General features: G+C 33.0%; 14 protein-coding genes, 1 long non-coding RNA gene and 4 other non-coding genes across 22 annotated transcripts; 12 read left to right on the forward strand and 7 right to left on the reverse strand.

The window, feature by feature from the left end:
• The first annotated feature begins 6,916 nt into the window (after nucleotides 1-6,916).
• LOC125051743 (dopamine D2-like receptor) lies at nucleotides 6,917-129,637 on the forward strand. Its single transcript, XM_047652279.1, has 9 exons — nucleotides 6,917-7,024; nucleotides 60,640-61,197; nucleotides 122,124-122,233; nucleotides 123,227-123,479; nucleotides 124,159-124,343; nucleotides 125,365-125,475; nucleotides 125,681-125,887; nucleotides 126,521-126,729; nucleotides 127,415-129,637. The coding sequence occupies exons 2-9, from the start codon at nucleotides 60,730-60,732 to the stop codon at nucleotides 127,627-127,629; spliced, it is 1,758 nt and encodes a 585-aa protein (XP_047508235.1). The 5' UTR covers nucleotides 6,917-7,024; nucleotides 60,640-60,729; the 3' UTR covers nucleotides 127,630-129,637.
• Nucleotides 73,630-73,701, forward strand: Trnap-ugg. Its single transcript has one exon. It is a non-coding gene; the product is annotated as a tRNA-Pro (tRNA).
• Trnap-agg lies at nucleotides 73,951-74,022 on the reverse strand. Its single transcript has one exon. It is a non-coding gene; the product is annotated as a tRNA-Pro (tRNA).
• Trnap-ugg lies at nucleotides 76,488-76,559 on the forward strand. Its single transcript has one exon. It is a non-coding gene; the product is annotated as a tRNA-Pro (tRNA).
• On the forward strand, nucleotides 79,357-79,428 carry Trnap-agg. Its single transcript has one exon. It is a non-coding gene; the product is annotated as a tRNA-Pro (tRNA).
• On the forward strand, nucleotides 110,221-115,975 carry LOC125051742. The gene is made up of 6 exons (XM_047652278.1): nucleotides 110,221-110,400; nucleotides 111,450-112,107; nucleotides 112,240-112,424; nucleotides 113,441-113,612; nucleotides 114,145-114,672; nucleotides 115,596-115,975. The coding sequence occupies exons 1-6, from the start codon at nucleotides 110,383-110,385 to the stop codon at nucleotides 115,838-115,840; spliced, it is 1,806 nt and encodes a 601-aa protein (XP_047508234.1). The 5' UTR covers nucleotides 110,221-110,382; the 3' UTR covers nucleotides 115,841-115,975.
• Nucleotides 129,638-144,164: 14,527 nt separating the features above from the next.
• Nucleotides 144,165-148,844, reverse strand: LOC125051874 (keratin-associated protein 19-2-like). Its single transcript, XM_047652480.1, has 4 exons — nucleotides 148,712-148,844; nucleotides 147,608-147,833; nucleotides 144,716-144,844; nucleotides 144,165-144,555 (listed from the first exon to the last, which is right to left on the reverse strand). The coding sequence occupies exons 1-4, from the start codon at nucleotides 148,721-148,723 to the stop codon at nucleotides 144,449-144,451; spliced, it is 474 nt and encodes a 157-aa protein (XP_047508436.1). The 5' UTR covers nucleotides 148,724-148,844; the 3' UTR covers nucleotides 144,165-144,448.
• Nucleotides 148,845-164,236: 15,392 nt separating this feature from the next.
• On the reverse strand, nucleotides 164,237-173,651 carry LOC125051627 (xanthine dehydrogenase 1-like). Its single transcript, XM_047652082.1, has 17 exons — nucleotides 173,540-173,651; nucleotides 171,640-171,797; nucleotides 171,261-171,421; nucleotides 170,820-171,196; nucleotides 170,495-170,715; nucleotides 170,330-170,432; nucleotides 169,752-169,882; nucleotides 169,034-169,321; nucleotides 168,599-168,760; nucleotides 168,356-168,484; nucleotides 167,598-168,082; nucleotides 167,163-167,346; nucleotides 166,788-166,983; nucleotides 165,740-166,506; nucleotides 165,245-165,434; nucleotides 164,957-165,070; nucleotides 164,237-164,345 (listed from the first exon to the last, which is right to left on the reverse strand). Exons 1-17 carry the CDS (start codon nucleotides 173,580-173,582, stop codon nucleotides 164,275-164,277), a joined length of 3,780 nt encoding a protein of 1,259 aa, XP_047508038.1. The 5' UTR covers nucleotides 173,583-173,651; the 3' UTR covers nucleotides 164,237-164,274.
• A 1,836-nt stretch (nucleotides 173,652-175,487) lies between these two features.
• Nucleotides 175,488-188,410, reverse strand: LOC125051626 (probable aldehyde oxidase gad-3). Its single transcript, XM_047652081.1, has 18 exons — nucleotides 188,306-188,410; nucleotides 185,860-186,017; nucleotides 184,301-184,461; nucleotides 183,301-183,680; nucleotides 182,913-183,133; nucleotides 182,614-182,716; nucleotides 182,397-182,527; nucleotides 181,971-182,258; nucleotides 181,225-181,386; nucleotides 180,858-180,986; nucleotides 179,423-179,907; nucleotides 179,094-179,277; nucleotides 178,788-178,983; nucleotides 177,901-178,667; nucleotides 176,643-176,832; nucleotides 176,280-176,393; nucleotides 176,009-176,080; nucleotides 175,488-175,667 (listed from the first exon to the last, which is right to left on the reverse strand). Exons 1-17 carry the CDS (start codon nucleotides 188,346-188,348, stop codon nucleotides 176,010-176,012), a joined length of 3,783 nt encoding a protein of 1,260 aa, XP_047508037.1. The 5' UTR covers nucleotides 188,349-188,410; the 3' UTR covers nucleotides 175,488-175,667; nucleotide 176,009.
• Nucleotides 188,411-193,047: 4,637 nt separating this feature from the next.
• Nucleotides 193,048-204,755, forward strand: LOC125051920 (xanthine dehydrogenase/oxidase-like). Of its 2 annotated transcripts, XM_047652547.1 has the most exons (16): nucleotides 193,048-193,104; nucleotides 197,700-197,854; nucleotides 198,849-199,009; nucleotides 199,191-199,555; nucleotides 199,622-199,845; nucleotides 199,911-200,013; nucleotides 200,141-200,553; nucleotides 200,770-200,931; nucleotides 201,072-201,200; nucleotides 201,567-202,048; nucleotides 202,169-202,352; nucleotides 202,493-202,688; nucleotides 202,935-203,701; nucleotides 203,829-204,018; nucleotides 204,228-204,341; nucleotides 204,599-204,755. In XM_047652547.1, the coding sequence occupies exons 1-16, from the start codon at nucleotides 193,062-193,064 to the stop codon at nucleotides 204,667-204,669; spliced, it is 3,759 nt and encodes a 1,252-aa protein (XP_047508503.1). In that variant the 5' UTR covers nucleotides 193,048-193,061; the 3' UTR covers nucleotides 204,670-204,755. The 2 variants fall into 2 exon arrangements, with proteins under 2 accessions (XP_047508503.1, XP_047508504.1); XM_047652548.1 differs by lacking the exons at nucleotides 204,228-204,341; nucleotides 204,599-204,755 and having other exon boundaries at nucleotides 202,935-203,748; nucleotides 203,829-203,938.
• A 230-nt stretch (nucleotides 204,756-204,985) lies between these two features.
• Nucleotides 204,986-206,688, reverse strand: LOC125051921. The gene is made up of 3 exons (XR_007117368.1): nucleotides 206,451-206,688; nucleotides 206,030-206,254; nucleotides 204,986-205,532 (listed from the first exon to the last, which is right to left on the reverse strand). It is a non-coding gene; the product is annotated as an uncharacterized LOC125051921 (long non-coding RNA).
• Nucleotides 206,689-219,151: 12,463 nt separating this feature from the next.
• LOC125051915 (altered inheritance of mitochondria protein 3-like) lies at nucleotides 219,152-226,675 on the forward strand. Its single transcript, XM_047652543.1, has 6 exons — nucleotides 219,152-219,277; nucleotides 219,497-219,641; nucleotides 219,846-219,919; nucleotides 225,115-225,237; nucleotides 225,370-225,735; nucleotides 225,847-226,675. Exons 1-6 carry the CDS (start codon nucleotides 219,266-219,268, stop codon nucleotides 226,417-226,419), a joined length of 1,293 nt encoding a protein of 430 aa, XP_047508499.1. The 5' UTR covers nucleotides 219,152-219,265; the 3' UTR covers nucleotides 226,420-226,675.
• Nucleotides 226,676-232,099: 5,424 nt separating this feature from the next.
• On the forward strand, nucleotides 232,100-239,535 carry LOC125051486 (secretory phospholipase A2 receptor-like). The gene is made up of 7 exons (XM_047651793.1): nucleotides 232,100-232,213; nucleotides 233,870-233,891; nucleotides 233,983-234,047; nucleotides 234,563-234,684; nucleotides 235,029-235,161; nucleotides 238,736-238,796; nucleotides 239,116-239,535. The coding sequence occupies exons 2-7, from the start codon at nucleotides 233,887-233,889 to the stop codon at nucleotides 239,237-239,239; spliced, it is 510 nt and encodes a 169-aa protein (XP_047507749.1). The 5' UTR covers nucleotides 232,100-232,213; nucleotides 233,870-233,886; the 3' UTR covers nucleotides 239,240-239,535.
• Nucleotides 239,536-246,189: 6,654 nt separating this feature from the next.
• On the forward strand, nucleotides 246,190-261,584 carry LOC125051487 (40S ribosomal protein S12, mitochondrial). Its single transcript, XM_047651794.1, has 5 exons — nucleotides 246,190-246,267; nucleotides 246,368-246,437; nucleotides 260,391-260,530; nucleotides 260,857-261,020; nucleotides 261,446-261,584. Exons 2-5 carry the CDS (start codon nucleotides 246,368-246,370, stop codon nucleotides 261,525-261,527), a joined length of 456 nt encoding a protein of 151 aa, XP_047507750.1. The 5' UTR covers nucleotides 246,190-246,267; the 3' UTR covers nucleotides 261,528-261,584.
• Nucleotides 261,585-262,577: 993 nt separating this feature from the next.
• On the reverse strand, nucleotides 262,578-263,314 carry LOC125051928 (thyrotroph embryonic factor-like). The gene has a single exon (XM_047652558.1). The coding sequence runs from the start codon at nucleotides 263,179-263,181 to the stop codon at nucleotides 262,615-262,617; it is 567 nt and encodes a 188-aa protein (XP_047508514.1). The 5' UTR covers nucleotides 263,182-263,314; the 3' UTR covers nucleotides 262,578-262,614.
• A 3,711-nt stretch (nucleotides 263,315-267,025) lies between these two features.
• On the reverse strand, nucleotides 267,026-267,711 carry LOC125052025. The gene has a single exon (XM_047652665.1). It carries the CDS (start codon nucleotides 267,620-267,622, stop codon nucleotides 267,026-267,028), a length of 597 nt encoding a protein of 198 aa, XP_047508621.1. The 5' UTR covers nucleotides 267,623-267,711.
• A 3,923-nt stretch (nucleotides 267,712-271,634) lies between these two features.
• Nucleotides 271,635-276,855, forward strand: LOC125051561 (protein Smaug). 2 transcript variants are annotated; one of them, XM_047651968.1, is made up of 7 exons: nucleotides 271,635-271,714; nucleotides 271,898-272,171; nucleotides 272,702-272,906; nucleotides 273,268-273,905; nucleotides 273,984-274,282; nucleotides 274,349-274,479; nucleotides 274,551-276,855. In XM_047651968.1, the coding sequence occupies exons 2-7, from the start codon at nucleotides 271,919-271,921 to the stop codon at nucleotides 274,729-274,731; spliced, it is 1,707 nt and encodes a 568-aa protein (XP_047507924.1). In that variant the 5' UTR covers nucleotides 271,635-271,714; nucleotides 271,898-271,918; the 3' UTR covers nucleotides 274,732-276,855. The 2 variants fall into 2 exon arrangements, with proteins under 2 accessions (XP_047507924.1, XP_047507923.1); XM_047651967.1 differs by having other exon boundaries at nucleotides 271,645-272,171.
• Nucleotides 276,856-276,989: 134 nt separating this feature from the next.
• On the forward strand, nucleotides 276,990-280,208 carry LOC125051562 (zinc finger protein OZF-like). Its single transcript, XM_047651970.1, has one exon. The coding sequence runs from the start codon at nucleotides 278,499-278,501 to the stop codon at nucleotides 279,870-279,872; it is 1,374 nt and encodes a 457-aa protein (XP_047507926.1). The 5' UTR covers nucleotides 276,990-278,498; the 3' UTR covers nucleotides 279,873-280,208.
• Nucleotides 280,209-281,740: 1,532 nt separating this feature from the next.
• On the forward strand, nucleotides 281,741-285,303 carry LOC125051731. Of its 2 annotated transcripts, none has more exons than XM_047652258.1 (2): nucleotides 281,741-281,947; nucleotides 282,830-285,303. In XM_047652258.1, the coding sequence occupies exons 1-2, from the start codon at nucleotides 281,939-281,941 to the stop codon at nucleotides 283,718-283,720; spliced, it is 900 nt and encodes a 299-aa protein (XP_047508214.1). In that variant the 5' UTR covers nucleotides 281,741-281,938; the 3' UTR covers nucleotides 283,721-285,303. The 2 variants fall into 2 exon arrangements, with proteins under 2 accessions (XP_047508214.1, XP_047508215.1); XM_047652259.1 differs by lacking the exon at nucleotides 281,741-281,947 and adding an exon at nucleotides 282,367-282,385.
• The last annotated feature ends 3,055 nt before the right edge of the window (nucleotides 285,304-288,358 follow it).

The raw sequence follows: 288,358 nt of genomic DNA on the forward strand, positions 1-288,358 counted from the left end.
ATCATAAACTCTTTTGCTTGATTTATAATTTGATACATTTTAGTCTATAGTTATTTTGGGCTGGCGATCTGAGTGAGTTGTTGCCCCACATATTTTTATGGTGCCACTGGCGGTATTGTTGTGTACCGGGTTGTGCAGCTCCCTTAAAAATGGTTGAGCTGCATGAGCTATTCGGGGCATGCTAGCCGTCTGCTGGCACAGGCTTGCTCAGATCGATCTGGTTCTTTCTTCCAAAGACCAGTCCAGTAAATACTCTGCATTTGTTTACACCAATTTATTAATTTATTATTGTATTATCTGGACTATAAAAGAGACTAAGACCCCCGAGTTTGTTTCGACATTTCTTCTCAGGGCAGTCAGTTAGGAAATGTCGACTTCATCTAGTTTAGGATGACATTGTAAAAGTGATTTATATAGTCCCACTTGCAAGAATAAACTATTTCATTTCATTTCATTTCATTTCATTTCATTTCCTGCATCCTTTCTACAATATTATTACTACGATTTTACCATTTCATTGTAAAAATAAATGTCACGGATTATTTATCAAAATACTCCACTAATTTTCAGAATATTGTATATACGACCAACTAATTCAAAAACTTAACACAAAAATATATCCTAAAGTGTTGTGTCTATATATTGAACTAATATTCGCGTGGCATCCATCCTTGATAAATCACCTATAATTGTTTCGGCATTTTGTGTGAATATTGAAGGATCCAGAAAAGCTTACACTTCATCTCTTACAATAAAATACAGTAAATACTGTATTTATTCATTTGTAATGAGCCATTGTGAGTGCGGGCAGCCGTAATTCGTCAGCAGTCGACCGTTCATTCACTGTTCAAGCCGTGAGACGCCTGATTTTTCGTATAAACATACTCCATGAAAAATATTTTGGTTGTAATAGGGCTAAAACGTTTATGTTCATCGCCGTTATCGGGTTTAGACGTTGGTTGATGTTATAAATATACAAGCTATATATCTACGTTTATATGATATATTTTAATAACTAATCTATAAGACACCATTTCTGCATAGATTAGTATTATGACTATACTGTGAATTGTTACTACAATTCACAGTATAGTCATAATATGGTACTCCAACAGCTTATAATTTCAAAATATCTATAAATATGTCGGAGCAATGGCTTTAGTGTCAGCTGCCATTGTCATTATAATTTAAAAAACATCAACGTCAAATTAGTGCAAAGCCGAAATACGAGTGGTTAATGTTGTCTATGTTCCTAGATCAATAAATTTATGTCTATTTGATAGACTATAGTTTTAGCAATTTCATAGCTATTACTATTAATCTTGGAGATATGGCGTTAATGTCATTTTTATTTATAAACATCAAAATTTGTTCAAAACCGTTATTACTAGTGGTTAATTTGATTTGTCAATGTTGCTAAATCTATAAATTAACGACTATATTTTGATAGTCTATAGTATTATCTATTTCATAGTCATTATTATGTTAACAATGGCTCGAGTTTTAAATCGAGAATGGACCGATTTGGCTAATTTTGATCTTGAAATATCTGTGGTAGTTCACGGAAGGTTTAATTTAATACTTAGGTTTTCATTCCGGAAAAGCGATCCGTCTCTATGTGGTAGCACAGCAAATTGTACCACATGTAGCTACTAAAAAGGTAGGCAAAAAACATATTAAGGCAAAACGAAGTTCGCGAGGGCAAGTAGTCTGGTAATAATGAAATGTGTAAAGTACGAGGCTAGATTTTTTAATTCTAACTATCTACTAAATCGGTATATATTCTATCAGTAGCAACTATTCCTTGAAAGCGACGTAATGCTGCGTTATTATCTGTTATGAAAGCACATTAAACTAAAGGTCAAAGTCAAGTATTTGTAACAATACGATGTTGGATATCTCACATCGTGAAGTGTGGTTTAAAACCCTTTTTTTAATAAATGTCGGTTAAGCCGTATGCATTAAATACGGTGCATAGTTCAGTAAACTTGAATGTCAGTCGTTAGTAGGAGAGCTATCATCACACGCGGGTCAAGGTGCGAAATTCACTCTGTTTTCTGAGTTGTAGTATTAATATTTAAGAAATAATATAGGTATAGTACTTTATACGTAAAGCTAAGGTGTATAAAAATAGAAAATATGGTCTAATTATTAAGTCTGAATAGAGTAAAGATTATTTAAAATCATGTATACGCGAACTTGTGGCATTAGTGACTTTTCACGATGTTTTAAGTACTGAATAATATTCGCGATCAGTTGGTTGCATGTAATGTTATAATGGAATACATAAAGAGGTACCTAGGTATTATGTGTAGAAAAGAATGACCCCCTTAATAAGTTATTGGCCGCCCAAAAAAAACTGGAAACGAAGCAGAGCATTGCAGAGACAAAGGAAGCTGGAATAACGTGGAGTGAAATTAAGAAATTCGATCGAAACGATCAGGCTGGTTTTCTACACTGGATGCCTTCCGCCCGACCTGGAGAACCTTATGTCATGTGTCAACCACATGTGATCATTTACAAAACATTTATTTAAAGTAAAGTAAAAAATCATTTAATCACATAGGTACACTTTTGACTTGTCAGTAAAGAAATACATATTAATGCTTCTAATTTTACATTTACTGTCAGTTCTCAAATCAAGGGCGTAACGCGTTTCAACACACTATGTTTACGGTATTCTTAAGTAATATTAGTTAAAAATGTATAAAACTTAAGTAAAACAAATTAAAAAAGTTATGTTATAATCCGTTATCAATAATAAATAACACTGTTTATATCTAATTTATTGGTTAACATGTTATTTGCAATGAGAATAACCGCCTTGTAATTAAACAAACGGTTTAAAAGACCCATGTAGTAATAAGTATATAATTTTAACTTGATCTACCTATATACAATGTCCACAAAATCTTTGTGCATAAATTCTCTATACCTAACTATCTACTCGTAAATTTTAAGCTCTCATTAAACCCACAAACTGCGTAACGTTTTAACTCGCAATGGTTAAAAACCTAATTTAGTTGCGATTTAGTTTAAAAATACTGGCTTATAGAGATAATGGCGGAATCATAAGCGTTTTAATTAAAACCAACACAGTAAAATAAATTTTAGCAAAAGCTTGCGTTTTGAAATTATTTGGAACGCCGGATGCTCCGGAAATTGTAAGGAAATACAGATATTGGTTTTTCCCTTGTTTCATAAAAGTTTTTATCTCTATGAAAAGAAAGTAATATAACAATTGAGGATACCCCTGACAATTGTCGAATTCCATTATTTATTTTATTTTATTTATTTACACTTCGTTGCAAATAAAAAAACACAATACATAAAAATTATAAGGGATGCAACGGGCGGCTTACCAGAGTGGCTTAGTAGTATATGTGGCTGATCTAAAGGGCACAAATTTGTTTATTTATTTATTTATACGTTCTAAAACAATGTGTATGCCTAAAAAATACAAGAATATATGACATCACAAATTGAACACACATACACATCAATTATATTAGAACATAAGCACTACTATCAAAGGAAAAAATTAATAAACAACCACAAAATTAAAACTAAAAATTAATAATAATTAAAAGTAAAAAGATAAAAAATAACTATAATAACCAAAACTAAATGAAAACTTAAACCTCATTAAGAGCATGATAAACAAAGTTACAGTTAGTTGGAAGAAAGTTGTAAAACACATCAATATTTTCATCGATGTTAGTGATCAAGTTGTAAGAGCGAGACAGCCTACTCACTGGACCATTCAAAGTAGCAGATAAGGGAGCCGTAGGTACGTATAGTATAAAGTAAGGTATCTACCGCAGCTATAAAGAGATGTTGCTTGAAATACCTGAACAGATCCTTACAAATATCTAAGACCCATTGTCGGCTTTCTAAATACCTCTAATAAAAACCGCATATCTCGGTCTATTCCAAAGGAAAGAGCTACGATGCTACAGAAAGATACACTCCATAATTATAGCATCCCTCTTTTGGCATCGGGGGGTACAAAATGGACTTGTTTGTGTTAATCAATAGCTGTGTTAAGTTTGGCCTAATGGTATACGCTATTGGGTTATATGACTTAGCAGACAATGATAGCCCGCATACATATTGCTTATTTTCATGGTTTGTGGTTGGATGTTTACAATTTAAATCATCGTGCATATAACTTTAAAATTAACTTAACTTTATTATTTTAGGGTGGGAAGGTAACAGTCTACTACGTAAGTTTTAATAAAATTTTGTATAGTTATTACAATATTATGTTCATTGTGAAACAATTTATTAACTGTCTGTTATTTGCCTTTTCACGAATATTCGATATAGTTGAATATGTCATAACCTATTAACGTTGGACATGGTATAAATGTGAATTGAATAGTAATATTTCCTACGAAAATACCCGAATAATATCAAACAGAAAAATGAGGTATTTCGGCCAAGACGATGCGATCTTGAAATGAAGGCCCTAAAGTGGGGATAATAAGGTAGCGAATAATTCTACTTCTTGAATAAATGAATTGTGAGAAGTTTGTATTATTATAAATGATCTCATTTTTCGTATCTTTGCATAAAAGGCATTCTCAAATTTGGGATAATATAATCATTTAATCTTTTAGATGAGTTAAGTCATACAAGCAATATGATGAAGATGATTTTTGTTAGACCTATTTAATTTGGAATTTAGGAGTTGCTGGAGTGGATTCCAAAGGAAAACAGTGGCGCTACAACTCTTCAAGTCTGGGAATCAGATTTCTGTATTTGTTTCGAGATCCTTTGTTTTTTCTTATAAGCAAGTAGGTGATTTCTGTAGATGGTTTCCGGCATCACAGTTATCCTATGGTTGTAAATACTGAGTCTGATTTTTATTCGCTTGTCCCTTTTCGTCAAACTTTTTTTAAGCTGTGATGGAAGGAGACAGTATAATGACAGTGAATCAGACATACCTATGGAGTAAAATTATGAGAATATATTTAATTTGATAATGCCTATATATTAAATATGATTCGCGCTTGCCATGTTCTCATTAAAAGTGTTACATGGCAACCATTCTGCAGTACTACAGTGCCTTAGCTTCAATATGCATGATCGAAACGTCAAATGGCGATATCGTCCGCCGTTACTATTTGTGCTCACAGGTAGGCCCAACCTTTTAAAAAGGGCACATATTCTTCCCTGTATTAAATTAATCAACCAAGTACATAGGTTAACGGACCCTTTTTATTGTCCGTTGAGTAAATTAACAAACATTCTTCTATTTGTTAGTACATATAATAATTAGTTATTTTTTGTAAGTAAATATTCTTTAGCTTGTTTTTCCTGATTAATTTCTTGTTTGTTTGTTTACTAGATATGCATTCTTGTTTATTTAGGGTCACCGGTTAGGAACAGAATGTGTTTTTTGCAAATAAAAATGTTTGTGTGTCTTACTCAATTATTGATACATTTTCCTCTCGGTCTGTGATTCCTAGAAATTCGTTTGATGCGATTTTATTATTTAATTTAAATATATATAACAATAATAGGCTTACTTGGGTGAAGAGATTTCGATATAAATTTCAGAAAATCAAGTTTTTATTAAGTTTTATTTCTATGAAAACATTTTCTTTACTTCAAATTTATAATTTGGTTTAATAAAAATCTTGTTTTGTAAATTGGACGGCAAAAAGACTTTTGTACTTGACTTGATTGTATTTCTTGTTAATTTTTCATTTAAAGACACTTTCTTGAATAGTAGATATGTAAACATATGCTATTGTGATTTTATAACATTTAGCCTTTAGAGGAATTTGCTAATCTTCAGGTCAATGAGAAAATAGTATAGCGTCTTTTTAAAAGTCCTGCAATGCATTCAACTGTAAATTAGTACGTTATGGACGGCTTGTACCATGCATATCACCATGTCTACTACTCGTTTACTCGATTATTAATAATAATTAAAAATATTCACTATCATATATTATTGCGATAAATAATAGGTTTTTTATTTATCTGGGTCACGATCTACGTGAACTTTGAACGACATCAATATTTCCATAAATTTTTTCCTCATTATCATATTTTAAAAGCACTCTCCATTAAACGAAGTTGAACAATATTAGTGGATTAACTAGAAGGTAATGTGGCGTTTATATTAAAACACAGCAGCTGTCTTCATCGCAACTGATATTAACTTCAGGAACTAAGAAGATCATTTCTGAGTTTAATTTGTTCCACATTCCTGAAGCAAACAATGTGATTTAGCTTTGTCATTTTATTTTTACTCCTAAAGCATTTCTTATTTACAATCCCTTGTGTTGTAAGTATTAAAAGGAAATATGTGTTTCGGAATCTTTGTATCCATAAAATGTAATAAAAACAATCCAGCCGTGTGAACTGCCCGCTAGTTATTCGAACTAAAGCGTAGTAAGCTAGTATTAAAACAAAGTTATGAACTTTTAAGATTAGGTTAGATTATACATAACTTACTTACTTACAAATGGGGAATTTGTTTATTTTAAAAACATTGGCATTGCCAGATATCTCAGAGCCTGAATTTTCTAACTGAAAATTGATTGAAAGGTATATATGTTCGAACTGAAACAATTATTGTCGAAATAAAAAGGTATTGAGTTAGGAGTAATAAAGTGACAAAATAAATAAGTGTTATAATTATCTATAGGTATAAATAAGCAACCCCATTTTTTACTTATCTACGAACAAGACGTAGTTATACCAACCAAAGAAAACCGTACACATATAAGATTTCTTAAAGCCACAAGAATTTGGACCGATAGCTTCCTTTGTCTTAGAATTTTGGAACTAATAACCGAAATTCATCGTGGCATCCAATATCTCCATGCAAATATTTTGAATTCTTGGTGTCTTTCAAGGATTTGTGGGCATGCGCGAAAAGTTGTGTGGAACAGAGTCAGTTCAGTTGACGGGTCCACCCTTAACGAGAGAGTGGCGTGTTTTCCCGCGAAATTTCCACGTTTTCGTGTGAGTGAAGTGCGTTCAAGTGGTTTGAGTGGGATCAGAGGTGAGTTCGTTTAGTTTTTCAATCGAAATTAATTTACGTACGGGTCGTTCAAGTATCGAATATTGGGTTGTAGCACCTGAAACATAAAACTTAAAAACTTATTTCGTTGTTTTTGACTTTGTTCTTTACCTATGTTTCGTTGTAGTTTTACAAATCGTCAAATTAGTAAGAAATATTGTTTAATCAAGGTTTTAGTAAATATTACAATAAAATATGATAGTAACGTGAATTTTTAAGTTAATAGCTTGAAAAAAACATTTGTGGTTTAGGCGCGAAAGGCATATCATGGATATCATCATAGGATAACATGTGGAACCTGCTTTTCCAGTCTCTTAGTTAAAACTTTAGGGATTATCAAAAGTATTTTTTTCGTTTACTCATATACTTCCACACTAAAAAGAACGATATAAGTGAATATCTTCTACGGTGTAATTATGTGTGTAAGTTAAAAAAAAGTCCAAATTAGTTACAAATATGCTATGTATCTGCTACTAATACTATTTCATAAATTTATAAACCAGCATGATGACCTCAAACGACCCTTTTAGAACGTTACTACACTATGATTAAAATCGAATTAAGTGTTACGCCTCCATAGAATTCTGCGTTTTCATTGAGAATAATTCGCAGAGGTCGACCAAAAGTCATAGGTACGGTACCAAATTTATTTTTATATTATGTCTACTTTTGTCATAATATTGTTAATTTGTCCAAAATTAGGTCAAAAATTAGAGTTAACTAAATACTCGCCGGGACGTCCATACCTAAAAATAAATATAGCTAAAATTACAACTTAATTAAGAAATTTTTATATTTTAACAAAAGCTGATCTACCGGGATATTTATATTATTTTACTTGTATTCACTGCCAGCCAGTCATCGTCAGCCACAGAAGCTTAGCATCAGTTCTTATTTAAATGTTTTAACATTGGCTTAATGCTTATCCTTCGCCAAATACTGACACCCAATTGGACCCTGAATCACTTCGCATTGCCGTCAGCCTTCGCTTAGGAGTACCCATATGGACTCCCCAAAAGTATCCCTGTGGCTTTCCTTGGACTCCATGGCCTCCATTGCTGAGTGCAAGTCGTTTTTGTCGCCAAGCCGCGCTCAACGACATTATACGCCGCTCTCTTGCCTCCGTCAATGTTCCGACGGTGAGACGATGAGACGATGGCAAGCGGCTAGATGGGATGTCGTTGATCCCTTGGAGGATGGGATGGGCTTTGGTATGGGATGCTACTTGTGTGGACACGTTAGCTCCGTCTCACCTCCCTCGGACAAGCAAAAAAGCTAGCGGCTGCAGAGCAGGCGGAAATAATAAACGGCTCAAATAAGAGTCTTTCCTCCAACTTCGATTTTGTTGCCTTTGGAGGAGAGACTCTTGGGCCGTGGGGTTCAAATGCACAGGCGCTACTTAATGATTTAAGTTGGCGCCTGGTAGATAGTACCGGTGACCCCAGAGCTGGTGCTTTCCTCGCTCGACGAATAAGTTACGCAATACAGCGAGGAAATGCTACTAGCGTTAAAGGTAGACTGCCACAGGGACCAAATTTTTAAAATATGTTTGAATTTTTTATTTATTAATTTTTAATAATTATTATTATTACTATGTAGGTTAAGAAAACTGTAAATACTGTAGCTGAGTTGAGAGAGATATAATGAGAACATTAATTATTTTTTTATAATCAATATCACGGCGTAATAAAGCCTTAATATCGCTGTTATAAAATAGTTTTATAGAATACAAAGCGTAGAAAGGGTTGCCACCTCAGTGCTTCATTTTCACACCACTGAAGCGAACGTGGATAATTTTTAATATATCCTTTATAATTAACTTGTTAGAGCCCTTATTTTTTAAATTATAGTTTTCGTTTTTTATGTTTGACGGAAGGACGAACAAAAATGTATGATGGAAAATAGTTTTTATCCAAAATTCGCTTGTCACATTAACACTGTAATTAGTTTTTAACACAATCTGTCTGAGAATGAAACCTGAAACCATACGTTGTAGGTGTCGTATCAAAGTAAAGTCGTTTACAGACTACTCTATGATAGTAGCGTTAATGTAACGGTCTAACCATTGTGCAACTATAATTGCGGGCTACTCGAATGCGACGAAGTTGTATGGATCTGATTAGCGCTGCCCCTTCTTAATTCTCATGTTATTTTCACACTTGTATAATATCTTTTCTATGACATATTTTCAAAAGTATCTGATTATTCTTCTTGTAACATGTGTGTTTTCTGAGAGCATAAATAAAATAAATCGTTGGGCTTTCCCTATGCGTAGTTAACAATTTATAATATGACAATAAACTGAACTGTTATATCACGTAAAAAACTATAATAACGTGTGTCAATCACACAGAAAAAGATGCAAAGCGCTGATGCCAAATAATAATAATGATAAATGCCTTTATTGCTGTTATTACTTATTTATTAATATTTATTATTTATATTGTATTAGTACATACAAAAGTGAAATACAAAAAATTAACACTAAAATAAAAATACTAATAATTAATCGGCAAGCCGGTTGGTTGGTTTCTGTTCTACAGCTTGTCCTTGGACATAGGCCTTCTCTAAGGGCTTCCACTCTTCTCTGATTTTAGCTATACGAAACCATATAGGGCCAGCTACTCTTCGCACATCATCTTCCCATCTTTTTATTTGTCTTCCTCGTTTTCTTGATGCCAAATAAGTATATATAAAGAAACTATCTAAATTATAACTATTATTACACACATTACAGCCATGTTCCCAAAGTAGGGCAGAGGGCATCCAGCCTAGAAAACCAGCCTGATCGGCATCTATCTTAATTTCACTCCATTACTATTAATAGATTTCAGTTAAAGATCTTATACGCTATATCGCTATTTCTTTTAAGATATTACATACCGGAAGTGACTATTTATAGAAAGACTTGGTAACCCAAAAAAATCTATATGAAAATAAAAACGAATGAAACGTATTAGGATTCCGTACATGTCGCACGCATCTATCGCGATAAGGTGAGCAAATAGCTGCTTTCCGTTCCATTTCATCGCATTAACTTGCTCAATTTGTGCCGCTATACCCATAACGCGTAATGTATCATATAGCTATTTGTATATATTATTTCTTTGCACGCCCTTTTGCATGGAGTATAAATAAATTTCCTTTAACGTGATGAGATGAGATCTCCGCTCTTAGCTTAGAGGCGTGTGACGGTCAACCTACCTGAGGTTTTGGCTTCAAACCTTGGTTGTGCCAATAGCTTCTTTGAGCTTTATAACTTACTCCAATAGTAAGTTGAGAAAAAACCTCCTCTGATTTGAAGAAGACGGCGTGTGTCAGAAGATTGATTACCTACTTGCCCATGAAGCAAAATTATTTAAAAACCAGGTACGGGAATCTGAAGCCGAAAGTTACAGTTATAGTGCCAAGCTTTATAGTTTATTTATACAATACATCATAATCTCTCATTTGTTGGAGATAAAAGGGGTTTTTGTAAAATGAGCGTCGAGTTAAACCAAAGCGTGGGCTTATGTGGTCGTAAAGGCTATTAACGGGGTTTAGGACAGGTGTAATGTGGCCTTCATTAATTTACGCTCATTAATTTAAATTAACATTTATTAACGGATATTATGAATGTTTGAAATATACGAGATAGCTGCATTTAAATGAACGGTACGGACGAAAAAGGATGTCCCAAAATCTCAATATGTTTTATATCGTTTTATTGTATATTTTTGATAGTTTAGTTGAATAATTATTGAAACTTAGTGCTTTGTTATTTATTTATTGTAAATCAGAAAAAGAAATAAGTTTACAATAGTGTGCTGGAAACATATACTGGATACAGTTTTTCTGTTGACTAGTACGTCTTAAGTTCCCTCATTTTAAATCTGTTTTAAACTTAAGCGGGCCATAGACGGACCGCATGTTGCAGTCGGTCTTGACTTTGGCCCGCGTTTTACGCGCAATATAATAATTATAATGTTATATTTATCATTGTATCGTGTATCGCAATACACGGACCGCTCGAGCAGTTCCTGAGCAAACCGCATATTGCAGTCGGTCTTGACTGCAACATGCGGTCCGTCTATGGCCCGCTTAAAACGACACAAACCCATTCAAATATATTCAATGGGTAGCCGATGCAGGAACAAGCTTCTTGCATTTTTGACGAGAATACTTATTCTGAATACAGGACAAGGTTGTGCAACATTTACAAAAGTTAAAAATAAGTCAACATTAACGCGAATCTCCGTTTTTAATTGTCTTTCAATAAGATAGGATATCGATGGAAAATTAAAAGGTCCAAATACAGGTTTAAATGGTCTTATGAATCCCTTTATACAATAAATGTGGACCCTTTTCAACGCGTAAGCCAGAAAGCTTTACTACTAGTATTTAACAAAATCTTCATGTATTTGTTGTGAATCAACAATAATGTTTTATAACAATTTGTTTTTAGAAAACAATACTTGTTTAAACTATTTGGATAAAAAATAGCTCCTCAAATCTTCTTTTTGATCATTTATCTTCTGCCTCGTAATTAGCTACTTATATATATTAATTGTGACTCATTAACCATTGAATTAGCTTTTACATTTTTGTTTATATTATGATTATTATTAATATTTCTTTTAGATTATACTTTATTTTAGTTATAGTTTGTGTTACATGTCTAATAACTTATGTTACCTGCTTTTCTATCTGTTTGATTTTGTGTAAGGTAACGAAGTGTAAATAAATAAATAGATAAAATTAAAATCAAAACATAATTTATTCATGTAGGTAACTTAATGTACACTTATGAACGTCGGCTGCTGCAGTCTATTTCATTATTAATTAAATGATACAATAGAGTTTAGATAAATAAATTTATAACACGTTAATAGTAGCTTATTAGTATAGAAATTGATCTACCCAGAATAATTTTTTTTAGTGTTTTGTACCTATGGGAGCTGTTAATGTAATCATCATGCTTGATTTTCTTACCGCAGTAACACATTTTAGCAGTGCTGTCCTCGTGAGTTCAGCGTGCGACTCTCATCCTTGAGGTCGTAGGTGAGATCCCTGGCTGTGCACCAATGAACTTTCTGTCTTTTGTGCATTTAACATTCGCTCAAACGCTGAAGGTAAACATCATGAGGACACCGGTTTTCCTTAGACCCAAAGAGTCGACGGCGTGTGTCAAGCACAGGAGGCTGATCACCAACTTGCCTATAAGATTGACAAATGATCATGAAACAGATAGAAATCTAAGGCCCAGACCTAAAAAGCTTGTATCGCCGAACGTTAATATTGAGAATAAACGCTGGGCTGAAGTTGTTTATTCCTGTTAATATCTTTAAATTACATTCGTAAATACCAAACAATTCAAACCGGAATCTGGCAAAAATCCTCACGGGAATTGGCACATTGATGCAAAATTAACGTCAAAAGTTGAGCCACAGCCTGCCAATTGTAATGAAAAATTAATTAGATTTCAATACAAGCTTTACAGGCAATTACAAAACGATACCCAAAGTTTCAAATTGTTCAGGTTCGGTTTATTTGCGGAATTGTCGAGTAAATCTCTTGATAACTCGAAATACGATTTTGGATGCGTAGTGCGTACAGCAGTGTTCATTAATATTAATTCTTAAACTATTAGAAAACGTAACTTCTATCAGCTTATGTTGCCTACTGTACGTATCAAATTCATCCAACAAAAAGTAATACCAAAGAGTACAATTTCATATTCAACTAATTTAAACCATCCTTTGAATAGGTCCTCGATATTTTTTTAAAGATGTAATAGGAGGCAAACGGGCAGGAGGCTCACCTGATGTTAAGTGATACCGCCGCCTATGGACACTCACAGTGCCTGGATCGCAGATGCGTTGCCGGACTTTTAAGAATTGATACGCTCTTTTCTTGAAGGACCCTAAGTCGAATTGGTTTGGAAATACTTCAGTGGGCAGCTGGTTCCACAAAATGGTTGTTCGCGGCAAGAACTGCCCCAAGAATCAATCAGTTGTGGAACGATGGACGTCGAGGTTCACGGATGGTATTTAATATTTACTAAATAATATAATATAATATTTGTCTACATAACTATTGCTTTTAATGCACACGGCAATATATATTTTTAAGACTCTTTTTAAGTGCATATTTGTTCTCAGATCAAAGGAAACTAAACAATAGTTCACTTTGTAAACTTTCAAAAGAAACATGTGACTGTTTATGTTTATTAACCAGATATCAAACTATTATGCTACAGAAGAATCCCAGTACTCTCTTTTGGCGTATTTACCGGTGCTTGTTATTTATGTTATTGTTATTCTTTTTGAATAATGTATGAGAAAATATTTATTTAAGCGGGTAATGCATTTGCTTAAAGAGAGTTATGTAAACTATACAATTTATTCATGTAACTTTGCAATCGGATCTCAGTGGAGTATCTCCAAGCAATTTTATAGTATATTATTTAAGAAAGCGAGTTAACTTATATTCATATATTATGGACGGTTTTCTTTATCGATATATTATATATCTTAAACATCTCCTTACCATTATAATTGAGGTACAGTTAAGAAGATAGTTCTGATATAATAAATACTACTTGAGATTGAACACTGAGGTCGAATAGCAATTAATATAACCCCGGTAATTGAAAACCACGCAGATCCATCTTAAACAGAACTCTACGAAGAAATGCTTTTGTTTTATTCAACTTTTAATCTGAACTTCGAAGTTCTATTATCTAAGCTTAATCTTATGCTTATCTAAGATGGAAGGTGGTAAGACCGAAGAAAGTGATTTATATAATGTAATCTGTGTATATGGAAAAAACCTTCAATGCGTGAAGAGATTGGTTTTGAGCGTAGTAACAATTGTTCCGAGTTGGTAGGCATAGTCAGTAGTCACGTTTGACAATCGCCTACAAATAAAAAATATATTTTAATCAGCGAACACTTCAAATTGTGAAAATTTTGACTATTTTGTGGTAGTATTATTAATTTCTTACGTTTGTTCTTAAATTACTCTATAGTGGTATATGTTGTTTAGTATCTTTTTCTTTCTTAATAGTGATCCACAACAAAATGAATTTATAAAACAAAATCCCTAACAAAGAACGGTTGTCAATAAATTCAATCAAATCATCAAACTAAAACTCTAGCTAAGTTACAAAGAATTTACTTGACCGGTTTTACGGTAATATTCAGAGCTTGACTTTACGTACTTTGAATCTGGAATCTCAAAAATCTATCAGTTTTTACCCACTCAGTGCTTGGAAATATATCGCACCAATTCTTCCTTCTAAGTATGTGATTAACATTGAACTATCTTTAAACATATTCAAAACACATATTAAAAAAACATTAATAGAAGACAAAAACGCGTGGTAATAGTTCTAGTTATATTGTTATAATTTATTTTGTTATCTTTGAAGTGTTGTGAATATGTGTGTAATGGTGAATGTGGTAAATCACAGAACAGATTTTTATTTTTTACTTATGTAACTTTAATGACGTTGCGGTTTATGACGTTTTCCTTTGAATAATTATTGTATAGGGAGGGTAAAACTTGCTGAATTTCTTGCCCGTTCTTCTCAGAACAAGGCCTCCTGGTAGTTTTGCGATCGGATGGCGTAGTCTTGCTCTTTCGCGAATTTTGTAAACGTTTTTGAGATTCATAAGCATGCGCGCAAAGACGCATCTTAACTGAATAAACGTATTTTGATTTGATCTGTTTGATTGTGGGTATTCTTGGCTGATTCGTCTCTGACGGAATTTGTCTTAAAGTAATTTAAATGACTGAATATACTTTATACCTATAATTGGTCGAGTATAATTGACGAGAAGCATAAGATACAAATGTCTTAATATCAACGTAATGTTATGTAAGCGATCCATTTTAACAATTAGGTTTCGTATCTCTCGAACAATCAGACAGGGACCGGGCCCGACTGTTTGCAAAACTCAAAACATAATTACATTTCCAACAATGGGCCTATTTATTGTGTAACCTCTTTATATAGAAACATATATACATTTTATTATGGTTTGTTTCTATATCCGCAACCAGGCGTGGTTTTTAAATCCTATTACAAACAAAATTATTTCCTTTTCCCTTTCGGTTCTTTTCAAGTGTGTAATGCGTGTGCGCTATGGTTGTAATTTGACCTGGCTCAGCATTATGCTGAAGAGCAGACTGGTCATTCTGCCAGACACCACAGCAGCTAGTTTGCGCCTCAGTTGCAAAGAAAGAAAGACAAGGAATGTAATAATACATTGTAGAAAAAAAAATTAGTAAATTAGTAAAATTCATCAAACTGTTTGGTTGATAAAATATTATAATAATTAAAGTTTTAATTAATAGTTCGTAGTACTATTATGAGCTACTTATATTACTAGGTATACAGTAAATACCTTTATATTGTTGTAAAGCATAGGTAACATTGTTTAAGTCAGCAATACTGGAATATTGGCGCTAAGCGTCGCTGTGACCAAACTTGCTAAGCCCTGGGGTGTCGTGTGCTTGGACAATGGACACTGTTCCGTTTATTACACAATACAGTAAACCAGTAAATGGGATATAGGCCACAATAATCTGAATAACCTTCATACATTGATTAGAGAACATTTCGCCTATTAGTGGCATTTAATTATTTCTTCTATAATGCTTTTATTGCTTCATGATAAGGTATATGTTACAATACTCTTCATTGTAACGTATAAATAAAGCATATATTTATTTTGCTTTGTAGACACCAAGTTTCACAAAAACTCAAAGATCCCGAGATCCTATAGGAGAAACTAATTAATAACTGGCCATAGAATAGGATCAGAAAAAGTAAATGTTATTATATTGTTTATGTATAATGTATATGTGCTGAATATAAAAATATGTTAAGAAGCAAGTACTTAAGTGAGATTTAATCGTATTTTTTTGTTGTATGATCGGTTGAAAAGCCTATATATGTAGCTACTAAAAAACTTAAAGCAGAAATTAGTTGTAGTAAGTTTTTAGTAGCTATAGGCTTTTCAACTTGAAGTTCTGCTTGAAGTTTTGTAGTAGCTTTAGGCAATTAAAAATCACTGCGGAAAGGAAAAACGCATAAATTACGATAATTAAAATAACATGAATAAATATTTAAAAATTAAATACCTATTACTACCGAAAAATTTCTTTAAGAAAAGCTTGCATCAAAATTTTACATTTGAATGAAATTTAACGGTTGGTTTTTCTGAAGAAGAAAACAGATACAGAAATTCTGTATGTACAATTCAAGGATTTTTTTACGAATTTAACGCAACTTCACAATAACATTTTACACAGATTACATAAAGTAAATAACAATTCCATAGCAATCAAAGGCTTTGTAGATTGAAATCTACTTGTTAGTATAGGATATTGAAAACACGGAGATGTTAATTTTGTAAAATGGGTACGTCCCCTTTTACGTGATTGTCACAAAATAAAGGTTGACGACGAAACGGGTTTGATCTTTACAATTCCATATAATTTATGTCCTGTACAAATGTAGGTACTATCAGATACAAAAGTAAAAGGTCGGTTTTTAGTGAAGATTTCAACCGTAGAAATTACTGCTGAAAAGTAATTTACGGTATGGGAACCACGAAATACTGTTTGGTTTAGTGTTTCATAATATGATATTTTCATTGGGGCTGAAAATGATTATTCTGGATATACAGAAGAAAAAGTCGGCGGTCTTTGAGTACCGGGAGTATTCCTATGGCTTCGTAAGACTATGTGAAGCTAAAGCTCCGGCGCCTATTCATGCTCCAGTCACGACACACCTGTATCAAGGCAGTGAGAGTTGTGAAACGGAGAACAACAACAGACTTGTAACATACACTGTATTATGTCTACTGCATAAATAGCTAGTCTCATTAAAGATAAGCGACCATTCTGTTTACTTCTTATGAACACGGTTGTGTCGGCATGACCGAAAACGCTGAAGAACGATTATCTTAATTAAATGGCGCTTCTATACATTGGTTTTACGTAAAAGATCTGGCCAATATACGTGCTACGAGACTTAATTGAACGTAATACTTAGTTACTCTACAAACAAAAAGCAACTAATTTTCAAACTTGTTAAGACTTAACTTACAATAAGTAACTGGCTATATTATCCGTTATATTAATGTATGAAGTAATAATGAGATCAAGTCAATTAGCTTAACACTGGTTCTTACATTACATTTAACAAAATTCCGCTTCAGCCGCAGGGAATATGTGATAAATATTTAATTATGTGCCGATATAAACATTCTGACGAGCTCTTACATAATGCAGTACTTCATAAATCTTACGAGCCTTTTAATTAAGCCTGATAATACGCTGAGATTAAATTGATCCTTTTACTGCGTTTGCGTTTTGATACGATCAGTACAAAAATATATTTACTACATACATATATGGTTTTGAATCAATTCATGTATGAACATCTTTACTTTTAAATTATTTTTTATTTATAGTCATTTAATATAGCTTAGAAGATAGCGTAGCTATGGATTGGGTTTATAATCTTTTTATATATACTTGATTCAACCTTTAAGTTACCAATCCATTAGCTTGACAATATTATAACATAAATCAAATAGTAAATATTTCATATATTATTTAGCTAGCGGCCTGTTCAGCGGATGTTCAGCACGGCGCCGTTTAGTTAAAAGGCTAGGATGTTAATTGAACGGCTAATTAAGCTAGTTGGCTGCGACATATATATATTTTATTACACGTGTCTTTACTAAGACATCATGGAACATTACAACCCAGCCTAACATAAAACTAATAAGTAATTTAAGTCTAACCTAATTTACTAATAAGGATATTTTACATAAGAAAGTGTCAATAATACTACTTACAGTCTCTATTAAAGGGAAGAAACTCTGTTATTGTGTTCTATTTTTTCACTTACCACTGATTAGCTTAGCACTTATGACTAACGTGCAATGACACTTATTCAAATTGTCTTGTCCTTTTCAGTCCTCTCACTAATACCGTGGTATTAAGAAGTTCAATAGCCTCGACATTCACTTGTTGATGGAGCCTACGTAGGAGCGCTCCAGCAGTCTTTTTCATTATTGTGGCCACGTCTCCTACATTAAGGTCCCGATGGAGGTCGTTATTGCGAATGTACCAGGGAGCATTGAATTTTCCCCTGAGCACAGATTTTTTGGATGTGGCTATTTCTGTTACAGCCCCACACCTGGCAACCACAAGTCCACAGGTGTCAGAACTTATTTCTAGACTGATAGCGTGGAATGCCTACCGAGCAACCAGTAAAATTTACTGTAACGAAGATCCAACTCTTCGCGCTTCTTATATTCTTACAAAAGTCAAACGATTGACTATCAAAATTAAATATCAATAGGTGTAAAGAAATAAACTGTGATAAAGACAACAAAATATAGCAGACTTTTATAAGATTTGGCTGCTGACGGTACGAAATATTTATGGCAGCATGTTAATCCGCAGAATCTCTCGGTAATGAACTTGTAACGTTCGCGAGATTAATATTGAACCTTTGGTTTGTGTCATGGATATTATAATGTAGTGTTGGGACGCGTCACTGGAAAAATTCTTACTACAATATTTTATTTGAACAATATTAACACTATGATATCATTTTAATCGTTATTGTTGTTTTAATATATTTGTTTGGAGAAAGCTAACGTTGCAGCTTATAGAACAAGGTGCAAACGGGCAGGCGGCTCACCTGATGTTAAGTGATACCATGCCAGAAGGCAACCAACCTTTTAAGAATTTGTACGTTTGAAGGACCCCAAGTCGAATTGGTTCGGAAATACGTCAGTGGGCAGCTGGTTCCAATTAGTGGTGAACACAAAACTACTCCTCTGAATACTTTCCATGGTAAATAATTGATTGCGAATTCTTTTGTTTTACGTTTCAAAGTATAGATGTTTTAATTCAGATCAAATGTATGAAAATCTTATTAAATTATGCATAATGTAAAATTACAAAACGTGCATTTAATTAATTTTCAAATACTTTTACTACTCATTTATATTCTCACATTACTGTTAAACATTATTATATTTGATTTAAAGATTGTTATTATAATTTAACAAGTCTATTTATGTAATGTAATGGAAGACATTGTGAACGGCTTTGTATTTGCGTATAATGTTTAAAATTATAGTTCCATCCCTATTATGACATTATTATAAATGTAAAAGACAAGCGATCAAAGAATTGGGGGATCTTTTCTAAAATCGCATTTTAAATGTTGACCCGAGCATTAACTTGAAAGACTTTTCCCTGAATCAATTTTTACGCAAATATTTAAATTCAGCAAAATGTAAATTTACCTTTTCTTTGAACACGCATGTTGTATAAATAGACTAAGAGTTAATGACTCACTTTTAATTTCTCTCTCTCTGACTCTGCTGGCTTTTGGTCTTGACTTACTTGACTTAATGTCCTATACCCTCTAGATGGGGCAGAGGGCATCCACAGTGAGTCCCCAACGCGTCCGGTCTTGAGCCACATATTTCACATCGCGCCAAGTCTTTCCGGCTCTCTTTGCCTCATCTGCAACTGTACGACGCCAAGTTTGCCTGGGACGGCCACGCTTTCTTTGCGGGATCCAATCAAGCGCCTGCTTGGGGATATAATTGGCATCCCTCGGAGGATACATAATTGATAGGCCATTAGCACTTGCGTCGCTTGATCTGCTGGCTAATCGAGGTCTCTCGGCCTCCCGAATTCCTCGTTAGAGATCTTCTCGGGCCAGTAGATGCCATGAATATGGCGAAGAGGAGATGCGAGCTGTCTTTAGTGACCTTCCACGTTTCTCAGATTTTTATTTAATATCACTTTTATTATTAGGTTTTAATTTTAAAGAACGAGCATTTTTGTTTAATTTTAAAGAAAATCCTACGTTTATATATCTCTCAATATATTGCGAAATTTATGTATTAATCGGTTATATAATTAGAGTTCAGATAAAATGTTTATCAAAGTTTATAAAGTATTAGCAAATTCTTTTGAAAAGCTCACTTCGTATGTACCTATAAATACTTTTTCAATAAAATATCCTCTTCAACTCTTAGACTACGCAGTATTGTTGTGTCACAGTGTACCCGTGGTATATTTGTTTAGGTTGAATGCCAATAAAGCCGGGTCCGATGTAAATGATACAGCAAAAACGGGTATCAGATGCCCGCTATTGTCCTTTATTTCGTTGGTAAGGTCTACCTGTGATGAAGGGGGAAGGGGGTTACACGTTACTTTGACTGTCTGGCATAAAAAAATTATATACATATATTTTAGTTGTACATGTACCTTATGTTAAACAACACACTTTATATTTTGATATTTGTGTAATTGTATAGCTATTATTATTATAAGTATACGTATATTCTCCTTGGAATGATAAACAAATTACTATCAGGTATAGCCCAGACATTAGTTATAATCATGAAAAATAATGAATTTTCTTTTGTTTTTTTTAAATAGTCATTTGTGTTCTAAAAATGAATAAAATAGAATAAAATCAGAATAAGATCAAGAAGAAGATTTTAAAGAGGGATTTTTAGCTTGATAAATAAGATATACAATGTCTATAAGCCTGATAGGCGGGTACGTCTTTTATTAAAAAAACGCGTGTGCACTTATGTACACGCGTTAGAAGTTATACTTCTTCTTATAAATCTTATAAATTATTACGCCACCGTAATAATTTTCTCCGTCTTAATGGTCACTCCCAATCGAAGCGATATAATATGTACTAATCATTATATTTTACAATAAAAATTATGTTTTTTATCACATTGGAACGGGTTTTCTCGTATAGAAATCATTATTTTGGTTTAAATAAACACGACTCTGAAAAACTCTACGCCATGACAGACAATGCAACGTGTATATCAGTGTGTGATTCTCATTAAAACTATTTTTTTTTAAACTAAAACAATTCAAAATAATGCTTAAATAGATGTGCTGTTAATCGTGACTTTAGTATCATAATTTCAATATCATTTAATTTCACGTATCCTAGTGAACATTAATAGGATTAAAAAAAACCTTGGTCGTGTTAAAACATAGGTTTTCGGTGAAGTTATAGAAGTTTTCCGATCCATTTCATTCCGGTTACCTGCGGGAAAACTTTCAAGGTGCTGTCGTTACTGAGCTTTTTTGACAGAAACTTTACCTACAAATCTCCCTTCACACCGTTTTGTTTTTTCTTTTAAAGTTAGGACTTGGATTTTAATATCCTAAGATGTTCGGGGTGGTGTTTCATTTTAATGTCTTTTAACTTACAAAAGTTTGAAAGGAATAAATACCATTGTTAAATAGTTCTACTAATTAAATTTTGAGCCGTAACCTGTTGCGCCTATAACTGAAAACTTTGTTTAAAGTTGTAAATGTAACTTGTGTAACGCATAGAGCAGCGAAGTTATTGTTATACTAACAAGACTCGAGAAACAAGAATATATGTATGCTAGCTGACCCGGCAAACGTTGTTTTGCCATGTATATTATTTCCAGGAAACATTTTGTTAGTTGAATATAAATAAAAACTATCTACTACTATAAAATAGGGGTTGATCGTAGAGGGGTGAAAATTACGAGTTGTTTGTATTTTTGTATGCTGCATAAAAAAATAAAAACGAAAAAGAAACTATATACACTACTAAGTGATAAGCACTTAGGGGTTTGAATATGCATTAAAAATTTCATAAGAATCCGTCGAGCCGTTTTGGAGGAGTATGGAAACGAACATTGTGAGACGAGAATTTCATTTATTAGATTTAGTTAATGCAATCCACGATATTATCCGAAGAAAATATTATCTAAGGTTGTCGTTACATCAAGTTTATAGGGTCTATGAATTTATTTACATTTAGATTCAAAGACCAGGCTAAGGGCGATCTAAGTGTCCCACAGTAGTCATCGGATTTTGAGAACTGCCTTATCTCTGAATGTTAGATTAAAACTTATAGTGACTATTTGTGACATATTATTATCGCCCATAATATTGAAACAGAATCGAGTGTACAAGCCAACATTAAATATACCTTATGAAAACGAAATTAAGATATTATGGTAATCATTTTGTAGTATTTTTCTGACAACAAAATCTTAACAATTTTGTTGCGTTTGTACTACTTATACTATACGCTATACGTTATTTCTGTTGTATTTTTCTAAACTCTCTATATTTCCGCAACATTAAAAAGTAACATTGAAATGTAAAGCGAAGGCAGCGTTGACAGGTGGGTATAAAGTAGGATGCAGTGTGTGGAAAATCAAAGCAGTCAGTGGCCCGTGGCGAGCACCTGCTGGGCGCGTCTTACATTGCTCCATTGATCGTAAGAAACAACTGCCTCTGACATTGGGAAGAGAAATTCGCTTTTAAGATGATTAAATATAGAGCACTAAACATTACAGTAATTTTGACTTATCTTATTATGTTAATTCGTTAAATAGATATTATGATCGTTAATGTTAAGGGAGTTATGAAAACAAATATACTCATATTTACGAAGAATTTAATTCCTGTGCCATGATTTAGATAATAATGTTTAACTTTTAAGGCACAGAAAAATCACAAAAACATGCAAAATCAAACAAAGTAGAGCATCCAATAGGATCAACAAAATACAAATTAAATGAAGTATTTATGTACCACACTACAGCCATGAAAAATATTTTCATGTATTGAATGAAAATAACCCTTTGTAATGGCAGTATTAATTCAATCAAAATGGCACTAAAAATACCTTCTTGAAATTTCAGCTTGTAACTGAAAAATCGTTTAAATTCATTAGTTTCACTTAACTATTAACTACTAGATAAAATATATTATTTACGTTATATTTTGAGTTAAACACATAGTAGTAGTAGAAAACAGGATAATTACACTGTGTAAAGTGAAGTATGGCCGACCCTCGTCTTATGGAGTGTATGAAGGAACTCAATGACAAGCATTTGTCTGCGTCACTTTCAGATCCATGGATCTTGGAGTCTTTAGAAAAAGTCACCTTAAGCATTAAAGGAATGTGTGCAGGATATTACGTACAATCCTATAAGCTTTCGTAGGCTAAGAGTTTTGAGTTTGCTTTCTTGTTTTATTTTTCGGTGACAAATAATTTTAAATTTATCATATACGTAAGAATTTTACTGATTTATTCTAACTAATATTAAAGTCATAAAAACTCTTTGTTTGTTAAGAGCTTATGAAAGTTTTAAATATATTTTGTATGTATAACTAAACTGTTTAATTTTCATAGTTCCACCATCTGAACTATTATTTTTAGTTATAAGCGAAGTACCTTGTACATACATACAATTTGAAATACTAATAAAATTTAAACTAAATAATATCAAAATTGTCTTAAGCTTTCGCGTGTACAACACATTTAAATAAAACTTCTTAAACGGTTATTAATGCGAATTTATTACATAACTCATCGTTAAACTTTAAATAATAATTTTACATTCCAGAATATATTTCAAAAACTGGTTCTAAACGGGCAATTTAAATTGCTAACAATAATTATAAACTGTTCTCCGATAAATTTATTACACTTATTTCGAGTTGATGGTTGAAAACGATTATTATTATGTCTCAAAACGTTTACAATTAAACTCCTTCCAAGAAACAACGGCTTTTAAAAGCATTGGATAGGGATGCTGCAAATATTTAAATATAACAATATACACGATTAGTGTCTCGTAAGTCGTTAATTTTACAAAACAAAATTAAACAGTATGCCTTAAAAATCTTCTTCTATTATCTTTCTCTTCTTCTTTTATTAACTTTTGTTTTTTAACAATTTATGTTTATTTCTTTTCAATATGTTAGAAATAGTTAAGATTATTGCTAAGAAGATTTATTAACGTTCTAGGGAAAGCAGATCTGTGATATAGATTTATCTAAATAGAATCAACGCAAAATTCCTCTTTTTAAAAATCCGTCAAATTCATATTACTGTCTCCTAGCAACCCTAGCAAAATAGGCGTGCTGACAACATTTCAAAGTTGACTAAGCACGCTCGGTGCGTAAAGATAAGGCACTTTTATAGTCGAGGATTTTCACAGTTTGTTCTATATTTTGTTAATGCCGCGTCTAAAAACTTTTTATTTGAAAAAAGTTTCAATTTATGCAAATAGTATTCCATCTTCGTTTTTCAGATCTGTATTTTTAACTCTTGTCTAAAGGTAGGTAGAAAAGAAGAATATTTAAAAAAAATATAACTTATAGTGAGATTGTATAAAATATATTGAGCATATAATTTATTTATAATCGATATGATTTTAGGCTCTTTTTGAAAAGCCATTATTAATCAAATAAAAACTATCATAAAAGCCCATAAACCCGCGCTACGGCGTAGCAACTATGTAGGTCGTAGGCATATGTAGCATAAATTTATATTTGCCTCATAATATTATTACAGATATATTTTGCACCATCTGTGAGTCAAATAGAGTCATTTGTTTCAATTTTCGTCCATTAAAAGTTAATACGAGCAGACTTTATGGCAGGGGGACATAAACTCGACCGGGACTGAGATTTATGTTGTACTAAATATTCTGTAATCTATTGTTAAGTGGACTTATACCACAGAAGTAAATCAATCAAGAAATAATATAAATTAAAGAATTAACTATTATATCATATAATATTAATGAGTCTTATTCATTTCTGAGGTCTACGGTGCCTTTTATTTTATTGCAGTTTTTTTAATAAAACATTAAACAAAATTAAGTTTTATGAGTCATCATAACAAAAATATAATGCTCAACATATTATTTTCATCCATAATTATCGAAGTAACGTAAAATGCCATCAGCCATACATAAATGAATGGTCTATATTTACCCTTTAAGTTAATAGTCGTAACATACGCACTCATATATTCTTGTACAACCTAATCAATCTTAATATATCTTACGCGATATACAATACATGTAATTAATGAGTTTTGAGCGCAATCAAGTTATGCTGAAATCTTATCCGCAACAAATCGAAGCCTTCAAACTTGCTACAAGTTCAGGTCTTATGTTTGCTAACTGGTTTCTAAGGTTGCCTTTAGAAAGTGTATGATATATCGCTTACATATTTTATTACAAACTACTAAAGTAAAAATGTAATCAGTGTATAAAAACCATTTTAAAGTTAATTCGTTAATAATTAGTTTAGACTAACATATATTTTTTAATATTTTATCCATAATCTAGAAAAACCCGCTTAATAAAAATAAAATATTAACAATGTATATTACTTCTTCATTCAGAAAGAATATCTCGCGCACGTTTCATGTTGCTTACTTTTTCACACCTCTATACGTAGTTTATGTTTTAATACTTTTATTTATTCGTTTTTAAATGACTTGCTTCAAGGGACAGCTAAACTCTATGCATATAGTATTATTTATGCGACCTTACTTCTGTTCCTTAAACTAAAATGTTACGTTTTTTTGTTATTTGTTATAAAATTTATGGCTTTGCTCGGCCGTATCTTTTTGACTTGGAAAAACGATGAGTTACGAAACTATCTCTAACTTTTTCTCGCGAGCCCTCTGGCATTGAGAGTGTCCATGGGCGACGGTATTACTTAACATCAGGTGAGCCTCCTGCCCGTTTGCCCCCCGTTCTATAAAAAAATAAAATATTAAAGATCAAGATCGTTACATTATAATGTTCATACATAACTAGGAATATTTGTTTTAAACTTGAATACGACCTCAAATATAGCTCATGGTTTAAGCGAAGCCTTAACCCTTGTTCAAATAAGTTTGTGTGAGAAAGTTTTTGCGAGCGATAGAGGAAAGCTTGAGACCACTAATCGATGAACTTACCTGAACTACTGCGAACTATAAATGACTTGGGTATAATGAAGCTATTAATTTAGTTAATCAGTCTTAGCCAAAGTTTAAATGTAATTTGTTTGTTAGTGACATTCGATTTGTATACTGGCTTATTGATTTTTCGTACTAAAAACATGTATATTACTCCATATATTTAACAAAAAATAATTGACAAATTAAGGTGCAACTTTGAATTTCATAATCGTGAGGAACTATGTATATATGTCATAAGATTATATCTTTCTAACAATCATTACGTTGTGGTTTATGACATTTTCCTTTGAATAAATGTAATGTAGAGGGAGGGTAAAACTTGCTGAGTTTCTTTCCCGTTCTTCTCAGAACAAGGCCTCCTGGTAGTTTTGCGAACGGATGGCGTAGTCTTGCTCTTTCGCGAATTTCGTAAACATTTTTGACATTCATAAGCATGCCCTAAGACGCATCTTAATTGAATAAACGTATTTTGATTGATTAGAAATATACTGTAAACATAAACAATTCAAAAGGAGGAAAAATACATTTTCTCTATCGTATTCAAATTTAACGTATAAAGCATTCACTATATATATGCCACTTAACCTGATCTGGTTCGCTAGTCAAGCGAAAAGTGAAGAATTTTCCTTATTTTTATGGGGTAAATCTGGGTCATTGCAGGCGTCCTGACGAAAAGGGACCATGTTTATATATCACAAAAGAGAGTCAATTTCGGGAGAAGGAACGAAAGGTGTAGAACCAATGGCACGGATATGAGGAAAACAACGAAACGCCATTGTAACGATCACTGGAAAAGAAATTCTAGAATATCAACGAATTCTTGTTTAAACGTTTTATGAATTACTTTACTTATGGCAAAATATATTCTCTAACGTATCGGTATAAAATATATGTTAGAGTGTATTATCCTACTAATGACTGAGAGCAACACATCTTTGATGCAAGCTGCAAAGTACGATAAACGTTGTAAGATTTGCATAAACTCTGGTTTGATATGACGTGGCCCGAAATTTGATCACTTCATGATGTTGAGAATATATCTACATTAGTTTAATATCAAACCTAGACACGATTATGCTCTGTTCTAAAATTTGAGAATATGAATTGTGTTCCTGAAATCAAATTCGATTCAGAACGTGTATCTAAATATTGAAATACACGTAATGTATTCTTAAGACAAAATTTATTCTCTAATGGCCACGAATTATATTAAGCGAATTTAATTCAACATTAAAACAAACAGATTTCGTATAAGACAACAGTTTTGTTATGAAAACTATATGATGCAAAACGCGAACTTCGTTCTCTAACTTTTGTAATATTCCCACAAATGAATTTCGTGACGCCCAAATTTATTTCATATGCTTCAGAGTAAACAATTTTATTGAGAACTTAGGATTACAAAGGACATGCCACGGGTGTTTTAAGAGGACTTGTATGAAATTTCTACGTGTGTTAATATGGTCATATTTTATTATATTGTTTAAGCATGAATATGATTTTAGTACTTATAAATAAATAAAAGTAAAAATGTACAATGTCACCAACCCAAGAAAAAACTATATTTAAATCTATTAGTATGCAGTGTTTTTAAGATCAGCATTAGCTTAGTCGCTGCTTAACCCTGACACTCTAACTCTTGCTTTGGGTCTAATCCCAAGTTACCCAAGTGTAAGCTAAATACTGTGAGATGGTGTTGTTACATTCCTTGATTGATTGTATGTGAAGCAAAGGCGGCTCCATACACGCATCTTGTACAGCTCGGTGCTTTGAGTAGAGAAGAAAAAGAGTTGAGAAAAATTACTTCCCAATTATGCTCGTCCATAGTAAATATTCATTTAGAGTCCATTATTTTTTTATTAGATTCTTCATATAAAAGCTATTAAGTATTTTTATTAGTAGTAACAAAAACGCTTTTTTGTTTGATAAAACCTCATCTTACCCGGACCCATCCTACGACTTACGATTATGTATATACGCTTATATCGATGTATGCATATGCAGTGTTGGCCAAGTGGCTGAGGTCGTAGGTTCAATCCCCGGCTGTTCACCAATGGACCTTCTGTTTATGTGCGCATTTAACATTCGCCCGAACGGTGAAGGAAAACATCGTGAGGAAACCGGCTTGCCTCGGATCCAAAAAGTGTGACGTGTGTCAGGCACGGGAGGCTGATCACCTACTACGCAAATGATCATGAAACACATACAGAAATCTATAGGGAAATAATAATATCTGAAAATATATTTTTTTTAGGGTGGACACCCCTTATCACTTAGGGGTTTGAAATATAGATAGTAGCCGATTCTCAGACTTACTGAATAAGCATAAAAAAATTCATATGAATCGGTAGAGCCGTTTCGGAGGAGTATGGGACCGAACATTGTGACACGAGAATTTTATATATATAGAGATAGCGATATGTACATGATACGTACTATACTAATAATTTTACTAACGATATTGTCAGTAGTATTTTGATCTACCCTCTCGGTGTATTACTATGTCACAGTAAAGCAATTTTTAACCACACATCGAGGACATTTGGGGATTGTCAGGAATTCAAGATTTCCGGATAAAGCACGTTAAATATGTAATATATGGCATTTACGAAGTTAAATTTTATTTTGATAAACTTGTTAAAATATTATAATTGAACATTGTCAAAACACATGCATTCACAAACTCTATTCCAACGACTATATAACTTTATAATAAAACTTATTATCCCTAAGCCCTAAGCACATTAAAATATTAAACCTGTTACAAAGTTTCAGAATGTAAACTACATCAACCCCTGTCACACGTCTGAAGCAGATTTTTAGCATGAATAAATTCGGAATTACTGTATCAAATCGTTATATATTCATAGCATATTTAGTAATCAGGTCTACTATTTCTTAAGTCAATAAAATCAGTTTTTATTAATCCAACTACATTTGCAGCCGCGATCGGAGACCATCAAACATTAACTAATTGTAAATTTACATACAACATTATAATTATTATTAGAATTATAGATAGTTTAATGGTACGTGTAATGAAATCAAATATATTAACGATTTTATTATATAAATGTACCTTTTTCTAAGATTAACAAATAAAGATAGATTGCTAAATAGTTTGTGCTTAATAGTGATGCGAAATAGTAACATATAAGGAGTGTTCAATAAATAGTGATAATGCAATGCATTCTCAATATATACAGATTTAATAATAATAAAAAAAAGGATTGTGTGGTTTTATGAAACCACGGTATAAGTGAAACGTTTTTTTACATTATAGACATTTAACTATTTTTTTTTTTGAATAATATTCCATTAAGGGTATAAAAATCGCTTTATCAATCTTAATTTTATACTAGGAAAATTGTAATAATAATGGGAAATAATAAAGTAAACGAAGTCTCCAACTAATATTTTTATTGAAATCTGTGTCTTAGAGAGTACGACATACATAATACTTAACAATTATTTAGATTATATACACATATTAAATAATAGTCTATACACTACACGGTCAGCTGCTGCGAACTATAGGCACCGCAATATTGGCATTGGCTGCTATGACGAGCGCCTTTCACTTTATCCCTACTCCCCGGCCGACCATCACGCGACATGCGACACACAGACGAAAAAGGTTGAGACGATGTAATAAAAGTTTCACTTTAAAAGCAATCAATTCAATTTTATTTTTTTAAATGACAGTCTATTGTTTGCATCGTGTCGTGAACGCCCCGCGCACAAGTTCAGGATTTCGATGACTGCCACTCAAGTGGGTGGCTTCGTGGATTAATGAAACATCTTCCACATCACCGGACCTAGCTCCTAGTGATTATAGACCTATTTCTCGGTTAAATGAACATCTTAAGGGACATTAATATGGAGATTTAGACGCAGTAGTATCCGCGGTACACAATTTTTTAGGGTTCATAAAAAAATATATGTTTTAAAGGGAATTTTACCTTCAGCAAAAAGATAGATAGCAAAGATTATATACTTGAAAACCTGTGTATACCTAAAAAGTGACAATGTCGAAAAATAAAATAACATTACATAACATTAATAAAAGATAATTTCGACATACCTACTCATTATCATATTTTCATTATTGAACACTGTGTGATTTTGTCAAGAAGTCATATAGAAATAATCTTCTAATTATGTTAATTACCAAGTGCCATAATATCAAATGTCTATAAGCCTAATTAATAACACAATGATTAATACAATGCCGCTTCTTAAAGATATGGTCTACTGATAAGTTTTCATTACAGCCAAAACAGACATACTGGTTTACTTACAATTATTTACTTTTATTTATTTATAACTTATTATAAGTAATCTTACAGCTAACATACATATTATAAAACAAAACACTAAGCCAAAACAGATTACATAGATAAACAATATATTATACGAAATAGAAAACAAATAAGTACATTAATAGACAAAACTATGTAAAGAAAACTGAAATGTAACATTTAAAACAACAAATAATACTTAATATTTCAAATCACTGCTTAAACAAAATCAGAGTCTTCCCGCCTCTTAAAATACTCTCACATCTTCTTTGGTGAGGTGGAAAATATCAATATCCTCAAAATTGGTGATTATGCAGGTAATTCGAGTTCTTATGAGGCACATTCAAAAATTTTGTGCATTTTACAATTTACAATTCTTTTCCTTGCATTTTTATTACCGGTGTTCTAACGCAGAACATTAGGCTTAATAATCGCTACTAACCAGACTTATATTATACTGCTTACCACACGTAAGTTGATGCTATACCTAGAAAATGTACTAAAATCAATCATTCGTTAATACTCTGGGATAATAGATCTCAATATAAATTGAAGCAAAAGTCATTATGGGCTTAAAGGAACGACATTTTTTCGCGAATCGAGTTTGTTCTAAATCTGGCTTTTATTACTGACCCTTCTGAGTAATGGATTTAGGTGTGTGGTTTTATGTCGGCTATTTTACTTAGAACTTTTTACCTTTTGGCTTAGAACTCTTAACATCAGCATTTCCAATACTGCTATTTTTGGGTTTATCACATTGATGTTATGTTGGTCGAATGGCTACGTTTGTTAGCTATATAGTATAGTTATACTAAATATCGATTTTGTCAAATAAACATAAGTGCTTAGCTAACATATTCCTATAAATAGAAATAACATGCCAATACGCCTCGTATATTCACTTAGTTTTTACGACCTCTGTCAGAGTTATCAGCTCGTACATAATAGAAACAGCAAGTACGACTCTATATTTATAGTACTGGAGCATACTTAGCGTAGGAAATGTGGTTCATCGGTTAGCATTAGTTCCATCTCACCGCGTGCGCCTTTCATCCCTGTATTTATACCGATTCATCAACAGTAGAACCGTTTACTCACATATGTAGCGTAGATACATGACTCAAAGTATTATAAATTGAACAACGATTATTTTGGTAGAAACTACTTTCCAAACATGTTTCAGTATTTTAAGCAGGCCAAAACTAATTATTATGATGCGCTAAAACGCTCCTATAGACTTCATTTAGATATTCAAATCCATAAGGGAATATGGAACGACTGAAAAAATTATATCTCTGCATGAGATAGGTATTTGTCTGTAATGTAAATCCTCATGTTCGATTATTACGGAAAACTGACAATAATCTAAATTATTTTCTCATTTATTCAAGCCTAACTACTAACTAACTAAATACTAGTTGTATTTAGTATGCTTAATTCCTGTTAAATGTTTGTTAATGATATGTAGTAATCGAACGAAAGCCTCAAATTGCAATTTTCTGCCGCAAGATAAAACCATTAACTTACAAAATCCTTAAAAAATATTGTTATAGGAGCAGTTTGTAAACCATTTGTGATATGGTATTCAATAATCGTAGAGAAGTCCTTAGCCGGATATTGAAAACTTCGCGGTCGAGTCAAGGTCACATGATATAACAAAACCTTACAGAAAAGGAGAATATGTGGCACTTTTATTGCTTTTCTAGGCGTTTTTCTTGGGAAAGTGTACAGCTTTACTTTTATGTCTAAACAAGGGTTTGGGAATAAAATATCGGTACTTTTCTTGGGTAAGAAGACATTAGTAACTTTTTTGAAAATAGAACAAACGTTATTTCTAAACTTTCAACTCCCTTACCGTACTTGCAACACAATAAAGTTCTTTATATTTTATGTTCCCCGTTATCTCTTGTACTCGTATTTCATCTTCGTGGTTGGGTTTGCTTTCTAGCCTTTTGCACCACTGCAGTCGCAAACATTGTAACATTGACGGTCACCTTTTCACTTTGTGTGTTACCTTGTCAGTTATTGTTATTTTAATCTATTTTATTTTTCTACGTATACCTAGTACGCATCGTAAGAAAACTAGTTTTATTTAAAACCGAAAATCGACGACTTGCGTGAGTCATAGAAGCTGAACTTTTTATAGAAAAAAATGATTAATAAAAAAGCTAGAAACTTAAGAAATAGAACATTAAGATGCATCAATGTTTTCTATCTCTAATATAGAAAAAGACTCCAAGCTTCGATTTACACTGACTTTATACTATCTCGTATTTTCAAACCAAAATCGTTATACTTTTATCACGTATTTGTGTAATGGCGGTGGTATCAGCTGCTATTGTCATTATGTCACAGAGCTCGTAAATTAACAACGTCAAAGTCTAATCAATTTATAATCGGTAATACTTGTTATGTATTCAATTTGACAATATTAATAGAATTTACCTGCATGTCTTATTTTTTTTAAAGTTTAGGTCTTTCTTGTAGTTGTTCAGGTTCTCATTTTTTGCTTCGTCAATACTAGGTCCCTGTCTCTGCCTTCCTATTGTTAGACGACAATAATCATTTCACTCATTTGCCGGCCTTTTACTTTCTACCTTCTTTTCTCCAATTGTAACCCTCGACCTTTCTGCGCCATTATTTAGCTGCCCTGGTACCTGTGACTACTCGTGTTTACTTCTCCTCTCTTTGTATAAAAAATATAGTTGTAGCTATTTCTATTAAATATAATTTTTGTATTTTGATCTACGATAAGAAGAAATATTTAATTAAAATAAAATCAAAACAAAATAAATTTAATTTATAAATACAAAAAAATCATTTAGTTTATATGCGTTATTGTATAGGTACATTGTTTTAAAACAATTTTTATTTTATCTGTTTCTATAATATTCGTACAAAAGAGATGGTTGAATATATTTTTAAAAATACCGAATTACTTATGTTTAAATGAAGATACCAAAAAAAACATCTTCCTGTTAATGCTTTCATCGGTGTAAAGAATTGTTTACAATGCTTTGTTTATACAACAATGCTCAAAAGCCTCTCAATTCGCTTTACAATGCTTTGATGAAGCCCCGTATTAAAATGGTTTTGGAGTTTGGCCATGGATTTTGTGTTCTTTTACTGGATATCTTCGGTGACTTGATGGTTTTCATGCATCATAGACATAAACGTTACGTATAGGGTACCAGTAGCCTTTCCCGGCTTCGTGTGTCTGGACATTTTCTTAAATAAAGCCAATGATAATATTTATTCATTAGAAACGTAAACAAAAATACAAATTTTTCCCTTTAAAATATTATTGTAGATGTAATAACTTAATATTAATTGACTACAAGACTACTTGAAGTACTTCCGTTTGCTCGTTTGCAAAGTAGACGAGTTAAAATTTAAACTGGTTCAAAAAGTAAGACTTAATATTTAAGCAACTTAATTTTCTAAAGAAAATTGTATAAATTATAGATTGAGTAAAATTATACTTCTCTAACTTGGTTTGGAAACCAGACCATAAGCTGGACAGCCTCGGTATTCACACGATGACCACATTTTCAATATCCAATAAACTAACAAGAGTTGTAAAATGATTGCAATTTTTGACGTAAAATAATGAGAACTAAATAAATGAACCGTCTTAAATATAACTCATAACACTCTTTAAGAGAAGTAATCCTGGATAATTTCGTAACATTATCCTATTAATATAAAGCTAAGCTTCATTAAATTATATACAGAATTAGGGAAAAAGGAGTACAAATTAAATTAAGTGCCGACCCAATTAGAATACGCAATTATAAAAAGCCTTCGAGTATTATTAATTCTGACTGTGAATGAAACGGAGTGAAAAACGCCGCATTTTCTGACGAGGAAAAATTTACTATTCATTTATAATTTCTACTTGCCATCGAAGGATAGTATCCATAAACAATTAATTTACTATAATCTTTAAAAAAAATTGCAAAATTCTTTGCAAGGGAATAAAATTGCAAATCAAAAACAGTTTATTTATTTAAAAAACAATTGTAATTAAAAAAAAGTAAAGCTGGCATTTATTCTATGAAATATGAGTGAAATGAGTATTATAGAGAAATGCATATGTTTATAACCAATGTTGTCATAATTTACCCTCATGCGCCTAAAAAAGTTTCACTTCAAAAATATTTAGCAAATAAAAATGTATGCTCGTAATTAATGACTTTCTAGATTGGCATTTCAAACGCTTCTGAAGATCGTCGCTCTCGAATACATCGAACGACCTAATTAAATTAGCTGATTTAACAGTTATGAATGCACAGCCTCAGGAATGGGAAGAGCATACTAAGTCTGGTAAATAATGATTATCTCGATATCTTTAAAGATGAGGTACTATTTGATCCCCTGCACTATTTCTATTAAAACAGTCATAAGTTCATTTTCTAAAACATTACATTTATTTATTCCAATCAAATTTACATAAACAGAGATTTTCGTTTTTAATGGAATTGGATAATAGTCTCGCAATATTTGATATTCCGTATTCCGAAAATCCTTTTAGAGTTTATAATATAAGATAGATAATGTTAATATTTATTTGTATTGTTGTATTTTTTTATCGTCGCCACTCGAGGTATGCTTCGCTCAGTATCACAGATTTTATTCAACGTTAGATAATAATTTCTGCCTGAGTAAACCTTTTCTCTCCCCGAACAAAGAGATTTTATTAAGCTGAATAGTACTGTAGGTTAAGTATATTCAATCAGTAATAAATCTAGTTTTTCTTTTGCGTTTTATCATAAAAATAAATGGCTAATGGTTATTAATCATTTCATGTCTAATATTGCTCTTATCATTAAGGATATACAGATATATATCAGCCTAAGACACTTCAAAACTGTCGGTTTTTGCATACTTTTGCTTAAGTAGAAAGTTATTGTCAAATGTGATTTATTTTATTTATTTATTTCCTTATGTTTTCTTTGGTAACTATTTCTTTACCATTCATAAATAGTTACCAACATACAATAAAGACGATATCGCACCCACTAATAAGGGTGTCCATATGCTGCGATGACTTTTCTTTTGGGCGTAGACTCGTTTGCCCCCCTGTGCTATAAAAATATTATGTTAGTAACAGAATAAAGTAGAAATCTTAGATTATAGTGTCTTTAAGCGCCTTTAGCAAAGCAAACGTTGCATAAGTGGTCAGCTTTGGTCGTGTTAAATTTATGTATTAGCGGTCGTCACTTATTATTCTTATTCTCTTTTATCCTAATGTTTGTTCTTTGGGCTAGGGGGCACTTAGGTTTTTCTTTCTATTTTCCAACTGTACCATGCTGCGCGCGTCTCCCTATCCAAGTTACGTCATAATTTTACTGTAATTATTAATTAATTATGTAATCATATTGTTGTTTTTGTGAAATAATTGTTAAGATTGTTTGATTGATTAGTCACCAACACCTGATGCAAATATCTAGTTAAACCCATCTTGATCTAGATACTAATTTAAAATGGTATATGTAGCTTTTGGATTGAATTTTTTTAATCAATGGTCGTTGTATGCGATCGCATTTATATGCAAAAAATAAATTGAAACATGTGTGAAATATCAATAAAACTATAGTTTTAACGACAAGCACGAATCAGTGATATGTCACCAACACGGCCGACTTATATAATATCAGCGGTTTTAAACCGTTTTGCATATTGCCATTTAATATCGTCACGTACGTGAATATTTATATTTATAATTTGATTTGAAGCGTGCATCCTAAAGCTCTTCAGATGGATTCGGCTATAGCGGTCTTGTGTGACATGGCCAAGGTATTGCGAGATCAGGGACAACACTGTTTTAAATAGCAGCAACATACCATTGTTATTTTATTTATATGGAACGGTTTAAGTGACCTTGTATTGACGATCTCATGATTTTAAAACTTACCGATAACACGCTAAAGGCGAATGAAATCCAACGCGAAAGTTTGTTAGCATTGATGGATGTTTGTTACAATTTCACGTAAAAACTACTAAATGGATTTTATTTAAACTTTACAATAATATAGCTATACAATTTATAAAGATATTATCTGAATTGTTCAAAATATCAAGTAAGTAGGAAAAAATCTACCATCTGCGAGCTATTCGATAACTATATTAAAAATTGTTTTTTTTTTTTCAAATGGACATTTGGAAGTAATAAATTTATTCCTAAATGAAAATAGATACATTTATCGCTTCTGGTATTTAAAGTAGATACAATATGTGTTTCACGCTACATCATTTGGAGAAATATTATTATATTCCTGCGCAGACGATGTTGCGGGCACCAGCTAGTACATATATATTCATATAAATAAGTCTAAATCGGCTGATAAGCAAAAACAGAAGAACTCCCGTGGGATGGCTGAGATACGAATATATATCATAAAACATAGAAAACAATAACCCTTCCCACTCGATCGAGTCCCATAGAACCTCCATCAGAAATACATCACAGTGTTTTATTTATTATCTACGATACTTTTATACCGATCCCTTTGTAATAGGCGTTTACGACCCTCGGGAGGAACACTTCCAACCCCTATGTTTTTCCTTTCATATCGTTTTTAGCTAAGCGTATTAACTCGAATGCTTTTAAGAATATTATGATTTGATACCACAAAGTAAATTATGAATATGTTTCCTTTACATATTAACGATATTCGATATGAATTCAATTTGAGTATCTATTGAATTACTCAATTAACTTCTTATCACATAATTGTGTCAATTCTTTGATAGCAGTGGTTTTGACTGATGCTACAGACATCATTTACTAAAAATATGAAAGTGTTATTTTATGATCCTCATTCCTATCAATGAAAGCTTTTCTAATTGTGTTATGTTAAATAACTTTAATAAACATTTTCAGTGTTCTTAATGATTGTGTTATATTATATTCAACCGTTGTGTATCCAAAAACGACCCAATTTCCGCAATAAACGTGTAATTACAGTCTTACAGAGTATACCGCATCATAATTTAATAATAACGAAGAACAAAATTTTCAATAATATATTACAGAAACGAGACGTAATTAATTTTGCTTAATTTAACATATTAAGGACGTTATAGGTTTTTCAAATACAGTTCTTACTTTCTAGGCTTCTAAGCTTTGATCTAAGTGTTTTAATATTGTCTATTACAGTCGATGTAATGCATGAATTTCAATGTCAATTTCAAAGCCTTTAATTCAACTAATACAAGAGAAAGTTTACAAAAATATAAATGTTTTTAAATATGTATGTGTTTTAAAAAAAAAGTTCTTTAAGAAGGTTTTGTTGCACAGCTGTCCTCTTTTACATCTTCCAGCTGTTTCCAGTGATTCCTATCCCTGGCAAGTCTTTGTCACAGAGGACCGGTGGCTTTTTTAAAATCATCAGCCCACGGCGCACATGGCCTTCCTATCCTTCGCTTGGTGTTTTAGCGAGGTGTCCAATGAGTGGTTTTTTTCGACCATTTTGCTCTCTGGTCTCTGAGCAGATGTCCTGTCCATCTCCATTTAAGCTTTTTGGCTCTGGTCATTGCGTCTTCCCAGATGGTGATCCTTCGGAGATCTGCAGATCTATTCCTATCATTCCGTGTGTAACCCAGTATGCATGAATATGTTAGATATTTTGTATATTTATAAAACAGACATAAACATAATGTTGTATAGTGCCGAGGTCGTTATGCTAATAGTGGTATGAATTGTAAAACGGCTGTCTATTTCGTAAACAAAATAGCACCGCAAAATAAGTGGGAAAATAGAGCAATCTTGGTTTTATTCGGGAAATCCTTCCACGCCTTCGCGAGACGGAAGTAAACAAGTGCGCAGTTTGAATACTCTATTAGTTTACATAAATACTGGCATAAAGTAACTTTTAGTTTAACTTATTTTCTTAACTGAATTTAACATTAATAATTATGATTATAAGAAGATTTTCAATGATTCTTTTGAAGAATACATCCATCAATACCAATATTTAAAGATCCCACTCCGCACTGTTCATAATTTTTTTTTATTCCTGTATGTACACTGATTTGGATAATCTTTTAAAAAATTCTTTGGATTTTTTTTTCAATCATTCCTCTTGAAACATCTTTTTGCATTAAAACATCACTTACCACTTAGAATTGTCACCAGACAATTCGCTTTCGCTTAGGAGTGAAATGTACTGCCATTAACAGTCCCTGTAGCATTGACGTAAGTGGCCTTGGCATGGCAATGAAGGCCATGGTACTCTCCATTTTGGAGCCGACAGGTATTGCTAGGGACGATGACAAGCTGCCGGATGGGTCTTTCATCCCTTGGAGGATGGGACAGACTTTGGTATGGGATGTTACTTGTGTGGAATCATTAGCCCCATCTCACTTCCCTCAGACAAGGACATAAGCTGGCATGACCGCAGAGCAGGTGGAAAATAATAAATGGCAAAAATATATAAACCTTCAACTTTGATATTATTCTGAGAAACGTACACTGGATATTATTTCAAAGTTTCATTAAATCATTCTTCCTTATACTTATTCCTTACGTTTATTCGCGTCTTTTATCATAAAGAAAAATAATATAAATTATAACTAAAAAAGATAGCAATGCTCAATTTTCAAATCACTTCAACACATAGAGGCGCTGAGTTCCAAAAGGGTTTCAGTAGATTTGACTCAAGGAACAAACGCTATCAGATGTCCCGTAATCCTTACAAACCCTTCACAGACCTCATCTCTTATCTTTACACTTCATTTCGAAGCCATAAAATCAAGTTCTAACCAAACGAATAAATAAGGTCTTCTATTTGTAGCCTTCTAAAAATAAGGTTTAGCTTGACCTGTATCTATGTCATATTATACTTCATAATACTTGAGGATGATGATTTATTTAGGCTTCCGAGTGCATAGTGTATTTATGTGTCTAAAAATTTCTCAGAAACAAAGTCAAGGTGATTCAAACCAGTGCATTTTACTTAGGGAATGATTCATCAAAATCGGTTCTGATAAAATAAATGTTTTAATATATGTGAGAAGAACCTAAATCTTTTATGATACTTGAAGTATTTTTTTCTATTTAACTTTATTACGAGTAATTTTTTATATTATTTATTTATTGCAGTGCAGTATATGTTACAAGCTAACTTTTCTAAAATATGACAAGTATGGTTAAAAATATTAAAAAACAATAAAAATAAAAATACTAGTCTTTTTTGTTTAGCAATGTAGTATTGCTTACACCGAATACATCCGGATAAGTTATATAGATTTCAATGAAGCAGTATTAGTAGTATTTCTATAAAGTATTTGTAATATTATAAGTCACGTAAACACTTCTCATCGCCCACGTATCCTTTTAGGCTCTTAAGTTGCTCAACAAAGTACTTCGATTATAAATGGAATGTAATTGAATTTATTACGCCCTATTGTAAAAGTACACTAGCTCATTGGATTGAACACAGAATTTGGTTTTGAATCCTGAAAAATTATAACTCATAAAAAAGTGAGAATTTTCACAAATTATTTCTAAATTTTGCTTTAATAGTTATCGAATAGTGATTCATTAAAAGTATATATACAGAGCGAGACACCAATATCGTATTCCTCAATTAACATTAATTGAAACAACATTGTTTTTATTAATAAATATTGTGACTTTTGTACGCCTTATTTTGTATGGAATATCAAAACAATAGGCATAATCCATTAACAATAGAGCGTCTGAAGCCAGAGATACCAGTAATTCAAAGGCAATACTCAGATTTTCTACCTTTCACGAAACGAGCTTTGCAAAGTACTCTAAGTATTGGCTTAAAGAGGTTTTATGCTTGGAACAATTTTTATACAGTTTCCTAATACTCGGTTCACAAAATTTATAGACTAATAAACTATGAAGTATGTCTAATTATCAGTAACGGTAAGATTCAAAGTCAACAATTAGAACTAAGTGTATATGTTAAAAATTTATTTATTGATTTCGAAATACATTTGCAGAGTCTCGACTTTGAAAAAATGCCAGCAGTCCAAAAAAATAAATGCTTTATTCATATAATATCCAAAAACTAATATTTCACTGATTTTTGTAAGTTTCATACTATTTTAAAAAACTGTCAAATGATATTGATCTCCAACAGACAATATGTAATCTTAACCTACATAGTAATAATAATAAGTTAAAAAAAATGTGTGTACCTTTAACGCTGGCAGCATTGCTCGCTGTATTGCGATATTTATTCGTTGAGCGTGGAAAGCACCAGCTCTGGGGTCACCGGTACTATCTACCAGACGCCAACTTAAATCTTTAATTAGCGCCTGTGCACTTGTACTTCACGGCCCAATAGTTAAACATAAAAGCAATAAATATATATATAACTAATAAAATATAATTACTTTTAATTAACAATGTTTTCGTTGGACCTTCTTATCAACTTATTAATGATATAATGTTTTTATTTAAACAACATGCGATTTCCGAATGTTGTTTTAAATTAATCCGTACTATTTTCACGTAGTCCAAGTGTGTCACAAGTGCAAAGAACGTGATCGAACTAAATAATTCCAGAATTCCACGAATTTGACTTAATCTGGTTTAGGTTGTAGGAAACGCTTTATCATAATGCAATCATTTAAAAAAAAATTAGCTAGTACCTTATATTTATTAAATTCGACAATCAATTTCTTTTAACTCATACACGTAAAGATGTAACACTCGTAAGATTCCAAATATTTACAATTCTCCAAATATTATCACAACAAATTCGTTGGCACGTGTGCTCGGGGAAATGGCCGGGAAATTGGGAGGCTTCTGAGGATATTACTCCTGATTGGTTTGAAGGTTTGTGGTTTACAACTGTTGGCGTAAATGTATAGCAAAAATCTTCCTTTGCAAATTCAGTTTTATTATCTATACTAACTGAATTTTTTTTACCATAATTTTCACACATACTAATCGCAGATTATAACGTCTGAATCTGAGTCTGAACAGTGTTGGCCTTGTGGCTTCAGCGTGCGACTCACATCCCTAAGGTCGTGGATTTGATCCACGGCTGTGCACCAATGGACTATCTATGTGCGCATTTAACATTCGTTCGAACGTTGAAGGAAAACATCGTGAGGAAACCGGCTTGTCTTAGACCAAAAAGTCGACTCCGTATGTCAGTCACAGGAGGCTGATCACCTACTTGCCTATTAGACAAATGATCATGAAACAGATACAGAAATGTGAGGCCCAGACCTAAAAAGGTTGTAGCGCCACTGATTTATTTTAATAAAGTCTGACTGTTATCATTTTTAGATTGCCTTATACGAAACTTAAGATTTAAAATACGGTACTATTTTCTATAAAAATTACATAGTACTTCCAACAAATATTTCGATTTTGTTCAGGCAAAATTTTATACGTTCATCCATTCTGGTATCAGAAGGGACGCCTCGCAACATAACTTAGCCATCTGTGTGCCGCAGACACTCCATAAATAAACTGATGTGATATTATCGCGAGAAAGGGTTATCACTTCAGATAAAATTAATAAGGAATATAAAAGTAAAGTTAGTTGTAAATTATTTGTTTCTTACTATCTGACTGTTTCATAAATGCCTAGTAACTTAATATAAAGTTTTGACTAAAAGAGACAGCGGCACGTGATCATTATAATAAATGTTTATAACTAACTAACGCAAACGTTGTTTTGCCATGTATATTATTTCTAGGAAAAAAAATTTTTAGTTCAATAAAAATAACTATCTACAATAATAAAAAAAAGGAGTTGATCGTAGAGCGGTGAAAATTAGTTGTATCATAAAAAAATAAAAACAAAAACAATAAAACAAAAAAATAAAAAAAAATTGGTGTGGACACTCCTTATCACTTAGGGGTTTGAAAGATAGACAGTAGCCGATTCTCAAACTTATTGAATACGCAAATAATTTTTTTTGCAACGAAGTGTAAATAAGTAATAAGTAAAATTTCATGAGAATCGGTCGAGCCGTTTTGGTGAAGCGAAGTATAATTTTATATATATAGTGATTTTATTTGTTCTTAAACCGTACACGACAAACAAACGTATGAATAAATAATAAATCACTGCATAATTTTTAATAAAAACTTCTTACGTAACTGAAGAAACAACGATTGCGATTAAAATACTTTTCGCAAACAATGCTGTACAACTCCAGCTCGCATTAAAACTCATAAATCACAGCCCTAGCTTAAGGCGAAGACCGTTTAAGATGCCATTTATTAGAATAGCTCTTTAATTTGTGTGCCTTTCGACTCTTGCGAAATTATTTAATGGGTCAAAGTCATTATGCAGTTACGCTGGGTATATTGTCTGAAGTACTTCAAAGTTCGGAGGGCGGACTGAGAAAGAAGCGTTTTTGACATATTTCAATGTTTGTAGCTTTTGTGATTGATGAATGATTTATTTCATTCAAATTTTTCCAATCGCTCAACTTTGAGAAAGGTACGCTTTTTATTGTAATGTAAAAGTTCTTAGGTCACATCAATCATAATAATTTTTATACAAATGCACAAGACATCAGTCTTGGTTTTATAATCAATAAAACAGGTTTGTTTGAGAAGTTTGTAATTTATATTTTATTGTTGCTCTACATGTTACAAGGAGGAAAATCAGATACTTATGAAAATATGTTATAGAAAGGATATACATGTGTGAAAATGACATAAGAACCTATGAAGGCGCAGCGCTAACCAGATCCATGCAACTTCCTCAAAATGGAGTACCCCGCAATATCGCAGCACATAACTCACGAGGGGCCTCTTTGTATTGAAGAAGTCGCATGGGTCCGCTAAGCATCCGCAAATATACACGGTAAATACATAATTATGAATAAATAAATAAAATAAAAAACACAGTCAAATCATTTATTTCAATTAGGTAGGCCTATTAAAAAGGCACTTTTAATGTAAAAATGACAAGTTATAAATATTAAAAAAATTACTAGTTGCCACTTCCAGAAGGTAGTTTCATATGGAGAAGAATGAGTAAGAAACTCCATACTTACTCTATTAAAATAGTTTTTACAATATTTGTATAAATTGCTTTGATAATTATATGTGATGACCATGTAGGACAAAAAAAACTACTATACTAAAATAAAATGGGCGCATGGTGTTATAAAAAACAATGCAACAGATAACTAAATTATTATGTAGACGCTCATATATTTTCATAAAAATTACACGCACATATTTAAATCATAACCTTTCTTATAATCCAGTTATAACATTTAAATGCATGTTGCACCGCGCTATATTCTAAAAATTGTAACGCCATGGCTATAAGAATATTTAATCACCTTCCTAGAAGTTATAGATCGCTGTCATGTAATGTTTTCAAGGGGAAGGTGATTGGGTTTCTAAAGTCAAGGTGCTTTTATAGCGTAGGCGAATATTTGGCCTATAAGTTTGACAACAATTGATTATAAATAGCTTGACGTATTATCATGACATTATGTTAATGTTTTTATTATATGACATAGCAAAAATTTATGACATTTGCATGCCTATTTATATATGGCTGATTGTCCGGATATAAAAAATAAATAATGTGATTATAAAATCACATAAGGTTTGATTGTAATATAGTAAAATTCTAATTGTTAATTATGTAAGATAAATTTGCACGCCATTATATGTGGCAGAATATGCGGAGTTAAGATTGTACAACCATAAGATTTTTATACCATATTCTTGCAAATAAATGATTATTATTATTATTATTATTATCCATGGAAATTAGCATATTCTTACTGTATACAACTTCAACACTAGTTCAGTAAGGACACTAGACTATTAGTAATGTTTGATATTATCTCAACGTTTTCAATTTCAGTTTCCTTTATATTTTTATTAATTTTTAATGTACTTAGGTACTTATGTTAATACTGGTTAATGGAATAAATTGTTTCCGTTATCACCTCCTTGACACCACGGGCCTAGTGAGAAGACTTAAAACCACAAAACCATTTTAACTAGTGAATAAGTGTTAGTGCACGTTAGTATTAGTGCTACACAGTGAGTGAAAAAAAAAATAGAACACAAGAACAGAGTGTCTTCCGTTTAATAAAGACTGTAAGTAGTGTTATAGGACACTTTCTTATCTAAAATCCTTATTAGTAAAGTAGGTTAGACTTAAATTATAAGTCATAAGTTAGGCTAGATTGTAATGTTCCACGATGTCTTAGTAAAGACACATGTATAAAATAAAAAGAAACCTCCTCCTCTGATCACGTGCTGACTGTTGAGTGTCGTGATACCATCGATCCTGTTGTTGCAGATTACAACAGCTGCTTCCACGTGTGACGGTCTCATTTTGGTTAATGCTTGGTTAATCCATTTTACTGGGCCGCAACCTGTTCCTTCTTGGCCTCTCTCCTTAGATTTTCCCGGTCATTATAAGTTTCCCTAATCATGAGGCAACAACATTGCGATCCTCTCTGGAGACATAAACGCGTGGCCCCATAATAGATGATCATAATGACTACATAACTACTATTCTTAGTGGTACTGTTCGTAACTGAGTGAGGCTATTTATTCAGTAAATAGATCATATTTATTAATGTCGCACTATCATTCAAGAGGTATTAACAAATGGCTGTCGTCTGACAGATGCTACATTTAAGCCTAAATCCGGATACTAAATATAATTGTAGCGGCACAATGACATAACGTTTCAAGCACCTGATATAAAGTATTATTAGTTTGTATTTGAGTAGTTAGTTCATTTCATCATCATTAATCTCATTAGAGAACTTTATTCATAAAACTCAATCAGTGTTTTTGTTCTTTTGTAACTAAAGTTCTGTTTCGTCTCTTACCGTCAAATTGTATTGGCGCTATAATAAAAAGAGACAGAAAGTGCTTTTATAAAAACGGTATAATTGAACTTATTCAGTTTTTGTAAATAAGGGGGCTTGTATCAAATATTACCAGTTCTAACGTATGGATTTTACAAATACCTTATGTAAATGAATTCCTCTCTTTTCTATCAAGGTAAGTATAATACATATCTGTTAACGGATTTTGGTTATGGGTCCAAAGCTTTATATATGTCCCAAACAACATCAAAGTACGAAAACGAAGAAAGGCATCAAAATATTGCCCTTGCAGGATTTCAATACTGACCCTAGATTTATTACATGAAACTTCTAAGAGCTCCCGATTTAAGTTACCAGCGAAACAAAGCCTGAATTATTGCGGCCTTATACTAGATAAAGTTTTATATTGGTTGAGTTTTAAGACGTTAATAATTAACTTATAAAACATACAATATAACTAATAAGTAACTATAAGGACCAAACATATTAATACACAATATCTATAAAGTGCTAATAAGCGATATATTTATGTACAAGAGCGAAAATACGTCATCATATTTCTTGATTTTGTTTTTTTAAATGATACGTCTTAATTCACACCTTTAACAACATGAAAATCTTAATTGCAAGGAATTTTCTTATCACTTATCCATTTATAAATGAGGCTTATTTCAAAACCTTCAATCGTATCAAGGTAATTACAGCGAAATGATTGAAAAAAGAAATTCATAGAATTTATTTAATTGCTGTGTCGATTAAAGGCCGCATTATTTAATTTGGAAGGGTTAAATATAATTAGACAAACCTTTGAAACTAAATAAGAAAAGATGATGGTGTTTTATTATAAACCAAAATAGATAAAGATATACTTGATATTTACTGATAAGAAAAAAGGTTTTATCTCGAGTTATGTAACCTAACCTTAGTTTAGTTACATATATTTATAGTACATAATAATTAGAAGCGAAAACAAAATGTACACAATCATCGCACACTTAAAGCCAATATAGCCCTTTAGGTTTTACCACAATCATAAATGGTAATTTAACATTCTCCATAAGATAATGTAAATCGGCCATTAGATTTACGAACTCTTCAATAAGTCAAGTTAGTTTTTTGTTAATCCAGCGTCGCAACCCCACTACCCTTAATGTTTTTTTGCTCATGTTTTAAACAATTAAAGCCAGTTGTTACCCAGCTTGAAACCCAGTGTTTTATTTGAACATATTCATACAAAAACCGCCACCAAACTTAATTCCCGTAGCTTACTTAAGCTTTGTGATTTACGCCGTCACGTGCTTATTGAATAAAAATATATGTATGATTCATTAATATAAAATCTTAATTTTAACTCCCACTCAACAATGTATCCTTCAGAAATAGAAGGCTAATCACCAATTTGCTGATAAAGTAACATTGGTAATTGCATCGTCTACTCCGCATATTTCCTTTATTAATTAATAATGATTACTTTGTCTTTCGTACAATTACCGATATTATGTAAATTATAATTAGAGGAAACGAATAATTTGTGAAAATTTTAAAAGCCGCTATAAATTAATGTTCCCTTTGCGTTAAAATAAATTCCGCTTAATGATGATGAGACCCGTAATAAAATGAATAAATGGCAAAAATAAAAAATATTATTTAGCACAAATGGGCGTTAGCTGATTTATTGACACAAATTAATGTGAGTTTTGTTTAAAAGCTCAGTCAGTACATGGTATTACAATTATTTTAATTATTACATACACCATACGTTGCAATATGTTTTAGTATATCCAGTTTTAATTTAAAATATATAGTTTATTTGAGAAATGTTAAATCTATAACTCAATATTTAAACTTTTGTTAAATAGAAAATGTTGCACGATTATTTATAATTAAATAAAACAACGCGTTTGACTTCTCGTAGTATCAGAAACTGAAATTTATTTAGAGCATAGGCACATGACTATCAGTAGAACCAAACAGATGGCGCTAGTATGTTTCTATAAACATAAAACTATCTTTTTTTGTACACGATACAGTGTGACATAAAAACATGAAATAAATAAAATCTCTGGTTTGAAAGGAAGGAAATATTGGTCACTTCACTGCACGACACTGCTAATAACATATTTCACCTTTTGTTCGCTTTTTTCTCTTTTCACGGATAGTAGAAGGTAACAAAGGTTTGATATGAACACCGTAGAACATCCACTGACCGACACAAAATCTAGATTGAGACTACTATTATTTTCGAAAGCAGGAGGAGAAGAAGAGAAAGAAGGAGGTGCTTAAACAATACTAACTTCCTTTCGTTACATTCACCTTATTATCAACGAATCGAAAGTCAAACTTATTACATATTTATAATATACTCAAACTCATACTATGAACGTCAACAGAAAAGATGTTAAATTAATTCTAAATAAACATTTACTACCAGTTCACAAGTCAATGGCGTAGAAGAACTAGGAAGAAACTGTCTCTTTAATCGCCAAGTTTTGAGTCATCCAAATTATTTCTAAGGTAGAGCAGCCATAAATATTTGAACTGGAGCAAATCAATCCCAAGGATTACGATCATTTAAATAATCTTCAAATTTATAAAACGCTTAATTGATTAATTTATTTTTAACGAGTGTTTTGAATTTATAGGTTGTCATTAGGTACAATGTTATATAATAACTCAATTAACAAATTGAAACTTGCAATATGATATTTGTTTTAAACACCTAAATATAAAATGAGAAAAAATATATCCAATACATAAATATAATCATTTTTACACGTTTAATGGATTGTTTATGATAAAAACTTAAAAAATTAAATCCTAAGTCTAAGAATGTTTCTTAACTATAATTTAACATTAAGTCTTTCGGGTATTCTCCAAGAGTCCGTAAATCTCAGTTAAACATTAATTATATTGTTATAGCTAGTAATATAGAGCAACAGGTGTCCACAAAGATAAATGTAGTCCGAGTGATTTACACTAAAACTTAAATGTATTATCAAAGTAAAAGCCACCTTATTCCCAGGCACTACGGTATATAATAGAAGATATGACAATTGTTTGCTCGTTGCAAGTTTGGTTAGTGCATTGGGGAACTTTGACTGTGCCTTATAAGTGCTGAGTGTGGTAAATGTATCGGTTACAAACTTCAATAACTACAATTTAATAATCCTGGTAAGTAAACCAAAAATATTTTACAAACTGACAAAGACTTTTTCTGTTTCAGTTTTTTTTTTGTTTCAGTAATAAAAAGAACAATTAAGTAATATTTTCATAACCTATTTTTAATTTCTCCTATATTGTTAAACAAACTATTACTTATTTATTTATTTGTATAAGTATACAAGTACTTTAAAAAGGCCTAAAACTACATCTTGGTAACGGGACTCGCCGATCCTACCTCAACCTGCTCACCCGACCATTTCCTGGAATAACAGCTTCCACTTGATCCTTGCTACGCAACTACTAAGTCCGTAGCTATTGTGTCTATGAAAACGCTACGATAAAAGATCACAGCGTAATGTAATAAATCGTTAAAATATCATTAGTGTCTATGCAAGCTTGTCTAAGGGTAAAATTCGAGTCAAGACTGAGTGCAAACTTTGACATCCGAATGTTAAAATCCAAATCATTGACTTATATGCTATACTTAGTGCTAAGTATGAATATGATATGCCGACTCCTTGCTTAATAATTATGATTATTTTTCGTAAGATACTACTCTCATAGATAATAGAATAAAATTATTCAATAAAGAATATCTTCCAAAAATAATATTGGTAACAAGTTTCCCAAATCTCCAGCTAAGCCTGTTCACGTACAGTAATCTATTGGAATAGATCGCGATGTCGCGTGATGGATGAGCGTTGTGCTCCCAATATCTGATTGATGTGAAACTGTTCTGCACTTGCGAATATAATATGTTTTATTGTTTGCGTTAACATTCGCATATTGTGGGTTTTATTCCTAAACTTCACAACAACTAAACTAAACAATCTTTAGCAACACCTTTTAAACCTACTTATAAACCTTTTACTGTTTTTGAGTAGTAAAGAGTATTTCATTCTAATATATTTTAAAGATAAATAAATTCATGACGTTAAATTTATATAAAAAATAAAGAACGGGTTGCGTTTATTAAATAAAAACATGTATAACATCAAGGTAAAATAACTTATTTCCAAACATAAGTAATATTCTTAAAATACATAGAAAGCTACCCATATGATCTCACGAATAAGTGGTTTTCCGGTGAAAAGTTGAGTTTTCATTTAACTGCGAGAGCAAGCGCGGTATTTGAGCTTCCTGACAATGAACTTACATTATTAAATGTGTTGGATGAAAAATATATTCTGTTTCATTTGATTAAAGCGTTGCTTATCAATTATTAAATGCCTGTAATTCATAACAGATAAATGTCAGCCCCTAAAAGCTTGCTAAATCATTCATAATAATTAAACTTTAAACTTTTGCTATTAGTAGTATGAAATTCTAAATTATAAGCCATCATATATTTTTAGTCTAACTATAATGTACGGATTATCATAAAACAACACCTATCGAAGAATTAACTTATCTTATACGGCGCTTCTCTTTTTATTCTATTACGACATAAGTTTAATGGCACAAGTTTACTTTTATAGGTAGATAGACAGTAAACACACTACGCCCAGCTCATGATCAATCAATCAATTTAAAATATAAGTAGGTCTATATTTAAACAAAAAGATTACGATTTAATCAGTGTAGTTTAATGGAACTAATATGATTAATTATTATCCATAAAAGTACGTCATAAAATCTATTATGCCAAGAAAGCTCTAAGTGTAAGCCATATAAATTGAGAATCTAATATGATTTCCATTCACATTTTTCACATACGGAATGTGTAAGTTGACGCTCCCCGGCGATCCATCATGACTTAAGAACGTACTGAAAGAGATGGGGAATAAACGAAGAGAAAATATTTTTTATGCGTATAAGAATTGTGCCTAAAATTAATAGGCACTTATATATCGTTAATAAAAAATAGGTGTGGATAAAAATTAGTATTAAAAAAAATATTAAATAGTATCCTCATTATTGTCTCAGTTTGTAGTCGCTTTAGTTGATTGGTAATGGTCTAGGATTGGAACCTCATCTTACGTACGGGCCTCCAGTATTAAAAAAAAATCTAAACTTCAATTATTGGAATCGGTAACAAAATGCACGCTGTTTATTGTCAATAAAAAAATTACAGTGAAAATTAATATATGTTATATGTCAAGGTAATATCATAACTGTCATCTACCATTGTCAATACATGTCACAGAGTTCATCAATTAAAAACATCAAGTTCAAAACCTTTAATACTTGTGGTTTATAATAATGATAATAATGACTATCATTATTATTATTATAAGTATTTTATTACGCAAAGCAATTTCGTCACTGTCAGCTGCCACTGTCATTTTGTGTCACAGAGTTCATAATTAACTGACACAAAGTCTAATCAGTTTGAAACCGTTACTTGTGGTTTGTACGATTTGCCAATATTAATCGATCTACAAATTAACGACTATTTGATAGTCCATAGTAATAGTGTTTCCACAGTCATTATTATTATGAAAAGTAATTTATCACGTCAGAGCAATGGCGTCAGTGTCAGCTGCCATTGACATTATAATTTAATAACATCACAGTCAAATTAATTCAAAACCGTTATTTGATTTGCCAATGTTGCTAGAACTATAAATAAATGCCTATTGAATACTGCTTGAGCAGTCAAACCAAGCAGAACCTTTACAGAGTAGAGATAGATAATGTCAAAATAACAATAATATCAAATGATGCTAACAGCTTAACTGACTATTTATCCGCAGGTTCTGATTTTGTTAAAATTCAGGTCGTGTTTTCTCGTTACTATGCCTAGCTCTTCTTTCTTGTCCTCTTTGCCAGTTTTTCCCTCTTTTTCCGCCAATTATGTTTACCATTTCTTTTGCTTAACCCTAATCACTTTATTATATTATTATATAACGCATTATGGATAATGAAGGCATTATTTTATTTAAACAAAAGCGAAATAAACATAAAGAACATCAGTAACCCCCGTACCGCCGTAAACTAGTTTTATACCTCTAGTTTACGACCGATGTACGATCAAAGATTCTAATCTACTAATACAATCGCTGTTCCATTACATTTTTATTCTTATCAAATTCGCGCTTCGGAATCGTTTTTAAGATTGATAATGTCATTAACCAATGTCATTTATTCTTCTTAACTCGTACTAAAATAAAAAATGGTCAAATATTTATGAGATGAAATGCTTGCAGTCCATTCGAACTTATATAAATTTATATTTATAGTAAAAATCAAACATTTTAACCTTAAAACGGCAATTTTTTACATTACTTTATAGTCAACATAATTTTATTTATATATTATATTTTAAATGTGTTTAAAATTTATCAGTTGTTGTAGCATTCTAAATGATTTCTCACTATATATTTTTATTTTTTATTTAATGATCTTTCGGATAATGGCTTAGTAAAGAAGGTTTTCTGTAATAAATTCAGATGTTTAGGCTAGCTAACAGATAGCTATTCAACGAACTATTAAGAATAAAGGTAAGTAACTAATTCTGAGACCGCTGAATCCTGAATATATAGCCGTATGACAGGTCATGCGCAATGGCACACGTGTTAGCGATTTGGAATTAAAACCTTTTCAGAACGTGCCCCAACTTAATATGTTCTTTTATGTTTAAAGTCACGCACGAGTCCACTTGAAAGGAATTTGGGATCCCACCAATGTAAAACAAAGGCAATTTCAAAAAGAGTAATAGCATTTTTAATATATAATTATTATACAAGTTCAGTTCATGTATTGTATTTTAAAATACAACTCATGTTAAAAAATTATTGGCTTCATAATGCACTAAATGTTCGTCAAATTATGCTTTCCGCGAAGGCATGAAGACCGTAAAAATATTGCCTAAATTACTTCAAGTGTGTTCTCGCGGGATAAGCTCAAAAGCCTAGACAGGATTCAAAATTTAAACTAGGAACAGAGAAAAATATATATAAATGGGCAGAATACCAATAATTTAAAAAATAAATTGATGTTTTCAGGGCAATTTCTTGTTCCTAATTCCTTGTATAGGAAAGCTATGCATGCAGGGTTTGTTCCTTTTCAAACGTAAAGTAATTTTATAAATGAGTTAAGCGTCTTTGAGTAAGCGGAGAACATGCATAAAAAGATTCAGACCTCAACCTTCTTTAAATTTGGTCAAAACAAAATCTTAATATATATAAATTACGTGTCACGTTGTTTGTCCGCTATGGACTCCTAAACTACCAAACCGATATCAATCAAATTTGCACATTTTCGCAGTTTGATCTAACTTAAAAGATAGGATGGCTTACATATTAATTTATACTCGCAATATTATTTTATTGCAAATTATTTGTTTATAATTTGACAGTCACAATTCTAACAGATGGCACTGTGTTGAAAGTACCAACGTATCACATATGCTACAATTTAATGGCATTACCACCAAAAAAGTATGGGCCCCATGGGTCCCCATGACTGGTGTTCTCCTACCGTTTCCCTTGAATAGGTTACTACTATGTAATATAACTAAAACATGAGCCACAGCAAAGCTTGGCCGAGTCTGCTAGTTCTTTATAATTATTAAAGAAGCTTATTATTAAGCTTAAAATTGTACATATTAAAATAGGCGAGATTGATAATTTTGTAGTAGATAATTAAAAGATAATAATTATTAATGATACCGCAGTAAAGCCACGCCAGCTGTCACATCGTCAAATGGGTGGCATTGTTCATTATTCGCGGTAATTATGTATTGCTTGTCAACAATATGTTAATTTGTAGGCCTTATAATGAATGAACGAAAATGCATTGTTTTCACTATAATGAAGCCTAAGAGGCGTGCTTTATCTGTATCGATTATGTTAACAAACGGATAAGTTTTTATTTACTGCTTCAGTTGCTTATTTTGAGCAGTATTTGAGCTAAAGACCGTTAAATCTCTCTGCGCCAAATCAGATCTTTAACAAATGCACTTGCTACATTTTTTGGTATTGTGTTCTGTAAATAAATTAATGAAAAATTTACTGAAAAGGCGACTTAAAACCGGCACAAATTAGAGTACCTATATTATGATAGGTACAATTCACTTTAACTCTTGACTTATATCAAGTACAGAAGGCCGACGATGTCTCAAGAATAAACATTTATGAAACCGGCGTAGTAATTGTATGTCAATGAAGTCTTGGTGCTATTGTTAATTTCAGTCCAGTTTTTGTTGTCATTTCATTTACAGTACAGTATTTATTTCTCTGCACGATTCGTGGTAATTCGATGATGTTATATAGCCTTCTTCGATATACGGTCTGCAATACAAGTTTTATCGTTTTCAAGCAGTTTCTGAGACTAGTGCAATAGTAAAATAAACAAATTCAATATATTATGTAGTATAACTCTTTCCGATATGTGTAATAAACATATTATTGTTTTTACTTTGAGTGTTAATATTTTAATGTCGTTTACAATAACAATAAAATACACAGAATTTATAATTTTCTTAAATCAATCTTATTCAATCACTTCGGATTGCCATCAGCCATCAGTAAAAGGTACACTGCCACAGGAACCAAACTTTTTAAATTTGTTTTAATTTTCTATTTATTAATTATTATTACATTAAATTTCTATACTCTTTGTATACACTACGCGGTTATAATACAGTCGTAATTAAATTTTAAGAGATCAGCTTTTATCTCTAATGTAAACCCGTTGAAAAAGTGATAAAGTACAAGGCATTCTAAAACAGACAGAAGCAATTAATTTGGCGTAAGCGCAAACTTTTTTAACAAAGCCAGTTAAATTGGCAAGAAATGGCCGTAGAAGTTTTGAGTAAGTTTTTGCCTCTAGCCATTTATATCTGTCTTCTGTAAGGAGCAGTTTTAATTCTATTAGCTTTTAGTTAATACAAACATATTTCTTTAGTCATAGGGGTGGGCAAATAAGATTAATTTAAATATTTCATTCAAACACGCATTTCCTCACAATTTGACTTAACAGAACATTTTAATTACTAACAACGCACTTCCTTGTTTACCTGAAATTTCTTTTAGTCGAGCAATAACATATATATAAATAACCTTATGAACTAAACACTATCCTATTAAGCGGCACACAAAAAAAATCCATAGTAATATAGCTTTGTTTAATTATATAAAAACACACACAAATAAGTAAGAGCAGTTCATGAAATAAAATAATGTGTACCTATAATTTTTATACACATCCAGAAGACTCCGCCAAGGAATTCCGGGACTATCTATCTCATGCTGTTCTCAGCGATATTTCCTTATGGCTCTACAAAAATTCTTTATGTATTTTAAATAATACAAAAACTGTACCACCAAAAATAGTTTGAAAATTCTTGTCTTGGAAATTTAATTTAAAAAGCTTTGGTTATTCAGGGCATATATGCAGAGTGCAATATTGTCGGTGCTAAGGTAAAGCCCGAAAATGTCGCATTTTTACACACCTGGAGGCAGGATTTTCATTTGCCAACTATTCAATGACTAACCAGAATTTAGTGTGCAATAATGAACGAAATTTTTTTTGGAAAATCATTAAATTATGAAGAACTTGAATAGATTTTACTGATGAGTAGAGAGTACGTTTAGAACTAAATAATGTTTGTCATTAGGGTATTATTAAAAACGACAAGATACTTAGATTATTTTACATATTTAAAGTAGGATTTAAAGAGTTTTCAATTTCTATAATTCGCTCCGACCTTCCTCATCCAGTTATGTAAATAATTAAGTACGCGCAGTCACAAAATAAATTGTTTATATTCTTATTATAAACATTGTCTATAGTTTGTTGTATATAAATAGTTATGTATATACTTCTCTTTGTCCGGAATCTTAATGATTTTCGTTTTTATTTTATAATTAAAAATAATAACAGTGATAAAATCTTTAACTTTAGGTGATATTGCCCGGATTTTTGATTATTCTAACGAGAATGTTTAAATCTTTCTTTCAATGCTTCATAGCATACGTGGTATTTTGTGCCTTAGACGCACAATAGATAGTTCTAACTTAACTGTACTTGAAGTTTTGGTCTATTCCGTTTCCGTTTCGTTTTCCTGATACCCTGGAAGAGTACAAATTAATTAATCTAATCTAACATCAAGTAGGCCACTGGCGTTTCCTAAATAAATATAGAGTAGTCGTAAAAACATTTATATTTGCGTCTGAAGCATGAGATTAAATTAGGAACAGTATAAAAATGTATTTACCAGTACCTATTGGTTAATACATACTCAAACGATAAAGGAATACATTACGAAGCTGTCTTACACACAAAACTTAACGGCGTGCGTTATTTAGGTGCCATTGTTTTACTTATTCTAATTTTTGTTATGTTAAATCTATAAGACAGATCAATATTCAAGTCGACATCTTAAATACTACATACACGCATCGTATTATTCTTGTGAGCTACTGGTGTATCGCGCACCGTCAGCTGTTAAAATTTAGAACGACCACGTGAGCCGTGTCAGCAGGTCAATGTTCAAATGAAATCTATATTATAATAAACTAGCTGACCCGACAGAAGCTGTTTTGCCATGTATATTATTTCTAAGAAACATTGTTTTAGTTCAATAAAAATAACTATCTGCTATAATAAAAAATAGGGGTTGATCGTAGGGGGTACATGAAAATTATGAAGGTTGTATCTACTTTTGTATGCTGTATCATAAAAAAATAAAAATAAAATTTTGGGGTGGACAAACCTATCTATCTTTCAAACCCCTTATCACTTAGGGGTTTGAAAGATAGATAGTAGCCGATTCTGCATAAAAAAATCATAAGAATCGGTCGAGCCGTTTTGGAGGAGTTTGGGAACGAACATTGTGACACGAAGATTTTATATATTAGATATAGTACATATTATGTACTTATTCTTAACATAAACTAAATAAAAAAATCTGTAAAATTAAATGACCCGCAAGTTCAAGTCTAAAATCAGTGAACTTGCCGAGTAATCTAATGGTCCTTGATTTAAGGCAATACTAATTTGATTAGAGATCCATCACAGACATTAATAGCCAATTCGAGATCAATTTCGACCAGCCGTATTTTCGGTCGCTTCGGGAATAATATCGAAATAAATTTAATTACAATCCAATGCCACTCATCACCTCTCCATCACATCTGCTCGCTCAAATTTGGGCTAATGATTCAGAAACGTATATATGAGACTTTATTCATTAATTACCATAATTTGTCGACATCACAGGAGACCGAAGAGCTGGCAGCTACCTCGGACAAAAAATTAGTCTTTGTTGTTTCTTTATGTTGTTCCTTCTTTTATAATAATTTATTTTAATTGCCATATATATGTAGGTATATTGTATATGTCAAATTAAGGTCAATTTCAACAATGCTATATCGTCAGTTTAATTGACGGTAAAGCAATGCCATAAACAAAAATTCAAATTCTGTCAAATCGTTTGACTTAAAATTCGAAACACAACCAAAATGTGTAATACATAAAGACCTTAACGATTTTTTGATAGCACCATTTAGAATACGGCGGTAATTAGATTCCCCTTAGTGTAATCCGGGTAAATGTACGGTTTAATGTCCTCAGGTGGAGCTGTTTTTATCTTTCTGGAATTTCACCGTATTTGTTTCGTACTTAACGTGAATAACTGCTAAGGAATGGAGGCTTACCTTAATCTCGTGAATTTAATCCAAGGGGGTCGTTAAGATGCAGCGAAATTTGAACGAAGGGCGAATATTCAATCTCGATTTTTTAAATATAGACATGGTGTCTAGAAAAATATATGGTACAGTTTGACGTATGTATTAGCCTCATTTTTTAGTTCACAATACTTTCTAAAAAAACTTACCCAGCAATAAAGAAAAACTAATAATTATGTAACAATATTTTATTATTCATAAAAACTTCTAAAAGATTCCCGTTTCGAAAGTAGAAGTAATAATAATAATAATAATAAGCCTCTTATCCTGAACTGTTTCTATGACTTTGTGGTTGACTCTTATCTTTAAGTTATAAAATATCTCTGAGTTCAGTGTGCCTCTTGGCAAAGGCCTCCTCTAACAATTTCCATTGTACTCTGTCTCTTGCAACCCTTCTCCATTTTGAGCCTGCTGTTAATTTTAATTCGTCTTCCCATCTCTTGCTTTGTCTTCCTCTGTTCCTTTTCCCATCTCTAGGGTACCAGTCAGTTATGATGTTGCTCCACTTTTCTTGTTTATCACGTATCATGTGCCCAGTCCATCTCCACTTCAAACTATCTATTCTAGTGAGTATGTCTGTGACTTTTGTCTTACTTCTTATGACAGTGTTTCGTATCTTATCTTGTTTCTTAATACCTATCATACTTCGTTCCATAGCTCTTTGACAGTGTTCTAGCATGTTTCTGTGATGTTTTGTGAGAGCCCAAGTTTCACACCCATAAGTAATACATGGGAGAATGCAGGTATTGAAGACCTTCCTTTTGATACCAGTACTCAGATCTGTGGATTTCATGATCTCTTTCAGTGACCAATATCTCTTCCATCCGTTAGCTATTCGTCTTTTAATTTCTTTTGTAGTTGTGTCTGTATGTGAGATGATTTGCCCTAAATAGATATATTCATCTACATATTCAACGGGTTGGTTGTTAATTATTATTTCATATTTGTTTGAATTCCTTAATAGCTTCGTTTTGTTAATATTCATAGATAAGCCCACTTTTTTGCTCTCTGTATTTAGTTCTTGTATCATTTTTTCTAGGCTCCCTGGTTGTTCTTCAAATAAAACAATATCGTCAGCGAATCTAAGATGGTTTAGTTTTTTACCGTCTATATTTAATCCATGTTGGTCCCATATTAGCTTTCGAAATATGTTTTCCAGCACCGCGGAGAACAGCTTTGGAGACATCGGGTCGCCCTGTCTGACGCCTCTTTTTACTTGGAATGTTTCACCCAAGGTTTCCATTTGTACTCTTGCCTTACTGTTAGAGTAAATGTTTTTAATGGTGTTTATGTACACTGTCGGGATTCCTTGGTTCTGTAAACTTTCCCATATCGCTGTGTGGCTAATGCTGTCAAATGCCTTAGAATAATCGATAAAAGCCATATATATCGGTTTGTTGTGCTCATTATATTTTTCCATAATTTGCTTGACTGTGTGAATGTGATCTATTGTGGAGAAGTTTTTTCTAAAGCCAGCTTGTTCCTTCGGTTGGTTTTCATCAAGTGTGTTGCTTATTCGGTTCAAAATTATTTTGGAAAATATTTTATATATGTTTGACATCAGACTTATTGGTCTGTAGTTCCCTATGTCATCTCTTTCTCCTTTCTTATGTATGAGAATGATGTGGGAGGTCTCCCATTGTTCTGGAACCTGTCCCAGTCTCAGGATGCCGTTGAAGATTTTAGTTAGAATGGGGACCAGTTCTTCTATGGTTCCTCTCAGTAGTTCGTTTGTGATTTTATCAGGACCTGGTGCTTTGTCTAACTTTTGAAAAGTAGAAGTAATATAGGATTAAAAATATAGGATTTTAATTAAAACAAAATATTTAGAAACTTAAGTTTGGAAATTTATTACAAGGAAAGACAAGTTAGTACGAACATAATACAAGGTAACCAAAAATGTCTTTAGGCAGTACTGAAATGGGAAAAGTACTGTCAGCAAATCCATCAGATCCAAAAGGCGGATATTACCATAATGCCATTTATCATTTCCCGAGCCTAGCTTGATTTGCATAATGGATATGATAGTTTATCTATTGATTTCTTTCGATTTAACGAATCGCCCAAGCTGTTGATGACATACTATAAAAAATGATATTTCTGAGAAACGATCACGTGCGTTATGAGGGATTTTATATATAAGACATATTATGTTAACATTGTACCACTGTTGGGGTCTTCCAAAAGAGTCCTCAGCAGCAGCTAAAGTGTATACAGTATCAGTGTATCGTATATAGTGGCTCCATTTCGGAAAATTTTAATTATAGTGTAGAATATAACAAATTTTCTATTTTACTTATTTCTACATTGTCACTAACATATTTATTTAATTTGATATCTAAAATAAGGTTGGAAAATTCAACCTGGAATAACTAAGGATACGGTTTACCAGCGTTTCTCTTCTCAAAAATCTCTCTGCTATTAAATTAAACTTCAAAACTCAAAAATATGCCACCGAAAAAGGGCTCCATACTGTTAAATACGGTATCCATAATAGAAGTAATAACAGCTACTGCTGTTATTTAAAAAAATCATGTCGTATAAATCACATTGGTGACATGACATGCTTTTAATTATCCGTATCAGATTAACACAGATATTACGAGTTTTTCGCTCTTAAAATGTAACCTATATTTCCATCATCATGATGAAAGGTTTAATTACCTTTTATTACTTCCGGAAAAGATTCAAAAATTCCCAGTTTTAAATAAAAATAGCCAATTTCGTAGCGCCAGCCATTAAAGTAATTAATAGCCAATTAAAACATCAGCCGGTGATCAAAAATTTATTGGAGATTGTAAAGTTTAATATTTCATCAATCACTTGTCGAATAGACAAATGATTTTAGGCTTATATTGAAGATTGGACCAGGTTTTGTTATATTATTATTATAAATAGTAGATTGCGATAAAATTTATCACCAAAAGACAGCAATTTCCTTTATGTTAAAATACTGATTGTTTACATTATCAGGGACAAAATCTCTCGAGATTTTAAAATAAATAAATCAGAAGCGCTACAACCTCTTTAGGTCTTTGGCTCAGATTTCTGAATCTGTTTCATGATCATTTTTAAATCTAATAGGCAAGTAGGTAATCAGTCTCTAGTGCCTGACACACGCCGTCGATTTTTTGGGTCTAAGACATGTCGGTTTCCTCACGATGTTTTCCTACACTAAATTAAAGTTTGTCTCACAGTTGTTGCTTTTTTAACTAGAACTTCAAAAATTTTATTTATTAAACCTAAGATACGGAAGAAAATAAACCATTTCCCATAAACACGGAAATAGACCCCATAATGATATAAATCATATTAAATTGACTCCATCAAATCAGAAATAGTCGTAAGGAGGCATAATGAAGATGATTGATGTGAGAGGACTGTCACGGATCGACTGGATCCTGATGGATGCTGAGAAGTCTTTATAATTGCTTATTAAATGGTCAGGGAAACGTATAAAAGAAATGGTTTTAGTTTAAAAATAATAATAAAAAACATACGTATATAAAAAACCCTTATATACAGAATTATGTTTCTTAAATGTAATACAAATAACGTGTTAGTGCGATTATTAACAAGAAATAGTTTTCATATTTAACATTTACAGACAAAACAATTTATTAACATTCATGGACTGTATAAATATTATAGTCTAAACTCTTTGGTTTAATGTATATGTTTCTTAACCCCTTTACGATTTAATATAACGTAAGAATTTTTTTCAAACCCGTAGCTGTTTAAATAGCTTTTAAATAACTTAAGCATGTTTTATCGACAATATAACATAATATAATTTACAATTAAGATATTTTAAAAATTATAAATATTTTAATAACTCTATTCTCTCTATTTCAGAATTCATAAAATGAGTATCCCATCACAATAACAGGATGATTGCACGAAGTTACTTGCATTACAAAGCAAGCATAACATGATGTAAAAATAATGACAACTCTACCAAACAGGAACTCTTCCCGCCTTTACTCTAAACATGATCGAAATATAGAAGGAACCAAGTACAAAGATGTCGAAAATAAAACCAAAGATCCCAGCGAATTTATGATGCTGGTTGACGATTTCAGTGATTACTTCTACGGCAATGCTAGTCACGACGTATTCATTGCTCACAACCAAACACTAGAGGTATTAAACGATGTTTACACTAACTGTACGTTTAACGGTACGTTCAATGTGTCGTGTTTCGGGAGAGTGGAGACGGTTCCACAATACAACTATTGGGGTTTATTGCTGTTGATCTTCCCGTTTTTTACGCTGTTCGGTAATGTGTTAGTGATTATGAGTGTGGTGCGGGAGAGGACATTGCAGACAGTGACGAATTATTTCATAGTCAGCTTGGCGGTTGCTGACCTTCTAGTGGCTGTGGTGGTGATGCCGTTTGGAGTTTACTATCTGGTAAGTCAAAATATTAACTACTTTTAGTTGCGAGTAAAGAGTCATATATTTACCGTAAATTTATATAAAACAGCTTTCAGAAATTAATTAGATTTACATCTCTCTCTTCGATCGGTATTTTATGTGAGATTCGGGGTCAGCCAGGAAACTCGTTTTTTAACTCGATCAGTCCATGTAATTGGTGACCGGTCACGTGAACTTTTGATTAGATTTATATAAATATCATTAAAATAAATAGGTTAAGGCAGTTCAGGAGAATAAAGGTAATTTAGATCAAAACAAGGCACGTTACGCTTTCTATATGTTAACTAAAGATACGATCTGTTGACATTCTTAGTGCTTTATGTTTATGGCATTATATTCGCGAATCACGATCCATAATAAATCTTAGATCGTTCCAATATTCTATTCAAAAGGTTTGAATATAAACGCATTTAAAGAAGAGTCAATCTCGCGTGACTGTAACACCCTGTGTACTGCTTGAAATATGAAATACAGCGTCGACGTGACACAATAGCATTCACTTCGGAGCTCCATCAATCATGATTTGTTACCGCTGCCCCTATAATGGGGAAATGACGAAAGTTTTCAAAACTTTCAAATGCACGACAAATATTGAGTTTAGTGAGTTGATTGATGTATTCCATAGTGAACTTCGGAGGTATTTAGGTATAATAAATGCGAGTAATATGGAATTTCAACTGCACCTTTCCAAAGACTTACTTACTTAAAGGCTTACTTGGTTATATTGCGAACAGATAAGCCACAAAAAATCCGTGTTTTGACGTGCCTGTCACCATTATTAAGATGAATTGTAAAAAAATAATTTTACGTCACACAGAGGTTCTTATTAAATTAGTGGCGGTAGGCAATGGGCAATTTTTTTAAATTTAGTTTTTATTTCCATTAATTATTGTTCTTATTGCCGCTTAGACTTATCTTTTAAACTTATTAATTTTGTTTTTCTTTTAACGATATCAGAACTGTAATTTAGATCTATCAAATAAGCTACTATTCAGTGCCAAGATGTAGAGTTAACGGCGCAACTTATTCCATCTGTTTGATAACAATACCTTTAGCTTTCCAAGTATCAGGTCATGCAAAACTTCTCACTTCCGAGAAAATAAGTTAAAAAGTATTTTTAGAAGAAAAATTATAACTTAACTTAGAAAACTCCCCTCAATTTTAAATTTGCAAGTCATTAGCACAATTTAATTGACGAAGGCGCTATAATTTTGATGGATGGTGATTAAGTGCGCGTACAAGTCAAATTAACGCTTTATGTAACTTATAAGTAATGCATATATAACAGGTATATAGTTAAAGGAATAGTTTTGTAGTATTATCATAACTAAAACAACAAATGAGTAATAAGTGATAACAAATGATAAACTGAGACTTAGTGGTTCGTTTTATTAAATCTTAATATTTATAAATTACGTGTCACGTTGTTTGTCCGCTATGGACTCCTAAACTACCGAACCGATTTCAATCAAATTTGCACACCGTGTGTAGTTTGATCCAACTTAAAAGATATGTTATGATAGCTTACATCTCAATTTATACTCGCAATATGATTTTATTGCAAAATATTTATTTATTATTATAATAGTCACAATTCTAACAGATGGCGCTGTGTTGGAAGCTTTTCAAGCGAAAGCGTTGAAAGCTTTCACATAAGCTACAATTTAATGGCATTACCACCAAAAAAGCATGGTGGTTCCCATGACTGGTGTTCTTCTACCGTTTTCCTTGAATAGGTCACTACTATGTAATATATCTAAAACTTTAGCCACAGCAACGCTTGGCGGAGTCTGCTAGTATATTATATAATACGTTTACTTTAAAAAGTCTAACTACCTCTTTTCCGTGAAATTATGTACAGTGCGCGTAATCACTAACGTTTTCGAGATAAGCTTTTGGTTTTTTCTTCGCAGATTATAACAACCTAAAAATGTTGTAGCCTATTTCTATTTCTATATAGCTATTTAATTAAATATAACGATTTATGAAGCTTTATCCTAAAAGCGTTATCGTAAAACCAATGTCCTATCAATTGACCAAATTGACTCTATGAAAAAATTTGGAAATAATAAGTTAACTTACAGAACGTTTTACACCTGACCTATAATAAAAATGACTCTATATGCGTATTATGCCACTTCTTACATTGTCTTGAAATTTAGAAAATGTAGGAGCATTGTACGAGACTTTTTAAAGTTTAATATTATTGTCTAAGGTTTGGATAAGGTTCTACCCCAATAATTGTGGAATGTAACTAGAAATTTAAGCACACAGTCATCTACTATTTAGCTTAAAAATATTTTATAACGTACTTTCATCGCGGAGAGGAATAACCCTAACTTTCATAATCAAGACTTTTCGCGAACTAAGACGCCCCTATGTTTATTGTAATCAATTACAAAACATATGAATGAAGTCTTAGTATTAATTGTTGACTTTGAATCTTGACAAGTATCTATCACCCATATTAACTTAAAATATTCAGTAAGTGTCGCTAAAATAAAATACCACATTTTATTTCAGTCTCAAAATGCGGTCCAAAAATAGCCAAGCAATTATGCAAACCAACATTTCAAATAGTAATATTTCACGGAGGGTCCACCTACAATAAATTAAATACGGAGACCGCACACCGAATATGCCTATTTACCCGATTTTTGGTGAAAAATTTTTGCAATGCAAAAATATTGACATAACACACGTTCGTGACGACTTTTTGCGATGAAAATTTAAATTCTATCTGAATATTCAAAACGGCCTTTCACTCTTTAGTACTAACGCGTTCGTTGTGATTGATCTATTTAGAACAATTCCTTATTTCAGTGAGTTAAAATTGTTCATAATTTTTACAAAACGTCTATGTCTTCGTTTGTAGGTGATTGACATTGTTCGATATTTGAATTCCTTGCTCGTTATTCTAATTAAAACTGATACAGTCCCATGGAGGCTTATCAATCCGATTATTAGAACGAAGTTCCTTATCGCGCGTTGTGAAAGGGGGCTAGACGGAAAAAATTCTTACGAAAAGTTGTCACGACACTTTTTTGCTATTTGCTATTGTAATACATCGGTTCTCGTCCGATCACCGAAGTTAAGCAACGTCGGACGAGGTCAGTACTTGGATGGGTGACCACCTGAGAACACCTCGTGATGTTGGCTTTTTTTTCGTCGTAAGATTGGTGTCGATAAAATCTATCATACTGTTATGATACCAATTAACATATAAATTAATCGAAAGTAATTTCGTTCCATCCGGGTGTCCCTTGACACCTCTAAAGTTTTTATTATTTATTTAGAGATAGGCGGTCGTCCATCGTTTTCACCGCAAGTAAAACAAGTGTTAATAAATGACGAGAAGACAATTATTTATTTATTCGTATTAAAGGCCTACAAGAATTCAAATCTAGCAATATTTACTTTAAGAAATAGTTTAAATCTTAACACGAAGCAAAATTTGATAAAGCTGATTCGACAAATATATTTTTATTATATTTTTTACGGTAGCGGGAAATTGATGAGTCTATTAAAAGTTTATGACGTTTCCTTATATCGCCCTCTGTGGCGATAAAAGCCTCCATGCGTGCCAGTACAAAAAAAACTGTATTCAGTCAACAATTTTTATTGCTAATGCCTTATTTCGCTATGATACGGATTTTTATGTTTTTAGAAAATTAAAACCTATTCTCTATTTGGTTAAATATAATAATAATAAAATAAAATAATGTGAATTTAAATGTTTTGACATTATATTTGTCTTAGACAATTCATATCACTAATGATTATATAAATACATTACATAACTAATCGACCCAACCATGTTCTCTAGATATAAAGCTAGTGAATTGTGTTTATTTTGATCTCAAGACTTTTCTTTAATATTAATTATTATCCATCACAAAGTGATACAGAAATCTGAGGCCAAGACCTAAAAAGGTTCTGGGCTTTGGCCCCTTTTTATGTCATTGAAGATATCGTTTTAGATAAAATAATGTTCATAGGCTTGCAATAAAAGCTCATGGTAGGCCCCCAGTTTTACTCAGCAACATTAGCTTATAACTTTTTTAGTGATTTGTATATTTCACATATTATGCCATAGGTATTTTAAAAAAAACTTTGATAAATTTATAATTAATAAACCAAACGTAATATAAAATTGTTTAAAAATATATTTTACATTTAATAACATGCACGAAATAAATATAAAACGAACAATGATCTTCACTGCACAGCATTAACAAAATACTTTTAAAAGGCTAAAAATATCTTTTAAGACGAATTTCTATAGACTGAAAGCACGCTCTACTGAATCTAGGTCTGCTTATTGATAGACTGAATAGGTAAAAGATAAAATGGAGAAAATAATTAAGTGATAACGCTAAATTTGGCTTCCATTACTTCGATATACTGTCACCAGTATCAGTATCTAATTGTAATTTGATTTTAAATTAACATTATAAATGTATTAAATTATGTCATGAATAAAGTTTTTATTATTCATTATTATTATTATTTTTTTAAAGCAGTAAGTTTAAAAATAAATCAAAAATCATTAATGCAAAAGTGTCCTATTACTATTGTATATTTGTTTTTAAAGAACATGGCCGTTCACAGAAGTGTCATAAAGCCAGGGAAAAAAACATAATGAGCTCAATAAATTGCTTGTATCTCACATTTCCTTTTTAAATTCCCTTTATTATGTCCCCATCGAAAATAAGGAAAATTGAATAAAGAAAATTGAAAGAAACTCTCCCTGTACATCTTCCTAAATACAAGAGAGTTTCTATATTATATCTAGATAGTAGGACGTAAACGGATAATTTTCATTTAATTAATAACTTATTATTCTAGTTACGCTTTGCGGGAGGAATATGATTTTCTTTTTCACGTTTAAAACTTCTTTGAGAGATATAGACACAAAGAGGAAAACTATTATTTTAGTCATTTGTCTCTTTAGGTTATATTGTGTGCTGGAAAAATAAATTTAAACTATTTTAAATTTTAAGAATAAAGGACCTTTGTCCTACTCTACTCTATTAGATGGTTTGAAAAGTTCGTAGGTTGACCAATAGATGGCGTTACTAGTATTGAATTAAAAGTTAGCCATAACCTTCAAAAGACACGTGTATAAATTTGACAAGTGTCGTACTATGACTATATACTAGTACTCGGTTTGTGAGATATAGTATTTTGAGTGAAACTTTTGTTTGTTTAAAAAAAATCGACTTGTAAGTAATCACGGTATTTGTGGGTCGACATAAAACCTCACATATTCACTTTTAGCATTATGAATCTTGTAGCCTAGAGAAGTTATAACGAACATACGCGCGCCTATAAAACCTTTTATATTTTGGGATCGTTTATATATATCGCAGCCAACTAGCTTAATTAGCCTTTCAATTTGTTAATTGAATTAAATTTACTTTAAATAATAGGCAACAGCCTAGCCTCTTAACTAAACAGGCTGCTAGTTAAACGGCGCTGTTTAACTAGCGGCCTGTTTAGTTAAAAGGCTAGGCTGTTAATAGAACGGCTAATTAAGCTTGTAGGCTGCGATATACATATTAGACATTATTCTGTATGATTATGCAGTTTTGGTACATATATGCATAATAATACAAAATATTTGAACCGGTCTGTAGGAATACGTAACAAAATTAAAAAACATATATTGTTGTATGTATATGATTCGTTCATTATCATTCAATTTAAAATTCAACCCTAAAGAGATGCAGTGTTTATTAAAAACAGCAACAACGCGCTTAAATGTCAATCTAAAATTTTAATTGTTTAAAAATTCTGTTTAAAAAAAGTTTTGTTTAAAAATGTAACTTTATGAAAATATTTAGAGCATTCTTGATCTACAAAGAAAATTCTTTTCAATAAAAAGCAAGAGGTATTATTTAAATGTACTCTCAGTTGATGAAAGTACTTTCAAGAAATGTTTGATTGAAGAATATTCGACGCGGAATGGACTCTAGAAATGTCTTAGTTTGTATTATTATAATTATAAGGAAAATTAATTAACACTTAACAACAGTTATTAATAATTCGTGTAGTTGGGATAAATATATTTTCTTTAGTCTGTGGTTATAATAGCAGAGTCTTTTTTATGGGCCAGCAACGTTCTCGTGACTGTTCTGGCATTTGCATTACTAAACATCAAGCCTACTTTAACATAAAAGCAGCAGTTTCAGTTTTAAGTTTCATTTAACTAATATTTAAAAAAAGAGCGATCTACATCTTAGTGAGAGAAGGTATATTTTTAAAACGTCGTGAGAGCCTAAGAACATCTCGATTCGTTTAAAAGCTTTAACTCCGTGTTTCTTATTACACGAAGGGGACGAGAAACGACTTAACAAATAGCCTTCTAAGATACGAAGAAAGCTGTCCAAAGAGAAAGGAAATGCATTAAACTTATTAAAGCATTCACAGGCAGGCTCCTATCGAGGAGAAAATCGACACGAGCAAGAGAAAATGGATGTGCTATCTTTCGGGTAAATTATTTCTCTTTGTATGAGTATGTAATAAAAATTGTGTTGATATTCTTAAATATTTCATTACAATAGTATCAACTTATTGATCTATGTAAACCACTAAGTTAAATGTTACGCAAATGAAAAAAAAATGGTTGGTACAAACGGCAAGTTCTGATAACTTTAGACCAGTGTTAGCCTAGTGCCTTCAGCGTGCGACTCTCATGCCTGAGGTCGTAGGTTCGATCCCCGACTTTGCACTAATGGACTTTCTTTCTATGTGCGCATCTAACATTCGCTTAAATAGTGAAGGAAAGCTTCGTGAGGGAGGCTTGCCTTAGACCCAATAAGTCGACGACGTGTGTCAGGCACTGGAGGCTGATTACCTACTTGCCTATTAGATTGACAAATGATCATGAAACAGATAAACAGACAAAAATCTGAGGCCAGACCCTAGGGTTTGATTATTTTAGTTTTATTTTTAATTCGTATGCCCGGATTTTCTAAGATGAAGTGTCAATTAAACGCAAAGAAACATAAAGTATAAGTATCAATAACCGAGGCAAGAGAAACTTGTTAGTAATTATGAGGGTAGTTGCAAAAGTGGGTCAAACTTCGGGGACGAGATTGTTATCTTTTACTTTTAGTGATTTTGCTTTAAGTTTTTATACTTTCTTGTTGCTGTTTTAGGGTTCGTGTCTCGTGATTACCTCAGTGAGCCCGGGATTATGGATTTGCTTTAAAATAAGTTTTAACGGGTTCTTTAAATGGAATGTGAATAGAATTATAAAATAAATTAAATAATCATACTGGGTCTCAGATTTTATCTGTTTCATGATCATATTTTATCAATCTAATGGGCAAGTAGGTTCAGCCCCTCAGCCTGACAAGGAAAACATCGTGAGGTGGTTTCCTCACGATGTTTTCCTTCGCCGTTCGAGCGAATGTTAAGTGCGCACATATAAAGAAAGTAGATGCACAGCCAGTGATCGATCCTACAACCTCAGGGATGAGATCGCACGCTCAAGAAAGTAGGCCAAATTGCCCTTCTTACTTACATTACTGTACTCGTAACTTCCCAAATTTATTTCCGAAACAAGAAATAGATTTACAACTTGATATTTCTTACAGCAATATCGGAATGTAAAACAAATTCGACCTTATATGATAAGGATAAACGATGAACTAAAAGTTCTTCCAAGTTTGCTACCACGGTTACGATGTTTTTCTCATAATGTTTAAAGGCTTTTTATTATAAAAAAAACTCAGTCATCCTCGCATAGTATTAAATCCGGAGTGAATTAAGTTGTTAAACAAGTAAAATAGCAGTTTTACTTCAGAGAACTTTAAGACCTGTCATTTTCACTCAAGACCACTCTCAGAGTTGAGTACGTGCAAATACGGGTCCATAGTTTGACCCACTTACGTACGCCCCTATTAGGGACGTAAACAGTATTGTTATATTCCTGTTTTCTCCGTGATCCCCTCTTTATATAAGGGACTAAAATATATTCGATACGAATAGGTTACAGATACATGCAAGTATATGTTCACATATATTTTGTCCTGTTTGCCTTTGTATGTTTTATCGCCGCTGTAGCATGTTAAGAAAATGTATTGGACGTTGTAAAGGACATTAATAACAAGATCTATTAGCATGGCTATGACGTAAGCAGTATACGAAATTTCTCCCGTATTACATCGACGTCCACCGTTCTACAACTGAGTGTTTTTTAAGGCTGCCCACTGAAGTATTTCCGGACCAATTCGAATTCTGGCATTTTGGGCGTCGCTATCACTTAACATCAGGTGAGCCGTTTGCTCTCTGTTCTATAAAAAAAAATGAACTTCGATAAATTGAAAAATCAGTAGTATTAGTAACACAAAACCTTTACTGGAGTAAAAGAGACTACGAGAATTTAAGTGCGTGCTCCTATTTCACCATGCCTCCTGCTGATAAAGGACAACTCTTTGTTTTTAATTTATTTTAATATTATATATATTATTATTATATTAATTGCGATGTGGAACATGGTGTAATGGTTGCAGCTCCTTACAAACGTTGCGTAGAACAAAAAACTTGGTGATTAAAAACACTAGCGGAGAGTTTATTGCCAGTTCTTCTCTTCTGTTCTACGCCCTTGAATGTAAAATTAGAAGCATTCATAAGTGTACATTGTGTTACCTATATGAATAAATGATATTGACTTTTAACTTTCTACAAAACGAATCTCTTATAATATAATTATTAATTAAGTTTTATCTATATATATATGCAGTAAATTTAAAGGAAATCAAACGTACGATATTCTAGATTGATCTAAAATAAGGGAAATTCAATTTAAGGGCTCCAATCAAGGGCAAAACTTGTTTCCTTTAAGCAGGAGTGAATGATGAGCTCATAGTGTAACTAGCATTCATTAGAGTCTCTTTTACCCGCGTCTTAATGGGTGATCGTTATTTTAGATTACGATAGTGATGTGCTCATTAAAATGTTAATTGGTATCGATGTTATTTAAACCTTTTGATTACAAGACGGACCATTATTTATTAATATTGTTAATGTGAAGGCTTTGCATAATAAGAACTATAGAACATATAATTTTTATATTGTTTACACACTGAGAACTTAACATGACAAAGATTGGTGATTTGTGTCGAAGTCAAAGAAGTCGAGTCAAAAATAAATTCGGTTTTTGACAAACATTATTATTTAAACATTAAGCCAGTTGATATTATTTTAATGCATATTCTTTATAAGATATCCTATAGGATGGGAGTACCGTTTCGCTACTCAACTTCAAACTTGTACAAAGGAACAACATTTTTAAACGGTTAGACAAATATACTTAATAACTTTTGGAAACAAACACCGACCACACCACATCATACACAATATTCTTAAACAACATCTCAACCTGTGCTATGCTGAAACGGAAAATTTTCAATTCGTGCAATAATAATTTAATTATAAAATGTAAGTGTAATTTCTAAATAAATTATAATTGTCAAGTACAATTCACATGTCAAAATGAAGAGACTGACTGCCCACGACACAGGGAATCTTAATGTGGAGGCTATTGATTTTTCTTTTTAACTAAATATTACTTTTTATTATATAAAATAAAAATTATTCCTAATTTATTTCTTACAGTAACAGTTCAATTAGTTTATTTTAGCATATCGTGTAGAATGATAACCTATGTATGTCCAGAAAAACAAACAATACAGGAAACGAAAAAAATGTTTCATTTCGTCAATGTTCGTTAAAATATTATTATGTGTTTTTATCCATAGTTTTGGAAGTTAAACAGGACTTATTTATTAGTAACATAAATAAGACCTTACTTCATGATTATACCAGTTAAATGTGAATAAGAAATAAGAGTCTAAGAATAAAAAATAAATGGTTTTTTGACATACGAGGTTATAATTCTACACTGTGGTAAAAATAACATCGTTAGACACTATGGCATCACTAAGGAAGTGTCGGCGTGTAGACGATATCATACGTTAATCACAGGCGAACCGCGATCGTTTAATGAGCTACTAGTTGCCTGAACTATTATTACAGGCTAGGGAAATGTACTTTGCTGAAAATTAAATGCACCCTTTCCCCATCAATCTTCTGTTGTATTTATACTTATATAATAAATAAAAATAAATAATATAAATTATTAGGGATGTAACGGCCTTTCCAGGCAACTCTAGTAAGGAAAAAAACTAAATAAAAGAAATACTAAGTGTAAAGTGCAAGAAGTGCATAACCAAATGAACAAAAATAAAATTACCAAGTAAAACTGAAAAAGTATGCATTTACCAAAGTAAATATAAAATAAACAAACAAATAAAAGCTAATCTCACTGTTCATGAATTACAATACAAATGGAAAATAATAAGAAAATACATTTACAAAAGTCACGATTGAGCAGGATATGTTTAGTGCAAACTTCCGAACTCACTTTTGCTACAAGTTTTGTTTTAGGATTATAATACCAATGTTTAGACATAGTAATGTTAACCTATAATACAAAATGTCCATTAATATTCTAATATAAATAACTAAACTGACAACTCAGAATAAAATGTCAATCAATCTTCCATTATTTATTAGAAGGCTTCAAAATTATTAACATGTAAGCTATAATTCGGACATAGCACGATGTTCTGTATCGTTAAGCTTTTTTCTTTTTTCTTAGACAAATGGTATAGCGGATTTTTTTTAAATATCAATGTCTTCTATAACTGTAGTACAACAATTTGCTGTATTGTCAATACTTCACCTATATTTTGCAGATACTATACAAATGTGTATAGATTAAAATTTATTACTTAAATAATTTCCAAGGTCCTCCAAACTAAAACTGAATAAGTCAGAATTAGTTAGTAAGTGGGCGGTTGTCAAAATGCCTAAGTTTCCGGGTGGAATCAATTTGTCGGCAACATATTGTGTAACAGGAGAACTTATGTGTAACTTTGTTTTGCTATTGTTAATCTGTTCCTTGATTAGGGGTTAGGGTTACTGATTAGTTAATTGCATATTGGTAAACCTTATACCGAAAATTAAACTGGAAAATAATACAAAACAATGTCGTGGGTTCATACATATTATGCCGTCCAGACCACGCCCTTTTGAGACTTTCCATATATACACGATATACGAAGATTCGACACAACGGAAGTACCACGAGGCACCTATTTTCTAACTTAGCTTTGCCTATTCTGCCATTGAATTAATAAGGATCAGCTAGTCAATAAACTTATTAGGTAATATATAATATACAAATAGAAGCGCAATAGGTTTTACTGTTTAGGGCTCTGGCAGAAAGGTACGACCAACCAGGCTCCAGAAGATAACCACTCCTTATAAGGAAATTGTTTTCTCTTTAACAACAGCGAAACTCCCTAGCGAAATTAAAAAATAATTGTCACTGAATAAATTCAAAACTCTTTTTAAACGTAAATTAATCAATAAAGCTATTTATAAATTTGACGATTATTCAAATGATCCTAATCCTTGGGATTGATTTGCTCCAGTGCAAACAATTTGTATGACTCAAAAGTTGTCGATTAAAAAAGAGTGGCGGAGAGTTTCTTGCCAGTTCGTCTTGCCCTCTCTGCACCCTCGACTTGCGAACTGGTTGTAAATGTAAATTTTGAATCAATTTAACATCTTTTGTGTTGCCGTTCATAAGTGTACTTAGTGACCGATATGCAAAAAGTTATTTTGAGTTTCACTTTGAATGAAATAGAGTAATTTCCTTTATACATGTCTGTGAATGTGACTTTCTTGACTTGACTTCATGTCCTATTAATGCCTAGATAGGGCAGGGGGCGTCCACAATGAGCCTCCATCGCGTTCGGTCTTGAGCAAAAAGTAGTAGTTGACATAGTAAAGCAAATAATAAATGTCGTTGCAAAATTACAACGTATATCCTTTCATGGAAAACCCTGAAAGATAATTAAAGCGAGCGAGAATTGCGGTCGACATTACTTTTGTAATAAAATATGAATTTTGTTTCTTATTTTTGTTTTGAAAATAAACAGTTGTTATGTCACTCGACAGCAATAAATAATAATGTTAAAAATTATAACAATACTTTTGTATTAGGTACTTTATCTTATCATTCTGAAATTCTGGTTCAAAAATAGAACAAACATTTAAAAAAATGTTCAAAACCACTAACGAGCCTGGGATGAGCTCGTAAAGATCTACGCCTGCTATCGTGATACAGCAGCTTTGGATATCCGGCTCATCAAAGTATGACAGTTATAAAATAGATATTACTAAGGCTTACTCGTAAACTTGTGTACTACATCTGTGTATATGATAAGTAATAATAGATGTAAGCCGCCGTGATCGAATGGGCCTGGAAATTACTGTATCTTAGGACGTTTTTAGTATTTTATAATAATTTCTGATACCTCGTCAAGCGGCTCGTTGGTCTAGGGGTATGATTCTCGCTTTGGGTGCGAGAGGTCCCGGGTTCAAATCCCGGACGAGCCCGTATTATTTTTTTGCACTTCGGATTTCTTTTTTAAATACGAATCGTCTTAAATTACGATATTCAAATAAGAAATCGAATCAATGTTTTAATGGACATACGGTGTAGCATAGTTAATTATTTTAATTTACTATCGTTTAAGAATTTGTGTATTTCTTCTGTATTCCACAAACATACTTAAGTGATGTAACTATATTATGTATGGAAATGGCTTTTGTCTGTGTATAGTCAAAAAAAGAAAAAGGTATTGCGGGCTCGTCCGGGATTTGAACCCGGGACCTCTCGCACCCTAAGCGAAAATCATACCCCTAGACCAACGAGCCGCTTGATAGTCGAACAAAAATCCAAAACTGGTAACTTCGGTGTCACTACCGTACTTTCACTTCCGTCACGTATTTATCTGTATCTCCGATACAATCTTATGGCAATTTAAGACTTATATTAATTTATTATCTAATATTATGACCATTATCCTTATTCATAAAAATAAAATATATACAGTGCCCATTTGTCTCTGTCATATTATGATGATTACGTTATGATGGGAGGAGACATCGCAATGTTTAATTTAGATTTTATTTATATGATTAAATATAAAGATTCATATAACTGTATATTATTTGAACCAACCAGGTTACTTCTCTAAAAAAATATGTAACTTACTAAATTCGAATTAATAGTCGCTTTTGCAAGGTGATAAAACTATATACTTACATACTTCAGTTATTATATACCTTACTAACTTTCATTCTCAAACAATCTCTTGAAATATTTAAATTACTATAAATAAACCAGTGGCGCTACTACCATTTAGATCTGGACCTCAGATTGTTATTGGTGCTAATTAGTGTAGGCACAACAAGGTGATTGACAAGGTGACTTTTTGGATATAAGGTATATCGGAATCCTGATGTTTTCCTTAACCGTACGAGCGAGTGTTAAATGGGCACATGGTCAGTAAGTCAATTGGTGCACACTTGGGGTGTGAACCCTGCTCAAATGTAAAACTAATTAATTAATTTAGATTGCTTTGATTTGATTAGGTCACAACTTAACTCAATACACCACCAATTGAGACAAAAATTTAATTATCTTGATTAAAGAATCTTGCATTTTTCGTGTCATTTAGAAGATTACAGAACTCCTAATTACACAGTAGTACATAAAAGTACTATGAGGTATAGAAGTGACGATTACTTTTAATTTTATTTTATGAAGCTAAGAAAATCAAAACCTTTCCTCATTAAGCCACCACTTGGTATGCTAATACCAACATAAATCATTAAAATGGCAGCCAAAGTCGTGGTTAAAAGCCATAAATAATACATAAGGAGATGCCGAAATTCAGGTTGGAAGGTGAAAGCATAAAACGTCAGGTACAGAGGTGTAATCAAGTGGAGAACGATTTATAGTTAAGAGGTTCCTTTACGAGTGGCTGACCTTTACCGGCATATTTGCTTTTGTGCGCGATTATACTTAAATAAGGAATTCAGGATACCTTCGTTATTGGATATCATTTGGATGTTGCCGACTAAATTAGACATTTGTTAGTTTTTAAGCGTTTTAAAAGTTCAAATTCCCGCGGTGTACCTTCCTATGTAAACATACTCTAGTAATGGACCCCCTTAAAAGCTATTAAAACAGTTGAATGACAGATATATATATATATATGTAGGATGTATTTATTGACAACATGACCTGAGAACCTGTGTGACTCCATATCATATCGCTGGTATCTAGTTATGCAAATTATACATAATCTCTATATATATAAAATTCTCGTGCCACAATGTTCGTTCCCATACTCCTCCAAAACGGCTCGATTCTTATAAATGTTTTTTATGCATATTCAGTAAGTCTAAGAATCGGCTACTATCTATCTACTACTATATCTTTCAAACCCTTAAGTGATAAGGGGTGTCCAAACCAAAAAAAAAATTAATTTTAGACAATTTTTTTCTTTTTATTTTTTTATGATACAGCATACAAAAATACATGCAACCCATAATTTTCATCCCTCTTAGATCAATCCCTATATATAATTCAATCAATCTCTAATATATAATTTTCTTTTGACGTAAATTGCTCCATCGATTCATTTTACGAGTATTTATATTATAAAGTTGCTTGATTATACAATAGATTTAGTATCGTGTACTTGAAGCTTTAGAAAAGCATTCCAACGGCATTGCTCATAGAAATAGCACTCTCATTGAACAACTAATGCTACTCTGGTAGGCTTATTGTAAAGATGTACAACGTGATTGCGTATTCACTTTAAGAATTTCTCAAGAGGACGAGATCTTGTCACTGTATATCATGCCCCAGGACTAAGTTCTGTGTTCCTCTAATTTGATGTTTAAATTTGTAATTGCATATTCTCAAAAACTTTATGCAATATGATGCGTTCGGATCCCGGATGTTCACGAATAGATTTATCTTTGTATGTCGACAATTGATACTTGCTCTTAAAAAGCAAGCAGGAAAGTGGCTTGTTTAGGACCCAATCGACCTGTATTTACCTTTAAATATATAACTAATGAGACAAATGCAGATAAGCGTGTGTTTATTGAGTGATACCATAAATCTAATTATAGAATATAAAATAATGAAACATAACCTATAAGCCTTCATGATATTCGTCATCACGTGTTTCTTTTATTAATATAACAACATATTTATGCTTCGTATCGTGAGTTTAACTGGTACGTGTGAAAGTGAAAGGTGTATGATGTAATGTCACGTCTTTACTTTCAACATGTCCGAGCATTTCACTTAGTTTTCAAGCGGCTCGTTGGTCTAGGGGTATGATTTTCGCTTTGGGTGCGAGAGGTCCCGGGTTCAAATCCCGGACGAGCCCGATCATTTTTTATTTTTCAAAATTATCAGTATTTTGTAACCTTATCTTCTTCTTATATTTAATAATATCATATTACACATTTGCAAGTAACGTATATGATATTTTTTTTAATAGGATATTATCTTGTCCTAATTCGTGCACAGCAAAATTTGCTATAAGCCTAAACAGTTACAGCTAACTTTGCGGTTTACCACGTTTTGCTTATTTTAATTTCCTTTGACCGTATTGTAAATACACATAAATATTAATTGTCTATTAAAGCATTTCTAATTATAAAGTATTGCATTTAATATTCAAGTCTTATACCTAACATACATAATACAAATATAAAACAATATTTTAGGGAGTTCGAAAAATATCTGATACCTGGTCTAGTGTCAAGTTATTGAAATTTATTCAACCATTTAAACATGTTTATTTACTCATTTTAAGCTCAAAATCAAAGCTATATATGTATGTGTATATGTAAAATTGGCGGTACTTGCAAGATTTATGATAAAAATGTTTAATAAGTTAATGTAAATTAAAAGGCGCTTAAAATAAGAAGGGTATTTTTATAGTAATATCAAAATGAATTTACACCAATACAGTGCAAAAATAAATTAGGAGAACACAGTATATTGTTAGTTAATATAACATTTTTATATCGCTAATGTTTTGAAGAAATAATGCACATAATGCATTATTAACCTCTCCGATTCGAATTCCGATATTCAACAATCTCAGTGACTTATCCGAGCAACGTCATTCGCAAATTGTAATTTCACACAACCGCATACATTCCGCGGTCGGCCGTGTCTCTCGCCGGGCATCACCACATACCTAATAGATAGCTTTATCCTATATCTATGTCACCGTAAAATTGTAAACACCGTTAGATTGTAATCTATCTCGCGAGATTATAAACTGTCGAAAGATTGTGAACCTCAACGAACTGCTTACAATTTAACGTATTATTATTCGGTAGTTATATGAAATTGTTGGAAAGTAAAATTAATCTGTAATTGACCAAAGAAGTTTGAATGATAACTAAGTTAGTGTAGTACAATCTACCGAATAATAATACGTTAAATTGTAAGGAGTAAGCTGAGGTTCACAATCTTTCGACAGTTTATAATCTCGCGAGATTGATTACAATCTAACGGTGTTTACAATTTTACGTTAACATCTACATCCGAATACTTATATCTTAGGTACACGCTGGCCCTTCTGACATAAAAATGCAAACTTTTGAATCATTGTTATAAAATACCTGTCCGGAAATAATCTATTTAATTATTTTTGATGAAACATTTATACATAAAGAAGCATTTCAGTTAAAAAGTATATTTGTCGCTTTAGCTAAGTACGCTTTTCTTCATATTTCTTTAAGCTTTTAAGTGATATGGCTCTAATTAATGACTCTGAGTACAGGTGGGAATGCATTATGTTTGAATCGCTTTTGATGGGTCGTGGGGGCCTTTAGATGTTTCAGTGATCGTCGTTACATCAGCATTTTTGCGCGTAATATCTATATATACTTATCCTATCTTGGGTCCAGGTTATAATATATGCTATACACAATACTCAGTAAGCCATAGATAGTTACTACTTATTAAAATATAATATCTTTATATACATCAATAAACGTATATATTATATATACAATAATACAGTACGTTTAATGATGATATATTTTAATTTTTTAACAACATGCACGGTCACGAATTAACACGTGAAACGTCGGAAAATTTAATAATTACATTTTATATTTCAATTAATTATATAACGAGGCATTTGTGGCCATTAATTGTGTAGTTTTAAATATTTATAATGATTTGAATATTTGAATATTATTTTTTATTTATTTATACAGGTATAGAAACAAAAAAAGCGAGGTGAGGGGGGGGGGGGTTTACGATTAATAATTTACAGGTAACAGGATTTTTAATCATAACCCACCCGTATCTAGCAGATTCATTGACGAAGAGTACTTATTTATTCGTTATGAGGGCCACGAATTTTTTTTTCATACATTTAATAGTAACGTGTTAGCCTAGTTCCTTGTGATTATGTGAGCTGGTTTGTTTGAAGCCCCACTATTTTATATTTCTATGTAATTTACACTGGCTAAGACTTAAAAATCTACAAATATAAAACACAGATCACATAATTCCCGATAGAGAAAAAATATAAACGAAACAAATGTAGAAATCTGAGGCCAGAACCAATAAAGGTACTATTATTTCAATTAGCAAACAATCAAATGTATGAGAGCTGCAACTAATATATTTATCCAGTACTAAAACTCAATGTGTTATGAATAGTGGTTTATTAATAGTTATCGGTTTTAAATTATATTATCAGAGGGACCATAAAATACATCGAATTTATTACGCTGATAAACGTAATCCATGATTAATTTAAAAAATATATTTTCTTTTAGAAACTAGTGCATCGAAAATTTATATGCTGATAGAATCCGAAAATCCGTGACGAGATGTGTATAAAATATCACATAAAATATGAATATTCTCAACTGTACGCAAATTTTTTATAAAAAACTACAATTTAAAATGACAAAGTTCGTAGTATAAAGGCTTTATCGCTTATAAATTATATCTTCCAGGCCATAATGCTTATAAGTGTATATGTACGTTCTTATTAAATCTGATTGTGTTACTTTACTCAACACTTAATATCACATATCTCATAAATAATGTTTTATCGCTCTAAACATTTGAATCTCAAAAAGTGAAAGGTAGTTGAGACGTAGTTTGGCGGTTATTTGAACCGATATTCCGTTACTTGGATAGGCGGCTCGTTGGTCTAGGGGTATGATTTTCGCTTAGGGTGCGAGAGGTCCCGGGTTCAAATCCCGGACGAGCCCCGTAAAAAATTGTTTTGTTTTTAATGTATGCTCTTCGTACAGGTTGAAGTATATTTTAATATCGGCCGTTCAATGCAAATTGCAATCTAGACAGAACCCCTAAACGCGTAAAATAATAATTCATTTAATTTGGAATCTCTCCAAAATATGACCATTAATAGCGTAATTAGGATCTGTTTAGGAAATAATAATTCTTGTGCCATCATCGTTAGATATAAAATAATACACAATTGTTTCTCATATAGAGAGGAGTACAATTTTATATCTGGAATATAAAGATATCCGCGCAATAGTAAAAAATAAATCTGAAAATGTGTTTATTCATTATAAGTACATAATAATAATTACAATGTGTAAGATTTCTAGTAAACAAAAATACCTGTGGCAGGGTTCCCAGCTTCCATAACAAACTTAATTTTAAATTCCTTAAAATAATATATTTATAATTTAATTACATCTTTTATTTTATTTATTTTTCTAACTGTTTTCAACACGCCTGAGTGCTGAGTGCCAGTACCCAGCACCTGAGTGCCAGTGCCAGTACTCCATCTCCAACACAAGAACTAAGGTGTGTTCATATGCCAGTCCTTTAATCGTATTTTTAGATTGTTGACGGTGAGTGTGTAGATATTAAGTAGCCTATTTAATTTATTATAAATATAGTCTTCTTGCATACTGCGTGTCGCGAAGTCAGTCCTTACGGTCTGACCAACGACAACATCCCTATTTCTTTATAGGAGCAGCCTATTATCATAAGGGAGCGCTCTGTGTGTAAAATTACTAAACCCCTTATAAATATATCAACCTAAACAATTTCAATATGCACTAAAATTTTGGAAGTCATATATTTTATTTAAATGGGAAAAAATATTCCAGTTTATTTAAGTAGATTTTTGAAAGATATATAAGAATAAAGTATTATATAATCACCGTGAAGTGCAGAAAAAACGTAGGGCTGACTGTGGATTGTGCAACCCCCAAATTAGCCGCTTGAGTCTTTTTATGATATTTTACACGTCAAAACCATTTAAAATATAGTATTTCAGAATAACTCTAAAGATAGCAGAATAGGTTTTTGTTTCCGTATATACTGAAGATTTTTCTCCAAAACGGGTAAAAATACGAAAAGAAACGAAAAGATTAGGTGTATAAGCACAGGACCGTTTTCAAACATTTTAGGGATACGGAATATGATATAAAACATAAAAAAATAAATAAACCAGAGGCTCTTCAACCTTTTCCTTTCTGGGCCTTTTCTGTATCTGTTATCATGATCATTTATAAATCTAATAAGCAAGTAGGTCTCTTCCTATGCCTGACACACGCCGTCGACTTTTTGGACATTCGAGTGAATGTCAAGTGTACATGGAGGGTAACCCTGCTTATACATTTACCGCGAATCTTTAAACTTACACACATTTCCAATGAAAATAAAAATGAGTTTTAATAAAATTATATTTTATTTCGTTACACCAAACATTGGTGTTATAAAACTGACCTAGGCCTCTTCGGCCTTTCATATTTCTACTTATAAACACGAGCTTATTTGGGCCCTAGAATTATGTAGCCCCTGCTAACAAGTATAATAAGATTCGACTCTGACTTTTGTATCGCTGGCTTAAAGCCAAGTGCAAGGTCTTGTGTGTCGAGATAGGACACGCTTTATGAGTTATAGACCAATTAGATGCGCCATTTCTGTAATTCATGATACACCTTTAATATACCCGATTCACCTAGATTATAAGTTTTGTTAACATATCTACACCTTCTAAACTAAGTCACAATGTTGACAGTCGGTTCTCAAATATGCAATTACAAAAAATGTCGCTATGTTCATAGTCTTCATACAATTTTTTTTTTATTAACAAAATATAGTAATTTATTTATTTCCATCCCACAAATATACAGTATTTAACCTACGTTACATAGTAATAATAATAATAAATTGATAGATAGAAAATATAAACAAATTTTAAACGTTTGTAGCAGTGTATCTTTAATGCTGGCAGCTTTCCTCGCTGTTTTGCGATACTTATTCGTTGAGCGAGGAAAGCATCAGCTCTGGGGTCCCCGGTACCAGGCGCCATTAAATCACAAAATGTCTATTTCATCCGATGAAAGGATGCGTAATATAACCGAAAACACTGATAAAGTTGCCAGTACAAGCTCTTAAATAGAAATCTTCATGATACAACAACAAAACAAAAGAAGAATATTAAGATATATTTCACCATGTTCAAGGTCTTATAGACAAAATAATAAAATATAAAGGTAAATTGTTGTGTATTTAGTAATTAACGATATAAATAATTCTGCCAGAGTTTATACGGGGATAATTAAGCCGGTTTGAGGTTGCCACAATTACCGCACCACGATTGGCTTGCGATGGCAACGCAGTTTCAATTTGAATGCACGATGATTCAGATTATTTCAGTTTGAAATTTATCACAACGAATAGGCGAAATTTAAATGAAGAATCAATCAGCCACTAATTTTATAAATTATACAATTAAATGTTGTCAAGAAATATATAATTGTCTACCATGCAGGGAACAATTGTACAAAAGATGCAAAAATTATTATAAAACTACTAATATTAAGTAGACGTTCCTTTTAACGATTTTCTCTGACGTTTTTTTTTCTTTAATTCTCTGAGAACGTAGGAAAAACTTTGAACACAGGCTTACGAAGACTTCGTAAATATTTAAGTAAATATTGCGCCTTTGACTTCAATAACTATGTTCTCATACTTTCCTCTACTATTTGCTCCTAGTTAAACAGCTGTAATGTTAATATAATAAAATATATTTATCTTTATATTATTCGATAAGGTAATATTAGCTCGATATATTTTGTTCTTAGTCCCAGCAGGGCCCTATGAAATCAAATCAATTAAAGTTTGTATTACCACCTAAGATAGAAAAAACGACGTTACCGATCGGTTGATTGTGAGGTACAACTTATCCGTTGTTATAAATCAAAGATAAATAACTAAAATCACTTCATTACATATAAATAATCATTGGTTATATACAATTCACTTTCTAGATATTATATTTAAAAGTATATTTAAAAGTACTACCAGTTATGTTTGTGTACCAGCAAATTGGTTCATTCGATTAAAAGCAACATTTGCAAATATAAAAATGAATTATTGTTTTTAAGGCCATTTTCAAACTTCAGCGTTAATATTTCGTATTTTTATCGATGCGGAAGTAGAATATTAACGGACAGTGTTTACCGTGTATTTGCGGGTCGAACGATAAAACCGATAATCGTTTACACAGCGGATTTTAACCGGGTTTTTGTAACTTGGGTTTATTGAATGTGCCTTAAGTTTTTATAACGGTTAAAGTTTATTGCTTCGGTCATATTACAGCTGGACATTTCTAGTTTAATTAAATAAAGTTAAATTTGATAGTTAAATTGTTTAACCGACAACCCTAAGTAGTATTGATTACAGTTGCTATTCGATCATGGAGTAGACCCGTAAACAATATAAATCTGTAATAATTGAAATTCGTATATAATAACCATCTTATACAAAAGTCACGAGTTTGGGATCTCTTGACAGTTACGAAGTAGATAGAAGTGTACTTAACAATAGTTTGATTGATAATGCATATGTCTAGGTATACTATAATAATATATAATATATACTAATAATATGTCTACTATGAATACTTACTCATACAGCCGTCATTCACATCTGTAACATTGCATTTCTTAAACGTAAAATTACGATTGCTTCTCAGTGGTCATTGCATTTAATCCCATATTTTGTCAGGAATATCAAAGTGAAATCGGGTTTAACGTTAAAATTATTACAACAGGTGCCGAAGAAGAGGTTGCTGTGCTTGATAACTAGGGATGTTAAAAACAGGCATAAAAGCAGATAGTTTATAAACTTATTCGTAATTTAAAAGGAGTACTATGGAGTGTGTTCTGAAGAGTTGTTTGAGTTGATCCCTCCTGCCTCGATTCAACACCGTACGAGCCGTATTAATCCGCGTATTAATCCAAATTTCTTCAGCGTCATCTTGATGTCTTCCATGGCCCGCTTCACAAAACACTTTCTTTTGCAAACTAGGGAACTGTGGAATAGACTCCCATTGAGATTCTTCCTGGGAGAGAAGAAAGAGTATACTCCTCCCTTAAAAGCTGCAACGCACCCACTAAAATGGGTATTTATGGGCTTCGATGACTGCCCTTTTCAAGTGTCCCGAAGGCTTATAAAAAATATGTATAAGTTATAATGAAACGAACAAGTGTAATAAAGTGCAAAAGTCACTATTTCATTTTACAAATTTAGATTAATTATTATTACAAATTAGGAAATTTAGATTACAGCTTTACAAAAGGGTTATCGCTGAAGTGTAAAACACCAAAAGGTTTTTTTTATAAAATTACAAAAGCCCCGAATATCAAAGTTCGGAGCGTGTCCAATGTAAACACGCGCGACATTTTAAAACCTAAAAGTTTAACAATTTATCGTTTTGAATATTTGTAAATAAATCGAGTTAGAGGTGGGTTAGATTTACGATTATATTTATCAAATCCGTGAATTTATTGCGGGCTGTGATTTATAAATTTGCATATATCAGGTTTTTAACTATACCGGTATAGGCAGAAAGATATTAACGAAATATAATATAAACGCTATATTTAGCAATAATCTTATGGCCGTTTTTCATTCAATAACAAGTCATCCAATAGTTAAAGTTTCAATAGAAATGGTAAACAATTCTTTGTCGCATACCAATTGATTTAACGACGAACGGCGCATAAATTCGAAGATTTCATTTTAATAAATTAGATCATGTCATTCCCCGACATGTCCTTGAGTAGGATCGATAGCTTGTCACAGTGATTTCATAATCAAAATGACGTAATTATATTTCTGATAGATGGAAATTCATTTCAAAACGATGTTTTTAAATTTTCTAAAAATCTTAACTAAAATATTTAGCAGCCAAAGAATGGATGTTTCTTTTAACCGGACTACCATAACATATAAAATGTTTTACTATTTTCGGCACCTGCGAAATAAAAGATTAATTATATTAATAGAACCAGTGTCCAAATGTCTAAAGGGGTTTAAAAGAATAAAGGCCTTGGCAATGTCATGTAAGAAAGACTACTCGCCAGTTTATTCGTTTAGAATTAGGGTATCTCTATAAACGTAATGCCATAAATGAGGCATTTATTATATACACTTCAGAATTATGACGGTTACCCTAAAGCCGTAACCCCAGGCCTGAATATTTTACATTGCTAATCATGTTTGAGATACTTTTATGTTCGGAAATATTTTATGCTGATTGAATTATTTAATGCTCAATTGGGTTTTTTTTTTATTTTGATCCGCCTCTGTCAATTTGTACAATATTGTTTCTCATGATTCTAAACGCAATATATGTCACCGCGTCTAGAGTGCTGAACTTATTTAATATTTAATATTTTATTTATTCTTAAATATTACAGTTCAAAACAAACAGTGGCTATAAATATATTACAGATAAAAATTTTGAATGTAGCATACATTCAAAATATGTATCGTTTCAATTTGTGGCGTATTTTTTCGTTCACATATTATCTGATATAAGTTAGAGTCAAGAAATTCAAATATAAGTTTTGTTTAATAATGTTCTTATATAATTAATGCGTATGTGTGTAAAATTTGTGATGTCATATTTTCTTGTATAATTTGCATACACGTTGTTTTAGAACTTTAAATAAATATTTTACGAAGTATATGTAGCCGTTTAGTTTTATAGGTGCATAACTCTATCTTGAAACAAACACTTTCGACACATTCATGAATAAATAATGCATAACTCTAACGTAATACCTGGGAATAGTGAATCCTATTTCCTATCGACCAATAAATTTACCTGAATGAGTGAATATACTTTCGGTTCGATTTAACAAAAAGCTAGCAAAGAAGTGAATTAACACCGATTTTACTTCAAGTAGACTGAAAGTTGTTATTTTAATGAAAATACCTGCAGAAAATTTGTGATAATGATTTTCCTCTAGATCCAATCAATCATTCTGTTTATTAGAGTGTGCATTCAAAGCTAAATTCTGCTTCTGTCCATTTCAGAACATGATTGAACACCAACCACACACTGGTTTTGATTTAAAGTCGTATTTTGATTTGTCTAGAACTAATTTAACCAAAAAGTTGTGTTGACGACTCATATCTTTTATTTCTTTGAGATAATTTTTATTTATAGTGGCAACATTATGAATTCGTATTTGTTATTTATGTAACGTTGTAGAAAGATTTACACATTATTATGGCTCCATAAAAATCTGGATTAAGTAGACTTCAAAAGAACCTACTCAACAATTCAGAACAATTTACTATACTAGACTTATTAACGCTTTTCCCGCAGATATAAAATATAAATAAAAGCTTAATCCTAAGTTTACTAAAGATTCGCTCAGGTTGGAATAAAACAGAGAAACTCAGCATCAGTCAGGTTTTTCTTATTCCATCTAAATTTTATAAAATCGCTGACGCCCTGTGTAAACTTTGTGTATGTGCTCCATTGGAATTTACTATCTGAAGTTAACGCATTATAACCAACGCCAAACAGTTTCGAAGTGATCCTAGACACTGATTTGCGGTAGTTCTAATCCGAAAATCTAGACCTACATGGCTACAGGAGACAGATACGAGATTGAGGCCATTTGTTTAGAGCCAAATCTCCTATTTCGACAGCGACAGCTTTTTTTTAAGTAACGTAAAATAAATTATATGTTCATAGTCTTTCCTGATTTAGTTGAGTAGTGTTTAAATACCGGTTGTGCAGGAATTGTTTTTTTTTTCATGTGCGCAAACTTGATCGTACGACGAAGGAAAATTATAGGGGAGGACGGCACAGATATATTTCTGAGACAGTTTCATTGATTTTATATGGACGATCAGCCAAATTTTAAGTTTTAAAAATGCTCAAATTCTCTGGAAAATCTGTTGCCTAAATAGGAATATAAATCCAGTAAATACCGAATTACTTCTAAATTATTCTATATTAATATAACTCACTTTTAGAAATCAGGTTTTAAAATAATTTAGAAACTAGGTATCATTTCAAATGCTAACGAGTACTATTCCAAAAGGCAACTCAAACGGTGAAATTGCATCCTTTGCTGTTATATTGAATTGAGATTGCACCCAAAGGAAACTAACCATTGTAATGTTATTAATATTGGCTCTAGGATATTCTTTGTAGTATTAAATTGAATCGCTTACCTATCTTTGAATAAACGCAATTTCTCTACTGTCATTTTCAGTTTACGAATCGGAATACCAGTTATTGTTTTGTCAGGAATTAAAATAAAATATGAGTTTTTGTATGGAAAGGGCACTCCATATTTTATTTATTCCCCACAAAATTATTCTATCTAACAGTTACTACTAATGCTAAAGAACTACACAATAATAACCAACACTGAAATGGTACTAGTTTTCGCCGCGCACAACCATTATGTGGAACCAGCTGCCCACTGAAGTTTTACCAAATCCAAGGGTGTAGAACTTTTAACCTTTTTAATACTTGTAATTTCTCCCCCTTCAAACCCTCTTATTCATAAATACTAAATGAATCATACTTGTCTCTGATTTGTCTCTTTCTGTCAAACTATGTTTACGCTGTGATAAAAAGAGATATAATTACTCTAATAGAGTGGTGATAGAAGTTATCAAGCAGAATTGTTTTTAATTTGACAAGATTAGAAACAGATTTCGCCTTAGCTTTTGATTTCAGCTGTTTATGTATTTACACCATTAAAATTGTACCTCAAAAATATTTATTTGAGTGGGAATTGTAATTAAGTGAGCGGGTCTTGTTTATCCGTCTATCGGGGAGGTCAGGACTAATTGAACAATGGCAGAGTTCCTTACACCATACAATTCAGTGCCCGATGAAATTCCTCTGTGACTCGAATTTCGGTTTATTAATATTAAACGGGAAGGATAACATGGAGATGTTTGATGATAATATTTGAGGATATAAGAATAATTTTCGTTTTTTAAAGTGGTTTATGTTGGAAAATGATTGGAGGTGGAGTTTATTTCAAGTTCTTCTCGTCCGTTCTACGCCCTAGATTTGAGGACTAGCAGTAAATGTATAATTAGAGGCATTTAATATGTATTTCTTTATTGACGTTCATAAGTGTACATTCTGTTACCTAAATGAATAAATGATTTTGAATTTGAAAAATGTGTTTTATGGAATAAATTTGAGTACTTTATTTATTTGAGAATTTATGTTTTAAATTAGGTTCTTAAATATATAATAGTTGCAATACAAACGAATAAAGATCATCGCGGGCGCTACAGCTTTGTATTGTTTGGTAACTAAGATATCAGTTAGATGTTTTCTCTATAGATAAAAGGGTGTTATCACCACTTGTTTCGAAAATACATCGTAATTTTTTAGATTTAAGAAGTGGGCACATTAGACCTTAAGTATATTTTCCTATTCTTGAAAAAAGGTATTAAGGTCATATTAGGTGTAGCTAAAATTTGATCGATAACTAAGATCGTATCTCAGTCTTATACTGTTCTCTGTACTTGATTCAACTGAAAAAATATCAACTTTAAATTATCATCGCCATGTAATCCCACCTTATACATACAATAATTCAAATCTCTGTTACATGCCACAATAATAATATTAATTAAAACTTTATTTTGAATTAAATTTCCTGATACGTTTTGAAAACCAGGAAATAGCGGTTTAATGCCTTTTTAAGTGTGTGTGTATATATATGTGAACACTTTTTAAATTGTGTATTTCAAAGAATAATATAATGGACACCAGAATTTGCAACAAACAAAATAAAGAAAACGATATGGGTAATTGTTATTCCGTCTTTATTTCTGTGTAATAAATTCACATTCACGAGTGTTTTAGTTAAATAATTTGCTTGATGGGAACAACGTATCAACGTATTCCCAAGGGATAGTCTATCGGTTAGTAAAATTTGATTAATTATTTAGAATCACTAAACTGGAAACATGCTTAGAAACGTCGTAATAAAAGTACTAAATTATATTAAAAACATTATTAACTAAAATATTAAGTAAATACTAAAACTTTGACATAAATATCAAATAATTTAAATAAATATAAACAGATACATTAAAGTTTTAATGGTGTTTAGTTATCCAAACATTTAAATTGAGGCGGTTTTCCAAGCAAATAAATGAAATTCGTCGTTAAAGTTTAGTGGGCAAAATATTCAGTTCTATTTGAACTGTAAACATGGTTTGCTTAATTACAGAATTCAGTAACTCGTGAGACCTCTATAAATATGCGGGGATCGAATTTAATTACAAGTTGCTATTGTCCTTTGTAGGCCTTTATTTTTGTATTAAAGTAATTCACTCCTATCTTACTGCTGAAGCGAGAATGTAATTTCAACTTTGCTTTTATGCCAAGATTTCAACAATACAATACTTGATTTTGACACTTTAATAATGCAATATCAAACCGTACGTAACTAAATTTGGGACGAACAACTAAAGACGCCGTGCCCCAATGGCGACATGGTTTGACATTGACACATATACTATATTTAATAATGTGAATCTTTTTTTAAATAATTATAGGTTTCTAGATTAAACAGCTTTAATTATTTTTTTGACACAATAAACCGCAGCGATTTTGCAGAAACATGTTTTAAATGTCAAGTGTCAGTGACAGCTCGTCCTTATGTAAACCATAGACACATAGCAAACTTAAGGCAGAATAATTATGAAAAAAACTGAAAATCAAATAGTAAAAATCGTATAGCTATACAAATCGCGCCAGGCGATTTTCTGAATCTGAACAACGCTGTCAACACGGTTCTATATCGCCTGTCAGTCCGCTACACTGACATTTTTTCCCTGTCAGTCCATAAACACGTTGTCGACAGATAACATCGAAGAGCTCGTTAAGCGGACGTCGACAACTATTTTATCCAAAGAGGTACACTTTAGTTTTTCATAGTAACTCACATACACGCGCCACTGACGACACACAGTGACATTTCTACTAAGCCAATTATAATAATAATATTTGTAAAATAGTGTATGATACTCTTGAGTATCATAAACAATTAAGTAATTAAGTAAGTCAAATAAGTAATTATGTTTTGTGGCTATCAGCATTTGCCAAGAGCGTTTGTTGTAAATAAGCCGATAGCGCATTAGTAAGACTTCCAGCAGACACTCAAAAGTGTCATGGAAGGTATCACTTGACATCTAACCACTTACTGGTCAGTTTGAAAACACTAGAAACTGATATAGAAATTTGTACTTATTATTTGTTTAGCGGTTGGACACTTCGAAAGACCAAATCAGGGCATGATGTCATCGAACTGATGGTAGGTGTCGCTAAACACAATTAAGTATAAAAAGTACTTCAAAGTAATAAGATTCGTGAAAAGGTCAAAAGAATTAAAACTCATAAAAAATTCCTAATCTATAAGCTTTATTCCGAAAGTTGTAAAGTCGGTAACACATTAGTGACACTGTTCACAATAGCCCGGCAAAGCGTTCAAGTTTTTTGCCCTGGGGCGCTTATTAAATTACTGACACGACGTTTTCGGGCCGAAAAGTTATTTTATACCGACTTGGTGGTTTAATTACTTCATATTCTACCTAAATGTCTTTGAATAAGGTTTTTTATTAGTATAATACTACTAGCTGACCTGGCAAACGTATTGTTTGCCATGTATAATGTATATTATTTTTAGGAAACATTTTTAAAGTTCAATAAAAATAACTATCTACAATAATAAAAAATAGGGGTTGATCGTAGAGTGGAGAAAATTAAGGGGTTGCATGCTGTATCATACAAAAATAAAAACAAAAAAAAATCTAGAAAATTAAAATATTTTTTTTGGAGTGGACATCCCTTATCGCTTAGGGGAAAAGAAAAGAAAGATAGCAGCCGATTCTCAGACTTACTGAATATGTATAAAAAATTTCATGAGAATTGAAAATTGAATTGAATAAGAATTGGTCGAGCCGTTGCGGAGGAGTATGGGAACGAACATTGTGACACGAGAATTTTATATATTAGATTACACCTGCGATTTCTAATAGCAGAAACGGAACAATAAAATATTTATTTCAATCATGTAATATGACAATTTTCAACAGGTTAAAGGGTTGAGTACGTTCAGGCATATAATCGTTTTATGAAAAAGCGTTTCGTGCCTTCAAAATTTAAATCTGTTTACTTCTGCAATCTTATATTGCATAATCTATTCCTAAAACGAAAATGATGTAACGAAAAAACTCCATTACAGTGGTATTCCCATTTCATCGAGAAATATATTTTTTATTAGTCAATGAAAAACACTGTAACACTGGAACATTTAATACTATTTGACGAAATAACTACATAGAAATTACGAACAAAATAATTACAGTAATCGAATAATAATATTGTTTATCAATTCGCGTAGGCCAATGACGCGCGGAACCCATGTCAATCTGTCAATTGTCAGTTGTCAGACGACATAGTTGTGATCTGTCATTCAATTTGTTCGGCGGCTAAGGGCTAAACGTATTTTGTTGATAAAGGTCGGAACGAGATGTGATCTTAGATAATAACTAGCTGATCCGGCAAACGTCGTTTTGCCATGTATATCATAATAAAAAAATAGGGGTTGATCGTAGAGGGGTGAAAATTAGGGTTGTATGTATTTTTTAATGCTGAATCATAAAAAAAAAATTAATCTAAAAATTTAAAAAATAATCATTTAGGGGTGGACTACCATTAACATTTAGGGGGAAAAATAGATGTTGTCCGATTCTCAGTTATACACAATATGCACACAAAATTTCATGAAAATCGGTCAAGCCGTTTCGGAGGAGTTTAACCACAAACACCGCGACACGAGAATTTTATATATTAGATTAATCCGCCTCTTATGGATTCTTATGGATGGCCATTATTCGATTGTTAGACTAAACTTGTAAACGTTCGTGAAAATTAGACGTTAATTGGGTCCGTTTTATGCTTTATAATATATTATGCTTTATAATATATTATGAATTATTGATAAACTTTTTGTGCACAAAAGTTAAAAATCTTCTGAAACAAGTTCATTCTTTATGTAAGTTTATAATAACATATTATAAACTTACATAAAGAATGATTGTTTCTCGTAGAGCATTGTGTTTCGTCTTTTGTGCTCTAGATAGCGTGGGCTCCGCGTTATGCTAGATAATAGCAGTGAAAAGAAAAAGGTGCGAGCCACAGAAAATATTATACAACTACGTTTATGTAACTTGGTTAGGTTTGGAATATAATAAGTTATACTTCATAATTCATGCCATTCGCTTCATGTATAAATACCCTATCTCCGCATTACAATTATAAAGTCTAGTACCATTTCATCTTCTGCATGATGTCATCACTGCGCTAAAAGCCTATGCTACCCACCACTCGAGTGATAAGGCGCACGAAGCGCGAATATTTTCCACGGCAGACAATAACATTCGGTCTCATCTGCGGGTAACGTGTATAACCACGAAGTTCCGTGACAAAACACGCAGGAGCGAGTTATGCCACTTCCACACATTTTTACGTTTATTACGATTTTTTTCTTGTAAAATGTTCAACAATTGTAATCGTATCATTTGTACTTATAATGGAACCTAGTTAAATGGTAAATATAATTAAATATTAAATATAAGGTTGGGTTAATTTTTTTGCAGAGTATATTAATAAGAATAATCTAACCCTAAGAGGTTGGCAACCCTTGTAAGGAAAAGAAAAAATAAATATTACGGCTAAAGTGCATAACCAAATTTACAAAAATAACAATACAGATAACAATAAATTAACATCTAAAATAAAAAAACTAAAAGCTAATCTTAAGAGTCATGAATCACAATTAATGCTAGGTTATAAATACATTAAAATAATATATTTATGATTACAACAAAAAAACCGTATGATTAAAAAGTCATGATTGAACAGATAGAGAGGATATTATGGTTAAGAAGTGTTCATGTAGCAGACTTTTAAAACACGTAAGAGAGGTAGCCATTCGTAGTGAGTCGAGGAGCATATACCACAACTTGTTGGCGGAGATCCTAAAAGACTCGCTTAAACAGGAGGAGCTGTGAGATGGAACTTCTGCATCCACCAATTCATCTATTAGAGGAGCGTAATACACGGACCCAAGTGTTTAAATTCACTTTTAAGAAAGAAGTAAAAGGCTTGCAGATGGAGGATTGGAACATGGAGTAGATGAGGGTCATGTCTAATTTGAATAGGTAGCCAGGATGTCTGCGGAATTTAGACACATGATCATATATCCTGAGACCAAATATAAAGCGATGGCAGAAATTTTAAAATAGCTCGTCATTCATGACAGAGGTGCATGATTCCGTAATTGAGAATATGAGGCAGAAGAGACTACGCTAACATAGTTTTAGTTCGGAAAGGAAGGAAGTTAGAAAGACGTCTTTACGGCGCAAAGCTGGCTTCAAGTAATCAAGGAGTCTTGAAGCAACTTATCACGATAATTCAGTTAGGTGCATTTTTGTTAAATACTAGTAAAAACCATTATCACTGTCACATTAAATAGTTTAGTTTTTACTTCACTTACTTAGATCAATGTTGGCTCAGCGTGCGACTTTAAACCCAGATTGTGAATAAAATCACTGCTGCGTACCGATGGATTTCACTAGGTGTGCACTGCATTATTATCATACATTTCTTAAGTTCATGGGTAATGGCCAACTGTAGTTTTATCTGAAAGATAAAATATGTATCCTACACATTTAGGACAGTCTAAGCTAACAAGGTTATATGCCAGGAATTCAAATCAAAATACACCCAACGCTAGCGCATCAAATACGTGATCAATAATTTCCGAAAGCATTTGACCAAATAAAAGTAACAATAAAGACAGTTAAATACAATTCTCTCGACGGAAATAATGGGATTAAAAACCTGATGTATTTTAACGCAACTCGGCTATTATACAAATGTTAGAAATGGCGAGAAATGCGCTGAAGGCGAGTATTATAGTACATAATAATGAACACTCCAGCCGACTCAATTGCCGGTATTAGGTATTAGTCCAAATTGTTACGATTTTGCTCCACTGCATATTGGGATATTTTATCTAAATTACTCCAATAAATTTCCCGTGCTTATAATTTCCTTAGTCCCATACAAACTTGGCTTGGCTTGTCTTAGAATGTTTTTGAATGGATGAAAAATACGTAATATTAAATGGGTGAATAGATAAGCGACGATATATTTGTGTTAAGAAACTTGGCTTACAATATCTTTATTAGAGTAAGTTCTAAATATGTCGAAGCAAATTACCATAGTTTTCCTTATTAAAATTCTTGTTAATATTTCACAAACGTTCTTGTCATGCGTTCAATATCAATACTTTGCTAATTTTAGTATTGGTTACTGACTAGAGTTAGACTATGACTCTTTTCTTAAGCGACCATGCGCTTGAATTGAAAATACATAGTGAACACAGAATTCTTCAATTCATTGTTGCAAAATTTATTCAAATTGCAGTCTCGTTTGACTTATTTACTCCATATCAACAAAGTAAGTATAATGAACCTCACTTCAAATACATCTTTCTCATACTTTTTGAGTTTCGAGTTTTGATACCACATCAGCTGTTCTAATATTTACAAGCTAAGCTACACTTATGCTAAAGGAATTCGAGCGTTTTTGCCGCGCATCACTACTATGTGAAACCAGCTGCCCACTGACGTATTTCGGAACAAATTCGACTTCGACGAGCGTACCATTTCTAAAAAGGCCGGCAACGCACTTGCGAGCCTCCTAGCACTGTGAGTGTCCATGGGCGGCGGTATCGCTTAACATCAGATGAGCCTCCTGCCCCTTTACCTCCTCTTAATAATAATTAATAATAATAATAACCTCCTCCTCCTCTTACATAAAACAAAATCGTAATTCATGCCACACGGAAATTATGATTAGATATTCAATTGTCTAATGCTCGTGGCGGGTTTGCGATGGCTGTGACAGACCTACGGATAATACGAGAACAATATCTTAATTGCATACAAAAACAATATTATGTCAAAGATATATGTTAGAAACCTATGATGGTATTTGCGCTTCCGGATATCTCTTGTCCGTCACAGCAATACCTGCGACTGTCAAAGTTAATACTCTTAAATTTTTGGCTTTATACTACCAGCATACCACAACAACTTTGCAAGGGTCAGTGTTCTGATCTGATGAAAATTTCTTTCACCATTAGAGTTTTACATTATCCCTGAGTACATACCTAAATATTATGGTGGCTATATCTTTCCCAAAACATATAAAAATAAAACAAAGAAAATATTAATGTTCGTAGCTGGAACAGGCCGCTAGTGAATAATATTTTTATTATGTACTTCGGTCGGACGGTCGCTCTGCCCTCGCACAAATTTCTGATAACCGCCAAGATAATTATTTCTACGATATGCTGTTGCGCGGAAGCATAAGTATTATATAGCGTAAATAACCTATCTATAATATAAAATATAGTAAAATAATATAGCTTACAAAAATATTACAAGATTACATGAGTGAACAGCTTGCCAGCCAGTGAACTGAGAAATGTATTGGAAATAAGTGTGAGGAGTATACAAATAATACTATAATATAGTGTGTATTAGCAAGCTGCACTAACAACCCTTCAGTTCGGGCCCAACATATAATTAGTGTGTATAATAAATAAGCAGGTAACAGAGTTCTACGGGATAGGAGGTTCAAGATTTTCTGAAACGAGTCAAACCTATTCGTCTGTCTCACCGCAATAGTTAAAGGCTTGAAGGAGTCTTCGCCACACCGCCTGGGACGAAGCGAGAAATTAATAAAACAGAGAAATATGCCAATATGATTTTTTGAAGTTATACTTCTTTAGGCGCGTTATGAAAATTTGATGAGAGTGAAATTTTACGATGCGCGCGCACCTATGACACAAAATTCGGAGTGTGATTATAGCGTGCGCAATCTACAAAAGAAATAGAATATAAGCTAACTTCACGCATATTCTATTTCTTAGCTTAGCAGCTTAACAAGAATTTTGAATATCCATGACAATTGACATCTGACATTGACATTTACCTTTTAAACAAATATAGGAGTTTGAATTATTGTTTAAAATAAAAGATTATCTATGTATCTAGTTATTTTCATTATACAAGTGCGAATTTTATATGTGCGTCTGAATTATAATCAGAAGTGATTTAAATTTAATATCTAAATCAAAACTAATTAATATGATAAAATATTTGTGAAAAAACTGTGCCAACCTTCCTGAGTGCTTCAATACAATTGAGGTTAACTATCCGTAGGTATTATCGAGTATTATTGTTGATTAAAACTGAAACATGAACCATTATTCATTGCTTATGTTTATTGCGTTTGTTACAGCAACGTTTTAGAAATATTCTATATATCAATAATTGAGAACAAAGATTTAAGCACGAATACTAATAAGGAGAAAATGAAGGCTTGGAGCGATATAACAGAGAAGTAAACATTTTAATAAGTACCTGCATCTCAAAAAAATGACCACATTATTTAATCAAAACATGTAATTTTTCAGATTTAATCTAGCAAATATAAGGACAAGAGACAAAAAACAATTGATGAATCAGTGGAAGTGCACTAAATTGAATACAAAAAAAGAGTTGTCATCTTATCGCCGTGAAACATCTAAAACTGGAGGTGGAACAAAGCCACCATCACCTTCTCGAGACACAATGGATATGGCAGAGATGATACCGCAACGGTTTGAAGTAGATTTCAATGAATTTGATTGTGATGGTGTCGAGGTAGGAATGTTAATTATAAATATGATGTATGGTGATGTTCAAGGTTCAACCTTTCAAGCATAGGCATATGCTCACAACAGTACTTTATTCCCCTACAGGTAGTTAGAGATATTGTAATACCTCAAAACATCCATGTTGCACTTGTAGTACCGAAACTCTGTCCAGCCAGAAGTGAGCCCATTCCCACTTATAATGGACAGTGGGTATAATACACCTTAATACCTGAGTGCGAACCACTCACCATGATACTTAAATTAATAGATGTTATTTATATATTTCAGGATATTACAAATAAAATCATTTTGGAAACAATTGATATCCCAAAAGCCAACAATGACAAGGTAATAAATCAGTTTTGACATAACTTGAATACTAAAAAAGCCAAACAAAGGTGTGCACAACAGTGACAACATAACTTAACAATTTCATTATTTTGTAGGATTAAAGAAAGGTTAAAGAAAATCATGTCGAACTGAACAACAAGAATCCCCAAACAACTCCAAAGAAACCTACAAGGAAGACACCGGTATTATATTTAAATTATCTCTATCTCTAAATAGAATAAAAGAAAGTTGCTATCCAGGTCTGTAGCATGTGCTACAAATTATATTATTAACACATTTATATAATTATATTAATATAAATGTGTTAAAAAATGTATAATATGAATTATAAAAAAAATTAAGTTTTGCATGGACAGAGCTTAAATTAATATTCTCTTATTTGTTGCAGAAAGCAAGTATGTAGTAGTTTTAGTTTTGGAGAAGCCTCGTAGATGCACAACCAAGTAATGATTAATTTAAAATTACAAACCGAAATTCTGATGAAGACAGTCACTTAAAAATAAATAGTATAATGAAATAAAAATGTTTTAAAGATAAATAGTGTTTTATTTGTTTAATGTAAGAGAATAATAATAAATATTTATTTAATTAATTTTTCAAATGTAAACTGAACTTTATTGACTTTAATGACTCCTTTTCCAGTCTTTGATTATTTAATTGTAATTAATTATTTGCATGCAATCAAAAACTATTTTTAATAATGCCAAAGAAGTATAACTTCTTACGCGCGTACATAAGTACACGCACCCTTTTTTTTTTTTTTTTCAATTCACACCAATTGACCTAGTCCCATGCTAAGCTGGTGAAGCTTGTGTTATGGGTACTAGGCAACGGATATACATACATATTATAGATAGATATACATATAAATACATATTTAAGCACCCAAGACCTAAGAACAACACCAAATGCTCATCACATCGATGTTCGCCTCAGCCGGGGATCGAACCCGGGACCCATGGATTCGCAGTCAGGGGTACTAACCACTAGACCAATGAGTCTTCAACAATATCTTACATACCACTTACACTTTTTCAATATATTCTTGTGAGCTGCCAGGGTATCGAGGACCTTTAGCTATAACAATTTGGGACAACCGCGTCAGCCGTGTTAGTACCCAGTGGTTAACCAATATTCGATTATATAAATAAATCGATAATATAAATTAAGCGTTTTAATCGATTTTTATAAACAGTGCGCTATTTAATAAAAGATTCGAAAACATCCAAAAAGTGCTCTTTTTTTCGGTTGCAAAGTTTTTGGATCCTACCTAGATTTATTCGAGAAAAAAATCATTTAGATGATGACCCTTTATCCTTCTCAAAAACATTAAATTAAACAAAGAAATATTTAAACTTGAATACCAAAAATGATGATAATGCGGAGGTGGCTAGTTCTGATCATCTGTTTCATCAAAATCTACGGTCAACGGAGAAGATATATAGCAGGTACATCACGAAACTCAAAAATACCGAATTGGACCTATACGTTGCGGCACCGTTATCGGACCTTATGGTAGATCCTCTTGATGTCTGGAAGAGCTCTGAAGGGACTTTTCCTAAGCTAACCGAATTGGCTCTAAAGCATCTCTCTGTGATGGCTACTTCTGCTCCATCCGAAAGATTATTTTCCAAAACGGGAAATATGGTCAGGAAAACACGACACCGTATTTTAGAAAATAGATTATCAAAATTATAATTTTTAAACGGCTTACCTGAAAATTTATTATAATAATTATTCTAATCAAATGTAAAATTTTTTAACATTTTGTGACAATACGTTAACGTTGTCGTTTAGCTTTTCTACTTATCGTTACTTTTATTTTAATACTACTCTTACGTAAAACGAGACAGAATTAGTGCCAATAATTTTTCGTCTTTTGATTGTTTAAACTTTAAAATTAACGAAATATTTGTTTTATATTTTAGTTTTTAAGGCAATAAAGTTGTTATTTTGATGAGATGCTCATCATTTCATTTTTATAATGATAAAACGTTTGACGGTATTGAAAATTTGTATCAAAATCAAAATACGTTTATTCAATTTAGATGCTTCTTAGAGCATGCTTATGAATGTCAGCAACGTTTACAAAATTCACGAAAGAGCAAGACTACGCCATCCGTTCGCAAAACTACCGGGAGGCCTTGTTCTGAGAAGAACGGGCAAGAAACTCAGCAAGTTTTGCCCTCCCTTTACGATAAAAAATATCAATAATGATATTTGATTTTCTTATTCCTCATCTTGAATGTTTAAAAAAAACATTCGCTTTCTTTGTTAGTTTTGAATTGGTTATTTTTTATTCATATCGATTATTTGATTTTTAACCTAATAAATTGTTAATTGAACTCTTAGGTTTATTACTAAAATATGAAAAGCATGTAATGGTAGGGGAGCCCACGATGCTAAATGGGGATTTACTCGAGCGTCGTAGAGACCTATTGGGATGCAAAGCTTAGATAATAAGAAGAAAAAAATGTTACATGATATATACCTTTTCATCGGTGGGGGAAGCGGCTATAGATTGTTAAATATGTAAAAAAAAACTGTTGCATGGACATCCTCGAGCGCGTCAGATATTGATAGCATCAATGCCCTACGTATTTTTAATAATGTACGTATGTTAATCTGATCGTTTGCATGATGCGGGTGGTTGTATTTAAGGGTTGAAAATGAAAAAAAAATAAAAATTATCGAGCGCGTCAGATTTTCTAAGGGAGTGTTAAGTGCACCAAAAAAAAGCTCTCATTCACTAATCTGACGATTTCGATGGGACGCAAACCCACGGCCATTTTTATAATTTGCAAAAAAAAATCGCAATTTTGAAATACTCAAGCGCGTCAGATTAAGATATATGTGGTTCATCTTTATGTTCTAAACGTACTGTCTCATAATCTGACGATTATCTAGAGGGATTCGCCTGATCTGACAAAAAAAAATTAGAAAAACGGTTCACCTAAAGGGCCATCCCTGCAACTTCCCGCTAATTCCATTCCTGGGCGCTTAAAATTGATATTTTGAGCTCGCTGAGTTCAAAGAAAGAACATTTCTATGCATTTGAGCTCTCCCAGCTCGAAAGTCTGATAGAAGTTTCATAGAACACTATTTTTGGAATTTTCAAACCGCAATAACTTTTGAATGGATCAAGCAATTTTCATGCGGTTGGCGGCATTCGACGCAGTTTTATCATCTTCATAAGTAATTTTGCAATTTTAATTGATCGAACCACAAATTTCGGAGTAATCCCGAAAAAACACTTTTTCGGGTTTCTTTCGTTCACGATATCTCTCGAACTAATCAACCGCTTTTGACCAGCTTGGTGGCGATCGACGTGGTTTTTCAAGCTCAAAGGCGGATTAGTTTTTGAAGTTGATCGATAAAGAAACCACTTCAAAAAAAATTATTTCTTATTTTTTAAGATTTTTCAAAATTTCTCAAAATCTATCGGTCCGAATCGGTTCAAATTTACAGGAAATTTAATTTTGAGGGAAATATTTAGAACGCCGTTTAGTAGATTCCGATCGGTTAAAGGAAATGTAGGCATCACGCAGCTGCACGCATTTAACTTTATCGACGATTTTTTGTTATTTCGGCTTGCGGAAATCGTCAGATTATATATTTTTCATTATTCTTGAATTATTTCCTTCAAAAAAAAAAAAATTAGCTACGCTCGAGAATGTCGAGATGACGGTTTTTTTTTACAACTTTGTTGCCCTCCCCTTTTTTTCCGTCACTCTCAAATTGTCAGATTAGTGGAATATACACTTTTTAGGATGTAATTAACTCACCCTACCTTAATCTGACGCGCTCGGGAATTTCTGATGGTCAATTTTTTTTTACTAATCTGATCCTGTCTCCTTCACGGGCGGCCTTATATATGGGCCTCATATTTTGTGGAGGTACTTAACCGGGTACAAGGTATCCCCCTATATATTAATCTGCCGCGCTTTAGTAAATCCCGAAATCCCCTCTTGGGCTCCCCTACCATAAATGTTTAAAAATAGAAAAAAATCGATTCTTTCGCAGAAATCGATTATTTATTTCTAACTTTAACCTCACGGTTAATACGTAGTGAATAAAAATCGATTTAATTAGATATTACTCGTAAGATTCATAGTATTACTAAATACTACTAACTACTGTCTACTGTCTAGTAAGTAGTAACTACTACGTATAATACTATGACATATGAATCTTTTATCTTAAGGCCGATTTACATTATCATTAGTGTTTAGGAGAGTGCTTTAGGATAGTACTTTAGTTGAAACATGTAAACGCTACTTGCTTTAGTAAACGCTACGCTAAAGAAGAACTTGTACTAAAGAACTCTCCTAAACACTAAGATAATGTAAATCGGCCTTTAGTTCTTACGGGTGACAAGCTTAGTGCTAAGTGCTTACACTTTACATTTTACAATATACATAGGTCATAGACTTTAAAATAGGTTATTGTACAGCTATGTACTAAATCACCCTCAAAAATAATTACTTTTCCCGAGGATATTAAATCGTTGTGTTCAATGTAGCATCAGAAGATAAATTCAGACTTCAGTCCTTTCTATACTTATGCAATGAGCTTAACACAACGCTAGCGCGATGTAAGGGACTGCTAGCGCCACCTAGTGATCACTAAGAAAATTAAGTACATGCGAACCCGAACCGTGGCGAATTTTCATACAAATAAAAATATTTTCTTTTTATTTGATTTAAAATTGATATTTCTATATATGAATACAAAATTATTAATTTTTAATAATACATACAATTATTTGATAGAAGACTTGATTTATTTTTACCAACATTGAAATCGTCCTAATTTTAGTACGTCGTATTGATATCGCACCTTGATAACGACAACGTCACTATACGAAAATCAGGTAATCTTTACTGTGAGCGCGACCTTTCATTACTAGGCATGAACTTTAAAATGCAAAGACTCCTGTGAACGTAGGTCTCATAGAAACCGCTAGATGGCGTGGTGTCGTTATGTCGTTTAAGGGGGCGGAGCGTATGACGTGGCGTGATATCGGCACATTTTTAGTAGTGACGGGGACGTCAAAGAGATAAGTGCTTGGTCTGTGAAGGATAACGTCATTTTTTGTTTAGTGTCGTTTTGCAGTAAATCTAACCGGTAAGTTATATGTTTTAATTAAAGCTATATCGTCTTTATCGTGAAAGTGACATTATTACATTAAGTTCTAACAAATCTGTAACGATTCATTCAGAGTATTAATGTCACTTTTCGTTTAATGACACTATTACTTTAATATCTCGTATTTTTTCGTCAACTTACAACGACATTATGTTAAAAGTGTCATTGATAGTTAATTGAATTCACTATGTTTAATTTGCTTTGAAAAGTGATATTGACACAGTTTCTTTAGTGACTCTTCACTGTCATTCCTTGTAAGAAATCACTATTATTATTTAAACTGTTAGAGACATATTAGTGATAAAGCCGATGTCATTTAAATTCTCTTCAAAAATAATCGAATGTAAGATAAACATTACGACACTTCAGAAAATAAGCCTTTATTTTTTTTGTATTTTCATGGTTATTTCTCTCTAAGTTAATTGGTAAACGTTTTAGTTTGTTTTGTGACAGCATTTTGCAAGCTTGACAAAAACATATCTTATTATTTACAGTTACAATGCCACCTCCGAACCCGCGGTCTTTGAAGTTAAAAAATATAATCAAAGATTTGAATAAGTTCGATTCCGAAGATAACTCATTCGCTTCAGAAGATGATCATCAGCCAAATTTTCCACATAATTTACAAAGCTCTGAAAATCCATCGCAAAAAGAAAACTTACGTGTTGCTGAGAAAGATAATAATAGGAAAGTATACAAACCTGCATTAAAGTATTATTCGCCGAACGTTGCGTCTGAGACAAAAAAAAATCAGTCACATTTAACTGAGAGACCTAAAAATGTGCAGCAAACGCAGAGTTTTCGAAACAGAAAATCATCGTGTTTCTCTTGTTCTGGCGAAGATTTTTCTCCTGCTTCTGATGACGATAAAGAATACAAACCTTCTGCCGCCGATAGTTCATCGTCACATGATTCACTGCAAAGTACTACAAAGAAACCCGTTAAGCAAAGTTGCAAAGCTCAATACAAAACTACGCTAAAAAAAAATTCTTCACGTTCGTCTTCTGGATCGAGTTCTAGTACCTCTACTTCTGATTCCACCAGCACCAATTCTGATTCCGCCAGCTCCGACTCTGACTCCAGTAGTTCTTCTTCTGACACAGAATCCATCTCACGTGAAAAAACAGAGGGTCGTCCTCCACCAAAAAAACAAAAACAAATAGTTACACCTTAAAAAAAGCAAGAACCTACAATTAAATTACCTGAAATACAATCATTATCTACTTTACAGCTACTGAAAGACATTTACATGTCTTCGTCAGATGACCAAGATTGCAGTATACCTGAATTAGAACGCGATTATACAGACATCACTAATGAGCTCCTCAGCAATAACTCAGATAATCAATTCACTGTAGACAATGTTAAAAATTACAACCCTCCTATTAACTCCAACTCAACACACAATCATAACGGAAAAACCCCACTCTCTTTAAAAACTATAGCCACTCAAGTTATTCACAGGTTTGGATTATCGTTGCCACCATACGACAAAACCACTGAAAACCAAGACGAATCGTTGGTAGTAGAATCACAAGTGGTCAATCACATAAATAATCCATTGCCACTGAAAACACTTGCGATGAGAATAATAAATAATGGCGTAGACTCGTCAAGAGACGTTGGCATGCCTTGTGAGCTTCCAACTGAATGTCCAAGTACTTCTTCACCGTCAAAAAAGTCGCGTAAACGAAAGACAGGTGTAAACAAAGCAGCTTTAGCTAAGAAACTACGCAATAGGGGTGTAGAGTACAAATGTTTAAGATCAAATACCTTGAAACCTGCGAGGGAAATGGGACCTACGTGCAATGATCGTTGTCGATTAAAATGTTCAGAGAAATTAACAGAGCATCAGCGAAAAGTTGTTTTTGACAGGTATTGGAATTTAGGATCTGTGTCTCTACAAAGAGAATTTATTGCCAAACACATGACTGAAGTAAAACCCAAATATCAATATAAAAAAATAGACAGCAACCGGAAACCTAAACATGCATTTTATCTAACTATTGACAACATAAAACAAAAAGTTTGCAAGATTTACTTTAAAAGGACTTTGGGGATCAATGACAGACCGATACGTACTGTAATCGAAAAACTGAATTCTTCTGGGATAATTGAACCGGATCTGCGTGGTAAACATGAAAAACATAATCAAGTTAGAGAGGATCTTCTGTCTGGCGTCCGACGACACATCGATAGTATTCCTAGAATTGAGAGCCATTATTTGAGGAAACAAACCACACGAGAATACATTGATGGTGGTAAAAATATTACAGATTTGTACAATAACTACAAGAAAGATTGTAAAGACAAGGGTGAAGATTTCGTTAAAATACATATATATCGGAAGGTGTTTAATCAAGATTTTAACATAAGTTTTTTTATTCCTAAAAAAGATCAGTGTGGCGATTGTGTTGCGTATAAAAATGCAGAACCAGTTGAAAAAGAAAAGCTTCAAGAGAATTACAATAAACATTTGATAGAAAAAGAAAAGAGTAGGGAAGAAAAAACTAACGATAAAAAAGCAGTAGACGAGAATCATATAGTAGCATGTTACGATCTTCAAGCAATGTCTGAAGGTTTAGTGACGTTATTCCTAATTTGGAGCCATATCACAAAATAAATAAAATACGAATGATAGTGACACTAAACGAAATTTTCAAAAAATACCGTGTTCTAAAGGGGTTGAAATCAAATTAGTATGCCGATCTTAAAACTGACTTTGTTTCCTATGAATACTGCTGAAAACCGGACTTAAAAATCTTCATTTAAGCCAAAATTGCATTCTTCGAATATTTTGGAATTTTGATCGCTTATTACTCAAAAGTACCTTTTTTGTGTAGTGACGTTGTCGTTATCAAGGTGCGATATAATTATGGAGATTTGCCAGCTCAGTCCTAAAACTACATATTTACTTTATTCTAAACATATTTTAGTCTAAATAAAGGCATAAAAATTTGTTAATAAATCACGTTTGGCAAACAGTTGTTATAGATAATTTATCAACTAACCACGAAGTTAGTTTAAGTATTCTTGAACTTTATTGAAATAAAAAAATGAAATTCAGGAGTTTAAATTATTTTATAGCAAATACCAAAAACTAGGTTAATTTAATATAATATAGGAATTTAGATTTGTTTGTATAATTTGTTTGTAATATACTATTTTAGAGTAAAATATAGCAATGGTCAGTACAATGTCAGTCCAAAATCGGCTAAAGAAGTAGGTATTTGCAACAGGTCTCACCGACGTGTTAGTTACTTGTTTAACCAACTATAGAGTTTAGTCAGCTTATTATTGTTTCTTATACTATTGAGAAACATATGCCATCCTTTATGCTTAGACCCTTCACGTAACATTTAACAAGCGACAGAAATTCCGATAACATTTTTCATAGATGAAGAAAAGAGTAACAATAATTATTAGTTTTTCCTTTCTTTGTAATCCTAAAACTAAAAGTCTTCTATACGTACGGCTCGCTTATCTGCTACTTTTAATGGTCCAGTAAATAGGCTATCTCGCTATTACAACCTAATAACTAGCATTGTTGAAAATATTGATATATTTTACAATTATCTTCCAACTTACCGTAACTTTGTGTATCATGCACTTAATGGGGTTTAAGTTTTTATTTAGTTTTAGTTACTTTTTTTGTTTCTTTATGGGGTTGCTTGTTTAATTTTTTTCCTTGTTGGCTTGCTTATGTTCTAATATAACTGATGTGTATGTGAGTAAAATTTGTGATGTCATATTTTATTGTATAATTTTATGCATACAGGTTGTTTAAGAACTTATAATTAAATAAATAAATTAGAATTTTTCTGTTTTGATTATTTGTTTAATATTCTGACACGCGGTTTACTCACTTATTATACAACACTCATAAACACAAGTGTGATAAAATGCAAGTAAAAATATTTTTATGCTGTGGATGTTCTTTTGTCATGGTAACAAAACAATATATGATACAAGTTCCTCCCTCGATTCCTAATGAAGCATAATGGATCCCTCATCAATAGAAATGTGCGAGAATATACTCGAAGGACAGAAATATTATTTGTTATGGAATGGAATTTGATGAAAAGCGAGATTGTACGGAGAATATCAAAGTGACCGGTTAGTATTAGGTTGCGGATACAAGACGCAACTATTTAGGTGAAACATACATAATCGTGCACTATATATGGGAATTTAATTTAGATTTACTTTATGTGTTATAGAAAAATTTAAAACACGAGCTCATAGTATGTAAAAGGTTATTAATGTACCATTGAAATGCATATTCTCCTTTCATTCATTTCCTAGCATTGCGTGATTGTAGAATATTATATCAGAATCTTTTCTTTTACATTATTTATTTGACTGACCACAATAGTATCATTTACAAGTACCGATTAAGATATATTATAGTAGTTTGGCTTCCTTTAATTGGTCTTAATAATCATGCATTTACAACTTTCAAAACAACAAAGTTTAGTGAACAGAGGTAATTTTAATGAATGTGCGCCGGTCTTTACCGAAGCCAGCAATCAAATCGTTCATCCGATCCAAATGACTTCTTACACAAGACGTGATTCTTTTACAAATTGAAGATGGACGCTATTAGTGAGAAAGTTTACGTCTTATAATATTAGGTGTAAGGACCTAATATTATAAGACGTAAACTTTCTCGTACGTAATAATAATATTATAAATAATATGAAATTGGCGTTTTGTATGAGAGGATAGATTTTTTTTTAATAGAATATATTTAATTAATAAAAGTCTGTACCATTGCTATCCATGCACTTTTGCCATCTTATAGATAGTTCATTGATCCCATCAATAAAATCTTTGAAGGCGGTTTTGGCTGCCCCATCCGAGTTGAGTTTTTACCATGCAAGAAGTTATCCAAATTTCGAAAAACTGGTAATCGTCCGGGGGGTACGGTGGATGTCTTAGACATTCCAATTGAAGCTCCTCTAATTTGGTAGCAGTCTGTTGTGCAGTGTGTGGTCTACCGTTGTCGTTAAGCAGCAGTGGCCTAGAGCAATTGATCAGCCTTGGTTGCTTAGCAGCTAGCTTTTCCAGTTGCTGACAGTAGACATCTGCCGTAACCGTCTGACCAGATTTAAGAAAGTAATTCAAATATACTATTTAGCAATTAAAAAATTATTAGGATCGAAAGTACTTTTTACTTTCTAATATATTTGTAATGACTCTTATTCCATTATCATTTGATTTTGATTAAATTAATTTAGACACTCGACAAATATTTATTTGACTTTGAGACGAACCTGTTGACTTTCTACTTCTGGCGAAAGCATCAAAATACCTTCAGAAGTTTATATTTCTGAAACAATTTAGGAATTTTATTCGTTAGGTATTTTTATATTGATTGATTTTATCCGCGTAACATCGAGTTCATAGTGCTCTCAAGTAGCTGTATCCGGAAGACGTGGAACTGAATAAGACAGTGACGAGGGTGCGTTGAGATTTACACCGGGCTTAAGTGATTTAATCTCAATTATACAACTAATTTCGGTGTATTCATTTACAGGAAGCTAAAATTAAGTATAAGTCTCAAAAATATCGTAGTAATTATTTAGGTAAAAGTATAAAAAATACTAGATAGGCTACAACTCGTCAATTTTATGCATATTTTGAATATTAAATTAATTAATACTGGTTTGCCTTTTGGAGTGAGAGTGGATGGTCTTTTCCTTTACCAACCTTAAGAGACTAACTTCGATCAGTCTGACCACTCGTCCCCGTGGACTAAAAGACCGGTCCCCCCTGAAGTCGAGAAGTTACGAATAGACTTAGGCGTTATTGTAAGACGGATTCGGGGCAGAGAAAATTCGCGAAAAGTTTTACCTATAGTTACACTTTAAAGTCTGGTTTCTATTGTTTTGGTATGATTACAGAGAAAACTTTTTACTAATCTGTGAAGCCATTCAAAAATGTAAGTGTGTGAATTTATTAAACAATTCAAAATTCAATGAAAAATCATAATTTAATAAATTAATATCAACTGCAACTGCAAAAAAAACAGTTGAGAGTGTAATTTCAAGTTAAAAGTAGTTTTTTTACCAATAAAATAGAAGTACGAAATTTCAAACATAGAAAACAAATAAACGTAGGTGTTGCTACATTTGTTGTTAGTGTCGATACATTGCCTGTTACTATACTTATTCATAATAACCCAGAGTGGCCACACACAAATACAATATTAAGTTAATATATTTTACTATTCCAGTTTTATTTTTCATTTAATTAGTATTGGCTTATAATCATTTTGTTGTATTCTAGTAGCATTATGTCGAATTCATCAATTTATCTCTTTCTGACCAATTATGTTTTTATTGTAATAAAAAAAAACTTTTTTATACGATTTGATTACAGCTATTTTGTATAATTCTTAATGAAGGTCAATTCTACAATTTACCTTTCCAGGCAAGTGAAGTGAAATCTAAATAGTAAGGACAATTTAAGATGGTTTCTTTTTACGAATTACTTTTGTATTACCATTTGCTGCACTGGTATTATGTAACTCCCAAATAGCGTTGCGATGCTGACTGGAATGGTGGTTTTTGTCTCAAGTTAACGTAAAATACATCAAAATATAGTATTGTCTTTTATTGGAATAACTTTTACACATTTAAAGAAAACTGGCAAAACAGCGTGCATGGTCACGGTGACTGTAAAGCACGCGAAACTTCGGAAAATTTTAAAATTATGTAAAATAATTGTAAATTTATAATAATACATATAAGACAATAGTTTGTATTTCAATTGCAAGAGGCTAAATAAAACTTCTATTTGTTTCTCTGTAAGTAAAGAATGCAATTTTATTTATCGAGTAGGTTACACACTGATACAATCCTTACAAGACTAACACAATCTCACCTGTAAGTAAAGAAACAAATAAGATTAAAATACAATTCAACAATCTCAGCATATTTGTCCTTTACATCTTGGACAATGGCAGCCAGCTTGACGTGACACGACGCGGCTCACTCACGAACTAGCAGTGCGCGCGAATATTCAAATTAAAGAGATCATTCTCTTTACATACATAACTTCAATCCGGTAAAAAAGTATTTTCTTTATACATCAAAATAGTTTTAATTTATTAGAAATATAATTTTCATACTACAAAACAATTTTTTTGGCTTTTAGACGCCTTGTAATCGACCTCTCTGATAGTAGATCCAAAATTATCAACTATGGATTGATCCATTCATAGATTTCTTTTTCAACAACTACATTTTAAAGCGATAAATCTTTGGACGGTAGGACTGAATGGTAACTTTCACCGGTGCCACCTAGAAGTCTGGCGTTCCACTACAGAGCGCTTTTTAACACACTTTATGAAATAAGCTGCTATCCCAGGTATTTCCGAATCGTTACCTACATAGGGGCCTAAAACAAAGAGTTTACTGCTTTCTTAAAGGCCGGCAACGCACTTGCAAGCTACCTGTTGTTGCGGGTGTCCCTGGGCGGCGGGAAGCACATAACTTTAAGTGATCCGCCTACGTGTTTGCCTCGTGTCACATCAAGAATTACTTAAAAACATATATATATACCAACTTAAAGTTATAAAAAAAACAGGCTCTGGCTGAGACGATTTTCTATTGAATTATAATGATTGACTTACGAGATTGTAGAATTTTCTAGAGAAAATTATTATGTAAGAAAATACCTTAAAACTTTAGGCTGACCAGAAAAGAATAATAACAATACAACATCTTTAGTTTATCGCCCATTTAAACGATCAAATTATATTACATTTTTATTAAAATAATACCAGTAGTATTTATTATATTTTACCCTTCATTTACAAAAGACGCGGTGTTTGCCTTTGACATCATTAATTAAAATGTCAAAATATAATGACGAAATTTTGCACAAACTAGGATAATATTAGGTATTTTCTTAATCTACAATCTGAAATCCATTAATCTTAATTTTCAGTGACACGGCTATTCTAAACTAAGTTTGGCGCACTGGGGACTTGGTACATTAATAATTGTCGTGTTAGGTATTAGATAAAACAAAAAAAATCGTTTATAGTATGAATTGAAATATTTTCGTTATGCTAATGTTATTTTAATATTGTTCGTACGTCAATTTAAATGTAAAAGAATAACACCTTTAAAGTTCATCCTAAAAGGTACTCAGTCTTTGCATCGGTTATAGAAGAGTAAGCCACCATTTGCGAGTATTATTTTTGTTTGCGGGAATCGACCCAAGTATGTTCTATTGGACTTTGGACCCTATGTATAAATTTTAAATATCTATGTCTAGCAAAAAATCTATTGGAATATATATAAGTTAGGTACCCAAGTATTATTACTTATGCTTATTAGATATTCTATACAAATAATAATAGAATATCCAAAATCAATGTGTCAATGTCACAGAAGAATTCGATTTTGACACATCACATTTCAAAAATGAAGGTAGGACAAAATAGTTATAAGGAATAGCCTACTATTTAGTGTTTTATTATATAAACCATAATAATTACATGATTCGGAGGGTTTATAAAATAAACACTTTGTTTAGAGAAAACATGTTGTTAATTCTTTGTTTTTTAACGTTAAAAGTATTTGTGATGAGTGAACAATGAAGAGTCCGATTGAGGTGAGTAAAATTTTTAATTAATTATCATTATTTGTTAAACACCCAACAATATGTTATTAAATTACTCATTTGGGATTTTGTATAGCGTATTATGTATTATATATATTATATTATTATAATTATATATATATTAACAATAATCACCGACATATGTATAACTGTGGACTTTCTAACATACATTAAGAGTAGATTATGTGATGATTATAGACACAATAGAAAAAAGTAAATTTAATTTTGTACAGGTATATATACAAAATAATTATGAAATAATTCTAAAAACAGTTTGCTTGTTAAAAAGATATCCTTGTCATTTCTTTAATTTGGTTCTTAATATCGTATATTCATTAAATAAAAACAGAAGCAGAATATAAACTGATAAAAAACTGTCAATGAAATAATACAAATAATAATTTATGAAGTTAGTTGGAGGATTAAAGTATTATGTTGTTCACTACAAAATATGTTAATCCACGATGATGTGATGCGCCTGGGCAGTGACAGTGTAGTAATTACAAGTGGATTGTTTCGATAGATTTTCCTCAATTTACTGTCGGTCGCTGGCTCCATGATTAAAGGATTTAGGTGTAACGCTATCAATTTAAATTCAGTAATTAACGGTAATTTATTTATTTCCAATATGCATTATGTATAAGTTTACATTGTGACTTTGTGGTCGTTTGAAACGGAACAAATAATAATAATTGAATGGAAATGAATGTTAGAACGGAAATTATATTAATTGTAATTTTATGTTTCGATCACAATCACAATTAATCGTGCGCCTCGCACAGCTAATGATCGTCGATGGTCGATACATCTTTCTCATGCCAATACATTATCAGGCGTAATCCGATGATAAAGTAAATAAATAAAAATAAACAATTATAAAGTCTCGGTTGTCTTCAGACCCACTTTTCCCTTTTCTTAATATAGTAGATAATATAGCATTTATGTTTTGTACAGTTATTTTATAAATTAAGTGTACTATTAACTAAAGATATGCTGTTTTTTAACTGTTAGGGCATTGATACACTCCTTGACAATTTCAGGTTACGTGCATCGTTTGTCAATTACGATTCTGTTGTGCGGATTGCCGCTGGAAGCACGAGCAAAGAGCTCATGAGCTAACCTATGATTGCCCCCTTTGCCGTGGCAACCCCTTCCTCTGTCATCCCCAATACCTTAACCAAGACTTCATTGAACACCTCACAACCCACCTTCCGCTCCGGTGTAGAAAGTGCCAACAAACATACACTACAATGCAGGACTTCCAAGATCTAGACAAGTGTACTACTATATCTGAATTGTGTAGTTTCAAAAGAGATGATGTTGAAGAAAAGTTTGATTCTATTTACGAGAAAATGCGAAATGATACCGATAATTTTGAGGCGATTGTATCTGTTAATAAATCAAGCAAAACTGCAGTGATTACGCCAATACTAAGAAAGACCCACATTGTAGAATACGATTCTAGTGAGGACGATAGTATAGAAGGTAATAAAACGCCCCATGCGAATTTAGCCCCTAAAACACCAAAGGTTGATAAGCAAAATACCCCGCATATTAAGAAATTGAGACAAACGCCACATGTCAAGAAGTGGATGCTGAGGCAGGCTGCTTTCGATGAAGATGAAGAGACTTTGAATGATGCTTCGCTCAATATGAATCCTAAAACACCAACGCCTTCCAGAAATGATGAAATGGAAGGTACGTCTTTGATTTTTTTCTATATTATCTTTATCATTTTATATTGATGTTAAATCCTAGTTGTGTTTCCGAAACTATAATAATATTACCTACATATTATTAGACGGCAAAAATGATCATAACTTGTATCAGTTCCAGAAGCGAGCCAGCAGGTAACGACGCCGACTTCACATCTTCCACACGTTTTAAAATTGGCACAGATTGTTACCACTAGTACTCCAACTAACCCAGCAACAGAAGGCTGGCTTCGCTTTCCTGATACTGCAAATGATTCTCCACTATCAGAAATTGAGACTGCTGATAGTCCATCACAAAAGGTATACTTAAGGTTTAAGAAATTAAATGTTTTCGAACATAAATAACTTTCTGAATAGTATTTAATATATTCGTTAGAGCGATCGATCGAGGCTTGCAAGTATTTTATTTTATTTTCTTTATTTATAACTAAAGATAAAAGGGGCTTGAGACACTATCACTTTTGGACAGGCGTTACCCAAAGGAGACCGTTCCTGCGAATTAATGTTTACACCATATACATATATTTTCCCCTGGAACAGCCTTCCTCGATAAATAGACATTAACATAAAATCAGAAGTTCCTAAATCCATCCAAACAAACTCTTCGACTTTATAATAAAACTCACACATACACGCGTAATACGCATAATGTCACGTGATATATTCAGTATATCAAAAATATAATATTTATATTGTATCGTCTAACGTTATCCGTATATTTTCTTCACTTGCCAATATTTCAGAGACGTCATAAAAGGAGATACCTATTCGTATTTTCTTTCTATTTGAAGAATATTCAAATATTTAGTGAGCAACGCCGTCGCTTGCATGCAACTTTCAATTTGTATCTTTATCGATTCCAGGAATGTACTTTTATTGAAACCGGATCTTTAAGATAACAGTTAAGAAATAAAAATTAACAGCATGGAAATTATTTTACGCATATTTATTATTATTTGAATTCACCTGAACAAAATATCTTAAACTTTTACTAAGACAAAGTTATTCGCTATCCGCACTGCAGACAATTGTATTGTACTGTATTCTTGAAGTCAGTATTGTCTAATCAAAATAAAATATGCTTAATACATTGTTTATCACATTTTTGATTGTTAATGAAGGATTCTATTTTCAATATCCGGCATTAATTTATTTATTGGCGACATATAAAGGACCAAATATTATTAATTATTGTCGTTTATTAATTTATTTTAAAATATATGTCCTTATAACGATTACGTTCTAATTGGCTGTTATTTTAAGTCAACGTGTTATTTTATTTTAATTATTTAAATGTTTTTTTTTTATATTTACAGCCAATGGAAATGCCAAAACTGAAAGGTATTATCGTAGACAGTCGTAGAGGAAGTCAAGAGAGTACAGAAAAGCAGGTCACTTTTCAGGATTCTAATGATTCTTCACTCAAGAAAAAGGTCACATTTGCTGATGGAACTGTGTTCAACCAAGGCGCTCCTAATATTAAGCGGGGTACATATCTATTTTATAGCCATACCAATTACGTCTATAACTAGACAATAGTCAAGAATTAAATCAAAATCGGGAAAAAATCGGAACTTCCTAAGCCTATAAATAAAAGTATGATTGTGAAATAATATTAATTGATTGCACTGCAATACGCTGATCCAGCTTTGTTTCAGCGCCATAAAGTTTATTCCTTTCTTTATGAACGATGATAGTAAAACTTTTATGTGAGACAAGCTGACTTACCTCTGTTGTTGTGTACATTGTAGAATAATGCGAACAGGTGTAATTCGAAGTTAGTACCGATCGTTTACAATGTCTGTTTTACTCCTTAACGTTTAATTAAACAATTTGCAATTTTGTTTATACAGCGCTTCTCTGTTGCTAGATTTCATATTGTTTTAGTGATGAAATAAAATACTCACATAAAATATTTTTTAAATAAATGCCACATAAGCACAAACACAGATTAGACATTTTTAACGCTATTGAAACGATATGCTATACGTAATATTAATCATAGAAAATGTTCTTCCAGTCTATCGCAAGCCAAAACGAATGTTAACTCCAGGCCCACAAAAACCGAAAAGAACTATCACTAATCCACGATTTCAAGCACTTCTTAATAGGTTTGAGAACAGAGTGGCAACGATTACGCAAACCCCACTCAACAAAATAGAGAAGAGCCAGGAAACACCACAGGCTGAACATAGCGTTCTCGCTCGAGCTATAAGTTTCAAAGATAGCCCAGGCCTTGAAAACACGAAAGATTCGGACTTGTTTAGTTCGTGCGTAGATTCTGAACCAAACAATGCAATAACGATGCTCACAGCAAACATCGCAGGATCGCTACAGAAATGCCTCACATCACTTATCAGAACCCAAGAGGACGATACAGAAATACAATTTAAATTTACAGTAACGAAGAAAAAGGTGAGCGTGCAAAGGATGGCGAATGATGGCAGTGAAAATTTTAACGAGATAGACAGAGACGCTATCGTCGAGAAGGAAAACATTTGGTCGACTGTCACTAAGGTCGTGAAAAAGGTGTTTTGGGGCGACAAAGGTAAACACGATTTACATGATATTGCCTGATATGGACCAATTTCATACTGTAAATATACAATTCAAAATACAATTAGATCGATTTTATACAGCCTATATTTTTAAGATGTTATGTTTATAAGAAAAATGAATCGTAATTTCCTTTATATTCAAATATCGACATAATGTCCTTATGGTACCTACTATAATTTACACAGCCGCTAGTATGTGCTACGTCTACTGCGCGCAGCAAAATGCAGAATGAGTTTTATTCAATTACCTAATTCGTTCTTATAAAATATCAAAAGTGCTGACAATATTTTAAAAATTCAGCATAGAAAATTGTTTTCATACGATGTTAGGAAAACAATTATGAAACACGAGGGTTTACCCGTTGAGCTGCGATGCAATATTGCCGCTTTCCATACAAGAATTTTCTATAAAGGTTTTCATCTTTTTAGCATAGGGGATAACAAGGATATTAATTTTTTGATCAGGTTCAATCAGAAAATATTAAATTGTTTTGTTCTTATTTAATTTCATTGTTTCCTAGTTTAAATTATATTTATTTTAGCAGCAGAATTACCAAGCGTTTGTTTTCACTGTAAAATACAGAGAAAGTTTTAGCAATTTTGTTTTGTGTTGCTTCGTATATCTAAATCAATAAATCGAATTAATCCAGATAACAGATGTAGTTAACTAAGTACATTAAAATAATGTTTGATATTTTAACTCTGTTACGTGTTCGTGAAATCGCTTATTCAGCTTTAAGAGCTTGTTTATGAGTTCAAACTGAGTAGATACTAAAACGTTATTATGCTTTAGAAAGCTTTGAGAAATTTGGCCAAGTTTGGAGGTGAAATAGATTTTGTATATTAAAATAATTGTTTTGACATTATTAAACCATATTTGCATAGGATACAATTAATTAGTTTTATATTTTAGAAACACCACACCGATCCTATTGTCACGATTCCACATCCTCATCGACCTCTAAACGCAAGTACGAAGACATATCTGACGACAGTCCGCTGAATCACAAACGTCCAAAGTTCGAAGGGAGGCTCCGTGGAAGGCCACCAATTAGACCCAATCTGGATATGGTGGGCTTAAGAACACACTCAGCGGAGAATTCGTCGTTGCTAAAACAGTTTTCGTTCCCGGAAGAAAGTTTGAACCAAAGCTTTTAGTTTTAAATTGCATGAATAAATTTCATTTAATTAGTTCTTTGTGATTGAATGTCCACAGTTTTCAATTGATTGATTTATAATTAAAAATTATATATAAGGTTATTGTGGCAAAAAAGTATAATAAATTATGAATTATTAGTAGTTTTATTTTATCATGCATTACAATTTTTAGTTTAGCGTTCTGACAAGTACATTATTACATAACTAAGGATTTACTTTATAGTATAATAGCTGACCCGGCTAACTGTGTGCCGCCTAACCAGTCTAATAATAGCGTGTTAACTTTAGTTAAACTTAATTTAGGATTTCATTAAGGTAATAACATTAATACAACTTTTTTGCAAATACAGAAATGTTTTACTGCTTGCCATTGCGAAAGAAGAATGTCAGTTTTACACATTAGGCCTCTTCTCTCTAGCGCCAATATTGCGATACTGCATTTTAAAGCTCTTTCTGATACACGTATAACATTTTTTGATAAGGTAACACATGTCTTCGATCAAGATCATAGCCTGGTTAATGTTATGCATCTTCTCATTCACTTCAAGAGCGGAATTTCTTGAACTGACACGAATTCGATGTAAAATGGTGCGTAATTTTGTCAACAGATAGCACCACATGGTGTTTGCATTCGTAAAATTAATTAATTAATTTATTGTTATTCGATAACTTATCCGATACTTTATTACTTATTCTGCTATTCGGAGCGGAGAGTAATCCACCAAAAAAGAGATAGCTAACATCGGTCCAGCCGATCTTAAGTTATAAGTAGTGTAACTAGGACGACTTTGTTTTATATATTTAGATTAAAGATTCCTTCAAAGACCTGATTGGTTGTTAACATATAATAATAAGGAGAATTTACAAATCGTTTTATTTAATCTAGCGTACAATCTCGTCAATAGTTTTAAAGTGTTATGTTCTTAGATAAAACTTATAAAGTTGAAATTTTTGACATTACGACAACTTGAAAAGATTATTGGCAATAGTCTTCTAACAATGAAAACTATGCGTATATTAAGCTTCGAAAATTTTTATTGACAATAACGTTATCTAATACACCTAACTAAAATATTAGTTTATATTTCAATGCAGGCTATGTAATATAAATTCACAAAAAAATCCTCACATCTTGGTTAGGTTATGATGAAAGCATTGTAACTTGGCACTGAAATTTCTTATTTATATTGACAATTTTGTTCCAAACTGGCAGAATATATACGATTTTGGCACGATTCACTTTACACGTGTAAGCTAGGACGCGTTTAACAAACTAACAATTAATACTTAATAGGGGTCGGACCTTATAACAGGAATCTGTGCTAGTTAAATGAGGTCCTAAGAAGTGAAATATCATATTAATATCATTTATTCATGGCTGCAAATATATTGTAACATTTAATACAGTTTTTCAGTTTTTTTCCGCGAAATCGCGCATTGGCATAAGAACACCAGGCGCTATAACGACCGCAGACGTATGTCTGTGATTTAACAATTAAATTGTATTATTTATTTATTTATTGTCATGTGGAATGTTCAAATCCATCAGATAAGAATCATATCGTAGGAAAAACTAATTTTCCGATTGAGAGTCAAAGTGGTACTCCAGGCGTTACGAATCCTGAATAAACAACATAATCTCTTTTAATCATTGTATTTATAAGAGCGCCACATCTCACTAAGAACCACAAGTGTCTTATGAATGTCTGAACTACATAAGGGGAAAGGGCATTGAAAAAAAATTGACTTAAGTTAATTCTATTCGAAGCCACCCTATATGATACGCGGATGATCTATCTATTAATCCGATTAAAGCTTAATGCCTTTATGTCAACAACGTACAGTCATAGTTATGTATTATCATAATTACCATTAATTAAATTAATGGACGTCTCATTCATCATTCTATACAGATATATCTTGGTTTTGCTTAACGGTTTCAATGTCAAATTATTTATCTAATATACGTGATATTTTCACGTATTCATTCAAACAATAGAAGGCTATTTTTTAAGATCACACAACATTAAATCCATTAGTCGTTAGAGATCTGAAATCTGTGTAAAAGCGTTTTGAATTCGAATTGTGAAATTAAATAATGTTGCCTCAATCAAGGCTCCCAAACGGTTCGGTTCTTTCAAAAGCTTTGTGAGACCAAACCGAGATTTGTTTAATCTTCATGATTGCAACACGTGTTTCCACATAAAATTTCTTAATGAATTATATCCGAATTCAAAGGGAAAACGCCCGTGTGTTGTGGACAAAAGAGCTATTTTAATGTGATAGTTTCCGTTTAATAACAAGAACAACGGGATTGTTTATACTTAGATGTTTATGTGTTCAATAGAAAACCAAAAAAACAGATGAAATATGTACTGTAATTATTATATAAGCATAGATTATATAAGCAAAGAACAATAACTTATACTAAAACCAGACCGAGTATTCTTCCAAATACTTGGCATCTATCTATGAGTATTACTGTTTCATAATAATCGTATTTATACTGAAATGATTGCGTTATACAATGATACACTCTATACAACACTCTTTTCAAAATGCCTCCACTTAATACCATCTATAGGACAAAAACATTCAAGATTCGAAGTGTACAGAAACAACACAGAAACAAACCAATATTCAACCCAGTTTGACATCGATCTTTTCTGTTCATCCATTGACTCTGTGAGACACACACTCCCATCCGGTATTTCCGTTAGAGTAGTAATAAATTTAAATCTTTAAATTGTTTCGTTCTTTTATAAATTCATAATTGTTAATTTTAATTTTATTCTTCCTATTTCCCTAAGGTATTTATGGAATATCTATAGGTGGAGATTTGTAATTAGTATTGATTTAATTTTATTGTAATCATAATTTACTTTTTGTTAAAATACTGTAAATCTTCCTAAAATGTAATAAATAAATAAATATACCAGAACACGCACTCTAAATATCGACTATATTATATCATTACTTGTTTTGATGAGAACTGCACGTTGTACGTTCTTTTGTTCGTCTATTTTTCGTTTCAACTGATGAGTATATTTGTAAGGTAAGAGAAGAAACTAAAAATTCTTTCTTTTGCTTACTGTGATAACTGGTACGTAAACGAGGTAAACCGCAGCTACTCGGATGTCATTAGGTTATTATTACGAATTATTTTCTCATATTTTAACTACAATATTGAAATACTAAACCACATTTCATTCCACATAACGACAATCTTTTTTACGCCAGAAAATGCGCGGTTAAGTGTAACAAGTGTATACATTAATAGTCATTGCGGCAAAATATATCGTGCAATATTACTTAGTAATTCATTCTAAACACGTCCGTAGCACGTGACGATATTATTTCAAGTTCAAAGGGTAAAAAGCGGTACTGTATTAAAAAGGATGGCTCTGGTAATAGAACCCACGCACGAACTATTCTTTAGAGAAATTTCTGGGACGTTTGTACGATTTAGGTATTTTATAGATATGATATGGACTATTGGCGAATCCTAAATCGCTTTTATTCTTTGAAACGATTTGCTCAATTTGTTCTACATAAACGTAACGAAGTCCCATTACGCAGTAGGTAAGTGCCATATTTTTTATTTAATAGCAAGAAGAGAAGATTTTTGAGTATAACAGGACCGTTTCCTTACGATATTTTAACCTTACACACATTATAATATTCATAGTCAGAAATATAATATAAATCCATGAATGCCGAACCTAGTCAAGACTATAATTACGAATTATTGGTGTATACAATAAACAAATTACTAACATTACCACTAAAACCATTAAGTATTGTATATATTATAGATCTATAAATTATATTGTATTCCTATAAATTTACAAATTTGATTTTACAAGGGCCATTAACATTACAAGAGTTTCATAAGTCCTAGTAGGATGTCCTATTAGTCGGGTAGTAATTTTTGAAGTTGGTTTTATCTACCATCGAGGTGAATATCTGGTTCAGACATAAATCTATGTCTGAGGGATTTATGAGAGGAACTCGTAGACAAAGTCTAATTGCACTAGTTCAGAGTTGAGATAAGATCAACTAGCTTCGGAACTCATCATAATAATACTTCTGTTATTGTTTGGATCCATTATTTTTGTGTTAATTAAATTAGTATTACTTTGGAAACATGATTAATATTTTAATACTGGTTTAATATTACCACTATACGACTTCGCACAGCTAAACATTATTTTACTTACCTAAAAAAGTTATAAAGCTTAAAACTCAATTTATTTGACATATTTATAAACACAAAAGCGAATAATGTAATCAAACTGCTCAATTACAGGCGCAAACGAGCAGGGAGTAATATATAAAAGAATTAAATAACTTTACCTTAAAAAAGATATATACAACACAAAAGTTTAAAACAACATTTACTTTGGACTTAGAAAATGTATAAAAACCTTCAACCCTTAGATATTTAACGGCTTTCTTAATCATTTTCATGTTATCATTTTTATTTATAGGCATTTTAAGGCAACCTTCTGCGTCTAGCACATGTCGATTATTTATTGGTTTTAAACTAGCTGGTCACAAATAGAAACCTCCATTGGTGCACAACCTTAGCTACCAAGGCGCTTAGCCACAATGCATGAATTACTTATTATTAACAAGACTATTAAGATGAACAAAACCGTTTAAGGTGTTATTTCATAAAAGCATTTAACTACACTATTACCGACACAGACAAGGTATAAGAGCAATAATTAGCTATGTTTTAGCTGGTAATATTGAGGAAGAAACTAATAAAACGCGCACAAAAGAGCTCAGACAATGCCCCTAATGGCCGCCGGAAGTCGCGCTGATACCGGATGTCAGGGATGTGACGTCACGATAAGAGTTAGACGGGGCTTAGTGCGCCTTTGTTCTATTTCATTTAAGATTCTACAATTTTGTGGTCCAGCCTTTGAGGCGTTTAATAGCAATATTGTAATGGATAAAATGGCTGTGTAATTTTTAATTTCTGTTGCTTGATATTTTTATTGAGCATTGAGAACTCAACATCTTGCGATGCTGTAAATGCACAGCCTCTATTTTACAATAAGTTTTACTGTAATCCTTATCGATAGACCATAATAAAAAATAAAGACTAAATACCTTGAGATTATTGTATGAATTAAAAGTAGTTTTTCTAAGTAGAAAGAAGTACTTAAAAATTAACTAAAGACTACATAATCGTAACATTATATATTGATTATTTATTGAAAATGTAAATCATCGTCTCTAAGCAACATCGGCTTTCAACGAAGCGTTCTCAGACCTCAAGCTTATCTATTTGCAACTTGCTGATGCAATTTCATTAAGAGTGCGAGTACGGAATCGCTTACCGGGATGAAAGATTTTTACGCTTTCATCCTGGGAACTGTTCTTGAATTAAAGTTGTTACCTTCGTTTTATAAGCTCCTCAGTAAGCTACAAGACATTCTATATTTCCATTAAATTATATAAAACACCAGCGTACCCGCTAAACGTTGTTTTGCCGTATATAATGTAATATGTATATTGTATTATAATTCTAGGAAAAAAAAATTTAGTTTCATAAAAATAACTTACTAATATAATAAAAAATTGGGGTTGATCGTAGAGGGTTGAAAATTAGGGGTTGTATTTTTGTATCATAAAAAAATAAATACAAAAAAATTGTCTAAAAAAATAAAAAGTATTTTTTGAGGTGGACACCCCTTATCACTTAGAGGTTTGAAAGATAGATAGCCGATTCTCAGACTTACTGAATATGGATAAAAAATTCATAAGAATCGGTCGAGCCGTTTCAGAGGAGTATGGGAACAAACATTGTGACACGAGAATTTTATATATTAGATAGATTATATATGGAAATTATTTGGTTCCAGTATATCACTGCACTGCTGGTTGTCTTTGGTCGTTATTTTTCCTACACGCAATAAATATGAATGCAATATTTTTATTACGAAAGATATCCGTTCTCGCTGCTACAGCGCACACAGCCTGCACAGCTCGGCTAACAATTTAAACTAAACGCTTTGCGAACTCGCGAAACTGACAGGCGATGGAGATAACACAGATTGTGCTTGAATTTTTAGTATTTCACTCCGACCGCGTCATGTTCCACGATGCTTTTTGTACAGTAATTTAATGAATCTATAACTGGATATGAGTAATATGTAACCATTAGTTTCTCTTTAAAGATCATAATAATTTTATTCTTAATATACTTAAATAAAACTTTTTTTAATGTGTACATTTGAAACATTGTATTATTAACTATATTTATTTGCAGGTACACGGTTCCTGGGGTCTGCCAGCCTTCGTGTGTGACGTGTATATCGCGATGGATGTGACGTCATCGACGTCCAGCATTTTCAATCTGGTCGCCATATCTGTCGATAGGTAATTAACGACAACCATAGCGATTCAGGCTAAGTGCTGAATCAATCTAGACTTTCGTCCAGCAACAGCGAATTGTAATATGTGATCTTTCTTTAACTGGGCAGTGAACATTTTTCCTTTAACACTTGCACGTACGACAACGAAAAATATCGTGAGACATGTTTTAGACCCAGAAATCGATAATGTTACCAGGTGCAGAAGGCTGATCACCTACTCGCCTAATGAGAATAAACTATCAAGAAATAGATATATAAATTTATAGGTATTTTTGTGCTTTGTTAGCAGATGTTCAATAGCTGATTGACATTAAAGAAATACCACCAAAAACTTCGGAAATTCTTGACCTTATTAAAGTCCGGTATGAAAATTTGATAACATAACTATATTTGTGGGCCTATACCGACGTAGAACTAATCACTCTTTAACATTTTCTATTTAACTTATTCATGAACATTAGTGTTTGCTTTGATGTTAAAATCAATCTTGAAATGGAGGAATCAAACTTAAAATATCATTTAAGAGCCTAAAGTACCTTGAAGAGATTTCACATACTATATACATAACTAGTAATTTAATAGAGATACTCTGAGTGCTTTTATTAATTCTATTGATGTTTCGCTTTGCGCGATATATCGGAAGATATTGGTGTACGGTATATATTTTCTTGGAACACATACAACGTTGGAATCTTTGTAAATTAAATTGTTCAATAAACATTTTAAAACACGGTTAGCTAGCATTTCACGATGTCCATACTTTTCTTTATTTAGGTTAAACGTATATATTATCCTAATAATTTCAATTTAAACCATTTGATTCCCACTTTCCTACTTACCTTTTAATAGTTATTGTTTTGGTTTTGGCGCGACTTTGATTAAATAGGTGAGGTTAATAGCATAAGAGGATTTAAAATTTTCTTTCAACTCTCAACAAACGACTACGAAAAGCAAATTATTTTTTATAATGTAAGTTCTAAATAAAATAAAATTATAGGTACATAGCAGTAACCCAACCAATCAAGTACGCAAAACACAAAAACAATAAGCGCGTTTGGTTCACCATAGTCCTGGTGTGGATGATCTCTGCAGCAATAGGAGCGCCCATCGTTCTAGGACTCAATGACACACCAGACAGAAATTACGACGAATGCCTCTTCAACAGCCTCAACTATGTGTTGTATTCGTCGTTGGGGTCTTTCTACATACCCTGTATAATGATGATGTTCCTCTATTACAATATTTTCAAGGTGAGCGAATTCATTTTCTTATTTTAATCTTCAAATATCATTAGTTAGAAGTCACTTGGTGTGCAACGGTATGGTGTTCATATGAGGTTAAATACAGTCACATATTAGAACGAGTACAAAATAAATTCACCCGTTACCTCTACAAGAGACTGTACGGAGCATATCCCTTGTATCCGCTTATGTACCCGAACCTGTTTGTTCTGGGTATGGTGGGTTATGACCAGCTACGCCTCAGTAGACAGCTAGCTTTGTCAGTGTATTTATTTAGGATACTTACGGGTCGGGTTCATCTCGATCAATTTTAAATCAAGTTCAATCTGGATATAATGGAGAGATTGGGTCTACGGGTACCAAGTAAAAACCTGAGGCGGAAGTCTAAACTTTTGGATGTACCGCGCACATATTTCAACTTGGTTAGCGTACGCCACTCACGCGAGCAATACAAATAATAAACAGAACTTCTATCGAGGTAGACCTATTTGTTTGTACACTTGCTGAGTTCTCAAGAGTTGCTTGCTATATTGTTAGTTGTAAGATTTAGGTATATATATTTTTTTTCATGTTTTTAAATAAATAAATGATATGTAGATTGTAGTTATAATAAATAGTCTATGAGATATAAACAACACAAACGAATTCGCATGCAGAGTTAGGGCAATATAGGTACCTATTTTAACAGGCTTTAAGAAACCGCGCCAAGAAACAGAGAGCAGCCAAGAAGCCTCCAATATCTGGTGAACCAACAGGAACCACAGCTGCCGTGGTTATCGAAAACGTAGCTCGAACCAGACAGTTGGAGACAGCAATAGATGAAAGACCGACAAATACAGGCTCTGGCAGTAACGAAGATGACCATGAAGATAGGTAATTAAAAATATGGTATTTGACTAAATTAATTGTTATTAAATAATAACAATAGATAGATTAAGGACTGATACTTCGTGCTGGAGTTAGTATATCAAATTATTATTTACCATTTCATAATCCTTAAATAAATAAATTTGTCCTCCTCCAAGTATAATAATAATCAGTCTAAGTCTTGGTCTCAGATTGCATCTGTTTCTTGATTATTTTTTATTTCATAAACATGTAGGCGATATTAGGTTTAAGAATAACTTTATTTCTCATAAAAATTGCAAACATAATTCACTTACTGAGAAACAATATGTAAAACTAAGAATTAGAGCGCACAGATGTACGTATATAAAATAACAAAACAAAACAGCATCAAAAATGTGGGTAGACATAATAAACTCGATCAGTCAACCAATCAAAACATAGATGTTCGAATTTGATTTTTTACTAGATGGCATAGTCTGATATAGCAAGTTTTTATTTATTTATTTATTATTTTTTATAAGACTATTTTATTTTTAGTTTATTTTTCTATTCATATATTTTGGGTGTATACATGGTTCATAAAACATTTTAAGAATTAGGTTTTATTTATTTTGTTTAATTTAATTACTAGCCTTCGATAGCCTTAGTAGTAGTCAACCTTCAAGTATACATTTTGAAACATTTAAAATGATGCTAACTTTCAATTACTTAATTAATTAAACAATATTTGCGGTTCATCAACGCTGACAGTTATGTACGATTAAAATTTAAGCAGGCTTTTATTTTTTACCAGGCAGGTATCGTTATGTTACAAGCGCATCATTATGTAATTTTAAAACAATGACGTGATATGTTTGAACTAAAATTTCTGTATTAAACTAGATGTTAAACTTTTTATTAAATTAATGACAGATAGCTATAATAATCTAGCTTAAATTAGCATTAAACCTGAATGTAATTGGAAAATCCCTTTTACACTTTTATTACCATTTTCATTGATAATTTCAAAAACTGTATATTTAAGTTTTATTTATATTTCCATTAGTTTCGACAAGCGGTCTGTTGAGATGGAAGTATACACGGAAGAGTGTCACGTGATTCCTAACGACAAATCTACTGAATTCATGTTGGCCACTCTAACTGAACAAACCACTAAGTTAGTATTTTGTTTACACACATTTTTTTAGCTTGATCGTTCTTAAACAAAACTTCTTGACAATATATAAATTTAATATTGAATCAACTAATGTGTATAATGCGTTTGTAAATAATGTTTTAAAAAGTGTTGAGAATATTAAAAATAATATGTGAAATGATTTCTAAAAGTAATTAGATATTTCAAGGTGATTGCAATCTTTCAGAACCCCGAGAAAAAAGGTAAAACCCCAAACCATTCAGGATCCAAACGGAAACAACGACTCAGGGTATGCTCCCTCCAATCTAGAGGATACCATTAGGGAACACATGACCCCTCCCGGGTCTCCCCCAGTAAAAGATGCCACCGTTCTGAGAAATTTGGCCTGTGATACGTGGAAGAAGAACGGCAAGAGACTTGAACCGGATACAAGGTAAGGGACAAGCAGGCTTCGAAATAAGTAATTTCTTGATAAAGGTCTTTTGTATTCGGGATGATTATTCATCTATGTCCTTCATAGGTACTTTAGTAACCTTATTTCATTTATTGTTAGAACTGACTAACTTATTTTAATAAAAACTCAGAATCGTTGGAACGTATTGATAAACCTAAACAAATGCAACTCATGGGTTTATTTACAATTTAAGCTAATACTCGTTTATCGGGAATTAAGCTGTTTAAAACTTTTGAAATAAAATGAAATACAATAATTAGCTACTTGTATATATTAATTGTGACTAATTAACCTTAAGACTAGCTTTTACATATTTGTTATTTTACTATAGATTTAATTTTAGTTAAGTTTTAGTGAGTGTTACATGTTAATTTTTGTTATTATTTATGCACTTCTTGCACTCTACCCTCTGTAGATTTTTATTTATCCATACTAGGGTTGCCTGGAAGTAATTGCTTGTTAGCGATAAGGCCGCCCGTTGCCTAATAACTTATGTAACCTGTTTTTTAAATGTATATTAAAGGAAACGAAGTGTTAATAAATAAAATAAAAACATCGATTCATTAGACTTTTATTTACCAATTAAAATAATAGAATGTGTTTCTTTCTCAGATGCGCGTCAATCGCTTTTCGTTCTGAAGATGACTTGGGGTCCAGTCACTATGACCTTCGGGATGGCACAAATAGTAAAAAAGAAAGGAAAGCAAGCTCCACTGCGAGGTTCACTATCTACAAAGCGAATAAAGCAAGCAAGAAGAAACGCGAAAAATCCTCCGCGAAAAAGGAAAGAAAAGCAACTAAGACACTGGCTATAGTTTTAGGTACGGTGATTATCGTTATATTTTTAAATTGTTGCGTTTTAAGTTCTAACAATGTACATGTATATTATAAAATTGCCAATTATGCTGAAATTAACTTATACTTCTGGAGGTAATAATATCTATAGTTACAGACATTCTTGGACTAAGTAATTTCCTATCTCTTTAAAAAACTTACATTGAATAACTTTTACACGAAAAACTATTCTTATGATCGAAAACTTGACACAAACGGAAACCCGAAATATATTAGAGAATTTTTTTTCTATAGGTGGGAAACTCTTAAGTGGTTCACCTATTTCAAAAGGGAACTTGTTAAAACTTGTTTCGAGTTTCCAAGTATTTGCGAGGAACAAAATTACTTATATCGAATCTAAGTTCACACCTTTTCACAAATAATTCAAGTGTTGCGAACTGTTAACTTGCGATATCTAAGAACCTTGTGAACTCGACGAAATCTTCAAAATTAACAGCCAATTTAATGACCTTTCTCTAACTTTATTCTTAATTAAAATAAATTAAAATTTTCCTCTGTTATACGTAACTTTATTAATTTGTTAAAGTTTGTTGTTTTGGATTCTTTTTTCCATTTCCACTTTATTTTTGGAAAATCAAAATTGATATAATATTTTTTATTAGTTCTTAAACTTTTGTTTTTAAACATCTACTATAGTATTTATATTTTCAGGTGTGTTCCTCTTCTGCTGGACACCGTTTTTTACCTGCAACGTACTGGACGCGATTTGCGCTAAATTTGGTCTTCAGTTCACACCGGGAGTCACTGTCTTCATTCTCAACACTTGGCTAGGATATATCAACTCCTTCCTTAACCCAGTTATCTACACGATCTTTAACCCAGAGTTTAGAAAAGCCTTCCGGAAAATATTGAAGTGCAGCACCTAGCGTCTGGATTACGTGGTCATCTTCGCTCAGTAGATCAATTAGACATATTAGTATGCATGAGCAGTTTGATTTGGCTATCAAAAATATAGAAAAGACGAAAGATAATGAAATATAAATGATTGTAATATAAATATAAAGTCCCTCTAATTAGTATTGCATTATAAAGTAAACACTAACAACGAACACTATGGACGGCGGCCATATTGTGATCATTTATAAACAGCATATCGACTGCTTTAGCACAACCGTTTTCTCCTACTAGTTTTGTAAATACTTACAAGTAGATTTTGCCGTAAGATTAGATATAAAGAAAGTTATGTATATTCTGTCCTATAATGTTTCATATTAAAAGATGCTTATGGCTCAGAGAGTGAAGTCACGATGGGATGGTTGTATGGAATAAATAATCCGGAAACAACAAAAGAATATAAAAGACAAGAACTGAGCAAATAAAGTACGTTAGCGCGTCCTTTGTATTTCAAAGCGGAGTGGAAAATAGAATATAGAATTTTCCACCTCTCTCAAGACAGAGAGTAATAGTAAAGCTTTAACTGTACCCAACAGTATTACTAAAATAACTTCTAAATTTAATTATAGTTAATAAATTGCCAAAAAATTATACGCTTCCCTTTTTTTAAGGTTGTGATTTTATTTCATAATGTGTGTATTAAGTTTTTAAAATGCTCAAATATTAACGATTCAATCTCTAATATATAAAGGTTAATAATATTAGCAAATTAAGTAGTAAACAAATATTTCCTCTCAACTTCAAAAATACATCTAGTTTTTACACATTCAATATTTATTTTTCTGAACAAATTGGAATAGATTAATTGATATCTACTATAATTAAAAATATTTATGAAGTCAATGCACGGCGTGATTTGAAGTTTGTAAATACGATAATTATATAATTTGATCATATCAAAAGTTGTAAATAATCTCTATAAATTTGAATATTTAAGGTCTTGTTAGAAACTTGTCTATCTACGAAACATAAGCCAATAACTTTCATGATAACGACGATGCGTCATTTATAAAGAGTATTTAGTTAATATATGTATTAATATTATACCTCGTAACATGTAAGCTTTTATATGCATTAAAGTCTCGAGGTTTGAATTTGAAAAACCATCTCAACTATTTAACTTACCAATTAATATGATAATAAAAAATGTTAGTTTGTATAGATTAACCAACCTTTAATTCATACAAATTTAATTAAAGAATTTGTTCATCTCCTTCTGTCAAAGAGGTTCATGCTGTGAAATAAAAATAGATCAGTGGTAAGTCAAACAGTAAATTTAAACTGATTAGTGTTTATAAGAGGGTTAATTAATAATTAAAAAGACATATTGTTTTATTTTTTAAATTAAATGTATCCAAACAGCTTAAGCTTCAATGGATTTATATAAAATTACATTAGACCAAAGAATATATGCCTAGGTCATAAGAATTAAATATTGTGATCTCGTTTTAATTATGCTCAATTATTAATTTTCAAATACTCCAAACGTAACTCGATGTTCCTTGTATTCTATATAGTTTTTACGTATATTAATTTATTTCACCCTTAACATGTTAAAGTTCTTTATTGTTAATTGTGAGTAACTGCGTTATAAACTAGAGGTTTATATAGGCTAAATATTTGAAAGTATCCTGATAATATAGCTATGTATAAAAGCTCAATTTTTTTAAATAAATGAGATTCTTGTGCAATAATGTAGCTTGTGTTAGTCGCGCCAAATTTAAATGTAAATATCATTAAATATTATGAGTAATTTGTAAATTGTACCATTTAGTAAAATATTAAAACAACTCGTAGATAAAATAAAAATAATTTGATAAGCTAATGGTAACTTCCTTAAAATATGTTTCTTTTCTAAGTATTAGTTAAAGTGTGTTGTGATTAATTTGTGTACGCTGAAATAACTCACATACTAAACGAACATAATATTATCGTGTATTAGTAATTGTACAGGTAGCGTTTGAACTTTCTATGCAAAATTGTGATGATTACAAATATATTACTCTGTTTTTATACGATTTGTTTTATTTAATCTTAAAAAGATAATAAGATAATCTTTTTTAAGATCTTGATCAAGAATCTAAAGCTTAGATAGATGACATTTTTACATTCAGATTTAATATTATATGTTTACCTACCCATTCACTTTATTTTTATTTAATTAATTGCTTAATCATACCGAAAGTAGAAGTAGCCAGTTTAGCATAAAATTTCATGGTAAACATAACAAAAACTTTTTGTATCAGGAACTTGAACAGAGCTTTGCGATGTATTTAGAATACCATTCATATATTTCCTGTGTTAAACTCTGTTACACACAGGCATGGGGTAGAGATATTTTTGATAATCGAGTATTTTATTCATATGAAGTGACTTCAGTCAGACGTAAGTTACACGAAATCAAATTCTAGTGTTTTAATGGTAATTAATACTTTATGAGATTTTAAAAGATAATAAACACTTGTTAAACTTTACCCAGCTAAGATGGTAACTAGTCATTTTTAAACTAAATTGCATTAGAGGCGTTGTCGCGCTTTTATTTAATTTTATACCAGGCACCGCCGTATCCAACGTAAAAAGTTCCCATTTGTCAGTTTCTGTCAAATCTTTATATCACTGTCAAAAAAGAGAAAGAACGGTGTTTTATTAAAAATATTGTGGGTTGAATAAGCCGGTTTTACTTAAATTTTGCACGCACATTATTTACATTTAAAATGCAGATTTATTTCGTGTAGAATGTTGCTCTCGTTGACTTACTAATCTTCACTCCATATTATAAATAAGTTTGTTTGTTTGGTTAAACGCAAAAATCTTAGCAATTACTGTTTGTTGATTCTAAAAACGTAGTACCTTTTTATGAAACCTTTAAATAATAAATAGCTTTTGCCACAAGTTTGTTTTAAAAGTTGCTACGAATATATACAAACATAGCAAAAAAATTCATATTTATATAAAGAGAAAATGTAACAAGTAAAACAAGAATTAAATATACAAAGAGAAGCAAAGATAACGAAGTTTCGGCACTAAGTAGAAACAAAAGTATTGCGAATAAAATCCAACTAGTTTCCCCCACAAAAGGTACCTGCTGAATTTTGTATGAGCCCTGTTTATGTCACATGCAAACTTTGTTCTCACCAGAAATGTATAATTCTGAAAGTCCCGCCAGATTCCTTTTGAATATCAGATTATGCGAAAATTACTTTGAGTTCTAAGAAAAAGGATTAAGGATAGATGAGAATGGAGACATTTTTATTATATTATATGCAAGTGGTATGTTGTAGGTACTGTAGGTAATGTCTTCAGACACTGTTTTACGTAGAAACGTATAGAATAGTTGGAATTGTATATTGTGATCACGTGCTTCGTAATATAATACAAATACTTTTTAAGACCACTTCAGAATAAAATATCAGGCGTTTCAATCACATCTTAAAATATTTCATAAATTCCTCCACCATTCAATATAGGTATAAACCAAATTCATCCAATCCATAAAATTTGCCGAATATAATTAAAAATGAAATAGACTCTAAGTGATTGGTATTCGCTAAGTAAATTCCGCCTCGCAGTAACTTTAAGATGTTTCAATTAATGTAATGACTTCTTTCCAACTATTTGAGGAGCTCTTGCATGAATACTAAATGTCATACCTTAACGTTGAGAATACATAATATATTGTAGTTGCCAAAAGTTTTCTAGTACAACAAAACTACCATATTTATCTTTGTTTTATAGTTTTTTAAGAGGCTGGGTAGATGGAGTAATTTACATCCTAACCTATAATTATTATCTGCATGGTCACCGAGACGTTGTGCTGCTTTCGTAGTTAATTATTTATCAATATCTATAAGTGCCATCTAGTTGCCGAAACTATCTTTCATAGACATTAAGTTAATTTACATTATCTCCTCGATAACTTGCCTACTCTCCTTTCTCGCCTACTGTCATGTTGGTATGTAATAATATAGTCGTATGCTGTCATATTCTTTTTCTGTGTAATCCAATACTCCAACTTTATATTTATATCGACCTTTTTCTGTTTCTATTAATCTGTTTGCTTACTAAAATAAAGGCAGATTTTAACGAATCCTCGGAAGACAGCTCGCGGGAAGGAACCTGGTTACGGGACACTCATCATGTCCTTAAAGCTAGGTGCTTGAATAATAATAATAAAATGTGTTTTTTCATTATAAGTACAAATGTATTACAATGTGTAAGATTATGAGTGACTTTCTATTAAAATGTGCTTTTCTGTTTCTATTGTTGGTTGGAAGAGGGCGACAGTTTCAACTTTTGGCCTTAACGTTTGGTGCAAATTATAAGATTACTTTATTTAACTACGGTACTAGTAATAAATTGAATTAAAATCTTGTCTTATTAAACTAAAGGACAACCAATCCAACTATAATTCAATATAATAAAAATTGCCGATCTTACCAGAACGAAACCAAATTAACAATCACTGAAGTCCTTACAAATTTCCTTTTTAATAATTTATATCTACTAAATCTACCGCATTTAGGGTACATTAAATGATAACAATTTGCTAAACTATTTGACTTGTAACATTTAAACAACTACCATTAAACTACAACCATAAAAAATTAGTTCGCCATAAAAAACGTGGACCCTTTTTGAATAAAAAAGACATAATTCGTAACTTTAAGATTGAAAACGGTTATACTTTAAACCATCCTCTGATATAATAGCCGAGTTGTCTCGAAGTCCGAAGTCAATTTCAGGCATATTGTCCGCAGAGAAAAGATTCATCTTCAGTTAATGTACTTCATATTACATCTTTGGAAAGCCATTGTGCCTGGGTTTAAAGAATTAGGACCATTCTTATATCAATCCAGTTGAGAATATTCTTAGAATTGGTTTGGTCTTTGATGCTCTACAGCGTTCTAAAAGTAATATTTAGCTATAGATATAAGATATGATAATGTATTTTATAAAAACTAGGTGGCTTAATAGTGAAGGTGGTAAAGGTCTTCTTGTATGTATTATACGCTACAGGTACAAGCGTTGAATGTATAATACTAGGGGAGGCATACATATATTTTTTGTACTTGTATATTCTTTACCTATCTGAAATCAATAATTGTTATACGCAGACTTGAACCCTAAACATACAGGAAGTTCTGTTAATGTTTTATTTTTTATATAATAATTAATATTTTTAAAGTATGTGTACATTCGAGCTGTTCCATCACTAATCATTAAGTCGGTATTTGACTTTTTTAAATAGTTACGTATGCCTCAAAAATAGTACGCAATTTTCTGTTACGGAGTCAAACTCCGAGCAAAAAAGACCCAATTTACATAAATATCTCTTAACGCAAAACTAAGTACAAAGTGAAAAGGACGACCGTACTTACTACATAAGGTGCACAAAATATTTGAAAAGGCTTTGTAAAGTGAGAGAATATATTTAGCAAGTTTATATGTCGCTGAGCGAGTGCACAAACTTCAATGAATTTCATAGAGTGTTTTCTCGTACTGCAGTCATTTTATTTTGCACTTTAAATATGCATGTTATAGCACCGCTAACATTGTGTTTACCGCGAGTTTTTCGTTTGTTCGAAATTTTAACATGTTCAAATTTTGTGTTGTTGTGAATTTTTTTAACTTTTTTAAAATCTACCTTAGATTTACGACTATTTAAACTCGCGTCAAAAGTAGGTACGCCGATAAACTCCAATAAACAACGCCACTTCAGGTGGTATTTTCAATTAGGTACATAACGATAGTAAACTTAATTCTTTGTTGTTCACTCTTTGTATACATTTTAAATTTATGCCACTCATCTGTAGAATTCTGTCATGTAACCCAAATCAGTAAAGTAACCAGTAGGTCCAACAACAGCCTGTGATAACATTGTAGATCTTAAAACACTAAATCAAATATATGCTCTTACTACAAGTAAATCTCAAAATACAGTATTGATTCAAAGGTTTTTTTTACATGAACATTAATAGAAAAACAAATGATTTTCAATTTATATCATCTTCATAATGTTGTACTTCTGGGGTGTTAACTATTTTAACATATGTGCAGTCTTCTACACCATCAATATTTCTGAGACAATAATTGTTTAGTCATCCTAGTTCATAAAACTCACTTCTATATGTGGAAAAATCTCGAGGGTATCTAATTATATCTTTATTTTCCCTTGACCAATTTAAGAAATATTTGTGATTGCACAGGGAACTTGAGGTTGGGATACTTTTAATAGATCCCCACTGAAATCATAAAAGATATAAATAAATTCTTCATAGGTACGTATATTTCTCAGTCTACAAATACCAATAAATAAAATGTATGTAATCTAATAATATACTTATTTAGAACTGTTGCATAAAACTGAAGGCATATCGGTAGTCCCCGCTTATTAATTAAAATACCTTCAAAATAATGTTTTTACCACATCCTGCAACATCTTATAAATCATGTAGACTCATTGCGAGGTCTTGCGAGTCCCTTAAAAACCTCCTCGGTATGTTAAAGTTCAATCCTCTATAATAGCCCATATCACCAAAAAATTAAATTATTCATCTTAAACTTGTTTTCAAGTACATAGTAAGAAAATGGTAAAAATATCTTGTATCGAAAAATTAACTATCATATCCAAAGTGAACAAAAATATATTTATAAAAACTTAAGCAGAAAAAACAGAAAACTACTGAAATCTGTTCTTGGGTATAGGCAATAGACTAAATGACGTTACAGCTAAAAGTAAGCGTTCATCGATCAACGCAGAGTCGAACGTTAAATCAAGTATTAAATCTGTTTTTAGAATACAATCTTAACTAAAATCTCTTATTAAATCTACAATTAACACTTAAAATGCAAATTAGAATACGGACCTGAATGAAAATGAAACCCAAGTCCATTCAATAGTTACAATAGCAGGACGTAACAAAAAAAAACAGAAATTTCTAAGGTTTTAATCAAACTCACCGTAACGGAACAAAAAGCACATTTTCATGATACTTCTCATTATCGTTAATTTTATGTATCCCAAGGATAATAATTTTTAAAGAAACTTCCTCTAATTCATTCTAATTAACACTAATTAAGTTTTAAATTTATCTCACGTTGCAGCTGTTGCATTTTCTTAAAATACTTTCTTTGAATTTTCCCTTTTTTAAAACTAGGAAGACGGGATAATGAAAGAAAAATTACATAATTAGCTGAAGATAGGGTTTATTTTATTTTTACATAGAACAATAGTTTTATACAAAGTAACACTTTGAATTAGATTATCCTCCGGCTCGATATAATTTTATTCTACCGTTTCATATCATAGCTTTCATATCTTTTTATATTTTTATAAAACTTTACATATTCTCAATTGCGCACAACAAGCGCAAGTTTAAAAACAAAATAGACTAATTACCAAGAAATTTACGGACGCCATTGCATTGAAATATAAATACCGCGCGTGTGAATAGCGGAATTGTTCGTACATTTCAATCCACATTCATAACGAGTAAATAAATAAATTCTTAACGAATATACGAAAAGGATAAAAGAGTAAGTTAAACAGACAATTAACAGGAAAAATGTGAGGTACAAAGAGGCACTATTTTGCTATGCAGATTGCGTTTGCATTCCGCGTTTCTGTAAGCACCGGCACACTGTAGTACTGGCGTCAACCGAAGATTTTGGAAATAATTTCATTTTTCCTTGTATACGTAGCGTTTAGTATATATATCTATGAGCAGGTATATAATTTACGGCTACATGATTAAAGGATTGGTGCTGAGGTGTTAGAATATCCCGTCCCAAACCCATTTTAATTACAGGCCATGTTTTAGTACTCTGTTCGCATTCTAACTCTGTTGAGTAAATCGCTCATGTATTGCTAACTACATTTTTATATTTTTAATAATATCTCAATATCTTTTCCGAAGTTCAGTTGATATGTCTTGCCGCGAGTTGTACAACACGACACACGCGCTCTAGACTGTTTGAATAATTGATTTGTTTACCTAACTAACATGTCTGAGACAGAATATTTTATTTAGTTCATTAAAAACAACTATCTACTTTCTCTAATCGATGCTTTGCAACAGTTAAGATAGGAGTTATTAAACGAACTTCAAGAATTTAGATTACACAGCAAAACCCGAGCCAATTTTAAAATGGCTGAATCACCAGTCTCTTGAATTAATAATATTGGAAGCTAACGATATAACTTGATAGAATAATGGTTTGTAAATTAATTTGGTTTATCATACTTCTGTTTGATTTTGTATTGTTTGCTGATATACAAATATCCAAGCACATTTTAAAACAAAATATAATTAAATTTACTGGTAAATGAGTGCTTGAAAATGAGTTAATTTTGTTTAAATTCATAAATACTTTATAATCGCATAAAGGATTTTTTTCAGAATAGTGTAATTGCTTTTAGTTTGAAAACACAGAAGAATGTGACTAATGACTTCAGCCCAAAGTACACCTAAAATATTGTAGTGTTGGGCAATTTCAAAGGCTATATGAATATTCATAGTGGGCTGAGTAAACACAAATTGGCCGTCCTTTCTGACCTACGGCTACAAATTACGCCACATATTTTTACTTCACGAACAATTTATAGTCAGCTCTTATTACGTGGGATTTCTCAAAGTTAGATATTAAGTATTAGATGGAAACTTTTGGGCCACGGCGGAAATAATTAAAAAAAAGCTTTAAAAAATGTATAGATAATGTAATACAAATGCGTAAGTGTTATTTTGTTTCGCTTTCACCCTGCTGCAGTAATTATTATCATTTAAGTTGACATGGAAACTACATGCGAAACTACGAAGGTTATCTTTTCTAATTACAATTTTGGGTATGAGGTTATTATTTGTATCTTCTCTGTGATCCGCTAAGCGTTATGTCATGCTTGATCACTTATGAAAAGTAGTTATTCAAGTCACGTAAAACTTTGAGAAAAAATACTTCGTGTTTTTCAAAACTACCAAAAGAGTTGTAAAACAACTACGTGACACGTTTAATACAAATTGGAAACAAAGCAATAATAATATTCAAAGCTGACAAATGTGTGTAACTTTGGGGGCGTGGGTAAGGGCAGAGGACCGCAAACTATTAGGGAATTTAGTTGTGGTCCCTCAGCGCCTATAAACCTCTCCATAATGTGCGGTGCGCCTTAGACCAGCACCTGTCTGACACTTTACACGGGAAATCCATCACTTTCATGGTCTTGAGATTTTCATTTCGGCGAAAGACATTTATTTTGACACGCCTTTGAAAGCTCGGAACTATTAAATGTTTGGAAGCCTCCCAAGATTCACAGGTTCGAGTATGATTTTAAACTTGATTTAGCTTCTTTATAAATCCAATATTAAAGGATAAATTATTTTACAATTCACTAGTTATAAAAAAGTTTTATTCTTCTAATACTAAATCACTAGAAACTACGTATGTATATGTATATATATAATATATGTAATTAACATAGTCAAATTTTATTCAAAACTTTTAAAAATTATTACTTTTTTCGATTAGGAAAGATGTAGAGAATAAAAAGGTTTTTTAAGTCTGTTTGCTGTGTATAAATGCAAAACTACTATATTTATTTAATTTACATTATTTCGGAGCAATATTACTAGCCCGACAAGTGTTATAATTTTTGCATAAAATGTCATAGTTTTTTAAAGGTTTTCCGGAAGTTGAAATATACGATTGTATTATATGTACAGATTAAAAATACATACTTTTGTTATGAAATAATAACAGACGTCACTAATGTTTAAAGAACTTTATTTCTCATTACAAAAATTATTTTTTATTTACATGAGAAATTTAATATTAAGTATATACGATCGAGATACACGTCGCCATCAGCTAGCCCAATTTTAGTCTAATGGGCCCATTCTGATGTGTATCTTTAATGCCCTTTTGAACTGATCAATCACGCTAATGTTACGAACTTTAGACGGCAACCGATTAAACAATTGCACACCCTCATACCTAATAGATCTCTTTAAATAATTTGTGCGCGGCTTTGGCAAGATAAGCAAACACTAGTTTCATTATAAACAATAAATAATTGAGGTATGTAGTGATGAAATTTATTTTTATAATAACTCAGAAGTTACCAATAAAATTACCATAATTTCCCTTGAAGTGTTGTCTGAGCCATTTCCAAACAGTCGGGTCAACCTTACTCGTCGATATCGCTAGTAATTGCTCTTTAATTAATATGTCATTGTAGGCTTAGTAAATGATGTCTTTAATTAATGCAATTTAGTATGAATTGTATAGGACTGTATTTCCCGATCGCAGATTTAGGTCATAAAGGGTGTTCGTAAGACGTGTTCAAATTGACGGTAATTAAATTGAACTAATTTAACTTAATGGTTGTAATGGTTATATATTGGTATATGGAGTATTGAGCAGAATTTACCTTCGCACTGTTTTCCTTGAGCCAGCGTCACACTTGCACACATAGTAAAAGTCAATTTATCCAAACTATGTTGACTTTGTGGGCTATACAATTTATTCTCCGATTTGCTACATTATTCGTTATAGGCGTATGGAAAGTATTTCGTATTTCGGAGAACATTGATTTACATTTTCACGGCCCTAACCTTTCCTAAAAGTGTAGTAAACAAATATATGTTAAAGAATATCTAAATCAATATAAATGCAATATACTTTGATCCGTACTAAGGTCAATATTTCTAGAGGAACTCCCTTGTAAATATTTGTAACTTTAAAATATTTTGAAAGCTTTAAAGCTGTCGAGTTAAAAGGCAATGCAATTTCAATACTTTATAAAATAAAGTTGTACGAGGTCCGGGTTCGGAATTCCGTACCCGGATTCTTGCAGCTTCCCTCGGGACAGGCTGAACCTCACCTGAGCTTATTCATTTTAAAGTTATTAAATCTAGAAAAGATTTTTTTATGTAGCTGTAAAAAATAGTTTTTTATGTACTATTTGAATTACACTGGATATAAACGTGTTAATTGTAATGGATCGAAGTGATCTGGTGTCGAAGTGAATAGGTATCTACCTAGTACCTACTAGCAAAAGCGAGAATTTGGGAAAGTTGTAAAATTTCTAATTCAAAGTAATGATTGTACCATTGTTATAAAATTAACGCGTTAAAATTCGCTAAAGTTTTTTAATTAAAAAGTTATTTTCTATAAAAATATTTCTACTGTCTTGAAAACAAACATATTTTAATTGAATGAGTCTTCTTTTACAATTTATGAATTACTAAAGAAGGTAGATCTGTAAGCCTTTATAAAGTAAGCTTCTTACGTTAGAAGCCTCAAAAATACAAGAACTTTATTGCGAAATATGTTCCGCAGCTCGACAGGGGCGTTATTGGGTTAAATGATTTGATCTGATACTAAGCGAATAGGATTTGCGGTATTCTCCGAACACACAAATTTATAAGAAAAAAATAAGGTGTGAAAACAAAAGAAATGTTTAAGCAATAGAGACCTTTAATTTATTTCAATGATTTATATCATTAACTTGTTATTATTTATAAATAATTATATTATTTTAAATAATAACAAATGAACTGAAATTTGGTACATCCAAATGTTGATTTACTGGTTATAAAGGAAATTTATATTTCAGAAATGAAAGCTTAACAGATGTAAATTAAATTGGTTACCAAATTAGATCCCATGTGAATCGTGCTACTTTATTATGTTACAGTTACACGCATTGCGCAGTATGCATATAATAGAACAAATATAATGTGTTCTGAACATAGTTTTGAAGGGTACAAAAGACTTGCACTTTTCTCAAAGAATATTTAACATAACCTTTTTGAGAGCTTACCCTTTAAAGGCCGCAAATATGTAAAATATGCCGGTAAATTTCAGAATTAGATAGACGCGAGAGGCAAGCTAAAACGGATTTTATGAAACAAGAATACAGTATTTTTATAGCTCGGTAGTAGTGGTAATAGATATTACTTAGTAAGGTTTAGTTAAAAACTACTATAATTCATTATATCAATATCTCTAACAGTTGAGTAAGAACAGTTAAAGATATTGCTGTTCTTTATACATTAACTCTGTTTTGTTTCTGTGGCAGTTAAGTTAAGTGGGTTATTCGTTGCAGTTAAATCAAAGCCTTTCTTTTACGTATAAGGATATCTTATTAGGTATAATCAATTAATCATTGGAACTGACACGCTATTTCAATAAAGTCTTTCCAATTGTTTCGAATCGAATAAATGGTAAAAATATTTAGTGGTTCGTCCATTTCTCTTTTACAATTCCCCTTTTTGACCTTATCCAACCTCACAGCGTGGAGTATTTGCTTATCTATCTATATTGGAGGCTTTTACTCTACGTCAATGTTGAAGCAGTTCAGTTCTTAGGAACCGCGGAATAAGTGAAGACTCAAAAGTACTAAATCTTACGAGCTTGTGGTCTAAGAGAAGTGTAATATGTCACTTGGTCTTTAGAGGTCACTGTAAAATTGTTTAGTTTATTCGGCAATCTGAAAATATTAGGAAAAAAGCATATTAATACAAGTATGTATCCAATCGCTGTTGGAAAAGTTTCCGTACGGTAAATACGCTGTCTAACAATATTAGTTCCTTCAAAAAGTATTTTAGAAAATTGTATTACGATATCGAGTTATTTATCTAAAGGAAATTCTAGATCGACTTCCAAATATTCTATTAACATTCAAGACGGGATCCTTTTGAGTAAATTCAAATAGCTCCTGAAGCAGGCCTATTCTTTCGGGACCTTTTCAAATTCTCATTGTAAATTTAATATTTAAGTCTAGTGAATGCTTTCGAGGCCATTGTTGAAGGCACAATATAGATTCCCGAACTTTACGTTTATGTTATGAGTTTCAGTGTCGGGCATTGTATTTGACGAGCTGTGACGTTTTTACAATAAAGCTTCCTAGATGAACACATCGTCTTACTAAAGTAATAAGGAAGTGATTTTATGGAAATCCGTACATCATTTACACTCTAAGGGCAAGATCTATAGAGCGCTCACAAAGGGTCTTCAGAGTAGTAAACTATATATGAAATTTATTATGCCATACAAACTACCGTACCGTCAAAATAAAAGTCGTAGGAGAAAACCGTAACATTAGACACGCCGTTCATTATAATTACGATTAATTAACTCGTAATGTCAGGGAGCAGAGCTAAGATGGGTTGATAAATAATGTGGCGTTCTTCATAACTCAGACCGTATTCTAGTGTGTAAAGTGTGCGATTCTCACCCCTCAGGTTGTGCCTTTGAACCTCAGCTGTAACCTACGAATAGAGTTTTCTTTCGTAAATTAGTTATCTATGTATTGTATGTTATAATTTCATCAACAGATTGTTAACCGTATTTTAGTTAGAAATATAAGTTTGAATATCCAGTTTAAATTTACCTGCATATAAATCTCGTGTCACTGTTTGCGCTCGCATCCTCTTTAATTAAAAACGGGTCGACTTAGTTTTAAATTTTTTTTAGTAAATATGGTAGATATTTCATATGAGAATATTATTTTATTTATCTTAAAAATCCCTAAACTCAATCTTAACAGGAACTAATTAATATTAGTGAGTTTTACAAAGTGAATCGCTACGTAAGATATTTGTCGTGAAAAATAAGTTTTTACACAAACATCTTACGCTGACACATTTGTTCATCCTTGAATACTTTGGAAAATTCACGACTGAGCTCATCAATACTGAAATGTATTGTTGAGTACGGGAATCAAGGATTTTTTCTAAAGTCTGGCGTTTTCTAAATTATTGACGTAAGTCAAATATGACGTACACATAGTGACATGTATCGGTTTTATTAGAAGCTATTCCGCGACAGCACTCTAATAATACAGGCGAGAACGACAGTGCGAGACACATGGCCATACAATAAGCGGTAGACAATTATTTCATGTCAATTAAAAACAAATAACCTAACTTATATTATATTTCACTAGTGGTCACTTATATTTTCATAAAATTATATTTCTATTTATTCTTTGTATACTTTTACCTTGTTTTCTATTTTATGTTGTGTAATTGTAAATAGACCGTGCAAACCGATAAATAATGTTTCTGTGTAATTGTAATTTTTTTAGCAGAATTTAACATTTAATAAGCGTCAGCACCGTGTAAATCATTATTACCATTATTGCTGTAAGTCCGCGATATCCAATTTTTTTTAAGTTTAATGTTAAAACTGCTACAAAAAGTTTTAGTATTAGTTATCCCTAATTAAGGTATTCAATCAGTCAAGTCAAGGTCAATTATAAGTTCAGTAACAAGTGGTAATAGAGTTAACAAATGTATGTTTAGAAACAAAAATGCAAGCAATGTTGCAATAATTCTTATGTTAATAACATAATACTAATTTGTACGTGCTTAGACGCTTATTAAATGGCCCCAACATGTATAATGAGACACATCGAAATGCATTCCGCGAGCTCTTCTGCGGAAACAGCTTCAATACTCGAGAATACGTCGCGTGTCAGATACAATTTGTTTTAAATCCCGTAAGCTTATGCTCCACTCTATTCGTAACTTTTACGATTTCCCCGAATGTATTAAAACGTGGCAGCTTTTTGTTATCCAGGCTTAAGAAAACAGAGTTAAACAGGATTTGAAAATTGCCCCTCAACGAACTTCTAATTTAGTAATTAATAAATTATGTTTTTATAATTAACTATATTATATTTATGGTGATATTATTTTAAGTGATCTATGCAGTTGGTTTTTGGACTCAGATTCCTCCTCCTCCTCCTCCTCCTCTCCCTCCAAAACTTATGTTTTAATTTTTATTTCATTACAACCTTTATAATACATATATGTGGTTTAAAGTTATAGTTATAAAGGGTCCCAAAAGGGACTCCATAACATATGAAGTCTTGCCGAATGGCGGCCGGAAGCTGAATACAACTTGAAGCAAGTATGTCATACGTTCTTGTAATTAATTTCCGGCAAAGCCTTTGCCGCGGGCTCCACGTAACCAGGTTAGGGAGCTTCACACTTAGTGAACCGATGATGCTATTACTATCGTAATTAATATGATCCTACGTACTATATTAAGTTATTTATAATAAAGTTTTGTATGTTTTAAATTAATCAAAATGAAGTGAATTCGTTACAAGTATACTCTAAAGTGTATCCATAGTTGCTCAGCTCACACTTTGAAATCTATTTTCGTTTAGATTGTTATGTTGGCCTATATGTGCTGTGCAATTTTACATTGGTCTTCTCCTGTTTTTGGCGTAATTCCTTAATTAGTTTTTAACATTACAATAATACGAATAACCTTACATCATATTGTTTTCTAAGTAATTATTTCAGATTGATTTAACAAAATTATACTAACAAATTACTCTCTTTCTTCAGTCGGAAGCTCATTTCTGAGCGTCGTGGTGAGCAAGGAAACATCTGGAGCGGCCAATCGGTTTCCACCGGTTTTTGTCCAGCGCTTCTCTTACAACAGTGTATAGTTTTATGGACGATGAGTCTTTCACTTGATTGGTCCATCAGATTGGTGAACGATTACGTGATCTTTTGCCCTCTGTGTTACCAACCACGATCAGTATCTCCAAGTTCTAATCGCCTCTGCGCATTGTATGACCGAAATCTGAGATAACTCGGTAAACAGGCGAGTCCGTATGGTCAGTTGGATCAGAATCGATGTGTTGTTGCGCTTCGCAATAAACGCATTCTTAGCATTCGCCCCCGGCACCACATATCAAAGGCATCAATCCATTGCCTTTCTCGAGCCAAGTTATCCACGTTTCTACTCCATACAGGAACAAATTAGTTCATTTTACAAGTCAAAAACTTGCGAGGGATTTAAAAAATAACAATTTATTTTATCAAAAAGTAATTCTAATTTGTACACTGCGGTTAATTAATATAGTAAGCAATCCATTAATTATTCATGACATATGCAGATTACAGACTAATTACACTAATTGTGTTAGTTTGTATATTACAATAATTATTATCATCGTGAGCAGCAAATCGTCAGTGTATCCGACAAAAAGTCAAATTGTTATTATATTACCGCAGTAATTTGAAATTTCTAACGTTAATATTGTTGTAATGCTGGAAGTTTTAAAATATTAAACGCAGATCCATATTAGACTTAAATTATTCCGACTTTCGGATTACACAGAACATGATATATTAAAAGATAATGACAGTTGATATTTTGGATCTGGTTTGCTTAAAACGTATCTATGTATAGGATGTGATTGGATGGACTCGAAATTATTAGATTATTTACATTCTCCTTACAGCTGTCGTTAGCAAAACGCATTGCGTTAAATCATTGTTTTATTTTAATTTGCTATATTGGTTACTTGGTTGGTCGGCACTTCACGCATAGTTAAGATGTAGTATAAAATATTTAAATTATTAATTATTGATGATACTTAACAAAAGTCAAGACTTGAAAGCCTACTATTATTTATTTTATTTTTCTTAGTGCCCAGAGCTCTTTCAAAGTAGATCACCTAGAATATTGTGAAATAATTACAAAATAATGTATATATAATAACTTTATTACATATTTACAAATGATACATAAAATTCATTGTACAAAATATCACAAAAGGTAGTTTTAATGATCTTGATTTGTCATGAATGCTCTCCGGTTGAGTATTTATATGAACACATTATATCGTCACTAGATGGCACTTTTCTTTATTGCGAATCAATTCATTGCATTGAAATACTTTACCAACTTGCTAAAAAGCATTAAAGTATTACAAAAAAATGTGCGAGATAGATGTTAGTTAGCAGCGCCATCTAATGTAGTTGTTATAGTTTAGTGGTATCCGTAGCCAAGACCGTGGCCGTAACCGCCGTAGCCAAGACCTCCGTAACCGGCAGCTGAGGAGCCGTAGTAGCCGTTTCCGTATGACCCGTATCCACCTACAAATACATAATAAATCGTAAATTTACAAATACATACTATAGCAATGTTTGTACGCTGTAAATGCAGCCCTTGAATTAAGACAATCGTTCATGGTTCTAAATAAAACTGTAAAATTGATGCATTGAGAAATTACTGGTTAGCTATAAGTATAATTACCGTATCCTCCGTAACTTCCGTAACCTCCAAGACCTCCGAGACCGTGGCTACCGTAGCCTCCGTATCCGCCAAGACCGCTGTAACCGGTGTGGTCGGTGGTGTAGGCAACTTTGCTTACTGCAACGGGTGCTGAAGAAAAAAATCTATGTTATATTCAATAGTAAAAATGTATATGTTTGTCCAAGCGTTTCCTTTTGAAGGTGAGGCTATGTAATATTAAATGTAGTTTGTTTGAAGTGAAACATCGATATCAATGTGTATTCAAGGCATAAGTTAATGTTATAACATGAAAAAAGTTAAGTAAAAACAGGCTTTGAGTCACAACGATTGCGATCAATGAAAACACGAAATTCAATGTTAGATTGTTCAATGTTAAGGTCGCGGTGACTACGCAAAAACAAACTTACCGCATGATCGATTACAATTTGTATTAGAATGTTCATTTTGGTATAAAGAATAGGTTTTATAGGAGGGCGTTTACTTTATGTTGCGTAAAATATATTGGATTAAAATATTCTTACATTCCTTAACGTTTGGTTTTGAATTTTATCTAACAACAAGTTCAACAGTAAAATTTACTTCAACTAATTATTTTATAATGTCCTTTATATATAATGTATATACTTTTTTCTACGTGGTATACATGTTATGTAACAATAAAAAGAGATATTATACGTCTGTTCGAAACTGTAAGCTGTAAAGTATGTAGACGTGAAATTAAAAAATATTTCATATAAACTTTCACCTGGAAGAAAGTTCGTAAAATTGTTGAATTTTTCATTACTCTTGCTTTGGGATTCTTGTTGGTCTCTGTACAATTTGAAAATAAAGTGAACAATGTGATATATTTACAGTGAAACCTGAATTCTGTCTTTTACGTTTACAATTTAATTGTGATTAGATTTTATGTTTAGTTTTCTCAAATAACTTCACTTTAAACGAACCTATACTGAGAATGATTTTTTTTTATTTTATTGTTTAAAACTGTAAGTCAATATGTTTTTCTTATTTTTATGCGCGCGATTGGTCCTGATATAATTATGAGGTTTTATTCCAATTCAACGAAAATAATACATCATGCTATTTTGAACAAGTACAAAAATATCCTTTCATAAAATTTAATTAATTTTTACCCTTAATGGGATTTTTCTTTCTGAAAAAATATGAGTGGTATTTGTATTAAAAACATTTGCAAGCTTTTTAAGGGATCCTTAAACCTTTGTATATGCTAAATTAACCGAGAGAGAAAGATCTAAATATTAAAGTTAAAAGAGAAAGGCCTCAAATATGGTTATAAAACTTTTCAATTATTCTCGCGAGTTTTAAGAAAATAATATTTATTAGTTCGATTAAATTTATATTTCGTATTTTTTGTAATTATTTTGAAGTCTTTTCATTTACCTATACACCCCACGAGTTATCAAAACCTTTTAATTATTTCAATTGGTAAATTTATATTTTTGTTAGTTAATCAAAATTCCTGACACTTCTTTGAACAAAAACTAAATATGTTGCGTGCTGTCAGTATAATTATCTAATCAGGCGCGTGTCGATTTACATAAGAAGTAATGACATAGGTGAATAATGACAATGTGTCAAGGGTGGCATACTTCCCACGTCTTTAATCTACCAATGTGAAGGAAATTTATACCAACTTCTGAACTGCAGATATTATCTTGTCCTCAACTTATACGATCTTGGCTATAATTATGAAATTAAAGAGTTAAATCGGTGTTAATCAACTACATATTATATATCCCGCAGCCTTCATAATAATTTCTAAATTTATTTTTAGTTATTAAATTCCAATCCTTAAGATATATTTTTGAATCTCAGGTCAATAGCACTTTGGTTGGTCTGTACGCAACAGACCAAAACCTTTCAAAGGGATAGAAGTGTATTGAACGACTTATTCACACGATATGCAATAAGTATAAAGCCACAGATGCGTTGCGTTTTCATCATGATATTAAAGCTTAATTTTCCCTGCCTATACTATATTATTTTGATTTGAGAACGAGATCGAAGATCTGTGGACAACGAACGAATTAACGGCCCATACTATTTATTGGACTAATGTCGAAGTACATTAAAAAACTCTAAATATATCTTAACTGAAAGGTCTAGAATGTATCCATGCCAAACGCAGTTAATAGGTACGATAATGCAAAATGAGAGTGAATCTTGTTAAACTAATCCTAACTGATTCTAACAATTAATGCCGTTTTATTGCAGCCCCGCCTTTGTTTGCTCCGCAATTTATACGACAGTTCGAGCTTAATCGGTTCCTAGATTCCGAATTAAGGCGAATAATTAACTCGCGACAAGCAATATACATTATTTACTGTTTCAATATTATGTACTTTTTGCTAACATAGGTGATGTTACTATAAAACATAATAAAATAATTGCAGCAAATATTTGTAATATGCACTTATAATAATAACAATAAGGTCATTCGTAATTAACACATTGCATTAGTTTCGTAAGTTTTCGTTGGCCTATCGACCGTGTCTAACTATCCTTACTGTACGTTATTGCTTTTAATTGGCAATGAATAAAATTAGTAGTTCGTTAGGATTTGCAAATCGAGCTGTTCAATTTCTTTACGAGTACATTAATTAGTTGCCGTTTGTACGAAGTGAACTCTAGCTTAACAAGAAAAATATTTTAACGGGTTTTTAAGGACCATTCGTTTAATCAGTGTCTGTTAGAGGGAACGAGAAATATCAAATAACCATCATATTATTTGAGGCATTTATAACCGACGCCAATACAGGTACATATACTAATATGTATGGTGATAGTAGCGTTTTTAAATGAATATCTTGGCTAAGTGAGCTAAGTATCTGTTTCGTATTATTCCTACTGATCTAGAAACCATGGACCTACCGTATCCACCGTATCCTCCGTATCCGCCGTATCCACCACCGTATCCGCCGTATCCGCCGTAGCCACCACCGTAGCCAAGTCCGCTGTAGCCACCATAACCACCAAGTCCGGAGCCGGCAAGGCCGCTGTAGCCGAGACCCCCATAACCAAGACCGGCAACACCGCGTTTCTCGGTCTTCTTGGCTTCATCAGCGGATGCTGCCGCGACGGCAAGAGCTACTACAATCTGGAAATCACATTTGTTATTAATTATTGAACATAGTTAAATAATTTACCTAAATAGTTTCTAGTCAGTAGCATCTACTTTTTATTAATTATTTACCTTAATATTAAAAAAAAGTATTATTTTGCAATAGCCACAAACTGTATGAACATAGAATCTAGTAAGGTGTAACGTAAAGCCTGCATTGACTCACACTTGGCCTTGGCCGCAGGATATCCCTTGGCTAAACACAGTGTTCAGTTATATTACAGATACCATTAATTATAGCTGTCGAATTTCCGTAATAATCGAATTGGCCTACAAACTACTGGGAGACCTTCGAGGACTTTTCGGCACTCGAGTAAACCATTTTATTAATAATTAGAATGTTTGAAATTAATTTAAAGTTTTTTAATAATTAAGAAAAATTATTCATTAAGATAACTTCAGCTCTTAAAACACTATTTGATAAACAAAGGATATTTGTACTAAAGGGTTAAGCAATAATTGATAAAATCTGTAAGCAAGAAGCGCAGTTCCCGACAAAGAATTACCCTGTTGATACCTAATTACTGGATAACTATTTCGCACAATAGCTATTGTCTAGATTGCTTCATCCATTGTTAGTTAAATTGTACCGGCTGTTAGGACTATTCAGCTAAGCATCGTTTATGGATGGACATTTCTTATATTAATTAGACACGAATATAATGTTATTAAATTTTAAGACTTAATAAACATAGTAATCAATTAGTTTTAAAATTGTCAATAATTTTATGAAACAATTGTTTGTAGCCAAGATTCAAAAACCAAAAACTGGAGTAGTTTATCAAAAAAAGGAAAATTAAAAAACAATTAAACGATCGATATGCTTCAAATAAATCCATCCATGAGGTACTCACCAAGAACTTCATGTTGTCTATAGTACTGTACACTGAGTGACTGATGCCTGAAGCTGCACACTGACAGCTTTTATACCACGAATTGTGGCCGGAGTAGTCAAGGACTAACCGTTATTGTTATAATTTTAATACGGCTGTGAGAATATACGAATTTACGCTTAAATCATATCGTATTTTTGAAAATGAGGTTAGCAGCGTATTACAAAAACATTATCATTAATTACCTCCGAAAATATTAAAAACTATTTAGGCTCTCAATTCATTGTAAATTGTTTTTATTTTATATTCCTTACAACAGTACAGAAATCACCACTTAGGGGTTTAACCTTGGTGTCTGAAGGGCTACACCAAAGTACAAATTTCTGTAAATTCCTTATAAACTAAAGAGTTAAAAAAACCCAATCAATACAAAAAACTTAATGAAAACAAAGAGAGAGAAAAAAAAACGTTTTGTTATCCTATACATCTATCTTAATTTGCAAAGTTACGTCGAATTTATCGATAATAAATTCAGAAAATAGTGTCTCAATACACAAGTTAATCACTATAGCTTTGCTAAAATAAAGAGGTCAGGGAAAACTCTAACAACTTGTAAAAGAAAAACAATTTCCCAAAGCAAAAAGTCAAGTGGAAAAACGATGTCTTCCCGCTCAAGTTTTTTGCGAAAAGCCTCATTTTGTCAACATGAGAGAAAATAATGATGTAGTTTTTAAAATACACGAAGAAATAAGAGAGGTTATACTTATAATTGTAGTGTAACGTCCGTTGTTCTCTCTGTCTGTCTATCTAGTTTTGGAAAAGAATAGATGACAATCTCAGAACGGCGCTATGTGTAAATTGTGTGATTTGAGAATAATTGTTGGATATGTCAGCTGAACTACCCGGGGACTTATTGGAACTTATTGACATACATAAAATATTAAATTATTTATAATAAGAAAATTTGTTCAAGTCTACATTTAACGTAAAAAAATCTTCAAATCGACTAGACAATCGACGATATAGGTTGCATGCATCGGGAATAAATGTATAGCGTTTTTTGAAAATATTCGATTCAAACAGAATAAAAAATCTACAAAAACATTAAACGCAAATGAGTGGCCACGAGCACTAATTATACACTAATGCATATAAAATATGATTTTATCTATAATTTGGTTAACAAAAACCTAAAGTTCACGTTATAACAGGTCAATTGGCGATGGGTAGCGCAAGCGCAGGTGCTTAATGTACTACTTGATTTATGGTCCTTCTTCAATTGCCTTATTATTATCTATATTTATTTGTTAGGAACAATGATAATATTTGGAAATGTGTGTATATGAGAACGTTTTACAAGTCATTTTCAATCCGCGATTCCGGTGATGGACATGCTTCGTAAACGTTTTCAGGTTGCTAACTTAAGCATTTCGCTATTTTCAATACATATTTCCAATAGTTCCTTTTTGTATACATTTGCTACCACTGGACTACCTCCCTTCCTAAAAATATAGTAAAGTTGTAACGTAATATAACAAATGAAGTCACTTTAGGCTTAGACCTATCCTTGTAACATCTAAATTTAGTCTTCTAGATAAACCCAACAGTTCTCCCTCCTCCAAATCATATAACACAGTTCATTTCAAATATATTATAGTAACAAAAATAATTTTTACAAAATCCCGAAAATCCTCATTACAGGTAACGCAAATATCACGTAGATAATCGCATGTCGTAGCTAAGTGGGGAAATTGGTCAACATCCTCCACCGGAAGCAATCAACACTGATATAATTTCAAATCCTAAATCAATTTGCCTGGCTTAGGCTGCTTATAAGCTAAGGCTGAATAAACACGACCGCATAATGCCATTACAAATTAGGTCACACCAGTAATTTCATTGTTTATGACTTCTTGTAGTGACGAGTAATTTAAACTGAAACAGTAATTATTATTTATCCATTACCACGTCTTACTTTAATTATTTCATAATTATTAAGTTAATTATTTCCACAATTATTTTGTATCATATTACGTCATTCTTCTTTTCGAGTTATACACGCCTTTGGGAAATACATATTTAACTTAGAAAGTAACATTTTGGTAAGTATTCTTTGTTAATTCAAAGAGTATAAGAAATTAGGGCTTGTAACCATTTGAAATTTTGACAATTTGGTAGGTCACCATTTTAACTTGAAACAATCTTTTATTTTCAATATCATTTAATAAACAAAAGGCGTAACCAATACAGCGATTGAGTAATTGCGTAATGGATTCCATACCTATTCGTACTTTTATAGTTTGATTTAATTGGATGATTGTTGCTCACTGCTCAGTGCTAGAGTTTTGTTTACCCAACTCGAGTGTCTTAAGTTCAACTTCTGCGCAAAACAATTGTTGTTAAGATTTCTGAATGCTTTACTAACGCTTTATACAAAAGACTTTGTATAAACTTTCTTCACTTTCGTCTTGTTTATTGTAACCGTTGGTTTAAAAAATTGGTTCGGCCGTTAACTCGGTAGTTTTAAGTTTGAAATCGATAAGTTAGGCTTATTAAAATAAATAATTACATCGTTTAGCACTGTTCTCCTAAAATATTAACGTTCGTTCTTTGGAGATAATCATCATTACCAAAGGTACATAGCGTTTAAATATAGGGGCGTATAGTTTCAGTAAGATAGAGAGATAGCAGTGCAATTTAAGAGCAATCAACAGTATTAATTGACGTTACATTATGTAGCTCGGTGTGAACGTATCGTAATAGAATCTAGAGCTAGCCGGCAATTATTGGAATCCTCTTACCGAATGTGTCTGCAATTCCATGCTTTAAGGAGCTGTTGTAATGCCAAGTCTCTCAAATTAGACTGGGTTCTCACTACTGAGAGTCGCCATGACCACCTCTTTCGACTCCTCATAAAATTAATTAAGAAATGATACAATAAATGCTGTATGGCTCTTATAATAATCTTTAACATATACCTCATTACACATTTAGATTGAAGGATAAAACCGTTCTGGTGTCGTTTTCCTGATATGTTTATTTACATTATTGGTAAGCCTAAATTTTTTGTTAAAGTGGCTAGTAAGCAACATAGTAATGTTGTGTAGTATATTTTCTACAATTTTGTTACCATCTTGTTTGACTTTAATCTTATTTATGTGTGTATTAATTGCTGTAGTTTGTTAAAATAATTGTTTTTGTAGAACGAATTAATAAATAGATCATGATCATGAATAGATATAAAATAATTTTATTTATAGACCAACTACAAAATTTGGACATTAATGATTTGTAATATTCACTTCAGTTTATGTAATGTATACGAGGCTCAATTATTGCTGAAATTCGCTTCAGCATTTGGCTATTTCCGATATTCCATCAACCCATAGGCTCTATGTTTGCTGTTTGATCATAATAAGCAGCAAAGTTTTGGAATCAAATAAACATCTCATGATATTTTCCGGCAAAGAATATTTAATTTGACATTCAATATGTATTTCATATATCTCTTTAGGGTTATATAAATTATTATTAATTAATAATTATTAACTGTTACGAGTTACTGTCGGCTATGATCCGTCACTTGACAAAACGATTAAAACTATGTTGCAATTTGTATAATAATTTCAACTATGAATCAGAAATTAACTATGCGACGAATAAGATATAATCATAAAGTTTTCTGCGTTCTGTGTTACACACATATCAAATATGTATGTATTTACATATACCCAACTAACACCTTTTAGTTATCGCAATAAAGACCTGGTTTACTGAGGACGTATGGACTTATATTCAACGGAGTGGAAAATCTTATCTCGTACCAAAAGTATTTTTCCCCGCAGATCATAAAAAAACATGAAAATATAAAAATAACCTTGATAATAAAAAGCAAACATTATTATAAAACTCACACACGCAACTATGAATTTAAACAATACACAACAATGTGAAATTGTAAATAACATAAATGAAACATTACTAAGGCTAAGGCAACTAATAGGACAAACTACGAACTGCAGCTCACCTTGCTAAGACATCGTGGTTTCATTTGGGAGATCATGGACATTAGATACTTCAATCTTATGGTATTCAATCGTTATAATTGAAGAGAAGTCAACTCTATTGTAAATTGACCAGCGAGTCCATGAACCGATGGCAGATGAATTTATAAAGTGTCTTTGCTAAAGGACCAGGCTATATGCAGCTAGTGATGGATATTTGTTTAGTTTTTCTAAAAGATATCGACTGAATATAGGCCTGGTCTCAGGCGTGTGTGGTATTGTATATTTTTTAAACGACGTCCGTCGTTCCACAACTGAGCGTTTCTTAAGGCATATATTTGCCGCGCACCTCCACCACCAATTTTTAAACGTCACTTGCGAGCCCTCTGGCAATGTGATCTATGGGATCTATCACTTAACATTAGGAGATCCTGCTACAGGTAATTGTGCAGCAGGCCGTTCTATTATAAAAAAATACAGCTTCATTGTTGTGTATAATTATGGTTATTATCTAATATGTTGTACATTTCTTGGCATTACTGGTACTTATACGATAATTTGTCTTAACGTTTAGTTAAAACGAGTTCAGTTGTATCAATGATCACTAATTACCTATTTTGAGCACGAAGATAATATCTTTATGAGCAAAACACTCCGTGGAGCCGCTCGTTATGAGCACATGTAATAACATTAACATTTTTATCCACAATAATAGTAAAATAAAGCAAGTGTAAACGCTTCAAATATTTAGTATTCTTAGTCAAAGATTATGTAAATGCTCGCCATACAAATGGTATAACAATTTGGTTTGATTTAATTGATATCTTTGTTCTTATTATCTATAAGAGCTATCTCATGGAGGTCACCAGTTATGATCATTTTCAACGAGATTCATTGATGAAAACATCGGTTGGATAGATCCTCAGTGAAATTTGGAATCATTGATTGCTAATTACAATCAACTGTGTAATAGAATCATCATGTCTCATAATTGTAAAATATGATCATTTAGCGATATTGTCCGATTTCTTATAGCTGTAGATTATTTTTTAATTTAACAGATATTATACACTTACACTTTTTGAGACTGACATAAAAAACAACTATTAATGATACAACGTTAAATTTAAGTTATAAGTAGATAACCTTACATTAAGTCTAAAAGAAGAATTTCAGGTCAGAAAGCTCCATTTTGTCGAAGAAGGTTTCCCTTAATGTGTGACGTAGGCACGTTGCCTATATCATTCGATATTTATTACATATAGATAATATATTGCATAAAAAAAACAAATTAAAATAATTACAACTAGAGATTTAAAAACAATAACAATATGATATTCACTTTTTTAGTACTACTATGGAACCTATGCTACAATTATTAAATACTTATACGCTCCGAAACAAAGTTGAAAAAGGGTACTCGATCATGCATTGTCTTTTAAAATATGTAGCTACAAAGACCTTCTAAATCCTTTGAATCAGAAGGCTTAGGCCGAACAAAACATACAAAAAGGGCAATTTATGAGAAATCCATAGTTTTTTGCCTATTCGTATCATTGACCGAGAAATCTTAAGGTTCCCACAAAAACTGAGGCCGAGATAATTACAAGCCTACTCTTTGTCATAATATTGCGTAAGTTATTGTTAACATTTTAACTAAGGCTACGCATGTGGTACAAATGCAGAAAACCTTAAATCGGATTGAAAAGCTAATATTTTTATATATTAATAATAAAAGTATATAGTGGAGGGTTTCACGGATTCAAGAGCAACAAAATAATTTAAGTCTTTTATTTAATCACTTTATTATATGCAATTGTTAAATCAAAAGATAGATTCTATAACCTTTTACCCCTATAATATACTGTTACATATGTAGCCAATTTGACTGTGACTGTAGCTATGAATCCTCAAAGATAAAAAATTAATAAAAAATTACAAATTCTCGGATCATTCAAAATATACGTACGAATTAACTATATATACAACAATAAGTCCACCAGGATTCAGTGAAGTGCAAAATTTCGACCTAAAGACCTAAGCCTTTGTATAGTATATCTAAATATAGTAGACAGTATTTCATACGAGTGGACCTTCAGTTTATTTGCTTTTAAGTCAGGGTATTCTTTGTGTTTATTTCGTAATAAGTAGCACCTTTAGCCAAGTGTAACATCGGCCTTACACTAGTACTCTACATTTAGTAATACGACCTACTTCATACGAATCCTATTCCATAAAACTACCACTTTTAAATGACTTATGAACGTGAAATTGACTGTTTACTGTTTCCAGCAAACAAGAAAAATTACTATATAAAACTAATTATCGTTTCTTAATTCGCATAACGTAACCTAGTCCATCCATGGGTTATATACTTCGACTATTTAGGAAAAAGGGGTATTATGTTCCTTATAATTCTAGTTACTGGGCCTCCTTCCTGGTGCCTCGTGCCTGAAGACCGAATATCGACAATCTTTTTAAGACACAATTCCGTTTCTAAGAGCCCACGCTTGACCTCACTAATTATCTTATGAATTATTATTATTATACACCGCAGTAATGTAATCTTCATTAATAATGTATACTTTACAGAAATAATACGTTAACGCAGTTAAATTAACCTTAAAATTAACTCAAGGTTATCTGAAAGGATCTAAAAATGTTAAATACGAATCTAATTACACCATTATTTGGCCGCTCATTATTTACCTTAAACACTTTAAAATTAACTAATTAATTAAGAAACGATTTTTTTTCCGTTTCCTATATATATTTATTACAATGAATTTTTTTTTTGTATCTGATAAAATTAAGTACGGAATCCCTTATTTTTTGTTGAATTATCATAAATCACCTTAATATCCTTTAAGACCCGAGATTCTATAATATTAATAGAGATAGCGATCGATACCGAGGACGGTGTCTTTCTTGCCTTCTATATTATAATACAATGGATTCGGCATTATATTTTTTTTTGTGTCGTATTTTATTTTTAATGTAAACCATTTAAACAATTTCTTTCTTGGGGTTCAAGTGCACAGGCACTAATTAATGATTAAAGTTGGCGCCTGGTTGAAAGTACCGGTGACCCCAGAGCTGGTTCTTTCCTCGCTCAACGAATAAGTATCGCAATACAGCAGAGGAAACGCTGCCAGCGTTTAAGGTACACCACAGGGACTAAACTTTTTAAATTTGTTTTAGTTTTCTATTTCTTAATTTTAAATATAAATAATTATATATTTTGATTATTATTTTTCTATGTGGTTAACAATATTGTAAATACTACTGTAAATTTGTGTGTTGGAAATAAATTTTCTAATTATCATTAAAAATAACTATGTGTAAAATAAATATTTACTACTAGTTATAAATTAGTAAAAATAAAGTAGTCCAGCATATCACCGGAAGTAAATCAAAAACTATGTTCTACTAAAATAACGTCCAGGAGGAACGTGCTAGCTTCTAAGTCAGGCAAAACAATTTCATGTCATGTCCTTTATTAGTAATAAATGTGTGAAACGCAATTTATTCAAATCGTTGACGTGCGTATCGCGAAGACCAGGTTTTAAGGATATCTAAATCCATTAAGCCACATCCAAAAATCCATTTATCCAGGCTGGATTAGCATATACATTAGCCCGATGGCTTCTCAATTTAAATAGTAACTTAATATTCATTTGAGGTCCGGCCTCCTTGCAGCACTCAGCTTAATTGAAATGGATTACACGATACTGCGATGATTATGTGCTTCCGCCTATTTTCTCGTGAATCCTTGTATTTTCATATTCAATATTCCTTGTATAAATTAATTACCCCGCCTTGTAAGGTTAAGCGTGCCATGCTAAATTCATTCTGAGGTACTACATTCGAACCCCGGTTCTGAAAAATCTCGTTGTGCGTAATCGGACAACAATTACCGCAATAGATAGTAAAACGGTAAGGAAACTGACATAATATATTAAAACGACATGTGTCTTTGGGACTAGGACAACTAATAGCTAACAGGAACTCCAGGTGCATTTATTCTACTGTAACATGAGAGCCAGGCGGAGCTCTCTGCAGCGTCCTGCCGCGGATCAGGCCTAGCTCCAGCAGGTGGTGGCGCGGTGTCATCAGTTGGAAGCGGCGACTAGCACAAAAGGCTAATCACCTGATGTCATTAAAATATTACTGAAATATTATTGACTAGATATAAATAGTTGTTTTCGTTAAATAACAATGGTACGCAACGTTCATGTGGAATTAAATTGGATTAATACAATAAAATATGTTTATACTACCAAAAAAAAATAATATATATATATATATATATATATATATATATTTTTTTTTTTTGGGTTGAATATATATAATATTTATACTAAAACTAATAATAAAATAATATACATTGAAATAAATAACTAAACTTAACATAAACTAAAATATATCATTAAAAGGAGTCCCTTTAGGCAAGGTTCCGAAGATACCGGCAGCGTTCCCCCTTTGAATTGCTAGACTAATTCTTTGTCCGAGGTAGCTGCCAGATCTTCGGTCTCCTGTGAAATTTTGAAATTTCTTTAAAAAGGCTTAAAGCGCTATAAATTATATTATATTATATTTATATATATATATATATATATATATATATATATATATATAAATATATTTGATAAATAATATTAGATGTTGAGAGATAGATTGTGTCATGGTTAAGTATTTATTTTGACGTAAATATTTTTTTCAAATTTCCCACGTGACGTAGCATGTTTTATACATATTGCGTACGAGGCTGAATTAATATTTTAAGCATCTTTCATAATTATGTTTTTATTCTTGTACTAATTGTACTGAACTCTTCTCTTGTAAAGTAAATTTCTCAATTTAAAAAAAAAAGACGGATCAGGAAATGTGTCTGATCTTCCTCAGACACACACATATTCACGAAAACAAAACTTATGTAAATTAGTTAATTACATAATAAAGGTTTAGAATAAGACAAATAAAAATGCGGCGAAACTCTGCTACATGGAGTCTAGGACTGTGGTCGAATTAATGTAGTCCTTATTTAACCCTAAGAAGACACAAATTTGCACGTTTTCCGCAAAAAAATACCCTTTGTCGCTACTCCTCTCTTCGAAGACACTCTCATTGAAGCCTATAATAGCTAGCATCGGAATACTGGGCGTTGACACATCGAATGACGTTTAGTTTTACGGTAATTTAGAAAGGAAGGCCAAATTAGCCACTTAGAAGATTGATGTGCTCAGCAATGCGAGACAGTACTTCACTCTGGGCCACCGTTTGCCAATCTATAGAGCGCAAATCAGCCCCACATGGAATACTGTTCTCCTTTCTGGGCGGGAGCTCCCCTGTACTAGCTTCACCCACTTGACCGTATTCAATATGGCGTGATTCGAATCCTCAACGACCAGTCACTTTCCGAACGGCTTGATCCTTTGGCCTTGCTTAGAGATGTGGGGTCACTCTGGACCTTCTACCACATTTACCATGGTGAGTGTTCAGAAGAGTTGTTCAGATTAATCCCCGCAGCTGAGGTTCATCATCGGACGTCGAGGCAGAATACGAAATTCTACCACTATAACCTTAAAGTCCATCGTTCCGCAACTGAGCGTTTTTTAAGGCTGTTTTTGCCGCGCACCACCGCTATGTGGAACCAGCTGCCCACTGAAGTAATTCCGAACCAATTCGACTTAGGGTCCTCCAAGAAAAGATCGTACCAATTCTTAAAAGGCCGGAAATGTGAGTGTCCTTTTGGCAGGAGAGCCTCCTGGCCGTTTGGTACAAAAAAAACTTAAGTGCGTAAGCATTTGAAACCATAAAACTGAAGTAGTATTATGTTATGAGTCGTCGATTACTCACAGCAATTACATTGTCAAGGCTATAACTGGTCAATGGAGCGTGGAAACGTGAGAACTTATTATTTCAATTACACCAGACGCTTTTCCGCACAATAATAACAGATTTGTTTTTATTTAAACAGTAATTTGAGCTGGCCTATAAGACCACAGTCACCCGATATTTTAGATTAAAATTGTTATGTTGACATTGAGTGCAGATATTTAAAAAAAACTATTTCTACATTATATATTACATTTAGTCCAAAAGTAGTGTTAGCCTAGAGTCGAGGCTCTAGACTACTTTTGGACTACCAACCCTGAGGTCATAGGTTCGATCCCGGCTGTGCACCAATGGACTTTCTTGATGTGCTCATCTAACATTTGCTCGTACGGTGAAGGAAAATAATGTGAGGAAACCGGGATATCGCGAATCCAATAATCGACGACATGTGTTTAACAGAAGACTGATCCCCAACTTGTCTTTGAAATAAAAGTTATCAAAAAAACTAATACAACCCGAGGCCCATTTAGGGTTGTAGCGCTTCTGGAATATATATTATCATTATTACCATGCATTTAGTGGTTTAGTTCTGGGCTCTCGACGCGGCTCGATTTCCAAAGAAAATTTACTGAATTGTTTTGGTTTTGGGGGTACGGAAGGTTGATCATATCATACTTCATGTTCAATCTACGAAACTTCAACTGATAACTCAAAAATACACTTTTATTTTTTATTTCTTTGAATAAAAAAAATGGTACTAGAAATATTTATTCAAAATAACATATACATAGAAAATTTCAATTCTTAAATTATGATCATCAACATGATTTTTGTGATTATTATTTGTGTGATAATTACAAATAAATGAATAATTGTTAAAAAGATCATTAAAAGGAAACTTTATACCAATAATTTTACCGAGAATAACACCTGCCCACTAACCACCTCGCGTTGTAAGCCGCCTGTTATAAGAGGTCTCTCGCAAATTAATAAGCTTGTACGCTAATTACACAAAACAATGGAGTGTTTTAATAGTTTTTGGGTAAAATAAAGGCCGTTGGCGAAGGCCACACACGTAAGTTGGATATTAACAAGCGGGTTGAATGAAATATAACTTGGAAATTACAGAAAACAACAAAAGGGATATGGTTTAACTTTATATAATTCAGATAAAAGATTCGTTTGTTCTAGGTAGATAATAGAATTTTACCTTCGTCTAAATGAGTACAGATTTAATGGTACACATGGAATGCCGAATGGTTTAATAAATCAATTAAAACTGTATCGAATTTATTCGCAGTTAGGAGATTTCTTTGAATTCGTAATTTATAGTGTATCTAAAAAAGAAAAAAAGTCTTACGTTTTAGTTCTTAACGTATATATTAAATAAAATTATATTGGCTACTGACTGGCACCCGCCTTAACTTAAATAATGGATTATGTATACTTTAATGTTATTTTTAATATTGTATTACTTATTCCTACAGAAATTTGACAATACAATTTAAACAATATCGCCAAATTATTATAATGAAATGTACTTATGTGAGCTATATGTCTTACACAGCATACATTTTATACTAAAACAATGACTTAATTTGTAAATGAAACACGAAATGCATTAATGCTAATTAATTACTAAAAATGATAATGCTAATAATTTACCAAGATACTTATAACTCGCGACTAAATTCATAACAAATATACCCAATCAAACACATGATATACACTAGGTAAAAAAGGATTTCGATAAAAAGATTGAAATTTTAAGATAACTTGATTTCGCTCAGTTCCACCGGGATACTAAAGAAATCCCTTCCCGTGAAATAATATTATCATAGTGATTAACAACCGTGACGAATTGAGTATTGAAAGACACAAGATGTATAGGTTATCTTTGTATTATTTGAACATTAGAGAAACAGTTTAAATATTTGATTATAACGTTTTTTTAATATCAATTAACGGTAAAATTAATAAACAAGCTCCTCCCTATGGCGTGTTATCTCGCTTCTCTTGTATTCAAACCCCCTTCATCTTTTCATGAACATAGGATACATGAAACTAACAAGTCATCGAAAGTAAAAAGTGTCAAGGTACATTAAAAATACTACCTAATAAAAGTTTCCTAAATTATTTTGATGTCTATATTTATTAATATTAAATGAACAATTCTTGATTGTCATAACGCGTAAAGTGTCTCGTTGGAAATGTTCTGGGCCATAGCTTAAATGGCCGCAATGTTTTCGTTTAAGTCAAAATAGAGTGGTTCAATAGTATGAATAAGAGGCGTGAAAATCACGGCCTGTTAAAGTTGACATTAGTCTAATTGTGAAACAAAGTGTTTGTCTTAGCACAAGTGAATGCCATTAGTCGGGCTTGCTTAATTTACGAGTATCAATCACCATAATATTCTTTTATTACTATTCAGCAATATTTTGCTTGAATGTTAAGACATTTTTTGGAAGAAATCAATGAATTGACACAAGAAAATACGTTTCGTTTCACATTGTCACCACCGGACAGATATTCGTGAATTATCTATTTGACGCTTTTTGTTATTCCCGTTGCTGCTTTTGCGCAGACTTTTGTTAAAAAAAACTTAGAACTAAACAGTGATTACTCTCCGTGGCCCTCGCTATTTAGCATGACTATTTAAAAAATTAACAGACTTCAATCAAGGTAAGAACGTAAGATCTATATTCTATTTATTAATTTAGGAACTCTGTGTCTTGAACCTTTACAATATACCTTTACAATTACATTAAGGTTTAAACAGTATACTATTGACATTTGACAGTAATCGTCGTTAATTTATGAGTACTAGGGATGTGAAAAAATAATCGATTATTAAAAAAATCGGTTAAAATCGATTTTTGTACGTGATTTTTGTATTTAAAATAATCGATTATTTTTATAATTGAAAATCAATCATAGTCGATTTTTCATCTGCCACCTCCCGACATTATGTCTGGTCTTTTATAACCCGGACCCCGAACAATTAGGGATATTCGATATACCTACATCGTTGTTTACAATGCCATACATTGAATAGACACGATGCTTTGAAGATGTATTAATATACTCGATGCATTGATGTTTTTTTATAAAGCATCGAAAGGATGATAAAACCAGTTAATTTGATAAAAAACTCAAGTTTGAACACTATAATTTAAAAGTAAAATAAATTTATTCAGCAGCACAAGGTTACATACAATAAAACAGACAACAAAAATACTGTTATACTTACTAAAAAGGCATCTATCATCTATCAAATTTCACCAAAATCTATTAAAATGAGATTAGGTTAATTTCGATTTTGATTAATCTAAAACTTTAGTTTGTGTTTATAATTTCTATTGTTTATTTTTAGTGAAGAAAACCATGATAAATAAAATATGTAACGTGTTTATTTTGAATGAATTCAAAAATTAGGAAAAATCAATTAATAAAAAAATCGATTTTTCAGGCTAAGAAAACAATCGATTAATAAAAAAATCATTTTTTTATGCAGAATGTCACATCCCTAAAGAGTATGAGAAGAGATGACAATGACATGTTCTGATAACGTTTTAAATAAATAATATAATATACTAGCTGACCGGGCAAACGTCGTTTTGCCATGTATAATGTATATAATATTTTATAATAAAAAAATAGGGGTTGATCGAAGAGGGCTGACAGTTAGGGGAGGGGTTGTATGTATTTTTTAATGCTGTATCATAAAAAAATAAAAACAGAAAAAATATCTAAAAATAAAATATTTAGGGGTGGAGTGTGGAGTGTGGACTGGACTACCCTTAACAATTAGGGGAATGAAAAATAGATGTCCGATTCTCAGACATACCCAATATGCACACATGACACAATATTTCATGAGAATCGGTCGAGACATTTCGGAGAGTTTACCACAAACACCGCGACACGAGAATTTTATATATTAGATTAAAATAGGCCAAAAACAGCGTCAGATATTCAACTCAAGCCTCTGCGATAGTTGAGACGAAAGTGAGCGGAGTGTAATCAATGTGATCATTTCCCATTTCATCACTCGCTGTTCAGTCGAGTCAGTTAAGACCCTTCTGATGGCAATTGATTCACCGTCCTACAAATAATTAGTACTGACTCTGCGTTCTAATGATAGCGCGATCTACTTACCTACTAGCGCCATCTTGGGACTGAAGGTTAAATCAATCGAAAATCCCCAATAAAAATATTTTTATACAACATACGTACGTACCTAATTATTTAAAGTACACATAATATGTAATTTACATTCAACGATTATTATTAAATCCGGTCTTGGCTGCAGATCTGTTCTTTGATTTCTGTTTTTTATAAACAAGGAGATGATCCACCTTAGGACACTGGACGTATATTTTTGGGTATTTAACATTAGTCTAATGTCTACTACGTATCAGCTTTAATCGTATATGTAATAAATAATAATAATTACATGTAAATTTATTAAAGTTGCAATACCCGGTATATGAATATACGACGATATTTGAAACTTCTCATTGATGTAAATGGTGCTAAACTGTAAAAATAGTTGTGTAGCTTAATATATATAATATAATATTATGTACTATACTATATAATAACGTTGCGAGTAAGATCTTTGGTTGTTTAATAGAATTGTTTGTAAAACCCCCAGTTAGCGATGCAGCTTTGTGTTAAAACTTGTTAGTAATTAAAAGCAATTGATAAGGTTTTTTAATTCTACTCATTCTCGGAAGGGCTCTTTGTTTTTTTTTATGTGACAGGAGGCAAACGGGCAGGAGGCTCTGATGTTTAGTGATACTTATGGCCGCCCATGGACACTCACATAACCAGAAGGCTTGTAACTGTTAAGAATTGGTACGCTCTTTTCTTGAAGGACCCTAACTCGAATTGGTTCGGAAATATTTCATGTCCCAAACGGAGTGTGTTTTCTTAACAAATAAATAGATTGTCTCCGCCGAGGTCATCGTCCTGACTGACCTACAAGGTCATTCGGTAATAATAATAAGATTACACATTGATTGATATCTATAGAAATTGTATGTTTTCGATTCAAAAAAATCTTAAACTTGTATAGTAGAAACTGTTTTTATTTTTCATTTTGCAGAAATTTCATAGACACAAAATACAATACCTATATAAAAATATGTAAGTAAAAGTACCTCAAGGCTGCCGTTTTTCTTAGTGTTACTCAGTCTTTGTCTTATGTTACTCAGAAATAATACTTACAATAAATCTCAGTAACGATTTAAACACAAGTAAAAATTTTATAAGCATCGCAATACCGAGACCGGATATGAACGTAAATTGGTATCTACCGAAAACCGGAAATAGTTCCTGGCTTTGTTGACATAGAGCCATTTCGTTTGCTATTATTGTTTTCTGTAGTACTGTTCTTGTTTAGAAGTTGAAAATGTTTTCCTTTAACATTATATCTTATATAAATGAAAACCACCTTGCTTGCATGTTGCTTTACTTATAAAATATAACTCACAAATTCCCTAAAATACTAAACGACCATTTAATAACAATTCGTTATAAATATTATACAATATAAAGAAGGGGTTTATAAAAGTGACATCTGTAGTGACATTGAAAAACAAAATGTACAATGAAGATAACGAGCAAGCATGTGCGTGTGCGCATTTTTGATAGTATGACATTGTGACAATAGATGGCGTACTAGCCAATAAATAAATGACACAGAAATATTTTTTTAATCGTTAAAAGTTTTATAAACTAATAAAATTTGAAATCTTCTGTTTTGGTAGCGCACGATGAGCATATCTTTTCCACTGTATAAGGTCCATCTGAAAGTCCATCATATTAGGTTGGGGAAAAATTTCGCATTATACTATGTATGAACTTGTTATAAAATCTCTTTGGCTATACTATATGTATTTGCCTGTTTTTGTTATCATTGAAAGTTGATATTTTAAAGAATATAATTCCAAATTCATATTAGGATAATGTGTGATTTTTATTTATTTTTCGTACTGTCAAGATAAGTGAATCTAATTAAGAAATTCGATACATTTTAAAATCTTACTACAAAAAAGGTAAAAAGGCAACGCAACCCACGAAAAAAACAAGTAGCGCAAATTTGGTTTAAGCTTTTTCAAATTTTTTTTATTTTGTTTTTGCAGTGTCAGGTTAACATCACGAGAGGACTGCCAAAACCAATTGTCGCGGTATTTTGATTAGAAGCCCCAAAATTTCTATAGGAATGGGATCAAATCCCAAAACCTACAAGATGGCAAAAAGTTATTGAACAAAATTGTTTAGTTAAATGTAAATAAATTATATTAAAAAATGTTGTGAATTTTCTTGCAAAATGCGAAGAAACTTTTTCCCCAACCTATTATAATATAAATCAATGACTTGGTATATTGCCTTATAAATATAAATATCGATAATTTACCGATCGCAAACCACTTGTTGGATGGTAGTCCGGACTCCTTCCTGGCTTCGACGATGGCTTCCCTCATAGTTATTGGAATCACCACACCCATGCAAGTGGCTGGCTCTCCCGTTGCTGAAATGTATTTTTTGAATAATGATTTTATATAGATTCTAAAGACGAAACGTTTTCGAGTTTATTATCCTATTACCTTTTCTCCTATTTTAAATTGTAAATGAATAATAAAAACTCAACCGTTACTGACAAAGCCACAGATTTGATACTAAAAGCAGAAAACAAATAAAAAACCTTTGGATCCCAGTAAATAGTCAATGCTAAAGGACTTTTTTCGGAAATATATGCGGAAATCCTGTGGAATGTCTCGAGCCTGCGGCACCCAGTAGTGCCAGCTGCGATCAGTCAAAAGTTCCCCGGTTGGAGAGAAAACCAGCTCTTCAGTCGTCCAGTACCCACATCCCATCACGAATGCACCTTCTACCTACAATTGATGCGAGCTTTCCAATGATTTATTCTAAGTAAAATCTTCTCTAGATTATTATGTTAAAGAAGTTTGAAGAAGATTGCCTATTTCAACTACATATCTGATTGTTTTGGAAAATAATATATAATATATATTATGCAACTATAGTGTGTGTATATATAAACAGACTTCAACAAATGAGGTTTTTAGGTATGTTAATATTTACCGATTCCGTGATTAATATTATATATATTAAATATGAATTTTTATGTTAATATACGTCTGCATATTATTATTGTTATTTTACTATATATTATAGTTACCTGACCAATATCGATCTCAGGATTTACGCTGCGGCCGACATCTTCTATCAAATCTACTCTTATTATATTCCATTCTCCTGTCAGAACATCAATTTCCACTTCGGCCAGTGTTACGCCATAAATATGATAATTCCGAACGTCTGCCATTCCAGTTTTAGAGTGTGCCTGCAGATCGATTTCTGCAGTGGCAGCGGCTTTAATAATATCCTCCCAACTGGAAGTTTCCATCTTCTTCTTAATTGGATCTAATCTCTTTAATAGTTTCTGACAACACTTTTGTACACCGACTCCAACAAACTGAGAAGTTATGCTGCCTCCGGAAATAAAACAGTTTGGTGATATTGTAGTATCGTTAGGTTTAACTTGTACCTTTTCAACTGGTATATTAAGGTGATAGGCGCAAATTTGGGCGGCCTTCGTGTTCACACCTTGGCCCATTTCAACACCGCCATGCGTTACAATTACCGTCCCATCTTCTGGGTACACAGAAATATTTATACTAAGGGATATTGACCCGGCGGGGCTCCACCTTAAGAATGAATGTCGAAGTCCTCTTTTCTTCCATCTATTTTCAGCATTAAATTTGTCAACAGCTCGCCGCCGTTCATCGTACTGTGAGTTCGCTTTTAATGTATTCACTAGTTCTCTTATATCGTTATGATTTAGTATGTCTAAGTTAGCGAGACGCACGTTAACAGGATCTAAATTGGCCTCATACGATATTCTTTCCATTAATAATTCCGCCATTGCTATGGATTCTAAAGTTCCTATAGAAAAAAAAACGATTTCAGCTTTACAGGTAAAATTAAATCAAAGTTAATTTATTCTCATTTGTATTAACTAAGGAATGTCTAAATTTACATTTACTACCATTTCTCAAATCAAAAACTTAGCGCAGGCGAAAAGAACTCACACGAATTTCTCTTTTTAACCGCCAAATTTTACAAAAAAAGTAAAAGTCACTGCAACCATCGACACCTTGCCTATCGTTGATCACCATGCTCTAGAATTGTCAGGATCCTCCCGAGGGAGTTGAACAAATACTTACCGGGAGATCTACACCACGTATTAGACGGCGTATCTGTTATAGCATTGTATAATTTAAAATCCCACGATGATTTATCGTAACAATTGTTGAAAGCATCTGTGCTGAAAATGGCTATAGGTTCACCAACAATGTATCCATTATCTTCGAAAAGATCATACTTGTTATATTGTATACGACCGGCACTGTTGACTGAAACCTAAATTAAAATTGAATTAACATATTTTAAAGATTTAAGCCTATTTTATTTCTAGAAGTAATACTGTATAATATTTAATGTGATTACTTAATATACGTTATTTATGTGTCAATATTTTATATATGTTATAGACGAACGTTAATTTATCTATAAATATATAAAATTAATTTTATAATTACCTCGAAATTTGTAGAACATGGAAATCTCTTTCCAACGAATCTCATATTATTTTTGAGTGACTGAATAAATCGGCATGGTCTATTTAATTTGTGTGTAACCAATGCACAAGCAATAGATACTTGGGCTGCTCGAGATATTTTCATACCGTAGGCGCCTCCAAGCCGTCGTAGAAACACATCTATTCTATAACATTATAAAGAAGTCCAGATATACTAAAATAACATATGAAATAAAAGTTAGGTAGTATGCTGTTGAAAATGTTTCTTATAAAAAATATCACCTTTTGAATATATTGATATTTGTTTAATTAAAATGTAAATTGAATGATAATAAACATGTTATACAGTTATACAAAACAGATAAGAAAGGAAGTTATATTAATAAATTTGATATTATAAACTAAATTAAAGACAGATGTTTCAATGAAGTCTTACTTATTTTGCTGAATCTTCAATGCCCTTGATACCATGCGCTGCACGCCATCCAACCACTGCGTCGTTGAATATAATTTGATGCCTTCCTCTATAGGCTGCGACACGCAGGCCAACGTCTCCATACAAAAGTGATATTGTCCGTATATCGACATTTCACCCTTTATTACCTTAGCTACATTATTTCCCCTGTTCGTAGCCGGAGACGTGAAATACTCTTGAATTCTACTAGTATCATTTTTTGCTTCTTTTATGTCCAAGAGCGGTAGTCTTACATTCGTGTAAGTCACTTTAACAAGCAATGCTGCTCTCTCTGCTATATATTGTGTTTCAGCAACAATGATGCCAAGAGGTTGGTTGTAGAATTTCACGTCTTTTTCACAAAGGATTTCCTCATCTGCCATGTAAAACGGGGTTCCAGCAGGTGTAAAACTGTTTTGACCCGGAATATCGGATGCTGTATAAAAGGCAACGACACCAGGTTCTTTCTATAAAATATGTTAAATGATGCGGTTTAGACATGTAATAATAATATTAAGGTTACCCTTCTATCTTGACTGTTATTGATATTTTTATATTATTTACTTAATGTGAATTTTAAAAGCAAAATTAACTTTTTTATTAAAAAAATATCTCATTGCAATAAAAATACATATAAAACAATATTTCATAGTAGTACTTGTAACTCGTGAATAAACAGAAAGCTGTTTTACAGATCTTTTATAGTAGGTTATGTAATAACATATAATTTATATCCTTACCAATGCTTCAGTAGCGTCAATATGTTGAATAGTCCCGAGGGCGACAGTGGAAAGCACAAACGAAGCAAACACCTCTTTTGGCAGAGACGGCACGTCTTCAGAGTAGGAGGCTTCACCGGCGCATTGGATCTATCAAATAATTTAATCAATGTAAGTATGCAATTAGCTATTAAAGTATTTGGTTTTTTAAACTTTACTTCTGCATTTATAATAAACAACATCAATGTGAAATAAAATTAATACCAATCCATCAAATTTCGGTGAGGGCTTGTTAAGTGGCCATAAAGAGGGATTTGTCTCGAAAATTTGCTTCCCGTCAGACAGTGTTCTCCAATCTCGTAGTCTCACCACTCCTGATTTGTAACGAGGAGCTAAAATGCTTTCAGGACACAATGACAGCAGACCCTAGAGACAACCCGTGTTACACGTAAGTTATTACATAGATTATTATGATAATAAATAAATAAGTTAGGGGTTTCTATATATCTCACAGGCAAGCAAAAACCTAATTTTGATAATGTTCAATGAATAATGTCATTAATTTTCTGTACAAATTACTTTGTTCCCCACACTGTTTTTTGCTTTATGTATCATAAAAAACAAATTTGCTTTTAGTAATCAGAACAGTTATGTAAGGTACCGAAATTATAAAGTTCGAATATTAGACAAAATTATTACCTTATAGAACAAACCCAGAGCCAACTTCCGTCTATATTCAACTGACATTTCCGGAGGGTTTGCTACTACTAGCATTTCCTGATTAAGAATACTAAGAGATCCCTGCAAAGTTTCATTAGTAAAGAGGTTTTTTCCGATTAGATATTTTTCAGTTCTACAGGCTCGGTGGAAGCCAGTAGAGAGACCACCGTAAGCGATCCGACAATCCAAAAGCCTATTCTGGGGACCGAATTTATAGAGGTAGCCGGCGTGAACAACTGCGTGAGCGTTTTGAGATCGAGGCATTATCTGGGAACAACATCAAAGTTTGCTTGAAAACACTGAGTACCACACATCGGCCGAATATATTTTATCACATACATTCATTACGAGTCTACCAAAAAGAGCGGTCTTTTAGATTTGGATGGAAAGTTGCCGTTTTACCGCTTAGCATGTATTAATATTTATCCGTTCATCGCAGACGCAACAGGCGTCACACTAGTGTGACCAGCGTATTACCTACCTATAGTTCTATTTAAGAATAAAACTGACTTCAGAGCAAACTCAAAAACTAAAAACAAACTCAAAATCTTTCTTCTCTAACAATTTTGTATAATACTATCTTTCTTATAAATACAAATTGTGTAAAAGAATTAACGGACTAAAATTATAAGATCCTGTGTGAAGTTTATCTCGATAATTCGGTTAGTTATTAATTTATTAAATAAGATAACCTCACCTTATAAGTAACAATCTTTGTAAAGTCACTGTTAAGTGGTGGCAGTAGAACATTGAGCAACACTTTTCCTCTCACGTCTGCATTTAGAAACTCTTCCATGCTTATCCTAGTAGCATTACCATGGCCATTTACTGTAAGAAAATATGTAATATATATAATAAGTGATGTAAGAATATACTTTAAATATTTAGTAATAAATATATTATTAAACTTAAAGGTGAATTTCAATTATGTTGAAGATTGACAAAAACAAGATAATTATTCTTAGGATATTTAATCCTATTTGATTGCCGTACACGTAGAACGTATGTACAATGTACATGTTCTAGTATAATTGAGTGGCTAAAATTAATTTACCTAATAATTATAATTGTATGATTATAGTTAACGAGTCGGGTCATTTTAGCTGCATAGTATGTATACGCGTTCCCAACCGTATCTAATGTCCTAATAACTTAATTTATTCGTTTTTTCTAGTGTTGTAAAAAATTCAATTACAATTGAGTTTTTTCTGTTAATAAAAAGGGCATTTATACGTACAATACATTTTTAACAACAATATTCAAATACATACTTACAAACACCAATCTCAGCGCCGATTGTATTAAAAAGAAGGAAAATATCTGAATTAAACTCCTTGTGTTTATGTTTAATCATCAAATTTCCGGCAATTGTACCGATCTGTAAATAATACTCATTTTAATAGCTACTTGTAGTTATTGCCTTCACAACAATGGACTCACATTTTTAACCGGGATATGCGCAACCAGTTTGAGATGCTCTTGCAGAACTGTAAGGTAGCGAAAGTCATCGTGCTGAGACATTTGGCTGAATATCTCATCGAGCTCCGTGAGGGTGTTTCCAGCTCCCACAACTAAGTTCTGCTGCAAATAGTAGCCCTTTAGTGCTGCTACGGACGATACGTCTATCAGCACTCGGGGATACTCCAGTATTGGATAAACTCCTGTCAAATGTTTATTAAATTATTTACATATATTTATAATTAAAATATTCCTTTTAAATACGATTGATCCTCTTTAAAAGAAAAATATATTGATATATACGAACCTTTAGCAGTATTTCCTCCTATTAACATGTAAGAATCAGTTCTGTACAAATTAAGAATTTTGAATACATCTGTTATGTCTTCTACTCTGTACCAATCTCGGTTATCGCTGAGTTTGATATGTAATAAAGTGGGATATTTCACGTCTTCTTTGTTGACTACACACCACTCATAATCTTCGCAAGTTTGGGAACAAGCTTCTCCTGTTTTGCTGCAAATGCTAAGGTCCTCAATGTCTGCAATGAGGTAAGGGTCCGGGGAATCAGACGCAAACTTCTTAAACGCCTCCAAAATGGGTCTGTATCCAGTACATCTACAAATATTGCTGGCCAGCGACTTTTCTATTTCAAGCATCGTCATTTTCTTCTTCTTAAGGAGGCTAATAAAATGTAATGAAATCAGTAATGTTTTTATAAATCAACACCCAATGGACATAAACGTACCTATACATCGCCATGACCCAGCCAGGGCTGCAGTATCCACACTGAGTGCCATTATTCTCATAGAGGGCCTTCTGTAGTGGGTGGTAACCTTCTAGCCTGTTGCCCACCTTCTCTATAGTTGTAATCTCCCAGCCGTGACATGACGTTATCAATACCATACACTGGCAACAAAATTTTATTTGTATTAATAATCCTAAGGGTACACAGTAGTTAGAGTAAACGATTTTTATTTGTATGAATATTTCTAGAAATATTGTGCCACTCCCTTTATTCGATATTCTATTCTTTCAGGTATAAACCATGCCCTAAAGTCCACTGTTTTTTTTAAATATCGGTTCTCATTATGAACATAACAGACTTTGTAGCTTTAGTTACATACGGCATTAACACTTTCTGCAGGTCCTCCGGGGCACTTTACGACGCTGACGATGCACGCACCACAACCAGCCTCCTGACACATGTACTTCGTACCGCGCAGTTCCAGCCATCTCCTTAGGTACTCCAGCAATGTTACATTAGAACTTAGTTCACAGCCAACTAGAATAAGTTTCAACATGTTTACCGAAAATTGTATCAATTAATTATAACTTTGAAAAGTCTAAATGTCAGTGTTACAGAGTATGCGCTTTAAGATAAGTTTTCGCTATAAAAAATAAATAAATCAGTGGCGCTACAACCTCTTTAGGTCTTGGCCTCAGATTTCCGAATCTGTTGGTTTTAAATCTAATAGGCGTGTAGGTGATCAGCCTCCAGTGCCTGACACACGCCGTCGACTTTTTGGGTTTAAGACATGTCGGTTTCCTCACGATGTTTTCCTTCACCGTTCGAACAAATGTTAAAAATAATGTCCATTGGTGCACAGCCGGGAATCGAACCTACGACCTCAGGTATGAGAGTCGCACGCTGAAGGTAAAGTCAAAGAGAGAGGACAAATCTTTGCTTTTTACTTTTTTATTATAATTAACTATTAATTACTTAAGACGTCATGTGGAACATGATGTATTGGTTGCAGCTCCTTACAAACATTTTGTAAAACAAAAAACTTGGTGATTTTTTTATTCTCTTCTCGTCCGTTCTAAGCCCTTGATTTGAGAACTTTATATGTTTGCAACATATGTTGGTATGTTGAGCATTTTATTTGTTTTTCTTTATTTGCGTTCAATTACATTGTGTTCTCTAAATGAATAAATAATTTTGAATTTGAATTTGAAACCCCAGTAGTCTTCGTAAAGGGGCAAAATTATGGTAGGTTGTGTTTTATAGAGATAAAATATGTTATTACTGCATAATAAGTAGACTTCTGGTAAGATAACTACATGATTGACATTTCCTGTCCTTGTTATTAAAGTTAACCTTCATTATACATTGCAGTAGTAAAAGCTTGGCATTCGGCTCATGCGAGACCGTTACCGTTAGATTTAAAAAGTTCCTTTCACGATTGACCTCCATCCTAGCTGTTTAAACCAAAATAGTTATCCTCTTTCATTTAATTTTATGTTATGCATTTATTGCATGATCAACTTTTATGAAAAAAAAAGTTATTACAGACATATTTTCAGATTGGTCTTATGTCTAAATCGTTTATATTATAATCTTTACTAAGCATGGCATAAAACGTATTTTATTTCTTATTATATATTTGGATTGGTCATATTTTTTAGAATTAATTTTAAGCGTATTAATTTAACATGGGCTATTGTTACACATACATACTAGTTCAGTTGCCCAAGTTCGGGTACGGTATGGGATGGGACAGGAGTAACACAGTGATGTAACTTCATACGCACAACATAAAAGGGGCAATATTGGCTAACACACATGCATACATATGGGCTACTAGACTTCACAGTTATGAAATGACGGGAATATTACTACCGTTGAAATACAGTAAATATATCTAAAAAAGTTGAAGCTCAATGTATATTTTGCCAGGCCAAGCCTGGCCGACACAAAAGCCCGAATACGCGCTTCGTATAGGAAATAGCGATTAGGTCGTTTTTATTTATTTGCACATTAAATTGTATTATGCGCAATGAAGTGTAAAAAATATTAAGAGTAAGTGCTATTACAATTCTCTTAACTGTTTACTTTCCAGTGTTATTATGACAGGCTTTGTAGCAATGCTGCAAAAAGACGAGAATATACCACCCTACTATAAACTCTATTTGAACTAGCTAATTTTTTTTTGCGTCGCGTCGCATTAAAGGAATTAGTATGCAACTTCAAACACTCCACACAACTTTGACACTCGAACGCAAAAGTATTTAGAAGTGACATACCGGTATGGTCAACACCGTTTACTTGGAACTGAACCCTATCCATGTCCGGCGCTCTCGACGACACGCACTCAACTCATGTACCCGTGTATTAATCTCCAAAACCAGTAGTCACCGTTTGCAATCAAGTTGCATTACATACATGTATGAATATCTGTGGACCAATCCGACAACGGCTAAATTCTTTTGGGACTAGCACAAAACAACTTATTACTATTTAATTAATCTAAAATAATATTACAATCTAAAACATACAAAAACCTTGACGAGTACCAACGGCACACTCTTTGAAAGACAAATACAGCGTGCTTATAATATGTTAAAAAGTTACTATTTATACAGAAATAGGGTCTAATATGAGAAATGTGTACTAATATGACATAGGTATAATTTTACACGTGATAATAAGACGTAATGGTCTAAGATCCGGCTGCAGGATTGGTGTGCTCATCGGTTATTTGGTAAAAAACAATTTTTTGTGTATATTTATAATTAGGAGAATGTATATCTACCAAGGTGCCTATCGAAATTCGGCCGCTAGTATTTTTCAATAATATATTGTGAATTAATTTTTGGGAAAACATTTCGTTCACTTGTTGTTTAAATAAAATATCGAATACATTACGACAATTTACATAAAGATTTAAAAAATCACGGGTGCCGTTGCCCACCTGGCCGCACTTCTTTGTAGCCAGGTGTAAACAGGTATGATTTCGATACATTTATACGTTCATAACGTACATAAATTATATATCAAATGGAAGCTATTTTTTTTCTATTAATAATCGTATATGAGTGCCTAGTTAAATCTGGTAAATAACAAGTGAATAAAATGTTTTCCCAAAAATCAATTCAAAATAATTTAATTAAAAATACTAGCGGCCAAATTTTGATAGGCACCTTGGTAGATGTACATTCTCCTAATTATAAATATACATAAAAATTTGGTTTTTACCAAATAACCGGTGAGTGCACTAATCCTGCAGCCGGATCTCGAACTATAAGGCCCTTTCTCCACTGCTCCGGTCCGGCGTCGGATACCGGAATGAGACATAACAAAAATATCGGAACGCCGGATTGCGCTTCTCCACCATATCCGATCCGACAATAATCGATACTTGTATATTTATCATGCAACACATATTAACTAAAACCCATATACTTTATTTTATTAATAAAACGTTCTAAAATCTGAATATTTTATTGCCCTGGCAAGTTTATTTATATTGACTATCTTAAAATATTATAATCTTCTTAATAAATACTTCACTAATACCATGGTACAAAAATATAAATAAATAGCAACATAATTTGGTTTGGTCCAGGTTATCCAGATTCTTTCAAATTAAAGAAACTATAAATAAACCTGTGAATAATAATTTATAACCTCTTGGATACGGATCGGAACGCAGTGTTTTATCGGTCCAAGTATTTCCAGGTCAATAAAATATTCAGAATTTAGAACGTTTTATTAATAAAATAAGTATATAGGTGATAGTTAATATAAGTGTTGCTTGATAAAATATATACAAGTATCGATTATTGTCGGATCGGATATAGTGGAGAAGCGCAATCCGGCCTTCCGATCTTTTTCTTATGACTCACCGGAGCAGTGGAGAAAGGGCCTAACGTGTGTGGGTTGTTCGTGTTATTGGGCCACATTCGTTTAAAACATTTCAGAAAATGAAGTTGTAGACATGGTCGGATTGTAAAATGTATCAGTATACAACCATTATACCATTGCATTAAGTGTCGATTTCGACAATTGAGACACGAAAGATAACATTGAATTACCTTAATAAAATTACTTTGGGACATAAACACACAAACGCGTTTAATACTGTGAGTGAGTGATAAAAATTGCAATTTTAATAATTTAAAACGAATTATTTATTTTATAACTATTAAGACATCGAATTATGTTGCAAAAGTGTAGTAATTATAAACAATGTTTTATATAAATTGTTTATTAGTTCATAAAATATCTAGGCTTAGAGTCACGGACTAAAGTAGCGCGTAGATGTTCCCTGGAACTTCCAAAATACAGGACATCTTCAGCCGGATCGAAGCCAAAATATTATGTTGTGAATGACTGTGACGCTATGACGCTTGGATGTTCAGGTTTCGTATCCTATAAGAGAAATATAATTTACAAAATGGCGCTCAAAGGGACTATTTGTAATGTAGTCGTAGCTTCCATACGGCTAACAAAGTAACAAAGTAATCATAAATTTTAAAGAGCATAAATTACTTTCGAGCCTTCTGTTTCTTTCTTCTTCTATTCAATAATCACAAACCGCTGCGCACTAGTTTATACATTGCTCGTTAAGTTGGATTGGCGTTATAGACCTTTGATAAGAGAATAATGTTCATAACGAAGGATCCTTTTTAATAGAAGAAGAGAACTGCAAAAAGTATGTTCTCCATTTGACAAGGCGCAAGCAGCACTGCAAATATGTATGTTTTAATTACCTTAATAGAATTTAAAATCTTCAATATTAGTAGCGCATGCCAAACAGATTTTAGCAACAGTGTAGGGGCCATCTGGAAAAAAAACTTATATTATTTATAAAACAAATATAGAGGAAGGTCTTTGATTGACGTGGGTAGCGATATTTTTTCCGAATGGGTAAGTAGATGATCACCCTTCTGTGCCTTCCAGCCAGAAACATTCCCCAGGTCGATCACAGTGCGCCTTCTACTTACATGCCATGTAGGCGGTCTAATAGTAAGGACCATTTACCAATAGCAAACCACTTGTTGGTTGGTAGACAGGACTCCTTTCTGGCTTCGACGATGGCTTCTCTCATTGTTAACGGGATCACCACAGCCATACAAATAGGCGGCTCACCAGTCGCTAAAATTTTACATTTTTCTATTACAAGTGGTCATACAAGACCTTAGACCTTATAAATGCGGAAGGTTTGCTCTGAGCTCAAAATAATAAAAGTAATTATTCTTATTCGTAGATTTGGAAAGGGAATTGCAATTTTCGTAAAGTATCATTGAAATGTAAAATGTTGCTTAAGTTCAACAAAATTTTATTTATTAAACATATTATGAAAGCATATGACTGCGACTAAGTAGAGAATAAGAGAGGGTAAACCTTTAGCTCCTAATATGTAGTCGTTGCTAAAAGATTTTTTCCGGAAATATATACGGAAGTCTTGCGGAATGTCGCGAGCCTGAGGCACCCAATACTGCCAGGTACGGTCCGTCAACGTCTCCCCGGCCGGAGAGAGAATCAGCTCCTCGGTCGTCCAGTAACCGCATCCCATGATGAAACCACCCTCCACCTTAAATAACAAAAATAGGCCAATGGCACTACAGTCATTTATCAGTTTTGGCGACAGATTTGAGTATCTGTTTCATTGATAATTTTTAAAAGGATTTTGTCGTAGGTAATATGCATTCTATAAAATAGCAGTAGGGCCATTGATATACAAAAAACCCAAAATGCACAGTCTCGAATAAAAGTAACGCTCGAAAGTGTCCCGAAACACTATTTCTGTCCCTTTCTATAACAGTATGTCTATAACAGTATATGTTACAAGTATATATTATTGCAAAATCAACCTTACGCGAATTGCTTAAAGTTGTTATTACAACGCAGTGTATACGTACTTAAAGCAATAAAATTTTACGACCGACCGTGGTCGGTAGGACAAGGTATTGAGTGGAGTCGAACATGACTTTTTTATTTACAACTATTTAACATAATTTTAAATTTATCCGACTTTTCGGGTGCTTTACAGCGTGCGTGGTCACGGTGACTAAAGACAAAAGGTGTTGGATGTTAAATAGTTGGAAATTTATAATAATACATAACTTTAATCCGGTTAAAAAGTTTTTCTTTAAATTAAAAAAAAATGTTAAATTGGCTACCTCCTGACCTACACTTTATATAGCGTAAATATATTTGTCAAAAACTACACACAAAAAAGTTCAAAAGTACATAAATTTATTTATAAAAAAAAACACAAATAAATAACATCGACTCCACTTATTAGACGCGAGACTATTTGAAATTAGCGCACAATTTAGAATGTTGCGCTCATTTTTTGAGGACGTTTTTTAGACGTTGATTGTGCATCTTGGGTTTTTTATATATCAATGAGTAGGGCTCATAATTTCCACTAGGGTGTCATGATTTTGATGAATAATCATAAATATTTATAAATACATATATTTATATTGAATATGCGATGCGCGGGACATAAATCGACGGAGGTAAATCATTCGTCTGGATCCTACTCTACAACTGAACACAATACTCGATTATGAATTACATACTCTGAGATGTAAAATAAAAATAGTTTCTCTTATAGTACTTAAAGGTACCCTGAAAATATCGATTAACAAACCTGGCCAACATCAATTTCAGGATTTATGCTGCGACCGACATCTTCTATCAAATCGACTCTTATTATGTTCCACTCTCCTGTCAAAACATCTATTTCCACCTCCGCGAGCGTTACACCATATATTTTATACTCCCGTTTGTCTGCCATCCCTGTCGTACAATGAGATGTCAAATCTACTTCAGCTTGAGCGGCAGCTTTGATAATTTCCTCCCACGTCGCATCAGCCATTTTGTTTCTTATTGGTTCTAGGTTTTTATTTATTTCTCGGCAACATTTTACTACACCTATGGAAACAAATTCGGACGCCACGCTGCCCCCTGATATAAAGCAATTCGGTGTTATAGTAGTATCATTGGGTTTGATTTGTACTTTGTCAACGGGTATATTGAGACAAAATGCACAAACTTGCGCTGCTTTAGTGTTTATTCCTTGACCCATTTCAACACCGCCGTGAGTCACCACTACGGATCCATCGTCTACGTACACGGTAACGGTTACATTCAGGTATGTAGAGCCAACCGGCTCCCACCTCAAAAATGAATGTCTCAGCCCTCTCTTCTTCCATCTATTTTCACGGTTATACTTATCAACATCTTTTCTACGTTCTTTATACTGAGAATTGTTTTGAAGCGTGTTAACTAGTTCTAATATTTCACCATGCGTCACCTTATCTACGTTTGCAAGGCGCACATTTAGAGGGTCTAAATTCATTTCATATGCAATTCTTTCGAAAATCCACTCGGCCATAGATACTGCTTCCAAAGTACCTACGGGTTGATTTCATATAATATTATAAATATATAGCAGCATGTTATAATAATAAACGCCTAGATACATATAAGTTACTATCCAGTAATTTATTTGACATAAAATGTATATTTACAAACCTGGCGCCCTGCACCATGTGTTAGAGGGCGTGTCAGTGATGGCGTCATACAATTTCATGTCCCAAGACTCCTTGTCGTAGCAGTTGTTGAGGAGTTCAAAACCGAGCAGCGACAAAGTCTCATTAATTATGTAGCCATTGTCTTCAAACAGTTGGTACTGGTTGTGCTGTATTACACCTTCACTATTGACCGCAATCTGAAACAATAGTTATATATAAAATATATTTTTGCAGCATTAACCTGGAATTTTTATTAACTCAGTGAAGGAAACACAGAAGTAATAGAAAACAATTTTAAAAATATTACCTCAAAATCTATCGAAGCAGGCATTCTCTTTCCGACATGTCTCATATTGTTTCGCAGTGATTGAATTAATCTACAGGGTCTGTTTAGTTTGCACGTCACAAGTGCACATGCTACTGCGACTTGTATCGCCCTCGATATCTTTATACCGTAAGCCCCTCCTATACGTCGTAAATATACATCTATCCTGAAATTTTGACAACCACTAAATGACCCAATAATTTCGAAAACAAGAATATGTTATTTTTATAAATTGCCTATGATTAATTCTTAAATCATTTCAAACCACTGCACACTGGCAGAATTATTAATTAATTAGAAACAATACGTACTGGTTTTGTTTCATGTTCAATGCTCTTTCAACCATGCGCTGCACCCCGTCAATCCACTGCGACGTTGAATATAACTTGATTCCTTCCTCTGTGGGATGTGACACGCAGGTTAAAGTCTCCATGCAAAAGTGATATTGCCAATATATTGACATGTCACCTTTTATGACCTTAGCTTTATCGTTTCCTATTTTAGTAGCTTTTGATGATTTATATAGTTTAATTCTATTTGGGTCTCTTTTAGCTACTTTTATATCCAGCACAGGCGCTCTTACATTTGAGTAAGTTACTTTAACCAATAACGATGCTTTGTTTGCTATATTCTGTGTTTTAGCTACGATTATCGCAAGCGCTTGGTTGAAATATTTTATTTCCTTTTCACAAAGAAGTTCTTCGTCTGTTGTATAAAAGAGAGTATTAGCTGGTGTAAAACTATTTATGCCTGGTATGTCTGCTGCAGTATAAAATGCGATAACACCGGGTTCTTTCTGTAATATAAATATACATTATGATAAAGTTCACGGCTACAGATGAGCTGAAATGTTCGTCGATTTCGTTTTTCAATTTCGTTGTTTTCGAGAGCGGTTATAAAAATTTTTGATACCATTTTTGATACTATTTTTGATACTATTTTTCGAGGCTTCAGTTTCGGCGATTATCTCTTCATCAGCGCAAAACTTCCAGCGATAATTCTTGTCATTCCTATCAAGCGAGCGAGAAAAAGTCGCTGGGAGCAAATTCTGGATAATACGGTGGAACAAGTTTGGATTTATTACGATTAAACAGCCTCAAACACTTGAGGTGAGCGAGGTGAGCTCGTGCGGCGAGCTTTCGCATATCCTAATATTCATCTAGAATAAGTCCTTTGATATCTTTAGGGTCTCAGCTATCTAAATCAACTTCACTTTTCGGTTATCAAAAATTATTTTGTGGACTTTTTTTTATCTTTTCTTCGATAACAGCCTCTTTGAGGCGTCCACTGCTCTCATCGGACGATCAGTGCTCGTTTCACCTCATTTAAACTTAGCAAACCACTTCTCAACAGTCGATTTACCTTGTTCAGCGCCTGAATAATGCCAAGCCAAGCCAAGCCTTGGCTTCAGTAGTATATTTTTTCGCCAAAACAATTAAAGAAATAAACGTCCCTTCACTCATAATACTTTATCTCACAAACTTATTAGTTTCGTACTATTGTACGACAGTTGAGAAATTAATACACGTGTCTTTTAAAGGTTAGGTAAGGTTAGTTTTTGAACTAAAAATCATATTAATTTAATACTGGTAGCGCCATCTATGCGTCAACCTAGGAACTTTTCAGCCCACCGATTAGTCAAAGCTCTTTTTGAATAATACAATCGCATTAACAAAGAACGATTAATATTAACAAGGATTTTTTTTTCAATAACTAAAACATAAATAATATATTACTTTTACGAACCATTGCTTCAGAAGCGTCAATATGTTCAATAGTGCCAAGAGCGACAGTGGAGAGCACAAACGAAGCGAACACTTCTTGAGGCAGAGACGGAACGTCTTCAGAGTAGGAGGCTTCACCGGCGCATTGGATCTAAGTTATTAATTTGCTTTATTACTTACTTTTTTTAATTCAAGTAAGATTTAATTAGATAAAAAATCAATATTTATAATTATAAAACAATTGGTTGAGACTGCACCTTTTCAACGAAAAAAATAGTAAAATATTTTTCTGCAGAACATTAAAAATATATCTTGATTCGTCGTTTATTGCTAATAAACTAAATTGATTACAAAAATGGATTATTTATAAAAAAAAACAAAATAATTACCAGCCCATCAAACTTTGGTGAGGGCTTATTAAGTGGCCATATAGAGGGATCACTCTCGAACACCTGCGTTCCCTTGGATAGAGACCTCTCGTCTCGAATTCTTATCCTGCCTGATCTATATCGGGGAGCTAAAATGTCTTGAGGACATAGGGAAAGGAGACCCTAAAATGAATATATAACGTAATATTTCTTATTCTAAGGTTGAATACGTACTTGCCTATATCTGCACAAAACAAACATTGTGTTTTTCTCTTTTTACATCATCATATTTAACAATTGAATGGTTTATTACTAACTTAACATAATTTTTACTTCACTTATCACGTTACCTAAACTTTCTACACACATTTCTAACAACTACTACTAACTATACAGAAAGGAGAAGTAGTAGTAGAATATATCATATATGTAGAAATCACGTGTCACGTTGTTTGTCCGCGATGGACTCCTAAACAACTTAACCGATTTTAAATTAAATTTGTACACTGTGTGCAGTTTGATCCAACTTAAAAGATAGGATAGCTTACATCTGAATTTATAGCCGCAATATTATTTTATTGCAAATTATCTGTTGATTATTTGAAAGTCACAATTCTTACATAAGCTACAATTTAATGGCATAACCACCAATAAAGCATGGTGGTACCCATGACTGGTGTTCTCCTACCGTTTCCCTTAAATAGTTTACTACTATGTAATATAACAAAAACTTTAGCCACAGCAACGCTTGCCCGGTCTGCTAGTACCTTATAAAATAATCCCAATGCAAGTTTTCGCCTATATTCAAGGGGCATGTCAGGTGGGTCCTCTTCCCCTACCATTTCCTGACTCAGAACACGAAGAGCAGACTGCAAAGTGTCATTGTCGAATAACTTCCGTCCTTTTAGGTTTTTTTCTGTATCATAAGCTCTATTAAATTGTACAGAAAGTCCTCCATAAGCTATCCGACAAGTGAGCACTCTATTTCGATGGGTCAATTCGTAGAGGTAGCCGGCGTGGACTATTGCGTGAGCGTTCTGCGATCGGGGCATGACCTGAAACATGCACTCTGAATGATAGCTGTATACAAAACTGTCTTAGTAAAAGATATAACATATTTTCCATTACGACGGTAATTCGATTTTACGTATTAACTGTGCTTCTGGAATAGTTTGACTACCACTTTGCCGTACCTTAAACGTCACGACCTTTACGAGTTCATCATTAAGTGGAGGTAGAAAAATATTGAACAATACTTTTCCGTTCATATCAACGTTTAAAAATTCCTTCATTCTCTTCCTGACTACGTCGCCGGGTTTTTGTACTGAAATAAACCGAATACGAGCATAGAGCGCAAAATAATTTGGAATAAGCCATTTAGACATTTGTTTGGCCACACTTTTTACTTACGAATACCAACCGAAGCGCCAATTGTATTTAATAACAGGAAAATATCAGAATTGAATTCATTATGTCGGTTTTTGATCATTAAATTGCCTGCTATTGTTCCAATCTGTAATCAAGTTAAAGAGAAATATTATTATAGTTATATTATATTCATATCAATCAAATATGATTTTTAAAGTAACTTTTTATATAGTTATAATAACTCCTGCCCACGCTTGCACGATGTTCACAAATATGACAATTGCGAGCATTTAAACCGTAACAGTTCTAGTACTTTGTGGTATTTCTAAAGCTTTACTCACATTTTTGACGGGTATATGCGCGATAAGCTTGAGATGCTCTCGCAGTACCGTAAGGTAACGAAAGTCCTCGTGCTGAGACATTTTTAGGAAGATATCATCGAGCTCCGTAAGCGTGTTTCCAGCTCCCACGACTAAGTTCTGTTGCAAGTAGTACCCTTTTAGTTCTGCGACGCTTGATATGTCTATCAGCACTCGGGGGTACTCCAGTATTGGATAAACGCCTGTCAAATTGTGTTAGTACCAATATATTACTACTTTTTGGTAGCCTGATTTACATTATTAAGTCTATTAGGTACTCATATGTATAGAATTTATAATGTATTAGTAATTATATTTAAGTTTAGTAGTACATATTGTAAGACCTTTTTAAAATTTAAGTGTTCATTACCTTTAGCCGTATTCCCGCCTATAAGCATATAAGTTTGTGATGGATGCAATGTGAAAATTTTAAAAATATCTCCTGTATCTTCTACTCTGTACCAATCTCGGTTATCGCTGAGTTTGATATGTAATAAAGTGGGATGTTTCACGTCTTCTTTGTTGACTACACACCACTCATAATCTTCGCAAGTTTGGGAACAAGCTTCCCCTGTTTTGTTGCAAATACTAAGGTCCTCAATGTCTGCAATGAGGCAAGGGTCCGGTGAGTCGGAAGCAAACTTTTTGAACGCTTCCAAAATGGGCCGGTATCCAGTACATCTACATATATTACTGGCCAGTGACTTTTCTATTTCGAGCATCGTCATCTTCTTGTTTTTCTTCATCAGGCTGAAAACGATTAATTCAAAGTGTTTATACAAAGCCTATAAGATGAACATTATAGTTCTTGCTTAACACGATAAGTAACGAGATTGTGCAACAGCAAATAATAAATATATTGTACGTGGTTGCCTTTGAACTGAATGACGATGAGACAGCAGACAGTGGCAGAACTTGTTACGCTACGTAAGATATAATATACTATTGTAGTATGCAAATATTTCCCTAACCTTTCATCACCAAAAGTAAATGTGCACGATTGTTTTAATCAACCCGTCAATGTTTGCATACATTAATATATCTATCATTTCTGTTAATTTGACTTATTCGAGAAAAATACTACAAAGAGAGAGGGTACTAAACAATCCTTTGGAAAATAATTTACCATAATTCACGCATATCGGTTGAAATAATTGATGTTGCCTGGATAATAATAAGTGGTACATATATCAGATTTCTAATACTGGATTTCTAAATTAAATTGATTGCTCTTTTCGTAACTAACACCGGATAATTGGATATTACAAACATATTTATGAAAACAAATACAATCTTAGTAAAACAAGAAATTTATTTAACTTTGTATTAACTATTTAAGTTTAAATTAATATGTTCGAACGATGATTTACCTGTACATGGCCATGACCCAGCCAGGGCTGCAGTACCCGCACTGGGAACCATTATTTTCGTAAAGGCACCTCTGCAGTGAATGGTAACCCTGCAGCTTGTTGCCCACCTTTTCTATGGTTGTGATCTCCCATCCGTGACATGACGTTATCAGCACCATACACTGCATACAAATCATACACAAATTTAATTAAAGTTTTTTGAAATGGATCCATTTTTGTTAATAACGCTGGTCACAGGCGCTACCCGTCTCGGCCAATTAAGGCCTTATCTATTAATATATAAATCGTCTTATATTACTAGTTTTTGCTCCCATAAGAAATATTATTCTTATAACTTCAAGTAACGTGCTCTAAAGGGAAATTAATATATTATTTACTTTGCTTTGATCAGTGAGGATTCTCACTAAATATAGCCCAATCTGACAAACACACAATTCTTAAAAAGTCTCAAATAAGAAAACGTAAATTCCAATACCTTTCTTGTATTGCACACACAAAACTAACTAAGCAAAATAGTGGTATCAATTTCAAATATAAGAATTGTTAAAAATTAAGTATGTCTCTTCAGTGAGTCTTACTAAGGATATTTAACATTAGACTGTGTACAATAATACTAGCTAGAGCCTCTATTAAGGGGAAGATACTCTGTTCTTGTGTTATTTTTTTCTCACTTACCTACCACTATTTGGCAAGTAGCAGTACACGAACTCATATTCACTGATTCAACGGGTTTTTTTTTCCAATTTTATCACTAGGCCCGTGGTGTCAAATAGTTGAATAGGGTTGGGTGTTAAATGTCTCGAGATTCAAGTCATGATGGAGCCTTCGTTTGTGAACTCTAGCTGTCTATATAATTGTACTGGCGACTTCCTATACATTAAGGTCTCGATAGAGGTGATCTTTACGACGTACAAGGCAGCGGTAGCAATTCCCTGGTCTTATTTATAGAGTAATAAGGTATTTTGCACAGATAATGTGGAAGCCTTCCCAGCACTATTTGCTGTAAAGAAAATCCAACTCGCTGCGTTTTTTTCTAATATGGACCTTGACACCATGGTTTGGGATCCAGCGTCATACCTTACCTGAATTTTGGAACGGTTCTATGACGTCATATATATATATATATATATAACAATTATATTCACACAGGGGAATGTCAGGGTTGTAGCGATTAAATGTATAATACAATTTAATAATACTAACTAACCGACGTGAGACTGATCTTAAATTAAATTAAAATGATTCATGTGCACTTTTTATTATTATTAGTATAATCTGTTTTTTTTAATGTATCCTTTATTAGTTTAGTTTGTTTTTTTTTTGTTCCTGTTTAGTTTCTTTTTCTTTACAAGTATATGTAATACATGTATTTTTGCACTTTTTGCCTACCTCATGTAATTTAATACATTTTCTTTTTTTTCTTTTCTCACAGTGGTTGCCTGGAAGAGATCGCTCGAAAGCGATAAGGCCGCCAGTTGCCTTTCCTTTACTTGTAATTTTGTTAAATTTTTGTATCATTAAGCAACAAAGTGTAAATAAATAAATAAATAAATACATACCGCATTGACGCCTTCCACAGGTCCACCGGGGTATTTGACGACGCTGACGATGCAGGCGCCGCAACCGGCCTCCAGACACATGTACTTGGTGCCGCGAAGTTCCAGCCATCTCCTGAGGTAGTCTAGCAATGTCACATCGACACTCAACTCGCTGCCGACTTAAATTAAATAATCAAGTTATTATAACCATATTCAAATTGGTCGACCAGGCTAGCCGTATTAAAAACTATCAAAAATCTTAATACTATCCTATCTAATTTAGAAGTATACAAATTTTGATAAGACTTATAAAGCCTAAGACTTTGATAATTGAATTGGCATTTAATTGTATCTACCCTCCTATTATATACAATTATTGAAGTTCTGAAAGTTGTATATTTTACTGTCCAACTAAGTGCAAAATTAATTATTCAATGGAGCAATTGCCTAATCGTTTTCACATCGATTTATTTTGATGAAAATGACAAGAAAAAATAGAGATGTTAAATTCTATATTATGTAATATAAAATTAATTTTATACTTTCCTTATAGACAAAACTGCTCCTACTTACAACGAATAGACTAAAAATTAAGAAATGACAAAGTACTTTAGGTGTAAAGCTGCTAGCCGCCAAAACAAACACATTACTTGCTCTTTGTATATAAAATGCAAGTGTTATCTACAAATTATTATTGTCAAGTACCTTTTTAAAATAAAATATGTTTTAAAGCATAGGTTTTTACTATTGAGTTTTAAAGGAAACAAATGAAAGAAATAAAGTGTGTAGTTTGATATTCAATATTGATATAATACAAAAGATTTTGTTTTAATATTTTATTTTAAATTAAAATGAATGCCAAGTACCTATTGTTTAGCAGCCTAACCACTTTTAACTGACTTCAATAAAATGTGTTTACTATTTTATATAATATTAAATTTAGTTTGTTATTTCAAGTATATTAAAGTGTTATTTATTAGTGTGTATAAACATTTACCTACATCAATAAACAAAAACTATTAATTATTAACTAATTATTATTAACTATTAGTATTAACTAATTTAATAAATATATTTATTTGCTTAATAATACCCTCACGAATGCGAATTTTTAAATCAAATTATTATGAAGCTTGCGGGAGCTAGTCGATATGTGTTATAATTTAATCATAATTTGTTTCTAGATTACTTCACGGATCGTTAAATAATAATGATAATTTTATACGACATTTAACTGCTATGAAGATTCCATTTGTTATCAAATGTGATTAACTGCCGTTAAAATTGAGGATTCATGTAGATATAATAGAATCATACGTCAAACTTAAAATTAATACTCCTATCTTATATTACTTACTTATTACTAGAAATTATAATAATAAGTAAGTACGCTTAAATTGTGTACCTCAAGGGTCTGCACTGGGTCCTTTGTTTAACGCTTATCTATATGATATAAAATATTGATTCAAGTATTCAGAATACATTATGTTTGCAGATGACAAAAAATATTTCTAAAATTATGGATAACTGCGTTCAACTTCATCAGATCTTAATAGATTGGAAACTTACTACAAAACAATCCTTAATTATTGGAAAATTAGTAAAATTACTTTTACTCGCAAACTTAAAAAAATATAATTTCGTTATAAATTAAGAGATATAACAATTGAACAGGTGAATTTAGTTAGAGACTATTAGGGATACTACAAAGTGATGTGTTTCTCAGGACATATAGATAACAAAAAAGAAAAAGCATTTAAACAACTTGATTTCGTCAAACGTGTATGTAAAAGATTTGCTTTTAAGAATATAAATTGCATAAAATGCCTGTACTTTGCTTTTGTTAGGACCACACTAGAATATGCTTGCGCTGTTTGGTCCCCAGTGTACAATAAATACATTGAAGTAACAGAGAACATTCAAAAAAAGTTTCTAAAATGTTTAAGTTTTAAGGATTTCCAAAGTGTATTAGCCATATAGATTCCTGCAAGTACCTTGGTATTGAATCATTAGGATGTAGACGTAAACAATATGACCTGATGTTTAAATCGCTATTTGCAACGGTTTAATTGACTGTCCTGACTTATTGTTGCTTTTACTATGTGACACCCCTTCTTCATACAATATAAGGCAAACCCAACTATTTCAAATTCCTCGGTCTAATAAACACTATTTGCGTAACTTGTATTCATCATTCAGTCAGTCATTATAACACAAATGACCAGAAAATATATATATTAAATATATTTTAAAATTACATTAATATTATAATGATCAATGCATCTTAAATATAAAAGGTAATAATGATAACTGTGTTTTATGCTAAAGTTTGAATGTGTATTCCGTTTTTGGGATTTTGTGTATAATGTAATTTTTACATATTGTAATATAGTAAGTGGCTGTAGTAATACTGATAAGCAAATAAATAAAATATTTGATATATAATGTAATGTTTGTATATACGTACCGGTATGTTCAACACAATTTACTTTAAAATGGATTCTGTCCATGGCCGTCACCTGCCGTGGCTGAACTGTGTATATTATTAAGTTTAAGTAATACCGAAAATGGTAACGTGTTACCTGTAGATTTGTTCAAGTGTATGTTACCGCTTAACATGAACATTATGTATTATTTAAACAGACTATTGATTATTAGCTAGTGAAACGTCAATATACGAGAATTATTAGAAATAAATGAATATTATTATTTGACATATTTTATAACTAAAAGTATTATTAGTAATAAGATCATTTTAACGAATATGCATATTTTTTATGTTACAAGAGGCAAACGGGCAGGAGGCTTACCTGATGTTAAGTGATACCGCCGCTCATGGACACACAAGCCGACCTTTTAAGGCTTGGTGCGCTATTTTCGCATGGTTCGGAAATACTTCAGTGGGCAGCTGGTTCCACATAGTGGTGGTGCGCAAAAACTGCCTTAGAAAACGCTCAGTTATGGAACAACGGACGTCGAGTTGATACAGGTTGAATTTCGTATTCATTCCTCAACGTCCTATGATGAAAGTTATAAATCCGAACAACTCCTCTGAACTCCCTGCATGGTAAATTCGGTAGAAGATGCAGAGAGATCCCACATCTCTATGCAACGCCAAGGGATCAGCCGCTCGGAAAGTGACTCGTCGTCGACGCTTCAAATCGGTTTTCGTTGAATACGGTCAAGCGGTAGGAGCTGGTATTGGGGTGCTCCCGCTAAGAGGTAAGAACAGTACTCCATGTGGGGCCGAATTTGCCATGCTGAGCACACCAAGCTTCTTAGAGGCTTATTATACTTAGCCTTTCCTTTCAAATGACCGCGAAACTGAAATTCATTCGATATATTTGACGACTCATTGGTCTAGTGGTTAGTTCCCCTGACTGCGAATCCATGGGTCCCGGGTTCGATCCCCGGCTGAGGCGAACATCGATGTGATGAGCATTTGGTGTTATTCTTAGGTCTTGGGTGTTTAAATATGTATTTATATGTATATCTATCTATAATATGTATGTATATCCGTTGCCTAGTACCCATAACACAAGCTTCACCAGCTTAGCATGGGACTAGGTCAATTGGTGTGAATTGTCTTTAAAAAAAAAAAAAAAAAACATGTCAACGCCCAGTATCCCGGTACTAACTGAGACTTTAAGGAAAGTGTCATCGAAAATAGGACAAAGGGTGTTTTGTCTTCTTGGTGTTAAATTGGACTAGATTTAGTCTCTGCCCCAGTCTGAAACTCCACGCAAGTTTGTTCCGGTACTCATCGACAAATGCCAGAGAAATACTTGCCCGGCCAGTGTAAAGAGTATCCCCAGTTCTGACGTCCACATAGGAATGACTGTTGTTGCAACATATCTTCGACATGCGAATAAACAGAGTCGGGGATACGACTCAGCCTTGTGAGACCCCCCGCATTCACAGGTTTAAGGTCGAACATGCTCCGTTGATGACGACCTTGATGCTCCAATCAGCGAGAAAGATGGAAATCCAGTTGCCTAATTTCTGAGCCCATAGGCCGGAAGCTTCGAGAGCAGTGCCCTATGCCACACCCGATCGAAGGCTTTTGCTGTAAGCTAAACTTACTGCCAGCGCTCCCTCTTGGACTCAATTTTCTCATACCTGCCTACCTATGTGTAAGGTATACAAGGAGATCACCAGCTCTGCGACCACGGCAAAAGCCGTACTGATAATCGCTAATCAGCTGGTGGCCCTCCAGATACTTCAGGAGCTGGCCGTTAATTATTATTGTGGAAATGGTTTCCATTTCCACAATACCAATATGTCAAAGTCAATAATTTGTCAGTAGTACTTTGGATCGATCGTTGAGTTCAGAGTTCAGTTGCTCTCTGATCGGCGCCTGCGCCGGATATACGCACTGACTTATTTTAAAATAATAAAAAAAACTTGAGAGGTGTCAAGGGACACCCGGATGGAACGAAGTTCCTTTCGATTAATTTATATTTTAAATGGTATCATAACAGTATGATAGATTTTCTCGACACCAATATTATATTTCATCGTCTATTAAAGTTTTAAGAGCCCAGGAATCTAGAAGAGGAAGAAGTATGATGTCCTTGTGCTACGCTGGGATTAAATAGTAAAATAACCTAAATATAAAATTAAGTGGCACAATTAATAAGCATATTTCGTATTTCGTGGTTCAGATATTTTAATTCAGTCTCATCTGGTTCATCTCCTTGTATAAGGTGTTCTCGTTGTTATATTAGTTCACTAAGTTTTGAATTCGCAGAATTACAATGAATATTTTTAAAGGTATTTTATTTTGCAAGGAAACTAGGGACCCCGCATTTATTGTACAGGGATTCTGGTGTACGTTTACTACGACTAATTTAGTTAAGAGATTCCAAAAATAATTTTAATTACTTGTCCCTACGAAAAAAAAAAACACCAACATCACGAGGTGTTTCCAGGCGGTCACCCATCCAAATACTGACCTCGCCCGGCGTTGCTTAACTTTGGTGATCGGACGAGAACCGGTGTATTACAATAGCAAATAGCAAAAAAGTGTCGTGACAACTTTTCGTAAGATTTTTTTCCGTCTAGCCCCCTTTCACAACGCGCGATAAGGAACTTCGTTCCAAAAATCTATATGTACATCAGGACATCAATAGTGAAAATTATCTGGCTAATATTAATCGCTTCGAATCTGCAACATACAAATTTTAAAATATAAATTTACATTTATATAAAACCAATTATGTTATTTCCAAATGAAATGTACTTTAATTATATTATTTGCATACCAAAAGGGTACAAGAAGGTTAAATTAACTACGGTTTTAATTTTCATTAAATATTTTTAAAGTACCCGAACATCGAACCAATTATAAATTACGACTTAAGTAATTTCAGATATATCTATGTTTAGAACATAATTTTGTACGATACAACCATCACCCATTTAAACAGCAGTCAAGACTGAAATCACGACTTAAATTAACCCAAATCGCAAATTTATAATTAACATTGATGTAGTATTTAAAAGAATGCTACATCATAGAAACTGGTGCGGCGCTATCTTTCATAGATATTTACCACCAAAACATAAATGTATAAAGACAATACTTTAAATAATTTAAAATAACAATTTTTACAGGTTCTATGGCCTTATAAACAATCTGAAATGGTTTTCATTTTATTAAATAGGCTATTGATAATATGAAATTAAACTTTGGTTTGAAACAATACCTTTCATTTAGTTACAGGTATAATTACGTACTTCTACTATATAGAAATAAAACCGTGAAATTACCCGAAACTAGAGCCCTTATTGTATCGACAATAATTAAAATGCAAGTAGAACATTTTTATAGATAAGCGATACGTCTTAAGAAAATTAAAAAGTTACCTTTGTGTGTGCAAAATAAACCAATTTATCCACAGTTACAACTGAGCAAAACGAAATGTATGACGAATTGAACAATGAATAAATAATAAGCATAAAACTCAAAAATATTCAATAAAAAAAAAGTAGCGTAACAACCTCTAGGTTTTGGTATCAGATATCTGTAACTGTTTCGTGATATTTTTTTTTTTAATAATACGTAAATAAGTGACCATCTGTGCTTGACACACACCGTCGATTTTAGTTTTTATCTTAAGACCTACTGCTAATTGGGCACTAGAGAAATGGTGGACAGTCGTGGATTGAACAAACAATCTTAGTATTGAGAGAAAATAGTCTTGCAAATAACAACCGATTAGCATCAGTCGTGATGCCGACTATTGCCGGCAGTTCCGTTAGATGGCGCTATGACACACAACTACATAGCTCGATGCAGCAATTTCTTGAAGTAATTAGTAATTGGCTAGGTAGGGTCGCTGTTGATGAAATTATTATTATATATTTATTTTACCTTTTGCGTCCACTATCAAGAATCTGGGAATAATCTTCTTCATTTGGACAGTCCAAGTCTGAACAAGACTATTATAGCAGCGTCCCGTATTTACGGGACGCTGCGATTGATTATTGCTTTTTAACCAAAACACCTATATATAATTATAGGATAACTTCTATTCCCTTATCACCTTTTTCAATTCCTCCTTCACTATTACTGCCATTCGGTTGTGGTAGCCCATTTTCAACCTATGGTTTGTGATATAAATAAGGCCTTTATAATTATTATTATAATATCATTGAGAAATTACATTTATTACATTCACTCGCGTTTATAATTCAAGGATCGAGTGGGTGTTACACAACTTTGAGTAGCCTCGTCTTGTACTAGGGGATTTACACACGTTTGCATGGTTTTAGCCGCACCACTGCAATCCGAATAGGTGACGGCTGACTGAAGCCGAACGCCCCGAACTAGAGTAATTTAACCTAATTTGACCATGCAGCCACCGTCATTTTTTAAATAATGACCCTGCTACTTGTGAAGCTCTTCGCCGTATTGTCTGTCTGAGACATATAATATGGATGGTAATAATTACATAGAAGACAGCGTGAATTATGTCTCCCGAATGTAATCTTTAAATCTTTTAGAGTAAAAGCCATACAAACATTTTTTATCGATTTTACGTCTGACAAAATATGCAATATACAGAAAATAAATATATATGCGTTTTGCTGTCTCTAATCAATATTTGAATAAAACATTTAGTTTAAAATAATAACGAATTGTTGCCGCTATAACTTTTAATTACGTTTCTAAGCCTTCAAATTATTTAGTCTCTTACTAGTACACGGTTCATCAAGACATGGATAAAGTTAAATTTAAAGTTAACGACATCGAATGTGTTGGTAAGATATTGTGAATTACCATTAAAATTATTTTTACATTTTAAATTTGATTTCTAATACTAATAATATTTACATTCAGTCGTGCTTCACAGCATATGAATGTGCTATAATATCGTTTTATTACGGAAAATGTTGTTATGCAACAATTTTATTTCACGATATTATAATTTTATGTACTTTAAAAGCAAGAAGGTCTTTGCTACAGCTGAGTGGTGGTCCAGAACTGCAACCTTCTAAGGTTAAAGGCAAGTCTTTCCGGTCCATTGTCTTTTTGAATGTTATCTATAGATATGCTCGATATAGGATGTAAAATTTATTACATACTACTTTCAAAACGATTGTAAAGTAGCGTAAACGTATGACATAGGAGATAGAGGATAATTAATTTTTTTTCTGTTTAACAAAAGTTGCTAGTGTTTTATTGAATTTTTAATTTTTTTTACCAAAATTGTCATAAGTTTTACATAATATAGCATACAGTACTATGTATGATGTGGTAAACTTCAATAAATAAACGTTACATAAGATATATTATCGTTAATTTAAAAGTAAACTGCAAAAACTAGCAACTATCGCAGTATCGTGTAAGAAATAGACATGTGGAGATCATCCATATTTTTAGAAATTTTATATTAATTGTAGTAAAACCAACTGCTCTGTGCACACCGATGTCGTCTAGCCCGTATTCTAAAACAGAATTCAAAAAAATGTTTGATTTTCTGAAGCTTCCTTCAGCATCCTGTTAACTGCAAATTATCGACTTCTTTCGAATTTATTATACCGAAATATTTAATAAGCCGTATTATTATATGTCTAAATAATTGTAAAATATTTGAATAAAACAACGTTGTGCCCTCAAATGCTATCTATTGCATAGTTATTGCCAATAAACATTAGATAAAGTTAAATTTCTGTTTCCTCCTGGCAGAAGAATAATTTAGTTTTTATTTTGATATATAGACGTTATAACTAAAATTGTGAGTAGTGAACTCAAATTTAATTTAATTTATTATTTTAATAATATCAAAATTATATGTCAAAGCAAGATTGTGTAATGAGTGTTTTTACTTATGAAAGATTATCCGATACTAACTAAAATTTTATTTAAATACTACCTTAGGTATAATATTCATTAGAATGATATATATTATTTACGAAATTGCACAAATGTCTGATAATATAATTTTAACCATATAAAACATGCAATAATAATAATTGAACTCAACTTTATGTACTTATATGTTTCTTTGTTCAGTTTCCTTTATTGGCAAGGGACTGATTTTTGGGTAGACACTCAGTTTTTAGAGACAACTTTAGACAAATATGACTTGGGATGTACGTTGTTGCCATACGAGAGTCACACAGCGACTGTGAGACGTGAGTCTTAAAAGACAAAAAAAAAACGACATCTGTTTAAACAAATTGAGGTTCACAACAGTTTTGTATTATGCTCAGGTTGTCTAAAGGTTAAAACCTGTATTGCATAAGTTTGCTTTTCTCAATTTATTTCATTGGAGAAATATTTTTAGTGTTTGATTTAGTTTGTACTATACTTGACTAATATGTAGGGGAAGGTGGGGACCCTTCGTACGGTTTTCACATTTTATTTTTAGATTTTTTTCTTTTTCCATGAATCAATCACCTGATAGCTTAAATTTATAGTCTAACTATCTGAGATTCATATAAAAAAAATACAAATGATTTCATCCGATGTTTCAACCACAATTATGATTTAAACTAAATCTGGAATATTATAATTTATATAATTTATATATATTAAAATATGGAATATAATACCTTCTTACGCTGTGGGGTAGTTCAAAATTCATTTATTAGCAATGAAATTAAACACAAAAATAAAGATTTTACTTCTATAAAACAAAAATAAAATACTTTTCTTAAAGTGAAAAAAAATTACGTAGCTTTTCTTATGTAAAACAAAATTTTATTAGTTAGGTATCTTAAATTTAGAATCAGATTTTTTACTCTTTGGTGCGGATTAGCACTTCTTATTTTCGGGTGTGGCAGTATAAATTCGTGGTTTTCCTGGCCGTCGTCGTCATTTTGTTTGTTTTATTACTTCTTACAACATGTGGATAGGGTCGAAATGCCTCTGGTGTCAAAACTGACTTCGAAGGAACTACTATTTGATGGATTGGTAAATTATTCACAGCATCTGGTTCACAAGCATCAAAATCAACCTTAATAAAGATAATAAAAAATAGGTATATAAACATATATTTACATCGACGATAGCAATGATAGCAACACAGGACAAAGTTAATGCAAAAATTAGCAATTAGCACACTAACACAATCTTACCTACCTATCAGAGGGTTTAGTCAAGATGCCTTAACAGTAGTGTATGTAGAAAGTCGAAAACTTAACTTGTATGAAAATGACAGTTCGCGTCGATAAATTTTCATACAAATTTAGTTGTACAATTCGTTCAAATGTGCCCCATCTAGTGCTGTCCGAAAGTACCCCTCTAACTGAATAACAACAAAATATAACTTATTTTAATATTAATAGGAAAACGTCATAAATTTAGTATTGGAGACGTATCTTAAGTATATTTTGCTAGTTACTGATAGAATACTCTACACGAAAACTTATTTTATCTATGGTAACAAGAGACAAAAACATTCATCAAAAAATTACTTACCGAGCGCGAAAACACGTCCATGCCTGTAACTTCACTCTCATCGGTGCGAATTTCGCGAAACTTCGTTGATGTATAGTTGGTACCTCGACTCATGCACACATACAAAAGCAAGACTGTACTTTGTTTCGTTCAAGTTTTATTTTGACTGTATGAATGTGCCCCGCGTACGAAGGGTAACGATCTTCCCCTACATAGTTATTAATATAATGTAAAAGAAGAATCACTAATGAACCAACAGACTGGTCCACAAAATACATCTCAACGGAAAACCACTAGGATTTGTTGATAGTTACATTTAGTTGGGGAAACAATTTCTTTTAAAGTTAAAGACACAAACAAAAAGAGAAGAGATCGACGAGATAGAAGAGGAAGTTGATCAAAGCATAGCTAGCCCATTACTGGAAAGCAATTTGGTCTCTAAGAGCTATTACGCACTGTCGACTTGTCACTGGCGACTCGGTCGCCTCGGCGACCAAAACATAGGCAACTAGGTAGGAGACCAAGCCGAGCGACAGTATTCCAAGTACATTCGTATATTCGTCCAGTCGTTACGACAGTTGCTCGCAGTGTGAATGCTTCCATTTGAAGCCGTGCTCCTATTGGTCGCCAGCGACCGGCAGTCGCTTGTGTGTCGCCACGACGCGGCGAGTCGCCCAGTCGCTTGGGCGACCGACGACCAAGTGCGTAGACATCTATTTAAACTGTAGAAACTCACAGTCGCCAGCGACCGAGTCGCCGGCGACAAGTCGACAGTGCGTAATAGCTCTAAATGAAGTCGTTAAGTGAAGTGAAGTGAATACATTCAAGGTAATGTCCACCTGCATTCTTCCCACACTAACATATGGACATCAAACGTGGACCCATAATTTAAGTACCAAATCAACAAATTAAAGTCAATAAAGTCAGAAGCGCGCATATAAGGCAGAAACCCAAAATATTCGGTGCACTCGTAAAATGGTCAAAGTGCAAAAAATGGTGCAAAGGTAAAATGATCTTGGGCAGGACACTTAGCACGATATCCAGAAAATAGCTGGACGTATAAAGTGACGAAATGGCCTAGCCGCGAAAAACGGCGAATAGGTAGACTAAAAAAATGCCGGTCTGATGATATCATAGCTGTAGCGAGCATACAATGAATGGAGTCGAAAAACAAAGATGAATGGCATAAGCTGGGGAAGGCCTATAACCAAATGGGGTTCCGACCCTACACTAAAGACCCAACCAACTTTATATAATGTACATTCTAAATTCTATTTTACATTTTAACATATATTTTTTGTGTTCTAAATGTTTTATTTTTATACCGAGATAGTGCAAAAAAGTACCTCGGCTTTATAATAGACTAAATTGGTAACCGCACATCATTACTGTGTGACAAACTAAGAGCAATTTTTACAAAATTTTCAATTTTATAAAACAACTTTGTAACGCTAACTTTAACGTTTGTCGGAATCTATTTTATCTTACATTTTATACCGTTATGGAAGTACAACTGAGGATTTCAAAAAATTGTTCTGATTAACCTGAGATATACTTCACAATACAAAGAATGCAAGGCAAGGTATTTGTGTTGTATGAAATTATATTTATAGACGAAAAACATCAATTTAATAATAACTTTCAGCTGCCAACATATAAAAATATATTGTGAAAAATAAAAAATTCCTTACATGAAATTCCTTTCAAAGGCACCTTGTACTTATCAGTTTAAGACTGTATATCATTATTTCATGCCTTGTTTGAATTATTTAGTATTTAGTCATTAATTCTAGTGTAGTTAACTTTGTTTAAAAATTTATATTATTATTACTGTAATAAATGTCGTGGCTTCGGTAGACGGAGAAATTATGACCAATTTGTGTTCGTCCGTCACTGGAATTATTGTATTCCTTTGGTTATAAATAAATAATTAACGTACTATGCATATCAGTTGGTTCAGAAGCGAGCTCCACTACTACGCTTCTGAATTACATTCGGCAGACTCTAGAATTACGAGGAACCAAGTACATGTGCCTGGAAGGAGGTTGTGGCGCCTGCATTGTCAGTGTGAAGACACCCGAGGGAGACATACTATCTGTCAACTCCGTAAGTCGTCATTTATAAAAATTTGGCTAGAAATACATCTTTACAGTCTTACCCATTATACTGTTATATTTCTGAATCATAGAAAATACATTACTAGTCTATAGACCACCTTCAGGTTTAATAGGAAAAAAATTGAAAAAGCCGTCATGGGACCGCCTGGCAGATGTGAAACATCGACATTATTTTGTAAAAGTAATATGCAGAAAAGAACAGATTGTGATAGGAACTAAATATGTCATAATTATAAAATAAAATATTACGATTTTTTTCCAGATAACGATGACTATTTATTGAATAAACATTTATTTTCATTAAATACAAAAATTTACGAATTTATTTGAAATCGTGACTACTTAATTCGTTTAATCAGTGACTTCGGAATACACACACCGTACACATATAGACTGTATATATATACCATCATATAGCGTGGCCAAGTCATGCGTCGCCACGCCAGAAATCGGTTTTACGAGCGGCTATAGATGTTTCATATCAAAAAAATTGTCTGTCTGTAAATTCGGTTTACGGACGATAATTTTACATGATAACGTCATAAGAAAACATTGATGAAAAATTGCAAACTTTTATAAATTCTATTGAATTATTATAACTACTTAATTATCATTGTTTTGTATAATACAAAGTAGAGGTTATTGAAAATAAAAAAAAAACCATAACATTCTCTTTAACTTTTCACTTCACTTTATAAACAGTTCACGTATAGATTGTGCTCTGCCGATGTCTCTCTTTTACTCGGACGAATCGGCCAATGGAGTGGAAGAGAGATAAATACGCCACAAGCCAAACGCTTAGGCCGATAGTGCCTCACTATCTCTTGTTCTGCGCTCTGGCACACTCGGCTCAGGCAGAACGTGAAAAAAGTCATGTTTTTTCATGCGTGCAGCCAGCGTTCATCGATGAATAAGACGTTATCACGTCGATATATTTTTGGCATGATAATATTTATAATATGATATATTTATAATGTTTTCAGTGTCTGGTTTCCGTGATGTCATGTCACAATTGGGAAATTACTACAATTGAGGGTGTTGGAAACCGAGACAAGGGTTATCATATCATACAGAAAACTCTCGCCAAAAAGGATGGCACCCAATGTGGTTATTGCACCCCGGGCTGGGTCATGGCTTTATATAGGTAATATATTTTAATAGTGTTTATTGCGGCAGCATACTATAATCTTTTAAAATAAATCAATCAAATTGCACAGATTCAACTAAAATATCACATAATTATGTATAATTTAATTTTCAAGCAATCGGCGTTTCTTTGTACATATGTGAATATTATTATCTGTAGTATTTATTTTCTATTTTAGCCTTCTAAAAAACAAAAAGCTGAATATGCTTCAAATCGAAAAATCTTTAGCGAGCAATAATTGCCGTTGTACCGGTTATAGACCGATACTGGATGCATCAAAAAGTTTTGCTGTTGACGCTCCACCCGCTGAAAAGCTGACTATAGACATAGAAGACTTAGACATTTGTAAAGAAAAAGCTTGTTCAAAAAAATCTTGCGATGAGTTCGACTGGTGTTTTGTAGATTTGAAAGAAGAGAGAGTACACATAAAACTAAAGGACGATAGAGAATGGTTTAAAATACAAACTACTGCTCAAGTTTTCGAAATATTAAATGAAACAGGCGATGATTCTTATATGTTGGTTGCAGGAAACACTGGAAAAGGTAGATAGATCATTATGAGCTTTAAATGTACAAAAACATCATTTATTCACAGTTTGCTTTTTTCAGGCGTTCTTCCACTTACAGAATATCCGAGAATATTAATTGATATAAGAGATATCTCCGAATTAAAAGGTTATTATTTTGATCAGAACTTGGTGATAGGTTCCGGGACTACAATAACTGAGCTAATTGACATATTTAAGACAGTGTCAGAAAAGGAAGAAGTATTCAACTATCTTAACGTATTAAATGAACATTTGAAGGAAGTAGCACATATAGCTGTCCAAAATGTAAGGATTTATTTTAATAATCATTTAATCATTCTAATCTCGTAGTTTAATTTTTTTTTTTATAGTTAGGTACGATTGCTGGAAATTTAATGATCAAACATAACAAGAAAGATTTCCCTTCTGATATATTTCTCATCTTAGAAACTGTTGGAGCTGCTTTAACTATACGTAAGTTGTTGAAAATTTATTGAATTTAAGCTTTAAGAAAAAATCCTCTCAAAACTCACTAATGAAATACCTATATCGAGTTTTGTAACAATGGATGTTAATTAAACAGTAAACAATTATTTTCCAGTACAGCCGTCAGGCAATAAAAAAATAATTTCTTTGTCAAGTTTTCTACAAGAAAATATGAGGAGCAAGATAATATATAATGTCGTTTTACCACCGCTAAGTAAAAACAATCACATTGCTACTTTCAAGGTGATGAAAAGAGCTCAAAATTCGCAAGCTATAGTTAACGCTGGTTTTTGTTATAAGCTAGATAAGACGTACCGGGTGGTTTCATCCCGAATAATATACTCAGGATTACGAACAGGATGCTCAAGAGCCTGTAAAACTGAAGCGTGTTTACAAGGCAAGAATTTGTTTGACAATAATACATTACAATCGGCAATACAGGTATTAGTAAAAGAACTAATAATTGAAGAAATGCCCTACAACTCCGTGGAATACAGAAGGAGACTGGCCGTTGGACTTTTTTACAAGGTGATAAAAACGAAATTTTCCTCAAACTAATATTTTGTGGTGCCCAATTAATCAATCAATAATTAAAGCTTGAAGATTTAGTAAAGTATCTTGAATTTAATTTAGTGATGTACCTAACGTGTAACGTCGACGCTATAATAATTTAATCTTCAATTTTTCTTATTAATATAATATTTATAAGTTCTTATAATTTTATCATGTTTTAATTCTTTTAAGGGCTTATTATCTCTGTGTCCACCAACTATCCTGAACTCTAGATATAAATCCGGTGCAGTAAAGCTACATCAGTCGCGAGGAGTATCGAGCGGAAAGCAAGTCTACTCCACTGACAGTAGCGTATGGCCAATCAATGAACCTATTAACAAAGTGGATGGATTGGTAATTATTGAATTTTTTTAATACTACTTACAAAACTGACGTGGCGCTGTTGTTAAGAAGGCACAAAGGGCTCATCAGCCACTACACTACACACTCAAGTGCACTGAATTAAAGAAAATTTAATTGATTTATTTTCTCAGATTCAATGCGCAGGAGAAGCTCCCTATGCAGAGGACCTAATTTCATTGCCGAATGAAGTTTATGCAGCATTTGTACTGAGTACTGTAGGCCGGGGACAAATGGATCAAATAGATGCAACTAAGGCTTTAGTGAGTCACATTAAAAATATACTAATATAACGTGATATTATATTCTAAGATATCAACTTTATCTTCTATTTAGATTTATTTTTACCTATTTCTAAAAAGTAGTATTGACATTATTTTAAATTACAATACTACTTTCAGATCACAACACTGATGTGTGATTTTTAATTTTTAATTTCTATTTTTTTGTAAAACTTATGTTTACTTTGTCATACATTTTAGATGGAAGATTTTGTAAAATAATCAGTAGATTTAGTACTATATATGATGTCGTAAACTTAATAAATAAATAAAGATGTTAAAAATATAACATAATAAACTAAATAATATAATAAAACTAATTTAATATAATAAACTTAAAAATTACAGAATACGAAGGGTGTCATCGCGTTTTATACAGCCAAAGACATTCCTGGTACAAATTCCTTTACTAACGGTGTAACTGAAACAACCACAGATGAAGTATTACTAAGCGATGGCGAAATTAATTTTTATAACCAGCCTATAGGAATAATTGTCGCAGAAAGTAATGAAATAGCTCAAAGAGCGGCAAAATTGGTAAATGTTAAATATAGTTCCTCAAAAATACCTATTGTTGATGTTAAATTAGCGAAAACGTTAACAGAAAATGTAAGTCTTGTGAAGACTATAAACGCAAGTAAGGAAGCTAATGACGTTGTTACTGTTATACGAGGCAATAACACTATTTATGGGCAGTATCATTTCTGTTATGAAAACGTAGTTTGTGTATCATGGCCGACAGAAGAAGGGATATCGGTTCGTTCATCTACTCAATGCACTGACTCAGATCAAGCAGCAGCAGCGCGTTGCTTAAACATTGATCAGAATAGGTAATCATATTAATCAATATGCTAAATAACTATTAAATATTTATTTTATATTATTTAGCTTTCAAATTTAAACATAAATATTATCACTTCAAAGAAATCTAATCTTTTCAAATTAATAAGGATTGACGTCGACGCTCGCCGTTGTGGTGGAGCGTTTGGTCTCAAGATCACTCGCGGTCTTCAAGTTTCATCGGCGTGTACTCTAGTGACCTACAAGTTAAACCGCCCATGTCGTTTTATTTTACCATTACGAACAACAATGAGGATCGTTGGGAAAAGGTTTCCGTCCTCTGTTGACTATGAGGTAATATTCATTATAGTTAACTTAAAGATAAAATAATTGCATTATGTAATATGCTCTATTGATATATTGTATTTAAAGATATCAATTGAATATTAGATCCAATATTAATTTTAAAAACTATATAAAATCAAATTCCGCAGGTTGGCCTAAACAGGGAAGGTGTTATACAGTATATGGACTATACTATTTATGAAGATAACGGTTACTTAGTAAATGAAAGATTAGTAATGCTTACTTACGACGTCTATTATAATTGTTACCAGCAAGATAGATTTAACTTTAAGGCTTTTGATGTTATAACCAATACAGCTTCTAATACTTTTTGCAGATCTCCAGGTAAGTCAGAAATTATGTTGGTTAAGAATAATTCTGCTTCCTTATTACAAATGAATACAAAGGGTTGTAACGGTAGGTAGGTAGGTTTTATTTTTCATGTTAGAAAAATCGTATCGTAATCGTTACGTAAAAGTCAGATTTTATAATAAGGCCATCTAACTTTGGGCTATGTGTATGAATGAAAAGTTTAGAGAAATACTCATATTCTTGTACACAATACAAATTACTTATAGATTATTATTGCAGGTTCACTCGAGGCAATTACAGCAACTGAAACGATTCTTGAAAGGGTATCTTATGAATTAAACATTGACCCTGTAACTATACGTTTGTCTAACTTAGACCCAAAATATAAAAACATACTATGTGAAATGGTAGATAATCTCAAGGAAGAGGCAAATTACAATGAGAGGAAGAAGCAGGTTGAGGATTACAATAGCAAAAATCGCTGGAAAAAACGTGGTTTGAGATTTTTATTTATGAAATGGAATTCAAAATCACCATATTATTCTGACGTAAATATTTCTGTTTTACGTGGTGATGGAACTGTAATAATAACGCACGGCGGTGTTGAAATAGGTCAAGGAATAAATACTAAGGCGATTCAAGTATGTGCATATTACTTTGGCATTTCTGTAGACAAAATAAAAGTGAAAACCAATAATACAACATTTAATCCTAATACGATGGCTACAGTCGGAAGCACAACTTCGCAAGCAATATGTATTGGAGTTCAAAGAGCCTGTGAAAATCTCCTTGAAAAATTGAATCCTTTAAAAATAGAACTTAACAATCCAAAGTGGGAATCTTTAATACAAGAAGCATTTAAGAGAGGGATTGATTTGCAAAGTCATGGTTTTGTTACCACCAAAGATCTTCGCCACTTTGACGTTTACGGAATTACCTTGGCAGAAGTCGAAATTGACGTCCTAACAGGAGAGTGGAGTATACGAAGAGTAGACCTTTTAGAAGACGTTGGTAGAAGTGTGAATCCACTTGTTGACATTGGACAAGTAAGTCAATACGGTTTCTTATTGCATAAACGATTGAGAAGTGGAAGGTAAAATAATCGTTCTATTTTGCACTTTGCGTTTTGAAAAATGTTAACATAATATTTGTCATAATTTGTCATGCTTTTAGATAGAAGGTGCTTTCATTATGGGTCTCGGATATTTTACTACGGAGGAGTTAATTTACGACAAGACAGGGGAGCTTCTGACTGACCGCACATGGACTTACAAGATTCCTCAAGCTTTAGACATTCCTATAGATTTTCGAGTCTATTTTAAGCCAAAACCTTACAATGACGATCTAATACTTGGCGCTAAAGGTAACCTGCAACTAGTTCAAAAGAATATGTTGTAGTTTTTAGGACTAAAAATAGCACTCATTTGGAATTAAAATATTTTGACATTACATTGTCCCAATATAATTAAGTAATATATTTTTAGAACATTATGTAAAAAATTAAAAATTTATTACACTATGTCTTTAAATAAGTAAACGATAACGATAACATGGTCTTTTAATTTTTTTTAGTCGTTGGTGAACCGGCGACCGTGATGGCTTTATCAGTACCATTTGCGATGCGAGAAGCTATTGTATCCGCTAGAAACGAAGCTGGCATACCATCTAATAAATGGTTTCAAATAGGTAAGAAATACAAATGAAATTGTATCGATAAAAAATATACGAATAATCTACATCTACTCACATGTGAAAGAGACCATATTACGAACAATATGTAAAATTGAATAGCTATTGAAAACTTAAAAAGCGTTGTCATTTTGTTCTTTCGAATAGAATTCGTGTATTACGAATTGTATTGAAAATCCTGTATTGAATTAATGAAGCGATCGTTTTAATTCAGTTTTATAGTTTTTTCGTTAATTATAGAGTTTATGTTTCAGATGGTCCTTACACAACAGAAAAAATATGTGAAGCAGCTGCTACAGACGTCAAAGACTTCAAATTCTACTAAAATAAATTAATATTTATAAATTTAACTATTCCCTTTCATAATTAGTCCTAGTAAATATATAAATATAGTGATAATAACGGTGTCAAGTAAGCTAATAAGTTCTCACCAGCTACACTCATAATGTCAATAAAGCCGAATGGCAAGGTAAGGTTAAAATGTCTAAATGATCGTTGCCGCTTTTCTTGAGACAGTAAAGTCGGAACATTACCGGGCAATTTGCATCGCTTACCCGGAACCTAATTTGCTTTAATCTTGTTAATAATATAAATAATATTATTTAATGTTCAATCTACAAATTAATTGAAAGTGTCAGCAAAATATACTATATTTGTTAACTGTATCAAAGAAAGGACTAATGAAACACTGTACATCTAATAATTCACAATCACTTACAAAATTATTCAAAATAAACATATCATCACGAATCTCTCAAATAATTATCTTCCGGAGAGAGTTCACTCGATAATGTTGGATCTCTCATTGTTTGTTCAGGCTCTTCGTCTTCGCTCTTACTTATTTTATTGTAATTACCTTGATGTACAATATTGTATGGGTTTCTATTATAAAACTGTCTGCTATTGTGAATTAAACTAGTAGATTGCTCATAGCTCTTCACCCGTCTCGCTATCAATTTTCGTCTACATATAGGACATACTCGTTCTAAATAAGATCTTTTATTCAATTTAAATAAAGTGCTTTCTGTAGACCTCTGTGTTGTCAAGCTCAAAGGCGTAGTAACTTTACTGGCCTTCCCCTTTAGTTTTTTTGATGCAAAGTTAAATAATTTTCTTTTTTTGTTCTTTGGCCGAGTCGTCTTCCGTTTTTCATGGGAAAAAAAAGGAATTTTCATATTTTTAAACACACTGTAACAATTGTGTATATTAGAATTATTTGAAAGGCGCCAAAGTAGTGTAGTAGTGTCTGTATTTGCAGCACGTAAGTATTATAGGCGCAATCAAGATAATTTCAATAAACGTTGTTGAGAGCAATTCAGAGGGGTTTAAAAAACATAGTTTGAACAGATACGGGTAATATCTAGAAACCTTTTTAAAAATCTAATAAATTAAACAATAGTTGCTGTTCAAAATAGCAGTCTATCTTAGTCATTTTGCTACAAATTTTCATTCAGGCGTTAATTTATGTTTGTAGGTATTGACCCACATTTTTCTTCAACCGTATGTAATTCACTGACTAGTCTGCTTCCATTTAATAGCCCTATAAATACTAAATCTGCTGCTTGGATTCAATACTAAGTTATATATATATATATATTTTATGCTGTATATCTGCTATACGAAACCATAACACATACACGTAGAAGGCCGGTGCTAATCAACTAAACAGACGATGTTATTCTTACCATTTCTTTTGTAAATTCTTGTAGTTATTTTGAGTATTAAAATTGTCATATCTTTGAATTTCCTTCTCATTAGTAACCAGTGAACGATCGTTCCGGTAACTCTGAGGCTTTTCATCGAATAAACCATCATCATGTGTATCTTTGTTCGAGTAATCCTCATTTCCTTGATACTCTTCTAAGTTGGCTTCAACTAGTGAGTCAAAATTACTATTTGACATATAGTCTCTGTAAAGAGTGCAATGTTTTAAACAAACAATAACCATAGCAATGTAATTTTTATTATTTACAATACAATTTGAGAATCAAATCAAGCAAATATTTGTATTTTTTTTTTGTTTACGACTGTAACGTAACACGTCGACCAAAAGCCAATCGTAAGAACACATTGGAAAGAAACTAGTTCAAATCTAATTACTCTTACCGTGAATCATCTGCTACTTCGAATCTATTATTTAACCCGTCGTCATCCGCAGTTTGAATTAAACCAGCAACGTCGATGTTAGCCACTTCACTATCATCCATTTCATCTGTCTTATAGCCTCCCTTCCTCGAACGGTCATTAGGATTCAGGTCCAAATAGTCATAACAAAATACGATATTTACAAACAATAAGCATAACAAAATATTTTCGGACATGTTTTTGTGACATGCTTAAACGATAGCGCTGTCATATTTCTTTTTTGGATGAAATATGGAGACCAAACTTTTTGGTAAACTGATTGTTAAATGTAAGAACTCAACATAAGGATCAATAACTTTCCCTTCAATCCAAATATTATGAAACCTGCTCCACTAAATCCATGTCAATTTTTTTTACCTAAGTGAAATAAACGTAAACGTAGTAAAGGGCAAAATATTTCAATACCAACCAGACGTTACCCAAACATGTTATAAGGTTTATATACATTGCAGTATCTACTATCTCTCTCTTATTGTATTGTAAAATAAATCACTTCCATTTATCAATACGGTATTTAATAAATTGTATTCAGTGACATTATAGTCTAGGCGCAGGTAGGCCGATGTAAGTACGATAAATCTCCCGAATTTATGAGCCCCCTCCCTCTCGGTGTAATCTCGTGAAACGAATGGGAAGGGTTGGATAACGCACCGTACTTAATATGACGCGAGGCCACTCATTAACCTACTTAACAAACATATGCTTGCAAAGGTTATTTCTTCTTTTAAGTAGAGAGTGTTTTAAAATAAGTAATGCTTAAGACTGGGACGAAAGTAACTCAATCTGGTGCACTACGGTGAGCCAGTCTATACGAGTAAAAGGCTCAAGGAAGTCCCTAGGACTCCATTTGGTAAATAGTCGTACTTGAATTCGGTGATCTTAGTTATTTTTACTATGTATTTGCGCATTGTTCCCACGAGAATTTAAGTGCGTGCTCCTATTTCACCATGCCTCCTGCTGATAGAGGACAAATCTTAGTTTTTAATTTATTTTATTATTATTTATTACCTGAGATGTCATGTAGAACATGGTGTAATGGTTGCAGCTCCTTACAAACGTTGGGTAAAACAAAAAACTTGGCGATTTAAAAGAGTGGCGGAGAGTTTATTGCCAGTTCTTCTCTTCCGTTCCGCCCTTGATTTGAGAACTGGCAGTATATGTAAAATTACAAGCATTTAATTTATATTTCTTTTTTGACGTTCATAAGTGTACATTGTGATTTGTGTTACCAATATGAATAAATGATTTTTTACTTTTGACTCCAGACTTACGGTAATATAAAAACCAGAGAACAACTTCTCCTGAAATATATTTATTGATTCCTCTTCATCCAACTTGAATGTTTAACGATTCGTGCTGGGACACAACACGAGCCCAATCTGTTTAAAATAAAACTTTTTAAAACAGTCACAAATGAGTTAGGATTGTTACCGAAAACTGAAAGCTCGCGGCGAGTTCGGATCTAATTTAGAAAGGCTTTACGTGTCGCGAGAGTGCGAGCCGCAGACCGTGGGTAGGTAACTCAAACACCAACTTCATTTAAGATTCGCGACGAATGAAACCTCCTACTGTGAGAACTCGGCAAATCGGCTAAAATCTGTCAAAACTAAATACAGTTTAAGGTTTTGTTAATTATATTGCATTAAAAAAATCCTATAACAGAAATAAAATACTGCTAGAAGTAAAATATTGAGTTAAGTAATTAATTTATAATATATTATATTACATTGAAGCCATTTAACGGGATAACATAGTATTAAAAAAACCCCGCTTGACCTATGAGGAGCTTGATTTTTTATTTGGATTGTATATACTGTATTAGGATAACTTAAATAATTAAGTTTTCTTAACTTGTATAATTATAATTTAATGACCGAATAAATAGATTCTAAACAGACGTATCTTAAGCTATTGTACTAGTATTTGCAAATTATTATATATTTTATCGAGAACAAATAGTAATAGAAATGTAGAAGTGGTATTCGTGGCGGTTTTTGAACTGCAACTCAAATAATTCGCCCATTTCGCTGGAGGAATTTTAGATTGGTAACTTGAAGTGAACTCGCGCGAGTCAGGCTCTTTTAATAACTTTAAGCACGGGGGCACGTGTTTTTATACTTGGGCAGTATTTTCGTTTCGTATAATTTATATAATAGCGGACAATGCTTATGAAAGATATACAATTTCTAAGTTTAATATAGTCAGTACACTTTATGAAAACATTGTGTTGCAGTGCAATGCGCCTGCCCATACGATATCGAGATATTTGTTTTGTTTCACGGCTCACTGCATCCTGTAACTACGTTCTACTCTCTTCAAAAACCTAAAAAACATTGTCAGGGTTTTGTTTTAAGAACTCTTGTATACATAATATACTCACAAAATGCATTTTAAATGAATGTTATAAATTCATTTTTATTCATTATTAACATTGAACTTTCGTAAAAAAAATACCATTGGTGGTTCAAATATAATTGGTGAATGTCTTTCGTGTGACTGCCGGTTCACTGGTTACAGTAGGTTTGAAAGGTATTAATTGTAGGTATTGTTTAAATACCGTACAGTACTTGTATGTAAACCTGGAGATAATTTCAAACGAAGGTTAACTTTTTCGGCGGTGTTATACGCAAATAGAACATGAGATACTACTCTTAGCATTTCATCATTTTCACTATTTACCTTAGGGAACAATTGTATTGTTTTAATTATTAGAACTGAAGCCAATAACAAGAACAAAGAATAATTATACATTTAGAAAGAAATATTTTGTAATTAAGAATTTATTTATTTAGTTAGAGAGTACAGAAAAATATACTTTCTTGATTTTAAATGTGTCAAGCTGTATTCGTTATTATAAAAGTCAAAGCGTGGAGCGTGAAGAGAAGGCGCTAGCGCGAATAATCACGATTTAATTTTGCTGCCACTTACAGAATAATAGGCTATTTAATATTTTGTAACGAGATTTTTTGAAGCTTTAATATCAGTCCACTTGAAATGGACTTTCACTAAAATGTCAAGTTCCTGCTGTAACACTGAAATTAATCTCAACGAAGCACAGACTTATACCTTTTAAGCTAAGATAAAAGTTACAGGTATTTCCTGTCAGTCTTAACACTTAACTGACAGTTTTAAGTTATGAAATAATGTCGTAAATATTATATGGAGTTTCTACTCTAAAGGTAAGAATAAAAATCTCGAGAATCCATAAAGAATCCATTCATATTGATAAACAAGGTGTTTTTACGGGTTTATTCAGAAATTCAAATTTGTAATCAAATGCTAGTATGTATATGTCATCGGGGGCAGAGTAGTGTGAATTGAAAATCAAGGCAGGCACAATTTAAATTGCAACGCTCCCTGGGTATTTTGAATTCTGACTACGGTAACTCTCAAAAACCTGCCTATTTTCCAGGTAAATTAAAAGAGAGTCAGAATTATTCCTAGAAAGTGTTATATTATAAAGTAATAAAACAAAGTTATATATGTATCGACTTTTAGTCAGCAATAATTGCTTATACAATAATATATAATATAAAAAACTAACTTGTGGCGGCGCTAGCATTGGTCTCGGCCTCAGAATTATATATATCCGTTTTCTTAATTCTTTCTTATTAGGCATAAAAAGAATATCTATAATCGTGACTCCAACGCACGAATCAAGGTTGAGTTTGACTGCCGCTACCTTGAGCTCCCGAAAAAGAAATTACAGTTATGAATTATGTTTTATATCTCATTTGTATTGAAGCTTCGTTATTATGAAGTGCTAATCAGAATGTAAATTGTGCTCGTTTCGTTGTAAAACTTCAGTCTTTGTTATAAGTAGAAGCGTTTTAAGCATAATTTCAAATAAATTATATAATTGAATTCTTTGATGTGATTTAGTAATCATTCAGTATATTGTTATTTTAATGCATTTCTTCGAAAAAATAATTTTAATAACAAAAAAAACTATATAGTTATGAAACCTAATAAAAATGCGAAACGAATAAATTTATATAAATATAAATTTACCTTATTAGAATGATTCAACAAAAGTAATCATTCGTCTCTTTCTGACAAATTGCGTTTACGTTGTGATTAAAAGAGATAAAATATATTGATTTACTGTTTATGAGGGATATATATAACGATAATTATGTACATATATATGTACATACCATTTCAATCCTACAAGCACTTACAAATGGCATACAGCTTTAATTAAGAAACACTTTTTGATAGTGTAAAAATCTTTCTTGTTTAAAAATGGAAAATAAAAAAATATCACTAAAACGGTCGACAAACGATTGGACGAAGGAGAAATATGACACAATCTCTCCCCAGGGGACAACATGCTTTTGTAATTTGACATCTTTTAGAGCTCTCACAGGAATAATACGTCAAGTGTTCAGAAGAAATTTTAATAATTTCGTGAATAATGCAACTATAACGGATATGCTTCGTTGGGGACATGAAACATAAGATTGTAGTCGATACGGCCTCTAATAAATGCAAAGAGCCAACTACCGTTTGCTTCGTGTGGCTGTTGTCTATGGTTTTATAAAAAGAAACAAACTAGTGGAGCTACAGCACCAGTGCCAGTTGCACGGTGTCCCTCACTATATTTATTTATTTCGAAATCCTACAGCTAACAATTAATATATATAAAACAAAAAACAAACAATTACACTAAAAATTTAGCCAAATATGGAATATAATATATTATATACAAAAAGATTCAAACATTTACAAAAGGTAAAAAACAATACACTTAACTAAGTAGTACCTAATTTGGCTGTGTTGTGTGATGGTGTAAATGTGAGGGTACGTGAAGGTGTGTATGTGGGTTATGCTCATGATGCAGGTAATTCTGCGCTAGGGATATTCTTAATATGTACTCATTTTAACTATGGGAAAGCCACTACGCGCGTAGCCACTTCACGGTTGCTATAGTATAATTAAAACCATCGGCCTCTTCTTTAGGGTTGGAAAGAAGAAAATCTGCAGGAAAATGTTTGATTTAGCAAAATCTTGGGTCGTCTCAAGTGCAAGTCCATGCAATAAATAAGGCTGAGTGCAGACGACCGCTGAATTAGAGCCATCTTGTCTGCACTCAGCTCTGTGCTTCCGAAAATATCCTTTCTTAGACAATATTTATTGTCCCTCTGCCACTTTATCTATAGTCCTCAATGGGATCTTTTATGTTCGTCTCTAGAAACAAGCACGGCAACGTACGTAGTATATTAATAAAAGGTAAGAGGTAAATAAAATAAGAAGACAAATAAATTATATAAAAAGTCCTTGTTGACATAATAATTATTTTGTTATGATTTTTGTAAATTTTATTAATATAACATTTGTATGTTTTGCGGTGTTCAACAGTTAAAGCTTCCCAAAAACCAATAAAGATTCAACACTTATGACATCTCTATCTCGTGTATTCAATTAAACCGTTCAATACCTTCGATAGTGAACCTCATAATAAAATTCTTATGAGTTTCGTATTAACAGTGAAATGTTCATAAAAGTAAGGAAAAATTCTTAACAGACACGTGAGAGAATCGTATGAAAGTCGACGTCAGAATTTAACTTTCAAAATTGACATACATCAAGCACTCTCCCGAGTTAGGACTCAAGAGTTCCTAAAAGTTTTTTAATATTTTATTTCGTGCATCTCTTCTTTAGACGCTCGGGAGATGTCTACGCGACATGAATAATTCCTCACTGATGCAGTTTACTTAATTTTACTGCATCATAATTACCATTACGGAGATACCGGACTACATTATGTATTTAACAGGAAATGCAACTAACCGTAAAGCCTTTTCATCACTGTAGAATGATAACCTCGTATGTCATTTAACTGGTATAATCATGACGTAAGGACTTATTTATGTTATTAATAAATAAGTCGTTTTTACCATCTAAAACTATGGACAAAAACATATAATAATATTTTAACGAACAGTGACGAAATAAAAAATTTTTTTCGTTCGTAGCTTAGATCCCGGGCTGTGTGTCAATGACACACGAGACACAGATTCTAAAATTCTAATCCGACACGAGCGAGTGTCACGAGAGCGTTAACAGAACCGACAGCAAACCACATCCGACGCCCGGAGGTGTTTAGACCCAAGACCAAAACATAAGAGCATATATAATTTTTAACTTTTTCGGTTTCATCTGGGATAGCAACTGGTTACCTCATTATCTGCATTCGAATATGCTAACCTTGAGATTAATGAGAAAATAATAAAAATTAAATTTAAAATATCTCTACACGATACATACAATTATCTCTGTAAAGTGATTTAAGCCGAGATAAGGGGTACCTTATCGGTAGTGTATCTTCCTCCACCGTCAACACTTCTAAACGATGAACCAATAGATTGGATCTGGTCTTCAACTGACCGATATTACGTTTCTAATTAGAGTTTAATCGTCTTTAGAAAATCTCTTACGAGAGATTCAATCGCTGTACTAATCGATAACTACGTTTCATTGGACCTTTGATGCTTATAACTAAGATTTTATATGTATGAGTATGTCGCAATTAGTATGTCGTGAAAACAATGACGTTATTGTGGTTAATCGAGTTAATTAATTTCAGTCTGAAAGAATCTTTTTTAATCGAAAATGTTATCATAACCAACCTGAGTTTAGAACCACAAACGAAAGAATTTAGCTTTCGGATTATGTACAATCAATAATAATATATTTATTAAATTCATTATAATTACGCTAACAAATGTATTAATTTATCTTTCTTCAACAAATTAAGTTTACACTGTGGTAAGACTATGTAATGATTTTCATAATTATTATTAATTAGAACAGTTTAACTGGATGTTTTGCCTGAGTCCGTTTTAATGATTACGCTTCCCTGAAACTTATCCTAGCTTAAATATAGTTTTAACCTAAATCCCAGCAGTTATAAAGGTTCGTCACTTGTGCTGGATAGCTCAAAAGGATATCCATTAACGAGAACCCGCATTGATAGATCCCTGTACGGTCTAGATCTGGACCGTTAAGCTCCTTTGAGACAAATTAGAAGGTTATCGGTCAGTCCATACTGCTATCAATTGGGAGGACGCATTAATGGAATTCTTTTACATTTTTCAACAGCCCCCGTGGCTTGGTCACGAACTTGATTGATGCGTTAAATTCAATGTAAAGAGCCCCGATGAATAATATACTTTGGGCACGGTATGTTTCAGTGTTTTTACCACATTTAAGATATGATAAATGTACATCGCGATACGTCTAGGCCAGTGGGATACACTTAAAAAGAAAAGTCAAATTATAATTTACACAATGACCGATTGACTTAGCAGAATGGGTATTAGTCAGTAGATATGGTGTTTTTTTTTTTTAAATTTAATCTGTTTTAGATGTTATGCATTATTTAAAATTCTCTATCTTTTATTAATAAAATATCCTGAACCATTTGTCATCTATTGTTAAAAATATATTACATTACTAAATATAAGGAATAACTGGCGAAGACGTTAATAATAAATTCTGTAACGAATCACGTGTTTGTAAGGCTCATAAAATACGAAGAGATTTATGTTCGCAATATTGTGTTGCGTTTAGCTAAACATGTTTTAAATTCTCGTAATTATCCTGTTTTTCAGACTCTTTTTATTGAGATAATGCACAAAGTATACTAGCATTACTCAGTAGGATTAAAACATTTATTTCAGTTGTTGCCAGATCCTTTCGTTCATATTATAAATATATAAATAATATCTTTTGTTTCATATTTCATCTTACCTATGACATTAGTACGTAAGTAGTATATAAGCAGTCCCGTTGTTCTTGTCTTGTAATGTCTTAAAGTAGTTAAGCTGGTGAAGTGGGTTTCAGGATTTTCCTGGAGCATATTACAAAGTTATCCGACGAAGGGACTAATTACGCTGGACTAATTTTGGTGAAACCTAACTTCAGAGCAATGATCGGTCTGCCTAATAAAATTTATTAAGTGTACGTTCTTGATTGACATATAGTTTGATATCGAGAAACGGGAAAGCATTATATTCTTGACATTTATGTGGACTGAATTATAAATACGTTTATATTTTGTCTAGATCACTTGCTTCTGTTTATCATGCTTTTTATAATTGTCTTTTTTAATGTGAATTAAAACATATTTAGACCTTTTCAGCTTTAGTATCTATATGCAGTAGTAGAAATAATAAACACTTTTCCCTTTGGGTTTCTTAATCGTACATACATGATCATACTATAAGCCTCAAATAGTAAAATAATGTTTGTCATATGAAATAGGAAAATACATAAAAAAGCTAGTGAAATCAATCGAAATTTAAAATAAAAACTTCAGTTAGAAGCTTTTAGCAATATTTTGAAAGGCACGTCTAAAAGCGATGATTTATGCAAGAAACGCCGGGGAATTTGTTCAACAGCTCAGTAACGTTTGAATAAAATATCACAAGTATTCAGCACTCGCAAAAGCTATTGGCGGACTACACACAAGATTTATTCAATACGGTAAGTTATGCGTGTAGCAGCAATCGTCAAATATCGTAAATGTGTAAACTATGTGCACGAAATGGGTTCATAAGTACTTACACATATTTTAAAAACATAATCACTTTATATGCATTTTTTATCTACAGTTGTGCTACTGTTTCGTGAGTAGAGGTGTTATACATTCAGTTGAAAACTTAGCCACCGAAGAATCGCAACCAAACTGTTCGACATAGGGCTAATTAAAATCCTCGAGCAGAGCATAACATCTGTGTAGCAGCTTCGGGCAGATGTTTTCACTACTTTGAAACTAAAGCCAATTGAGTACGTGCTACTACAGTTCTCGTGTAGTTTTCTACAGTTGACCAGTCCAGCTAAATATTCCAAATATAGAGCAAATACAATTATTAAATGTCCAATCTTGCAGTGGTTCAAATTGTACTTATTATAGCTTTATATCAGAAATACAAAATATATAAATTATTGTTATTGCTTTTCTTAATCTACGATAACCGATTCTGTGTGCCAAAGGCCTCCCCCATTGTCCTCCCTTTTTCCTTATTGTATACCAATCTCGTCCAGGTCTTAGTCTTGCCAGAAATTTCCATGATTTCATCGGCCCACTTTTTAATTTGTCTACCTCTGTTTTTTATAGCCTGTTGGTTGCCATAGTGTTACAATTTTGCTCCATTTATCTGCTCCTCCAATGGATATCCAGCCCATTTCCATTTTAGTGGTTTTGTTTTATATGTAACGTCAGCAAACCCTGTTTTATCTCTTAAATTATTGTTACTTATTTTGTCAATTCTACTTTTCTTTATAATATTTCTTTCCATGGCTCTCTGGGTTACGCTTAATCTGTGAAAGATTAATAATAAATAGTAATTGCGCTTTGGTAAGTGCCCATCTTTGGCAGCCATATGTGAGAATTGGTAGGATGCATGTGTTGAAAAGTTTTCTCTTGATGTGCATGCTTGTTTGACTATTTTTCATAACTTCTTTAAGGTACCAATATCTCTTCAAGGCATCAAATTGTACTAGCCTATAACTAATTATATAAATTATTAGGGAAATTCATAAGTATATATTATTTAAAATGTGAAACACTCTCATCCAGCTAACATTGACCGAATTACCTTAGTATTTTGTATACCGTTGGTTTGGCAGTTATATGTGGTAATAAAAAAAATATGTAAGAATGCATAGAATTTCTCCCTCAGGAAAATTCACCATCGTCACGGCCCACTATTTTTATATATTTCAACATATTCATCAACACTCAAAAGGAACTAAGCAAACTTAATTAAAACTTGCTAAAGTCATACTTAGCTGTAAATGTTGGCTTAGGTGATTCCCACATGCCCTTATTTGTATATAAGATACTCTGAGTGAATTGGTATAATTCCGAGACAAATAAGCCGCTGTCACATAATAAACGCTGAGTCGCGCGCCTTCTCGTTATAATTTTATGTACGATAAAGTCTATCCTGGCTTAAGCATTAGGGCTGACTGTCCGTACCTCGAAACAAATGAGAATCAAATTATAATATCACGTTACATTATCATTTCGTTTTATTAAAATGATGAAGTAGAGATTCAGAACGATTTTTGACAGTCTGTCAATTAATTATTATTATAAACATCTATACGTTATGGAACATCAGCACTTACTACATACTTTATAAGGGCGTTAGAGCATAGAACTTATTATCACTTAGGTCTCAAAATAATTATAGCGTTGTTTAATAATACGACGTGATTGAAGTCTGTGGCTTTTAAATACAGCTAAGCGTTTATAAAACGTCGTTTAATGAAATATATAATAAAAAATATATGAATGAAATGAAACAACGTGATACCCCTAAGCCTTAACATGTACGGAGCTCCCAAATTACATGTTGCAATTATATAAAATTAGCTGGCAACGTCTAAAAACTTGGCTGCTTTATTCACAACATTCCCCTCGCTGTGTTACCGTCCTTTAAATTTTTACATGTTCCTAAAATTATTCACAAAGAGGCAAATTATTAATTATGATTAAGCACCTCTGTAAATTATTTTACCAAATAACAAAAAACACCGCGTCAAAAAAATTGTATTATATAAAGCAGAGATAGAAAGAGAGATTTTGATTATTCAATTCAAATTCAAACATCTTCATTATCCACCAGTACTTCAAATGTACCGTTTAGATCGGGATTCTGTGTTATCATATAATCATTGTGAAACCATCCCTCTGGCCATATTATGAGGTCGTGAGTCACCAATGACCGGATATGTTATGCTTTCGGATATGACGTAACGAACGCCTGTGGATATATGTGCTCCAACTGTACCAGTGAAAGTTGATCTTATTTTAACGATACCTCTTAATACATTGCCATGTTGACCTCTATTATAGGACTAGTTGCATTGGTCAAGTAAATAGTCATTTCTTCAAACTGTTTTGAATAATAGCAAAGAAGAATTTCTTTTTGCTTAGTAATTCTAAGTTCTTTCATTATTGCTATTTAAAAGAGCAATGAAGATAGGTTTAAATAGTTTAACAAGAAGTATGTTTAAGCCATACTTTATAGAAATATTTTAGTTTTTGCTGATTTTTGTGACTACATCATTAGCATGTTACATAGTTTTAACAGCTAAAACTAGGAATAACTTTCACGTGCATTAAATTTGTTGCATTTTACGTAATTGCTTATTATACTTTATAATATGCTAAATACTTCTTACGTGTGTAAATAAAAATACATTTTAATGATTTACGACAGTTGCTATAGAACAAAAATACTGAATGTGCTACTTAAATTTGTTTCAATTGTCTGTATCGTGCACGTATATGAGTGTTATTAAATTTTGCTTTGTTACACTTTTGAAGAGCTTAAAGCTCTTATGCTTAGCTTGTTATGTGCAGAACATGAAGATATGGCATATTAGTGTTTATTTTTTGTTAATTTAATATCTAATTACCTTTGTAAACATTACTTAACAACATTATCTAGTCTCACTTGTGTAAACGCACAACAATAGGAATCTTGACGGCCGTGAGAGTGGAACACGCTTATCTATTGAGACCGCGATACATGCCGAATATTAACACAGCTTATTACTTTTAGGCTCATTCCTTGATGGCATTTTTTTGAGTTCAAAATAAAATCTTTGGTAGTTTTGAAGATCATAAATTTCCAGTCTTGCTATTTTCTTGCTGAAACATGACGACTCTCACATAAATATTATTTATATTGTAAACAATTAGATTTAAGTATTATTTCACAGGAGCATTCTAATTCGTATCTCAATCAGATGAATAGTACAGACATGTATACTGTATAGGTTTATTAAAAAAAATACATTTTTTTATATATACACAAAGTAAAATAGATACATGCAATAATATAACAAAATCTGTAACACGTAGGTATAAATAATGCGAGAAATAATAATATTTGTTTAGCTACTACTATAGGTCCCAATAGCCGCGAACTCCCGTCCACCAAACCAATATTCCAATGTAGTGCCGTGACGGGCAGGGTGCGGATGATGGAGATTTTGCGCTCTGTAAACGTAAGCCTCCTAAAAGATCGGGCATGGACCGTGTATCAAAGTATTACGAGTTTGAAGATTACAATAATTATGTGCTTAAACATAATATGTTTCTTAAGGGTCTTTAATTTTAAAAATATGTGTAGTTTTTATTTTAAATGCTGACAGCAGCACTTAAAATGTTGACAAATATAAATACCATATAATTGGCCGTTATTCAGAACGTTTATGCGAATTATCTAAAGTAGCAGAATGTAAGACTTAAGAAATGGCAATATAAGCAACACCGCTTTATTTTTTACTTAGCAAGTTTTAATCCCTTTAGGAGGAACTATAGTTCCTAAATATCCCATATTTTATTGACGCTCGCTGAATACGCATATTACTCATCATGACTCATACTTCGCCCTGCTGAGTTGTTGATTGTCCAAGATATTTGATAGAGAGACAGTAATAATCTATTAAAGTATCAAAACTAATTAGTTAGAGCAATATTCAAGTTTGTCAAGCAGACAAAAAGAAAATATATCATAAAGGCTACTTTGCAGACGTTCGGTCGATCCATATAACCTACTTGCACTTGTGTAACAAACAGGCTTCGCATAGATCTATATCCGTTAAAAATTGATCTTCAAATAGCCTTTGCATCACACTTGTTTTGTTTTTAATCAGGTCTTATATGATCAGGTTGTAATGTAGTTTATAAGTAGCGGGTGCCGGAGTCTGCACAGTAGAAAGTGTTTGGCTACCGAGTGTACAGTGTCACTATGAAGCTTACGGTTAGTGTATTGTGATAGTTTTATCCTAATATATAATATGTTTTTGTAATATATATTAAAATATATAATATCCTTCTGTTTCATAATAGATTGTAACAGCCTTCGCTAAAGTGTTAAATAATTTGAGGCACTTATTCCACAGAACTATTTTACATAGTAAAACATATGCTTAATTGTGGTAAAATAATTGATGAAATTTAAAAAATATATCTGTTTTAGTTAATCCTCTTGCTAGTGGCAAGCAGCCAAGCCGCCAAAGTAACCAGCTCTAGCAGTAAGGATAGAATAGGAGACTTTGAAAAAGAGAAACGAGATTCGAATAGAAATAATGGACTCGAGAAGAGAACGCCGCTGCTGCCTTCAGGTATCGAAATGTCTTATTCCTCGTATTATAATAAGATAAAATGTTAGTATAGAGACTACAGGTACTTCTAGAAGTTGTATTATTATAGTACCTCTATCTTGAGTAACTTTAAATAGAAATATCCACTACATAGAACGAAAAATGGTTACAGTTTCCACATATTCAACAGAGATAAGTTTAATATTTGTTTTCATTTATTTTCAGTTTCATCTTCAGCCACTCCAGGTGTTGAGTATGCGAGAACCAAAGAATCACATTCCGATCAGTCACCAAGTCAGGTTAGTGTCACGTCTTAACTTTTGCTATTACGATGAAAAGTAACAACGTTCTATTTGAGAGAATCTAATTCAACGTCCAAATAAATATAAAAATTCTTAATAACAATTTTTTACTGTTATTATATTAGATACTGTTTTTCTTAAAAATACACTCTTTTATAGACGTATTTACAAAATAAATAAAAGACGTTTCGCAAATCTAGACAATCTCATAATCTCGATACGAATTGGATCACTTGGTACAAATTTAATTTGTGTCCCTTCAATATCAACGGAACGCAGGATGCGAGCGGCAGTGCGACATTTATTCCTATTTTCCTTTCATTCCTTAAAATATTGAAATTGCATAAAAATCAATTAATTTTACGTAAAGATAGCTAGTCGTGTTGGTCAAAAGTTAAAAATTTTATTTCATCAAAACGAAAATTTAAATTAAATAATAATGACATGAGTAATAAAAAGCTTAAGCTATCAAAAGTTCATTTTTTTTTGAATCACTTACATATTTTAGACATTAGTTAAATATGGAAAGTAATAAGTATAATGATTGTACTCAAACATCAAATACTACATGACATTTTACATTGGTGTTGTATATTTATGTTTATCCTGTGACAATGTTTCGTAGAGGCCGAAAAAATTCATTTCTCCACCATCTCAGGCCATGTTCGAAGGTTTTTATATATACGATCAATTTACCTCCAAAACTTGTGAAAATATGCCTTAATTACCCATATAACAACGGTAAAATCAGATACTGCAATTCACACTTGTCGTAAAAATTGTCATAAAACCATTCTTTGCCTCTTTTTTAAATAAATATTTGATTCTTTACTTACGATATATTATATGCAACTATTGTTAAAAGATCGGGCTTTGCTTCCCAACAGGAAAACTCTCCGATCAAACACATGAGTCTAGAGTTAAAATCTTGGCTAAGTTAACGATTGCGTTGGCATTAATTTTTATTGATTAATTTAAAAATACTAAATATTTGGCCTACGATACATAAATTTTGTAAATAAGCCGAATATTGTTTGTATTAATATTGGTTAATAAGAAACATAGATTACTACCTGTTCTACTATCATCTTAATATGTCCACTTATGTCATGTGCATGATGCAATTACTGATTAAAATAACCGCTTTCTGCCGGGAGCTTACGTAAATTTAACATATTCTTAACGTCTTGATAAGGATATCCAACCAGTACATGACTCGCAAATTTAATTAATACATTTAGAAAATCCTAACGACTGTCAGTGTTAATTAATTTGCTTGAATAATTATGAAATTGTATAAGAAATTCAAGTTTTATTTCAAATTTAATGCATTAGTTAAATCCAATCCAATCCAGGAATAACAACATATATGTTCACTTCCTTCACACACCAATTCGACGTGTAATTTTTTTTTGACCGATTCGAACGATCGAATACTTTTTAGCATATTTTGAAACAATTATTTTCTAAATTTTATTTATCTTTTAGACAATACGTAATAAATTATACTTGTAATAGGTAAAGCGAAACACTAAAAGCCTAAACTTTGTGCTTTTATTTTATTTCTTTCGTGTTACATATATTTGTAACCAGGCAGTAATTGCAGAGGAAATAGAAAGCAAAAAGTTCGGAACACACGAGAGTAGAAATAACAGAAAAGTCTCACGACACTGCACAATGACACTTCTTGTAATGTTTCCTAACAGTAATTAGTCGTATTGCAGTGATTACGGGAAACAAGCGTTTTCAAATTTTTTCGTTAATTATATTTAAAACTGAGAACATTTTTTTAATTAAATACTACTGACAAAACCTAATTTTATTCTCCTCTGAAGAACCACATCAAACAATAGTACTTCGCGAGATTAAAAACTCATCAACTGATTCATTGTTTTGATTTATCAGGTTCCATCAGCATTTGGTTTCAACGTCAATTTACTTTGGGTATGCCGAGAGCTTGAACTTAATTAAAAATACAGTAAAATTAAAGCGAGGTGTCGGCAGCTGCCACTACGGACTATTTATCGAATTCGCATTTTCATGCTTTCCATTTCGTCGTTCGTGTTAATGCCGTTTTCTGAATCATATTCAGTGACAGGCGGCGATATCACTTAACGTCAATTGAGCCTCCTGCTCCTTTTCCGCCCCTTTTATAGAAAGATACTTTAATATGGTGCTGGATACTTAAAAAAACTAAAAAACATATTATTTTAGAGATCAAACAGTGTTTTATCATTGAGATTAAACAGTGTTTAGGAAGCATATATTTGGAATAAACTCAGCTACAACTTTCTGAATTTCCGTTTAATTACTCAGAACAAGTTTAGGCGTCCATTGATAAGTGATATAACTTTACTTAACATCAAATGATGTAACTGTTAATGAGTACATCAAGTTTTTATACAACACGTAATCAGAGCTATTATCGGCCATTCTCTTTATACTTGTGAATGACAAGGAAAATATGCGATAGGGCAGACATTTTTATTTCTTAACACAAATTCGCAGGCAGTTTATCAGTGTATTCGATATTCTGATGTATATAATTCCTTATGGTCGTAATGAAAATATCTCAATTTTTTTATTTCAATTGTAGCTAGAACTGTGTTTATTTAATCTTTACGTATACATATAAATCTGAATAAATGACTGCTTAATATTAGAACATCTGTGTTAAAGAATAATTTTACCAACTGTAAGCTGTTCAACAAATATAAATATCAGAAGAGATATAAAATGCTTTCGGACAGAAAACTAATTAATACATTCTGTATGAATAATTAATTAAGATCTTCCTAATCTTCTGACAATTTATCCAACCAAGGTGACACCTAATAAGAGAGTGATATACGTTATATAACAAGTAAATTACTTGTTTTAATTTGATGTAGCAAATGATGAGTTCTTCGAAGCGGCAAATGTCATTAACAATGATATATCGTCTGGAGTTGCTTCTCGGCTTAATGTTTTAATTTAATTAACAAACAAATGTTAGGTTATATTTAAATGGATTACTTAACATTCATTTGTTGCAAACGAAAACATCTTGCTTTTTAGTGTGTCAATCATGATAAATCCTATTTATAAAAATCGAAAATTCTCTCTGCTTAAAGATAGACAGCGGATTACGTTGTTGACTTGCTTGAAACTGGCGTCGTCAATCGTACCTTATAAATGCATTTTCACGAATGAACCTGATATATCTCTCTTCGTTCGCAAAACTCCCTAAAACTCGTGTGTCTGATCTTTATCACAATAATATGAGACAATTTTTTAATATGTAGTACCTACTGTAAAAAGGGTTCTTACAGTAGGTACTATTTATTAGAAAACGTAACTTACGTACTAAACACATATTATACTATATATATAACTATAAGGAATTCAAATATTACAAATTCACACATTTAAAACCATTTTAAGTCTTACTTAGGTGTGAAGCAATAACGACTTCATTAAAAGTAAGTTGAAACTTTAGGGTAAATAGACCAGGCATCACCGTATGGGTTAAATGTTATACTAAAATATGTATTGAAACCACAAAAGTTTGAAACGTTCATATTTCATATAAATACCGAAAAAGTATTTATTAATAAATCAGGTCTGTGTGCAAATAATAATACTTTAACAAATACAGATAAAGACGTTTGAAACTACAGACAATAGTTACAATTCTGAATGTCTTCGCTTTTCTTCTTTTAACTGCTTTTAAATTGAAAGTCACTTTTTACTCTCTTCATACAAATCACCCCGTAGACTGTTCTACTCACAGTCCGGCCTATTAACAGTGTTTCCAACTTGATTCATAAAATATTTTAAGCGCCTTATAGAATTATACATGCAATAGTATATATACTACATACTAGTATATAAAGTTGTTACTTTACAAACGTATTTTCTGTCTATGAACATATTGTTTACACATCAATTGACACCTGCACCTTCGGCGGAATAGAAAATCGGCAAATTGGTCCTTTGGCAAAATATACCTTTATGTATTGACTACTACTAGTACGTACACACTTTTTATCATATATACGATACTCATTCACATTACTTTATATGTATATGTAAGTTCTCGGAAGAAACAATTAATACAATATTATTAAGTATAGTTTGTCAGCTGTTATGTGCGACAGTTATCTTGTCTCGTTAACTTCAAGACGCCAATTATAAGTTTATAAATTGCTTGTTCAACGTCTGTATTAGCCCATCGGGACCTGACTTGAGAAGTTCTACGAGTGTTCTGTTTGGCCATATTAAATTTATACATATGATCGCATTATCCATTACATATGATATGTTATGCAATAATCGACATGTTTCGTCATCCAATCATATAAATAACATTGTAGCGAGTACTAAACTTATATTATAATTAAATTATTAGAATTATTATAATTAAATATGCAATATAAAAGTTATGTTTGTATGTGCCTCCTTACTCGTGTTACATAAAATATTTTGGTGTAAAAAATGAAGTCAAAGTGTTAAATATAAACAGTTTTCGTTCGCACGTATGTAAAAAGGATTGTACTATAAATAGTTGGCAAAATGTAGGTTTTCCTGTCACGGTGTCGGCTCCCAATTCCACGCCGGAGACTGTAATCACGATGTTATTTATAGCTTCCAGCTCATCTATTCTACCAATTTCAACGATTTATAAAATTCCGATTGACTATTCATTTTACTAAAGTGGCTCTTGCAATGTAATAGCGAAATATCTCACCGTTACCTGCGGTAGGTAATTGGTACTAGGTAGGGAGATATGTAAACTACGTATAGTCTTAGTGAATCTTCGGCATACAAACCTGGTATCGAACCAAAGTTTCAAAACTTTATGCGTAATATTTTTATTATTATCAGTAGAAGCCAAATATTTTATATCTAAGGAGGATTTCCCTCTCGGCGAGCTATCCTTCATAATTGTGACACTAATCGGCTTATCGAAGGAGGGTGTTAATGGGGAGCTGGGAGGGGGTAGTACCTCTTTCGTGGCGCAGCGGTACATTATCTCTATGCTTTTAACCGATAACTAGGATTTTAATCAGTTTTAGGGCTTATGGTACAGTCTTAAAACAAAGAACATTAAGAAATCATTTATCTATCATATGGTTATTTAAGTAAATAATTAAAGCACAAAAATAAAGCAGCAGCAGAAATAAATTAAGTAAAAGCATTTTTTTTTTCAGCAAATATACGCAACCCCAGCACCTCAACTTTCAAAGATATCAGACGTCCTAGCTCAAGGTGGACCCTACCAAGCCGCCATCGCAAACCAACTCTACTCCCCTGTATCCATCTACCAACCAAGGGTAAGATTGGCCTTGACTAAACGCATATTAAAAACCACTTTCATTTGTTCCATATGTCAATAGTCACAGATAATATTGCTTTATAAATGAGGTCTTAAATACCGTCTAATTAATGTTGCTTCATCTTTGCAGTTCCCAACTTACGAAGTTTCACCGCCTGTGCCGTCCCAGTTGGCGTATGCGGAACACTCTTTTCAGCCCCAGAACATTCAATCAATACCGAAGGCCAATTACCAACCACAAATTTTGCAACAATACGAAACTTCAGTACCCCAACCCATACCGGCTAACTACCAACAAACAACTTCTCCCATATCCAACCAGCCGATCAACTATCAACAACCGTTGATTCAGTATCAACAGTACACTCCAGATCAACTTCAGTACGTTCAAGAATCTATTCAGCCCCAAACAGCGTATCGTCAAGAGTTACCAGTTACCTATCAGGGGGAACAAGCCAGACCTGAACCACAACCTGTGACTCAAAATATCCAACAGGTAAAATATTTATAGAGTTATGAAAGTGAAACAAATATACTGACAGTTTCACATTTAAAATATACTGCATTTTGAAGAATACAATTTATTTGTAATATATTTTTATTACAGACGTACACACCACAATCATCACAAGGTGCCATTAGCTACGCCTCTTATGCACAAAACCAACGTGACCAATCAGCACAAAAACAACAATCCCAGTATCAACCACAACCCCAACAACTCATCAAGTACCAGCTACAGCACCAACCAATTCAGTATCAACTTTCTCAAGCACAACAACCCCAATACCAAGTGCAACCACAACAGTACCAGGTACAGCAATATGAAGCTCCACAGTTCCAAATCCAGCAACAACCTTATCAACAGTACCAGCAGAGCGAAGGGAGAGTGCAATATCAACCACAGCTTCCGCCTCTTCAAATTCAGCCTTATCAACCACAATATGTCAAGTCAAAACAGAGTGAGAAACAAGTTTACTTCAAGCAGTTGCAGCAACCAGCAGTCATACAGCAAATTCAACCCCAACTTCAGCCACAGGCTGCCCAAACGAAACTGGCTCAGCAATACTCACAGGCACCCGCACAAAACTCCGGCTACGCTGCACAAGTCGCATTGCCGACCTTTCCCCCGGTACAATACTTTGGAAAATTTGCACACTCTATTTTCGGTCAACAATAGTACAGTTTAGTTTTGATTTACTGTTTATAAAAAATGCCAAAAAGTTGTGCTAATTGTTTATCAATACCGTCATTGTAAATATCAATGAATGGCCAAGCTAATTTAGTTTTAAATGAAACGATAAAAGCTATTATTAAATGCGTAAGTCACCAATCGTATTCGATAAGATTTCGTATAAGAATTGAATTCTCAAATTGTCAATTTAAAATAATAAATTATTTTGTGTAATTATAATTACAGTAATTTAACATAAGTATATTTTTGTTTTATTGCATCATTTTTCCAGACGCTTTGCGCGAAGAATGGGTTGTTTCGAACCTTTTCAAATAAATTTAACAGCCATTTTCGTTATGAGACGATTCCGCACAACACAAGTCCTTGAAGCCCTTTTTATTAGGGTTCAGTTATGCCTCACTTACTCCATACTTGTAGCTATACCACTAGAAGCAGTCACCCATACACCTAGGAAGCACCCCTATATTGATGTATAGATGATGTCGGTCGCAAAGCAACAGTAATATATATTCTTAACTTGTAAGTATTGTTGTGCAGACAAGAATAAAATATAATCTAATTTATGCATACGATCTCCGCGAGGCTCACTTCTTGTTTGAATTGTTAGTGCTACCTGCATTTGTCAACGTTATAGAACTATTTAATATTCGACGATGAAAATTTAGCACGAGTATTGAGCAGAGTGTAAACGCGGCATGCAATAAGCGAGGATGAAAATATAATTTTGATGCTAATTGTACGGGACCCTCGACACAATGGATCTTGTAGAATATCATTTGGTAACCAATTTTCGAGGATCCCGTGTCTTAAGCATAATCACATTTATCATGAACACTTTATAAATATGCTAAGACTAAGGAAGATAGGGTTTGTTTAATGTACAAAAATATCTATTTATTTTGATGGTAGCCTTCGATTTACATGTTATTTCCTATAAGGAATTTTTCATATACCAACATGTATATTTATTACTTGGGTTTAATATATTTATGCAGGCTCTTAGGAATTTTTTTCTCAAACGTAACGAACGGTAAAGCACAGCTGTTCAATAATTCACCGTCCCAGAGCGAACCTTTCATGCAAATGAGTTGATCGCGGGGTCAGTTCGGCCTCGCGTTTCTGTCTACATGTCACATTCCTCAATCTATAATACTAACACCATATAAATCATTACTTTATCTCACAATATAATATAAGGATTTTTATGAATATATTTATCGTTTACTCAAAAGTTTTTTTTATAGAATATAAAAATAGGGGGGGAAACGTGCCTACTGGATGTCCAAAAAGCATGCCAACATCGCAGCCCATGGACACCCATTTTAGTGGGTGCGTTGCCGGCCTTTGAGGGAGGTGTTCTTACTTTGAACAATTGGAGGTCGTATCCCTCAGGGAACAACTCGACTACAATAAAAAGGGGCAGTTACCTGTAATTTTCTACTCTGAATTCGTGTACTCGAACGCCAGCAGTGCAAGGATGGATTTTTTTCTTTGTGCGCATTTAACACTTGCTCGTAAAGTGAAGGAAAACAGCGGCCGAAACATCCACGACGTGTAGGCACAGAATACTGATTTATTTGCCTATCTATATAAATTAACAATAAATCATGCAATGCAAATTCATTGTAATTAATGGGTATCATTAAAACAAAGAGATCTTTATTCAATCGTACCTACTTACTTATCAGTTTTAACGGTAATTCGATCAAATAACTTTTACCTGTCATTAATTTACAATGCATTTCCAATTTATAAGATATCGGATCCAAAACTAGCTTCGAATTAATTCTTGTCAATGCCGAAATTGTAATCACAGCCATTAAAGTTGCGTTTTATTCACAATAAATATTTTTACTAGATTTTGGTATTTATTTCCTAGAAGCAAATGTATATTTTATAAAAAGCCACAAAACCAAAGAATGCAATTACACAATTTATCACTTATTTGCTTACGATTAAGATAAAAATTCAAATATCAAATTTATTAATATTAATCAAGTGCAGTGTAGACAAAAATGTTTGCTATAGATTAAACTGTAATCAAGTCAATCATACAATCCAAATATGCCAAGTACGCGAATAACTTAAAGTAATAACGAAATAGTAATTAAGTTAAAATATCGGAACTGAAACGAAATAGGCAATCTGAATGTTTTATTATCTTTAACAACATTTAAATTAATTTTTAATCGCTTTATTAAGAGCCACAAAAGCAAAATATGGCCTTTGCCAAAGCTTAGCGACCAAACATTATATAAAACAAAAGGCGAAAATATAGCATTAGTATTCTCGATATAGCTTTCATCAAGAAAAAAATATTGTGAATTTCGCCGTAAGTAAAGTTATATTTTTATTTTAGTGATTATTATTCTAAAATATTGTGTACGTGTTAAGATACCTATGTTCAACGTTTGTTGTTATGTTAATAAGTTGAAGATTTTGAGATGAATCAAAAATAATTTGTTCAACTTAACAAACAAACAAATGTACCTGCTTTATATGCAAGGCTTTGCAAAAAGTAGTCATTCTCAAATAATAATTAAAGACGAGGAAATAGACTTTGTTGATAATGCGGTGTTCTTGGGAATTACTTTAGATAGTAAACTCCAGTGGGGCCGACACATAGAAGGTCTTTCGAATAGGCTAAGTTCCGCAGCGTTCGCAGTTAAAAAGATACGCGATCTTACGGATGAGAACACAGCAAAGCTTGTTTATTTCAGCTATTTTCATAGTATAATGTCATATGGTGTTATTTTGTGGGGTAATGCAGCTGACATTAAATCGATATTTGTAGTGCAAAAGCGGGCTATAAGAGCGATCTGTGGGTTGTCCCCACGGGAGTCGGTCCGAAGCAAATTTAAGGAATTACATATTTTGACTCTGGCAAGTCAATACATTTATGAGAATATTTTGTATGTGCGGAAAAATATAGATATCTTTAAAAAGAATAGTAGCTTCCATAATTATAGTACTCGTAATAAAGACAAAATTAGCGCACCAACCAGAAGGCTGCATAAAACGAGTAATTCTTTCCAAGGCAATTGTATACGTTTTTTCAACAAAATCCCTAGTGAGATACAAGCGTTGTCAATAAATAAATTTAAATCGTACATTAAAGTAAAACTGCTTACTAAGGCTTATTATAATATAAATGAATATTTAAACGATCCTAGTGCTTGGATATGAGTTGCTCCAGTATATATTATAGGCAACACGACTGAATCTCTCGGCTGCATTTCCAGACTCTGGGGCGATCGTCAACATCCACGACTGTTTTAATGTAAAGTGGGAACAAACCGTGTTCCATGTGGTATCCAATTATTTCAGTATTATTATTATTTTCTTATGTAGCCAAGTCCACATTTCAAGGATCGTCATGCTCGCTTAAATGTCATTGCTTGTGGCGGCGTCCATGCGTCGGGTTGTCTCTCTCCCTATAATATGGCGAGGGGGCCGATGGCTGGCCATGCGTCATACTCGTGAACGGGTGCTGCTTGTGGTGACTGGTCGTACTTGAATTCGTGTATGCGGTGATGTTAATTATTTCGACTATGTGTTTGCGTGTTATTCCCACGAGAATGTAAGTGCGTGCTCCTATTTCACCATGCCTCCTGCTGATAGGGGACAAGTCTTTGTTTTTATTTATGTTCTTATTATTAATTACTTAAAATGTCATGTGGAACATGGTGTAATGGTTGCAGCTCCTTACAACCGTTGTGTAAAAAAAAAAAAAAAAAAAAAAAACATGGCGATTAAAAAGAGTGGCGGAGAGTTTATTGCCAGTTCTTCTCTTCCGTTCTACGCCCTTGATTTGAGAACTGGCAGTAAATGTAAAATTAGAAGCATTAATATTTATATCTTTAATGACGAATCACAAGTGTACATTGTGTTACCTACGTGAATAAATGATTTTTGAATTTTGAATTTTGAATTTTTTTTGAATTTTTTGAATAGTTGTGAAAGTCTTCAAGGATAATAATATTGGTTACAAATATACACAACATATAGTACACCTAATATTTGGGCAAATACAAAAAGTAATTCTTTTACACTTTAGAGATTAAACTCTCAAACTGAGAACAAGCCGCAACAATAGAGATTATTTTCATCGGCAGCTTGTCAACGTGTCACGGGAGTGACACATGTCTCTCCGGCACTCAATAAGCATTCCTACGTTATTGCTTCGACTACAGAACAATTTACGTGTCAAATGTTCTCTTGTATTGAGTTACCGAACGATTCGCTAAAGGGTCGTAACTTCATTGAAAGGGTTCATTTCTTTAATCTTTTTGGCATAGTTTAAATGATACGGGTGCCTGACGGTTACTGACCGACTATCTATCTATCTTCATTTAATAATAAGAAAAAGAAATAGACATTTATTGCCATTTTACGTATTTTATCATGGTTTAATTTTCATCCATAAAATATGTGTCTATGTCTTATTGTTCCAGTAAATAGTAAAATTAAAGAATATTATAAATTAATATCGACACTGGCAGTCAAAGCTGCCGTAGGATAAATATTAATCAGTTAATCGCTTATTTTAATACATTTTACGTCTGGCACTTGAGGGCACTTGTTTTTAAACATAACTGCATTTGGTTTGTTCTAGATGCAGTTCTGCCTCATATTTCTTCTCATCATCGCTCACGTACTATTTCCAGTTACAACAGCACCAAACAAAGTGATAGCAAAAAAGACCTTACGTCAGAAAAAAGCGCCCACCTATCCCTATCAATATCAAATATTGGTTCCCAGTCTGCAAGTCCTGCCTATTCATGGAAACCGCTGGAACGAGAATAAGCTTAACTTGGTGCCAATTCATGAGCTGGTTCCAGTAAACCAACTTTCGGTTATTCCGCTGCAGAGAAAGGATCCCGTATATCAGTACCACGACGAAGACAGGTATAGGAATGCCATAGGAGGTTACGGAGTGGGCTGGAAATATGGGGGTCACGGGGCTGGACACGGGTTTTATTATGGATTTGGGTAGAATAAACATCGATAATAATCAATGACTTTCATTTAAGTGAGACCATATTTCTTGATATTTCAAAGCACATCTTAATAATAATAATCTTTATTCTTATTTCTCAAATAAACTTAGTACATAAACAAGTGACAGTTATATACTATTATAAATAAATAATTGTCCTTCTTTTATTTAGGGGAAAATGCTAGTTTGTGAGAGACTGATGCCTGCTAAAGGTAAGAGTACCTGTGTTACAGGTCAACAGACCTCCACCACTTCGGATCGACAGAAGGTCTTAAAATGTAGAGAAAATTTAATGAGAATAAACAATCAATATTACATAGGCTACAACGTTAAAAAAATTGATTTATAAGGATATAATATAAGGAAACCACAAGGGGTATATGTGTGGGTGTATGTCTGTGTATGTATTATCACTTAAATGCCAACAAACCTAAAACTATTATACTATAAATTATTACCTAATATTTAACATAAAATTTAGTATCAACTTTATTATCTTAGTATTCAATTGTAGTAAGTATCTTAAATATCGGTCACAAACACAAAACTCAATAGTGAAAGAAAATATATTGTGACAGTAGATTTCTATTAGCTCATTTAAATATTAAAGGAACTTGATATCACCGTTGTTTCGGACAATATTAGTCATTGGCCACGCATAACTGTCCTCTAGAGGATCGAGATTCGAGTAAGTACATTATAACGCCTGCCTTCGAGGACAACTCACGCCGCACGCGCGTTATTTAAAGTTACGCTGAGAAGGTTCCCGCTTAAAAGAAGGTACCGTTTTAATTCAATTTCTCTTGTTTTGCTATGCACAGTGGTTTGGAAAGATTATAAAATTAGGTCACGTTACATTGTTTTATTTGTTCTATAAAGAAACGTATAAAACACAATTTATGTATGATCTTTGCTTGTATCGGAGAGTTTTTTAAACTGAGTTTAATGATGTTTATATATAAATAACTTACTAATAAAAATAATTAATCTATGTAGGTTACGACAATTGTAAATACGATTGTATATTTGATTGTTATGATTACTAATAAACGATTCTAATAAAATAACGATTGGGTTTGCATTTGATATATTGACATTTTCAATTAAATGAAGATACTTTTTATTTAAACTTTAATGTTACACAGTTTAATAGCTATAATAGAATATAACTAAAATATATATTGTTTTAATGTACAATTAGAAATATATATTAAGACCTAACAGAAAATGAGGTAAAATTTTTTGTTGTATTATATTATAGTGAATGGTAATTATATCTACATAATACCCTTCAAGTAGATCACCTTCTAATGCAAAAAAACAAAATGCATTAAATTTTGTGCAAGGGTTATGGATACTAGACCAATTATAAATGATGAGGAATTAATTCTGGATGATACAACTGTAGGTATTTCTTGGAATCACCATGGATTCAAAACTTCAGTGGTCAATATTAAAATAATATTTTTCGTGCAATAAATTATTTAAAAAGTAGGGAATCTCCGAGAGATAAATTAATATACTTATCTTTCCCTCGCAATATAAAATATTATATATGTTTACAAAAATAGTGATAAATTTACTAGAATAGAACATACGCACAATGTTAATTAATACTCGGATCAAACGCAGGCTGCAATTTCCCCGTACTAGACTATCTAAAGTTAGTAATTATTTATTGGGAAAAGGGATACTCTTCTTTAATAAAATCCCAGAGGCTCTATTATCTCAGCCTTTTAATTAATTTAAGAAATGTATTAAAGAAAATCTGTGTAAAAAGGCTTACTATAAAGTTAACGATTATCTAGTTGATAAAAGGGCCTGGGACTAGTGCTAGACAGGCTACTTCTAATTAATTTGCGATATTTGTTTTTAAATTACTATCGTTTGATGATTTGCTATTTTAAAAGAGTGCCGAGAGTTTTTCTCTCGGCCTACACTCTCTGTCTTCTTTGCCGATGAGTAGGGATGTCTACCTATTCAAATTTAATGACGTGGAATAAGTGATACCTGTATCTTATGTTCCATAATAAACATATTTTTTATTTTATTTTTACCGGTTAAATGCATAATAGGAGTAAGATAAAACGTTTTTTATTTTGATTATAATTTATACAATTACTATGTAATGTAGCCGATATTGGTGCATAAACATTGTTCATGGCTCGCTTATGTAAATGATACTATGTACGCTTATCAATGTGTAATTCTAGCCCACGTGCAATACGGGTAATTTGACCCTTGTTGATAGAACGAGGTCGTTTCAGGACGACCCATCGAGGCGTTTATCTATCAAATAACTTTTATCCGATGTTACTAATACCCTTTTATGTATGTAGAATAAAATTTATTCATAACTTTATTTACTAGTTCGTTCAAATGTCGTTAAAATAACTAGTGAATAACGGTAAAAATAATTTTGTGTATTGCTTTCAGAACGTTAGCAGACTGAAATGAGGTAAGGTTTGATATTTTATTTATTAATTAAATTACGAAATCATTTTATGTAATGAAGGCACTTTGTCACTAAACATATTCGAAATGTCCAGTTTCAGAATTCAAGTAGCGTTTCTTCTTCTATTTGGTACACTTCTGGAAGCCGGTCTACCTAAAGGTCTGGTATTAATTGTATTGTTTACTAGTAATAAAACCAATAGTTTTTTGATTCCTCTTAAATTTACAACTTTTACTTTTACTTAAGAATTCAATGAAAAATATTAATGGTTACGAGACAAGGGCCCAAACTGAGAAAACTCCGTTATGTGGAAGACCCCCTAGGTGTCCTCTTGATTGTTGTATCAAATTCCAGTAATTTAGTTTATAGCTGTTTTAGTTTTATTATATTGAGATATTAAAAACTATGTCGCGACGTAGCCGTAGACGTATTATTACTAGAGAATGTTATAAATTTTCTTGCACAATAATTCAATATTTTAACAAAAACAAGCTAGCTCCTAAATGAACACAAACGTTTAAATAATAAGTCAATAAAAATCAATAATCGTCGGTACTTACCTTTTTTTAACTTGACAAAGTACTGGGTAATCTATCGCTATTTTTCACAATCAACCACCTTATTGCATCGTGTACAAATAACCAAAATACAATTGAAATACTTTTACATCTCAGGTTTCATCCTTAACAAAGCAACTAAAAATGCCTACAAATTGATGTATCAATCTGCAACTTGGCCGGTGGCTAGAGACACGTGCAATGAACTTGGGGCGCACTTAGCAGTACCACGTTCACAGGTCTAGTTTTATTTTTTTACTCATTTTGGTATATATTTAAAAGGTTTTTAGGACATACACAATGATATACCAATTATAACTGTTTGTATTTATTAATTTCAATATCAAATAATCGCCACGAATGACTAATTTACTCATCATACTGCAATTAGACCGAATTATGTATTTATGTATAAGGAGATAAACAATAACGGCTGATTCGATAATTTTTGGTTTATTCGCGCTCCTTTTTTTCTGGTTCTTATATTTTCTTTTTTCACTATGATTATAATCGTGATGTTTATCTATGTAGATCTATATCTTTTACAATAATCAATATTGAGATAATTAACCTTGGCTTTCAGGACGAGTTCTTCTTTATCCAGAAACTAGTCCGTGGTATGCATTACCCCAGCATCAACGGAACAGATAACAAATTAGTGGTCTGGCTTGGAATCAATAATTTAGATGACTATACAATTTGGAGAAACATCTACGGTAAAATATTACGTTATTATTATATTATATTACGTTACTTACGTTATTATATTATAATATTGTATTTGAATTCCTCTTATGAGTAATCATTGCTGTAGGGTAACAACGGTACGAAACAACGGAAACTTACTTTGTTTGTACCATGAATCTTGATTGAAATAATACTGTATGGTTGTAGTACTACCTGACTTAATCAGGTTTTCATAGGCCTCACGCCTTGCCCAGAGATTATGTCAAATTTCTACTTTTATTATAATCTGTGCTTCAACCTGAAATAGATCCCAATACTTGGCCTAAAGGTCTAGATACCAGGCCATAAACTCCAAAAAAAAATAGATCCCAATACCTAAATATTAATAACCCGTCACATTAGGTATAATATTTTTCGATGCAATTGTTTTCTTTAGGTTTGTTAGAACTTTAATAGATCGGTCGTTATTAAGAAAGTACAAAAGTATAATTGAGAAATAGGCTAGTCACGTACTGCACGGCAATGTATCACTGAGATAGGCTGCAATGCGCGGTGCGATTGCGCTCTTTCACTCCCTCGGTAATTGAAAACGAGATTATGTTTAATATGCGATTTATAGTAATTTGATTTATTTTTGACGCTCCACTGCTTTATGTTTATTGCTGCATAATTGACTTCGATAATTAATGTTGCGTAAATAAACGCTGTTTTAAACGTGCCGACTTTATTTTATAAAGCAGATTTAATTTATAAATCTCGTAGGAGGTTGTTCGTTTTTGTAGTTTTGCATTAGCTCTGATAAGATAAAGGCTACTTGGAAAATTATAAACGAGGAGACTGGAAGAACCTCCAGAAAGGATACTGAATTCAAAGTGAACATAAACGGCAAAGTAATTAGTTCCGACCTCGAAGTAGCCTCTGCATTTGAAGAGTTTTTACTAACATTCCTTTAAATACAACCAGCGTTTTAAATTCTTCACCATCAGCCGCCCTTTTATTATTGAAAAAGAATGTTCCTGTATGCAATCATAAGTTTGTATTTAGCCGCATTAGCTGCAATGACATTATAAAAACATTTAAACAGCTAAAAATAAAAAAAACTAAAGATCTTTGGGGTGTATCTGTTTTCATTTTACAATCAGTAATCAATACTATCAGTTCAGAGTTGGCTATAATATTTAATGAATGTATAGATTGTGGAGTCTTTCCAGACCAGATGAAGATAAGTAAAATCACACCGTTATTCAAAACGGGCAGCACTTCGGACCCCACAAATTTTAGACCCATATCTGTGCTGCCGGCTTTGAGTAAAATCTTTGAAAAAATCATTCTTGAACAATTATTGACACATTTTAATAATAATAAAATTATGCATAGCCAGCAGTTTGGTTTTACAAGAGGTCGCTCCACAGCAGATGCTGGCATTCAATTAATTTCCGAGATTTTAAATGCTTGGGAAAATTCTCATGATGCCATTGGAGTTTTTTGCGACTTATCAAAGGCTTTTGACTGTGTCCATCACGAAATCCTAATCAAGAAACTTCAACACTATGGCATTGGCGAAAGGGCGCTAAATCTTGTGGAATCATACCTGAGCGATAGAATTCAAAAGGTAAATGTAAATGGAGCTATATCACAGGGATCCTCTGTTACTATGGGAGTACCGCAGGGCTCCATACTTGGTCCCTTCTTATTCCTTGTCTATATAAATGACCTGCCATTTCTTGTAAAGGAGCTTCACGAGATAGTACTGTTTGCTGATGACACTTCGCTTTTATTTAAAGTGAAACGACAAAATCCATCACTTGATAACGTAAACAGTGCCATCTCCAGTGTAGTTCACTGGTTTAATACAAATAATCTTAAGTTAAACGAAAAGAAGACAAAATGTGTTAAATTTGTAACTACAAATGTAAAAAGTAGTCATTCTCAAATAATAATTAAAGACGAGGAAATAGACTTTGTTGATAATGCGGTGTTCTTGGGAATTACTTTAGATAGTAAACTCCAGTGGGGCCGACACATAGAAGGTCTTTCGAATAGGCTAAGTTCCGCAGCGTTCGCAGTTAAAAAGATACGCGATCTTACGGATGAGAACACAGCAAAGCTTGTTTATTTCAGCTATTTTCATAGTATAATGTCATATGGTGTTATTTTGTGGGGTAATGCAGCTGACATTAAATCGATATTTGTAGTGCAAAAGCGGGCTATAAGAGCGATCTGTGGGTTGTCCCCACGGGAGTCGGTCCGAAGCAAATTTAAGGAATTACATATTTTGACTCTGGCAAGTCAATACATTTATGAGAATATTTTGTATGTGCGGAAAAATATAGATATCTTTAAAAAGAATAGTAGCTTCCATAATTATAGTACTCGTAATAAAGACAAAATTAGCGCACCAACCAGAAGGCTGCATAAAACGAGTAATTCTTTCCAAGGCAATTGTATACGTTTTTTCAACAAAATCCCTAGTGAGATACAAGCGTTGTCAATAAATAAATTTAAATCGTACATTAAAGTAAAACTGCTTACTAAGGCTTATTATAATATAAATGAATATTTAAACGATCCTAGTGCTTGGATATGAGTTGCTCCAGTATATATTATAGGTAACACGACTGAATCTCTCGGCTGCATTTCCAGACTCTGGGGCGATCGTCAACATCCACGACTGTTTTAATGTAAAGTGGGAACAAACCGTGATCCATGTGGTATCCAATTATTTCAGTATTATTATTATTTTCTTATGTAGCCAAGTCCACATTTCAAGGATCGTCATGCTCGCTTAAATGTCATTGCTTGTGGCGGCGTCCATGCGTCGGGTTGTCTCTCTCCCTAAAATATGGCGAGGGGGCCGATGGCTGGCCATGCGTCATACTCGTGAACGGGTGCTGCTTGTGGTGACTGGTCGTACTTGAATTCGTGTATGCGGTGATGTTAATTATTTCGACTATGTGTTTGCGTGTTGTTCCCACGAGAATGTAAGTGCGTGCTCCTATTTCACCATGCCTCCTGCTGATAGGGGACAAGTCTTTGTTTTTATTTATGTTCTTATTATTAATTACTTAAAATGTCATGTGGAACATGGTGTAATGGTTGCAGCTCCTTACAACCTTTGTGTAAAAAAAAAAAAAAAAAAAAAAACATGGCGATTAAAAAGAGTGGCGGAGAGTTTATTGCCAGTTCTTCTCTTCCGTTCTACGCCCTTGATTTGAGAACTGGCAGTAAATGTAAAATTAGAAGCATTAATATTTATATCTTTAATGACGAATCACAAGTGTACATTGTGTTACCTACGTGAATAAATGATTTTTGAATTTGAATTTGAATTTGAATTAAATCCGATAAAATTATATTATGTAGCGTTGGTGAAACATTTAGGTAAGATAAACCTTATAAAAAGATAATATACGCGTGTGTTGGTAACTTGTACTATAACAATACAAAATGACCCATTCAGTAAAACCGTACACGCAATATTCATTTTCAGGTAAGTAATGTGGGTATGACGTGCATTTCTGATTTCCGACGAAGATGAAGAATTTTATTGAATTTCCCATCGGCTACGTGACAAATATTCAAATGTATGTAATTTTGTTTTAGGTGAAGACATAAAGAAGACTGGCTTTTCGACATGGACTGGAGATAACGGAAAGGGTTTCAGGTAAATATTTTAAACTTTTGAAATATTCCAAATTTAATTTTTTTATATATGTTGTTTTATATTTTGTATTTTTTTTATTTTACGAAAGGATGAAAGAAAGAGACACCTATTTTGCCAATAAACTACTGTATGCGGTGTGATTTTAAGTTCCTTCGAAATATTTAAAAACAATAACAATCAAACGCCGTATTTTTAACTTTTTATTAGGTACGTACCTACTTGATCGTAAAAATAAAGGTCTGCCAGATATGAATGTAAAACAGGAAAAAGTTATTAGAAAAGTTCAAAACCTTCTAAAATATTATTATTTTATTTCTAGTAATGCTCCTGAAGAGCCTCATTGTGGAGCAATAGACGCTGCAAATCCTGGACTACGGGACTACTGGTGTCACCGAAGTCAACCCTATATCTGCCAAATTGACCTCATACGAAATAATCAATAAATAATTTAAGATATATACGATTGTGTATACTTATATAATTGTGTATTTGAACATGTGTTATATCCAAATACTAATATAAACTATAAAATCTAAACGTATAAAAATAAATTATATTATAATTTGTTATTAATATTTTCAACTCTCGTGAGTTTCTTTTAAAAATGAGGTAAAAGTATCCCTAGACTTACATAATGCCGAGAAAGATTTTACCTCTCAAGCTCAGTTGCGAGTTATCTTAAATTCCCATAAAAATGGTAAAACCGACTGAACCAGCCAATAAAACTTTAACAGATTTGCTTTCAACTTTTAATTCGGTCCTAACTCGTAACAGAAAAGAAGATTCTGGAATCTTTAACTTAGCTTCTTTAACATATATATTACTAGCTGTTACCCGCGACTTCGTCTGCGTAGAACTACTACTTCGTGTAAATTTGTTTGGACTGAATAGGCTCTGAAACTATAATGAAACGATTCTAATGAAGCCGGCACATTGAATTATTGAGATTAACATAGGTAGACTTTTCCTGACCCTGATCCCTGACTTAACTTAGTTTAATACGTTTTTGTATACGACATTTTTTGTTTTTCCTTCCTTGGTCAAAACATGTAGGTTTTGTGGACTCGATACTCGTGAGCACGCCACATACAGTTGCCCATGGGAGAAACAGTTTTTTTCTAAATGAACACCAGCTACTTTGAGTGTCTGTCCTTGAGCTTTGTTTATCGTCATAGCGAATGCTGCTTTCAGGGGAAATTGTACTCTTTTGAATTGGAATGGCAAATCGGTAGGGATTATTGGAATACGGGGAATTAACACTTCTTCTCCCTTTGCTGTTCCTATCATAATTATTGCTCTCACAATATTGCGTCCCAGGTGTGTAATTTGTAGACGTGTGCCATTACACATTCTTGGTGCGTCAAGATTTCGCATCAACAGGACCGGGACACCTACTTTTAGCCTCAACTTATGGGAAGGCACCCCCGATAATTCTAAGGAGTTAAGAAATTCTACAGGGAACGATGTCACTTGCTCAGTGTCCATGACATTGTCTACGGACAGATACTCAACAAAATCACCTTCCACATCTGACATGATTTGTTCGTTGATCTGCCCCACTACTTCGTTTGTCGGTGCTAAAATTGCCCTTTCGCACAGCCATTGTCTGTTCTTCATATTGGTTGCAAGATCGGGATAGACGTTGTTCTTTAAGTCATCCATGTTACAGACAACATTACAAAATTCACGATTCAATGTAATCATTCCGTCACTATTTGTTTCCATACGGTCTTCTCCGATTTTCAGAAGAGCATCCGCATATTGCACCAATTGTGTATCACTGTGCAGTTGTACTCGCATATTTGTAGTCAGACAAAAATTTTTTACATGCACCCATAATGGAGACGCTTTTAAACTTGCATTTATTTCATCTGCCGGCGTGCCTCTAGTAATTACCGGCAGAGTCTGTCTAAAATCGCCAGCTAAAAGTACCACCATACCACCCATGATACTTTGGTTACTCTTAATATCTTTTATGGTCCGATCTAGTGCTTCTATCGCTCTTTTGTGGGACATGGTACATTCATCCCAAACCAACAGCTTACATTGCTGTAACATTCGTCCACGGTCACTATTTTTAGTAATGTTACAAACTGGCATTTCCTCATGAGCTAAGTTCAATGGCAGTTTAAGTACTGAATGTGCCGTTCGGCCACCATTAAGTAACGTAGCTGCTATTCCAGAAGAAGCTACAGCAACAGCAACTCCTTTATCTTTACGAATTTGGGCTAAAAGTAAATTTAAAAGAAATGTTTTACCCGTGCCTCCTGGCGCATCCAAAAAGAATAAACCACCTTCGCCACTTTCGATTTTTTGCACAACATTCTCAAAAACTAATCTTTGTTCTGGGTTTAGACGCGGAACAGACTCAGTTATTTGTTGTTGTAAAGAAGCAGCATCGTAACTCAATTCTCTTATTATATCACTGCAAACTTCCCCAGTTCTTTGCGGCCTGCTCAACCCAAAATCTGACAAATCTTTCCCAGTTATAGTTATGACTTGGTCTTCTATCTTTGTTAGGGCTTCATTAAAAATGAAATCATTGTATGTAACGTTTGGATTATGATGTTGTACTCTGTGTAAAATATCGTCGGCCATTTGAATTTTGTACCTTTCCCACAGTTGTTGAGGGTTTGAAAGCCCACATGTCGCTATTAGTATAGCAAAAAGCATTCTCACCTTGGCCGCTGATCTACATTGTGCAGCCTCTTCCAGTGTTATATTCCAATGATTGTCATCCTCCAATAATCCTCTTGCCTCACATGCCTCTCGAAATGTTGAAAATTCTTGATTGTTGTATTTTTTGAGATCATTGAAAGAGGTTGGCCCACGCACATGGTGTAGAAGCATCCTTAAACAAAAACATTCCATGTTAGTAACATGGACTGTGTAAACCCGTCCTAAGGCATCTCCAGATTTGACACCAGGCCAGTTCTGAACCGAAGTTCCTTGAATTCGGCGTTTCCAAGTTTTTCTGGTTGCGTCCCATGTGTAATATCTCGGTACCTCAGCATACATAAGAGTTCTTGCAAACTCATCTCTTATGCAAAGTTCAAAAAAAGCTGTAAGGGTGGTTTTTGGTCGAGTAGATAGTCGCTCGTGGAAATTATCTTCTGTAAAATAAACTCGTTCACCGTTCTCTAAGTGTACACTTAGATGTGTAACGGTGGGGTGCCTTTCGTGCAACGGGAACCCTAATAACCGCCACACGGCTTCGTTGCTGCTAACATAACGACCAGATTGATATGTATGTACTTCATTTACGCGATTTGCAAGCTCTGTGCTCCTAAAATTGAAAATAGCTTGGTCACTGCCTTTGTTAATATATTTGCAGATATATTTGATAGCGCGCACTGAACTGCAAGCCTCAACATTTATATGGGCGTTAAATATTTTTAATAGAATAGCGGAATAAGGGACCACCCAACTATTATCAATAGTGACGTAACTCCCATTTCGTAGTTTCACAGATGCCGTTCGACCTCCGTCTGCTGGTGCTCTTCTATGATAGAGTGGGTATCCGTTTTCACTGTGGACAGTGTCTTTGTGTAATTTGCGAGGAAATTTCTTTGTGCATTTTCCATCTTTCATGCAAGGGCACTGAGGATTTTCAGGTCCACATGGACCATGAATCATGTTTTTAACTATAATATCATGAAGTGTCTTGTCAGTGCTTGGATCGGGTATTTCTGCGCTGATAATATTATCAATTTGATCGGGTCTCAACTTGTCTTTTAACCACAATAATATGTGGACATGTGGTAGGCCACGCTTCTGCCACTCTATGGAATACATAAAGCAGATCACTTCTCCAAATATTCTGCCTTTGGAAATAACAGACATAAGTTTTTTAACTTTCAACCTAAAAACTCTTGCGACTACATCATGCCTATCAATCGCGCTTTGACCCGGCATTAATTCATTTACTATTTCCGGCCATGCTGGGTTGCAAGTAAACGTAACGAATAAGTCAGGGCGACCATATGTACGTACATAAGCAAACGCATCCTGAGTATATTCGTGTAAGTACCTCGGACTATTTACAAATGAAGACGGTAAAATTATCATTCTACCAATATCATTTGGATTTAGATTAGCGTCATTCGCTACTGCGTCTTGAAGGTGGATATAATTTTCTGCTCTTAATTTAGTTTGATTTAATGTTATGTATCGTAATCGTTCACTTTCTACCTTAACGTACATATCAACATAAAACTGATTGGCCAGTTGCCTGCATCGTGATATAATATTAAAATCATTTTCTCTAATCATGATATGAAAGGCATAAAAGTCCATACATGATACCTTTTTGTTAGGCAAGGGCAGGCCAGTTACAGGATCGACTTGTGGAATTTGAAAGTGATACCCTTCTTGCCCTTTGCTAAATATTAGCGGATATTGTAACGCATCGTAAAATTTATGTGTATCCGGCACCCTAGTTAGTGTGTTATCACGGGCATGTAAAACTATATCACGGGAAGCAAACTGTTCACCACAAACCATGGCTGCGACTTCATTTATTAAAGGTGCATTATATCGTCTTTCGTGTTCCCCACTTGGTGTACGATCTGGGTGAATCACCAACTTATAATCATCTCCCGGCATTCTTTCTAAGGCTGTTGTGAAAGTGTTTATTAGGCGGTTATGTTCATGCAACATTCTCTGAATCTTTAAGACAATATCCTTTTCTACTAATTGAATGTTTTGACACCTGCGGTCAACCTCGTCGTTTTCATTTCCCATAAAATAAATCTGTAAAAATTTTGGTTGCTCATTATTTGTAGGAAGCAAAGAACCAATCCTATGATAGATTTGACCTTGGATTGTAAAAGTAGATGAAAACCCAGGCATAACCACCTCATTTTCTACACCAAATGACGTCATTTGAAAGCATGAATTATATTTCCTTATTTTGATTAAAAAACGCCGCGATTCGTTGTTATCACCTAAAAGTAAAGACTTCAATGGTTCCTCTGGTTCTCCAAGTATTGGAATTGAAACCTTGCCACCAGAACACCACATACCCGGAGTTTCTTCTTTCCACTTGAGTGCTTCACAATGTATACATTTTTTATCCATTCCACCTATGAGAAGTAATCGATGGTTATTATACTCAATCGATGGGTCATAATCAAAAGCAGCATTGTGGAATGCTCCCCATGTATACATTGTAAACGCATTTCTCCTTTCTGACTGCCGTTCAGCATTTAACACACGTCGTCTTTGGGATTCTTCTGGCATCTCTGCAGCTATCAATGATGCGTGTCGCTCAGCATCTAAAATCTGCCGGGCCTGAGTCTGTTCATAGGTCTCGGCAGCTCTTTGCGTTGCGTGTCGCTCAGCATCTATAATCTGCCGGGCCTGAGTCTGTTCATAGGTTTCGGCAGCTCTTTGCGTTGCGTGTCGCTCAGCATCTAAAATCTGCCGGGCCTGAGTCTGTTCATAGGTCTCGGCAGCTCTTTGCGTTGCGTGTCGCTCAGCATCTAAAATCTGCCGGGCCTGAGTTTGTTCATAGGTCTCGGCAGCTCTTTGCGTTGCGTGTCGCTCAGCATCTAAAATCTGCCGGGCCTGAGTTTGTTCATAGGTCTCGGCAGCTCTTTGCGTTGCGTGTCGCTCAGCATCTAAAATCTGCCGGGCCTGAGTCTGCTCCTCAGATTCTTGGGATCTAGCTACTTGCGCAGTTCGAGCTCTTTTAGAGCTACGCGCTAAATTAGATTTACGCTTGCGAGGCATATTACTTAACCAGTTACCTACCTAAAGTAATAAAAACAGGTAAGTACTTATGCAAAAAAAAATTCTTTAGCTGACAAAAAAATTTAGTTAAAGGTACTGAGTACGAAACTATACTTAAGGTAGGTACTTATACACATGAAATAAAACAAAAACAAAATGAATCGATAAAATTATATGCGAAACTACTGGAACTATTTTATTCACAAAACAACATTACTTACCTATTAATACTCAATAAAAACTATGCTGACCTTCTTAGGTACCGTAACTACTTACTAAATGTGAAAAAACTTAAAAAAACCTGCCTACTAATCTACTACAATTTTATACCTATCCTAAAAAATGAATTAAAGTATTTATTTTACCTATTAACTATAATTCTACCTACTACTAACTTATGCTAAACTAATAATAACAACCAAAACAACTAAGTAAATAACACAAAATGCTTATCCAAGAAACCCTAAACACCAATGAAAACGTAAAGAAAGCGAATACGTTGCAGCTCAAAATTGTAGATATCGCATGCGTCCGCCAACGACGTCTGCCCTCACGCGTCTGCCCGTTCGGGTAAGCATACTTTGTGATCTACACTCCTCCCACCGAGCCATCCGCGTCCCCCGCACGTCTTTGCCGCCGCGCCGCGCAGCGCGCCCGCGCCCGCCAGCCCCGCCACACCACACCATGCATCGTCACACTCACACATTCATAGTGTATAGGCCGATGGGCCTGATGGACATGTCAGGCAGAAAGTATTCTAAAAGCTGGCTAGGAGTATTTGAATTATGCGATACATAACTGCACCCCGCGTTTTCACCCGCATAATTCCGGGATCGGGATCGGGATAAAAAGTAAAGATGTCCTTTCCCAAGGTTCCATCTATCTCTATACCAAAATTCATCAAAATCGGTTCAGCGGTTTAGGCGTGAAAACGAAACAGACAGACTGTCTATGTCTTTCCCCAAGGTTCCATCTATCTCTATACCAAAATTCATTTAGTAGGCATATACGATACATAACTGCACCCTGCGTTATCTATCACTCGCATAATTACGGGATCGGGATCGGGATCGGGATAAAAGGTTGCCTTTGTCCTTTTCCAAGGTTCCATCTATCTCTATACCAAAATTCATTTAGTAGGGATATACGATACACAACTGCACTCTGCGTTTCCACCCGTATAATTCCGGGATCGGGATCGGGATCTGGATAAAAAGTACCCTATGTCCTTTCCCAAGGTTCCATCTACCTCTATACCAAAATTCATCAAAATCGGTTCAGCGGTTTAGGCGTGAAAAGGTAACAGACAGACAGACAGACAGACAGAGTTACTTTCGCATTTATAATATTAGTAGGGATCACATAAATGTTTTCAGCAAATATAGTAATATAATTATAAAGAAATTTAAAACTTTGATAAAAACGTGTCTACGTTTTAGCATAAATTTAAAAATATTAAATACAAATCAAGCGAAAAAAGAGATTAACCGGTAGTCCTGTTAGTCCACGCTAGATGGAAACATTTATTTCGAAAATCCCCATCTAGCGGCGAATAGTAACACTTGTTTATAAATATGTGTTACTAGTAACATTCATTCCTTATTCAATGTCCATTGTCACTTGTAAATTGTAATAAATCTTATAAGTCTAATCTTAAATTTTTAATATTGTTGGTTATGTTTAGATAGTAAAAACTTTATTATTTTATGGAATAAACTTTTAAATTAATAGTATTAAGGTAAATATTGAAATATTTTTTTTATCTAATGGTCTGGTACCGATATTAAAGATCCTGATACACCATATTAAAATCTAATCTAATAATTTGTTTATTGTAGATGAATTATCTAAGAAAAGGAATATCACTTCTATCGCTTGGTATAAAAACCCATCTTAATTCTTACCCCGGTAAGTACATTACATTTCACACAATTCTAATAACCACTAGTAACAGTTGTTTGTACAAAATGTTCAAATTTTAATCCTTTTCTTAACAATTACAATTTTGCAATCACAGTAACTTATAGATAATATACAGCTATTATTATTTATTATAAAATGAATTCAGGTGTATGCGAAATATCTGTGGCATGAAAATTACACAACACATGTTCTAGCAATAAATAAATACAAAGATAAACATTAATTTAAATAATATGTAAATAACTACCAACTACAGATATATTTTTTTTATGAAACTTATCAGTTGCAAAATGTTTACAATATGCACTTATAAAAGTCTTTAATACAGTTTAAATACAGATAAATTTCACTTCTGACAATAGATTTCAATAAAATAAAAACGAAATCTTGTCCTAAGCCACTAAGACCAATCTACTTGTGAAGAGAAAAGTTTCAAGGGTTTGGTGGATTATTATTAATTATATCTTGTGATGTTGACAACTGACATTATGTTGCATGGTTGTAAAGTTTCATCCATCTGTGAAAATCAGTTCTGTAGTTCCAGATTAAAGATGCGTTGGCCTAGTGACATAGGTCGTCTGTTGATGTGACACCAATGGATTTTTCATTTTATGTGCGCTATTAACACTTGCTCTGAAAATTTAAATGATCAAACTAATGACATCTGAGGCCAATTCTAATATAGAGTATATGTATACATTATTATTTAATGATTAGATTGGACAGACATATTGAAAATAACATTTTATATTCTACTACTCCACCATCACCATTTTTCATTAGTTTTTGCCTTATTTCTAAAGTAAATAAATGTTTAATAAATTGAGGCAACTAAAAATTATGAAATAAGTAAGAGAAAAGACATACACAGAAGAACTTATATAGATGTGTCTTTATGTTAATTTATAATAAACTGCGACCCACCCAGGCCCAGGTTTTTTGGTGAAAAACTTTAATAAATTTGATGAGTTAAAGAAATGTGGGGGTTAAATATTAGGTCATTCAAGTTAGTCAATCAGTTACATAAATTTACTTGTGCATTTTTCGAAAACCATGATGCATTTCATTTTTCTGTTTGAATTTTTTTTCTTTGCGTCACTTTTATAAATCATAAAATGAGAAACATGAAATATCGCGTTATTTACGAGTACGAGTTCCACCGGGGCACCAACGCTGCAGAAACGGCTCGAAGGATTAATTATGTGTATAGCTGCGGTGTTGCAAAAGAAAACACGAAACACGAAAACAATGTTTTGGTTTCAACGTTTTCGTTCTGGAAATTTCGATCTGTAGAACAACCCCAGTGGACGGCCGGAGACCGAAGAATTGAAGGCTATTGTGGAAGCGGATCCATCACAAACTATGTCTGAGGTAGCTGCAGGCTGCGATGTTAGTGGTAAAACTGTATTAATCCACAAGTAGCAAATTGGGAAGGTTAGCTTGGAAGGAGTTAAGCAAATCGACAAACGCGCGTCAACTGGTGCGTTACGGTACTCAACCGGTACAATAATGACGGGATTTTATGGAAAAGAGGGTCCTGTACGATAGTCGGAAGCGCTCATCGCAATGGCTGAACCCATCCGAAGTCCGAACGAGCCAAATCGTGCCCCAAGCGAAAATTGACTCTGAAAAAGTTACTTGTGAGCGTCTGGTGGACTAGTGCCGGGGTCGTTCACTTTAACTTTCTTAAATCTGGCCAGTTTACGGCAGATGTTTTTACTTCACTCTGTGCCACCGTTTGCAAGTGAATAAAGCGCAACTTCGGCCCCACATGGAGTACTGTTTGCACCTCTGGGTGGGGGCTCCCCAGTACCAGCTCCTTCCACTTGACCGTCATCAACGAAGAGCGGTTCGAATCGTCGACGTCGACTTTCCGAGCGGCTTGATCCTTTGGCGTTGCGTAGAGATGTGGGGTTCTCTGCATGCGGCATCTTCTACCGCATTTACCATAGAGAGTGCTCAGATCAGTTGTTCGGACTAATACCTGCAGCTGAGTTTCATCATCGGACGTCGAAGCAGAATAGGAAATCTACCCGTATCACCTTGACGTCTGCCGTTCCACAACTGAGCGTTTTCAAGGCTGTTTTTGCCTCGCACCACCACTATGTGGAACCAGCTACCCACTGAAGTATTTCCGAACCAATTCGACTTAGGGTCCTTCAAGAAAAGAGCGTACCAATTCTTAAAAGGCCTACAACGCACTCGCGAGCCCTCTGGCATTGAAAGTGTCCATGAGCGGCGGGGCGGTATCACTTAACATCAGGTGAAACTCCTGCCCGTTGGTACCCTGTTCTATAAAAAAAGGTGTCTATTGTCAGCAACTGCAAACCATGGAAAAGCTAGCTGCTAAACAATCAAGGCTGGTCAATTGCTCTAGGCCACTGCTGCTTCACAACAACGCCAGACCACACACTGCACAACAGACTGCTACCAAATTAGAGGAGCTTCAATTGCAATGTCTAAGACATCCACCGTACTCCCCGGACCTTGTTCCAACAGATTACGGTTATTTTCCAAATTTGGATAATGTTTAAAGAACTTTATTTCTCAGTACAAAAAAAAATATTTTATTTAATTGATTGTATTAGTTTGTAGTTATTACTATCATATGATACCTTTATAATACTATGTACCTGTTTCGTCTAATAGTTCATTAAAGTAAATAATTAAGAATTACTCATAGTTTTATTCCTAAAACCAACATCTACCAGCTGACAGTGGTAAAACCTAGCATATACTGAATTCGAATGGTAAAAGCTCGAAAAAATCGTCGTATTTTAAGAAATACTTACATTTACCAACTCATGTCGGTAAATCCTAAGACTTACACTTAAATCTTAAGATTAACCGTAGTTCGAGCTTTTACAGTAACATATATACGAATGAGATACACGTCGTCTTTAGCCGTCCCAATTTTAGTCTACTAGGCTCATTCTGATATGTATCTTTAATGCCCTTTTGAATTGGTTAAACACGCTAATTATGAATTTTTGACGGTAATTGATTAATTAAATAATTGCACACCCTCACACTTAATAGACTTCTACAAATAATTTGTACGCGGCTTCGGCAAGTTAAGCATCGTAACTCGCTCGACTAGTATTGCGTGTAGTGGTGTGTTTGATTTTTTATATGATAGATAACTTGTAGCAAATTAATAATTCAACTCTGATAGGGCAGTCGAAACCGCCTTCAAAGATTGTATTATTGGTTCCCGTTCGATTGGTTTTTTAGTAAAGGGATCAATGAACTACCTATAAGATGACAAAAGAGCATTGATAGCAATGGTACACTTGAATTTGATTAATTTAATATATTCTATTTAAAACAACTACTTTTTGTTCCTCCCATACAAAACGTCTATTTCATATGTAAGGACCTAATATTATACTTTATGCTTTAATCACTAAATTGATTTTATTGACCCTACACACAGAGTAGCATGCATTTTATAAGCATTTTATTAAGGAAGTAAATAAGAGGAACCTTATATATAACTGTTATTGCCATCTGCGTCAGATGCAGCTTGTTCATATTAAAATTGCATTAGTCGCTATTGCTATGACATAAGATATATATTCCCCTGTTTTACAATTTAGAGAACCCTTCCGCGTAGACCACGGATTATGTCCGATGTGCATGATTTTGTCCGCATACCGTCAGCATATTCCAAATTTGCCATTATATATTTTTAAACGTATTTTAGAAAATATTAAACAATTTTTATATAATTTAACTGTTTTGTAACAAAACACCTCAAGTTGGTAATTTAAAAATAAATATTGTCCATAACAGTTGTACGAAACAGTATAATTGTACTATACTAATAATCTCAATAAAACTTCTTTAAAGCACATAATTTCATTATTAATTAAACATTAATTTGTTCAAATATAAAAATAGCAAATTATGAGTAACATTAAAAATATTTTAAAGATTCAATTATTCAATTTTTCCTGTAAAATAAATCGACTCCAAAAAGTATTAAATAACAATATTCCTTGTTTCTTTTGGTTTATCTTGTATTTCTAAGAGAATTAAATGTATTACACGATCACCCATATCAGTCCACTACCAGTTATGATTAACATACACAAAAAACATACACGTCGACTTGATAACGTCATCCTTCCGATTTTTAAAAAGAAGCTAAATACACATTAATGAATATAGATTTCTATGCAGCAGTTGTTTGTTCTGGCCACGGTACGCATAAATAAGGGTTGCGAATGTGACGGGCGAGGGTCAGTCAGCGAGTGACCGCTGCGTCCAGCAGACATCACTCGCTGACTCACAGCAGCTCTTCGCCATTCACACCTAGACCTATTGCGCAGGGGTGCTCAATCGAAGCTTTCTTAGTTTGTTCATTATGTCATTTCCAAACAGGCTTTTGCCTGTGTTATCATAAATATTTTACAGGATGAAATATCAAAATTATGTCTTATAACATTCATATACATAATTTTCTTTATAAATCGTTTTATTACACTTTACAAATGTACCAGTGTATGAAAAGTACGTAAAGCTATAACTTCATCCAAGAGTGATTGACAGATTTCAAGCTTCGATTACGTTGAAAGCGCTAGAGCAATTTCTTCCTAGACTCGGACTTCACAGTAATTGAGACCTTGTCTACTCTGAATGCCTCTGAAGCCTACAATATTCCCTTTCATAAATTGCTCTATATTCCTAAATGTTCCACTTTGGCGCCTTTTGCGAGTGTTAAATGTGTACCTTCGTTGATGATTACTTAATCTATGATATCATTTTGCGTCGAATGATTATAAGTTTTTTATTTATTTAGTTCTCAGTTTCCTTAGTATTTAAATTTCAGGATAACTTAACTATGGGGACAAAAGTTAATTGTTTACGACTAGCAACTTATCGTATCCTTACCACTAGATGTGAAGTATGTATATACCTACTGGCATATAAGAAGTTGCCTTGGTAACAGACTTGTTATAAGAAAAATATGAATATAATTTAAAAAAAAATGTCTTACAGGAAAGTATTGTATTTCTTTAATATATAAATAAAGCCTTGTATCTTGATCTATCTCTTTTGTCGACTCGTTTAAACTTTACATGGTACTTTAGACACTGAGAATCTCTCGAAAAGATTTTTTAAGTATTCACCAGGAAGGCATACATATTTCATAGATTTCATCGGTAAACAATAATCTTTACGATGTTTAATGGCAAATTAAATCTCGGTAAATGTTTATTACAAACTCTCACAGTTTTTGTATAGGAATTGAAATGTCTGATATAATACCTAGAATTTATTGGTGGTCCCCACCTAATAAAATGTGAAGTAGTTATTTCGCCGACTATAAACACTTACAGGCGCACGCCGCTGTTTATAACTGAAAACGAGTACCCTATCAAAATAACGGAACAAAATGAAAGAGTTATTCTGTATGGACATTGAATGCGTGGGACAAACACGCATCAAACTTTCTCATACATATCCCATTGTTGGGCAGTTTTTCTGAGGAAGCACGCCTACTGCTCTATATTAAGCTGTTTCCAGCTTATTATTTGGAATTCTATGCGTTGCTACTTTACTGTTTGTGTACTGCGGTTTTATTGAAAACAATGACAAACATCGCATTTGCTATAGGTATATGTCGCAGCCAACTAACTTAATTAACCGTTCAATTAACAGCCTATTCTTTTAACTAAACGGCGCCGTTTAAATAACGGCCTGAAAGATATTCAGCCGTAGCGTTTGTTACAACATTTAATAAAGTGGCTGGCTAATGATTAGGCCATTCGTACGATACAGACATTATTTGGCAAAATTAAAAAAGATGAAACATATGACATAAAAAATATTTCTTTTAAAATTAAATTGCTTGAGTCAAATTCACATTATAATTGTCACTACACTCTTCCATTGTACCTATTGTTTTTCATGAAACTGGAAAACACCATTAAAGTTGTGGTTTGCCGACGCCATATTGACGTTTGAAGAGTTTCATTTCGAGTTTGGAGTGGTAAAAAGTGGAATTGAATTTAAATTACCAGTCAACAGGCTAGGCAATGAAACGTCATCGATCCAAGTCATTTGCGTAGCTTTTTGATCATCTGGCTGAACATTTTTCAGGCCGCTAGTTAAACGGCGCCGTTTAGTTAAAAGGCTAGGATGTTAATTGAACGGCTTATTAAGCTAGTTGGCTGCGACATATACATAATTTATACATTTACAAGAAGGAAACCTTGATTTGCTCCACTCAAATAGAAATAACACTTTGACAGGCATCACTCAATGTTAAAGATGATGCTTATTTTTAAAATGATTTCCAGCATCCAAAGAATAGACGTGTTAATTGGCAATACCTTGGCAAACGGAATTGAATATTTCGAATAACATCTCGTTTATGACTCCAATCCTTTGCTCTAATTCTACCTTCTGAGAAAGAAATTACAAATGGAGGATTATATGTGCCGTTTGGCTTTGTCGATGAATGAGCTGTTCCCGGACAATTGCGAAAAAGATTTGCTTTTATCTGATAAAGTGTAGTGCTATTTACTTATACAAATATGATTTACAACGTTCTGCGAAACACAATGCTCCCGTGGCCAACTCTTGCCTATTATTTTTTATACGTTTGAGGACGCAAGTGAAATAAGAGTCATGCTTGCGAAATATAAGGGCTGTCTCTAGTTGTGGAAATGTAGAGACAATTTATTTTACCGCCTTTCGTAAATCGTAATTTTATAAAATGTTCAAATCGTTGCTCTTTTTATTTATCTCTTTTATTAAAATCATTGAGAGCTGAGGAGTCAATACATTTCGTTTATAGTTAAAAGGAGTTTACAGAAAATAATTTATCCATATTTTCCATTTCCTATATGCTATTTCATTGATATGGCAAAATTCAATTGATCTTTCTCATTGTGATCTTGGTACTTGACAATTTTTGTCATGCAAATTATATTCCATTAATTTATAATTGGCGGTGGTCTTGACATTGGTGACAGCCCTGAGTATGACAGTGGATAATTTCAAAACTGTGTCCGTCATCTGTGGACAATGCCCACTATTAACGGATTATAATCCGCAAAAAGAGCAGGTACCAGCAGTGGAGGGTACCCCGCGCAAGCGAAAGCGTTTTTATAATTTATTTAATAGATTACACAATAAACAAAAAATCTGTGGCTCTATAACCTCTTTAGTTCTTGGCCTCAGATATCTAAATCTGTTTCATGATCATTTTAAAATCTAATAGGCAAGTAAGTGATCAGCCTCCAGTGCCTGACACACGCCGTAGACTTTTTGTGTCTAAGACATGTCGGTTTCCTCACGATGTTTTCCTTCTCCGTTCGAGCAAATGATAAATGCGCACACAGAAAGAAAGTCCATTGGTGCACAGCCGGGGATCGAACCTACGACCTCAGGTATGAGAGTCGCACGCTGAAGTCACTAGGCCAACACTGTTCTAGATTACACAATAGTTTAGTGAATTCTTTTTAAGACCTTATCATACTGTTAACCGCTCACGGTTTCGTGTTTTTACTTTTAAAATATGCGAAAACGCCATTTAGGCAAAAGTGAAATACATCCAGTATAGTTTTTTCTATTTATTTAAAAAATATTTTCCGTTTTCCCTATTTTATTTCGTCGGAAGTAGAACAGAGCCATACATTAAATGAAACTACGACTTGACCAGTTTTACTCTTAACTGTTTGCTTAAACCGCTCGCAGTTTATTACTTGTTCCATCATAATACTTGCGCTAGGCAGATGCAAAGTTGTCAATCCCAAAGAGCGGAGATTACCACAAACAATAACATGACGTGACCATTGGGCAGCTCCTCTGGCCTGCGAATACAAATGCATTTGTTATTTAAGTTGATGCTCAAATAAAAATAGCTTCTGAAACGTGCCTAGTCCTCAGCTAAGACATTCTTTTAGCCTAATAATGTTGTTATTGAAAAATTACGTGGCTCTTTACCGCAACTGTAGCTCACCGTTTCAAACTGAAGGGATATGCATTTTGACCCTTAGAACCCTTATTTTGTCTCAGATTAGAACCACAATTGACGTGTTTATTATTTACTTCACATTGAAATCTAATTGAGAGCTTACTTTTTATTGATTGATTAAATATAATGCAAAATTCATTTAAAATGGAAAATAACGCAATGTATCAAGCTACGATTAGCTACGGCGTAGATCTGTGCTTTTTACGCAGCTAACGTAGCATACGGTACCCTTACGTATTTGTGTTATTATCAAAAGCTTAGCTACTGTGCTTGTCTGCGTCTTTTTAAGCTCTCATGTCATTTTAGCACACATATATACGTATATATCCTTTCTATAACATATTTTCATAAGTATCTGATTGTCTCACATGTATGATGTTTGAGAGCAAAAATAAAATACAATTAAATGTATATAGACAAATAATACGAATAAATTTTCTTTTGGGTCTCCGAGTCTTGATTATTTACAATATTAGGTCTGAAAAGCCAAATCTGCCAAAACTTATATATGCCAAACTTAATATAAACGGGCACTTTTCGTAGATATGTGAAGTGCCCGTTGATATAAATGCAGCCCTTGATAACGGTACAACAGGGATGACTTATAGCGTTATATGACATGCAAAAGGTGTCGTGGCACCTTTCACTGCACACTTGGTGCACCGATTCAACACGGTGTCAATCAAACCGCCGCTATGAAATTGATTCAAACTCAAACTCAAACTCAAAATATCTTTATTCAAGTAGGTAACTAAGTACACTTTTGAATAGTCAAGTTAAATTAATCGTAAATTTACATTTACTACCAGTTCGCAAGTCAAGGGCGTAGAGCGGGTAAGAAGAACTGGCAAGAAACTTTCCGCCACTCTTTTTAATCGCCAAGTATTGTCATACAAATTGTTTGAACTGGAGCAATTCAATCCCAAGGATTAGGATCATTTAAGTAGTCCTCAAATTTATAAAAAGCTTTGTTGATTAATTTTCGTTTAACGAGGACTTTGAATTTATTTAGTGATAATTCTCTAATTGCGCTTGGGAGTTTGTTGTAAAAACGAATACAATTTCCATATAAGGAGTGATTTATCTTTTGGAGCCTGGTTGGTCGTACACTCAAATTAGTTCTATTTCGCGTATTATACTGGTGAAAGTCACCATTTGTTTTAAAATCGTTTATATTTTTTTGGACATACAACAAGGCTTCAAGAATATATTGACCAGATAGTGTCATAATATTTAATTCCTTAAACTTATTCCGTACCGACTCCCTCGGAGAAACACAACAAATACCCCGAACAGCCCGCTTCTGCAGCACAAATATGGATTGAACCTCTGCAGCAGCACCCCACAATAAAATGCCGTACGACATAACGCTATGAAAGTAGCTATGATACACAATTTTAGCCGTGTCCTCATCAGTAAACTGTCGGATTTTCTTTACTGCATATGCTGCAGAGCTCAGCCTATTCGAAAGAGTCTCTATGTGTGGGCCCCATTGGAGTTTACTATCTATTGTTATGCCTAGAAAAACAGTTTTGTCAACAAAGTTTAGTTCACTGTCCTTAATTTTCAGGTTACCAATATCTCGCTTTACGCTAGTAGTTGTAAATCTAATACATTTTGTTTTATTCTCATTAAGCAATAAGTTATTTACATTAAACCAGTTAACTATACGAGAGATAGAATTGTTTACATCGTCCAATAATACGTTATTCCTATTCACTTTAAATAGAAGTGAAGTGTCATCAGCAAACAATACCATCTCATGAACTTCGTTGACAAAGAATGGGAGGTCATTTATGTAAATCAGAAATAAGAAAGGCCCGAGAATCGATCCTTGGGGGACGCCCATTGATACCTGCGAACCCGGAGAGGTGACTCCATTGACATGAACTCTTTGGATCCTTCCCTTTAAATATGAATTCATCAGGCTGGAAGCTTTGCCATCAACGCCATAGTGTTGAAGCTTTCCAACGAGTATATCAGGATGAACACAGTCAAAGGCCTTTGACAGGTCACAAAAGACGCCGACTCCATCATATGATTCTTCCCAGGCGTTAAATATGTCCGAAATCAACTTCACACCGGCATCGATTGTGGAGCGACCCTTAGTGAAACCATACTGTTTATTATGTAAGAGTTTATTTTTATTAAAATGTAAAGAAAGCTGGTCTAGCATTATCTTTTCAAAAACTTTGCTCAACGCAGGGAGCACGGAAACAGGTCTGAAGTTTGACGGATCAGACTCACTACCTGCCTTGAACAACGGTGTAATCTTACTTAATTTCATTTCGTCCGGAAAGACTCCACAATCGATACAGCTGTTAAAAATTATAGACAATTCAGAGCTTATTACATTAATAACGGAATTTAAAATGACTGTTGACATACCCCATATATCTTTACTTTTTTTTAAATTAATAAGCTTAAAAGTTTTAACGATATCATTACAAGTTATATGTTTAAACTGAAATTTAATATTACATTCAGGTACACATTTTTCTAGCAATGAGATCGCAGCAGCAGGTGAAGAATCTAGGGACTTGGTCGTATTTAGTGGTACATTTGTAAAGAACTCTTCAAAAGAAGAAGCTACCTCTGGGTCAGATTTTATTAACTTCCCTTTAACTTTTAACATATAATCAGTTCGTTTGTCAGACGTTTTACCTGATTCTTCATTTATTATTTTCCAGGTAGCTTTTACTTTATCCATGCTATTTTTTATTTTTGAACTTAAATATTGAGACTTTGCAGTTTTGCAATCTTTTTTGAAATTATTTGAATACAACCTAACATATTCCCTAAATTCCACACTAGTGTTATATTGCATTTCGTCATAGATTTCATATAATTTTAACCTTTTCCTGTGTAACTCCTCATTTGCCCAGTCACAGAAACTTGTTTTCTCAGAGACCAATAAAGTCTTTTGAGTAAATACTTTCTTGAATTCATCAATAAATGATCCAAAAAAAGTATTGTATAAATTATTAGGGGATGAGTTGCCACACAGAAATGGCATTCTATAGACCAATGCTTCTCTAAATCTGTCCAAACGGTCATTTGTAATAGGAGTTATCACAATTTTCTTCTTTTTACATGTTTTTTGTTTCCTTAATTGGAATTCAAACCATTGACCAGTGTGATCAGATTTAAATCTATTGAAAATACAAACATTCAAAGGGGCTATGTCACTATATATGTTATCTATACAAGTTGCGGTGCTAGCTGTTATTCTTGTGGGTGAATGAAATTGATTTATTAAATTGTATGAACGAAAAAGACTAAGTATGCGTACACTTGAATTAGAATGACAAAGTAAATTGACATTAAAGTCCCCACACACAATTAGCCCTTTATTACACTTTACTAATTTACACAATATCTCCTCTAATACATTTTCAACATTATTATAGACAGCTGATGGAGGACAATATAGACATACAACAATGAATTGCTCCAGTTCCACACAGGAGATTTCAATAGTTAGTTCTACAGAGAGGCTGATAATATCCTTTCTTTCTTTGCATTTAAGTTTTTTACTTATTAGGATTAATGAGCCACCATGAATTGCATTTTCTCTGCAAAACACACTACCAACCCTGTGGTTACAAAAATTAAACAAAACTTCATATTTTTTTAGCCAGTGCTCTGTTATGCACAAAAAGTCTATTTTTTGACTATTCAAGAATAGTTCAATTTCTAATTCTTTATTTTTCATCCCCTGTATATTTTGATGAACCACAATAATATTTTGGGAATGAATTTTATCACATAATATACTTACCTTATTATTGCAAGAGTGGTGCTCTGTTGTCCTATTATCTAATTTAAATAAATATTATTTGGAATTTCTTCCAAGGTCTTATAATCTAATGCTTGCTCAATAGAAGCAAGGGGTCTAGCCAAATTCTTGGCTGTCATCTCTATAAAATATGATAGCGAAACAGCTATCTGTCTTTTTAAGAAAGCAGGTAGGTAATAATATCTACCCTTTGTAATAAAAAACTTTTTTGTATACCTATTGGTATCTATGACACAAAATTTATCATTATACATTGCCAATGTATGCAATGTTTGATTAAGAATATATCTTGTGTCATTTTCTTCCTTAGGAAAGCTTTGGCTATAGGGAAATGTAAACATAACAATCCTCTTAGAGTCTAAACAACAAAGTTTTTCATATAATACTAAAAGATCATGTTTATTTACATTTCCCCTGTTCCCTATAAAAATTATTAAATTATTACATTTATCATTGTTTTTGATTATATGATTTTTCACAATGTTTTTAAATGTGGCATTGGGATAGCAGCTATTTATAAATGTTTGGCCGTCATTTAATTGTACAATAGTACCCATGTCCTTACCCATTTCATCGGAATACATTAAATTCCTTTCTTTTGCCTTAATTTTTTCCTTTAACTGAGTGTTTGTTGTGGTGTAGGTGAGGCTGTGAGTGTGTTGTGATGTCTGTGGTAATTGGAGGCTTTTATAATTGCAACCATAAGTTTTATTCTGTAATTGCTCATAACATTCTGCGGTGTAATTAGAAATTTGAAGCAGATCTTCCATTGCAGAAGAATATTTTTCTACCATACATTGTGATTCTTCAAATTTAGAAGTGAGACTGTTTGTAAGTTCTTGTAATTTTAAAATTTCTGTTTTTAAATCTAATGTGTCAGATTCATATTTTAATTTAGCATTTTCAGTTTCAATTAAATGCAAGTCAAGTTCATTTTGAAGTTTTGTGTTTTGAACTTTTAAATCCACACTGTTTACATTTCTATATTGTTTTACTAGCTTCTGTGTCTTTTTAATGTATTTATTAATTTTAATATATTTTCTTATTTTGTTTTTACCTAAACTTTTTACATGATGAGTTGGTGTAGAACCTGAATCATGGATTAATGTATTGTATAAAATGTTTGTGTGTGTATCTTTTACACTTTGTGAGACTGCCTCCAGGTTATTAATATATTGTTGAGCCTCCAATAGCTGTTTTTCAAGACTTCTTATGCGCTGCAAAGCAACTTCATACTCATTACCATAACTTTGATATTTTTATAGATTCATAATAGAATCTCAAATATTCCGCATCCCTTTATACGAATAATGATGTAAACGAAATAATTGCACTTCGACGGAATGGGATTCAACCCGAACATTTTTGTTACGTTACGTATTGTGACTGTTACCTTTGGCTACTAAGATAATATTAATCAGATGCATTACATTATTTTTTCATCAATTAACGACTACAGATATCGAATAGTCATTTGCGTGGACATAATTATTGCCAACTCAGCCAACTGAAGTCTCAATAGTATTCTTAACGAAAATGTCACCTAACATACAATTGTATGTCCATTGTCCTGTTTTGATTTCGCACTATTCTTCCTCATTCCATTTGCGTAGCCTTTATCTCTATTATAGCCGACACATTTCGCAGCCTGAAAATTGTACTTTTGTGTGGATAAACCCTTTCATTTAAACTAATCCGTCTACAATTGACACAATTGTAAGAACGCCTCCGATACAAGCAACAATACGGTACTGTAGGTGAACTTATCAAACGATTTTCAGCTTTATGGCTTAGAAAAATGGTTCAATTATTTGTTTGAATGCGATGTATGGATAATAATCCGTGAAATGGCGTTTATTCCAGCACCTGCTTGGTGCGACTATAACGGTTGTTAATCAGTGAAGACGCTCTACATAATACTTATATATTATAAATTGCAGAAGAGTGCATTGTGATACGCATACGAGATATTGTACTGTATTACTTTTTTACCTGCTAATACTATTTAAATTAAACTTAGATTAAGCGGTTTCTATTTTCATATATTCTACCAATGTAGGCAAAATTAATTATTATAAAATATAAAAAAATAATTATTGTAAAGTTCATGATTATTTCAACCTTTAAAGCACTGTAAAAATAATTTCAGCAATTGTACAAGCGAAGCCACCAGCCCCCGTTGGCCTAATCTCACGCGCCGTTTCTTCGCTGATGCAGATGCATAAGAACGGTCCACATAAGAAGACCAGGAAATCCAGAAATCCACTTTTGGGGAATCCGTTCGCTAAGGTATGTTTTTTTTTTTTTTTTTTTTTTTCTTATGTTGTGTGCGGTCGTACTACATAAAAGTATAAATAAAGAGTATATAAAATTAAATTTGGTAAAGCTAAAGGACGTGAAATATACTTTTGTTCTAGGTATTATATCGAATCTATGCAAGAAAATATTAATTCTAAAAAGTCCCTTAACTGCAAAGTGTATCATGTTTTTATAGTAATAATAGTCATATAGTTTGATTCAAACTTACCATTTATTCCTTATCGTTTTTTTATAGTTTTATCCTTCGTAGTTTGTGGTACCTACTGGATGACAACCAAATGTTTTGCATTCCTCAGGGCGTAGTATTGAAGACTTTAATCAAAAAACCGAAGAAACCGAACTCAGCCAACAGAAAATGTGTGTTGGTTCGTCTCTCCAACGGCAAAGAGATGATAGCGTACATCCCGGGCATCGGACACAACCTCCAGGAACACAATATTGTGCTGGTTCGCGTGGGACGGTGAGTCAATTAGTTTACCGTTTTATGTCAGCAATAAACATATTTATGGAGGTAGGCTTTGTGTATTGAGTTCTCTCAAATTAATATTTACCTAATTTATAATCATAAATTGTTGAGTGTTTTATTTTTACGCGAGTATGACACAATTGAACCCAATTCAAGTTTTAATCAAATTACGTTACGTTTGCTATTAAACATAACAACAAAAACCAATAAAAAATTTAAACGCTGAAGTGTGTCAGTAACGCAAAGAGGTGATAACAATACAACTCTATTTTTATTTGACGGATTTTAGAAATGATATTTTTATATATAATATATCCAATCTGTGTAAAATGTACAACGAGAAATAAAAGTTGTATTATGCAATTATGGTTTTAATTGTTTTTTTTTTTTAATAAAGCTAAGAAAACTGTCACTTTCAGTGTTCAAGACTGCCCCGGAGTGAAGCTGAAGTGCGTGAGAGGGAAGTATGACCTGCCACACGTAGTCAAACAAAAAGTCTAGATTAGTTTATAAAATTGTACCTGTAGATATTGTTATTAATAAACATTAGTTTAAGTATATCGGAATTTTCTTTCTAAAATGAAGCGTCTCAAGAATAATGCCTTGTTCTTTTCACGTCAAAGCACTTTAATATGCCTTATAAATGATATATTGTCGGCGAGGCGAGCTGAATTGACCTCGTGACTGATTGGTTACTGCTTGAGATCGCTTGCGCAAGCTCCACCCATAGCGCAACATTTAGGGTCCTTTTATGATGTTACATGTGTAGGTAGGTAGGTATATAACCTTAAGTTAAATTGAAGGAATATGGTTTTGTTTTAGGCCTTTGTTTGTTTGTCCTTTGTGTGTAGATACATTTATGATGTGGATGTGGATCTTATCACACTTTATCAAAATGCAATTAGGAAAATTTGTTTCCAACAAAAATATTACAAATTTTCATCGGAGTTAAGTTTCTGGTTCACTTCTAAACGGACGCAGAGAAAAGATGTTTTTAGGTTTTTATTCGAGAAGTTTAACTCAGGAAGCTTGAAGTTGTAAAGGTAATCGGTTTAGTTTTCAGCCAAACTGAACTCGAATGGTTTCTCGGACCACCGCGATGGTCATTCTTTGTTGCGTCATCCCGAGGGATTATTGTCGCAATAATCACTCTTTTTATGACAGCTTAGGACAACGTATTGTTCGATTTCTTAAATAGGTACTTTATGGTCAAAAATATATATAATTTATTGGCTTTTAGGAACAAAGTTTCTATAATTATAAAATATTTGCCGACTAATTATTTCTCAAAATTGTTAAATTTATTAGGATGGCTTACAGATATTGAGTTATAAATTAAACTATATTTAATACTTTTTAAGTATGAAGTGATCAAGATACTTGAATAATTATGTCTTAAGTAGAAGGGAGTTGTTACCTTATTGATAAAAAACAGTCGTATGAATGGGATGAATGTAAAAAGATATAGTTAAAAGAATATTTATATAATTTACTTATAACCTAATTTACAGTTAACCTTAAAACTAAATTCTCAATAAATAAGTCCTATTAACAAAATTGCACACAATTTACATCTAATTGAACTACTCTAGCAGGTGCAGGGCTGGTGGCATCGGCTGCAAGCTTGTGATGCGAGTTGCCTTTTCAACTTGGCCACTTCGTTCTTGAGATAAGTCACTTTGAGAGCAAGGTGGATTTCCCTCAGCTTCCGTCTGTCTCTGCTCTGTTTGGCTGCGAAATTGTTCCTTTCTCGTTGCTTTCTGTATGAATCGTCAGCGGTTTGAGAGGTTTGGACCGCGCGACGCATTCTCGGATTGTTTCCTAGTAAGGTTCCGCCGTTCTTCTCGGCCATAGCTCTCAAAGCATCCTTCTCGAAAGCCTGAAAGTCTGGGTCATCAGACAGGGAATCCACGTCCATCATGTAACTTGGTCGTTTTCTATCGGCGGAGACGGGCGAATCTGGCGGTGAAATCATCCCGGTTCGTAGCGGCGGGCTCGTGACCACACTGGAGCAACTAGACACCGGGGAACTTTCAGGCAGCGGCACATATAGATGTTGGCACGTATAGGGTACACTATAATACGGTAAATCACTTCTGTATTTCGTGGAGAGGTCGAGAGCGCTTTCTTCAGCGTAAGGCGTCCAGAGAGCCATGGTGGCGTATTGATGATCGATAAATGACTAATGTGTTGGGCGATGCTCGAGTGCTTTTTGTATGCCAGTGGGCGGGGCTTAAGGGTAAGATGAGCCCCTCCAAAAGGGTTGGCTACCTGCGGGTAACGGCATCGGCGCGTGACAATGTTTATTATGGTTTATCTTTGCGTTTATTGCTTAATTAATAAGAATTAAGTAGGTAATATATTTTACATTCAATCAGAATATTTAATTCTGGAATTCATCTGTACTAATGGATACCGAAACTATAAAATAAGGGAGAATGGATAAAGCGATTGCGACTTAAAACAAAGGTTAAGGAAAATATTAATTGAATAGTGAATTCAGAGGTTTCGCGGTTCGTCGCGAAAATATTTTAAACTTACTTTCATGTATAAAAATAACTATAAATCGTTGATCTGTGATGAAAAATGAAAATCTTTTATTTTTTACTTTGCTTATTTGTTATTAAGCTATCGTTAATTCCCTTAGCGCTAATGTAAATGAGTTTTGCATTACTCGCGTAACAAATAACAAATAGCAATTAAGTAATGTGTTTACGATTAAAGTTTTGCCAAAATGTGCCTCCAAAGATTTTTCAATTGTTAATGGTACAAACCTTCGTATTTGTTATCATTAGTACCTACCTACTCGTACATATATGAATCGTCTGACATTAAATCATAATATTACAAACCATATCTCGAACATAGTTTAGTAAATTTGGAATACTTTTTAGTTTATGTAGTGCCATGTGGTCAAATAATGAGGTATTGAAATTCGCTGAAGCGGCAAAATCGCCATCTGTAGATACATTTCCTTACAAATGAACTTCCGGATATTATTGAAAATATAGCCATCGCTCCCAAGAGATACTAGGTACTTAGTTACTATGGATAATATTCTCAATTGAACTTTTATCAACTGTAGGTAACCTGAACATTAAAAAAAATATTGTAAAATAGAAAATCAATTCTTCATTTCAATCATCAACAATAAACCAAACATAACAGTGTTGCATTGCGGTTATATTTCTTCGCAAGCGAACCTATATAAAGATATGATAGCCTGTTTTAATTAATTTAATTGTAGTTTCCAAAGAATAAAATCACTCTTATAAAAAAAACAATGGGCCAAATGCGGGAGCAGTGTTGGCGCAAATTTTATGACAGCAATAACGGCGGCATGCGTCCACAGATTAGACATCAGATTACGTCGGTAACGAAATATTAAAATTAATCTTTTTATTGTTTCTCTGTAAGCACGAAATTAAGGATTTAAATTAATGTAACCGGAGGCAATATACTAAGCAGGTAATTTTTGTTTAACCGTATTATAAGATACAATTATTATTCATTTGAATAAATTAATAATGAGAATAAATATGTTTTACGTGCGATATCTAATAACAAATTTTTACTTAATTATTTTTGGTATCCTGTTTTACAGAAACACAAATTAAGCGCAACAATTATAACTAAAGTAAAAATTAAAATAAGTTAATATTTTCAATTTAGTCACAGTAGGTAACTGTACAATATGCAAGTTGTTTTGTTCCGTGAGGATTATTAGATGTAAGATAAAAGGGTGTCCGTTTGTGCACTTCGCAAATATTCTGAGAAGTTTGGCAAACTCTAACGGGCCTATTTACATTCTTAAAATTTAATCCCAAGGGATTTGGTAACAGCTAGCGGTATTTGTGACGCCAACCAGCTTAAAAAATATTGATTCTATACCTACTAGTAACTAAGTAGATACACTTAGGTATCTATTAACTTAAAAACTCGTGATATTTTTTCCTTATATCTATAAATTCATAAAAATCATAGAAGGATTATTCTTTTAATGACTTTTTATCAATTAATAACCACATTTATGCATTCGTTGCTAAATAATTTTTCAGCGTGTTATAACAAACTTGTCTATCCTTAATATATTGAGTAGTACTAGATACGTTTTATGCTTGTAGTTAATCAAATAATTCGAAGATATTGTTTTTGGTCGTCAGTTAAAGCGTAACGTCAAATTACAAATCTTTCTCGAACAGATCTATATTGGAAAAAATGTTAATAGTGGGGTTGCAGGGCGTTAACTTAATTGTTGACAAGGGCATCACCGAGGGTCGCACCCCTATTACACAACCCCTGCGTTTGCGCTATGTACTATCGATCTTATATTTATAAAAGAAATACATGAAAAGTCGAAGAGAAGGCCAATTGAATGTATAACTTTACTGTACGCTCGAAGGTACTTCGTGCGGTAATTCTTCAGCAATTCCGAGATCAATGCAGGTGTAAAATGAAGCAAATAATTAATTTTAATCGCATATTATTGTAATCCTGATTGTCGCTTGCACACATTGAGTAAACCTCAACCTCTTTGTAGTTGTTTCTAACGATCATTATCATCTGAATAACTTCAACGAAAGGTGGTAACATCACACATGTAACAACAATCCTTTAATAACAAACGAAGGTCTAGAGACACGCGACCATATTATTAGATAAGATCTCATATTCCCAAATATACGGGTTACCCAAAAACATGCGACATTTTTGTAAACCAATATATTTTATATATTTCTTGTGTAGACGAAATTATTATACATTGGGCACAGAGATGCGTCGATATGCCGCAGTGAATATAAATTTTGTAAAAGAACTACAAATGTAACTATTTTGTCGAATTAACACCCTGAGCTAATTAAAAAAAAAAAGTATAGAAGACTAGCCTGACTAGGCTAGACTGAGCCTAGACTAGATTTCAGCTTTTAGGTTTTCTCTCTCTTAGTTCCATATTACGAGATCGATATTGCGTTATTTTCCATTTTTACAACATTTTTCATTGATTCGCCGCTTCTATTGATCGAAGCCTATGCTACTTGCCGATGGTGTAGTTTTGTATTGGTAGATAATATAAATACGTTCAGTAATTTTAGAGTTTATCCATTACAAAACAAATGTCTACATATTAGTTCTAAACTGCCAGCAAGTACCAATATGAGTTTATATTATTTAATTATGAGAAACAATTATATATTAAATAATAATTAATATTAATTTATGGTCGCATAGGATGTCGTTGATCCCTTGGAAGATGGGACGGGCTTTGGTATGGGATGCTACTTGTGTGGACATATTTGCCGTCTGGTAGATAGTACCGGTGACCACAGAGCTGGTGCTTTCCTCGCTCAACGAATAAGAATCGTAATACAGTGAGGAAATGCTGCCAGCTTTACCTATAGGTACACTGACACAGGGACCAACCTTTTTAAATTTGTTTTAATTATATTTTAATCATTTTTAATATAACCATGTAGTTTCAGAAAATTGTAAATACTGTATATTTGATTGTTATAATTACTAATAAAAAGATAGGAAACAGTAATTGTTAAAAGTGAATAGAAACCTTTACTAAATGTTCTAAATCTCTATTGGCTGACTCGGTGGTAGGTATATTGCGCAAACGCAGGCCCCGCCCCGCGCAGAATTTCGTAGAGATCACATACATGAACTTATATATTGAATATGCTGGGCTTTAGTATTTCCAATTAAAAGGGTTAAATTAGATATGAAAATTAATTTATATAGTTATTAGGTTTATTAGCTAACTTTGCTATTTAATTGAGGGTTTTATAATAAAAGGGTAGTCTATGCATATCTAATAATCTTTATTGTATACTTTTGATTTACATTTTTGGTATTGTTCACTTAAGCATCTACATTTAACATAACACATTCTAACTCTCTTACATTTACATGCCTTTTTCGTTCCAATGCCCACTTTTTGTCACTTTTAAGCACAATCTACAATAGCACCATTAATACCCACTAAGACGTCTTGATTAGCGGCTCTGAAGACAGCTGGCACATACTCTACTGTCGAGTTGCGATCTCATTTCAGCCAATTTCTTTTTTAAAAACGTCACTTGAAACGCCAACCGAACCTCTCTTAACTTCCGTCTGTCTCTGCTTTGTTTCGCCGCGTAGTTGTTCCGTTCTCTTTGCTTTCTGTACATGTCATCAGATGCTTGGGTGCTCTGTACGACTCTCTTCATTCTTGGATTATTTCCCAGGAGACTTCCACCATTCCTCTCTGCCATAGCTTGCAGCGCATCACGTTCGAAGGCTTGATATTCCATGTCGTCTGAGAGAGTTTCATCTTCCTGATTCCAACTTTTGATCGAGTCTGGAGATATCTGTGAGGTAGGTACAGTTTGTGGTGCACCGTACGACTCGTAGTAGAAATGATCCAAGTGAGGGTAATCTGGAGATTTTTCTATGTTCTGTTTGGTCAAGTCGAGGGCTTCTTCCGTGTAAGGTGTCCAGAGAGCCATATCGTGTGCTTCCCCTAGCTCTTTAAATCGATGAATGGCGGGCAAAGTAGGGGCGGAGCGCAAAAGCGGTAGGGTGGGCCTAACGGGACCACTTGCGACACTCATTTCTTAGCTACGATTCATGCTATTGTTTTGTGATTTAAGTATAATTACCAATCTAAGTTTGTTTACGTTTTATATTCGGTGATTAAGGGTTGAATAAGATTTAAAATTAAGTAATTTGTTTACGTAAAAATTACCTTGGGCCCTGTAAACAAGTTAATTATGGTATTTGGTGTTAGTTTTTATACCCACATGATTTAGCTACTTATTACATCTTTTCCAGAACACCTCGGTATATGTCGGATAATCTTCTTTTACCCCACGTATGCCCAGTTTTAACCAATCTTAATTGCTTTTGTTAAATTTTATGGCATTATAATTTAAATAAATAATGAACTATCGTGGCTGTGACTTTAATCTACACTTATCGCTACTGATATTAAATACCTATAGGTAAATAGTTTACAACAGGTCTAGCCCGACTTAAATATTAGGTACGTTGTTGTAAAAGTAGAGTACCTACCTATGAGTCTCTTATTTAACTTATTTGACTAAATAATTAAAACAAGTACAGCTAAGCATTATATTTTTATTTATGCTATTATATAAGTGATAGATTATATAATATATAAATTACTAATTAGGCAGTATAAAGATATAACGGTCCGTGGCCTCAAAATAAAATATTCACATAAAACTGTTCTCATCACCTACTTAAGTAGGTAATACTAAATCCAAACACGGATATTTATTTTAAACCTTCGTATCATGTGTATTCAGTATAGGGTTACCAGCAGCTGTGAATAACATTTATCCAAAAATCAAACGTATTTACAAGCAAGCAAAGACATAATTTGGCATACATTGTAATGTAGCGGTTCGCCACGCGCCTGTCATTTGGGAAACCCTTCCTCGTCGAAGGGACAATTTTTTCTAACTGTGAAAAACGTCATCAATAAAACTATATGAATTGAATATACAGCTTTAATTTTCAATAGGTCTACTAAGGACAGAATAATCCTAGAGAAAAGTTCGAATGTTTAAAACCGCTCTGGTTGCAAAATTTTGATTGCAGTCCCTCCATCCCTCTTTTCATCCAGCTTTAAACATTCAACTCGTTATTAATAATAATAATAATAATAATCCAATTAACTTCAATGAAAGCAATAGTAAACCCAAACAGACTAGTAAGTTTTGTAAAACATTGCTTTTGGAGTTCTGATCTTGAATCCCATAGAAACTAAATATGAATAATAAATAAAAAACACCCAATGAACGAAACATGAAAGTATATCTGCCCTAAAAAGGGTATGTGTAAGTATACAAAATATCCTAGAGATGATGTAGGTAACTGAATAATTAACAGCTTTACACGTACACACAGGAAAGACACCAATAAACATACAAACTTAATTAACTTCATTTAGTACGCAATGTATAAAACAATGTACAGGAGATTAAAACTAAGCCTTTATTAAAATAAGTAGTCTGTAATAAAACGAAGAATGCGAATGCGCTAGTCCGTCGTAGCCTCCACATAATCCGGGACCCGAAAACAATGCTTCCATATTTCATTATCTGTGCAATAAATATGGATTAACTGTCACTTAATATCCGATAAATGGGGTTCAATATACTTTTACTCTAATTAACCGACTCCTACCTAAGTAAAAAGACGAGACTAATTTTATATTGAGTACCTACTTATATACTTATGATATGTAACTAATGTTTTAAGAATTATAAAGTACTTATTTACTTTTTAACATTTATTCTCTTGTGAAAAATTTAGGTTTCAATTCACTAAATAAAACATCTACGTAACAACACTTAGTTTGTAACAGTATACTAATGGTATACCTACAGAAAATCAACCAGAGATAATTCATATTATTTATTGAAACGTTTCGAAGATTGCCTTTTAATAAAAGAAATCGGTCACACTTGAAATGATTTTCAGTATTAACCCTTTGCTGTCACATTAACAATACGTGGGACCACCGCTGGACATTATGTCCCAAAATGGCGGGCGGAAACGCGTTTCGCACAATAAGCGCAAATGGAGACAGTTGCTTCCTCGATGACGCTTCGATGGGCATTTTAAATTACGCTGGACATGCAATTATCTTTGGGAAGCATTTTTTCGTGCTTTTGTATGACATGTGTATGAATAGATATATATTACAAACGACATTGTATAATTTTGACAACGTCATCACTTGTAGGTATCTGGTCTAAATGGTTACTTTAATTGTCTATATTGTACCTACTTCCTAGACTATGATACCTTAATGGCAGATGCAATAGATGATATCTAATGGATCTATGTTTTTAATACCCTATACAAGTGAAGATATACCATATCCGTAGCCCATATGTTATTACTTTATTATTCAGCTCTCGGGTCTAAGGTTCGATTCCCTCAAAATTATACTTGAGTTGAGTAGAGTAGAGTCGAGTTTGAGCCACTCATAAGTCACACCTTTATCCGTTTTAAGAAATTAGTTTTTTATATGACATATCCATTACAGTATTTTACCAATAAAGATATAATATATACGTAGAATAACATGAACTTTCTTTAACATTCATTCGAATTTTGAAAAGAAATAGAACCGTTAATCTTAACCACATTGAGACATCCCGAACACAACATGATTTATTGTGCCTCAACAGTCCGATTTTTTTTCTCCCGAACATAATGAACGAACGGGAATATAAAATTTGTATCAAACTAGTATTAAATGTTCACATCATCCATCTTGAAACATGTCAACAAAACAAAATGGTCGGGCGTTCGCTGCACGGAAAGGGTTATTGTTTAATTGGAACGAGATATCATTTTGCGAATTCATAAGGCATAGCTGCTAGCTGGCTGTTCAAGTTTATGTAGTTTCAATTGCTTGCCATAAACGGATAACAGTTCAAAGCAACTGTATTTCCAGTCATACCACACGAATATATAATAATTCGATACATTTTAATTATAATATTAGATATTATTATCTAGTGCCTATAATATAGCAACCGCGTAGGTACCTAACCAAGTCAGTGTTCAGTGTTCCCCTATTGTTTTGACAATCATTAATAACAAGTCGACAGACACCTCAAAACAAATAACATTGCGACGTTGTTGCATGCAAATTGTATAATTTTCATTGTTTACTATTTTCGCAATAGTACCTAACAAAGGGTTGTGCCGTTGCACCAACAATTGGGGCAAATTACACAAATTTCTCCATAAGCTTAGCGTGACAAATTGTACCTATACACTAAGTCGTTGCAACTTTCTCTATAATGATTTCTTTTGTATAAAGCTTTCTAGTTAAATTCATAAACTGTATTTGGAAATATCTACTTAAATGGTGGTAAGCAGGTAGGTGCTACTTATGAAACCACTTATAGTAAAATAAGGTACCAAATTATTTAATAATTTTAGTAGATAACATTGGTTTTAAGAAATTCCCTAATACAAAAATAATTAATAATTTAGAATTTTAATGTAGAAATTACATGCAATAAAGCTATTATGCGAATCATTAAAGAAGTGTTCCATACTTATGGAAAAATTAAGGAAAATAAACTACTTCATAGTTAGGCCTACCCTAAAACTAAATCCTATCCCGACATGAAAAATCTTTATTAAATTTATAATATACTTTTATAGTACCTAGTAATAGATAAGTCAATTCATAGGTAAATGAAATTCTCACTCAAGTTGAATTACGTAGAACGTGAGTGAAATACATTTTACATACTTAATTTAATTAAATGAAATATATTATTTTTGGAGGTTGTTAATAAATAAATACCCTTTCAGAGTATTTCTTAGTTTCCATTAATTAATCATAATAATAATAATTGTTATTTATTAGGCAGTGTTCCTTAAATAATCCTATCTCAGCGCCATCTAGTGCTGAGTGGAAGATATTCAATAAATTGCCATATAAAATGAAATATTAAATAAAAAAAAAACATTTATATTATTACTTATTTGAATTAAACCTTGTTATTGTTTATTATTAAAGATTAATTCACAATTAAATAATTAATTAAGAATATATTTATATAACTGTAGTGATACTTTACAATCTGTCATCTGTGCTCGGCCATCTTGAGAAGTTAATAAATTGACTGATCGTCGAATCAGAGTAGGTAAATGTTGTTTTCATACTACCTGCAACAAATAGATATAATTTTTTTCATTTCACCACGTCACACTCGTGGTACTTGCACTGAGGGCGCCGTTACTACTTGGATTCTATTTGGGCCATCGTTGTTCCGGGATCAGCTGTCATACATTTGACGTGTATAGAACACAAACAAGACTGCTTTTAGGGTTGATATGCTGGTGGGAAGATGAACGGAACGTTTTACGAGCAGCTGGGGAGTGTGGCTGGGGTGTTCGAACAGTGGGGCACATGTGAGCGGACCGTGGTGGCCTGCGCTCTTGCTCGCCGGGTACCCTGGCCTGGGCTGCGGCTCGTGCAGAGGACGGTGGAAGCAGCTTTGCAGAATCATGTGGAAGACGAGCGTCTCGAACGAGATGCTAATGATGAGACACTCCTGGCCACATTATTGGCGGCCAGAGTCAGTGATGATGAAGAAGAAGGTAACTTATAATTTTAAAAAGATTATGAAATTTTTAAATTATTTTTAATTTCGAGGGTATTTTAACTTTTTCTTGAAAGCACATGAATTTCTTACTACCAATAATATCATATGGATGCCTGAATAATAACTAATTTATATTAAAACAGTAATTTTTATTTGAAAAATGAATAATTATTTAGGTTTAATTGAGAGATGACTGGAATCACAGACTTATTATTTATGGTTTCTATTGCATAAAATAAACTTTATTTGGGTGCCAACCACATCACCTTATTTGGTCTGTACTGGATATATTTGGAAAGCAGTAAAATATCCCCCGTTAGAACACTTGATCAATTATACATTTATAATTCTATTCAAGTCAGAATTAATCAAAGGGTTAAAGTGTTAGGATGAAAAATAAACATCAAACACCTGTGTTTTATATTTATTAGTAGTATAGTAGACAATGTTATCTAGCTTAAGAGATAACTAACAATCATAATATGTGTAATACAACAATGAAATTATTGTTATGTATAATTTTAGATGGTGAAAGACTGCTTAAACTTCTGGCCCTGCTGCCTCTGCTAAGGACAGACAACGAGCGAGCTAAGAATATATATGTGGGTGCTGCTCCAGCTCTAGTGCAGAGATGTGTGGATGCACCAAGGCGCACCATAGCTCCAGATTTATGTCGACAACTTTTGTCATATCTTCTTGTACATCCTGCGTTGTCTCTTCACGATCAGAGGTAAGAGTATCTTTACCTCTTCTTGTACATTTTCATATCTTATCCAGAAATCTGAGAATGGCCAGGTTGTCTTTTAATTAGTAGCTCTTACCATTTGCTCATGAATATTTAATAAGAAAGTATTGCCATTCGCATGCATGAAGAATAATTAGCATCTCATTTGATTAGTCAAAATTTTTATTAAGTTTTCATTTTATTCTACTAGTACATGTATCAAAGTTGAGGTTGTCTGAGAGTCTTCGGTTTTAGCTCTATTACTATGCTTTTGTGTGCAAATAAGTGAAAATAATGAATGACTAAATATGCTACTGCTAGGTATTCTTTTTGCCTTTAGAATATAAGTGATGGTTAAATTTTTCAGGACCTTGACACAATGGCTACGCTATCTAGAAAACCACATCTCAGGCAACAGAAACTCAGAGTCTGTTTGGCAACAACGCACAGACCATTGTCTTCTCCCGGAGACTAACATTTGGAATACCAATAGCACCTTTAGGCGCACCATCGGGAAGAATGTAGAATTTAGGGGAATACTAGACACGGTAGAGCCCCCTTCCTATACAGATTTGTTGCAGGAATCCTTCTCAAAGAACGGCAGAGACGTAGACATCAGCATAGAGGGAGACATCTTCGATCCGGTGATCGTTCAGGCCAAGTCGCAGAGGTCCAACAGCTTAACCCCACCGTCGACCAACTTCTTACAGATGTCGTCCTCGGCCGAGAATCTGAGCGACGAACCGTTTCAGAAACCTCGAAGTTTTTCGTTATCCAGCGAACACAGTTTAGGCCATTTGAGGCCGATCGGCGTGACGTACGGGACCACGGGCAGCGAGACGAGGCTGGACGACCTCAGGTCGAACAATTACACCGAGCACCCCGGGATGTCCACGGTGGCTCAGTGGTTGAAGAGCCTGCGCTTGCACAAGTACGTGTGGCTCTTCACCAACATCACGTACGAGCAGATGATGGCCATGGACGAGAAGCATTTAGAGAAATTGGGTGAGTCACAGATTCAGAGAGAGTAGCAGTAGGCTAGGCCTCTTGGACTCGTAAAACATTCTGATCGAAACCTCGCAGGCGTGACGAAAGGCGCTCGGCACAAGATCCTGCTGTCCATAAAGAAGCTGAGCGAGCGGTCGGCCATCCTGGAGAGCGTGCAGAGCGAACTGAAGTCGGGGGCCGGGCCGGGGCCTCTGCTGCGGGCCCTGGACAGACTTCGAGGGGTGATGCTGTCGCCCATGCCGCCGACGTCCGATCTGCCCGCGGCCTTGGTGGCCGCGCTGGACCTGGCGTCCGAGTGTCTGACCGGGGGCGGAGGGGCCGAGGGCGAGGACTTCGCGGACCCCATGTCCCTGCACTGCTGGCTGGTCGAGAAGGTACTCGGTTCGCCCCGAACGACCCTCGCGAGCGTCGCAGATTATGACGTAATACGAATGTCGCAGGCTCTGCACCACGAGTCCTTCGTCGGCGGGAGTCTGCGAGAGGCCCTCCGACGCCTTCGCCACCGCCTGCCCCCGAGGCAGTTCTTCCAGCACGTCAGCGACATGCCGGCGCATCGAAGGAACAAGCCCAGGTAGGCCCGACTCTCTTCCGTCTTAGGCGGCGACGTGTTCCTCCGTACTGATTCGTGATCGTCTGTCCCAGATGGCGCGCGGGGCCGGCCCCCCGAGGACGCCGCTGGACGCCCCCCACCCCCCGCGGCAAGTCCCACTCGTACCCGCCCTTCCCCCCGCACGCCCTGCCTCCCGCCGCCCTCCCTCAGCACGAAGACTACTCCAGCCTCGACGCCCTCTGCCTGCAGATGACGGAGCAGGCCATCGACTGAGAGACGCGTTCCGGGCGAGAGCGAGACGAGCGTTCGGCGAAGGAATTTCTTCGACAGACTCGCCGTTGCACCGTTGCAATTCGAATATTCTCTTATTCGACGAGCGGCGAGAAATTAATATTACATAAATTCATACATATTTTTCGAAAGACGTGAAATATTTAATGAGGAAATTATTCAATACTATATTTCAGAATATAATAGCTTAATAACTTAACTCGAACGTTTTCCACTTATTTATAGTCGATTTTTGACTATATCTGCCGATTGCAGGCTTTTACGTTTCGACGCGCGGAAGGTATTCAAATACTGGACCGTTTTGGGAAATCGACCTAACGATCGTGTTCTTACGACCGACCGACACGTAAATGAAAATAGACTCATGTAAAATCCATCCCGTTTCGGCGATCGTCCTGCCCGGAGTAACATAGTCACGGATAGCTTTAAAAATCAATTGAAAGAGCGTCGTAATATATTTGTAACGAATTAGTCGATAAGGATATGACAATATTTGTTTAATATTTTTGCACCTCGATCGCTCTCGTAAGCTAAGTTTTATTTATTCCTAGTTAAGGAGCGAATCGGCCATTTTTACTTTTTTATGTGTACACCGAATACATCGACACTCCGCCTTCGCCTCTCGGAACAGAGCGACGGTGCCTCGGACCCGATGGGTTTTTGGCGCTACATATATCGAAATAGTTGTAATATATTGAGATGTTGTACAGGACGGTCGTAGGGTGGTTCTTCGCATCCGAAGATTTGTATTTGTAAATAAAATGTAAAGATGTCGCAGTAAGTATATGGTAAGGGCTGTCCTGAATTTGTTTGGTGCTAATTTGCATTGATTTTGGGTTAGTCAGTATAGAATAGCTAGATCGGTAGACTTAGATTCGGCCTAACGCGGCCCCCACTCTGCTTTTTGTCCCTGGGTTAGATGGGTTTGTGAGATTCACTCCGCAAAGCTGGTACCGAAAAGTGCATTCGGTTGGGCCCTTTCAGTTTTAACTCCGCTTTTGCCACTCTTGCGACAATATCCGTTTGAGATCCTTTACGCAGCTGTCTTCATTTCAGAAACTACTCCACTCCTGTAGATTGCTTCTTACGATCTCAATTTCACCATCTTCACTCTCCTCGGGAACGATGTCGAAGTAAGGGTGGGGGCACATTGTAATTTTTAACATGTTGTGCCTGTGATGTTGTTATTTTACTCAGCTTATAGGACACACACACTGGGTCAAATAAGGTCATGGCACTATGGTGGTGGTTTTGACGAGATTTATATAAAATATACTTTGATATTCCACAAATGTTTCTGACCCCGTGACAACGACGGACGTTGCGATTATTTTCGCCAAATTTGGAACCATTATTTCCTATTTAACCAGGGTATATATATATATATATCTGTGACACGATGACGTAAGCGTGCGACGTCACCGGAGCAGACAAGCCGAACTAGTACTCCAATTCTAAAAATTGCTGGTTTCCTTCACCCTACTCTGCTTCAGTGAGGTCACACTCCAAAACTGGAGTCAAGTTCACCATAAGGGTCTACTAAAAGAGTCACCCGGCTATTTTACACGGATAGATTATGGACGTAGAGAATGAACTCAGCAATCTGTTCTTTGTTCTGTAAAAACTTCAAGCGAAAGCAAACAACTGAGATTGCTGCTCAAACATACAGCAGCCGGTCTCTCCCAACATTATTAGCTAAAATATTTAAGTGGCCTCTGTGGGTTCGAGAATATTATTTAAATGTTATTTTTTGAAAGACCAGTTAACATATTATTGTTAACGTTAAGTCGTTGTCCGAGTGGATGATTTATAAAATCGCGAATTTTTATTACTATTGTTGTTTGTGGCTTGCGATAAGAGTGTTTTGACTGGATCAAAATTCTTTTGATTGTCATATTGTGTGCAATTTATTTTTATTAAATTATATTATGGTTATTATTGCATGTTTAATTCTACATTGTGTGATAAATGTATTGCAATTATCTAATTATATTTGAAGGGTTTTTTCACCTTTGTTATATTATTATTCATTATTTCTCTGTTGACTACTTTATTTTTTCAGGGACTGTGATAATCTATTATTGACCTAATAAATAACAAAATCTCTTTCATTTTCTTACTATTTAATCTTAGTACAATACAGACCTTATGATACACGATACAATTTTTTTTGTAGTTAATATCAACATGCCTACATTAACTTGTGAAATTTCACATCACTCAAAATATTTATACCAGGGATTGATTCCAGATTATATGTACAGATTATCAATAATTTGGGCACTTTTCTTACACATGTATTATTGAGGTAGCTTACATCGCCCAGTGCAAAACACACGATGTCAGCGTCGATTCTAGATCAAACTTTATTTCGAGTCGGTTGAGACAGAAGTTCTCAACAAGACGAATCAGATCTAAAACCTTTAAACATTATGATATATATGTGTCTATGACTGACAACAGATCTAAGCTTATTCAGTTGTAGGTTTTCGACAAGAATTTATAGATATAAATAAAAGTATAGGGGAGCCCACGATGCTAAATGGGTATTTACTCGAGCGTCATAGAGACCTATTGGGTTGCGAAGCTTATGCTTAGATAATTATAAGAAAAAAATGTTATATAAAAAAAATCTTATGATCGGTGGGGGGAGCAGCTATAGACTTTCAAAAATGTAAAAAAAAACTATGCCATGGACATACTCGACCGCGTCAGATATTGATAGCATCCATGCCCTACGTATTTTTATTAATGTACGTATGTTAATCTGATTGTTTGCATGGTGGGGGTGGTAGTACGTAAGGGTTGAAAATAAATTAATCGAGCAAGTCAGATTTTCTAAAGGGAACATCCCTGTTCCCTGAAGTGAACCTAAAAAGAGCTCTCTAATCTAATCTGACGATTTGGATGTGACCTAAACTTGCGGTCATTAATAGAAAGTGTAAAAAAATCGCCATTTTGAAATACTCAAGCGCGTCAGATTAAGAAATATATAATGGTTCATTTTTATCCTAGACGTGATGCCTCATAATCGGACGATTATCTAGAGGGAGTCGTCTAATCTGATAATTAAAAAAAAACTAATATAGGCATCACTCAACCGCACGTATAAAACTTTATCGACGAATTTTTCTTATACATTTTTATTTATAATAAATCAATAGAAAATTCCTCTGCCTTTATCTTCATTGTAACGCATGTCAGATATATATTTCGCAGCATGCAATGGCGTTACAGTCAATTGCATATTACACATATTAAGTATATTAAACTGTCCCAAAACTTATAAATTAACAACGTTGAAATCGAGTCGGTCTGATAATACTTAATCCATTCAAAATATTAAATTTTAGTAATCTTTTAAATGAACAGAACAGCTTAAACGTGCCGCCTGGACAGTACGCTGACTGCTGAGTATAGACTAGTATCAGTATGTTCTGTAGTCTCATATTATCCTGTGGTAATTTTCGTATGTATATTGTATAATATTATCTATGTTTATTGTTTACTAAACTCGAAAAATGTATTAAACCAGAGAAACAAATTGCGAAAATCTTATTTATCGGGGTACAATATAATATATTACTTATTGTTAAAAGTTTAAGAAAATATCGTTGATTTGCATCCACAATTCTCCTAGTTCCTGTGTCCTACGTATAGTAAAATAATTTTTGTAGGCGGATAGAAATACAGCATAAAATGTAAACATTTACTTTTGACAAATATTATGTTACAACTGCTTTACTGAAATGGTGAATATATGCAGAATTTGCTTAGACAAAGCTGGGACTATCTCTCTTTATGCTGCGCAATCAAATGAAATTCAGTACTGTACAAAACTAGCACGGTTTATAAATGTATCAATGAATGAAGACGACGGTTTTCCTACTCATATCTGTGAAGAATGTGTAGTAGAGCTTAACACCTGTTATCAATTTGTGCTTAAATGTGAGGCTTCAGAAAAAGCTTTAGAATGCCTGAACCCTGAGAATTATGATTATCATTACGATTTAAAACTTGAATCTGATGATATTAATACAGAAGAAACAAATTTCAGTACTGCAGACAGATGTGAAGATCAAAGTTCAGCTGTAAAACGTTTTCCAGACACTGTGAATGATATAAAAGAATGTAAACTAGAAGACTGTAAGGTGAAAAAAACTCGAAAAAGGCTTAGCAATAATGCACAAGCACAGTGTGTGGTATGTGGACTTCTTGCTAAAAGCAATTCAGCCCTTGAGATACACATGCGTGTTCACACAAGAGAAAAACCATTCATATGTGATCAATGTGATGCTAGATTCACATGCAAAGGTAATTTAAAACGCCATATAGATGTCTATCATTCTGTCAGAGAGCGCAAGTTCACTTGTGAAAAGTGTGGCAATAGTTTCTTTAGTAAAAATGACATCATAACTCATATTCGTGTTCACACTAACGAAACACCATTTGCTTGCATGTACTGTCCTAAGAGATTTAAACAGTTAACGTCAAGAAATCGCCATCAAACTATTCATACAGGCTTGAAGCCTTATGCTTGTCCCCTATGCAACAAGAAATTTGCTCATCGAAATCTGGTGGTAAAACATCAAAGTGTCCATAGTGATGAAAGGAAATTCACATGTCACCTGTGTAATAAGTCTCTGAAAACTAAGTCAAGCCTCAGAGTGCATATGAACTTGCATCAAAGGGAGAAAAAAAACATCTGTAATATTTGTGGGATGTCATTCTCTTTGAAAGGAAATCTACAGAATCATATTAGAAGAGTTCACTCAGAGAAATCGGGTCAATGCAATGTTTGTATGAAAACATTTTCTAATCTGGAAGTACATATGAGGAGGCACACCGGAGAGAGGCCCTATGTTTGTCCTATTTGTAACGTAGCCTTCGCCCTCAAAGGTGCATTAAAGTACCACATGTTTTTCAAACACGAGAGCTGTAATAAATTTAAGTGTACAATGGATGAATGCAAAAAGACTTTTCCAACCGCATATATATTAGAGTGCCACCTGTTGAAGCATCATTCGAAGAACACACCCTACGTATGCCCATACTGTCACAAAGGATACTACCGCACTAGTGATCTCACGAGGCACATCAAAACTCACAAGTTCGATGTTTAGATCTAAAGCTATTAAATATATTAATATGCATTAAGTGAATATGTAAATCCTTATTGAAAGACTGATTATAAGTAACTTTTATAGTGTAGAATACAATACCTGATCTAGTGGAGAAATAAGACAACAATTTTGGAATTTCTGTTTGCTTGGATCTCATGTACTACATTATGTAGGTAGTAAAAGAAGTGTTAAAGCATGAGCATAATGCACTATTTTAGTTACATTTATGCTATTTATAGGCTTATTTATAACATATTTATTGCTAAAGTAGACTGAAAGTCTAATTAAATACTACTTATTTATGTAACTATTATATAATATTTGCTATTAGTCACATAATGTTTTTTATTCAGAAAACTTTATATTTTACAGTTAATTTAATTAAAAACGAGTACTACCTTTTCGTTTGTCTTTTAAAAAAAAATCTTTAGATAAGCTAGAAAGAAACGAGAATTGAATGGATATTAAACTTGCCGTTTTCGAGACCACTTCCTTTTTATGATAATAAATTTTATGTATGCAGTATTTTATTTTCTTTTGAGATTCTAAAAAGTACACAACCAAAATACTTTAGTTGACGTAGAATAGCGCTTTGAGAATATTAAAGTACATGATATTGGGTAAAGCATTTATACCGATGCGGCACACTTGAAATTTAAACCACGGATTTCCGCGCCACTGATTTCGAAGGGACTGTAACTCACAACCTGACGACCGTCTGACGTTTCCCTACAGGAACAGTGGACAGGATGTATCGTTTCTACCCCACTGCTCCCGCAAAAGGGTAGGGCATGTTTTTTTAGGAGATTCTGAATAGGTAAGCTTGATGTTGCTTGTGACATGCAACGTTTATAATTTGATTAGTTATTGTTTTATTAGTTTATATATTACTAGCGACCCGCCCCGGCTTCGCACGGATGCAATGCTGATACTAAATTCAAAGTGCTATATATAGAGTATAGGGAGAACCGCGGCCTCCGACGCGCTGCGTCCCGCAATTTTTTAATTTGTAATACATAATTTCGAAAATATTCATTTAAATCGTATGCTGTAAAGGGCCATATATACGTAGATCTATATGAAATCAACAATGTATTTAAGGTATTTAATTGGATAAGGATTAATGCTGTATTGGTTAAAATCGCTTCAAAAATTAGCCCTTCTTTGTCGTAAAAAGTAAATGATGTTATTGTGGTATAAGAGATAGACATATACCATCGCGGAGTTTTCTGTAGACCTTTTCAATGTGTACAATACTTAGTACATTAGTAGTAAGCGGAAATTTTTTTAATTATTTACGATTTACGACATCACATTAGAAAACTCAAAAATAACAGTATTTCTCCATCCATATTTAATGGATGTTATTATACATACTCGTATAAGCCTTCCTCTTCAATCACTCTATCTATTAAAAAAACCGCATCAAAATCCGTTTCGTAGTTTTAAAGATTTAAGCATACATAGGGACAGACAAAGTGACTTTGTTTTATATAGTTGTGATTAGTTAAATTATTAATACGAGTAACTTTGCTTATTAGGTTTACCGAAAAAAATTTAGTGAGTAATAAAATTCTTAGAAATTATAACAGCTTTACAACTATTACCTATTTAATATTATTTATAGAAGCTAAACGCCTCGCCCTTTTTTTACAAGCGTTTATTTTGTTTAAAAAATGTAACAAAATAGTTTTATTTGAATACATTCACATTATAATATTATTATTGAAATTATAGCATTCTAAGACAAGTATTGGTATTGTTTTTATTTAAACATCCAAATAGAGCCTGTGGCAGTAGTTTCTTTATTGCACAGGTAAATATCATTGCCGCTGATGAGCCGCGCGGTGCGTAGCTCTAGGTCGGCGCGCGACGCCGGTCGTGACACTCCACGGTCCGCACTCCGCGCTCCGCAGAGGACGTTAGCCTGTGCCGGCTGACTGACGTGTGTCGCAGTTCTTCTCTGAGCAAAAAAATTGCTTAAATCGTGGCAGGTGTCGCTACCGTCATGTGTGCATAGTGAAATTTTGTGCTCGTTCTATTTCCTGTTCACGGATTACTTAAACATGGGTGAAGTGAGTATATCTATCTCTGGAATTTGCTCTATTTGGTCAGTAACTGGAAGGCTCGCGCGCAAGTTCGTAGGTCGACGCTCGGGATACAGTTTATAACGACGCCAACTCGTGTTTCTGCTATAATTACGCGCTAAATAACTTTGGAAACGTTTGTGGGGCCAAAGAAAGCTCTTACGGGGCCAATGGGACACGGCGAGCGGCGCGTGAGATTAGAATACTGTTATACATCTGATAAGAGCCGATATAATATTATTCGTTTTTATTACCCTCGAACGTTCTTGCAATAACAAATGAGTGGGCATTGTCTTATCTATATAATAATTCCGGCTATCGACCGATTTCATTTATCACCACCACTTAACAAAAGAACCTTGTACGCAAAACTGTTTCTTTAGATAATCAGTTTTTATACTCTAATAAATATCACTAAGCATATAGGTAAATAATGCCATATTACACGTCTTAAATGTTCTGGCACTCCAGGTTTTTCCATGTTTCTCTTATAGTCTACTTAAGCTAGGCTCGCGATGTATGTTTGCATCATTAAAATCTTTTGTTAATATAATTGTAGAATTTCGTAATTAAATTTACATTAAATTTGACTCACTAAATCAACAAAAATTGTTATGAATCCTTATTTATTTCATAATCGTATGTTTGTTTTAATTCCCAAAATTTGTAAATATATTAGTATCACCTAAATGTTTATTATTTTCTTTTAATTATCAAAAATTCGTTTGATTTTTTGAAAGTTATGCTGGAAGATCGCATTCGAAAACAAAACAAATACGATTTTAATAAATCTATTTCCAACTAGGCCACGCGTTTTATTTCAAGCTCTTTTAGTTGTCAAAGTTTAAAAAGTAAATATTAATTTTTCAGTCATTGCTGAAGGAAGATCCCCTCTCGAGGATCCAGAGAGAAATTTACGAGGTGACAGAAAGAGAGAAGGAATTTAAAGAAGGTCATTTTAGAATAAACAGGCTGATGTCGGAATCTACTCTTGACGTTACCCATCAGAATGGCTACGTTAACGGTAATGGTTTAGACAAACCTCCAAAAACCCTTAGTAGAGCGGTTTCTACCTCACAGTTGTTGGGACCGATAGCACCTTCTGTCCCCACAACGACCACATTACTGAATACGAATGGTTACACTCGTAGATTTACGCCTCAGTCTGGAACAAAAGGCTTAATGCAAAGGTTTATTGCAAATAAAGGGAAACTGCCCGTCACTTCTCCCGTAGGACCTACTTCTCCTGCACCGCTAGCGACAACGCTTACCTTCCCAGCTCCCATCGCTCCGGTTTCTCCGACTACCGCTTCGGCTGTCGTCACTCGGACACCCGAGGGTAAGCCCGTTAGAAAAGGCTACGTTCCAGTAGAAGAGAAAATACAAAAAGAGCTACAAGAAATGAAAAACAGAGAACATGAACTGAAAAAGATGAGAAAGAAACAGAAGCCATTCGACTTAGAACTGAGTGATAATGAAACAACTTCAGAATCTGAGGATGAAGAAATTCCCATGCCGGGCAAACTGAAGGCGACTAAATCGATCGGCGAATTATATGAAGCCTTGAATGAGGAGCTGAGGTCGCCCTCGCCTAGGAATAGCTCCGGGCACGATTCGCTGGGCAGCTTGAAGCCGGCTAAGTCCCTAGCCGAGCTGTGTGAACTAGGTCCCGGTCAAGAGTTCCTAGCGCCTAGCTCTACGCGGCTCATAGCCCAGTGGGAGTCTATAATCCAGCAAAAGCAAGAGGCGGGCGCCGCTTAGATTAGACTACTCGTTAAGAATAAGTTGGGCGTGTGACGCCAAAATTGTATAGTAAACAAAGTTGCCGTAGCGTGTCGGGTGTGACCACGTGTGAGTGAGTGCACCATATGGACAGTGTAACGGATTGGGCATTTCGTGATCGTTAAACTCCAACCTAACGGTATGTGTCAGAGTAACTGTTCGATTTCTTATTTTTTCGGCCAATCGATTGTAAAGTAATTAATTTTCTCCGCGAACAATGCAAATGATGGTTATCCGTAGCGGCAATAATTATTAAATCGTTGGAAAGCCGATACAGACAGATCATATGGTGCGGTGTGAGTTGTGGGATAGTTTCATCCCATTGTTAGATATTTCTGTACCCTATTGAGTAGCTTTTTATGAGCTTTCCCGGTAGAATGTACCTTTCTTCGTAAACTTTCAATCATTCGCATGCGAAACGCTAAAGAAATGTAGGATTGTTGTGTTATTTTGTTTTATATTTTCTACGAAACAGAAATAATAGTCAGAAACAAGTGAAGTAGACACATGTCAGAATTTGTTCGTATTGACTGATATTGCCTGATTGCATTTAAAATTAATGTCATTCATTATTCATTATTAAATTGAGCTATACTTTCACGTTTTATCGTCAATACAAGCGATTTTTTAAATTAAAGCTGACGTTTTATATTATTATTATTATACATATATATTATATTAATTTAAAAAGTAAGGTTATTAAAATCACTCTTTGAAGTTTTAATTCATTGAAAACGAATCATTCGCGGATAAACCATAGGTTTTACCATACATATTTATGTAGATATTTATAAAGAATATGCCTTTTTAGAAATTTTAATGTACTTACTTAGCCAATGAATTAACATTTAACTTATAAATATAGTGCCTTATTTTGTATAGAATTAAGCACAATTTTATCATTTTTAAACAATTACTATTTGCATTTTTTATTATCGCTTTTATCACTCGATTGTGTTTTTTACCAATTTTATATGAATATTAAATCTGATATAACGATTAATGTTATTAATTTTTAGGTAAATCAAATGGATATAAAGAAGAAATTTAATTAATATTTTGGTAATAGTATAAATTTATTATCTTATCTTAGAGAGCATATCTATATATAATATATTAATTAAATTTAAATACGCGATAATATCACGTTAACTGTTAACATCAATTTGCTCTTAGGTGACTAACACGTTGTCGTGTAAATACTAAAGTACAATAGTTCGATGCATATTATTTTTATTTGTTTACCGCGAATTAGGTCTTAATTGATATTCCTACGTTTAAAAATGAACAATTAGTTGATTCATGGTAGGTATGTCTAGAGCAAGAATGAAGAGAAATAAATGTGTTTCCATTGTTCAGTATTATTTTGTAACTGAGATATTCATTTATTTTCCACCAATCAAAAGGAAAAAGACTCCTTTTTATAATAATAAATCTAATGTGATCAATTGCCTTAAAATAATGCATAATATTGTTGGAGATGTTTACAAATTCGATATTTACAAAATAAAATATAATTAATATGTATTCTAGAGTTATCTCAATAAAAACGTTGTCTTTAACTTATCTTTCATTTATCGATTCCCTTTCATTATCTTATTGTTACGTGAGGAATTATAAATTGTAATTAGAATATTCTAGAAATGTAATTCATACAACAACAATTTCAAACAATTTATTTCAAATAAATATCTTCACAATTTTATGGTGTTTTTAGTTAGTTTTTAGTATGGCTTAGTTAAAATATGAAAAACAAGCAGACAGCTAATCGCTGATAGGCTTTTTCATAGAATTTCGTTGAGGTGTCGTATTGTTTAGAAGATATTGTTTGTGTTGTCGCGACGGGTAGAATAACAATAAGCCTTTTAAACAGAGTAAGATATAATTAGATCACGTATTGTAAGCTAATGTTAATGGCTACGCGACGTCCATAATGATGTTAACAATGATGGTGGGTTCAGGCCATATTAAGTTACACATGTAGCTAGTATTTAGCAGCTCATACTTATCAGCTTGACATTAACATTACTTAATAGGTAATTAACTTTTATATTTTTGAATATCTTTAATTCTTAAAGTTTTACGAGTATGGTCGTAGTCGTATAACGTAGTCTGGCAATAAGCGAATGTAAAAAAATAACAGAGTTAATACGAGCTTAGTGATAATATGACAGATAAGAAGAGAACAGCGTGCGTGATGAGTATCAAGAAGATAAGAGTTCAACGCGCGTGACGCTGCGCCAACACACGTCTTGACAGTGAGGATAGTTTTTAATTTTATCGTTATATAAACAAAATTATTGTATAGTTCTTACGAGCACCAGTAGAAGAGCGAATAATAAATTAGTTATAAATAAGATGTCGCCTCGTATTAACAAGTAAATATAAATTTACTTCCTACTCTTCTATTTAATTTAAGGAGTTTTAAATACAAGTAAAGTAATTATAACAATACACTGGTATATAATTAATGTTTAATGAATCAAACCAACTTTTTTTAATAATCGTAAATCGAGGGCAACAGATAATACCTAAAATTTATATGACTAGTACAATGTTTAATATGGTCAAGCTACAGTTTTTATATGACATCGATAGATAGCTGGCTCGCCTTGTTCTCAATATTACATATAACTAACTCACATACGCAAATGCAGATTTATTTCATATCGAGTTTCCTGTACGTATTTATTATATATTCGTATGCCGACAAATTTCTTCTACTGTGAAACTTAAGATTATATCTACTTGGTGTAATGTATAGTAATAATACCTATGTATACCTATGCTTGATTAAGCGTCTGTTTTAGAACGCAATTTTAGAGAATTTTCAAATGAAAGGCAATCCAGTATCGGCAGATAACGGCCAATTTCTACGTGCACAAGATTGCATTTAAATGGTTTTACAGTTGGCACTTAGAATATATGCTGTTATTGCCTAGAAGGAATGGCTGATCGATTATAAAAGTAGCTGTCCGGAACATACAAGCTGAGTAACGCTCCGTACAATATGTCGTGTCGTGTAATTGTTCATAAGGAATCCACACTACCGCTTATGATTCTGCTAAATTCTGTCATCGTTGCCCTGTACAATAGCAAGCAATATTAGCCACCACACAAATGCGCTCATGAGTTATGAGACACAAACACAGGCAGAATGACTACCACTAGGTCTTTGTTGGGTAAGCCAGAAGAAAACAAACACTGACTCTTGACACAATTATATTTTTAGACACTACAAGCTAAGAATATAAAAAAGGTAGATTTAATCGTTTTACTAATTCTGTGCAAAACTAACAATTAAAACTGATACTTAGATTTACACGACACGGCACAAAGCGCCTCTTTATTAGCAGTCTAAGCTAATTTTTGATACTTTCTACATTCTACTAACATTTAAGAGAAGGTTCGATGTGATAACTCATTAAGTTAGCTGTAATATATATTAATAATATAATATTGTGAAGAATTAAAATACTAATGAAGTCGCTATTGTTTGAAAAATGCATATTAGTACTTCACCCACATCGGCCGTTATCTAAATCAATATCTTACCGATACTGATAAACTGTTTTTGCGTTTCTAATCTTAACTGATTGCAGCGATTTATAATGCCATATTCATTACTTCGCCATTTAAATAGATTATATAAAATATTTAAGACTGAAATAAAAATACTATTAAACGAATAAATACATAAAAGACGGATAGACATGTTTACTCAAATTAGCAAATCAAAAGTAATTATACGTAATGTTCTACTTTTATAAATAAATATCATATCATTATTTTAAATTAACTATGAATTACATATATTTATAAAAAAACGTCATTATTTGTGATTTACACATAAAATATCAAAAAATATTTTAATAAAGATTATGGAGAACATTAATTAAGAATATATCAGTTTTATTATAAATATATTAATATTAAATTAATTACTCGCACGATGAACCAACTATACCCTTTTGCTTGTACAAAGGCTATGCAGATAGTGAAGTGAGAAATACGTTACATTATTAAAATCTTAGGTGAAGGTTGACGATAGTTTAAATAAAATAAATAGCTAATATTTACAAATTCATAAATTTGTGAGAAAAATAAGACGTAAAATGTAAATGAGTTCTATTATTCCGTGGCCTTAGTTTGTTCCAGCGACACTAATTACTTATTCGTAATGTTCGTCGGGCGCACGGCTTAGAACATTAGGCTTCCAAATACTGGCGACTTGCTTTTCGAAAAGAATTATCGCACTACCTGATAAATATTGAAAAAAAAACGAATAACATTGTCAATGTACTTTCAAACAGATAAACGCAATGCTTAATGGATTAAGTGAATTCTATAAAATGATTTCTATGTCCTTAGTGTTTTTAAAGTATAATTTATTAAACGATTATGGAAAATTGCAATCCGCGCTCGTATGTAATGAGCCTTATGATGTCAATCGTAAGGTCACAACTTTACATTTTAATTATTTAGAAAACATCGATTACTCTCTAAATGCAAACAAATTACATTTTCCGACGGATTTCCATATGAATATATTTATCGGATTAACTGAATAATTAATAAATAATTATTGAATATAATTGTATTACGCAATCGTACGGC

This window comes from Pieris napi, chromosome 8, assembly GCF_905475465.1.
Source record: "Pieris napi chromosome 8, ilPieNapi1.2, whole genome shotgun sequence".
Taxonomy (NCBI): domain Eukaryota; kingdom Metazoa; phylum Arthropoda; class Insecta; order Lepidoptera; family Pieridae; genus Pieris; species Pieris napi.

Bases quoted from the DNA above. Each gene is read 5' to 3' on its own strand.
- LOC125051743 (XM_047652279.1), top strand. From the start codon at position 60,730: ATGACAACTCTACCAAACAGGAACTCTTCCCGCCTTTACTCTAAACAT. The intron at 123,480-124,158 runs GTGAGCGAATTC...CTATTTTAACAG, and splicing joins TCTATTACAATATTTTCAAG to GCTTTAAGAAACCGCGCCAA. The intron at 126,730-127,414 runs GTACGGTGATTA...TTATATTTTCAG, and splicing joins GACACTGGCTATAGTTTTAG to GTGTGTTCCTCTTCTGCTGG.
- LOC125051742 (XM_047652278.1), top strand. The intron at 112,425-113,440 runs GTATACTTAAGG...TTATATTTACAG, and splicing joins CTGATAGTCCATCACAAAAG to CCAATGGAAATGCCAAAACT. The intron at 113,613-114,144 runs GTACATATCTAT...ATGTTCTTCCAG, and splicing joins CGCTCCTAATATTAAGCGGG to TCTATCGCAAGCCAAAACGA.
- LOC125051874 (XM_047652480.1), bottom strand. The intron at 144,845-147,607 runs GTAGGTCCATGG...TTTTTTCTTCAG, and splicing joins CGGAGGATACGGTGGATACG to CACCCGTTGCAGTAAGCAAA. The intron at 144,556-144,715 runs GTAATTATACTT...ATGTATTTGTAG, and splicing joins CGGAAGTTACGGAGGATACG to GTGGATACGGGTCATACGGA.
- LOC125051627 (XM_047652082.1), bottom strand. From the start codon at position 173,582: ATGGATAGGGTTCAGTTCCAAGTAAACGGTGTTGACCATACCG. The intron at 170,716-170,819 runs GTTCGTATATAT...AACATTTGACAG, and splicing joins AGGAGGAAATACTGCTAAAG to GAGTTTATCCAATACTGGAG. The intron at 169,322-169,751 runs GTGAGGTTATCT...TGTTGTTCCCAG, and splicing joins CAAAGATTGTTACTTATAAG to ATAATGCCTCGATCTCAAAA.
- LOC125051626 (XM_047652081.1), bottom strand. From the start codon at position 188,348: ATGGACAGAATCCATTTTAAAGTAAATTGTGTTGAACATACCG. The intron at 183,681-184,300 runs GTAAATCATCGT...AATCGTTTTCAG, and splicing joins TGGGTCATGGCCATGTACAG to CCTGATGAAGAAAAACAAGA. The intron at 179,908-180,857 runs GTTCGTAAAAGT...TTTATATTACAG, and splicing joins TTGACGCTTCTGAAGCAATG to AAAGAACCCGGTGTTATCGC.
- LOC125051920 (XM_047652547.1), top strand. From the start codon at position 193,062: ATGGATAAAGTTAAATTTAAAGTTAACGACATCGAATGTGTTG. The intron at 200,554-200,769 runs GTGATAAAAACG...AATTCTTTTAAG, and splicing joins CCGTTGGACTTTTTTACAAG to GGCTTATTATCTCTGTGTCC. The intron at 203,702-203,828 runs GTAAGTCAATAC...TCATGCTTTTAG, and splicing joins CACTTGTTGACATTGGACAA to ATAGAAGGTGCTTTCATTAT.
- LOC125051915 (XM_047652543.1), top strand. The intron at 219,920-225,114 runs GTTAGTGTCACG...TTTTTTTTTCAG, and splicing joins CCGATCAGTCACCAAGTCAG to CAAATATACGCAACCCCAGC. The intron at 225,238-225,369 runs GTAAGATTGGCC...TCATCTTTGCAG, and splicing joins TATCCATCTACCAACCAAGG to TTCCCAACTTACGAAGTTTC.
- LOC125051486 (XM_047651793.1), top strand. The intron at 234,685-235,028 runs GTCTAGTTTTAT...CTTGGCTTTCAG, and splicing joins TAGCAGTACCACGTTCACAG to GACGAGTTCTTCTTTATCCA. The intron at 235,162-238,735 runs GTAAAATATTAC...ATTTTGTTTTAG, and splicing joins AATTTGGAGAAACATCTACG to GTGAAGACATAAAGAAGACT.
- LOC125051487 (XM_047651794.1), top strand. From the start codon at position 246,368: ATGAATTATCTAAGAAAAGGAATATCACTTCTATCGCTTGGTATAAAA. The intron at 246,438-260,390 runs GTAAGTACATTA...AAATAATTTCAG, and splicing joins CCATCTTAATTCTTACCCCG to CAATTGTACAAGCGAAGCCA. The intron at 260,531-260,856 runs GTATGTTTTTTT...TGCATTCCTCAG, and splicing joins TGGGGAATCCGTTCGCTAAG to GGCGTAGTATTGAAGACTTT.
- LOC125051928 (XM_047652558.1), bottom strand. From the start codon at position 263,181: ATGGCTCTCTGGACGCCTTACGCTGAAGAAAGCGCTCTCGACCTCTCC.
- LOC125052025 (XM_047652665.1), bottom strand. From the start codon at position 267,622: ATGAGTGTCGCAAGTGGTCCCGTTAGGCCCACCCTACCGCTTTTGCGC.
- LOC125051561 (XM_047651968.1), top strand. From the start codon at position 271,919: ATGAACGGAACGTTTTACGAGCAGCTGGGGAGTGTGGCTGGGGTGTTC. The intron at 273,906-273,983 runs GTGAGTCACAGA...GAAACCTCGCAG, and splicing joins GAAGCATTTAGAGAAATTGG to GCGTGACGAAAGGCGCTCGG. The intron at 274,283-274,348 runs GTACTCGGTTCG...CGAATGTCGCAG, and splicing joins ACTGCTGGCTGGTCGAGAAG to GCTCTGCACCACGAGTCCTT.
- LOC125051562 (XM_047651970.1), top strand. From the start codon at position 278,499: ATGGTGAATATATGCAGAATTTGCTTAGACAAAGCTGGGACTATCTCT.